Source organism: Spermophilus citellus (assembly GCF_964194105.1).
Source record: "Spermophilus citellus genome assembly, chromosome: 13".
Taxonomy (NCBI): Eukaryota; Metazoa; Chordata; class Mammalia; order Rodentia; family Sciuridae; genus Spermophilus; species Spermophilus citellus.
Window position 1 is genome coordinate 71149584 of NC_138193.1, and position 288358 is coordinate 71437941.

General features: G+C 40.4%; 1 protein-coding gene across 2 annotated transcripts; it reads right to left on the reverse strand.

Moving 5' to 3' along the window:
• Positions 1–30201: 30201 nt before the first annotated feature.
• SPTBN1 (spectrin beta, non-erythrocytic 1) lies at positions 30202–228603 on the reverse strand. 2 transcript variants are annotated; one of them, XM_081265412.1, is made up of 36 exons: positions 228225–228603; positions 173640–173834; positions 101643–101794; positions 87562–87735; positions 84403–84494; positions 82741–82821; positions 82222–82337; positions 78865–78977; positions 77915–78102; positions 76534–76651; positions 75349–75507; positions 74419–74721; positions 71846–71999; positions 70288–71158; positions 70051–70188; positions 68484–69240; positions 67434–67636; positions 62561–62651; positions 57700–57846; positions 56598–56861; positions 55088–55312; positions 54572–54661; positions 54121–54402; positions 53309–53439; positions 51852–52056; positions 51103–51477; positions 47270–47514; positions 45625–45763; positions 44227–44311; positions 41782–41978; positions 40785–40897; positions 40059–40122; positions 35202–35440; positions 33749–33922; positions 32281–32323; positions 30202–31526 (listed from the first exon to the last, which is right to left on the reverse strand). In XM_081265412.1, the coding sequence occupies exons 2-36, from the start codon at positions 173785–173787 to the stop codon at positions 31308–31310; spliced, it is 7095 nt and encodes a 2364-aa protein (XP_081121538.1). In that variant the 5' UTR covers positions 173788–173834; positions 228225–228603; the 3' UTR covers positions 30202–31307. The 2 variants fall into 2 exon arrangements, with proteins under 2 accessions (XP_081121538.1, XP_081121539.1); XM_081265413.1 differs by lacking the exon at positions 228225–228603 and adding an exon at positions 226709–226730.
• Between the last annotated feature and the right edge of the window lie 59755 nt (positions 228604–288358).

A 288358-nucleotide genomic window follows, 5' to 3' on the forward strand; every position in this document is an offset into this window, starting at 1 on the left:
AGAAGCTTTGCAGAGTGAGCATGTGGGCACTTGGCACAGCACCAGGTACACACTGTGTCTTCAATACATGGACGCTCCCGTCATCACCCCAGCTCCAGGGCCACTTCCGTGTGAGATCCGAGGACTGTTTGAAACATTTCTTTGACCTTATTTTAGAAAGAGGCATAGTTATTAGTATTGGTCAATCCTAGAGAAGGAAAAATACTTTGAGAGCTAAACAATATAATTGGAGTATCTTTGGCTTATTGCTTAAAATGTGAAATTGTTCATTCTTTACTTCGGATGCTATCAAAGTGCAGTCAATCTGATTGATGAGTCACTCTTTTTTTTTTTGGCAGTGGGTGCTCTTTTTTTTTTTTTTTTAAACCCAGGGGTGCTTTGTTACTGAGTCACATCCCCAGCCCTTTTTACCTTTTATTTTGAGACAGGGTCTCACTCAGTTGCTTAGGGCCTTGCTAAATTGCTGAATCTGGCCTTGAACTTGGGATCCTCCTGCCTCAGCCTCCTGAGGTGCTAGGATCACAAGTGTGCATCACTGCAACCGGCGAGCCACTCTACTTTAATTGCTACTTAGAATCTTGACAGTTTGGGCTTCAATGAAAAAAAAATACATAAAACAAATTTATCCAACAAACCACATTTTTACCAATCTATTTCTTCTTTTAAATAAGTTTTTATGTACATTTGAAATTCCAATTTATGTTTCTCTTTCAGCATTTACTCTAAAAATTTTGAGAGGGAAAAAAATAAAATTAAAATAAGTTCCAAGTTATCTGACCTTAACGAGCAAGTTAAGGTATTTGCAGGAGATGCTTCATTATATTGAAATACTACCCTCTTTTTTCTTTTCCTCTTGGATATTGTTATTGGGGGCTTAAGCAGTTCTTTCAACTTCACCCTTTTGATGTCATTAATTTTCTAAAATTTTCAGAATAATTTTCCACGTTAGCATCTGATATACCTGCTCCCAGCTGGTCAGGATTCAGTTAGTCAGTTGATTTGGTTAGCCTGTTTGTTTTTTCCATAAAGAGCTTAATTTATCTAGCAAATCCCAATTTTCTTGCCACTGTCCTGTCACCATGCCCTGCATTAATTACTCTTCCTCTATGCAGCATCTTTCCTTGAGTTGGAATGCTTGCTTTTAATGGACTCATCCTCGGTCGTGTCAACCTGCTGCCAGTGAGACACAAGCTTTTGGGTAGTAACAAAGACTCGCATTGCACCATCCATATGGTCACACTCATCCCTGCTTCAGCCTGATAACTGGAACTGCAGAGAAATTGGGGGCCTGCCAAGAGAGATTCTCCTGAACTCTGGGTAAGGAGAAGGACCCGAGGACCCACCCAGGTAATGAAGCTTGCTTCCCACTAGCTGGATAAACTGGCACATGTTGAAATGATGCTGCAGTTACTTGCAATCACCATTATTCTGCTGTACTCTGAGGTTTGGGGAGGATGTTTGCAAGGACAGAGAAACTTCCCCTGTGTGTCTCCCCTGGCCCTATTTCAGTGTTTCACTTGCTTCAGCCTAGTGGCTTTATCAGAGGGAAGTGAGCCCATTTTTACATACAAAGCATTACAGAAAAACATAGGGTGGTCGTCTGTTACCTTGGTGCCCCAATGAAACATCCTTCCTGGCATTTGTACTCTGGTGTATCCACACCCTTGACTCCTGTCTTGGCTCTGGGTTTGCTTTGGCCAATGGGGCATTATCAAGCGTGGTGCAAACAGAGGCCTGATAAGCACTTACATGTGGGATCTTATCTTCTTGAGATGCTGCATCATGGAGGTAGACCACCAGAAGGGTGAAAGGTCAAGTTGATAGAGAGCCTGGGGGATGATAGACCATTTGGACATTCTACCTCCAGCCAATCTGCCTGCTAACCTGGCTCGTGAAGCTCATCCCAGGGGAGCCCCATCCACCCACAGAATCTTAAGAAATCATAAATCCCTTGCTACCATCTTTCAAGGTGGTTTATTACACAGATAGCTGGGACACGTGGTATTAAGTTGCCTTCTTCATTACAGGTGGTGTTCACGATAGGTTTTTCTCTCAGGAAAGCATCGCTGCATGGACACATTTCATTTTGATAAAGATTCAACTCTAAATTTATATTCAACTGAAATGTCAGAAGGGTGCCTGATCCTCGCAATGTGCTTTCAGAGATATCATCTCACTGAATCTTCAGTTGCCTTCACAGGAGCAAATTTTTGCAGTGATTAGTTTTATCTTTGAAGATCTCTATGACTTTATGTTTAATTCCTGAAATTAGCAATTCAGTATTTCTGAATTATAATAAATATCGACTGATTTTGACAGTTTCAATAGCCTTATCAATAATTTTAATAATTGAGTGTATAAATGAAATGTAAATCCTTTTTGTATACAAGGTAATTATGTGGAAAAAAATAAGAACATTTACGGTGAACTGGTTAAAAAGCTACACTGCCTTCATACAAGGTAGCACTATATAGCTAATAAAAAGAGCAACATTTCTAAATACTGATATGGAAAAGGCTCCTAGATTTATTTCTATTTCAATAAAAATCAAGTGTCAGAACAGCAATGCTACTTTTTGAGCTAAAAGGGAAATCTCTATTTGTATTTGTATGTAGACATAGTAGTTTAAAAATCTAATAGGAATGGGAAACTGTTTTATGTTGAGAAATATGGTTTTAAAATAGAAATTAGGATAGATGTATTTTCAATTATTGACTCAATTAGCTTTGAAATGCTCAAAACTTTGCAAAATAGTACCGAGGTAGAGCGCTTGCCTGGCATGCATGAGGCACTGGGTTCAATCCTCAGCACCACATAAAAATAAAATAAAGGTATTGTGTCCATCTACAACTGAAAAATAAATATTAAAAAAACTTTGCAAAATAGAATGTGATACATAAGATACAAATATTTTGTAAGTATTATATTGTGTAGGAACTCCTGAAAATGTGACAATCAAAAATATGTAACTAACCTGATCTGATGCACACATCCAGGTCCAACTAGGTAGGCAAATAGTCCTTTTCCCTTTGAACAGGAAGCCTGGTTTCCTTGCTTCCAAATGCCAGTTGAATAACACAAGCTTTACCCACCCTTGGCCTCTCCACCATGGGCTGTCAATTGTTAAAGATGATTTCTTCATTGATTGCCAGAGGCTTGTCCTTGTGTGGCGATGTCACAAGCATGAAGCACCATGGGAACCAGTGCTTCCCGAACTGCTTCAGACCAGCGTGGACAATACTGCAAGAGGGCAAGCGTTTTCCTACTGTCCTGGTGAATTGTTAATTCCAACCCTTTTCTATTTAAAGGTGTCATAGTTGGGGATAGAAATTATACAGTCGCCTTAGGTTTATGGCTACTGCACTATTAAGTCACACTGAAGCTATCTCCCCTTTGCCCAAATTATATTAACTTGAATCGTTTTTGTAGCTTTGGCTGGGCTGAAATCAGTTCTTAGACATATATTTCATCCTGTATAATAAACCCAGGCTTCTTCCCTACTCAGCATAATATTATTTTGAACATCATTGCTACTCTTTTTAAAAAATATTTTTATTAGTTATTGATGGACATTTATTTATTTATTTGTCTTATATGTGGTGCTGAGAATCGAACCCAGAGCCTCACACATGCTAGGCAAGTGTGCTATCACTGAGCCACAACCCCAGCCCCACTGCTACTCTTTAAAAAAAATTTTTTTTTGTTATTTTTTCTTTTTACATCACAATAGAGTGTATTTTGACATATCATACATACATAGAGTATCATTTCCCATTCTTGTTGTTGTACATGATGTGGAGTCACACTGGTTGTATATTCATATATGAACATAGGAAAGGTATGTCCCTTTGATTCTACTGTCTTTCTCATTCACATCCTCCCTTCCCCTCCTCATTTCCTTTTGTCTAATCCAATGAACTTCTATTCTTCCTCCCCACCTCCACCTAATTCTGAGTTAGCATCCACATATCAGAGAGAACACTCAGCCTTTGATTTTGTGGTATTGGTTTATTTTACTTAGCATGATAGTCTTCAGCTTCATCCATTTACTGGCAAATGCCATAATTTCATTCTTCTTTAAGGATGAGTAATAGTATTAGTCCATTATGTATATGTATATATACTACATTTTCTTTATCCATTCATCTGTTGAAGGGCACCTAGGTTGGTTCCACAGCTTTAACTATTGTGAATTGAGCTGCTATAAACATTGATATGGCTTTGTCATTGTAGTATGCTGATTTTAAGCAGTATGGGTAATATGCCAAGGAGTGGGATAACTGGGTCAAATTGTGGTTCTATCCTAAGTTTTCTAAGGAATCTCCATACTGCTTTCCAGAGTAGTTGTACCAATATGCAGTCCCACCAGCAATGTATGAGTGTACTTTTCCCCCCATATCCTTATTACTTATATTCTTGATTGTTGCAATTCTCACTGGAGTGAGATGGAATCTCAGAATAGTTTTAATTTGCATTTCTCTAATTGCTAAAGATGTTGAACATTTTTTCATATATTTGTTGAACAATTGTATTTCTTCTGTGAAGTGTCTTTTTTAGTTCCTTTGCCCATTTATCGATTGGGTTATTTGGGTTTTTTTTTTTTTTTTTTTTTTTTGGTGTTAAGTTTTTAATGTATCCTGGAGATTAATGCTCTATCTGAGGTGTAGGTGGTAAAGATTTTCTCCCATTCTGTAGGCTCCCTCTTCAAATACTTGATTGTTTCCTTTGCTGTGAAGAAGCTTTTAGTTTGATACCATCTCATTTATTGATTTTTTATTTTATTTCCTGTGCTTTAGGAGTCTGATTGAGGAATTTGGTTCCTAAGCTGACATGATGAAGTTTTGGGCCTACTTTTTCTTCTATTAGGCACAACTCTCTGGTCTAATTCCTTGGTTCTTGATCCACTTAAGAGTTCTGCGGGGTGAGAGATAAGAGTCTAATTTCATTTTAATACTCATGGATTTCCAGTTTTCCCAGCACCATTTGTTGAAGAGTCGTCATTATTTTTTATGCATAACTTTGTAATCCCAAATATATATAATCTGGAATCCCTTAACTGTATATACCAAGATCCACTTAAACATTTCCCTGTAGCTGAACATTTTGTTTTATTGTATCCTTTAAGAAATAATGATGAAAAAAAGTCTGTTTATACATAAGTTTTTTTTTAATCTGTAGGATAGATCCTCAAAAGTGATATTCTGTTTCAAAGGGCCTGATAAATATTGTCAGTGTTTTCCAAAAGAATTGTCAGTAGAAATTTCTGACTTTAGATTCATCAAACTTTTTTTTCCTTTTCTTCTTCTTCTTCTTTTTTATTTTATTTTATTTTTTGTACCAAGGATTGAACTTAGAGGCACTTTACTACTGTACATTCTCAGCCTTTTTATTTTAATTTTTAGACATAGACTCATCAAGTTGCTGAGCCTAACCTTGAACTGACCTTCTTCTACCTCAGCCTCCAAAGTTGATGGGGTTATTGGCATGTACCACCACACCTGACTAGATTCATTGAACTATTAAAAGCATTGATGACCACATACAAAAAAAACTTTGCTAATAGATTTTTCAATCTATTAGCAGATTTTAATCTACTTGTACATTTTCTTTGGCAACTAAAGAAGGTAAACATTGTTATATTTGTGTGACCAGTTTAGTTCCTCCCAAGCATTTTTTAAGTCCTTTGTCCATATTGAGGTCATAGAAATTTTTAAAAATATATATATTTTTAGGGGGCTGGGGATGTGGCTCAAGCGGTAGTGTGCTCGCCTGGCATGCATGCAGCCCAGGTTTGATCCTCAGCACCACATACAAACAAAGATGTTGTGTCCACTGAAAACTAAAAAAAAATAAATATTAAAAAATTCTCTCTCTCTCTCTAAAAAAATATATTTTTTAGTTGTACATGGATGCAGTATCTTTACTTTGTTTATTTTACTTTTATGTGGTGTTGAGGATTGAACCCAGTGTCTCACACATGGGAGGCAAGCGCTTTATCGCTGAGCCACACCCCAGCCACCAGAAATTTTTAAAGTATTTTTTTAATTGTCAGCAAGTCCTACATGTCATCTATCCTTAACATTGGAGATCTCTTGTCCTCTGTCATCTGCGGTTCATTTTGTTTTGATTTTTGTTGCATTTTAGAGTGCTGGGGCTTTATGTATTTACATTTCTCATGCTTTGATATTGCTCCCTTCTGTCAGAGATCTAATAAAGATTCCTTTCTCTTTTCTTCCAGCTTGTTGTATTTTTGGTATTTTTTATTTTGGAAATTTTATTTAATTTACAAATTTATTCAATTACCAGCACCACAAGAAAGGTATTCCTTGGTATTTCATGGATTTTGATTCTATTGTGGACAGTCTCTTTTATTATATTTTTAAAGTTACTCCTTAGAGTAAGGAACGTTCTTGATTATACATATATCCCAAATCTGGCCCTTTTAGTGGCTCTGTTTTCATACCGGAAAGTGATTTCCTTATTTAGGTTTTCTGGGAATACAAGTTGTCTTGACAAACTCACCTAGAACTCTGTTAATTCAGGGAGGGGAAAATCATTAAAGGTATCACAATGAGCAATCAGCTGGTTGCTTTGAATCTGTATGTTCTCAATTTGTATGTTCTGCTTGCACAGTCTAAATTTTAGGGGTGACCAAAGAACCTTGCAAAAATAGAAATAACAAATGTATGGCAATGATTTGCAAGTACAATAACAGTGCTTAATTTAGATAAGAACAGTGCACCCAGGGAACTCTTGCTCTGTTTTGACAAATGCAGGTCAGGAGAAGTGAGAATACTAAAATGGAAAGGAAATTCAAAAAATCAGAGAATGACTGAATTAGTGATTGGTTGTAGTTGACTCCCCAGATGTCTGAGTCCATTCCATCTTTAATTGATTCTACCTTGTCACCTTTGTAAAGATTCCTGAGAGCATCAGAAAGACATGGGCTTCCTAGGACTTCCCTTCTAATACTGCCACAGAGATGTCTAGATTGCTTTCCTTTCCTCACAGCTAAGAAATGCAGACTGAGAGGACTCAAGGGTGGAGAGAGGAGGGAGACAGAAAGCCTCAACATGGACTGATAAGTGTCTTGAGGGTAAAATAAAGGACTGTTATGAACCGTCCTCTGCACTCTGGGCATGCCCCAGCATCTAAGTCACATCTCCTTTGTGATAATGGCTGTAACTCTTGGCCTTCTAACTGTTCATGTCTCCATTGAGGATTTATGTAATTATGTGAATCTCCATACTCTGTGAAGATGAAGGACTGTGACATGTGAACAGCTGCATTTGTTTAAAACTCTTTTATTTCTTCGTCAAGGTAGAGGAATGAAAGGTCAATTTGGAGTAGCCGCCTAGCTGAGGATGAATGTTCAGGTGGGACACCCGCCTTAGAAGGCACGAGTATTTCTAGTGAGCAAGGCCAGTTGAATAGTAGGAGTTTAAAGCATTATGGCTACTAAGGAGATCAGAGGAATGACTGTGCCCCAAGAAGTAATAGGGAAATAACAGAAAAAAAGTCAAGTCTTTTAATAGTCAATAATAGGAAAGTGAGCAATCTCTCTGCTGGGAGATCAGTATCGCAATACACAATGGCACCCTCTCCCAGGAGAAGCCTACCCAAGCCAGCACAGCTGAGTGTCTGCAAGGCCAAAAGAAATAGGTATCCTGGTTTTTTTTTTTTTTTTTTTGGTTGTTGTTTGTTTTTTATTTTACCTTTAGTTTTGCTTTTTGACCTATGGGCTACTTTCTTCTTCCCAGATGTCTCCTCTTTTGGTGGCTTGCTCTGCTATGAAATCAGGATGAACCATGACTCCCAGTTACCTGGGGAGAAATGAAGAAGTCAAACCAATATCTTGCCTTGGTCAGTCTGTTCTCCCCACAAGCTATGAGCAAATCCTGGCCACCTAGATCTGGGGATGCATGGATCCCATCCGTGCTGGGGAAGGACCCCACTTGCCTTGCCACCATTGTCAAAGTCTGTTATCAGAGCAGGAGACAGTGTGTGGCATCATTAGATACACAATGTGTTAAATAAAGGCATGCTCCATATGATATTGCAGACCTTTATCTGTTCATTTCTGCTGCTCTATTGACCTCCTCTTCCTCAGAACATTCCTCAGACCCCTCTGGGGTCAGCCAGAGGAAGAAAGGATTCTTTTCCTCCTTTTTTTAGATCCATCGATCTCTGTCTTGGTTTTTTTAACAACAATAAAAACAAAAGAAAAAGAAAAGCAAATTTTCCCCAAGAAATTTGATTCAGTGTTGGAAATTCACTCATTTAAAATATGTGGTGGGAACTAAGGCTGTGCCTAAAGGAACCACTTGCATTCCTGGAAGAGATGACCAGGTTATAACTTCTAAGAGGTCCCAACTCTACCCAGGCTTCGAGATCTAGGAGCGGCTGGGAATCAGAGGTAGGGGTAGGGAGATGAATTTTTATCAATTTTAAATTCCCATTCATTTGAACTTCAACTCTGAAGGGCAAGATAGTTTGATTTCAAAATTTAGTTTCTTTGGATCTTGCAGTCTTTGGACTTTACCATGTAAGTAGTCTAATCTTTAAATTTTTATGTCTTCCTGAGATTTATAATGGAGAGGGGTTTTATATTTACATCTGGGGCCTCTTTAAAATGTTCCAGTTTTATTTTTGGAATCTATTAGTGTTACTTTCTTTCATTGCAGAACTTCTGGTGATAAACAATGTGAATGGACCTAAACAGGAGAGGGGGTAAGTTTTTATCTTAGTGTAATAGTGACCAAGGAGCTTAATGTACTGTTCTGATTCATTTCAGAACTTTAGCTACCCAGCAGATTTGGTGGAACTGTAAGTTTATACAATTTTCAGGGAGGAAATGGCTTAAGGAGAAAAGAACATAAAATGATGGATACAAAATTAGGTGTAAAGCCTAAGAGGGGCTTTTGCAAATGAGGGGTCATGAAAACTTCAGCTCTGTGATCAGTCCACCTGTGCTGGTCAGCATCTGTCTGGAAGAGACCTAAAAAACCAATGGCTCTTCCATATACATGGCAACAGGACTCCCCCAAGAGGTGGGGGATCTCCTTCCTCAGGAGCACCACACCCCTAGTAGGCTTAATGATGGCTATTGCAAATCCATCTGAAACAATTTGGTTTTCCACAATAGGCTTTGATGAACGTCTATGGCTTTTATAATAACCAAGTTATAATGAAATTTATGTGAGTAATTAATGAATTATTCAAGCTGATTCCTAGATTGAATTCTGCCATACTTATGTTTACTAGCAAGAAGACACAAAACAGTCCTGTAACTGGCTCGGGTGACTCTGTGTAGCCTCAGCTCTGCTCTGTGCATGGAAGACTAACTAGATGCACTTGTGACAATACTCTACTGGCAGGACACAGAGTTAGGCACAAAAGTCTTCATGGCCAATGGCTGAACATGGGACAGTTTTGGAACCAAGCCTTGGGAGCTACCAAAGGGAGTAATTAATTTCAACTTGGTTACTTTTATTGTATAGGCTTTTGGGGGGATAACTTTCCTTTTTTATTTTTTTATTTTTTTGGTACTGGGTATTGAACTCAGGGGCACTCAACCATGGAGCCACATCCCCAGCCCTCTTTTGTATTTTATTTAGAGATGGGGTCTCACTGAGTTGCTTAGCACCTCATGGTTGCTGAGGCTGGCTTTGATCCTCCTGCCTCAGCCTCCCGAGCCACTGGGATTACAAGCGTGCACCACTGATAACTTTCCATTTTTTAAAATGTTTATTTTTAAATTTTTTTAGGTGGATACAATATCTTTATTTTAATTTTTATGTGGTGTTGAGGATCGAACCCAGTGCCTCGCGCATGCCAGGCAGGTGCGCTACCACTTGAGCCACATCCCCAGCCCCATAACTTTCCATTTTGATGTGATTTTAAACTTTAGTAGAAGGAACTCCTGTCTATCCTTCATCCAGATTTAACAGTTGCTTGCATTTTTCCTGTTATCATTCTCTCTCTGCGTATTTTCTTTCCAGACCACTTGAACTATGTTGGAGATATCTTGCCCTTCATCACTAAATATTTCAGTGTTGTTTTTACAGGAATAAAGCCATTCTTCTACATAAGAACAGGATTACTATCAGAATCAGGGAATTTACCATTGATGCAAACCTTTTTATCTAATCTCTAGTCCATACTCAAATTTTGTCATTGCCTCAGCAATGTCCTTTTTGGCTCCCCACCCCTTGTTCCAGGATTCATACCAAGGTTACACATTGCCTTGTTATCAAACCTCTTTTAATCTATAATAGCTTCTTAGTCCCCCCACCTCCCCCACCCGCCGGCTTTCTCAACCTTGACATTTTTCAACAATAAAACCCAGTTATTCTCCAGTCTGGAGAATATTCCTCAACTGGTTTTATCTGATATTTCCTCATAAGGAATGCATTTTGACAAGGATGCTCAAGAAATAATGTTGGCTCTTCTCAGCAAATCATATCACAGGCATGTAAAATTGGTTTGTCCCTAATTGGTAATGCAAATTTTGATGGTTTGGTTGAGGTAGAAAGCCCTCCAAGATTCTTCACTATGAAGTTCCTATTTTACCCCTTTGGAATTAAAGCAATACTTGGGAAGACACTTCAAGGTTATATAAATATATCAGTTGTCACAAAATTCTCAGCCACAATTTTGGGTAACACTGATGATTTTCTAATTCCATCATTTCTTTTTTTATGTTCATTGTTGAATTTCTATGATAAGGAAAGAAATTTCCTTTCTCCATTTATTTGTATCAGTATGACTCCATAGAATTTTATTTTATTGGTCACAATCCACTCTAAAATTTTAAACTCTAATGAGTAGAATTGCCTGTAATTTCCAAATACATCTCGAATACCATTCATCTGGACTTATGACTTCCATTTGGCTAATTAACAGAGGTACTCTACTGCTAATAATCAGAGATAAAGATAGCTCAAGTATTTTTAATAGCCTAGTGAGCCTGAAGTGCATATTTCTGAATTAAGACAATTGAATAGTCTTAGATGGTAGATTAAAGCAAACATGCATATTTATGTTACAATGCCTAGGTTGAAGAATTTACAATAAATCATCGAATATATAACAGTGGTTGAACCTGATAGGTCAACAGAGCAAAAAGTTGGGTAAAGTTAAGAGAAAATGTACCTGTTCCCTCTGGGAGCTAAATTAGCATGGTTTCTGTTTCCCTCCCTCCCTCCCTCCCTCCCTCCCTCCCTCCCTTCCTTCCTTCCTGGGTTTGAATCTAGGGGCACTTAATAACTGAGTCACATCTCCAGCCTTTTTATTTATTTTGACACTGGATCTCACCAAGTAGCTCAGGGCCTCAATAAGTTGCTGGGGCCGACTTTTAACTTGTGATCCTTTTGCCTCAGTCTCCCAAGCTGCTGGGATTACAGGCATGTGCCACTGTGCCCCACAACATGGTTTCTGCTTTCTGTCCCCATTTACTTAATCCATCCTGAGAAAGTACAGTAATGTGTAAGATATTTGACTTTGTAGGATTTTGTACATGTATCTTACAAAGAATTATTCATTAAGATCATTAAGGATACTTTTATTACACCATCTTTCCTATTAAAAACGTTGAGGGGCTGGGGATGTGGCTCAAGCAGTAGCGCGCTCGCCTGGCATGCGTGCAGCCTGAGTTCGATCCTCAGCACCACATACCAACAAAGATGTTGTGTCCGCCGAGAACTAAAAAATAAATATTAAAAAATTCTCTCTCTCTCTCTCTCTCTCTCTCTCTCTCTCTCTCTCTCTCCTCTCTCACTCTCTCTTTAAAAACAAAAAACAAAAAACAAAAAAGCGTTGAGGACAACCCACTCTGGACCCTTCCCTGTAGGAGCTCTGCTTTCTGTTTCAAAAATAAATTTGTTACTTTACTTAAAATAAATAAATAAACAAATACATACATGTGTGTGTTGTATCTATTACCAATATTTCACTAAAAATTGCTGAATTAACAAAATTTTTAAGAACTATAATTTTTTAAAAAATGAAGCATCTCTACAAAGGTGCTAGTTACCTGTTTCTTTGGAGAGTTCCAAGTGGCTGAGTTAATGGCCTGGGCATCATCTAGCTGGAGAACAATCCCTGAGGGCGCAGATGCTTCCTGGGGTGCAGCTCTCTCATCACTCAGCACTCCTCTGTATAAAGTCTCCATCACCACCAGATTTTGAAATGCAAGGATGCTTAATCCTGGAAGTGACAATCAGGTGCCCAGTGTTCAGCCTCTGGTCTTGGTCAAAAGGTCTTTTCGGGTGGGGTGTGGCTCGGTGGTAGAGCACTTGCCTAGCATGTAGAAGGAAAGGCTGTAAGCTGAGGGAGAGCTGGAGAGTGGGGAAAGCAGTTGTTAGAGACCTGCAGGAGGAGCCAGCTGGGTACCTGAGCCTGGCTGGGTTTCAGGAGATGACAAGTAGTTCAGAGGAGATGGAGCCACAGGTGCGGAGGAAGAATGTCCAGGAGTAAGGTGACAGACGTGGGGGAAAGCCAGAAATCAGAGGGAAGAGCAGTGATGGAAGGCAGAGAACAAAGGGGCCTGTCATCTGGTTCAGGGGACAAGAATGAGATTCTGGCCTAACTTAGCTGGAGCCTATTGGTTCTTGTGGCTTGTCTTCGTATCCTTTGGTCATGAAGGAGATTCATGGAAACCTACCCACTTAGCTAGTGGATTGGACTCCTACCCCATGTTGTTAAAGCATCAAACACAAGTATGGATGTTATTTTGCCACTTTTCTGAGATAGAATACCCAGATACATTGGAGGAGTCTTCCTGTCTTCTCTTCCTCCTTTCTCTGTTCCTTCCAAATATTTATTGTCTTTATCATGCATTCTTTATCTGATTTTAAATTTGATCAAAAAAATTCAATGTATATTGGCAGTTCAAAGCTGGGCTACAGATTTGTGAGACTAGTGAACCAGGCACTTGCCATCCTCCAATTACATTGTACAAGACTTCAAGAGCAAAGCTTGGGGCTGGGGCTGTAGCTCAGCGGCAGAGTGCATGCTAGTATGTGTGAGGCACTGGTTTCAATCCTTAGCACCATATAAAAATAAACAAATAAGATAAAGGCATTCTGTCCATTTACAACTGTATTTTTTTTAAAGAGCAAAGCTTGCACTTGCATGTCTAGAGTGGCATGTGGGCTGAAGAATCATTGAAAAGCTGTGACTTTGAGAACCTAAGTTGGTGTGGCTATTGAATGGACATGACAGGGTCTTTGTGGCTCTTTCCCTGAAAGCCCACTATTAGGGAGATGGTTTACACACATGAGCCTCCCTCCTGGCTGGCACTGGTCCCATGATCATTGTTTCTAAGCCCACAAAGAAGTGTAGGAAAGAATCTCTAGAGGGGAACATCAAACGAATGGTCAGTATAGTCTGAGTGTGGCCTCTGGAGAGATGTGTCAGAATTAGAATGCCCATATGCTATTTAAACAAGTGCACAACTCTCTGAGCCTTAGTTTCCTTCTCTGTAAAATCAAGACATTACCTCACAGAGTTGCCAGGAAGAGTTGATGAGATAATGCATCCCAAGAGCTTCAGGCACTGCCTGGCACAATGTTATAGCCAGTGTTACCTGTTATTATTAGATAAAGTCATTCTGTCTGGAGAAGGACAAAGGGTGGAAACAAGTAAAACCAGTTACACAGGATGCCCTGTCTGTCACTGACTGACTTCTTCCAGTGTTGGGATCCAGCGGGAGCCCCTGTTGCTCAGCAAAGACCCTCTCCCTTTTGCTGTGGGGTCCGATGTTCTCACTCATACTCCTACTTATACAAAGCCTGGGCTTTGTCATGCAGAATGCCAGTGACATCCTGATAAATATACTCCCTCTAAGCTCAAGAGGTCAAGACAGCTGAATTACAGATGAGGCAGGGGCCAGGTTGGTCATGGAGTCAGGCGGACTAGTCAAAACTTCAGGGGCTCTGGACACTGTGGCCTCAGTTCTACCTACTCTGGCTTGGCTCACTGTCTTCCATTCACTGTGGTGGCTGTTCTGGTCTCAGCTCTAAGAGTATCTCAGGAATTACAGCATCACCGTACAGGTTGACTGAGGTGAGGTGAGATGGCATGAGTAAAGAGCCCAGGGCAGCCTCTGATGCCTGCCGTAAGTGCTTGCAATTCTGACTTTTAGTCATATCCAGTGTAGTAATGGTGCTCCTCTTGGTTGAGCTTCAAGGGCTACAAGGACAATCATGGGATGGGACACCCAGGCCCTCCCCTAGTCCCAGAGTCTAAGGATTTAAGACACAGGGAGTCATCTGGTGATGCTCCCCCAGCAGGGCTGTTCCTTCTTCCTTCCAGCTCCCAGAGCCACCTGTGATAGAGAAATGATGGAAATGTCAAGCGCCACAGTTGAAAAGTCAACATCAGGACAGGTTCATCTCTACAAACTGTTTTCTTATGGAACTTAAATTCTTTTCCCTCCTGAGAAATGTCAGATATTCTGTCTTCTTTTTCCAAGCATGGGCAGCACCCTCTTCCACTGACACCTCCCATCTGCATACAGGGAGCCTCTTGGGCCTTGACTCAGCACCCTCAGCTGGGTCACCTTCTGATCTCACCAGGAAGCACTCAGGCACATTGGACACCCTTGGTCTTAATGTCATCAATTCTCTATATAGATGCATCTCTTGTCAGAGATGGAGACTGTAAAAAACAGGAAGCTGAGAAATGAGGAAGCCACACCCACAGTGCAAGGTGGGCCCTAGGGACAGTGTACACCAACATGGGTTGTTTCTTGGTCAAATGATGGTCTGACCATTAAGACGGGCACTCACTTCCTCAAAAGAAAACAGCTAGTTATCACCTTTTATACTAATTTTCACAATATTCCAATTCCTTGGACAGGCATTTAGTTAAGTTATAAGTTTATAGCATCCCAACATCTGCACATTTCTTGGCTGAGCTGTACCAGTGTTTGGAGTAACCCCATGCCTGGTGGATAAGGGAGCCCTGCAGCTGGTAGAAGATGAGTCAGGACCCCAGAGGCTCTTCCTACTTGTTAACCCTGTCTGCTCTCCAAGGCCAGGTGTGCCCCAAAAGAAGTACCTTTGAGGAAAAATAAAGTGACATTATCAAGACGTGCAAAGTCTGGGTAGCTTTGAATATGTTAGCAAATATGTTTTAAAATAAGAGGCTCCCGCCCAGAAGTGATTCATGGAGTGCAGCGTCCATCACCTTTTAAAGGTAAGCAGACCATGGCTCAGGTGAGGCCTATGTGAAGGAATGCAGCATTTTGTAAACTTCACAAGGGCTGGTGCACAGAAGGTGCTTGGCAGAGCTGATGAGGTCATGCTTGTCATGGGGCTGTCAAGTGAAGATTCACAGTTCAAGCATTCTGGCCTTGGAGCCCACGTTCTTCTCCCAGATGAGCAGAGACTGGGTATACCAGACAAAGTAATGAAATTCACATACACCCAGGAAAGAAAAGGCACCTAGAACGCATGAGATATGAGAAACGTATACAGACGGCAGCAGGAGCAGGGCTTGGCTTGTAGACATGTGAACCCTGATGCAGATGGGATCTTTGTGGCCATTTTAATTAGGGTTGTAGGACAACCTAAGGCTGTCCCTTAAGGTGGAGACCCTGGACGAGATTAAAACCTCAGGCAACTGTTTTCTTCACAAAAATTAAGCCTGAAGAAGAGCAACAGTGAAAAATAATTCCCTGTGATGGGGAGACTGAAATGGCACTGAAAGCTGAGCAGACTCTGGGGGAAATGCTGTGAGCCAGGACTTGGCCTCAGCTCCTGTGGAGAAGACTCCACCCAGCCCAGACCCTGGAATGCAGGATGCCACACCCCATGGAGAAAGTCCCTGTGGGCTTATGTGAGAGAAAACTCCCTTTCCCTTTAAGAATCCATCTTCTCCATTCTCACTCCCAGACACGGTGGGTCTTCAAAGGGTGAAAAGTATGAGAATGGACCTGTGAAGGCCAAGTGGAAACTTATACAAGGCCACTTGGTTCTCGTACCCCAACATAATTATCCTCCAGGATGTCTGTGCTGGGACCAGCCCAAACAAAACTAAGGCTCACAAAGAAGCAGTTGCAGGCCTGTGGGCACAGAGCAGGCAAGGGGGTGAGGGAGTCCCTTCTCTAGCTTCTCTGAGTCTCAGTTTAGGAGTCCTATGCCTATGTGTCCTCTTCCTGCTATGACTTGTCCCAAATCATAAGAAAAACAAGCCCCGATATCTTGCAGCAGGTTTGAAAGGCACAATGACAACCCAGGCAGCTCAGGTAGCTGAACCCAGGTGACTGGGGAAGCTTGTCTCCCAAACTCCTGCAGAAAAGAGTCAAGGTAAGGTATCACCTTGGAATAACTTGAATTCTACCTAATGTACCCCCCTACCATTATTAATTCTCTCCAGTCAGTCAGTCTGGTCCTTGAGAATCAGGGTTTGGTGATGTTTTCTCGGCTGGAGTGGAAATACCCTGGATAGCAGGGAAGAGAGGCCGGCTTCTCACACATCTTCATCCCGAACTTAAGTCAAAGGGGAAGACCAGGTCCTTCTAATGCTGCTTCCTGAAAGCATCCTTTAGAAGGGTGACCTTTCCCAAACATCTTTCAAAGCTCCAAACAGGATATGACTTTCTTTCTTACATCCAGGCCAGTTGGATTTTTCTTTTACAAGTTGAAAAAGTCATTTTTCTAGGGTGGCCTGTGTTCTTTAAAGTTGGATCTAAATCTTAAAAGATTCTGTTTACATTCATTTCTCCTTTGGGAAATTTTTGTTCATTTCTAAAAGCAAAGAGCACTTCTCTTTTTTTCTTATAAATTAATTAATTCATTTGCTTTTATGTGGTGCTGAGGATGGAACCCAGGGCCTCACACCTACCACTGAGCTATAGCCCCAGCCCCAAAAGAGCACTTTTCTTACACTTGAGAATGGGACACACAAAAAAAAGAGGGGGCCTCAAGGAGAACACATCTGTCTCTGTCTCTCACACACACACACTCACACCCCACCACCAATGTCCAGAGAGCACCACAATCAGACTGGTTAGATATACAACTTCAGATACCCCTCAACCTACAGGGTTATACCTTAATAGACCCATCTTATGCTAAAAACATTATTTAAAAAACTGCATTAATACACCTGACCTATTGAATGTCATAGCTTAGCAATACAGTACAACATGACAGTTGTACTCTTGCAGTTTCTCTTGCACAGCTCTTTGCTGCTGCCCAGCACAGCAAGGGATCAAAAAACAATCAGAAAGAGAGAAATGAGCTATTTGTACAGTATTTCAGATATAGTAGAAACTACCTAAAAATGAGATTGAAAGGGAGAAGGGAGAGACTACCTAACAAAACATTTAAAAAAATTGTTCTCAGCACTCCTGGCATTTCTTTATTTCAAAAAAGTGATCTATGGTCACATAAAACTTCACATATAAATGTTTATAGCAGTTTTACAGCCTAAATTGTTAACAATCCAGATGGCCTTCTGTAAGTGAATGTCTAAACAACCTGGTCCATCCATACCATGCTTTGTTATCCAGTAACAAAAGGAACTATTGACAAAGTATTACTTTCATGAATCTCCAGAGAATAATGCCAAGTTCCGGGGTGGGTGATGGGTGGGGGGAGCCAATCCATTCTATATAATCCATTTATACCACATTATTATTATGATTATCATTATGTTTGGTGCTCAGGATTGAACCCAGGGGCCCTTTACCATTAAGTCACATCTCTAGTCATTTTTATTTTGAGAGAGGGCCTTGCTAAGTTGCTGAGGCTGCCCTTGAACTTGGGTTCCTCTTGCCTCAGCCTCCTGAGCCACTGGAATTATCAGTACACCTGGCTGTAAAACATTCTTTAAATGGAAAACTTTTTAGCAATGGAGAAGACTGGTGGTTGCCAGAGATTAAAGAGGGGAGGGAATGAAGGTGGAAAGTGAATAAATTTATACAATGTGATGATGGAGATGTTCTGTATCTGACTCTCCATGTCAACATTCTGGATGTGACTCTTTTTTATAGTGTTGTGAGAAGTTAACATTGCAGAAATCTGGGTGAAGGGTGGGTATTATTTCTTAACAACTGCATGTTAAGAATTTCACACCTGGGGCTGGGGATGTGGCTCAAGCGGTAGCTCGATTGCCTGGCATGCGTGTGGCATGGGTTCGATCCTCAGCACCACATACAAACAAAGATGTTGTGTCCGCTGGAAACTAAAATAAATAAATAAATAAATATTAAAATTCTCTCTCTCTCTCTTAAAAAAAAAAAAAAAAAAAAGAATTGCACGCCTGCAGTTCCCAGCACAAGCGGAGCTGGACAGGAGGGTTACTTGAGCTGAGTTCAAAACCATCTGAGTAAAACAGTGAGACTCCCATCTCAAAACCAAATTCACAGAAATAAACAAAAAATAAACACTGTCTTTAGTAATTAAATTGGTAGCAGCAGTACTGGTATTACTATCCCAGTTTATCTATAAAACGTGGGATAAAACAAATGAACAATTATATGATATTGTAATTTTATGCTCTCTATATCCTTGAGTAAAAAAGGAGATTTTGATACAATATAGACATTAAGTAAAAAAACAAAAACACCCCTAAAATCCTGAATATATAAACTTATTTTTCTTTAGTTTTGTCTATTGACATGGTCTAGAAATAAAGACCAATGCATTGGTGACAAGGATCAGCTGTGGTTCTGAAATACCATTTCCCACCACAAGAAACCAGATTTTTAGACAAGTGACTGCAGATCTGTGGGCAAGAATGGTACTAGATGGGGCTGGGACTGTAGCTCAGTGATAGAGTATTTGCCTAGCATGTGTGAGGCACTGGGTTTGATCTTCAGTACCACATAAAAATAAATAAATGAATAAAGGTATTGTATACATCTACAAAAAAGGAAGGAAGAAAGGAAGGAAAGAAGGAAGGAAGGAAGGAAGGGAGGGAGGGAGGGAGGGAGGGAGGGAGGGAGGGAAGGAGGGAATTGTATTAAATGAGCTGGGAGTATCTTGTCATCTGAGGGGGAGGAAGCTGGCAAAGACCACTAGGGTTGCACTGAAAGGTCTCTGAAGCCAACCTGAGGACACTTCCAGCAATTAAAAAATGGGGCATTCTTAAGTTTCAAAAAGGATAATTTCATCAACAGATACTGCTGAGAGACATAAAGTAAAATATTTCATCTTGACCTTCAATGGGGAGAGAAATCTTCAATGTTCATAAACTGTTCTTTCTTCTAATGGCTTTTTGGGTTATGGGTCATGCTTAGGAAGGTCAACTTAAAATTACAAAATATATTCCGTTAAAAAGAGGGAATTTCACTTGAACAAAATTTGGCCAATATTTTTAAGCTCTTGAATTTTTATTTTAAAAATTTGGGGGGCTGGGGTAGTGGCTCAGTGGTAGAACGCTTGCTTTGCATGCATGGGGCCCTGGGTTGAATCCTCAGTACCACATAAATAAATAAATAAATAAATAAATAAATAAAATAAAGGTATTGTGTTCATCTACAACTAAAAACAATTTAAAAAAATTTTTTACTCATTTTCAGGATTATATGACCATTTTATAATTAATATGGAAATTATGAAAAAGTTATGTAAATAATTGAAAAGTCAAGCATTTATTCTGCCTTTCCTATATGAACTGTATCAATAGATGAAGATAAATTATACATACACATATTTTTTGTTTTCCTTTTCCTTTTTGCCATCAAACCTAGGGCCTCATGTATACTGGGCAAGTGCTCTTCCACAGAACTGTACCCCTAACCCCTAATATTTCTTTTTTCTTTATTTAATATTTTTTTAGTTGTAGATGAACACAGTATCTTTATTTATTTATTTATTTGGTTATTTATTTATTTGTATGTGGTGCTGAGGATTGAACCCAGGTCCTCATGCACGCAAGACAAGTGCTCTCTACCACTGAGCCACAACCCCAGTCCCCCTAATATTTCTTCTAACAAATATAAAGAATGTATCCAAGGACAATAACTCAGGACCTCTGTAACAACCAGTTCTACAAGTGCCAGAAGATGACAATGTGCCCACTGTCCAGCCTGATATGCTGTTTCATGTATTCCAGATGCCATGGATTATAAGAAACATCGTCATCCTAAATACCCCCAAGAAAACTACAGCCATCCCAACTTTGTGAGTTTAAATGTGACTTTAAATGGCACCCTTGACTCAACTAAGGGTGCCACTTCATATCCAAGAGACTTACTTTTACGTTTCTCTCTCTTCTGATTTATACTCAGGCCCGAGGTATCACGCATACTGTAGCACTACAAATTGCACATAATAGCAATAAAGTGAATGGGTGCAATCCTCAAAATATTAGTGGGAGAATAAAAGAAAAGAAAGATCCATTATTACCCTGAAAGTTTTGATGATCATCACCCTGCATGGGCTCTCCCTCCTGGCAGTGAACTTGTCTTGACTGGGGTCTCCTGATGTTGCTCTTCCTGTCCATCATGTTCCACCTCCAGACCTCAGTGGATTCTGTACAGATGCACCAAAAAAAGCAAGTGCCAAAGACCCAGGTTCCAGAATCAAGAGATCCGTGGACTACTCACATCATGCATCTTTTTTTTTTTTTTTTTTTTTTTTTTTTTTTGTGTGTGTGTGTCTACCACGCGGCCTGCGCAGTGGTTTCATTAATGAGGTTCTGGCATTCAGTTAGTTAGAAGAGATCAAAATAAAACACACAGACAGTACCTTATTTTAATGCTAGGTCCGAGACGGCTCGGTCTCCCTGTTTCCCTGCCTCCAGCCGCTCAGCAGGGCAGCGAGGATTACTCTGGGCTAGCAGGAGAGAGAGAGAGCGAACACGCCGGGGATCAGCCTTTTATTTGGGGGAAACAAGAGATTCAGGGGAGAATTCCATCCAATGAAGGTTGAGGGGGGGCTGTACTCCAAGGTCAGGGTCAGTGATTGGGTCTCCAGGGTCAGTGGTTACGCACACCCCCACACGGATGGGCTCTCTCATCAGGAAAGGGTCGGGATAACTCCGACACAGCCAGAGTGCCTCAGGCCCTTAACGGGAGTCACCCAATCACGTGTCAGAATGGCTCCCCACATATTCCCCCTTTTTATTCTTAACAATGAGGCGGCGGTTCACTCTCTGGAGTCCCCGGATTCTTGATTGGAGGACTCGCCATCCTATAGTTACAATACAAAAGAGAATTAACAGCAAAGAGAATAATCCAATAATGTACCAAGCGGAGTGTTTAAGAATATTTCCAGGGTTGAATCCATTTAACTCCTTCAATATTTGGTTAGCCAAAGAAGAAGGATCTGAAAAATCAGCTCTATTATTTTGAATGTCTTGGATATGGTGATGAAGTTCCAGAATATCCAAGCTATTATTACTATTTTGCCAAATACCTAATAAATGGGTTTTAACCTTCTCCCAATCCCAGAGAGAAGCATTGTACTTGGCAGCTGTAACACATACATACTTATAATTAGCATGGCATTTAAGCCTTTCCTTAAATTTTAAGGCTGAAAGTTCATTACCAATGTTAATAACAGTCGCCTCTAAGGCGTTTAACTTAGTCTCAATCCTTTCATCAATATTTACTTGATTACGCAGAGCCTTGGAAGTATTTTGAGCTAAATTATTAAGAAATTTTGCATGCTGAATATTCTGAGACAATGTCAGAGATGCAGAGACGGTTGAGGCAATAAATGAGACCAGTGCTAAGACACCAACAATTATGACTCCAATAGCACGTTTAGGTCTTGTTAGCTGGGCATGAATTTGCTGTAAAACTTGTAAACCAGCATCAGCATACCATGGCTCTGAAATATTAGCAGGTAATAAAACAAAAGAGGGCTGATGAAGTATCAGCACTCCTTTTCCTCCATTATACCTAGAAATACAATTGGTTAGATTGCACTTATTACAAGTAACAAAATATCTATCATCTATCCATCTAACTTTTACATTTCCAATAATTAAAACATAAGGAGATTGGACACAGGCTCTTAGGCCATAGCAAGATCCCTCTTTACAGTTCTTGCCAACAAATTTTGGTAAAGGTTTGTCTGAAAAATGTAAATACTCTGAGGCAGCAATTAAACGCCAAATATCTCTTTGAATGCCTCCTTCACTATAAGTCAAAATATTACTAACAAATCCTGCAGGTGTCATAGCAGAATTTCTTCGTAATTGTCTCTTATCAATTTTTGGAGACCAGTCTAAAATATACCCACTAGCTTTAGACACCTTATGTCGTACAGGAAAGGTATTTACACAATCCATCCATTTAGGAAAGGTGCCAATTTCAATTATAGAACTATTTGGACAGTGGGGTACTGGTGGAGGTTTTGCAGAAATGACTGGCTTGTTATGGGAAAGTCCCATCTTAATTATTGATCTAGTATTAGGTTTTAAGTCTCCATAAATAGAATTATTTGTCAGTCTAGGTTTACCAATCGCTGTCTTTTCTTCGAATGATACTTTCAGACAGCCAGCATGTTTATCATGTGACCAACATAAAGGTAATTGGGCACTGTAGCCAGAATAATTAAATCTAGTCACATGACTGGGAGTAATATGAGCATCTGTAAATCCTCCCATCATGAATGAGTCATTAGTAAATACTGGAATAGATTCTCCAGTCCACACAGCTGGGTGTACCAGGGGTGGATCTGGGAAATAAGTCCAATAAGTGTCTACTTGATTCCCTTTTACCTGACAGCCCAGTAGGGCAATTACTGTCGCTACCATCAAGACTGGTGTCCTGTTCTTTCCTAGGCGTCGAAGTATTTGGGAAGCCTGGGTTGTCAATTTCTTCACATCTTTCCACGAAATCAGCTTCTCGGCTGGTTCAATCTGGTCTTTCTTCATCTTTTTCCGATATCTCCTCCTTCTGGGTTGTGGCTCCTCCGTGTCTATCCTCAGTCGCTTGAGTCTGGGTTCTATCTCCTCCATGTCTGATGGCACGTTCAGGCACCCAGATGGGACGGAAAGCACCTTCTGGAAAAACACAAGCATGCCCTCGGCCCCATGATATTACCGGATCTGGGCCCTTCCACTGACCAGTCTGTAAATCTTTCCACAGAACTCTGCCTAAAGGGCCTGTCACCGAGGGAGACATTTGCCTCTCAGCAGCAGTGTGACCTTCTGTGTCACAGTTTAAAAAATTTAAAACAAATAAGGCATGATTAAGGCTATTTTGGGGAGTCATTATCTTATTCCCCCTTTTTAATTTTTGTAATTGAAGTTTAATAGATAAATGAGCTCGTTCTACAATGGCTTGACCTTGGGGGTTATAAGGAATTCCTGTTTTATGATTAATTTGAAACTCTTGGCAAAATTGTTGAAAAGCAGAGCTTACATAAGCTGGAGCATTATCTGTTTTAATCTGCATAGGACACCCTAAAACAGAAAAAGCTGCTAAGCAATGAGAAATTACATGTTGAGTATTTTCCTTAGTACGTGCTGTGGCAAAAATAAATCTAGAATAAGTGTCCACTATGACATGCACATAACATTGCTTACCAAATTGAGGAATATGAGTTACATCCATTTGCCATATTTGATTTGGTTTTAATCCACGGGGATTTACCCCTGATGGCAGAGATGGAGTGTAAATAACACACTTAGGACATTGGCTTACAATCTGACGAGCCTGTTCTCTGGTAATACTAAATTTTTTACGTAAGCTAGAAGCATTTTGATGATGCAAGGAATGGGAAGCTAGGGCACAGTCATATGAAGACATCTGTTGACAAAAAGCTACTAATTTATCAATATTATCATTACCTGCAACCAAAGGTCCAGGGAGGCTAGAATGTGCTCGGATATGTCCAATAAAATATGGGTACTTCCTCATTAGCACTGTCTTTTGTAAATTATGAAATAATTCAAATAACTCCTGTGATGAAGTAAACCCAATAACTGAGGTTTCAATATTTTTGGTAACTCTGACTGCATATAAGCTGTCAGAATAGATATTAATAGGCTCATTTGAAAAATAATCTAAGGCCAAAATCAGGGCTTGAAGTTCTGCCCTTTGAGCTGAAGTATAAGAAGTTTGTATTACCTCTGTATGAACACGGCTGAAGAAACCTGCCTTACCAGAGCTGGAACCATCTGTGAACACCGATAAAGCTCCCTCTATTGGATGGGAAAGTACAATCTTTGGAAAAATAAGTGATGTTAATGATGCAAATTGTACAATCTTATCACGAGGATAATGGCTATCTATCTGGCCAGGGAAATCTGCAAAAGCTATCTGCCATGAACTAGAAGTTTGAAAAAGCCAATTAGTCTGTTGAACAGAAAATGGAATAATTATGATATCAGGCTCAGATCCAATTAATTGTAAAATCCTAGTTCTACCCTTAATCACTAATTGAGCTGTAGAATCATGAAAAAGTGTTAATGTCTTTTGAGGGGAATGAGATAAGTAAATCCATTCAATAACTCCTAATTTTTGCCATATGGCTCCTGTTGGGGTATGTTCAGTTGGAAATATTAATAAATATATTATTTCTTTAGGATCTATTCTAGTAAGCTGTGCATTTTTAATTGCAATTTCCACTTTCCTTAAGGCTGCTTTGGCCTCCAAAGTTAGTTGACGTGGAGAGGTTGGAGAAGGATTTCCTTGTAATATCTGAAATAAAGGACTTAACTCAGAAGTAGTTAACTTTAAGGATGGTCTTAGCCAGTTAATATCTCCTAATAGTTTTTGAAAATCATTAAGGGTACGTAACTCCTTAACTCTTATCTGAAGATTTTGAGGACGGATTGTACTCCCTTGAATTATCTGACCTAGATATTGAAAAGGAGATACCTTTTGAATTTTTTGAGGAGCTATACTTAAACCCAATGTTGTAAGTGAGGTCTCTAACTGAGTAAAAATTTCTGAAAGTACTTCTGAATTAGCATGGGCCAATAATATATCATCCATAAAATGAATAATGTATGCATCAGGGAAGCTATTTCTAATGGGATCTATTGCCTGATCAACATATTTTTGACACAGGGTAGGGCTATTACGCATTCCCTGAGGAAGGACTTTCCAGCAGTATCTTTTAACAGGTTCCTTAAAATTAACTGCTGGGACAGTGAAAGCAAATTTTTCACAATCTTCAGGATGTAACCTTATAGAGAAAAAACAGTCTTTTAAATCTATTACCATCAAGCTATAATCTAAAGGAATGGCTGTGGGGGAGGGAAGTCCTGGCTGTAATGATCCCATAGGCCGAATTGCCTGGTTTATTGCCCTTAAATCCTGTAATAATCTCCAATTTCTTGACTTTTTCTTAATAACAAAAATAGGTGTATTCCAAGGGCTAAGTGTTGGTTCAATATGACCAGCTTGAAGTTGTTCCTCAACTAATCTATGAATTATTTTAAGCTTTTCCCCTGAGATGGGCCACTGAGAAATCCAAATAGGCTCTTCTGTGAGCCACGTAATTTTTTCAGCTGTTTTAAGGATCGGGGAAGTACTCAGTGCCCCTAATAAAAATTTTGTCCTGAAGTATTTACTAATCCTTGCCGTGGAGACTGGCTTGTAAACAGATATTCTTCCTGAAAGTTTTCCCTATCATCTCCAGGAAAATACCTTTGATTAATTTCTTCAACTGACCTTATAGAATTTGGGGTGACTAGTAGCAGTCCCATTTTGGCTAGTATATCTCTTCCCCATAGATTAGCTGGTAAAGACTCTAACACATAAGGCTTAAATATTCCACTGTTTCCATCAGAATCTTCCCAACGGAGATAGTTGGCACTTTGAGCAGGCTGTGAAATTTTTCCTATTCCTTCTAGATTAGCTGAGGCTGTATGTAGAGGCCATGTCCTGGGCCAAAATCGGCTGGACAATATTGAACTATCAGCCCCTGTGTCAATTATTCCTAGGAAATTTTTATTATTAATTCTAAGTTTTAATAAAGGGCGTTCTTGTCGCACTAACTGGGACCAATATACTCTGTCCGGCGGTTTAGAAACTGAATCTGCCGGCAGGTGCCTTTCTGAGACACAAGGCAATAATATTAATTGAGCAAAAATATCCTTTGGGGTGAGTCTTAGGGCATAATTGGATCTTACAGTAACATATAATTGCCCTTTAAATTCTGAATCTATCACACCAGGTATTACTTCAATAGCTCCCTTTAAATTATTACGCCCCAAAATTAAACCTACAGTATTTTCAGGAAGCGGCCCGAAAATCCCAGTAGGGATTTGTGTTGGTCCCGTTTCAGGATCTAATTCAACTGTCTCTGAAGGTCCTAAGAAAACTGTCTGTGATTTATGTCTCTGCTCTGGTAAAAATCGCGGACTGTCCTGGTCGGCGCCGCTAGTGACGTCACACTGTGCGACGTCTCCCCATATTGTTTCTGGGCCCGGGGAGGGGCCGAACGGAAGTTTTTTGTCCCCTCGCTAGGAGGAAATACTTGTGGCGAGAAGGCGGGCTCATCCGCGCCACCCGAATCAACCACGTGGCGCCGAGTCCTGCAATATCTATTATCGCCAGTAGATGGAGCCCTAAACCTAAATTTGCGTTGGCGACATTCGTAGGCGAAATGACCGGGTTTTCCGCAAACGTAACACTTGCTGCGGGACTTCTGAACTGAATTTTGTGGCCCCAAAGTTTCCTTTAATATTGTTGCTAAGGCTACCGTTTGTAACTGAGTGGAATCTAAGTCAGAACACAAGCGAATGTACTCAGAAATTGTTCCTTTCTTACGATGGGGGCGGAGAACATCTTGGCAAATTTTGTTTGCGTTCTCAAAAGCCAATTGTCTAACAATAAATTCGCTAGCTCCTGGGTCTCCGATGGACCTGTTTGCAGCCTGATATAGTCGGGCTACGAAATCTGAATAAGTCTCACTGGCACCTTGTCTGATTTTGGTAAGAACTAAATTGGACTGGTCCTTGGGGACAATTTGCCTCCAGGCACGTTTTGCACAATCAGTTATTTGATTGTACACTACAAAATCATAATTTAACTGTCTTTCTAAATCAGCAAAATCTTCAGTCCCTAAAAACATCGCTACTGGCGTTTCTATGCCCTGTCTTCTGTTTCTTTCTGCCTGTTCATTACAAAAATCAGTCCAGTAAGTTTTCCAAAGTAAGTAATTTCCCCCGCTCAAACAAGATCTGGCTAAAAAAACCCAGTCACTAGGAGGAAGGGGTTGTGAGCAGATATTTTCTATCAGACTCTGAACAAAAGGCGAATTTGGGCCGTACGTTTCACATGCATTTTTTAATTCCTTGATAGTTTTAAATGGAATTACAGCATGAATTCTAACTCTCTGATTTTGCTCATCAGTTTGCTCAAAAACTGGAAAGAGGTGAAAACCAGTAGTATCCTCCCCCATTTCTTGAGCCTTCTTAATACCTTGCTGAACTGGGGTAAGAAAAGTCATCTTTAATTTAGCACACCTGTTAAATTTGGTTCTCCTAGCAGGTATCGGCTGAATTTTTAGGGCTTGGGCAGGTGGTGCTAAATGCAATCTATTAAAATTTCTCTCTAAGTCCTGAGTTTCTATGTCTAATTCTTCTTCCTCAGACTGCGAGCTGCTATCAGACTCTGTACTATCGCCATTTGGAATTTGGGTTTCTAACTCACGTGGCTGAGAAGAAACCTGAGCCCCGCTAGGAGTTTCCTTTGTATTTTCCTCTCCAGGAAGATTGGTTACCACTTCTGGAGGGCTCTCCAAGATTAGAGATGCTTCTTCTTTATCATGCTGTTCTGTATAATCTGTCTGCGGGCTAGCTTGCACATTTCTAACCTTTGTTTTAGCTCCTAGCGCTTTTGTTTTAAAACGGCTCAAAGGAAAGGAAATTAATTTAGCCTCAGGCTGATTTTCCATTTGAATAGACTTAATGGCTCTTTGAATACCTCTCAGAAGCTCTTCTGGTGGCCACGGACTCTGGTCCATGTATTCAAAGAGACAAATTTCTAGGGCCGTCCAAGTTTTCTGTATATTCTCTATGCCTCCAGGTATTTCAGTAGAAAGACAAACTCTCTGTAACTTTCTTCCTAATTTCTCCCAAGTAAGTAAATTTGGAGACTCTTGGTCACAAAACCAAGGACAATATTCACCTACAATCTTTAAGAATTGCAATAACTGAGTTTTCTTTATCTGTTTTCCTTTCTGATTAATTATACTGTCTAAAATAGTTAGATACATTTCCTTATCCGAAGAAGTAGAATTTCCCATTTTAAGTAAATTAACGTCTCTTTCCTTCAATATTTTCCGGTACTTTTGTGACTCAAATGTCACTTTTTCCTTTCTCTTATTTCTTATTTTCTTTATCCTCTTTATTACTTTTGTGACCCAAATGTCACTTCTTCCTTTCTCTTATTTCTTTATCTTCCTTATTTCCTCTATTTTCTCTTTATTTCTTTATTTCTATTTCCTTAATCTTTTTAGCGCGCGCTCCCACTCAATCTAACTAATTCAGAATGCCCCCCTCTTGGGCGCCAATTCTACCACGCGGCCTGCGCAGTGGTTTCATTAATGAGGTTCTGGCATTCAGTTAGTTAGAAGAGATCAAAATAAAACACACAGACAGTACCTTATTTTAATGCTAGGTCCGAGACGGCTCGGTCTCCCTGTTTCCCTGCCTCCAGCCGCTCAGCAGGGCAGCGAGGATTACTCTGGGCTAGCAGGAGAGAGAGAGAGCGAACACGCCGGGGATCAGCCTTTTATTTGGGGGAAACAAGAGATTCAGGGGAGAATTCCATCCAATGAAGGTTGAGGGGGGGCTGTACTCCAAGGTCAGGGTCAGTGATTGGGTCTCCAGGGTCAGTGGTTACGCACACCCCCACACGGATGGGCTCTCTCATCAGGAAAGGGTCGGGATAACTCCGACACAGCCAGAGTGCCTCAGGCCCTTAACGGGAGTCACCCAATCACGTGTCAGAATGGCTCCCCACATGTGTGTGTGTGTGTTTCTGGGGATTGAACTCTACCAACTAAACTACATCTCCAGGTCTGCATTTTAATAGGTTTCTTGGATACTAATATGGGCTTCCTGCCATATGTGTGGCTTTATTAAGAATAAACTCTAATTGGTCACAGCCATTTCCAAGATGCTTTTTCTTAACTGAAATTTTGATTTGTTGAGAACTAAACAACTTAACCCTAAGTAAGGCTAGGGCAAAGGAATATCATGATGAGATAAATGGCCTTGGATGATGTGAGATGAAGGGGAAAAGATGGCAAGGTCTCAGTTTGCCTAGAGCTGAGAGAGAGCTTTGATGCCATTCAGCTGTGGAGCCCAGGACCAATGCACAATGGGCACAGTCTTTATAGAATAACTTACTGGGTGTACATAATACTAGCATCTATGAAATTCTTGCAAATAAGTAAATAAACAACTAGTATGGAATCAATAGAGGACAAGTGTATCACTTATAAATATAACCCATGATTCTATGCTGAGGTCAGCAAAATATAGCCCATGGTCCAAGTCTGACCTGCTGCCTATTTTTTTTTGTATGATCTGTGTAAAATTCATTTAAAATATTCAAGAAACAAATCAAAATACTGTTGTGGCACATGAAAATTATGAGATTCAAATATTTCCCTCAGTACAGTTTTGCTGGAACACAGTGGCCACCCATTTGTTTGCACCCTATCAATGACACTCTTTGTTCTACATGAGTTGAGCAAGAGAGACAGCGTGGCCTGCAAGGTCTAAAATATATTACTACCTCTGGCCCTTTACAGAAAAAGTTTGCCAATCTCTCCCTCAGAGCTCAGGGTTAATAAGCTCTCTCATAAGTCTTTCATAAATAAAAGATAAAATGTGAATGTGTCAGTACAAAACATTCACATTTATTATTGTTTGCTGTAGTTTGCAAAGCTGGTGAGCCATACATGTACAAAACACAAAAAGGTCACCTAGACTGACTGCACAATGCTTTCCATTTGATATTCCTTCCTGTGCAATTTCCCTACTTGGACCAGATGTGGTGGCGCACAACTGTAATCTCAGCAGTTTAGGAGGTTGAGGCAGGAGGATTCCTGAGTTCAACGCCAGCCTCAGCAAAAGTGAGGAGCTAAGCAACTCAGTAAGACACTGTCTTTAAATAAAATAAAAATAGGGCTGGGGATGTGGCTCAATAGTCGAGTGCCCCTGAGTTCAATTGTTGGTACACACCACCCCCCCAATAAGATAAAAAAAAATTTTCCTACTTGGCACATACGCGTAGGAGAAGAAAAACAACAACTAGTCACCATGCTAGATTTAAAAGCATTTAATGACATAGCATATATTTAACAGATAGGGCAAAAGTTGAGAGGTACAGGTCGTACGATGGAGCACCAGGCCTGAGCGACCACTCCCTGTTCAGGCCCAGCCTCTGGAGTTCATTCCTATCAATGCCATTTTGATTGTGCAGTAAGATGAAAATTTGTCATTACAATAGTTACAGTGACAGAGAAATGCACACTATGTATCAAATAGCAAGGTAATGAAGCAAATTATAACACAGTGTGGCAACGCACGAGCAAGTAACCATTAGAGTAACATTACTTTGTCCAGTAAATGCTTCAATTCCACTTGTACACTTACCAATGATTTAAAGGGTTTATTATACATCTAGTTTTATTATACTTTGTACTAGAATTATCTCAAACATACAATATAATGTATTTCGGCAAAAAACAAAAATTGAAATTACAGATTTTTTTTCTTTAAAACAGTATCAGTTTTCTATTCCTTCTTGTATACCGACATTCTTAACCGTCGTCTCAGTGGATGCAGGAAAGCTGCATGTCGTTTGTTAGTAAGTGATGCCAGATACAAATGGTTTGGTCTGTAGATTTAACATGGAGCTGCACTATGGCTGCAGCGAGATCATAATACATGATCTGTTTGATAAGGTTAGACCCAAGGTGGGCACTTCTAATAGTCAAGACTCAGGTAACCACCGGAAGTAAATGGAAGAGAATGGTGTCAGGAGATTGGTACATTTTGTCTCTGGTAAGCACAGGAAATATTGTTTAAGCACCGCTGCCTTGCAAACCAACAGCACGAGAGGCGGGTTATTTCCAACACAGCCTCACAAAATTGAGGAACAGTTTAAATATTGAGATCTAATCTATATAATTTTATTAAAAAAAATCTGGCTTTCCCTCTGCACCTCAAACTTTTGTAACTTGGAGATAAAGTGTTTAGGTTTTATTTCTCCCACCCCCCAGAAATGCTCTATAAATAAAAAAAGAGAAAAAAAATCAACCACATTGAGGAACATTAGGCACAGAGAGTAATGTGTTGGTTCTGAGCTTGCATGCTGGAATTTCACTGAAAAGGAAAGAGAAGGGCAGGAGGTGATGGATAGGAGTTCACTTCTTTTTGCCAAAAAGGCTGAACCGCTTCTCTTTGTCTTTCTCTTTGTCCTTCTCCCGCTTGCCGGGGCTGGACTCGCTGGTGATGGTGACGACGCTGGTGGGTAAGGTCTGTGCCCGGCTGGATGCTGGCGTGCTCTGGGTGCTGGCGGACACATCATGTTTATCAGAGGAGATGGCGGAAGAGATGGCCTGGATCCACGTATTCATTTCCTCCTGGACAGAGAAGGGGACACAGGTGAGACTCAACTGAGGGGTGTGGTGCTAGGTTCTCTGGCTCCACCTGGGTAACTGACAGAGCCTCCATCACCCAGAAGGCTTGGGAACAGCATCTGAGGCACTGTCCCTAAATGCACCTCTGCTCTCAGCACAGGGGAGTAAACACAGATCAGTTCTTAGGGGTCATGAGAGTGTTAAGGTACCTGTTGGGCATCGCTCTAGCATATGCTCTTCTCTGATAAATCTGAAAGAACTGGAAGACTGATCTCCATCTGTGGGCCTCAGGTCCCACCCTACAAAGTACTTTCACTTCCTTTTAAAAGGCATCTCTCTCTCTTGGTAAAAGGAGGTTTTTCAAATTTAAATATTACATGTTTCTTTTTCATCAACTGACTCCTCTTTTTCCTCAAGGTGGAGAATACCATGAAGAGCTGGTTAAAGGTCATGGGGAGCAGCAGGGAGGTCCCTCCTCCCTGAGCCTTACCCTCCAGGAGCGAGTGGGCAAGGTTTTCTTCCCTGACACCAGTGGATCCTGCATGAGCTTCTCTCTCATGGGGACAGACAGTGGGACGACATTCATTACTTTCAAGAGACAGAGAACTAGACGACTGCCAGTGTTAGCGACTGGCAACCAGGTGACAAGGCATCACCACTGGTCGTGCTTACATGTATAATATTATAAATAACGCTATTATCCCACCACACTTGCATACTCCTAAGTATGTGAGAGAGATGAAGCTTAGCAACTTACATCGTCTTTGGCTTGGAAGAGGTACTCATTGCCGTCATTTAGTCTGTAATTTCAAGGAAGAGAGTAAGTCACAATTTAACTTCAGAAAAATAAAAATACCCAACTCTCTGTCTTATGTGGGATACAAGGAGGCCTCAGAAGCTCTACATGCAGCACCAACTGTTCCTAGAGACCCATGGAGCCCTGCAATGGCCCTGGGAACATCAGAATTCACAATTAACTGGGCCAATCCAATATACACAGGCAGTTTGGACCTTCAGTTCACAGGAGGATGTGTGGGACCCAAACACAACATCACTTGGCTTTGTTATGGCAAAGAACACCTTATTCCTGATCATTGGCCTAAAATGAACTCTCCCTAAAATTTATAAAGTCTCTAAAAAGACACAGAAAAAGATTCCTAGACTTTTCTTATGTGTGCCTCAGAATGAAAGAACACCCCACCTGTGGGCTTATCAGTGTGTCACGAAGCGATTCCTATATTTGGGGCGGGGGAGGTCCATCATTTGCTCTGTGGCCACCAGGAGGAAGAAGGGGCTGTTGGAATAGTGGTGGGAACTGCCCTTTGCCAATAGCCTGATTCCCGGAAGTAGCATCAAGGAAGTACAATGGGGGAAAGTAGCAAAGGGGTCAAGCAATCTGTGCTTTGCCAGACAAAACATCATGTGTCCCAAGGCCCAAAGAGCTCACACTGCTCACCAGCACAACATGACCAACCGCACATCTGCAACTTTCCTCTGCAGTCCTTGGCTGCCTCCAACTAGCTCAAAACACACATCTAAGAGCACAGCTGTCCAGGATCCAGATCAACAGAGCACATCAGCACAAGACTAGCAACTAACCACTAAAACATATACTTTCTATATTTTAACAAAGATTATTAAAATAGTTTGCCCATTTCCAATGAGAACTTTTGAGGGTGGATCCATTGTGGGGAGGTGCATGTCCTACCGGGAAGAGACATTTGGAACCAGATGGCTCTAGGGGAGGGTCATGGGAGGACAGGCCCAGTCCCCACCCAGGCATTTCCCGTTTGTCTTCATCCAGCTCCAGGCTGACTCACTTGATAGTCTCCAGATAACTCAAAAGCAAGTAACAGCATATCCTGGGTCTGGATAAGATGAAAAAGTGGAGAAACTGTCTTTCTAAGTTTCCTTTAAACTGTGAGATGTGAGCAACCCACCTTGAGTGCTACAGCACAGTACGCTCCAGACCATAAAACAGAAACTCCCTTTCCTTCCATGCTTGGCTACACAGTGAAGCACAGGGAAGCTGGCAGCTGGCCACAATCCCCAAAGCACCCAGAGATCTTAACAGAAATGGCATCACACTGTTTTTTACTTTTTTTTTGAGACTTAAAATGGCACAGGATAAAAATGATCATGGCATGAGGTAAGAAAACCAACCCAAGGGAAATAAAACACACGCCTACTCTGAGGCAACCTCGAGGCATGGGGGCAAGGCTCACCTGAGTTTGAACACGTGTTTCTTCTTTTTGTAATCAAGGGCCACTTCACAGATGGCTTCTTTCAAGCTCACAGGGACCTCACTGTGGTATGGGATTCCAGAAGCAGCGGTTTTTGCATCTTTATAGAAACCCATTTCTTGGTTATTTATGACACAATAAACATTGTGCCAGGACCTGAGCATGGTAAAGAAAGGGAAGTCAAGGTTCCATGTCATGCTCCTGCAGAATTAAGAATTTGACTACATGAAAACTATCTTCACATAACCCTTTATAAAAGTCCTTCCTAAAATCTGCTAACACTGAACAACGGAACACAACTCCTCCACAGAATCCCTAGGCAGAGTACATGCTGATACAGTGGTAAGTTTTTTTTTTTTTTTAAGAGAGAATTTTTTTTAATATTTATTTTTTAGTTTTCAGTGGACACAACATCTTTATATTTTTTTTTATGTGGTGCTGAGGATTGAACTCAGCACCCCGCGCTTGCCAGGCGAGCATGTTACCGCTTGAGCCACATCCCCAGCCCCAGTGGTAAGCTTTTAAGGACTCATGTCTCTCTGAATTTGTGGGAAAACATAGCGTCCTCTTCTATTAAGTGAAGGTATTCTTGGCTCTGATGGGAAAGATTCTGATTGGTGTTTGGTACTCTCCATTGTAGTACAAGGCTACAGGTTTGGCTCTGTATTTGAAGCATAGCTATTTTCAAGCAGAAGCTCCTCCAGCCTTAGCTTCATTCTTTATATGGTTCAGCCACTTGAAAAGGATACAGATTCAGGGCCACTAGCACTCATGGTACCTAAGGTGGCCTCTCTCCTGTGGTATTCTAATATGCTAATGTTATTAGAACATCTGCTTGTGTTAACATATAAAAGTTGCCTTCAATGTGAATGGCAGAACTCGATGGCATAATTGCCTTGTTTGTGTACAACTCACACAATTGTACACGGTTGCCCTAGGCAGTCCAGTTTACTGGTTTAGCACACAAGGCTTTGGAGTCAAATGACTTTCACCCCAGTTTTACCACTTACTGGATTTCCTACAGAAAGTAAGTTTTGTAGCTTCTGTCTCTTTTTTTCCTAATCTGTTAAACAGTAAAATTAGGGTTGTGGGGAGATAAGGCATATTAAGATTGATAAGCAGATGTGGCCAGGGGAAATAATGAAATCCCTCAAGAAGTCCTATAATGAATTGCTTCACTTAAGGAAGAGAGGGCACCCAACCTTAAATGAGCAAACTGCCTCTCAGGATGAACTACTGCGGCCCCCTCTAGCTATTCCCATCTGCATTTAACTCTTCATGCTCTGTGAATAAGCACCCGTCCTCACTTTCCAGTGCTAGCGCCAAGAAGAATGCAAAGCCTAGGAAGCAAGTGAGTAAGCCCGCAGGGGCACACGCTCCCTGACCCCGGGTGGGCCGGACTTCCCGCCACCCTGCTTCTGCCTGGGATGGGTACCTGCTCGAGGCTTTCTTATTGTGGGCCTCCCACTCGTGCTTCCGGTTCAGGAAGCCTTCCATCTGGGACGAGGGCGTCTCCTGGGTTCTGGCTGGCAGGGTGGCGGCACTCTGGGCTGGGAGGCCAGTCTTGGCTTTGCGATCAGAGGTGGGAGAGGGGATGGGGCTGGACTCCTTTGAGCTCGTCCTCTGCTCTGCAGCGCCATTGACCATTTCACTTGTGTCCACTGTTTCTGCCATCTAGGGACAGTGGAGAGGCCATTCAGCTACCCTGTGAGCCACGGGGGTGACCACATACGCTCTGACTCGCACACGTGGCTGTGTATAAATGCCTGGCACAGATCGAGGCAGTACAGTAAAACCATTGCACACCCCACAAAGCCAGCTGGACACCAAGGACATTAGAAGGTGGGAATGGATTAATGCCCGCCCGCTTACGGGTAAATGAGAAAAGCGAAATGCCAGTATGCGTTTTACTGCACTCTTACTCCTCAGATCAATCCATTTTCTCTAATATAGCTCAGACCATCTCCTCTTATGATTACTTTAAAACAGGACAACGGTGACAGTCACACATATTAAATATGAGAGAGAGTGGACGTTATACAGCAGCCACCTTACAACCAAGGGTGCCACCAGAGGGCTGGAAGTTTAAGCGAAAGGGCATTCACAAACAGATGGAGAGACGGCCCCATCAGAACTACACGGCATTCCCCCAAAGTAAGACAAGGAAAGACCTGGAGTTTCTAAAAGTGCTCTCTGGTTTTCCACCCCCCTCCCCTGAACACATTGTCATAAATACATGCAGAAATTAGGACGACAATCATGCACTTCACATCTACCATCCCAGTTAGACTTTGGAACTTAAGAGCTGGAAGGAAATGAGGCAAGTCAACAAACATCAATTTAACCGCATCTGCCGAAGTTGGATCGTGAGTGGGTTGTAGTTTGTGTTAAAGGAGCTGGAAAAGCCAATCACAGTCACTCAACACCACACAGCTATTTACCCCCAAACAAAGACAGAACCAGGGCCTTCCCCATCACGGGTGGGTTGGTTGATCGCGGTGCCTTGCCGCATTGAGACGGAGAAAGCCCAGAGGCAGCCAGGCTTCCAGTGGCTCTGACCCTTCAGGCTGCAGACGTCTTCAGGAGCGTTCCTTCCCAAGCTCATTTAAATTGTAACCCTCATGGCTTTTCGGCTTTGGAAATGTAGTAGGGTCTTGATTCATTATCGCTTTCAGCCTGTGTACCATCAACTGTGTACCATTAACTGCAGCAGCCCCTGGCTGATGTACACCCAGGGTGTGGGATTAGCAAGTTACAAAAGCTGGGTGTGGCTGGCGCTTTAGTGGATTACAGACAACCGGCACCCCTTATACACGGACAAACATGGAGGTGTCAATGGCACGCTCATTAGCTATGTCCCCCACCACTGCTGCCGAGAATCCAAATGACACCAAATTAGCAGCAATAACCTTGACAGGATAAAGCGGCAAACTGGCCACCACCACTGAGCACTCAGATCTGTCAACTCTCAGGAACTGGACGTCTCATTTAGGTCTTAGCTAAATGTCTGGACTCTGTGCTTGAGTCAACAAAATTGATTTTTTTTTTTTTTTTTTTTAGGAAAAGGGCTAGTAAAAACTTGGGAAAGGATAGAGAATCAAATTTATGTTATGCCTTTGCAAATGATTACAATTAACATCAGGGTTTAGCATATGACTGGATGCAATTTAAGACTGTTTTTGACTGAAATCCTCTACTCTCAAGCAATGGGAAATAAGTGATTAGGGTAGAAAGATACTGGGGTGTATGTGAGTGATTATTTTGGCCTCCCAAGTGATAGCCTGTAGATCCTGCTCATGAGCAATATGCTATTTAAGCTCTTTTCACTTTTTTTTGAGATGGGGTTTCACTGTGCTGCCCAGGATGCTCTTGAACTCATGATCTTCCTGCCTTGGCCTCCCAAGTAGCAGGGATTACAGGCATGTGCCTCTGAACCCAATCCCTCTTTTCACTTTTAAGGGAGAGTTCCAGAAGGGGAAATAACAACAACAACAAAAAATAATAAAAAAATAAAACCCTGAGTCAAAAGAATATGAGTGGATTTTAAAGTTGACAAATCTCTTCTAGTGTGAGACTTTGGGAAACTTCTGGTAAGGAGGAAGTGTGAGTTTGGTGTGGAAGGCCTGAGCCAGGTGTGAGTCCAGAGAGACATGGAGTTAGTATGTACAGAAACGAGGTTAAAAAAAAATTTAGTGCTGCAGGTTTAACTTGAAAACTGCTAGTGACAGTCATGACCTGGATAGAGAGATGTTTATGAGATAAAGGCTAAAATTTATTATACTTAGTCAGACTTCAAGGTAGGTGAAAGGTCAGGGAAGTCTCTTCTGAGGGAAATTCTGCAGCAAAAATTTTTTCTTTAGAGTTAGAAGGAAAGAGAAAACCCCAAACCAGTATGCAGAGATAATTAATGTTTATGCAAATGAATCACTAACCAAGAAAACAAGGAAAATAAAAGGAACAAAATGAATTTTAATGGACATGTGCTTTAAGCATGCCAACAGACAACACACCACTAGAGACAAACATCAAAAGCAAATCATAGAGCTATGATCAAACAGTGGGTACATGTGAATACATCCCCCCACCCCTCGTTGCTTCTCTTTAGCAATTAGTCCAGAGTGCTTTAGTGGCTGGCACATCTGATACTTCAATCAGGAGGTGAACATAAAGGCAACACAACTAGAAGCACAGGAAACACCTGATTGCTTTCAAAGTGCAAGAAGCAACACTATCTTCAAGTTCATTAACTTGAGTCTCTGCATCATTACTCAAAAGAACAAAATGGCTTTTTCTTCTTCCAATACAACTCAATTGTTGGTTAAAAATTGGTTCTGGCAAGCTACAGTTTAAATATCTAGATTAAAAATAGGCATGAGAGCAAATGCTAAAAGCACAGCATTCCTTTCTCATGTGCTTATGTGGTGTTTCTTTCTTTCTTTTTTTTTGGTCTTCTGAATACAAAAAGCATTAAAATTATGTATCCATTCTGATGATACAAAATTTAAACAAACACACACACACACAAACACACACACACACATATATATATATATATATATATGGAAACATCACATATATACATATAGATCAGTGACACACATAATATAATTTGGGGCCAGAAACACACCAGGGCTCCCTAATGACTGAAGACAAAGCAGTAGCTTTCTCTAAAATGAATTTGGGTGTGTTTTAAGGCAGAGACGCAATAATGGTGCACACCACCCCCAGAACATAAGAAGCTTGGCATCTATCTATATACCCATCTACCTTCACAAGTAGATAGATATGTACATAGAAATCAGGAAAAACAAACAAGATGCTACATGATGTTATCCTGACAAAAGAAAAAAAAAGACATGCATCATGAAATGAAAAGACAAATTAGACTTAACTCATGGAGAACACATATCAAAACAGGTTTCTGAGGCCACTGACACATCTAAATATGGCAAATGAGCAAGAAATGTCTCATAAGGCTTGCATGTACTATGGATCTTGTTCTGTGTTTTGGTCAGTACCAGGAATTCATCTTTCATTAGCACTAATTTCTAAGGAAAAGGATTTCTGTTAAATATTTTCAGTCCTTGCTAGTGGCCTGATACACCACCCTACAAGACTCCTTTTGCAGAACTCCATATAAAGTTTAGAGAAAATGAATGAATCAAAAGATCCATCTGAAACAAACATGGTTTCTGTCTATAGAGACCCTCAGGAGGCCTCTAAAGCCAGGAGGCATGCAAGTGCTCCTAGGCACGGTCCATCGAGTGCATCGTTCAAGTAATCAGGATGAACCAAGATGGCTTTTGTTCCACGTGTGTGAAAAATCACAAAATATTTTGACACCCCAGAGTCACTGACTGAAATGGAAAGGCCTAGAAGTTTGGTAGGCAGGTTCCCAAAACAGGCTGAAAACTGCTATCACCAGCCATGCCAAGTCCCGGTGGGGCTGACAATGACCAGGGCAGAGGTGGCAGCAGTAGTCAGCAGGTGATTTGCTCCTGAAGCCAGCTGCAACATCTGCTGTGAGGAAGCTTGCAGTGCTCAATTTAGTCTTGGCAGAAAAAAGAGAGTCACCAGTTTGTAAAAAATAATAAATGACCCAAGGGTCTTAAAATGTTTGAGATTCTGCACCTAAAATTCAAACAGCTTCCCAAGTAGATCCAACTTCCCTTTTTTGTCATCTTAAGTGAATGAATGCATCCTTCAATGGAATGTTATATGGCTGACTAGGTTTTAATCTTAGCAGTGAAACGTCTCCTTCCTTATAGATCAGTCTTCCTAGTTACTAGTAACTAACTACTGCAGGTTAATAGCATCTGTAAGTAACACAGTACCTACACTGCAGTACTGTGCCCTGTTAGTATAACTGGATGTGCCATACCTGTTAGATTCTAGTTTTCTTCTTCATTATGCTGTAATCTCATTTAATTTCAATTACTCATGTAAGGGTTTCGCTGTAAAATCTTAATAAAGTAAAAAGCTCACAATAAATAAACAAAAGATAAGTACTTTGCTTTAAGGCAATGAGCATCCATCAGTTAAGAAACTCAAATAAACATGAATTAAATGCAAACAAATATGAAACCAAGGAAGGCTATGATACGAATTAAGTAAAACTTATATAACACTTTGGGTGAAGTGAAAGCCAAAAAGTTAAAACCAACAGGATTTGGAAAGAATGGTTCTTGACAAATGGTAGTGAACTTCACAGTCCAGACCATGGCTGGTCACTGGCTGTCCGTCTGCTATTAAAGTTTTTGTAGTTTTGGTAGGTTTGAGAGCGGTAACTAACCCGTGGAGATCCCTGTTCAGTCGGCAAACCATTCTGGGAAACTTGCTCTCCTTTTGAAGTATCCCTGTTAGGTAAGGGGGAAGGGCAGAAGAGGGGAACAAAGATGAAAGGGAAGGGGGAGGAAGGGAAGAAGAGGAGAAAGAGAAAAACATAAGCAACCCTCTTTTACATCATTTAATTTTTTGAAAACTTGAATTTTCACAGACACCATATGGAGAGGGAGACTACAGGAGCAGCTGGCTACCAGTTTCTACCTCCTGCCCCTGCCCACCTCCCCACCAAAGACTACAATAGAGGCTTCCTGGAGCTCCTACCACATCAAAGCAATTAGCCTTCTACACACAGAATAATATCTGCCCTCTTTGTGAAGTTACCCAGGACTTTCACAGACTATCACTACAAAAATCAAGGCCCGAAATCTGGGTGATGCATGTTATGCACTAAATTATATGGAAATAATAAGTGTATGTGCATGCAGATATGGGTGCTCACACAGTAGAAAGGACTGTCTCCACTCCACTTTTGCCACCTAAGAGCTATATGACTTTGGACAAGTCATAACCTCAGATGTTACTTGAGTCTTATGATACAGATCTAAATCACATGATAAAACAATATGAAGGACATGTTGCTAGGCCTAGCAAAGCGGGGCTAGCAATGATGCTCCATGAACTTCACCTGCCATCGAAGCTAAGATTCCAGGCTCCCAGGCTGACTCTGACTCACCACTGCTGCTGGGACTCAGTCTCCTCTGAAACCTTTGTGCTCGGCTCAGGAGAAGGCGGCCGCCTCTTCCTTTCCTCTTCCTCTTGCTGTCTGCGCACTTCCAGTAACTCCAACTGAGGGGAAACACAGTGATGTTGAACACAGTCTCAAACTTCCCTCTTGCTTGAGGAGCCCAGGAAGCCCTTCTGCCTAGTTCCTACATTGGCTCATATTGCACAATGTGAAACTCTAACATCCTGAACAAAAAGTAAGTATAAATTCATAGGAACTACAGCTACAATGAAAACCTGCAGGAAATGAAGGGTTGCACTAGGAGCTGGTGAAACTCTCTGGGAGCATGGATTTAATTTCTAAATTAACTATGCAGCTCTCAACTTTGCTGAGGAAATAACGTAGCTGCGCCTTGGTTCCCATGAAAGCTCAGATAAGCCAGAGACAAAGGTATTAAAATACTCAAGGAAGACTTGCGTGCTGTGGTGGGAATATGTGTTCCAGCACAAACCCCCCAAATAAATTAAAATTAAAAAGCCCTAGAATTGTCTACCTGAGCATATGCACTCAAAGTATTATTTTGACACAGAAGTACCCAAGGACACATTAAATCCCTAGACTTGCAGAATTAGAAACACCAGTGTACAAGCCCTATTCCAAGACCTTTATGTTTGAGACATATTCTCAAGAATGGGGAGGATTTACAAGCTACTATCTGATGGGAATTCTAATCCTGAAATGCTGAAGAAAATTTTAAGGTCATATCCCCTAAAAACCAGAGAGTCTATGAGAAACAAGAGGAGAGGAAAAAGAGATTGAAAGAAACACAAACATCAATCAGTTCCTAGGCAAGAGGCTATCATAAGAGATCCTAAATCCAGATGCCTAGGAGACAACTGGGAGTGGCATCTTGACCTCCTTCCCCAGGTCCTGTTTGAAGAGAGCCATCAGCTTCACAAGACCCTCATAAATACACCAAGCACTCGGGCATCTAGTGGCCACTCACTGTTGTCAGCCTTTCCAGGGCGGAGAACCTCTCATCCCAGGTTGCTGCAGACTTTTCAAATGCCTCATGGCGTTTGATGAGCTTCTCCACCTCGTCCACGCTCTGGCCGATTTCACGACTGGATAGGTATGGCTCCTGCCCCAGCAACCAGGCCTCGGCCACACTGGCATCCCTTGAGAACTGATGGACCTCCAAAACTGCACAGGGTACCAAGAATGAGTGCTAGCCACAGGGCCACCTGGCACTGCTACCCTCTGGTGGCAGCTACACACAGAACCAGTTTATGGCAATATAAATACAACATGAGCCACACATGCAACTTTTTTTTTTTTTTTTTTTTTTTAAGAGAGAGTGAGAGAGGGAAGGGAGAGACAGAGAGAATTTTTTATATTTATTTTTTAGTTATCGGTGGACACAACATCTTTGTTTGTATGTGGTGCTGAGGATCGAACCCGGGCCGCACGCATGCCAGGCGAGCGCGCTACTGCTTGAGCCACATCCCCAGCCCCACATGCAACTTTTTAAGTTCTCCAGCAGCCACATTAGTAAGAGTAAAAACATGTGAGACTAAGTTTAATAGCATGGTTAATTTAATCCAATATATGAAAAATATTATTTAACACGTAATCACTATAAAGGACAATTATTATTACAACTATTATTATTTGGTACTGGGGATTGAATCCAAAGATATTTTATCACTGAGCCACATCCCTAGCCATTTTTATTTTTTATTTTGAGTCAGGGTCTTGCAAAGTTGCTTAGGGTCTTGCTAAATTGTGGAGGCTGGCCTCTAATTTGTGAGCCTTTTGCTTGGCCTCCCAAATCACTGGGATTACAGGTGTGCACCACCATGCCCAGCTTAACAAACAAACAAACAAAAAACTACTGAGATTTTCTCTTTTAAGTCTGAATTCAAGGTAGATTTGACTGCACATCAATTTGAGAACATTTCAAGTTCCCAAGAGCCATAGGTGGGTCAGTGGCTACCAAACTCGACAGCACAGTTCTAGAATGTATCTGCTCATTCAGCCCTGCTTCCTGATAGTGAGTGCTCAGCCCTGCTGGGGCTTGTACAGACCATGGTAGGGAGGATATGGGATGCTTCAAGGTGGTGGGGACTGGTGGGATGGTGTGGGCTAATGTTCTTGCTGTGCTTCATTCTTTTTGGCAGTGGGGAAACAGTACTCTTTCCATCACATTCGTGAGGAAGTGGGTCAGAAACTAGCTTTGCACTATTGCTCACACTGTTTCTCATTGCATCAATGCAGCAATGTCTGGGGTGGGTCAGGTATGAGATGACCTGTAGGCAGCATCAGTCTCTAGAGTCAAGCTGGCTCTCTTTTAGCACCCTGATAGCACCTGACACCCAGTGAAGCTGCCACCCTGCACAGGGGGCTTGTCAGATCTTCATGGTGGAGACCATGCCTGTCATCACTGTGTCCGGAGCATAACCTGGTGTCCAGTTCACAGCAGTGTGGGATACAGGTTCTGCTGAACTGAGTGAAACTAACCTGAAATTCTCAAAACTTAGAAACCAAATCCTCATCTAAAAGGCGGCCCAAAGTGGGTTATCTAAGGGCTCTGTGCCCTCATTTCCTACACACTTTCAGAAAAGGCCCCTTGGAAATCAACCCACGGGTAAATGAATGGCGTCATTACAATATAAGGACAGAGTCCAAGTTCCAACACAGAATGTCAAAGTATGGCAAATAATGCTTGAACTGGGCTTTTTTTTTTTTTTTTTTTTTTTTTGGTGGTGGTGCCAGGGATTATGAGGCAAGCACTCTACCAACTGAGCTATATCCCCAGCCCTGAACTGGACTACTACTTTGTGTTCATAATTATGAGATGCTATTCCTAATACTATAGGCTATAAATCTGATGGCTCACATATGCCTTTATAAAATGATAATATATATATATATTTTTTACCTCAAAGACAGTCAATACAGAAATATATATTTAAAATACTTAGAATAATGCCTAGTTCACTACAACACCTCCTCAACAGATGTTAGCTTTACTTTGTAATGTTATCAACCTTAAAGTAAAAATTCCAGATATAAGACATAGGCCAGCTTTACATCTTATTGACTCTGAAGCGAGAACTTTTCTTAAAGATAATTGGGGAGCTTCTAGCTCTACTCTCCTAGAGCAATGCTGAATTGTATTCTCCAATTTGTTGTTCCTAAAGAACTCAAACCCCATTGATAATTCTGAGATCAATCATGGGGTGAAAAACAATGAATGTACCACACAAAATATCTTAGGAAAATAATAATAATATTTAGCATGCAATAATAAAATAGGCCATTAAGAAGCATGCAAAACTTCAAAAATCATTAAGTGATAACATTGCATCAATTAAAGCAGGAATATAAACTTGCATGCTTTCCATGGATACCCAAAAAGAGCAGAAAGATAAATGAAATATGTCCTTACTCAGTCTTAACCACTCCCACCGGTCTTCCCACTTGTCAATCATTTCTTTTCTCTTTTCAGTCAACTGCAGTAACTTTTCCTTGATCTGTATGAAAACAAAGACCCCATGATATTTTAGTAGAACACATTACATCCCTTTTGTTTCCCCCTACCTATGGGTCACATTATACAAGAAACATTTATTTTCTTAAGAGACTTTCAACTAAGCTGGAAACTATCTGCTGAGAATGTCTATCTGTCTAGGGAAAGGACAGAAAAGCATGGTTAATCTTCCAGACCAGGCTGAGAGAAAGGCGGAGCTCAGCTCAAAGCTGCTTTGTTGTGAGGAGGCCAGCAATGCACTGGATTCCATTGGACTCTGGGGCTCAATGCAGCAAACACATTCACCGAGAGAGGGACAGCAACAGGGGCACAGCTCTGGCCTGAGAAGACATCCATTCCTATGAAGGGAGCTACACAGTGAACTCATCATTCAATTACGCAATACCATCGTCATAACCAGAACCTACAACCATCTACCTGAGAGTGAAGGGTCCTAGGGGATATGCAATGGAGGGAGAGGGCAAGCAGAAGAGTACTGATAAAAGGGTGAGAGAAGCCTTTTTTCAACCTGAGATGCTCAAAAATTGTCTTTTGTGCCACAGGAATTACTGGCTTTGGCCCTAGAGTCTTGTGTAACTATTTTATTCTAAGCAGACAGGAAAGAAATCAAGAAGCTCTGAAATATAAGTAAGTACAGGCATGTGTGTGCATATATGTAGTCAGCCCTCTATCTTCAGGTTCTATATAAAAAACTTGACCAACTGGAAATAAAAAATATTGGGAAAAAACTGCATCTGAATAGAACACATGGACTTTTTCCCTTGCTATTTCTTTCTTTTTGGTTCTGGGGATTGAATCCAGGGGTACTTTACAACTGACTGACATCCTTTGTCCTTTTTTTTTTTTTTTTTTTTTTTTGGAGACAGGGTCTCACTAAATCTCTGAGAGTGGCCTCAAACTTGTTATCCTCTTGCCTTAGCCTTCTATGTTGCTGGAATCACAGGCATGTGCCACCATACCCAGGGTTCTTGCCATTTCTTAAACAATATAACAACTATATACACGACATCTACCTCATGTTAGGTACTGCAAGTTTTCTGGAGATGATTTAAAGTATATGAGAGGATGTGCTTAAGTTATATACAAATACTATGCCACTTTATACAAAGGACTTAAACATCCATGGAATCCCCTATGGATACCAAGGGACAACTGTACATACTTCTGTGTCTGTATATGCATGCACGCATGCAAGTGCATACACACACAGACACATACACACCCAGGATGAAGCCATTTTACACCTAGACACCAGTGAATCTGTCCCAGGGTCCCAAAGCAAAACAGTAGCATTACCTCCTCAGAAGCGTAGTGTTTTCTTGCAAGCAGGGATTTCCCCAGTTCGATGCAGGTGGTGAAACTGTCGTTACGAGCATCAATTTCAGCTTTGATACCCTGATGATTATTCATTAATAGTTCAACAGATGATACATCCCTAAAATTAGATAAATACATCTCCTTTACAATAAGCTTTCTAAACAAATGTTTCAAAACATATAACTGGAAGGAAATGGTCTAATGGCCTAAATGGCCTTTTATTGCTGACTCACAGTCAAAGATCAGGCTCGGTCACTGGGGCTAACTTTTTTTTGTGTGTGGACATATGTCTTTATTTTTCTTGGATAAATGCCAAAGAATGGAATGGCTAGATTAGATGGCAAGTGTATGTTTAACGTTTTTAGAAATTGCCATTCTGTTTTCCAAAAAGTACACAATGTGCCATTTTACAAAACTCCCACCAGCAAGGGCCCAGTTTCTCCGTAGCTTGCCAACACATGGTGCTGTGTGTTTTTATTTTTATTTATTTATTTATTTTTTAAATTTTATTAGTTGTTCACAACATTACAAAGCTCTTGACATATCATTTCATACACTAGATTGAAGTGGGTTATGAACTCCCAATTTTACCCCAAATGCAGATTGCAGAATCACGTCGGTTACACATCCACAATTTTACATAATGCCCTATTAGTAATTGTTGTATTCTCCTACCTTTCCTATAACTTGTAACAACAGTGAGACTCAGGACCAGCTCTACAACCAAACACTCAAAAGAAGACTCCTTGTATTTTTATATGTGCCTAAAGAATTCAAAACAGTTTCTAGGCGCATGCAAAGAAAGTACTAGATTTCTGCTCAAACTTTTTTTGAAATGCAATCCATAAAGACTCCCTTCAAGAAGTCACAGTGGCAATAACAGGTACCTCAAGGCATTCGCTACCACAGGCTCAGGATGTGTACTCTAAAGAGTGGCTGATAGTCTCTATACTCAGTTGAGATACAGAGGAGGGGAATTGGCTTTGGAATCAAGAGAATGGAAGCTGTGAGAGCTTCTGGGGGATCAAAACTTACTGGTGGGCTGGGGATATAGGTCAGTTAGTAACTCTATGCACAAGGCATAACTTGCATGCACGAGGCCCTGGGTTCAATCCCCAGCATCAAAAAACAACAACAAAAACCCAACAACAAAAAAACCGACTGGCCCTGACCCAGGGAATGTAATTCCTTTTTCACAACATAAATAATGATGAAAACATTTCTTCTATTGCAGCACAGTTCAATTCTCAATTACAGGGGGCCTGGGGTGAACTGGAGGTTATATATGTATCCGCTCATCTATGAACTTTTTCTTCACTGCTTTACATGAAACAAAGGGAAGGCATAGAATAAATACTAATCACCATATGACATCAGTAAGGCCAATATTGAGGTAAGGGACACATTTGGAAATGTGGATGGAAAGGGACAGAGTTGTTTTTAATTCAATAAAAAGATATAGGAAAAAGGAACTCAAAGTCATCTCATTCCAAAAACAAGGCAGTTAGCTGGTTGTGCCCAAGGGGGTATGGTAGAGCAGAAGCTAGAAGGCCTCACACTGCCTGTCCTTGTTTCTTGGCAGTGGTATGTGGGAAAAAACTGAAGCAGTGGCTGCGAGCATTACCTTGGCTTCTCCTGTGCCTCAATCTGCCGGATGACATCCTCCATCCAGAGCATAAGGTCACGCACCATGCTGAAAAAGCGGAATTTGTCCCCTGTGTCCACCAGGCGTACCCTGCGGCCCTCACAGGCATCCAGAAGGGACTTCCAGGCTTCCAGGACCTCGTTCTCACGCTTCTGGATGTCATCGGCCTTGTCCCCTGCATAAGCTGCCTGGAGGCGGGCTGCATCCTCTTGCAACTGCCTCACCTGTGAAGCCATGGGCAAAGAAGAGTCAGATTTGACTTTCTCATCGTGCCCTCCCTCTTCTCCCTCACCACTCTGCTTACACACTAAAGGAAGCACAAGGGAAAAATAGGCCATGTCCCCCCCCAAAACTCTCAATTTTACTGGGACCCAAGTCACGAAAACCCAAGTTTCTATAATCCTACTGAACTACACTATTAAGTTCTATACAAATAAGAAAACAAATGCTACAGGAATGCAGGCAGGAAAACTGAGGACAAGTCCTTTGAAGGTTGCCTGGGATATAAAGGTAGTATATTGGGACACATCCATACTCCAAAAAGTAAGTACCATTATCTGTTCAGGGTAAAGATAAATGTTACCATAAACGAGAAACTGCCATAAGGAGAACAAACACATTTTACAAATGCCCTTCCACTACTGTGTGATGGTACTGAAGAGTACCTATATCTCCAGTTAGTTTTCTCCATGAGATACTTACATTTGAAAAAAATATATAAAACCACATACAACATGGTTAAAAGAACCAATTGATGTCAAGGAAGGTGAAATCTGAACTAGTCAAACATCAGCAAAAGCTTTGTGGAACTGGAAACTGATGGTGAGAATTGTGATTTGATAAACCCAATCAGGTGTGTACTTGTGCTGGGCACAGTGGTGCATGCCTGAATCTCAGCAAACCCAGGTGGCTGAGGCAGGAGGATTTTAAGTTCCAGGCCAGCTTGAGCAACTCAGTGAGACTCTGTCTCAATAAAAAGGACTGAGAATGTGATTCAGTGATAAGGTGTCCCTGAGGTTCAATCCCTAATACCAACACATTTATATATATGTATTTCATAAATATATATAAAAATATCTTTAAAGTATATTTTATGTATATTTCATAAATATAAAAACATATTAAAATACACACACTCACATACTTTTCAGTGATGAATTACCAAAAATTAAAAAAACTTTCTACAAACCAACACAAACAGTGGCACAATGAAAAATTTCAGAAAAGAAAAATGCAAATGGGACTTAATCATGAAAAGATGCTACACGACAACACTGATTTGTCCTTGAATTTTTAGGAAATTAAATACATTTGATTATTTACTATAGCACTATTTACATAACCAAAAGATCAAAAGTATGGTCCATCAGTAATGGATTGGTTAAAAGAATTATTACATCCTATCAGAGACTCCTATGCAGTCATGGGGGCGGGGGGAGGGAAGGATCCTGCACACTCATATGAAAAGTGCTCTAGGGATGTGGCTACGTGGAAAAAGCAAAGTATGCATGGTGTGTATAATATTCTACTTTTTGTGCAAAAAAAGGGGGAAAACAATTAACAGGTTGTTTCTTCCCTTTGCTAGAGGGTGCATATGCCTTTATAACAGAAACTAGTAACTGTGGCTATCTTATATTTCCTTGTTTTATTTTATATGAAGTACTTAAACATACCAGCAGTGCCACATTAGACAATGTCTAATCAAAGATATAAGCATTGGGTTAATAGATACTTGATCATCACTTACTGGTGAGACGGTGTGACTGACAGTCCTGGCCAATATGAGTGTGGCAATGTCTATGAGGGAATTATCTGAAGAAATGTCACATGGGCAGGGGGTGCATTTGGGACGGGGATGGACAACACTGGGGCTTGTGGGGAGGTGGATTACTGACCCTCAACTGCACAAAAGGACTTAAGATGGTGATAAGTAAAAAAATGAAGTTTCTATAGAAGATGCAAAAAAGAATCAATGGGATTTGATTTCCATGGGGTTCTGATTTCCATGTTGTAAGCGATTTGGGGAAATAATCTTTGATATTTGAGTTATGGCTCAGACATAACTCAAATCACCATGAGTAAATTCCTAGAAAGTTATTTGAAAACTTAAGTTCCTATAAGACTAACCATCTTTCCAAATGCCTTCTCTTACATCTCTCATTGGTTTCTGTGGGCTCTCACAACAAAAAAGTGGAGAACAGCACAAGTGAAAATTCCCACAAAAATCAACTCCTGCTTTGCATGGTCACTGGAGGCCATCAGTGGTCATTTCCTCTTGTGTTACCGTTTCATGCAGAATGGAGGATGGTGGTAGTTCAAGTTGGCAAAAGAGGAAACAGCAGGAGTCACCCCCTGCTGATTCTGTGGTGATAAACCTGAACTAGGTCAACATATCCTTTTTACAGCTCTCAATGGCCTAGGGTAGCAGAGATAAGGTAGATGGAGACTACCAGATCCAGTCCTGGATGGAACTGGATCCCCACTGGCCCTCACCTCTGCAAGTCTCAGAAGTGAAGGGATTTAATGAAAACACAAGGGAGGAACTCTATGGTTTCTCCACCCTCTTACAGTCCTAAAAGCAAAGGACCTTAATAATTTTACAGGTGCAGAAGAAGGACTTGCTGCTGCCAAGACGTTTCCTATCTCCAGGCGGTCCCTCAGTTTCTCTGAGCTTTGTTCTTTCAGAAAACATCCATAGAACTCTTACGTTTTGCAAGCATCATCTCAAAAGGAAGATGACAATGGCAGTCAAGGTAGTCACTCCAAAGAATAAACCCCCAAATGCCAAAGCACAGTGAGGCCAATGCACTTGAATTAGTCTCTCAGGGCCAAATTTGAGCCATTTTTGTAAACAAAGACTTACCGTACACAGCCATACTATTCATTTTAGCATGGTCTGAGGCTTTTTAAAAATATTTTTTAGTTGTAGATGGACACAATATCTTATGTGGTGCTGAGGATTGAACCCAGTGCCTCATGCACGTGAGGCAAGTGCTCTACTACTGAGCTGCAGTCCCAGCCCATGGTCTGATGCTTTTTTTATGCTAAGATGGCAGAGACAAGGATCTGTAATAGAGACTGTATTATGTCACATGAATCCAAAAATATTTACTATATGACCTTTAATGGGAAACATCTGCTAATCTTGCACCAGATAATCAATACACTCTTAATAGACAAGAATAAAATCCCTGACATGGTCAGGACTAATATTTCTAATAAAATTGGCTTCTTCTTTAGGACCATGAAACTTATATAATTTTTTTTCAACTAAAAAGCATTAAGACTACACAGGAAACTATACAGAGATAGAAAGGAAACTAGAGAATGATTATACTAGATTCTTACTGTTATATTGTTATTGCTTCATCGAACATCTTTAAAACAAACTCTGAGTGCTTAGCAGCCACTTTATACTGAGGGGTAAAAAGACCAAGCATATCAAACTGTTAGAATCCTGCTTTTTCTCTTTTAGGATGACTGATGGAAAATAATAAGGTATTGTTTTGGAAATTGCTCTAAGTGAGGTCTTAGTGAGGCCTATAACTTGCAAATGTTTGTGTGTGCATATGGTTTATTTATTTATTTTAACCATCTACCAGTTGTTTACAAATGTGACAAACTTAGAATTTTATGGACTGAAAAGCTCTCCCAAATGGAGCACTATAACAGTGTATGTCCACACACATGTGTTTGATTTGGGCAATCCTCTCAGGCGTGTTTTGAGGAGCCAAAGAACAGAGACACTCAGAGATGCACAAAGACACTGTAAAAAGAAACCTCCTCCTTCTCCTGGGAAGTTCCCCACCCACCTGAGTGCCCAGAGCCTGGATGTCATGTTCAAAGGTGGTGTGCATTCTCTGCAAGGTCTCCACAGTGTTCTGATCTCTCCCAAGCTCCTCAGGGAGTTTCTTATGTTTATCCTGGATACGCCCAAAGATTTCCTTGGCATCATGGTAAAACTTATGCAGTTCAAAGGAGGCAGCAAGAATCTGTGTCCTCGTATCAATGAGCTCCAGGAGGTCAGCCCAGGCTTCATTGAGGCCGTCCTTCCACTCAGCAATGGTGGCAGCATCTGAATGTCCAGAGTTGATGAGTTCATCAGCCATGTGATTGACTGTGTCCACGCGCTCCTGCCCAATGTTCCCAGTGTCTCGAGCAAATTCCCGGAATCGTTCTTGTAACATCTGAAATAGGGATGTGTGTAAAGAAATCAGTGAGACCATTGTACACATTTTACTTCTTGATCACATGAATGTCATCTGGGAAGAGACTGCCTCTAAACGGGAGGCAACAAGTAATACACATGATTTAAGAACAACAGATCTTAGCTCCAAAACCTCTTATGAGGTCTCCTTGCTCATTGCAGCAAAGTAAAGTGCTGCCTTGTCTCCTGAAATTACTGGAGGAGCAAGGCACAGACTGGCCAATTGAAGTCAAAATTACCTGATAAGAAATCCAAGTTGAAACTGAACCCTCTTGCCTGATTCAAAGTCCAGGGCCAAAGGGCTCCCACAACACTCACTGAATGACCATTCACTCTTTGCCCAAAGTTACTTACTGTGACATGCTCATAGTCTTGTCCCAGCTCATGGGACCCTGCGACCACCTCCCTTTCGGCGATCCACTGCTCCAGGTCATCTACCTCCCGGTTGAGCTGGAACAACCTGTGCCTTTCGTCCAGCTTGCCTCTCCTCTCCTCTGCCAGGTCCTTTAGGCCAGCATACAGCTTATCCACTTTGGACTGCCGCATGCTAATGCGCTCACTGAGGAAGGGAGTGGAGGGAAGAGACCTTAAATGTCAACTTTCCACAAAGAAAAAAAGAATGAGGTAGAGATAACAGGAGAGTATACAATCTCAAATTTCTCCAAGGAAGCTTCTGGTCAGCCTATTTAACCTCTAAAATCTGACCTTGATTTTGAATGATGAAGAGCTAATATGTAAACCAAACACAACAATTAAGGCTAAAGACCATCTAGAATATGATGATTTGGGGGAAGGGGCCCTAATTATGTATACTGGCTTTGCAAGTCAGGATTTCCTTTGACGTGAAAAGTTAACACAAAATATTGGAGTCATCATCCATTCCAGGTGCCATGCTGCCAGAGGGACAAACCTGTCAGTTGTGCATTGGTTTCTACCTTTGGGCCATGCACTCTTCCCTGCTAGGAAGGATGGCTCTTGTTGCTCATTTCTTGGGTTTCTGAGTGTGCAGTAAGGAGGATGAATTATCATCCTTCCTATTTCTCCCCAGAATGACAATCTCATAACAGGATACCACAGAAAAAGGCTTCCTGGTGCCTCTCCCTGGAGACCAGGAGAGCTACTTCCTTGGCAATGTGATCATGTACACCTTAAGGACCTCATACACCAACACAGCCATTGACCTCCCATCTTACTCAACCTGCCTTGGTTAAACACACAGAGCTGATTCCTTTCCTTTCTCAGTCGCAAAAGGCAGTTACACAGAAAGCTTACAATGCTTGCTCTGGAAGTTAGCACGGGGGCCATGTATACAGCTAGTGAGTACTACACCCTAACCTGCTTCTTTCCTTAAAGCATTCTGAGAACTCAATCTATTAGAGCTAAGAGCTGAAATCGTTTTGTTCTTTCTGGGAGCCCTTTTATTTTACAGGTCCATGTATTCTCGTTTACCATTCCCCTTAAAACTAATAATTGCTCTCCTAAACTGGATAATTTTTTAAATTCTAGGGTAAATGATCTGATTACTATGCCAGTGCAAGTCGACCTGTGCTTTTTTGACTCACAAGATCAATAATCTGTCAATGGGGTCTTTGTTAACGGAAGATATTTAACCAAAAGGGTAATGTTTGAATATAACAGTTCACTTTTCCTACTTACCTCCAATTATAGGGTCTCTTTTAGAAATGTTTCCCTTAGATCTACTTTACTACTGACTTAAGGTGAATATTGCCATTTTCTTTTTGAGTGGGGTAGTAAGGGACCTAAGCCAAAGAATCTACAACCACATCTCATCCTTACAATGTGGCACTCACCTTTCAGGGTGGCTGTCGGCCACTAGGGCCCGACTGGTCTTGGAGAGCTGGTGTACTGTCTCTGCATAGTCCTCCACAGCTTGTTCCAAGATTTGGTGTTTCTTCAACATGGAGACAGCACTCTGCTCATCCTGCAAAGAGAGGGTCTGTCAAAACCATAGCCATTCCTTCCGGCCTGTTAACAGTTTGTGAGGAATGACAGACTAACTGTACAGTTGGGCAAAAGAATTGTCAGAAAGAAAAACACCAGAAACATGATGGACTGTGAATAAACAGCTTCTGAACACATTCTGAGAGCATCAATATGACCAAAGGAGGTCTCTCCCAATGGTGAAGTGGAGATGCAGAGGGACTAAGACCCCTGGTGAGGTATGGAGAGTAGTCTGGTAGGCCAAGTGCATTTTGGGTAGTTGAAATGCTACAGACTATCAGGAATGTTAATGACAATATTTCTGGAATACTAAAATACTCTGAGAAGGTCTCAAAGTCATGTTGTATGTTGTAAGGTTATAGGAAACCCTATATAGGACTCTAACAAATTCGTATATTAAAAAAAAAAAAAAAAAAAGGTGACAGGACAAATCTTAATGGCATACCAGTATTTTAGGCAAGAAAATGTTGTGTCAAGGGGAAACAAGCCTGATTTTAGATACCTTTGTGAACCATGATGCCCCCTTTACATTCCAAGACAGCAGGTAAAATGTTTCACAAAGACACAGCCACCAGCAAAAAGGAAGGTCAGGGTCTGAGTTGGAGGCACTTCTGGGGCTGCTTCCTGCTTCCTCTAATGGAAGGTGGGGATGCTCGCTCACCTTGGCCTTTTCCTCAGACATCATGTACAGCTCCTGCTCGCTCATCCATGCCTCAGCCTCAGCTGCATCAAAGTAATACTGCTGCGCCTTGTGCGCTTCCTCCAGCCGCCTGTGGCGTTTCTCTGTCTCCTCAATAAGTTGGCCCCATAGCTGCTTTAGGTCAGCGAGCCTCTGTCTGATGGCCTCAGCATTGAGGCTGCTGCTGTCGGTGACTATGTTTTGGCTCCTCTCAAAGATGTCATCGATTCGAGGCTGGTGCCCCTGGATTTCTTTCTGGAGGGTCTGTGTAGGAAGAGGAAACACACACAGAGCCTTGATAAATGGCCATAGCCTGGTGTTTATGTCATCTCAGAGTCAAGGCAGAATCGTAAGCCTTGAAAGCTCTCTTGCTTTTTCTGTGTTTGGGAGTGACTATTTCTCAGACTGCACTAGCCCGAGTAGAGATGCTTACCTGATTTTTCTTTATTAACAGCTGCACAGTCTGGAGGTTGTGGCCATGATCTGTGGAAGTTGCCAAAGGCATCCTCTCGCCAACCCACAACTAGAGAGAAATTTTAAGTGGTTAGGACCATGCAGAGGAACATGTATATGTTCCAAGGGTAGCAAGGATGGCAGAGGCCATCTCCCTTCAAAGGGGCCTGCCAAGGGACACACACCCTTCTTGGACATGTGGTGAGAGTTAAGTCTTCCAAACTTCACTTCATCCTCAATGTAAGAGTAATTGTGAGTCTCCCTGGTTATTTTTAAAAGCACTGTTCTAAGAGGAATTAAAATCTTGGAGTATCTTTAGAAAATCAAGGAGAATACTTTGTGTAGGAGAGGAAGAATCCCTAGAACATACACAGCGTGGGCTGCAAGAGCTCACAGATGTGGCCCAAGGTAAGCACCAAAGAGTAGTGAGAACATGGGCTTTGGGACAGACAAGGCTGTTGTGGAGAAGCCTCTAGTGCAGCGAGGGTCTACTCACGATCTCATCCTCCACATCCCGGTTGAACTGATGGATCTCTTTGGAGGCCAGCAGGTTATGCTTCCTTTCGTTCAAGGGTTCCAGCAGCTCCATAAACTTGGTCTGTACAGTGAGACGCTTGCTGTCCACCTCATCAGTGCTTTTCCCCTCCTGACTCAATGCCTGGGCTTGGCTCTGGAGCTCCTCGATCTCCTTCTTCCGCACCTCCATCTGATTTTCCAGCATCTGAAGGTTTAAGACAGAGAGACCTTCACATCAGAGCCAGGAGAAACACAGCTGGTCCTCCTATGAAATGTTTGTTTTGGGCACTGGTCCAAGTGGAATATTGAAAAATATAAACTTACATAGTAGAAAACCTAAGAAATGGTTCATATATCAATTAAGTGACCAACTCATACTCCAACTTCTCAGATAATGTTCAGAATATCCCTTCCTAGGACTTTAAAGCTTATAGTAACGTTTAAATTTATTTAGGAATTTGGGGAAGGAATGACAGGGGAGATGAAATTAATTATGGGAAAGGATAGTTTCATCATCAGAAAGGACTAAATGTCTTGAGGTTCCAGTTATAATATTATAATATTATCTTCTTCCATTTCTCTAATCAGAAAACTGACACATACTAATTGTTGACTTAAACAAAGAAAATGGACAAAAGTGAAAGCAGAGGTGTCTGCCTCAGGAACTATGACACCCATATATGGACAGTTTAGAGACAAGGGATCCACACCTAGGAATGGACTGAAATCCCTGGTCCCCAAAGCCTCCAGAGGCCAAGGAGATAAACAGCTATGACTAAAAGCTACCTTTGGAAAAAAAAATACCTTTATGCAGTCATCGAAGGGTCAATTAATCAACCACTTAGCAAAAGGCTGACTACTACTCTGGATGAAGAAGCCAGCCTCAGTAGTTGGCCATAACTATCTTGTGACTGTTCATTTATCTATTTTAATGAAACTGCTGGGCATAGAACTCATACATGCTGTAAAGCCAGTCAGAGAAGCCAGTGGAAGATCTTGCCACTAACTGCTTTCTTAACCTCAATGCAACTTTTTCCCATTAATTTAAGGTAAATTCATTTGTCCTCAGGGCCTTCTATTGTAATGTAAAAAACTTGAGATTTGTTTTATTACCTATAAAGTACCTTGAACAAAAACTGTCATATATCCAGATATTATCCAGCAAAGAATGAAAATATGGTTATTTTCATTCACATAATATTCAGAATGAACTGAATATTTGCTTGACTATTAAATGTAGACAACATCAATCAAATAAGATTTTTAAAAGAGTGTTCCCATGTATAGACACCTAGCACTTCTACCAACACTGTGTCATTTCTATTGATTCTGGAAACTCCCCAGAATGCTATTAGAGCAAGCACTGCTGGTATAAAAATCCCTTCAACCTAGTAGTAGAAGGCTGAAAACATGGAGGGCAAGTAAGACTGATAAGAACAAGACTGTAAAACAGTTGCAGGCCTAGGTATGTGGCTGCCTTATCCACTTGCCTGTTGTTTTTTCAGCAGGATATTGACGCTGGTAAGGTCTTTGCCATAGTCATCAGATTGAATCTGACTCTCCAGGCCATGAAGCCATTTATCTAGATCTGCACAGCTCTGGGTGAAAAGTTCAGCCTTGTTTGCATCAAAGAGCCGCTGGGCCTTGGTCTGAGTGGTGGATTCAAGGACTTCCCACATTTTATGTAAACCAGTGAGTTTCTCCTTCACCACAGCTTCAGTCTCAGGCTTTTCTGATATGAGCTGCATTCCTGCCTGGAAAACATAAACCAGCATGGTTATAAATAAATATAGTTAGCTAGAAAGTAAATGTCACTGTGAAAAACAAACCAAAGAGACACGTGATCTTTGATCTACCCATTCATTCAACACTCATACACACACTCATTCTGTCTTTCCACATGAAGTTACTGCTCAATAAAATCAACAATGGCTTCCTTCCACATACCACATAGGTTTTGTGGGAGCTGAGCAACATGTAGTGCATGCTGAAATAATTTCAACTGTGCCGATAAGACATTTAATGTTAACAACTTAAGACTCAATCCCCTCCACTCCATGCTCAAAATATCACACACATTATTTTAACCCTAAAAAGAGAATGACACAGTATAAAAGTTTGAAGGGAGAGAAAGGAAGATGGGAAACTCACACTGCTCAGTTAAGACACACAGAATCTCCCTATGCAGAAAATATCCACTGTGGCAATTAACATAGTGCCTGATTTTTAGTAGTTACAGAAGCAAAATAGGGAAAATTCCATGCAACTGTACCTGATAACTGGTCACAGTACAAAACAACAAAATGATCAAGACAATGGGTACTACACAGGGTTCACAGTTCATCAGCAGCAGCAGATGAGATGCACAATAGAGACTAAATGCCTAGTATTTGCTAGAGGAGAAATCAAGCATTTTGTACCACCTGGCTGTTTTCCCCCCTCAAGTGTAAGAGGGACTGCCACATGCTGCATAACTTGTAAATGATCAGTTAGAACTCAAATATGCTGGAAAAGGTTCTAAATGAAATGGAGTGTGCTTCCTCCCAATTATTCTTCTCACCACAGCCACAATGTGGAAATGGCTTAACTTACCTTCTCAATCTTGTCAAGCCATTCTTTGTTGGATGCAAGTTCTGCCATGAAGGCTTGATGTTTTAGCCATTTACTGTGCAGATTCCTGGCTTCATCATAGGACATGTCCTGGGCTGTAAGCATCTTTTCATTGATCCAGAGGGACAGCTAGGGAAAACATCAGGAAGGTTTCAGAGACCGTAATCATAGGCATCAGCCTTCTTTGCTGCCTGGAGAGGGTTGTGTTTCTGTCATAGTGTGCATATTGCATTTTTCCATGTCAACAGCCAATCAAATATTCAACATCACACCTCCTATCTGTCATGATAGGCATCATTATCAGGCATTTGTACCTGTTCTAAACTGTCCATCTAATATTAAATCCAGAAGTATAAAACCCCTGAGCTGGCTTTCAAATTGTCTGGCAACAAGCTTTCCCCCAAAGGCTTGGGTTTACAATTCTGCTCTAACCACTCTGAATCACAGCTTTTTTTCTCTTCTGAATACCTTATCAGCTATACCATGTTCGTCATGATTGACTGTCTTTTATTTCATTTGGCCATCTCATTCTTTTAGTTCTTTCTATGAGAACTAAAAACAAAACACTAGCCTACTACTTACCCACCCACCCTGCTTCATCAGTGCATGTGTGGAAATGCCAAAAAACATGAGGGACTTGCTCACTGTAGGGCTAAGGTAATAGTGATGCCCCGTTTCCTTCATATCTGAGTCACCTTCACCTCTTCTATAGCCTCTAGTTCACTAAAGAACTTTTATTCAGACAAAGAACACTCCAAAGGACTTGATTCTGAGAACCAGCATGTCAACTTGGAATAGAGCCTTTGAAATCCATGCAAAGCTGTCAGCCACTAGCAAACTGAAGGGCATTCTTAGGAGGTTTAAATATACCAGGCTCCAATTCACATCTCCTGCTGCCAATTCAGTCCCTGCTCCTTATTGCCTGCTGACAAATGACCAGGACAGAGCCCTGACTTCTACCCCATTCAGAGCCTCAATTTAGGGAATACTCTCCCTATTTTGTTTTATCAGGTAGGAGATCACAAAGAAACATGGAGTCACTCAGATAAGCAGTAAGTGTCTTCAGAACCATGTCCCTTCTCCTGGGAGACTGTGAGAAGCCCACTTTTACGCCAGTATCTGTTAAATGTTTATACACGAACATCTTCATTTACCTCCCAAGGTCTAGAAATGATGCATAAAACCAACAGAAACCCTTATGGAATCATCGTGCCCAAGGCCACTTGTTCTCACTCTGGCCACTGCTGGGAAAGACTTCCCCATAAATTCACTGCAATACCAGAAGGTCTATTCTTTAGAAATGTCATGGAGGGCAAGGCTGGCCATAGGGAACCCTCCTGGCCAGTGACAGTGGGTAAACTCAGGCACTGGCCCTACCTTTCTCAGGCTATTCACCTTGAAGGAGAACTGCAGGGGGCAAGGTTCAAAGTAAAAGGAAGCAAGACCTCTGATGTCATTCTATTGAAGGAAAAACTAGTAAACCTCACAAAGTCCTCTGTAATCAGATCATCGATCTGTCACACAACAAAGACACTAAATTTCTCACTTTAATTACCTGTTTGCCAGTTATGTTAGTGGCTAAAATCTGAAATACCATGGTCATTCAATCTAAGATGGAAAAAGGATAAAAGGAATAACATAGAGAGATTTCACACAATAGAAGGCATTTATTTATTCAAAGTGCTAAGAACATTCACATATTTTCGCTATTCATAACCACCTACCCAAGAGAGATTAAGAGAGGGAGGGAGGGAGAGTGAGCGTGTGCGCACTACATAAAATCAGAGGCTTATAAACAAATCTGCTCTTTGCTGAACACATCATCCTACAGATAAAACATCGTGCGATACAGCACAATGCAATGGGTCTATGGAACTTGCCAGTTCATCAGCCCTTCATCAGCCCTCAGGATCCAGAGCCACAGTCAGTATTTGTGGACATTTACAAAGGTCATTTAAGAATATACTCATTCTCTGCAGGGGAAAAAAACAAAACAAAACTGTGCAGATTGGAAAAAGATATAAGAAAAATGCATTAATCATTGATTTAAGCCAAAAATAAAGCACTACACTCACATCTCTGTGCCAGACACATCTAGCTATGCTCTCCTCCCCCAAAATCATCAGTTTCAGAAAACAGGAGGTGCTCATGGTGTGAGAGAATAAAATAAGAAAGCAATAACCTTGTAAATCAGTCATCCATTTTTTTTTTAGGACATCTCACTAAAATAACACTACAAAATTAAGTTGCTCTTTGCATCCCCATCTGTAAATGGGAACAAAGGCATGGGTCCCTACTCACTCTCACTGCAGCACAAGTGCAACAGCTGCCCCTGTTCAGACGGTGTTCATGGGGGCTCACAATCCATGCCTCTTCCAGCCAAGGCACCCAGGAGGAAGAGTCAAACCTCTGAATTCCCAGGATCTCAAACAACACCAACAGCCAGGAATGTCATTAAAATCTGACCTCTGGGTGCTATGTCAAATAACTTATGTCAGCATAATAGGTAGGTTTTCAAATGTAGGGCCTATCTATACAAACTCCACTCTCGGAGATTCTGGCTCAAAAAGGACATGTTTTATTGAGGATGAATGATGGAAAGTTTAGTCGGAGTAATATATATCACCGCTTTGTTATTTCTCTACCAAGGGTTTTGAAGTTCCCAAAGCCGAGCCTGCAACTACCTCATCCAACTGACTCCCTCCACTAAAGGGCCAACTAGTGCTTAGTGCAGCATACCATGCACTTTTTACAGCTCACTTCAGACTTTATATGCGGGCACGGGACATCCCACATTACCAGCAGATATCAGGGTTGTATTAAATTTTAAGGAGGCTCATGAAGAGACAGGCAGACCACAGGAGATCTGTAAATTAGCTCCCAGACACAAAAAAGCACAGCCCAAACTTTCTGGCATACTTTGGGAAGAAGCCAGGCAGGACTCAGTGCCCGCATGCATGCCCCATAGTTATCATCTCTGGAATTCTACAGAGGAGAGTGTTAAGGAATGAACATTTGTAACCAAAGATCCTAACTGACACCAAGTAGAAACAAAGATCTAAAGACCTACTGACCATTTCCCATGATTGCACTGGGAAGAACTATCAATTTATCTGCTAACTTTTCCCACATATTTCTATTTATGAATCTGTAACCTATGTGGGTGGGAAATGGAAGACTGGAAATTTCAAATACAAACAGGTTTCATCTACTCATTCTTGGGCATTATCTTCTCAAATTTAGCCTGGGTTTTAGCAGAGTTAGGTGAATGAATTTCATCTTACTAACTTGCATTTCAAAGCAGAAACAAGGATCCCACTGATCTCTCCTCCTCTAAAGGAACATGGCCTCTAAGTGACAGCTCGTAGGTTAAAATGCATCACTGATGGTGCTTCAAGAGAAAAATCAGGGTGATACAGGGAATGGCAATCTGTGGAGGGCACTGCTCAGCCAGTCTGCAAAGTGCTCTGTCCCTCTGTCTCCCTCCATGTGAAGGCCTCACTGGAGCTCACTGAGCACACCAGGCATGCTCCACAGCTCACTTCTGATTCCACTGCTCTCCTCTAGGCCATCGTGGGACATAAGTGTTTCCTTAAGTGAGCATGCTATTCACATGCATTATTCATGCTCACATGGCACTGAGAAGAACTCCTGTCTTGAGCCTACCTGCTCCAGTTAAATCCCCCAGAAATGTGGTGGATAAGCTGACAGATCCTAAGCTACATAGTTTAGGAACTTTCCTTCTTAAGGTTTAGCAGTTATAGCATATTACAATTAGCACTTCAATGGACATAAAGGATGACTTCTGTCACAAAAGATCTAATATAGCCATCATTAGAGCTGTATTTCTTTCAGCACACAAACACACATTTGCATGCAAAGTATTGTGAGCTATATTCTCAGCACATGTCCTGATCTTGCTCCCACCCCTTTATCCTCAAGGTCTTTTCATGTAGATGTTCCTTATGCTAAATACCCTTAAAGGGTATTTAGTCTATTAAACTAGAGAGAAGTGTTTACTGTTCTTTAGCTGACAGACAAGCATGATGTGCTCATGAGCTCACACCTGTGGAGTCAGCTAGACGCTTTTCTCCAACCAGCCTGCAGAGAGACTACATTTTTCTGGCCAACTTTAGTTTTCAAAGTTTGTTTAGGCATGTATCATGGGAGCATAAAATAGTAGGAGAATCATCAGAGTAATATCACATGTTAAAACTTGGTGATGGAAATCAGGATTACTCCTCTTGGTATGTTAGACACATATCTAAGGAGTCTAAAAGATGAATACTTTAGGAACACAAATCCAGTAAGAAATCTAATTTGTAGCTTTTAAATCTTTGCTTTTTACTTGGAAGCCAACTTCAGTTCCCATCAGTTTTTTCCTCCATACCATTTAAATGTACACCTTGTTTTAAAGAGTTAACACCTACACAAAATGATGAAATGCTTTCAGGTTATGTCACTGACCAATAAAACCAACAATGATGGTTAAGGCTCCATGTCTATGTGGTCTGATATAGTAGCCACTGATCACATTTGACAACTAAGCACTTGAAGTATAGCTGATGGAAGTATGTTCTTAATTTTGACTAAAAGAGCCACATATGACTGGTGGCTACTATAATGGGCAAAGTAGTCCTATAATATTCTAGATTACAAAAATCTAGTTCCTCTACACATCATCCTACAGATAGTTTATAGTTTGGAAACTAAAGTGCCATATCTTTCCACCTACAAATGAAACGGGTGATAGGAATTTCTAGCCTCATTCATCAAGGAGATTTTGATTAAACGTTAGTTGGCTATTGAACACCTGGAAAGGAGGGACTAAAAATCAACATACCTCTTGACAATCTTGCAGGAATTTCTGAAGATCCCTGTTGTCCTTTAATCTCATCAGGAGTTCACTGGCTGCCTCACGATTCTTCCTATGTCTGTTAAAATAATAACAAAAATAATCTTTTAAAAAGAAATACAGAATCTATAAGCCAGTTTCTTTCCAGGGTTTCTATATATGCTGAAAAGAGTTTGTTTACGGTTCTCAAGTATGTGGAGGCAAGATGAAAAGAGAGTTTAGCATTCTTCCAAAGAGTAAGCCATGGTGTAAGGGAGACCAAACATCTCTCCAAGCTATACCAAAGGCCAATGATCTGCATTAATTTGGTGCTTTCTAATCCACTACTAGGGAAAAAAAATTTTGAGCATGCAATGTGCACAAGTTCCCATTTCAGTCACTGTGGGAGAATCTGAAACTCATCTTCAAGAAACTCCTGCCTGGATGACACAAACAAGGTTAAGAAAATATATATAATCATGAAATTGGCTTGTAACAAATGTTTCCTGACAGATTTCCATTTTGAGAAAACTTTTAACAAAAATAATAATAATTTAAAAAAACAGGAATGAAATTTTTTTTAGACCTGTGAGATTATATATTTCCTCAACCCCACTTTTAATAGATTAGGGTAACTATGGTTTAAAAAAGTTAAAGCACAAAACCTTTTGACAAAAGACCTGTAAGATTTGGAGGCTGCTAAACTCAATGAACAATAAGGGAAAGGAGGTGCTTTCTCCCCAGTCTGAATACTACACTTGCTGGAAAATTCCTTTAAGCACAAGTGGCATAGATCCCCCAAACTGTGAAGAATAGCAACAAGAATGCAGGCGCAAAGACTGAGACCCTAAGGGCGGGGGGCAGCTTTCCGACCCCGAGGATCAAGAAGCACCGCCACCAACATGCTCGCCTGGCATTCCCACGTAACCTGCCCAAGAGTGCTAGTTTACATGCAGGGTATTGGGGGGGGGGGGAGGAATAGTACAAACAGGGAGGGACAATTGGCTTTTCATTCTGATTGTCAAATCAGTTGCTTGCTGCATGTGTCTGGAGGGGTAAGGACCATCCCCATCCCAATAGCCCCTAAGGCAGGAGCAAGGAAGAGCCCCTCAGGGAACACATGCTGCTGACTGACTTTGAAGACATCTTCCCAGGAGAAGAAAATATAGTGGTTTCAAGTGTCATACAGGCCCTTGGCAAGTGCTGATGAAACAAATAACAGTAGTGGCACTGCAGTCATCAACTGCTGGGTGAACCAGACGAAAAAGTCTCCTGCTATGTGTTCTACAGTTGCTAGAGGCTGCAGAACTGCAGGAGTATTATAAATGGTCATGTATATGTTAGATACACACACACAAAAATCCTTTTGTGTAAGCTGAAAGGGGTACCATAGCTTTAGGAAAGGTAATCTTAACATGCCCATGCCCTTTATAGAAAATGTAAGCATGGAAAAACACTTATTATAATAATGCTAACTGAAAAGAACATGTACATACCATATGCTGTAAAACTCCAAGGCATAGATTAAGGGTGGTAGTTCCCTCTCAAAATTTTAGACACTTGTTGGATTTTTTAATTTACTGCCTCTCTGGGGGAGTTTAAGCAAATAAAGCAAATCTTCAGAAGGGAGGTAATCTGTGTTGGAGCTAGTGACCAAATGCAGGATCCCACTTTTGATTTTTATGTCAAAGGCCTTGAATAAGAGATTCCATTTCCTTCGGCATGACAACTCACACAAGTACTACAGTGGCAAGAAAGACTCACAAAACACTGGCATTCCCACAGGACATGAACCCTTGACACTCGTGGAAATAATGGGAACAAAAACAACTTTGGACTCTGTTTAAAACATTCCTTAAGGGAGAAATACAACTAGACAGAATCTGAACATATTTCTCAGATATACATTCAAGTCTCACGCATGCTCAGCAGATTTCTCTGCTCAGGAATTTTTCTCTTATAAGACCAGGACTATAGGGGCTGGGATTATGGCTCAGTGGTAGAGACACTAGGTTTGATCCTCAGCACCACATAAAATGAATAAATAAAATAAAGGTATTATTCTCCACCTACAACTAAAAAAGAATTAAAAACAAAACAACTACAACAAAAAACCCCAGCAAACAAGACTATTAAAAAGGGGAAAAGGAGGCTGGTAACTTAAAGAGTCCAAATGACACTACTCCGGTGTCAGGTGTGCTGATGGCCTTTGCATGGTGTGTTCTGAGGGGTCAAACAGCAATGAAGGCAGCTGAGGCTGTTGCTGTGGCTGTCTCAGAGTAACACTGGAAAGAAGTGAGTGTGGCTGAACAAGTTCCCAGCAGCAAATGATGACCCTCATGGGAAGGAAGACCTAGAAATCCTCTCAAAGTTGGGTCATGGATTCCATTACCAGGAGGATCCAAGAAGGACCTTCTAAAACATGGCTGTAGTTTCCACAGTCCTAAGAGTGCTCTCGGAGCAAGGTTCTCTGGCTTTATTTCCATTTCTCACTTCCTGCCCCCATAATAAGACTCAGAGCTCCCTTATGACATGAAGCACACAAAGCAGATGCTGTGTATAACTCAGCTTTCTCTGAAGAGTAAAGAATCTCAGATGCCAGAGTCAAATAGTTTGGTAATTGTGGGCATTTTTTTCCCTTTTTAAGATAAGACTGTGCTTTATGAAGCTGGATATAAGTCTTGTCTCTACTAGGACTGTACTGTGGCTGAAATTTTCCATTTAGCTAAGAGGATCCTTTTCCAGTTTACAGGCAGGCTGTTGGGGAGCAGGATGGTTTCCACCCAGTCTCAGACACTCTGAAGACCACATACATGTGCCCCACCCACGTAGGTTAGGGCCAGTCTTTTGTTGTGGTACTTTGCTCAACTAACTAACTCTGTAACACTTTATACCTATAAGAACAACTTTACTACAGCATCAGACTGTTTCTGGATAAGAGAATTAGCTCTAAGGTCATTTAGGATATTTAGTTGGACTATGCACCTACAACACCTGGAACTCACATCTTTGTATTTTTTTGTAATAGACAAAAATCCTCTAGGGTTAGTTCGAATCTTGAGGCCTCTGTGGATATTAAAATGAAACTAGAATTCAGTTAAGGTAAGAAATTGTAATTACAGAGGGAAAATCAATGGAAAGCCCCTCTACTTGCATCTTTCTCATGTTTATCGATAATACAGGATCCTCTTTCCATTTTTTTTTTTTTTTTAATTGAGAAGTCTTAAGGAAGTTCTGGAACTTCAGGAGCCTAGGCTCTCAGTCAAGGGCAAAAGTAAGGGTAAGCCACAAGGGAAGACTGCTAATGCTCTCTTGAACCCAGGAGGCACAGGTCTTGACGGCCCCCACCTGTTCCCAATATGCCTGTGCAGCTGCAGCACTGGGGGACACATAAATAAACCCAGGAAGTAGCACTGCAGCTGCACTTCTGTCTGAATGTATGTGTCTAAGGGCCAACCCTGGCTTGAGGAAACCAACTGTGTGCATCTATCAGTGAGGAAACAAGAGGTACCACATTTATAAAACAATGACGGAATTAACATTAAGAAAAAGTAAAATTGTTTTTCTCTCAGTTAAGAATAGCTCAATTCTAGCTTCTTACACTCATTTAAGAAGGCTTTGGGGCTGGGTATATAGCTCAGTTAATAGGGTGCTTGCCTTGCATGCACAAAGCCCTGGGTTCAATCCCCAGCACCACAAAAACAAACAAACAAACAAACAAACAAACAACAACAACAAAAAAAAAAACAAGAGGAAAGTTTTAGTGGAGGAATTGCTTTATTTATTGTAGCTGTTTTAAAATAAAAAATATAAAATTATAATTAATAAAAGTTATATCTTATTCTATAGTCACTCTTAAAATGTAAGGCTTAGGTTCTCAATTGGTACAGAGACCAGAAATACTAATTCTAGGAGCTCAAAATGTATGGGACTTGCCTTTCTTCCTCACATCTTATTTTAAGATGACATGGCCCAGAGTCCTAGGAGACCCTTTCAGATGTGGTAAGCAAGAGAACACTTTTCCCTCCTGAACTGAACACCAAAGCCACAGAAGTCTTGATGTCAGTCTCAAATAAACCCTTGAATTTGGCCTAAACTGGGACATGAGGGTTGGCTGGAACACAGGAGAGTGACTAATCCAGATGGGCCAGTCTAGGACTGAACTGGATGGCTCAGAACCAGCCTGTACTGATACATCCAAATTTTGATCTGGGTAGGGTGAGAGTTAGGATTAGACAAACAGGGGTCAAATGGAGTACACTGGCTTTTAAGACAGGGAGGAAATCTTTCAGAAAAGAAAAAAAATAATGCAAATGAAAAAAGAGCACCCAATCCTAGAGATGTCCTGACCAAAGAGAATGGCCTCTTCTCTCATCAAGAAAAAGATCCTATTACACCATTATCCAAACCCATTTTAAGGAACGCGAGATAATGTTCCTCTGTGGCCCTGCCAGATACTCAGCACAAGCAAACCTCACCCTCACTTCCTTTCTCCTGACTGGCATCAGACAAGTCTTGCATGGATAAAGGTGACTGTGGCCTATGCTGGGAAAAGTCTGGTTCTCGTCGGGTAACAATCAGTGTGTCAGCTCTTGAAGAGCATGACTTAACCTGACCATGACTCTACACTATAGCTCTGTCAGACTTTTGGCTGAGATTAGCTTGGCTTCTTAGGCTTATCTTTTGTAGACACCTGTATGTGTTTTAGAAGAACCACATTCAGAGGCAGTTATGTGCTGTATGGGTAGATGAAATTTTGCTAGGTGGCTATATTCGGCCCACTGGGAAACTTATATCCACAGCCCAAAGACTCTTGGCCACTGATCCATAGCTCAGGAGTCCCATGATGTAAGATTCCCTTTAGAATCTCAGAAAACTGTACCTGTCATCAATAGAGTCCACTTTCTCCTGGATGCGATCTGAGTTGATGTTCCCATCGCTCACCAGCCTCCGGCCCGTCTCCACAACAGCATTGATCTTCTCCTCATTGGCATCCATGGTGGTCATGAAGTCCTCTTGTTTTTTAATAGCTGCTTCAGCACCTTCCAGGGTGGTGGGCATTTCAGTATGAGCCAAAACATACTCCTTATTTTAAAAGAGAAAAAAAAAATCATGGCAGGATGACATATTAATGAAAGACCTCTTCTTTCTATGTTCCAAATTTCCATGTACCACATTGCAAAGCTCTTGCTTCATTGGACTTAAATGCAATAATTTACTGAGTCAAATAAAATTAAATGTTGGGAGGCAAAAAATCCCAGTGGTATACCATAAGTAACCAAATTCCCTAGGTGGTTCAATGTGCTACATTTATTTCCCCCCCAAAGTAAGGAAAGTAACCAAAGCTCCTTGAGCTAGCAATCAGGGTCCTCAACTCATCGAGGCAACTGCAGCATTCTCTTTATTCTCTCTTGGAAGAGAGATCTACAGCCCTGATACTGGTGACCATCCTCAGTTGTTTTTCATTCTCTAATCGCTGTCTTGTGTCCTTGGGTGAAGTCCTTGATTCTTCTAGATTAAGAAAGAGCCCTTCAGTTAAAAAAAAAAAAAATGAAAAATAAAACAAGCCTCACTGAACTCTTTAAATTACACTAACACTTTGCAGAATGCTACCAATTCAATGAGATACTTTGAGGACATACCCTAAGAGATCTCTTAGGGACATACTCTAAGAGATACCCTAAGACTGTACCTGAAATGGAACCATACTTAACAAGGAAAGACAGCGTCCTTCAGAAATCTTAAGTCCTGTACTATACACTGGGATGGATTTCAATCTCATAATATTTTCTAGTCAGGGAAAATCTATCTCTAAATTAGCTATCTAATTTCATACAGGTGTGGCTTAAACCAGATGCCCTGCCAAAAGGTTTCAGAGGGCAGCCAGGACCTGCCCTAATAGGACGGAAGCAGAGGCTATGGTGATTGTTACCTGGTTGTTAAGAAAGGCTTCAGCTTGCTTCGTGTCCCTAAGGAACTGCTGATAGGCATGTGACTGAGAGAGGAGATTCTGCCTGTTCTCCCACATTTTGTGGAGCTCATTCCATCCAGTGTCCAAGGCCTGTAGCCGCTGCCGGAGAAACATGTACTGGGCATCCGTCTGACCCTGGGTGACCATCTCACCCATGTCCCTCATCTTCTGGTAGTCCTCTTCGTAGTTGTCAATTTCATTTTTGATGTTTTCATGCTGCGTGAGAAGCTTCTCTGCCTCTGTCAGGGTGTTGGGCATGTCCTCCGAGGCAATGGCCGTCTGTGTCCTGGAGAGCCAGGACTGGAAGTCGTCCAAGTCCCGCAGGAACTGTTGCAGCTTACTAGCCTCTCCCAGGGAGGCCTCTCTGTTCTTCAGGGTGGTCTTCATCTCCTCCCACACATCGCTGATCTCAGCCAGCCGGGACAGGATGGCCTGAGCCTGGTCAGGGTGCTCAGACTCTAGCTTCTCTGCTTCCTTCTGTAGGTCGCTCAGCTTTGCCTCAATGGCTACCAGATCCCGCTCCATGCCAGTCAGCTTGCGCTGCAAGGCCATGACGCCAGCCAGATCGTTGCCCAGGTCCTGGGTAGACTCAATAACTTTGGTCTTTTCCCGAATCCAGGATTTGGTTTCATTGCACTCAAGGTGGTAGTTCTGGATGCTTAGGGCAGAGAGAAGAGCATCCTTCTTCCTATCCACTAGTTCTCTGAACTGACTCCACCTGTGAGTACAGGGACATTAGAAAGTAGCATGAAAAAAGGAGACTGAATTGATTGGTGGCTAGATACTGAAATGACCAGTGCTAGATAGAGTTCCATGTTTTCCCCTTTACTTTCACTTTGACTACCTGCTTTTTGGAAAGTCATGGTACTCAGTAAATGGACACCAAATACGATGAAAGTGATTCTGGGATACAATATTAATCTGCAAAAAGCTTGACACAAAGAGATGTGTAACAAGCTCCAATACTAGCAGTTACAACACATCTGTCCCACAGAGTCCCTTAATTCAGATCTGCTGTACACATTCTAAACATCTCAAAATGTTCCTAAGGGACATTTCCCAAACCCAAAGGCACATGCCAACCTTCAGAACCATGGCCAGCAGTCCACTACAACCTACTCAAACATATTGAGTCAACAGAAAGACCAGAACAAAGTCTATTCTGACAATCAGGACTTTCATGGCAAATTTCATGAGAATCTTATTCCAGAAATCATTTAATGAGGTACAGACAGCACAAGTACCACTATGCTGCCTTACACCACACTAGGTGTAATCCAAACCCAAGTCCTGACCTCTATGTGGGGAGGGGCAGGTGCCAGGCTGACTTCACTTATCCTCCTGCCTAAAATGATGTCACCCCACCTGAGAATCACTTCTTGGATGAGGACATGTCAGATGCCAATGTCATGACATCACTGCTGTGATGGTGATGACCCTGCGCAAGAAGTTCCTGACAGTGAAGCTCAACCAGTGACCTTACCCTCCCTAACTCCAAACACTGGCCCACTGCTGGACGCTTGCTCACCTCGTGTTGAGCTTGTCCTGCTGGGCTTTGATCTCCTTCTCACTGGGGTGGCCACTGTGCATCAGCTGGCGTGCAATCTGGTTCACCACGGCAACCCGGGAGGCCTGGTTGTTCATTTCTGGTTCTAGGCTCTCAAATCTGAAAATGCGATTCAATAGAATGGTCAACTCCATGACTACTAGAGGTCACAAGGGAGTATGCCAGCACCCCCTGCACCCAGGCAGCGACCTCGCTCACCTGTGTTGGATGACCTCCAGGTCTTCCAGCTTCTCTGGGATCTGCATGTTGTTGAGCCACTGCTCCTTCTCATCAATCCAGAGCTCACAGGCGTCAGCCTCGCTGAACATCTTGTACAGGGCCAGGGTATCTTGCAGTGCTTGCTTCCTCAATCTTGTCAGCTCTGCCACCTCCTTGTACCGCTCCTCAATGCCTGACAGCCTGCCCCTCACATCTGGAGATTCGGCATGCTCCTGTGGGAGGGCACTGGCTTGCTCGTGCAGCGAGTCGATGGTGGGCCTGTAATTGGTGATCTCTTCTGCCACATCCTTGTGTTTTTTGACCAAAGACTGTGTGGAGTACTCATCATGGCCCACGTCGCTGCTGGAGACAATCTTGAGGATGTCCAGCATCCAGGCATCGATGTCATCAGCATCTGCCTGGAACTGGTGCAGCAGCGAGGCCTCTTCCAGGCGCTTCTTCCGAACGGCTGAGAGCTGTTCCAGGTTGGCCCACTGCTCCCGAATGTAAGTGATCCTTTCACGGATCTTTTCTGATCCAAAGTGCTCCTCTGTGATCATGTCTTCACCTTCCTTGATAGCCTGCTCAAAGTGGCCACTACGGCCACTCATCTCATCCTCAAACGCCCGGTGCTTGCTGAGCAGGCGCATGACACTGGTAAGGTCCTTCCCATAATCGTCAGACGACAGAATCTTCTCCTTTTCTCGTATCCAGCCTTCTTCTTCTGCCATTTCCCAGAAGAACTTCCAGAGGCGACGGGACTCTTCGAGACGGGCCCGACGCTCAGCCGCCAGCTGGCAAAGCTCTTGATAGCAGAATTCCATGTGGGCCACACGGTCTCGGATCACCTGGGGGTCACAGGGCTTGTAGCCTGTTTCACACCAAGGAAGGAATATGGGTGTTTGATAGCTTACCCTGGGTTTCTGCTCATTTTCAGGCAGTAAGCTATGCCCCATGTTTTAACTGTTGATTACCAGTTCAATGCTAAGGGCAGGACTGTGTGAGTAAGCAATGGAGCCCCTTCTGGGTGCTTGACTGGAACAGGAGTGTGGACAATGATACACATTGTTCTTTTGACCCAACTATGGACAAACTGACCATTTAGGTACAAGAAAGCATACGAAACATATGAAAGAAGGCAGTAGCACTTAGTTTTTTTTAGAAACATAAAAGCAGCAAAGGCAAATCTTTCTAAACATCCTCTAAACAGAAGATGTGACCAGGTGTGAAATCAGGCACTATGGGGGCAGCCACACCAGGTTGTTGGTGCACATCAGTACTTTGTGTGGTCTGGCAATTTCACTGCCAAATGTCAAGCCACTCAAAACCAAGCAACATTTGAGTATTTAAGGAAAAAATACTTAATTCAGAAAAATGAGACAGAGTTAAAGCATTCAGAAGGTCACTGCACTGCACCTCATGACAAGATGAGAACAAACCCACCAAGAACCTACAACAGTACAGTAACTTCAAAGTTCCATTGCCATATACAACTTGTGTACTCCTATAAATACATGTCTCTGGTATCTAGGAGATGTGTGGACAGGTCCATTCTTACCTTCCCCATCTGTTGCAAACTTCTGGGCGGAGGCATTGACGCCTCTCACACGCTCTGCCTGGATTCCAATGTCAGCTTCAACTAGAGCATGTTTCTGTAACAGGTCTTCCACACCAAGCAAGTGTTTACCATAGTCCTGAGACAATAATAGCACCTGGGCACAAGAGGCAACAGAGAAGAAATTATTAATAACCCTGACTTCAGCATCACATCATCTTTGGCAAGCAGAGAGCCAGCAACCAAGTCATAGCTTCCCTTTGGCTCGCCATGGACCCCCAAATTTAGGGGAAGATGATGGTGAACAAACCAAGCTCAAGCACAGTGAACCCAAAAGCCAGCATCAAGAGAGACATAATAAGACATAATAAGCCAATCTTTTCTTCCATCTACCTTGGAAGAAAAGAGGCAAGACCCACACCAGGCACAGACAGAGAGAGGGGTGGGGACCTGTACGGAGGATTCTAAAATGTAAACTGAGACTTCAAGAGAGACAGTGCTACACCAACACTACTCCAGAAGGAAAAGACAGGGCTGGGATTATGGCTCAGTGGCAGAGCACTTGCCTCACATGTATAAGGCACTAATTTGATCCTCAGCACCAAATAAAAATGGAAGGAAGGAAGGAAGGAAGGAAGGAAGGAAGGAAGGGAGGGAGGGAGGGAGGAAGGAGTTGTGTACATCAAAACTAAAAAAATATATTTAAAAAAAGAAGGAAAAGATAAAGGTAACAGATTTGTTCACATCAGAGTTTAAAGAAATCTCTTATAAAAGTTGTTGACCCCTTGAGTAAATGAGTCTCCTACCCGAAGAGCTTACTGATATGTCTCCATGATATTCATACAATCAGTGGGAGAAGAATCTAGCAGAAAAGTTAACAAGTCACATCTTTAACCAAATAAGAAGAGTGGGCTCTGGTGGCTATCATGTTTGGTAGATCCCAAACAAGGTCTGAGGCTTAAATTTAAACCCTCTAGCATTTAATTTTGTTTCTTCCATCAATCAGCCAAAGTACTTTCCTTCACTTATCCTATATATTCTCATCCTCTCTCCAGATGGTATTTCTACTTTACATTTCTGAGGAAGTCTCTGACACAACCTGAAATTATGATATGTATTGTGATTTATGTAGCACCTCTTTTGCTACATTTTATGGACACTTCTATTTTAAGAGGTCAAGATAGACCATACCTGAGAGGAGAACATTATAAATATGGGATAATAGGTGGGGGAAAACTGATAGTATCAAGTGACCTTGCCCCTCTGCCAGAACAGTGCAAGAAGCAAGCAAGAGATGAGGGATGACATTCTAGGCGGCAATCTCCTGCATAAGGTCAAGTGTGGGAACACGGTGTGCTGAAAAAGGCTGCTTCACAGGACTTTTTAAAAACTGCTCTCCTTTTAGTCTGTCTACAAGGGTAAACGCCTCCCTGGTGGAGAACTGCTTGACATGGATGAGCATTCCGTGGCTTGAAGCAGAGGACACTAGTAAGCCATGAGACTTTGGCACAATGGCAGGTCTCTTAAATGGGTAGGGGAAAGCTTGGAACTCTCTGCTTAGATTTGTCACTAATAGAAGGAGACATACAAATCAGCATTAATAGTCATTACCACAGTTATGGTTTTAATCTGGAAAGCCCCCTAAAAGCTCCGTGTTGAAAGCATGGTCCTTAATGCTGCGAAGTGGGGCTTTTAGACAATGAATGGATCCTGAGGGCTCTGACTCAGTGATTACTCTACTGACAGCTGGAGGGACTATTGGGAGGTAGTTGGAATAAGTAGGTCACTGGGGGTGTGCCCTGGAAGAGCTTATCTTTTCCCTGGCCTGTCCCCCGCTTCCCTGGTCCCTTGCACTCACCCCTTCTCTTGGCTTCCTGTCTGCTATGAAGCCAGCAGCTTTCCTCAGTGAAAGCCCTTCCACCACGATATTCTGTTACCTTAGGTCCAGAGTAATGGAGCTGGCTGACCATGGACTGAAACTGTGAACCAAAATAAACCTTTCCTCCTGTAAGTTGTTATTATCAAGTACTTTGGTCACAGAGAAGAAAAGCTGATCAGCACAACCATCCAGTCCCATCTTACAACCTGTATATATATTACCACACTCCTACTTCACAATGACCAGATGAGGTACACAGTGAGAACGAGCTCCACTCATAGACAAAGGAAGTACAAAAGAGACTGGGCAACTCCAGCATTCACAATCTGAACTCCAGCTTCCTGGCCCATATTCTGTCCAAACTGTGCCCACATTACCTCCCCAAAACAGTTATCATTCATGCACAGAAAAATCAATGGGACTGAAAGCTAGTTCAACTTAAGAATTAAATGACAACTTGATTGATTCTTAACACTGGAATATATGTTGGTTTTTGTGACAATGGTCTCATACCCCCATCTCATTTAACTTGTGAACTGATCATCTACCCATGGGTAGTGTGGCCCACTCTGGCTTTATAGAGTGAACAATAGACATAAGACACAAGTATATGCGGGACTAGTGGGTGGTTCCAACAAAAGAAAGACATGCTTCATCTTTTTGGCTCTAATCTCACTGGCTTTCAGTCAAGTGTTACCTTCATCTCATCCATCCAGTCCATAATGTAGAGCATTTCCTGGAATATCTTCTGTAGCCCCAGGTTCATCTCGAGACGCTGTCTCCGAGCCTTGAGCAGTTCTAGCAGGTATTCCCAGAGTCGGATGACATTGTCCTTCCTTGCTGTGATGCGCTTGATATCATGGTAGTTCTCTGCCTCGAGCTCCCTGGCCACAGCCACCACAGCCTGCACACGCTCCTCATATGCGGCAATGTCTGTCTCAATTGCCTCGTGCTTTTTTGTGGCGGCCTCAACTGCAGGAAGGTCAAATCCAAAGTTGTCCTACAGAGAAATGGAATGAAAAGAAACACAAAATAAGTCATCCAAATAACAACAAAAGAAACAGAACAGAGTCAAATCCTTAGTCTTCCAATGCTTTCTGTCCTCTTTAGGTATCTTAAAACTCCCTGCCAGAGCTCAGATGCCTCTCCAAAACCAATCAACAACTTCTCTTTTGAAAGAGGTTCCAGCTCATACTTACCACCTAACATAAGAGACTAGAGCAGGTGGTAGTTTATGTCAAACCAAGAAAATGAAAGCCACTTTTATTTATTGAATGACCAGCCTCACTTTACTGCTTTGAGGCTGGTTGGTCAGACTGAAGAAAAGGGGGGCATTTTAAAACCTTTCGTGTAAATGTGAATGGCGCGCGCGCGCACACACACACACACATCAGTTTTAAACAAACCCTGTGAGCTGTTTCTATGATGAGTTAGATAAATAGAAAAGGAAAGTATATTGGAAATTATAAACATCCTCTTCATGGGAAGTGAGCAAGATGGCTAGATGGTCACTTCCTAACACTTGAGAGCCAATGAGCAGCTGTCCTATAGTCCTGGACCTCTGGGGACAGTCAACATTTCTAGACTATCCCAGGAATGGTTTTGTTAATAACATAGAGAGCAGAACCTGAGACACCAGACGCTGGTTTTCGCTCAGCCAAGTCTCCCTCATAGCTGCCTTGCGGTCAAATCTGCGGGCTAGCTGTTCCAGTTTCTCCTGTCTTATGAGCTCATTGCGCAGTGCCAGTTCTCTTTCATGTTCCGCTTTTTCCAGTCTTTCCCAGGCCTGGAGAATTGAAAAAAAGAATGGTTTCCTGCAATGTTCAAGACAATTTTTTTTTTTTTGGTCTACAGTCAACAGCTAGTATTTCTTAAAATGACCCAAGAACTTGAAAGGGAAATTATCATTCTCACCCTCATAGACTCTTAAGCCTTGAGAAAAAAATTACTTCTCTCTTGGTGTAGCCTCCTGGGACACTTGCCCCTAAGGAAATTTAAAGATCCTGTATTGTACTTGGAATATGAAACAGTACAGATATGGGGTGAATACAATTAAATTACAAATCTCTTATTTTTTAAAAAGGAAACAAAGTAATTATCTTAAATAGCTCTGATCACATAAAAAAAGATAAATTATTTCTCTCAGAACAAAATCATGTTATGAATCATTTACTCCACCTTGTGCTACTTTAAAAAAATTCCTAAGTCTGAATATTTGTTTCAAAATCCTGACCCATTGTCCACATTAAATTCATCTCTATAATGTGTCTTATTCACATTAAAAAAAAAAAAAATCCAAACATTCCAAAGAAATTTAAAGTGTGTACAACTAAGTAGAGTTTTGGAGTTTTCTAATTTCCCACTGTGAAATTCTATAACTGGACATAACTGTATGCACAATAATGGAAAACTATTTATCTGCCTCTCTGATGGAAGGAGCCAACATCTCAAGCCCACAACCTCTAGGTTCAAATACATGAAATAAAGTTTTAAGTTCTCCTTTGTATAATGTGAAGATGTTTGAGATGATTGCTTTAGATAAATGAGGGATAAACTGAATATAAATCTGAGTAACAAAGTAAATGGCCTAGACTAAGGCTGGTTTGATAAAATCTGACACTGCCCCTAAAACTCCAATAGATGGGCCTACCACAAATAATCACTGGACCCTCTGCCACACCTGGCATTCATCAGTTCAGCAGGCAGCGAGAGACCCTTCCATTCTCCTGCACACTAAGACACCAAGACTAAAAGACAGAACCTGAAGCTTGTTAAGAGCTCAGGCCAACAAGGGACTGAATGGATGTTTTACCTTATTAATATCAGAGATGAGCTTCCCCTCTCGGGGCATGTAGACCTTCTGATTGTTGGCCCGCATCTTGCTCTGAATAGTGAAAAGCAGCACTTCCAAGTTCCCCTTCTCAGTAAATCTAAGCACAGAGAAAATAGCGATTAACGATTCAGTGAATTTGTTCTTTCAAGAGGGAAAATTCATTTGTTACTAAAGGAAAAACACATTTCACACAGTCACACAATTTTAAAAGCTATTTCTCTCTGGTCTGATTTATGTGAAATGTGTGTTAGACAGCAGTGGACTGGGTTAGCTGTTGGTCCTTACAAACCTTCGAATATGCCAAACTGTGGAGGTTTTGTTCTTTCTTTTGTTTTGTGGTTGCTTGCTGTTGCTGGGATTCATATTTGAAGGTGTCAAGGGCATACTGTACTCTTTTATTAATCATATCAATCAAGATTAAGTCCTGCACAGTGGACTTATTTGATTCAGAGAGCCTAGTGAATGCACTTAACTAGGATTATTTTATATGTCTTCCAAATATTTTCAATGGGTTTCAGAGACCTCACCAAGAAATTTACAACAGAGTTTACAGAAAAGTGAATGACTTCAGAACTAGAGTAAACAAGAGATAAAATTCACAATCCTTACTTGAAAATTGTGAACTTTATATATATGAAAAGTCAAAACTGTTATGATGTGAAAGGATATGAAATAATTTACTGTTTTTTTTTTTTTTGCAGGGGGGGTCCTGGGGATTGAACTCAAGAGCTCTCGACTACTGTACCACATCCCCAGCCCTATTTTGAATTTTATTTAGAGACAGGATCTCACTGAGTTGCTTAGTGCCTTGCTTTTGCTGCAGCTAGCTTTGAACTTGTGATCCTCCTGCCTCAGCCTCCTAAACTGCTGGGATTAAAGGCATGTTGCCACTGACTGTCCTCCTTTATTTAACATGATATTAATGTTTATATATTGTGTTGCAGATTTAGTAGGCTAACTATAGGTTACTCTCTCAGATACACCTTAGGTTTTATACTACACAACATATACACGGTGCTACTTTTCTAAAACCCCCAAAATATGGTGTTTTAAAAGACATTTGGCAGAAGGGTTTTGGAGTAGGGACTGGGGACCTGTATCAGCTCTTAAGATTCTCACATATTCTGTATGTCAAGGGCACATTTCTGCTAGACAGGGCTCAAGGGGAAGGCATGATTAAATTAAATTAAATTAAATTAAATCAAATCTCAGCAACACAGAAGCAAATGAAAGGGAGAAAGGGCATTTGAGAGGTACTCAGTTAAGAGATGGGATCACAGAAGTCAGAAAATGGGGGTCTACTGGATGCTATAATCTCTCCTGCCAAGTTAATGGTAATACATGACAATATGCATCTTACTTGGGTGGTTTCTCCACGGTGCGGTAAGTGTTGAATGCCTGAAGCTGTTGTTGAACCCCAACCAGTGAATTGGCAAATTTGCGATTGTTCAGAATAATGATGGTTTGTTCAATCCACTCCAGAAGGTCTGAGGCAAGTGATTCATATTTTTCAATCATTTTTTCTGTTTCAATAGCATTGTCAAGCACCTATAAACAAGTTAGAAAAACTCAAGATTCTATCACCATGCAAGGAAAACATGATTGTAAGCCTACAATGAGCATGTGCACACTCAATGACTGGCTTTGAAATGGTTCTGTGATGCTCTGGCACAAGCATTTTAATTCAAGGAACTATTTGCTAATAGTCAGCCAGACAGTGGCTATTATTTGTGAGCAAAGACAGCTTAACTCAACTGTAATTGGTTCTGTAACCTCCCAACCCTCAGGGAAAAGATTCTGAATGATTTCTACAGTCCAACCTACAAAAATTCCTAGAGAAGCAAAAAGGGCTTAATTTAGTTTGATCCTGTCCCATGAATTTTCTGTTTCATTGCACTGGGAGGACAATGTCATCAGATCTCAGGTGTTTTGAAAAAATATGGCAGGTGAACATTAGCCACATGGGAAGTAAAAAGCATAAGACTGAGGCCTTTTCTATTGTGGCCAGCAGGATTTCAAGGTCATCACATTAATAGACTCTATCAGACTTTTGATACCCAATTTTCTGGAAACGTTGAGGGGAAGAGTGTTTGTGTCTGGGGCTCCCTTCCTAGATCTTTCAGCCATCACACCCACTCCCACCTCTCATTGCCCTTCAGGAAGAAGTTTCTGCTCACTTCCCTGTCTTGAGTTACTAGGTTTGCAATCACAATCATGATGAGCTCTTAGAAAAATAAGGTACTTAGGTGGCAAGACAGGAAGACTGATTTGAATTGTGCATCACAACTTAGAAAACTTATGTGATCTTACCTTTCCAATTCGTTTTCCTTCAACAGCCAAGGCCTTCATCTTAGAGAAGTAGTGGTAATAAGTTACCACATAAGTGATAATGGATTTCTCATCAGGGTGGTCCACACTGATATCTGTAATCCAGAGAAAACTCTTTTCAGAGTGCTACTCATGATGTTGCCACCCACGCAGCAGTAACAACCTGGAACAGCTGTGCGACTACACTGAACTGCCCAGCACCTTCCTTTCTTTACACTTGAGAGTTCTGTCATTGCTATATTATTATGAGGATAATGAGGATGAAGCCATATGATTGACTGATTTACAACATGATACAGATATTCATAAAATGCCTTCTACACACTGTGTTTGGCTCCCTGCCTTATCACACACTCCCAACCCTTGCCAGCAAACTGAGTTTGTGGTTCTTGAGTTCTCATCTCTGCCATGACACCAGAATCTCTCCAAGTCACTCAGTCTAGACATCTTTGTTTCCTTGTTACCCATATCCAGTTAGCCACAGAATCATAGAATCAAACCTGAAACAGTGGCTCCCTCGATGGGTTTCTCTGTTACCCCACTCATTGCACACGGTGCACCCAGACTGTTCTTCCAGAAGCATGACTGTGAACACATTTTCTCCTAGCTCAAAAATGCCATTAAGTGTAAAGATTATAGTATAAGCCCTTTAGTCCTTCAGAATCTGGTTGAAACTTTCCTTGTCTTTTTATTTATTTATTAAAAAAAATTTTAAGATGTTGATGGACCTTTATTTTATTCATTTATTTATATGTGGTGCTGAGAATCAAACCCAGTGCCTCACACATTCTAGGCAAGTGCCCCCCCCCTTTTATTTCATCAATCCATCCCTCAAATATTTATCAAGTCTTTTCTAAGTGCCACACATTGTTCTAGACATTTCTAAATTCTAGAGCCTATTTCTTCTCAGGGACTATATATTCGAATTAAACCTGACCCTACACACACACACACACACAAAAATAAAAAATAAAAAAATAAAAAAATAAAAAAAATCCAAAATGCCTTCCTTTCTTAACTTCCCTTTGCCTGAAATGGCCTTCCTCTCCCATCATTTCTTATTATCCTTCAAGATCCAGCTCAAAAGTTATAATTCCAATCAATACAGCCATTCCTGATTTCCACAGCTGGAATTATTCTTTCTCTCCCTCTTCTCCCTTAGGACTGCATATATGGGCACCTAGTCCACTTTCTTCCAGGTATTATTTTTATTCTTTGCCTCCAAGACTCATTCCCCAAGGATAAGATTACCCTGCCTTAGCCCCTTATGTCACTCCACCTCCCAAATTCCTAGTGTGTTACCCCTGCACAAAGTAGGTAAATATTTAAATATTTACTGGGTGAGGAAGCAAATGGATGAATATGTCAAGTCTTTAGTATGGCAGTATTGAGGGCATCACTAGCCTGGGTCAGATTAAGTACAGAACAAACAGGATAGCTCTGAGAAGATGCATCAGGCTCTTCTTCAAAATACACTCATACGTATACTTTAATTTTTATTCTCCAAATAGCCTATGTGAAGTGAGATTGTTTCTCTTGTTTTAAACATGAGAACACCTAGGGCACAGGGCTGGGACACTCCCAGTCCAAGGTCAACACAGCAGCCATTGACAGTAACCACCAGATCACAGGTACTGTTCTCCCCTGAGGGTTCCTGGGTCTGCTCAGCCCCACCAAAGGTGCCCAGAGAGGAGAGAACTAAAGGATAGCCTGAATAAAATGTCAGGCATGTATATAATTTAATAAACATAAAATGCTGGTATAACTGAAAGGACTAAACAGGCAAAAAAAAATTCTTTTTTAGTTGGTCTACAAGTATATTTTAACTGATAATCTTTGAGGCACTGGACAACTAATAATATTTGGGTCTATCTTAGCTTGGGACTAAGAACTAATAATCAAGACAAAATACACATGCCTGTAACCCAGTGGCTTGGGAAGATGAGGCAAGAGGATCACAAGTTCAAAATTAGCCTCAGCAACTTACCCAGGCCCTAAGCAAGAGCCTGTCTTTAAATAAAATACAAAGAAGGGCTGGGGATGTTGCTCAGTGATTAAGCACCCCTGAGGTCAATTCCCAGTACCAAAAAATATATCAAACATACAGGACCATATCAACTGCCATTTTTAGCTTCTGTTTTTGTGATCTGAGAAATATCAATCCCCTTTTTATACTGGTTGATCATTAGAAAAATTAAAGAAGTAGTTAATGAAACATTTGTCAGTGTGACAGGAAAAAAAAGAGATTCTTTGTAAAAGCACAAAGGGCTAAGGCAAGTCTCCCTTTGATAGTAAGGCAGGGGTTAAAGCATGAAGATTTATCATGACTGAAAGAATTTTACTTTTCTGTTTATATTGAGAAATCATTTAATGGGTTAGCACAAACATAATTTTATCTTAGCTTCCTGTGGAGAACATATCAGCGAATCTGATGCACTGGAAAACAGCAGCAAACCAGCCTGGCAGCCTCATGACCTCAATTTGCCCTTGGGGAGTTAAACTTCCTGTTGTATATTTATAAGAACTTTAAACTTTCACTCATATACACATAGTTTCACCAATACTTGCTCACAGCTAAGAGAATATATAAAGCTCCAGCACTATAAACAAATCCTTATATGTTTTAAATGTTTTCCAAAATCAGAAAACACTGTTCGGAGAGACCACATTGAAATAAAACCTGGAATTCGGATTTTGTGGACTGTCCCACACAGGCCAGCTGTGTCACTTGCAGTGGGGCTTCAGGCTACTACAGAGAGCCCCAGAGCAGAATAGTTAGTTCATGAGGAGAATGGGATGCAGTCAGCCGTAAGAAAAAACTTTCAGTGCTGCGGCTGCTTCTACCCATATTCCCTTTCCCAGATGCACTTTCCTCATTTATAAGTTATTTGCTCACAAGCAAACAACGCTCAGCCCATTTTTCAGTTTCCAACCATCCCAAAGCATTCACCTTCAGGTGAATGTCAATAAGCAAGCAATCACTGAACATCTATGCCAGATTGTGTACCATGAACACGGGCACTAACACCCTACAAGGACTCCCCATTGCCTGCTGAACAATCTCTAAAGGCATTAGCTTGTGGGGCACCCAACCCTTCCTGGGGTATTCATTTATTGTCAGCCTAACCACCATTCCCACTAGATCCACAGTGCTCAAACTCACCTGCTTCCCTCTGCCTAACACACCTTCTCCTTCAGACTATTTAAATTTCCACAAAATTAAGGTCCCCTTTCTTTGATATCTAAGCATACTATATGAATAAAAGGTACGGACACAAGACAGATTTTATATTAAACCTTTGCTGCTAAAATCCTACCTTTCATTCCTTGAGTCCTTACCTTCAGGGTCCAGCAGTTTAGTGAGGCCAAGATGTTGCTCTGCCAGGTTAAATGCATTCTGCAGATTGTAGTGTGCATTGGATTTCTTCAGTTTATCAAAATCTATCAGATCAGGACTATATAGAACAAACAACACAGCCAAATATAACAAAAATCATGGCTTGGAAGCAAATCATGTGACTAATGAGACTTGATCATTACTCCAAAAAAATGTTAAAATAACCACTTAGTGTAGTAAAACTACAAAATTATGTAATTATTTAACAATGACACCTGATTTTTGAATAAACATTTGTAGAATATATTAAGAGAATGAAAGATAATGTGTTAACTTGCTTATTTTGTTTTGGATAATTTACTTATTCTCCCATATTTTCCTCACATGGAATGCAGAAATTTCCACTGTGGTATGATAACATCTAAGGCAATGAACTTGAAAATCATAAGTCACCAAGATCTATTTTGGAAGAACAGCAATATTCTATCCCACAATTGTTAGCATGATTTCTTTAGACTTACCGGTGTTTGTGTATCAGTGCATTGAAGGCCATGCCATCTCTCCAGCTAGTGGTGAAATTGTGAATGTTGACATTGGGGTACCTGCCAAGAACAAAGCACAAGAGAAAATCAACAGAATTACCACATAAAGGTTTATACTTTTGCTAAATGCAGTGTTAAAAATGTGTTTGTAGCTGGGCACACTGGTACACGTCTATAATCCCAGCAATTTAGGAGGCCAAGACAGGAGAATTACAAGAAAACTTTCAACAACATTTTAAAAACATAATTGGTGTGATTCTTAACAATGCTTCCAGGATTTTAAAATTCAAGAAGTTTGATGCTAGCCTGGGCAGTTTAGGGAGGAAACTTTGTCTCAAAATAAAAAATTAAAAAGGGTGGGGGTATAGCTCAGTGACAGAGCACTCCTGGATTCAATCCCTCGTGCTGCAAAAATGAAAAAAAAAAAAAATGTTTGCTAAGCACTGTAAAATCCAAGATAATACCTATCATTAAAGTCAATTATGTCAACTTCAGTTCGCTATAAAATAAAAATAAAATATATATCTTATGTGTCTTCTCCTGCTTGGTAATTCAATCTCTCAAAAGGCATGAACTGTGTTGTGCCCTAGATTTAAGGCACTACTCTTACTTTGGAAAAAATGACCATAACTAGAGATATGGCTGAGGCCTCTTGCTTCCTTTGGCTTTCTACTCCACATAGTAAGATACCAGCACCAGCAGTCATTGGGAACCGAATATACACATCACTCTGGGATACAAAGGCAGATGGGGCTACCTCTTCATGTGATACTCAGCTTTTCTTTTTCCCTTATATCACTTAGTTGTATGAAGTTTTATATACAGTTAAGTACCTTCCTTAAAAATTTGCCTATGTTTGAACCTTATCCCCAACAAGCTATTCTATACCATTCTGGTTATTAATAAGGTTGTTACCTATAGTTGATTAAAGAATCATTATCTGACTTGACCCACTTATTAGGTCCTAAGCTCTTCATAGTTTCCATACTTCATATTCATTAGTTATAGGTACATGTAGTATTGAGAGTAACTCTCCAATTTACCTGATATAAAATCAATTCTCATTAAGAACATATGACTAACAACAAAAAAAAAGAACATATGACTAAAATACTTTGATGATAACTTTGTAGATTTAGTACCAGCTGAGCCCAGAAAACTTTGGTGAGCAACAAAAGAGATGCAGTTCTCTAAAATTATCTTCACTAAAACTTCAGTGAAAGAATATAAGAAAGGAAAACTTGGACACCAAAGATTACTCTCAAGTTTACTGAGCAAAGCTCCCCCAAGCAGCAGAAGTTAAAGGGAGAAGAAAACTTTCAAAAGCATTTTAAAAATACAGTGGGTGTGATTCTTAATAATGCTTCCAGGATTTTAAAATTCAAAATATAATGGTCTTTGGAGCATCCTTTAAAAAAGTGAATGCCTCTGATCGAAGAAATATGACAGGTTCAAACTATAAATCAGAACTCCTTCCATTACAAAAGCTAGCTGAAATGTCAACATAGTAACTGCTTATGTGTTAACAAGCCTCCTCAATGGAAGCCATGGAAAAGACACTTGTCAGCACCTTATAAGTGAGGACTAAAGCAGAACTCTGTCCTGGAAGAAGCAGCCCCGATGCCCTTTGCATTCACTCACCCAGCTGTCTTCATCTGGCACCACAGCAGCAAGGCATCCTTGGCAGACTTCTTCTCTTTGTTATCTTCTGTTTCCACACTGATGTCCTGGATCTAAGATTTATAAACAAAAATTTGACAAATAGATGGGTTAGCAGCCTAACAGACACTGAAGACCAGGTCTGCATTTATATGAAAGTCAACTTTGGATCAAAGTCTCACCCTGCAAATTACTTGCTTACATGTCAATGAAAACTGCTTCCCAAAGTAAAAGGCTCAGCTCAGAAGCACTAGCCAGAGCTGGGCTTCATACTTTACAGAGATAAGGATGGAGGAAAAATGGCGACCTGCATTATTTCCTAGCACAGTTAAGAGTTGTTTCTGCCCCTGAGAACCTGGTTTTCCAACTACAAGTTAGCACAATAGTTCTCACAGCATACTTGGAACTTTATCATAGCCCAGAAACATATTTAGTTTGGTTTTTCATAACAATTTTTTCACATAAATATGGGGGCTTCGTTGATGAGAATACAGGCACTACTCAGAAAAAGGGAATGCTTAAATTTTGCTGTGTTTCCATGGTTTGCATTTGCAAGCCCCTCATAAACAGCGTATGTTCAATATAAAGTCTCATTTATTGGCACCAAAGTCACCCAGACTAACTGGGTGAATCGGGGCTCTACCTCCTGAGTACCTCAGACTCCTCATCTGAGGAATGGCAGTTACAATGGCTACCTCACAGCCATGAGTCTTAATGAGGTAAAGAAAGTGCTCATAGAAAGGCCTGGTAAATACCAGTTCTTGGGCTAGGAGCCAGCTCCCAGTTATGTTGTTACCCTTTGCTTGTAGTTTCTTGAGCATAATTAAATTGGGGATGGGAGTTGGAAGTGGGTGGATCAGCCCAGAAGGTTATCTTTCATCTTCCAGCTCTAGCCATCCCAAGCTTCTCTGACCTACCTCCTGTCAAACCCCCTCCATTCAATCTAAAAGTATCTCCCAGAATTCTTTTCAAAAGAGATATGAGGACGACATATCTAAAAATAAAAGTAAATGTCATAAACTTTCAACTAGGAAAAATACCTAGAAATTTAAATAACTGTACTTAAAAAAAAAAACTAAATTTTTAATTGTGGTAAGAATGTGAAGTCTGAATTTTCAAAAACCTCAAACTCTTTTATTAGAATCATTAGCTCATGTGCAAAGTGAACAAGAAAGAGTAATCTTCAATCACTACATGACACAAGGAAAGACAGGCTGGAACTGTGTGCACTACACATTGTCAGTTGTCTCACACTTCTATGTGAAAAAGGGCATCTCCTTCCAGATTTGCCCATATAGAAACAAGTCATAGCTACCCTTCTGAAATGAAGACAGCTACTTCTGAGACTAGGCCAACTCAAGACTTCCAGTTTCTCTTACCATCTTTTATTCTCTTTAAAGGTACAGCAGCCTAAAACCTGTGTTGCCATCAGTAATCAATGGATTCCTATTACATAGGTACAAGACATGTCCTGGGAACAGGGAGCTTAAGACTTAAGGGGGAAGGAGAGATCTCTGTAGACATACAGGATACTTTACTGCAGAAGCTGAGCCTTGGCTGATCGGTAGAACAGGTGGAAGAGGCTGAGTTATGTAAGAAACCAACACCACAGGCCATACACTAGCATCGACAACCTTCGCACCTCCCTCAAAGGCAAAATTTGTATCAGCATTCACAGGTTGAAGTATGGAAAAAGAAAAGCTGGCAGGAAGCTAATTAGCCAACAACTCAACCCAATTCATGCTGAGAATCCTAAAAAGGGCTGTGTGTGCCAGCTCCCTGACATGGGAACTGACCCGCTGTCAAGAAAAGCCACAGTCAGAATGCCCTTCCATGTTCTGATTACCATTGGTCAAAGGCAATAGATATAGAATGCTTTGCTCTACAAAACGGGGGTCAAGCTCAAGGAATGTTTTGCTATTTTCATATCTGTTGGCATAATACATGAGAGCAACAATTAAGTGAATTTAATAGCATTCACTCCATTTTCAATAATTCAGGAACTAAATGTCAGACACTACATGAGAATTGTGTCTGGGGGAAAAAAATGTCCTTGATGATTGCAATTAACTCTGTTAAGCTATGTCATCTTCAACAGTGGTCCCCTCCTCAGATCTACTTAATTAGAATCACTTGGGCTGAGCTCTAAACATCTGAATTATTAAGAAGCTTTCACAATGGTGGCAGATGATCAGCCAGGTTTGGGAACCAGCCAGTCAGGGAGCCCTTTCTGAATGTGACTCCATTTTAGCCTCCTTCCCCCTCCACACACATGCACACCCAGAACACTGCAAACTGAAGACCGATCCTAGGCAAAGTGGGGAGGAAAAGGGATTAGTGGATTAGTCACAGGTTGGTTTCAGTACAAAAACAAAGACGGCTCTAACTTGATTTTTCATTTGGGTGAGGTTTTTATTTGCCCAGAAAAATCAATCAGATCTTTATCAAAGGGGCAGAACAGGAAGGAAAGGCATGGAGTGCACAGTCACCCAGGAGACAGGACTGTTGGGATATTTGTTTGCAGAGTAACCTGACACCAGGGTAAAAAGTGGTTCCTGCCTTTCAAATTTTAATTGAAGAGCCTGAGCAGGAAGCATACACCTGGAGAAGGAGCCAGGACTCAGGCTGGAGGTGCTTCATCCTGAAATATTGAGCTCTTATGGGTCAGAAACCTGGGCAAGGCTCCAAACTTCTTGGTCAAAATGACCTTGAAAGTACATTCTGACTTAAAATACTTCTACACTTGGTGAAGTTCAGAGTCTACTGCTAGTAGACTTGCATCAGCCTCATCCTCATACCTCTGTGCCTGGCAAAGTGAAGTATCAGAGACCAGACAAGATGTTGGGGAAGTGGTGGGCAGGGATGCAGCCTGGGAACTCCCACCACTGAGTCCATCTGACAGGAGAGCCAAGACTGTCAGGAGCAGGAGGGAGGAGGATACAATAGCTTCTACATGCCTCCAGGGGCAGCACTCAGTCCTGAGGGCCAGATATGACACCCCTGACTCTGAGATGCAGTTTTAACCTGCTCTCCCTGCCTTGTCCCTCTGGAATAGAGAGGTCAGCTCCACCAAGAGGCCTGAACTTGTGAGATTAGCCTAAGTTTTGAGCATCATCAGCATTCCTAGACTGAGTTCCTTACCTGGAAGCGAAGGATGATGGTCCAGATGAGGCCAAGTGTTAGTCGGTGATTCCCATCCACAATGTCATGGGACCCCATGTTCTCAAGATGGACTCTCTGCTCCTTCAGGAACTGAAGGGCCTTGTCCACATTCTCCAAACAGTGGATGCGCATTCGTCCTTTGGTGGGTTTAGGCTAGAAATGAGAGCAGAGGTGGAAACAGATCATCCAACTGGGCAGAGACAGCCTGTCATGCAGTGCTCCCCTGACCCAAAACACTAAAAATCTTGTATGCTCATTTGGTTCAAATACACATTTATCTAATAGTCTTAGAAAAGAAAAGTTTACTTAAGGGAATTATAACCCCCCTCTGATTACTTTCCAGAGGTTTAATTGTGGAAGCTATTTATAAATGAGGACAGAAATGGGAAATTTAGAAAAAAGTGAACCCAATTTTCAGAGAATTTCAGTGCTCCTGCTGCCATCTACAAAGCTTTTTGCAGATGCATGACTAACACCTGTGAGGATTTTCTGATTATTTTCAATATAAAAATAGATTTGCCACCTGCTGGTTTGAGTCACTTCCTAAGGATGGTGCAAAATACAGATGGGACACACCACCAAGTCAGGAGAATTTCCAAATGGTGGTTTTGTGAGGGGCATGGGGAAGGGGTTAAACAAAAGGGTGTGACTCACTGAAAAGAAAGAAAGAGGAGAAAAAGGAGAGTAGAAAAATTAGGGTATAATTTGAATACCCCAAATGTTCCTTCCTTTTCCCCAGCTGTATCAAAATCAAAATGAGGCCCTTGTAAGGTAAACATTTTAAATAAAACAAATATATACATACACACATATGTAACACACACACACACACACACACACACACACACACCCCTACCATATATATCTCTATGGTATCTGCTACACACACAAATATATAACATATTTACTGTAAATATTTTTACCTTTATTCTACCTTCCTACTATGTGTTGTGTGTATACATGTGTGTATACACACAGTTTCATTAGGTCACTATTATCTATGTGCCAAAACCAAGTTCATACCCAACTCCTGCACCTGCTTTCCACTTCCCATTCATCTCCTCTGGTCCAGGGGGCACCTGAGGCTGATGTCATCATCTCAAAAAGACCCAACAGGAAGCTCACAGCCTCCCAGTCACAAGAATACATTTTTGCCTCACTGACTTGGTGGCTGCTATTCTTGCTTCCTAGCATCTTTTTTGTCATTGCACCATGTCCCACCCAACTTCCAAGTCTCAGGTCAAGGCCTGTCTTTCCTTCTTGGAGACATGTACAACTACTCCAGTTCTCAGAGGTCTCTTCTCACAACTCTACACACCAATGTAGTCCAGGAACTCACCACTGCCCTGTATTTTTTATTTTCTCTGTTGTTTCTTATATTACTCTTCTTACTTCCAACTCAACTGCTGGCTGATAGCAGGGATGATGCTTTACACTGCTGTACCCTTAGGGGTCTCTGGATGGGTTCTGAGCACAGGGCATGTGCACAAGTGAACTGAACACTCACAGGTGAGTTGACCTCATGAGAAAAAGGAGGCCAGGTGTGCAGCAGTCAGCCCTATGAAAATATCTTGCCCATTTCCTGCCTTTTTCCTCTATAGTTAAGATCTTACTGACTTATTAGCTGGAGATCATCTAAAAGTAAAGTTATTTGGGTGAAAGTGGCCATTTAAGTGTACTATGCCCAGTTTCAGATTATTATATTATTTTATACTTCCTTTTCTCCTACAGAAAAGGACATATAAGAATGAAAGAATGGGGTTGGGGATATAGCTCAGATGGTAGAGTGCTTGCCTTGCCTGCACAAGGCCCTGGGTTCAATCCCCAGCACCAAAAACAAAAACAAAAGCCACTGCTCTTTCACACTTTGTTCCGAAGACCCAGATTAAAAAGAATGAAAGAATGTACTTTGACATCAAAGAAATCCATATGCAACAAAATGAAACTGAATCCCTTTCTCTCGCCATGCACAAAAGTTAACTCAAAATGGATCAAGGAGCTTGATATCAAATCAGAAACTCTGCGTCTGATAGAAGAAAAAGTTGGCTCCGACCTACAGATTGTGGGGTCGGGCTCCAAATTCCTTAATAGGACACCCATAGCACAAGAGTTAACAACTAGAATCAACAAATGGGACTTAATTAAACTTAAAAGTTTTTTCTCAGCAAAAGAAACAATAAGAGAGGTAAATAGGGAGCCTACATCCTGGGAACAAATTTTTACTCCTCACACCTCAGATAGAGCCCTAATATCCAGAGTATACAAAGAACTCAAAAAATTAGACAATAAGATAACAAATAACCCAATCAACAAATGGGCCAAGGACCTGAACAGACACTTCTCAGAGGAGGATATACAATCAATCAACAAGTACATGAAAAAATGCTCTCCATCTCTAGCAGTCAGAGAAATGCAAATCAAAACCACACTAAGATACCATCTCACCCCAGTAAGATTGGCAGCCACTATGAAGTCAAACAACAACAAGTGCTGGCGAGGATGTGGAGAAAAGGGTACACTTGTACATTGCTGGTGGGACTGCAAATTGGTGCGGCCAATTTGGAAAGCAGTTTGGAGATTCCTGGGAAAGCTGGGAATGGAACCACCATTTGACCCAGCTATTGCCCTTCTCGGACTATTCCCTGAAGACCTTAAAAAAGCATGCTACAGGGATACTGCCACATCGATGTTCATAGCAGCACAATTCACAATAGCTAGACTGTGGAACCAACCCAGATGCCCTTCAATAGATGAATGGATAAAAAAAATGTGGCATCTATACACAATGGAGTACTATGCAGCAATAAAAAATGACAAAATCATAGAATTTTCAGGGAAATGGATGGCACTAGAGCAGATTATGCTTAGTGAAGCTAGCCAATCCCTAAAAAACAAATACCAAATGTCTTCTTTGATATAATGAGAGCAACTATGAACAGAGTAGGGAGGGAGAGCAGGAAGAAAAGATTAACTTTAAACAGAGACATGTGATGGGAGGGAAAGGGAGAGAAAAGGGAAAGTGCATGGAAATGGAGGGAGACCCTCATTGCTATACAAAATTACATATAAGAGGTTGTGAGGGGAATGGGAAAATAAACAAGGAGAGAAATGAACTACAGTAGATGGGGTAGAGAGAGAAGTTGGGAGGGGAGGGGAGGGGGGATATTAGGGGATAGGAAAGGTAGCAGAATACAACAAGTACTAATAGGGCATTATGTAAAATTGTGGATGTGTAACCGATGTGATTCTGCAATCTGCATTTGGGGTAAAATTGGGGGTTCATAACCCACTTCAATCTAATGTATGAAATATGATATGTCAAGAGCCTTGTAATGTTGTGAACAACCAATAAAAAATTAAAAAAAAAAAAAAAAAGAAATAAGATTACAGGCAGAGGCCTTATCAAAAGTGGTAAATTCTTGCTTAGCATGTATGAGGCCCTGTGGTTGATCCCCAGGCATTGCAAAAAGATGATGAAAACTGAGCACTCTAATGAGGCAGGAAAAGGGTTAGATATGATCATAGACACTGTCTGAGGCTGACACACTCTCTCAGAAGCACTCCCACCAGCCTCCTGAGTCACATTATGTCATTACACAGGGATGGGATTAGGTGCTTCTAAAGTGAAGTATATGAATGCTGGTACAGGGGTTTCTGACCTTTCTTCCTGAGTGGAGAGGTCTTTTTTCCTGGATGTGTGTGGGTCAGTGCTGCCCTTGGTGAGGTAGACAGGGCTACCTCTCCCTAGTGAGAAGTGCGGAACTCTGCATCTGTTTCTCACATGGGCTCTTTTGGTTTTTCCTGATCATTTCTTGGGTTAGCTACTACTTCTCACTACTGAAAAAGTAACTACTCACAGCAGCCTCTTGTTCTTCTCATAGCCAGAGGCTGCTGGATAGAATGAAGCCTGGTTAAAACTCAGCTATAAGCTGAGTGATGGAGATTTAGCTGCCTCTAAAAAGGTGTGTGAATTCTGGTACAGGGGCTCTGACATTTATTTCTGCTGTTCCGAGGCCATTTTTATTCCTCTCAATGTTTGTGCACGTGGCTAGTGAGGTAGTGAGTGGTCTCCCTACACCTATAGGTGCTGTTCCCTGCAGAGCAAGGAGGTCAGAAGTATTCTGTGTGTCCCAGCAGAAAATTCTCATGAGTCTTATCTCTTACAGGCAGAAAAGGTTACTTCCTAAGTTGGGATGAGGAGAACAATATGGATGAAAGGGAAAGGCCTAAGGAAAAAGAGAACAAGGAATAGATGGGGGTTGCTGATATCTTCCTAGTGTCTACCCAGAAGAACAAAGCCACTGCTCTTTCACACTTTGTCCTGAAGACCCGGATTTCAAATAATCACTTCAGTCTGGTTCACATTCAAACGAATGCAGCAAAGAAAGAGTCCTCCCAGAATATCCTTTCCACAAACAAGAAAACTAGTCAAAACATCAGTACAATGTGGGCACATTTCTGCGTGGACATGTGTAAGGGAGGATGATAATGCTTTCCCACAGGTTGAAGCAATGTGATGCACATCCCAGGGACCTCATACTGACTGGCAATGCCAGATGAGCTAAAGATGGTCCACTCCAGATCTGGATGCAACTCAAGTACTTGGGGCAAGTGTCAGCCATTATAACACTAGAGCATGGGACTGTGGATGTGGTTCAGAATTAGAGCAGTTGCCCAGTAAGCAAGAGGATCCCCCAGCAGTGCAAAAAAGAGAAAAAGAAACAAAATTATGAGGTGGCATGCACACCTGTAATTCCAGCTACCTGGAAGGCTAAAACAGGAGGACTGCAAGTTTGAGGACAGCCTCAGCAACTTCGCAAGACCCTATCTCAAAATTTAAGTAAAAGGGCCTGGGGATGTAGCTCAGTGGTAAAGTGCCCCTGGGTTTAACCCCAGTACCTGCAAAATAACCAAACCAAACCCCACCAAAAGTCAGGGGAAATAGAAAACTGTCAGAATTTTTTTTTATTTCCCTCAAAATTGTGCCAGAGGGGAGGGGATGTGTATCTGTGTTTTTCTCCTTCTAAAGTTGTACACATGTGAACATGTGCTTGCTTGCAATTTTCCTATTGCTTCTGCCTTTATGTTCTTTAAAACATAAACATGCACACCACATCTGCACATGCTTCTGCTGGCCAATTTCGTATAGAAAATGATGACGCCCACACTGTAACAAATCAACAGTTTACTTCTCAACTATTTATCAGTAAAATGGAAATAATATCCACAATTATTTCACAGAGCGGCTACAAGAAGAGGATTTCTCATCTTCTTCATCTTCAGTGCAAAGTATTTTCCTCCAAAAAAAAATTCTACTTCAAACAAAAAAAGGGGACTCCCCCTCTCCCTATTCCATGGAGTTAGAACTGCTCAGAAGTAGCACAGCTCTCTGCAGACATGGGAATGTTGAGTACAGGACTCTCTCAGTAAGAGTCAGAGAAGCTGACTGTGACAACTGAAGGGCACACTTAAAACCCAAAGAGAAATGTGCCCCAAGTACAGGGATGACAATATTACCCTTTTAACCCTGACACCCCAAATTCAATTCTAGAGTGGAGAGAAAGATTAGGTGATAGAGAAAATGTGGTTTTCTTTTAGGAGCAGTATCCCAATGGAGGGGTAAGATGGAGATGGGAACAGGATGTAAAAATACAGAAATATTGACCCTTGGGCTTCAATATAAGAACTCCATAATTCAAAGCTTATTGAGAAGTCCAATAAGCCTGATTTACAAAGATTTTAAACAAATATTATTATTACTGCCATACAGCAGTAAGGAATTCAAATTGGACAAAGTATTGTGTGATAAAAGTTATTGGGAGGCTTGCTTTATCATCCTATTACCCCACCTTCATGATTTAAATCACTTTCATGTATTTCATAATTGAAGTTCACCCATCTTCAGTGCGATATTAACCCCCTCATATGACAGAATAAATAAGACATGGCAAGGTCAGATGATGTACTGGTGACACAATACAAGGCAGGTCAAGAATCTCAAAGCTGGGCATGATGGTGCACGTCTGTAATCCAAGCTGCAAGAGGACTACTGCTTGGGCAACTTGGCGAAACTGTCTCAAAATAAAAGATCAAGCATGTAGCTCAGTGGTAGAGCTCTTACCTAGCATTTTCAAAACCTTGGATTCAATCTGCAGTCCCCACCCATAAAAAACCTAAAGCTCAAGTATGCCAACTACATTGTCTGTGATTTATTTGCTTCAGAGAGGACTTCTCAATATCTTAAGGCACAATACTTGGGGGCAAGGTCAGGAAGTATTATAAGAAACGAATTTCAAGAGATAATGATGATCTTGCAGAGCTATACATGGAAACATGTTGGTAAACTAAATAGCTTCCATGATCTAAAAATTCTTAGCTGCCACTTACTGAGCAACCGTTGTGTGTTCACCTCTCTCTGTTAGGTGGTTTATAGCTGTGATCACAGTTAATCCTCAAAATATCCTGATTTATTGTAATTATTATTCTTGTCATTTTACAGAACAGGGCTCATAAAGATGACATTATCTGTCAGTATATGACAAACCAGGACTCTAAAGGTCACTCTTTTTAGGCTACACCAAGAACCCAGAATATAGAATACAAGGAAGAGAGGTACACATTTCTCCAGAGAAAGGAAGGAAGAGACTTGGTTCCTATCTGGTAGATAGTTTTCTTTTAGGAGCTATTTTTATATTACTAAACCTGATCTTCTCAAAAGGAAGAGATAACAATGGTGAAAACTAAACACAATGGAGGGGGTTGGGGGAGGGTGCATCTCTCAGTTACAAACACTTTCTGAAGCCCCACCCCCAGAGTAGCCAATTCTGCCAAGGAAAGGAGTGTCCCCTCTTGCTTCCACTAATTATCATCGGATTTCTAGTGTGATATGGGCCTGTTCCCAAGGCAACACTTCCATTTCTGTTCTGTGTTGTTTCTGATGGAACAGTCTGAACAGCCTTTCTTTCACCCAAAGGATCAAGACAAGGCTGGCGGGTCCAAGACTCCAGGGGGGCTCTGCAGGCAGAAAATACTTATTTTTTACTGACCTTCTCTTAAGTCATACTTATTCTTACTGACCTTCTCTTAAATCATTTTAGCAAGATTTCCTTTGCCTCATATACCACTAAATCCTGTGTTTTTTCACAGATGCTTTTTCTGTTTTTGCCCTTCCCCAAGGCCTCTTGATCCAAATCTTTACCAATTGCTATGGTTTAGTTCTGAGATGCTTCCCCCAGAAAAGATCATGTATGAACTGAAGCAGGAATGCTAAGAGGTGAAATGATTAGATTATGAAAGCTGTAATCTGATCGTTGGATTAATCCTTTCAATGGACTAATAATTTCAAAGGATTACTGCACTGGTTGTTAAATGTAGGCAGGTAGGGTGTGGCTGAGGGAAATAGGTCACTGGGAGCCTACTCGTGGACTATATTTTGTCTCTGGTTCCTTCTGTTGAGTGTGCAGCACCCCAGCCCCCAACCTCAGTTTTGTGGCTGCCATGAGCTCAGCAGCTTTCCTCCATTTGGATGCTCTGCCTCACCTCAGGCTCAGAGCAATGGAATTGGCGGACCATAGACTGAAACTGTGAGCCCCAAACAAACATTTTCTCCTCTAAGTTGCTGTTGTCAGGTACTTTGGGGCACAATAATGAAAAGCTAGCACACCAACTATAACTTTGTCCCAGATCCATGATCCATCTGTTTTATTAGTCTAAGGGAGAAGTCTCTATGGTCTGAAAATATAATCCTAGTTGCTCACCATAGCAGCCAGTCCAAGCCCTACCTGAGACAGTGTGGCCTTGGGCAAATTCCCTGCCTGGTCCCTTCCCAGGCCCTTGGCTCTGCCTGGATAGCCCAACTGACTGTGCAGCCTTGAGTCTGGGTCATTTATACTCTGCAAGGCTTCAGGATTTGCAGAGATATGGAATATATTCCCAAAGATGGAAAATAGAAAACAAAGACTTTCCAGAGCCAAGCAGGCCTCCTTTTTGAATAAAATGAAGACATCAATGACAGTTCTTGGCAAGGTGCTTTGGGGGGTCCCTGGGAGGTATGCTGCCATTTCCCACCTTAGTAACTGCCACTCTTTCTCCACAGGCAGCCACAGGAACCCTGAAGCCACCTGGAAAGACAATTCTGCAGTGCTGGACAGAGCCCCAGCTCTGGGAAGTAAGACTCCTCTGGGCCTCCAAGTGCCACACACTGCTGCTTGGCCTTGATGGCCACTTAGAGTTACAATGTCTACAAAGTAGTTACTTCCTGCAGTAAAACACAAGCTAGGTACTGTGGGGTATAAGACTGATCATCATGCAAGATGAATTCTAAAGGACTTGCTGATCCTGTTCAGGTGAAGTAGTAAGAAAAGTCACCAACTGGACTCAGGATACCTGTTTGACCAACCTTTGCTTATGTTTCTGTCTTCAATCAAAAGTGAACTTTTACTGCAGAGACACAGATACACACATATGCCTCTCTAATGTCACACAGGGTAGAATGGGAGGTACTAATTCTAAAATTTCCTCTAATAGGTAATAAAGCCAAATTCATTTTATACTAGTCTCCAACTTTCTCCCTACACATCAAACTTTGAGCTTTCAGAAGAGTATTAGTGACTTTTGTCCAATTAAAACTAATTAGCGATGCCAGATGTGGGAGGGCACACCTGTAACCTCAGTCACTTGGGAGGACTGCAAGTTCGAGGCCAGCCTGGATAACCTGGTTAGTTTCTGTCTCAAAATAAAAAAGTAAAAAGGGTTGGCAATGTAGTTCATTGGAAAATTAATTCCCAGTACTGAAAAAAAACAAAACAATTCAGGGAATACCATAGTGAGTCCCATTACCTCTTATCTGTCTCTTCCCTGGCAGGATCCACTGCTAAGAACTCAGTGGGAAAGGAGGGTACGACAGACAGGGTGGGCCACAGTCCAAGTTACATGAAGTACAGCAACACTGGCTCTAGGCAAGTTACTGTAACTCTGTTAGTACTGTCTATAAAGCCGAGGTAATACAGGTTGTCCACATCATTAGACTCTTAAGAACTAAATATAAATAACACATGTGCCAGTATTCTGTAAATCCTAAAAATTACACATACTGATGATGTGATGATGTTATCTGTGGGGAGCCATTCTGACACGTGATTGGGTGACTCCCGTTAAGGGCCTGAGGCACTCTGGCTGTGTCGGAGTTATCCCGACCCTTTCCTGATGAGAGAGCCCATCCGTGTGGGGGTGTGCGTAACCACTGACCCTGGAGAACCAATCACTGACCCTGACCTTGGAGTGCAGCCCCCCCCTCAACCTTCATTGGATGGAATTCTCCCCTGAATCTCTTGTCCCCCCAAATAAAAGGCTGATCCCCGGCGTGTTCGCTCTCTCTCTCTCTCTCTCCTGCTAGCCCAGAGTAATCCTCGCTGCCCTGCTGGGCGGCTGGAGGCAGGGAAACAGGGAGGCGAGCCGTCTCGGACCTAGCAATGTAAAATAAGGTACTGTCTGTGTGTTTTATTTTGATCTCTTCTAACTAACTTAATGCCAGAACCTCATTAATGAAACCACTGCGCAGGCCGCGTGGTAGAGTTATCATCACCACTCCTTTCAGAAAAGGAACTCCAGTTTAGCCAAGAAGCTCGCCCACCTGCAGCACCCCTCACCTGCATCCTGAAGATGCTATGGCCTCTGGCTATCTATACCTGAACCTCTCCTGGGCCAGCTGAGCCCCACCATCCCTACTAAGGTTTCTTGGTATCTTTACTCAGAGGCTCCTTTCCCCTTCTAAACCCTAGGGCTTTGAGATCATTCATTTGCTACTCCAGCATACAGAATTCTCTATTATTTCATATTTGTATAATTAGACCCCAATTTGTACAATTAGACCCCAATGTATTGGGCGAATAAGTTCTTCCATGGCTGATGTTTTTGGAATAAAAGTAAATTCTCCCATTTCTCAATGATATTTAAACAGGTTCTATGGGCAGTCCACAAAATCCTGTTTCAACAAATAATACATGCTGTTGTGACCTATAAACAGGACTTTATGAAAAAACTTGCTCAGAGTGGTTCAATATAGGATTTAAGGCTTAACAAATCTCATGGTAAATCTATCTTCTCCACCTAGCTAGCTCAGCCTGTTTTAGAATTAATGGTTGCCAACAAAACAAAACAAACAACAACACCCCCGCCCCCACCCAAGAAACTGCCAGGCATATAATCCCAGTGGCTTGGGACTATGATGCAGGTTCATGGGGTCAAAGCCAGCCTCAGCAAAAGCAAAGCACTAAGTAACTCAGTAACTCAGTGAGACCTTCTCTAAATAAAATGCAAAACAGGGCTGGGATGTGGTTCAGTAGTCAAATGCCCCTGAGTTCAATCCCTAATACCAAAAAAAAAAAAAAAAAAAGGCTTTCAATTCTTAAAGAGACTGATGAAAGGATTAAGACAGACTATCAGGAAACAACAGACCAGCAAAAAACAAGGCATCTGTTGATTGGCAACAGCAGGGATTGAGGGAAGAGTTCTGTGTGACAGGAACAAGGAAGAAAACTGGCCCTCTTACCTAGAATCATTCTTGGTTATGAAGGCCCAGGAAGGGAAGGTGCAGGCACAGGTTAACTTTATGACCTTTGAGTGCAAGCCTGAGGATATTATGCCAGGGGCCCCACTTGTTCCCAATACCAGTTCTGCTGTGGATGAACCTTCATCCCTCAAATCCTGTTCTTTCCTGACCCTGAGATCAAGATCCAATAACAGAGTGACCAGCACAGGTTCTGTGCTCATACTTTTATGTGTCAATGTGATGTTGAAGTAAAGGGTGGCTCTATATTTTCAGAGAATTCTGAAGTGGGACCTTTATGCAGAGTCATACTCCACAGTGATTTCAGAGTAAGATGCTGGAAAGTAATTTTTTTTTCTTGTCAATTTGATCCCAGTCACCAACAGCTCAGTCCTATGGTGTTCTCATTGCCCCATGTGCTGACATACCTGAGACAGGGTATGTCAGCACACAGGGCATGAGAACACACTCTGGACACACAGCCTGCCCAGGCCAGGGATGAAGATGGGAATTTCTGTTCCACAGTGGATCAGAATCAAGTTCCTTAATAACACAAATGCCTACTTAAAACTTGCTAAATTTAACTCAAATTCTATTGGGCCAAAATCCAGGGTGGAGTTAGGGTGAAATTTGCTGGATCATTCATCTAACATTTCTTTCAAGTTCACTCAGAAACATGCATGCACACCCATACATGCACTTCTATTTCCTCCTTTATAAAGGATTTTAAGAATCTATTGATAAAGTAAATTTGGATAATCCGTTAGTTTCTCAAAACATTTATCTGTATCTACTTCCAAACTGGTGGTCAGTGCTGGGAACAGAACACTAGCTGAGATAGGGCTCCAGATGGAGTGCAAATATTCACGTGACCAGGGATCCCTGGTGCAGAAACCCAAATTCTGATGGAATGATCTGATGACACCAACACCATTAGCTGTGTTCATTAACTTATCTAGGCCTGGAAGCTCTAACCACCTCAATAGTTTTGGAATCTGAATATGCAAGAATCCCTTGGGCAGCCCTCAGGGAGTTCTCTTCCCTGCTGGGAGGGTCCCTAATTTGAGGCCTACTGGCCTCAACAGCCAATGGCAGAGTCCGGTTTGTGTCTGTTCCAGAAAGTTCCAAAAACTAAATACCCTGAGGCCAAAGAGTCTGAAAATCTCCAGTCCAAATGAAGAAGAGTATTATTTCACTCTATGGTATCCTTACTTTTGGAATATGAATAACTGCTCAACCTATAGTCCTGGTTAGCTATGAGGATAAGAAGTGGATTAAGTATAAGAAATGAATTAAGGCACTGAGAATTTTACAAAGTGCTATGTCACTGCTAAAAATTCTGACACTGACTGCCTAAGAGGGTAGAAATGGTGACTATCTCCAAGTCATGATCCCTAGTCTCCTAGGTCTCTGTCTACAAATTTATTTCTAATGGCAAAAGAAGAGGAGTACAAGGTATTCACACATAACTAAAAATTATGGTTCACTGGTTGGTTTTTCCCTTCCTACTAATATTTTTGTTGCTCTGTTCAGGATATAAGGCAATGGGCCCGATCCCGTTTATTTTATGGACTTTATCAAGGACACAATCTTCTTGGTAAAAAAAAAATTACAGGCCTTCAAAAGTGAACAATTTACTCCTTACCTAGAAGATGTGAACATATTGGCAACAAAAATAAACAACCAAACTGATTCCTATCCATGTAATCTTAGTGAGTTGTTTTGTTTTTTAATTTTTTAGTTGTAGATAGGCACAATACCCTTATTTTACATTTATTTATGTGGAGCTGAAGGTCAAACCCAGTATCCCATGCACACAAGGCAAGCACTCTACCATGGAGCCACAACCCCAGCTCTTTAAAAAGTTTTTAGCTACTTTTAAAACATTAAAAAAAGAATAATAATAAGGGTTGGGGTTGTGACTCAGTGGCAGAGCGCTCGCCTCACGCGTGCAAGACCCTGGGTTCGATCCTCAGCACCACATAAAAATAAATAAATAAAATAAAGGTATTGTGTCCAACTACAACTAAAAAAATAAAATATTTTAAAAAATAAAAATGAGTAAACAGTTTTGTTAGGTTAAACATTAACAGGCAAAAATAAAAGAAAAAAAAAGTTGAGAGGCGGGGAAAAAAGTCTGGTTAAAAAAATTGTGTTTTTGTAAGCCACAAATCATGGTAATTTTAGCCTAGGCTCTCAAACAAGTTTCACTTCAAGAAAACAAATCAAAATGCAATAAATGACTGGCCTGTCTGCCCTCCCCCTGCGGGCCCGACGCCCACATCACAAACCACCTTCTTTTGTAACCATCATGGTTTTGAGTGGGGGTTTCTTTACTTGTCTAGTTTGACCTATAGTCTCACAGAAATTGAGGCAGTAGCATTTACATGTTCAGATAACAAACAGCAGGGACAGAACTCAGTTTAGATGAGATGGGACTTCACTATCTTGTAAAGTCCCTGTTTTTGAACAGAGAGGCAGTGAGAGAAAACGTTGGCTCCATTTTTACTCCAGCTCAAACACAATTCTGTCAGTGGGCTAATAATAGGGCAAGGTACAATCATGGCCCCTTGCCTGTGGTCAGAGGTGCACAGGTCTGTCTACAGAAAGACCTGCTATAGATGTCAAGTTATGGGGTGGAGATCAAGTTAAAAATAAGGTTTTCTGGCAGCCCTGCCAACCACCAGCATCATATTTTCCTGGTGATGTCAGTGCAGATGTGGGGCCCTATCCCTGGGCGTCAGGTCTTGGCTCAGCGGCACCACTACCTATGGAACTATATGTGCTCTGGTATAAAATATGGCATCTATTTTCAAACTAAGGCAAGACAAAACCTGTCGGGTCAGTCACAGAGACTGGATTAAGTTTCCCTGGTTTAAGGTGTATAAATAAAAGTCACATCAGCAAGGGCTGCAGCCACTCTGGGAAACAGAATGGGGACAGTTTTTACTGCAGGCTGGTAACTTCCCTGCCCTAAATGGAGGGTGAATTCATCAGATACTCTGTTCCCAAAGAGACAAAATACCAGCTTTCCCTCTACCCCCAGAATAAAAAGGGTACAGGGAAGAAAACAAACATCAGAAGCCACTGAATTCAATTCTTGCCACCTTGAAATGAAAGCTCACATTTTCCAGAGAATCAATAAGATACAAATTTAGAAATTATTCCATGATCTCATGTAGGATGCAGATTCATCCTCAAGCCAACATCCAAGTCTGGCTCTTCAATTTCCAGCACTGTGCCTTGTTTAACAGGGACACCAGCCAGGATCTTTCTGACCAAAGGTAGCAACTCACAAAAATTACCAGAATGAGGCTGCTTTATTGTAGTTCAGGAATGTCACCCAGACTCAGAATGTGAAACTGGGGCTTTCCCCAAAGCATTTGCCTCACACACAAAATTCTCCTTCACAAAAATATCATTAATTATAGAATTCAACAGTAGACAAGCCCACACTTGAGTTTTCAATAATATTTTCCTATCTATGGTGCAAGACACTACCATTTCCACTTACCAGTCTCTCTCCAGAGAGGACCTCCAGCAACTTGATGAGCATCCGTCCATCTCGAAGGTCAGTGTACAGGTCTGTGATCCGGCAGGACACTCGGGCAAGGTGAGAGTTGACCCACTTGGTGAAGGTCTTCTTTTGCACGGCTTCACGCTCATCTGCAAGAAGACAGCTCACCATCAACCACAGCACCAGCACCAGCAGGTACATGCCAGCAGGGCCACAAAGCCCAGCCAAAGCAGTGTCAACCAAACCAAACTCCAACAGAACCTCTGTCTTAACTGCAGTCATCGCTCTGGGAATACAAAAACTGAACAATCCTTGAACACGTGAGCCTCTAGGCATGTTGTCAGCAGAATATCTTTTACTTCCTTTCCTCCCATCCCTGCTCAAAAGGCATCGGGATGTAGTAGATGATGAAGGGTGTGTGGGGGGTGTATTTGAAGTTCTGCCCATACTGTAATATTTGACTAGTAGAATTTCTAGTGACAGTGTTAAGCTACTATTCCCCCAGTAAGTATAGGGAAACACATAACATGTGAAAGAATGTGGGATAGAAGCTCAGGAACAGCAAAAAACTGCTTCCTTGTGTACAAAGGCTTAGGCAACATGACCTTGATTGGCAATGGTTCTTTCTTTCACAGGTTCAGTCACATGCTCTGTGGACAAGAGAGAAAGGGGCAGGCAACAAGAAAGGAGTACAAAGAGATCCAGCCAAGCATGAGGAGAACAGAGATTGAGCCCAGGGCCTCAAGAAAGGAGCAGTGAGATCTTGGTGGCTCCAGTGTCCTCTTCTACAAACTAGTGGGTTCCAACTTCCAACTTCAACAATCTATTGAAAAGTATCGTAATTATGTATTCAAGTTATCTAGGAAAGGAATAACATTAACTTTTTCAAGTATTGGTGATGCCAGTTTTCTTCAGTTTGAATCATAAAACAGCACATGCCTATAATCCCAGTGGCTTGGGAGGCTGAGGCAGGAGGATTGTGGGTTCAAAGCCAGCCTCAGCAAAATTGAGGCACTAAGCAACTCAGTGGGACCCTGTCTCTAAATAAAATACAAAATAGGGCTGAGGACATGGCTCAGCGGTCGAGTGCCCCTGAGTTCAATCCCTAGTACTGAAAAACAAAACAACAAAATTAAACAAAAAAAAACTATAGACACTTAAGCCCAGAACTGAACCTTTACAACCCATACAAATAGGTTTCCAAACTCCTTGCCTCTGTAGAATTTTCTAAGTGAGGCAGCTGAAGAACTTCAACAGACATCCACAGAGGGTGTTCTTAGACTTACCCATTCATCCTCCCTGACTGTTTGCTACAGAACTATTCTACTTTCCTGCCACTAGAGTAGCTATTATTTCTAATTCCACCTGAATCCAAATCCTGCTTTCCTCCTAGGGCGAACCCAAACACAGAGATGTTTACACATGACTCTACAAAAGGAATGGAAAACTCAACAATTCCTATGCATTTCAAAATTATTGGGTGACAACTAAAAAGCTACTCTCACTAGATGGGCATATGCCCAGGGGCCTGAGGGTACTGGGTTGCCAGGCTGGTCACAGGGTCAGCAAATAGTCTGGTATCTAAGGTCTGCCTGAAAGCTTTGCTGAGGGCTCCAGCAACACCACCCGAGAAAGGCAGTGAGGCAGAGACAACAGTGGATGAACACTTACTAATGTCAACCTAGCAGGCAAGCCAGAGGAAGCGAGTGGGGCACCTGCCAAGACAGCAGGCCACAGCCTTTATTGTTCCAGCTTCTCCCCTAAAGGTTCAGTCCCTCTAGATGGAAAGGGGGCCTTTCCCCAGAGACAAAGGCCAACCAGAAACAAAGGATCAAGATAGGCAAAATGGGGAGAGTGAGAAAAGGGCAGAAGGGGCTCACTGCAGCCCAGGAAAGGAGCTGCCCCAGTTGCAGCATGACAGAACTGTTCATGAGAAGGCATGTTCATTATTAACTGAACAATCATGAGAGATGGTAACTTTACCACCTCAGTGACATGGGGAGCTGCATTTTTGGGGGCTTTAGATTGGTTGCTTTGAAAGAACAGGTCCAGAGTAGAATGAAAACAAAGATTTCCTAAGCCTTTGCTAGGGACATTTCACAGATGGTCTCCACCCAGGAGGCAAGTAACTCCCCATTCAGATGCATTTAGGGCCAACTAATTTCTTATTTTAATTGTAATATCCATTGTTTACTACACTAGGTTGGAAAATGTCTTTAATAAAACCCTTGATGGGTATCTGAGGCTGTTAATGAAGGGTTTGGGGCTCAAAGTCACTGCCGCACCCAGCCTATCAAAGGAGCAAGATCAAATGAAACCCCGTTTGGATTACAGCATTTCTAAATAAACAAGCACAAAATGTGTTCCTCAGCCAACTGTCACTCCTTTGAGTGAATCTCACATTAAAGTAGCATTCCTGGCTTTTTTCAGGTTCTTTTATAAGAGAATTCCAAGGATTTGCTTCAGACTCCAGTAAACACACTCCCTCAGCACTCAGCCCCATATCACCCAACCCCAACCCTGCCCCCATGAAGAAGCAAACAGAGGGGTCAAGGGTAGGAGCAGAGACTGAGCTGAAACTAAACAGACCAGGATCTGTGCAAGGAGGACCCAGAAACTCTAGGAAGAAGAGAGGAAAGACGATGAGGAAAAGAAACTAAGAACATGAAAGAAACAGAGCTAGCACTGCATTCCTGTCCTTCCCTTCCTTCGCCTCGCAGGTTAAGATGCAAGAGAATGCTAGAAAAACCACAGGGTCTCGGCTCCTCGGGTTCACACCACCGCACTGGAAAAGGCATGAAGATTCTGCCCAGGAACAGGACCAGATCAACACCCTTATGACACACCAGAGGCAGGAAACAGTCAGCAGAGACACACAAAGCCTGGCCAGCTAGCTGCCCTCTCACAGAAGGCTTGGTGAATGACAAACACTTCTAAAGCAGGAGGAGGGAAAGAGAAGGGAAAATCTATCCTGTGGCCCAGTTGAGGATGAGGCTCCCAGGGTCCTTCCACCCTTCTTAGGAAGGCACAATATCAACCTCCCACATCCAGCAAGGCTGGCGGAGGTAGGCCAGAAGCTGCAGAGAAACAGAAGGGCCTTGGCATATGCAATGTGAGGCAACCCAGAGGAGGATTTCCAAGCTCAAGCTGCTGTTGCCTTCCCGAGCTGTATGAGACAGTAGAGGAAGCAGCGCAGGGAAGAGGCCCAACTTCCAATCCTATGAGCATGAAGCAGCTGTGGTGATGTGGAAAGGAGTCCTTACAAGCTCATGCGGATCTGATTGCTTAGACCAGAGATTCTCTATGGGGGCAATTTCAGCACCTCACCGTCTTCTCCACTGGGACATCTGGCAATGGCTACAGACATTTTTGATGATCACGACTGGGGAAGGGGATAGGAGCTACAGGCATCTAGTAGGGAGAGGCCAGGGTACTGATAATATCTTACACAGAACACTGGGCTTGCACCAATTGGAGTGGGTATTCATAGTGTCTCAGATGCACTCCCAAGATGCCAGAGTCAGGGTGTTATTCATTCATCATTCTGTTTGCCCACATTATAAGCTTTTTGACACTGATGGTTTACATATCCGCCATGGCAGCAGGACATTCTCTGCTTTCAGATTCACTCATTCCAAAAAGCAGAGAAGCAGGAGCATGGCTGGGAGAATTGGGCAGCTCTGGTCTGGGACAGTGTGATGGTAGGCATTCCTATCCTCTATGCCATTTCAATTCTTTTCAGGGGCTATTATCAAGTCAACTCATGCCTGTCTCTCCCCTCAGTGGGAGGAACATAGTGAGGCACTCCACATGGCCAAGAAGGGTGAAGTTAGAAAGGAGGATCCTGATGCTGCTCTGAAAATAAACTTCCCAGAAACATAAATTCTACCAACATGTCCCTGCAGATCTGAGAACCTAGCAACCAGAAGTAATTCCCAGTATTATAAGACCCAGTCAGGTTGTAGTTAAATCCACAAACCCAGAGATAAACTAGCCAACTACTGGTCAATGAGGACTACCAAGAGGCAGATCAGGAAACCCATCCTCAAATGAATGACAACATTTACATCAGTTTCTGATCCCTGAAGGAGAGAGAAGTGTAAGTGACATTACAGTATTGGTACTCTTTCCAGAAAACAATTTTTCAGGTACACCTGCAATAACACTGTTGTGCATCAGGAAAGCAATTTATACTTCCTCAAAGCTCACTAGGACCTCATATATCAACTGTCAGGGAAGTGAAACCCATCAGTTATCTCCAGCAAAGCCAGAGGCTGAATGAGTACCACCAGACTGCATTGGTAGGGCTGCCACATGCTGGGGTACTCTTGGGTATTGCTCTATCTTTTCCATTCTTCAGTCACATAAAGGGATGTGCAGCTATACCTTCTCTTCAAAGTGCCAAGATTCGCTGTTCTTTGTTATCTAGTTTCTGATAAAAGAAAACTAGAGCAGATTATGCTTAGTGAAGCTAGCCAATCCCTAAAAAACAAACACCAAATGTCTTCTTTGATATAATGAGAGCAACTATGAACAGAGCAGGGAGGAAGAGCAGGAAGAAAAGATTAACATTAAACAGAGACATGAGATGGGAGGGAAAGGGAGAGAAAAGGGAAATTGCATGGAAATGAAGGGAGACCCTCACTGCTATACAAAATTATATATAAGAGGTTGTGAGGGGAATGGGAAAATAAAAAAAAAAAAAAAAAGAAAACTTGAAATTTTCAGAAAGTATCTTTAAAAGGGGGGATATTTAGAACAGAGAAGCATAGTTGATTTATGGTTAGGCCAAAATGCTGTGGATATCCTGTTTATTATAATCATCCTCTCTAGAAGCATATCATCTACTACTTTTCTTTTTAGGGAACGACCATTATTGATATTGGAAAGTTGTAATGCTTCAATATTTATTTATTTTGAAGAATGTGTTACCCCTGAAAAAATGAACACTATGTTAGCATGAATCAAGTTACAGAACACAGCAAGAGCTTTGATGAATGGATAGGTATTGTGCTATGGAAACTATTGGGCAGCATCTTCCTGCAATACCCTGCGCAAAGAGTGCTAAACACAAGCATGTTCACCACAAGCCACAGTTCTGGCTATCAAAGAAACCAGAGCCAGGGACAAAGAAAGGCCTAAAGACATGAAGCATCCTGGGAAAAAAGTGAGGGAGAAACAGAGAGTAATGTCAGTTGACTCTAATGCATTATTCTCTCCAAGACTGAATTTATATGTAACTCAAGTCTTTCACTTTGCAAGTAGTCTAAACCTGTAAGTATAACACAAGAATATATTATATCAAGTTCCTCTTTAACTGTGCTAAGAAAATCCCTGTTCTAAGTAAGAGATGGCAATCATGTGCAAGTTTTGCTTTTGCACAGATGAAGTTAGGTGTAGGCTTGGGTTAAAACAGCAAAGGAATTATAAGAATGGAAGCTGAGAAGAAATCAAGGGAGATATAAAAGCAATCATCTTACAAACATTCCCATGACTGGGAATATGGCTATTTAAAGCTGACTAATCGGAAATTGTATTAAAATAAACCTCAACATTACAAAGTACATACTATACGCAGAACTCTATTCTAAGATAAGATCTCTTGAACTCAGTGAACTAAAAGTCTAACTAGGAAAACAAAACAAAAAGTTAAGAGATAACATGAAGATATTGCAGAGAAGCATAGGATCAACTGCAAAGAGAATGACTTTGACAACAAATTTTTGGAGTGTTTGGAAAAAAGTGCTCAACAATTAAGATGGTTTTAGGTCCCACCACCATTAATTACTGAGGTCCCCTGCCATGAGCCTCTCTCCCCACTCTAACTCCTCTAAAACATCACTGTCATAGTCATCCTCCCTAAACAGCAGCTTTTCAAAGCTGCACTACTGCACTAAAACTCCCATGATCCTCAGCCTTCAAGAGATTATCTAAACCTCCAAGCCTGGCATCCGGAAGGTCTTGAGCATTCTCTCCTAAGGCACCAGCTTCATCTGGGACACTTCCTGACACACCATCTGGGTATTCCCACCCAACAGGGTCTTGCTCATGCTTTAAACTCTGAGTATGCACATTTTTTTCCTTCACCTTTACTTACACCATTCTTCTAACCTGGAAGGCCCTTTCTCTTCTCTCACTTTCTTTAATATCCAGGCCAAGATTTGCTCTCCCAGCAGGCCTGGCAATCACCATTCAATGGGATATGGTCTCTCATCTTTTTATTAGGTATCCAGTGTCCTAGCTCCTCCATTAGCCTGCAGCTACCTCGAGACAGGTGCTCAATTCTACAGTTGTTTAGAGCCTTAACATACACCAAGAAGGGAGTGGACACACAACAAATAGCTATCTGTTGAACCTATCAGCAAACCTCCAGTGCCCAGACAGGAGGTTCTCAATATGCTACTGTTAGTGTTCCTCCAGGAATTAAGGGTGATGGTGGTGGGGGTGCTGCTGTAGAATGTCCCAATCATATAAACAGAAGACCCTGAGCACTTAAATGTCAACATTGCACAAATCAATAACATTTGAAAACTGAATTTTTTATGTTATTGTTTCTAAATGACTGTAATATGATGAAAATGCGAGTTTGTGGTACTGTATTTCAGATTAAAGAGTTTGACAAATTTTGTTTCATTTGGGGGCAACTGCCACCACATAATTACACAGTAAAGTTGCAAAATACACAAGGGTATAACTACAACGTTACTTTAACATGACAAAATAAACAACTGAATTGTCACAAGACTTAATTTATATCAATTTTAGTAATTTATCCATTAAAGCTCAATTCATGAGTTGTTAAAAAGAAAAAAAAAAGGAATCCTAATTCAAAACAAAAGAATACAGTGAATACACAGTGGGGTGGAGTCCTCATATGTGCCTTAGCGTGAAAAAATAAATAAGCCATTTCCCTGGAGAAGCATGCAAAACACAAGGAGCAGGAAACAGGAAACAGGCAACTGGCTGTATTGATAATAGAGAATCAAACTATTATCTTGAGGCAGCAAGAGGAAGGAAACTAATCTTTGGACTGAAGGCCTCCCTGTGACGGATTAGTCTAGGAGCCCTTAATTCATGTTTCCTAATTTGTATATAAATAGAACTTGAGTTAAAATATTTTTCCTAACAGTTTAACAGCCTTCATGAATAAAACACACGTAAACATCTGTCTAAATGCATGTGCCCCAAATAGCAATTCTCTCCTAATATTTACAGTCTGTTGTGCAGACTACAGAACTACAAATTCCATATAGCTCTGCACCTATCATTTGCAGCAGCTGAACAGCCCTTGCTTATAGCTTATAGTTTGTGTGTTGAGCAACATTACTCCAATTCTGCCAAGGTGGAAACTGAGGCACGGCAAGGGAAACATGAGAGGACACCTGGGGTCCTGCCTCCCTGTCAGCCATACTTGAAGGTGAGCCCTTAAAGTCATAATCCATAAGATAGGAAGGCTATGGAAGGGGCTGAGGTTTGGTGAGGATTCCTCTGAAAACAACTTAAGAGCTAGAGTAAGAACCAGTGTGGATTAACAGTCATGTAAAATGTGAAAACCAGGAGGAGAAAGTAAAGGCCTTCTAGACACAGAAGTGGAACCCCACAGAGAATTGCTATTTGGTGCACATGCATTTAGACAGATTTTTTAAAAATATTTTTTTAGCTATGCATGGACCCAATATCTTTATTTTGTTTATTTTTATGTGGTCCTGAGGATTGAACCCAGTGTCTCACATGTGTGAGGCAAGCACTCTGCCACTGAGCCATAACCCCAGCCCTAGACAGATGTTTATGTGTGTTTTATCCATGAAACCCATTTAAAAAAAAATTTGACACTGTTCACTAAAAATGAGTGGCACACTTCAAAACTGCTTCTACATACAGGTAGCCATGTGATGAGCCTGCTAATCTGTTATTGTCCATCTCTGTTGAACAGGGCGGGAGGAAGCAGCTTGAAATTGCAGCCAGGGAGAATCTGGACAATGGATGAAATGAGCCCATGTCTGCTCCTATGCACTGATGGATGCTGTGTCTGGATCTTTACTAGCTTTACCTTGTTTATTAAAAAAATTTTTAAAGAAACGAGACACAGAAAAATTTTGGTGACTCACTTGAGGGTATTCTGCTAGCAAAGATACATCCAGCATTAGAATCCACATCTATCTGAACTCTAAGAATATCAAAGCCCCATCAGCCCCAACACCCAACCCTGCCTGAGGAAAATAAGATATTACCTCCCCCAAACAAGGAAAAATCATAACCATTCATCTCAGGACAGTTTCTTATGATTTAAAAGATAAATTTTAAAAAGGAGCCTGCAAACTTCAGCCTATAGCCTAGTTTTATATAATCTGAGAGCTAGGATGTCTTCTAATAAATTTTGAGACTATATAGCCTGCAAAGCCTAACTTAGCTACCCTCTGGCCCTTTACAGAAAAAAAGTTTGTCATTTTGTGGTTTAAAACATTTTCACAGTATCACTAGTAGCACAGCCCATTTGTCAGACTCCACTTTCAAATAAAAATCAGCTTAGAGCCGGGCATGGTGGCACAGCAGCTCGGAAGGCTGAGGCAGGAGGATTGTGAGTTCAAAGCCAGCCTCAGCAACTTAGCAAGGCACTTAGCAACTCAGCAAGGCCCTGTCTCTAAATAAAATATTAAAAAGGGCTGAGGATGTAGCTCAGTGATTAGCACCCCTGGGTTCAATCCTCAATAACCCCCCCCAAAAAATTCAGCTTAGCAAATGTGCACTGAGTGCTCACTGTGAAAAAAAAGGTACCATACCAGGTACTGATTTAACCTCCTCTGGTAAGCATGTTGCCAGACTGGTGTTCAGTAGCAGCATGCTTTTTTTGGTACTGGGGATTGAAACCAGGGGCACTTCACTACCTAGCTACATCCCCAGCACTTTTTATTTTTTGAGAGACAGCCTCATTAAATTGCCCAGGCTGGCCTTGAACTTGTGATCCTCCTCCTTCAGTCTCCTGAGCCACTGGAATTTCAAGCATGTGTCACTGTATCTAGCATAGCATGACTTTTTTAAAGTTATGTTTCTAGGACTTTGCCCAGAGGTCCAGCCAGGCAGCGGGTAAACATAGGACCCCTTTCTCTCCCCAGAACCTCATCTGGTTACCATGACATTAACAGGATGAATAATGTGCTACGCCACCTATAGTACTCAAGGCTGCACTTTCACATTCTGAGGACAAGGAAGGGTCCTGGACTTAGGACTGAATTTCTCAACTTCCCACTGCTCTGCACATGCTGCAGGCTACTCTGCTGGGTTCTTACTTTGATGGACACTGCATTCACTATAACCTTTCCTCCCCCAATCCTCCCTGGAAGACAGCAAATTGGAGGTAACTTGTAATATCCTTAAAGTTAGAAAAAAGTTGCAACTAAACCATAACTGTAACTGTAATTATTAAACTTATATAATAGAATGTTATAATATAGAATACTACAAAGTAATCAGAAAGGAATTATTTTTATTAATTCTTTTTTTTTCCCTTTTCCTGTGAATAAATTTTTATTTATTTATTTAGCTGTGATCTTGCTATGTTGCCCAGGCTGGCTCTGAACTCCCGATCTTCCTGCCTCAGCCTTCCAAAGTAGTTGGAATTACAGGTTTGTGCCACCATCCTAGCTAAGGAAAGAGATTTGTTAAGGGCAACAACCATATTAGGTACACTAAATATAAAACCCCGTAAAAGTTGTTTCATGGTAACACATGGAGTGGGATGTCTGTGTAGCATTTTTCTAAGCAACTACTAATGAGGCAGTAAATGTTACACTAAACCAGTCTATCATGGGGCACACAAATTCACTGGTTAAAATCCTCTATAGTCATGCATGGCTTAATACTAAGGATTATGTTCTAAGAAATATGTCCTTGGGCAACTGTGTCATCGTGTGAACACCACAGAATGTACTTTTAGACAAGCCCTGACGGTATGCATCCACTGTACAACTAGGCTATTATATAGTATAGCTACCATCGTGTATGCAGTCTAGAGCTGACATAAATGTTATGCAGAGCATGACTGTACTTCATTTTTCAGGGCTAATGATAGACTGGCTTTTATTGTAGGAGCTTTGGTAATAAGAGACATTTTAAATTTACTATGTTTCCTTTTCATGCAATGTACTAAGGTGGGGGAGGTAGCCATACCATTCTGTGAACCATGTGGTTGTTCTAAAAACCAGAGCAGGTACCCTGACTCCCGCTTATGATTTTCATCCTTCTCCAGGTCTCCAGAATTCCTAAAGTCAAAATAATTAGGGTCAACAGTGCAGGGAGGAAAAACAAAACTTTCTTTCACATACTAAGGACACACACACATCAGACTTAAGGACACAGACACATCAGATACAAGAGGATTTTGCTCTACTTCAACATTTCTGCAGATTCCCAGATAGGCTGAGGCTGCCACTGAGATAACTGCACCAGACATAGCAGCTGCCTTAGCAGTTCCAACAGTTCTAATTAATGAGGATGTCAAAGTTAACTGTAATTCACAGACTCCAAAAGAGTAAGGCCCCAGGGACTTTTTTTTTTTTTTTCAAACCAGAGAGATGGAAACAAAAAATAAAAAAATAAAGGGCCATTACACAAAGTTGTCTACTTTCTCATGGTAGTATATCATCTACTAAAATAATCACTCTCTCAATAAAGTAGTGATGGAAACTCTCATTTAAAATAACCTAAGATTTCACAGAAGTCCTCCAAATAGGGTTACATGTGAAAATTTACTCTGCAGAGGATCAGCATTGTGGAATAAAGAAAGACACAGCAACGAAAAGTTATCACTTCCAACTATGAATTACAACAAAAGTCCACTTAGTGAGAAGAAGAATTACATTTTAAAATAAATGGACATAAACAGAAAAAAAAATTAAATTGACTTCTGTTTAATGAACTGTATCCAATTTAGTCAACAAAATGCCTTTGGCTGGTGATCATGACCCATCGTAGAAACTATCAGGATTGAAACAACAGATTGATAACTTAGAGTGCCTCAACTTCAATGCCAAACACCAAAAATCACAGTTGTCTAAGCAAGTAAGCCACAGACTTCATGTGTGTTTGGGGAGGAGAAGGGTGAGGTGTCCAAACCATACCTGGATTTCAAAAATAACAAATGATTATGACAAGACTAAAAAGCAAAATGTATAATTATACAATGGTGATTTACTTCCTTGATCTAAACTAAGAAATTTTAGCACTATTTTCCAAGTGATATCCTAGAGTTCATCAAACTGATCTTTCATCTCTCACAGAGTGTTCTTCATTGAGAGTAATTTACTGAATGATAGGCTCTAAACCAATCCACAACTACATATTTAACTCAGTCAACTAAGCCACTAACTGAAAAATTATTCCATGTAGAATAATAAATGTTATAAATGCTAAAACCTAACAATCATAAAGGCATTCTGTCATTTTTTTTCCATCCTGGGTTAATTAGTGAGCCAATGAGCAAACATTTACTTAGTAACTAGTATGAAGACACTAGGAAGGGCACCAAAAACATCTTTCCTTCCAAAGTTAAGGAGCAAGGCTAGGGGTGTAACTCAGTGGTAGAGGGCTTGCCTGGCATTCACAAGGCCCTGGATCAATATCCAGCACCTCAAAAAAGAAAAAAAAAAAAAAAAAAAAAAGCTAAGAAGCAATTTCCAAATCCTTGAGAATTCATAGAACTAGGTTAGTAATATACATTCTCATCTGCCATTAAGATAACTTAAAATGAAAAAGAAAGTTATTATATATAGTGCCAGATTCTGAAAAGAGTCCTAACTTCTTTTATAGCTTTCCTTAATCTCACCCATTCTATAAATGGTTGCACAAGCTTTTGAAGACAAACAGTACAGAGTTTTGGCAGGCAGATCCTATAAACATACAACGTACACTGTCTTGTTTTAATAAAGGCCAGAAAAACTGGAGGTAGAAATGACCTTATATCCAACCCCCTGTGACAACTTAGTCAACAAGTAGGGTGGCAGGACAGTTGACTATTTATACTAGTATTTTGTTTTGTTTTTGTTTTTAATAAATACCTATTTTTCATTATTAGAAACACTAATCAAAGCTTCAAGTCCACCTTTATAGAAACCCACTTTTACAGAATGTATGACCAGGGTCATACTACATCTTACTTAAAATTGGTCCTCTACACCTAAATTAATTTTTTTCATACACACACACACACACACACACACACACACACACGTTCTGAATGAAAGGGGGGTTCTGATGTTTTCTTTCTTTTGGATATATAAACCCACTGCTCAACTTTTTTGCTTCCACAAAAGAGAACACAGATCTTTACAATGTCCTTGAGTGTATACCCACTGCAGGCCTCCTTACCCCACTTCCCCCTTCCCCACACACAAAGCTTATCTCTACAAAGTCAGGTGCTTCGAACAGGTGTGGGAACCTAGCTGTTTATAGTTCTGCCAGTTTGGGGGTGGGGTGGGAGAGAGTAAACCAACTTTGTCAGGATAGGAGTATTACTGCCTGGGTAGACACTCTACTGATTTGTTCTTCAGGGGCATTTTATTGTTTAATGAATACCTTAGCTGTTTCTCCTCAACAGCCTCTACAAAGATAATAATCTTGCATCTGAGTGGGAAAGGCCAGAGGCTCAAAGACATTCTGCTGGAGGTGCAGACAGAGGCTATACTTTCAGGACTACGGGGAAGTAGGTGAAAATAAATTAACTCCATTTCTTAACTGAAAGATAAGTCCTTTCCCTTATAGAAGGCTCAGAAGAAGCACACGCTTATGTGGTTGCTGGAATATCAATATAAAAATTTAGAACATGTACTTCCTCCACCTTCCAGTCACACCTACAGATATTTACCTTCTAGAAATATGTGCACTCCTGATCTTTAAAATAATTGCACAAACGAATAGCAACAGGCACATTGGCGTAAGCCTATAATTCCAGCAGTTCAGGAGGCTGAGGCAGGAGGATTTTGAGTTCAAAGCTAGCCTCAGCAAAAGTGAAGCACTAAATGACTCCCTGAGATCCTGTCTCTAAAATACAAAAAAAAAATAGGGCTGGGAATTTATCAGTGACTGAGTGCCCCTGAGTTCAATCCCCTGATATCCCACCCCTCAAAAAAAAAAAAAAAAAAAAAAAGCAACAATAGCAAAACAGAAAAGACTAGAACTAAAGATATATTAATAAGTTAGCTAATGAAAATATGGCCATCCATCTAAAAGAATAGTATGCGTGCATTAAAAAGAATAAGAGAAACCTGCAGTACATTGGCTCTCTGGCCATCTATACTACTGAAGGCAGAGTCCTTTAAGTAGTGTATATATTTAGTGAGATTCCAAAAATATTTTAATGTGAGTTACTCCATTAAAAGGTATGGAAGGATATTTTCTAAATTATTAACCAAAATTATCTCAAAGGAGTAGAAGCAAAGAAAGGAGGCATTTCCACTTGTGTATTGCTGTATTGTTTGTTGGGTTTTTTTTCCTCTGTTAAACTAAGCAATCCCAATTTTGAAAAATTTAAAGGGCATTTCCATTTGAGGAGAAACATACAATTCATCTTTATTGGATGTAAGAAACTGAGATTCCCATCAGGTCTGAGACTGATGGGAAGGAGTACAAAGGGCACTCACTGGAGAACAAATTCTCTCTGACCGCGAAAGGTCCTATGTGAACTGCTGTCTTCAATGAGAACTCTAAAATAAATGAAACACCACCCTGAATTTTCATATTTTTCTACTGAAGAATAATAAATCAATATTTAACCTTTTACAACATTCATATGCATAATAAGGTAAACAAATACTAATACTTCCTTTTAATAGGGGATTGAGGACATTGTAATAATAATAACTGACATTCACTGAGGCTTTAGAGAATGCTGAAGGAGTAGTTTCCAACCACGTTTGCATCAAGAAGTACATGAGAAGCTCAGAGGTCACGTACCTTCTCACCTGCATATTGAGCAGAAAAACTCTCATTTTAATCCTTTATTTACTAATGTTCCACCTCAGATTTCATCTACAGGAAAATCAAATTCCATTCTTAAAATGTTTTGTTTTTAAATTGTTGTATTAAGCAAGGAGAACTAAAGATAGGTACAGTAGTTTCCAGTTTAATGAGACACTAACTTCATCAACAGGTAATTTATGGCATAGAACAGATGGCAAAAAGAGAGGGCCATACAAAGCACTGTGGGATACTGACCAGAGGTGAAATCAAGGGGTCAAAGCTTCAGAGCTGAGTTCTGAGTCCCAAGCAACAGCAGGGATAAGACCAGAGCCCAGTGGGGGTGGATCTACCAATGCTTGAGCTATACAGGTGGGAAGCACTCTGTACATGATCCCAAATGATGGGGGAATTAAGTCATCTCTCACATCCACCCCCACATAGTGTGCGTTTACTGAGTGAGAACCAGGGCCAGGCACTCCTGGAAGCACTTCACTAAGACTCATTTAATTCTCACAAGCACTGTGTGAGGTAAGTACTCAAACCATCAAACATCTTGTATGAGAGCAAAGGCCAATATTGGTTCAACGATTTGCCCACAGTCACAAAAAAAGCAGTCTCAGGAGTGTGGCACTGAAGCCCCCAACTCTAAAGACTTCTACACTGACAAGGACTTGAATACAACTGAGATGAAATGGGGTTTGATTCTGAATGCTGAGTAAAGTCCCTTCTCCGTAATGGGAACACGATGAACTCAATCTCAAGGAGTTCTGCAACTAAAATTCATAATTCCCAATTGCAGAAGTCCTCATGAGAGAGAATCCTCTGAACTCCCAATTGCTTTTCAAGTCCATCGGGCTCACTCTTCCAGGCCCATCAAGGGAGATGCCCCTGTCCCTGACCTGACACCCCGGAGGCTTGTATTCACCCTGCACTATTCAAGATGACCTTGCTTATAGTCACCACCCATCCAGATGCAAGACTGATGATATCTTCCTTTTCAAGAGTTACTGTTAGCCACAGCAAAATATCCCTTACTCTCTTCTTTCACCCCAACTTCTACTAACATAAGTTTTTAGATTCTGGAAATACTGACTCAAGAAGCCAAGCTTTTATCATTGATCTGTTATCATGTTTTTTAATGAACAGATGAAACTGTCATGTGTTCTTTTTACTATTGCATCTATTTAATTTACTATTGCATCTATTTAAAACAAACATCAATATAGATCGGAAGCTGTGAGCAGGTAGAGGATTACACATAACCAGACTTCCAGATGTGTTTTCCTTTACCTTGGTTTCCAGGGCCACCCTGTTCTTGGCCCTGATAAATTATAGGTACGTTGTGCACCAAACCAGAAAGCAGAATGCCTGCAGCCAAGAAGAGTGAAATGCTTATTGTATTGCATGGGGAAAGTTCTTCATTAGGATTTGGAGGCAAGCAGAGTGATTAATTAATAAAAAGTATAGCTTGGGGTAATTAGCAGCAGCAACAAAAATGTTTAACTGAGCTTCCTCTTTTTATCTTGAGGCAGTTCCTATAGACAGATGCTTGGGATTAGTGAAGTTTAATGAGACCAGCAGTGGCTGGCTAATTAGTCAGTGAGGAGGAAGCAGCCAGTAATGACAGGGGGAAAGGCCTTTCTTTACTCCTGTCATTAGCTTATGCCTGGGACAGCTTTTCTTCAACTGTGGGCTATATCCCCAGCCTCAAAGTGATCCCTAGGCAAATAAAAGTTTAAAAAACAAAAACAAAAAACACCCCAAAAGAAAAGATATCAAAGCTCTCTGAGAGCTAGGTTTCCTGAGGGCTGGCTCTCCTGCCTAGAGGGGGACCATACCATATCAGCACTGGGGCTCTGTGGCAGCTCAACCCCAACCACTTGAAAGCAACACCAAATTCTGTGACACCAGAAGATAATTGTGTCCTGGATGGGCAGGACAGTTGCCATCTTATGTCTCATGGAAACCCTCATAGAGAAAGTCTCCATTCAAAACATCCCTCCCAAACACTAATATTTAAAGATTATGAAGTAGAGAAACAATAACTACATACAACTCCTTCACTCTCCATCCCATACCAGGATTACCATTAAATTTGCTATGTATTTTAAAAGAACACATGACATATACACAATTTTTGTCAAAAAATAAACTTTTGATTTTTTTTCTTGTTGGCAAAAATGAGGGAAGAAGGAAGAAAAGGAGAGAGGAAAGGAATTTTGTTTAAGAGTGAGAATATACCCAAGAATTATAACACCCATTACTCTCTCTCATCTCTCTCTCTCTCTCTCTCTCTCACACACACACACACACACACACACACACACACACACACACAAGCAGCTGGTAGCAATACTACTGATCCTCCCAAATCTTAAGACCTGGGCATCAAACTGTTTGCCTAATAATGTGAATGAATTTGCTCTTTGTGTGTTTAAGAAACAGGCTGTGAAGAGGTAGATGGCATTAAAAATGAAAGGTGCCTGCCAAGGGGCCAGAGGCCTTTTAACATTGCTGCCTACTGAAAGTTTCAGGTGCTGTTTTAAATCTATATACAGTTAGTTCTACCTTTAATCTCTATCACTTGACACATCACTAGGAAGAGAGATCTACTCCTTATGCAACAACAGTCACCCTAGAGTAACCTTCGAATGGAGTTTTTCTCTGAAGAAAAACAGCCAAGCCTCCAACACTGTCATGAAGACATTCCAGGGTTCCCTCTGACTATTTGGAAGCTTGAATTTTTTAGCACTTCCTTCACAACAGAGATCAGAGGCTGTCAGAACCAGCCCAGAAAACTCTTCCACCTGTGGCTGTAATGTAAATGAAACTATGCCCCTGTTAATTATTTACAGAAGGAGGACCAGACAGGTTGGCCCTAGTAACACCAGAGAGGGGGTCTCAGCAGCAGTTTTGCTCTGGGAAAGAAGAAAGGAAACATCGAACCTCAGCATAGAGATCTGAATTTAGAACCTGTTTCCAAAGTCAACAGAGTTGACTGCTGTAGGCTATTTACTTCTGCAGTTTTGGGATCTCACTGTCACACTGGACTTTCTGGCAAAAGCCTGACAAACAATACTGTCATTTTAATTTTAACACACTGGCTTAAACTAGTTCCCACATTCTCACCAATTCTCTAAGACTTGCATTCTGCCCAAACCCAAAGGTCAATAGGAGTTTCTAGGACTCACAAAGCTACTTTTCAGAATTCCACTCAAGCAGACACACCTTCACTATTCAAAAGCAGAACCAAAGAGCATCGCTGGCCTCCCACCTGCAGGCATGTGCTTAAGTTTCTAAGTAAGCAGGGAAACTGTCACCAGCACCCTACGCCTGTGGATGTCACAGGTCTGCAAAGGCATTTTGACAATGCGCTTGGATGGTCCTTCTGAAGGAAGGGCCAATGACATTTATATCTACATTTTATATCTACTGAACTCAAAGTAAAAGTAAAGAGAGCATTTGAACTATATAAATCTACAATAAGCTTCATTCTCAAAAAAGAAAATGGGAATATATAACCTACACATCAATACAAGAACATTTCTCCATGGCAACCTTGAAAATTTCTCAGAAAAAACACACAGCAGTGACATGGCACCTTTCAGTCTGCAATGTCTTGTCTTTCCTGAGAAAGATACTCGTATTTTTTTGGACAAAGAAACCAAAGAAGAAAAAAAAAATTTTGCCCCTCTGGTGCCAAATGTAGACAACAAGCAAAACCAAGCTTGTGGTTTTAGGGTAATAACAAGAAACAGGGATGTAGTGGTGCACCCCCTACATTTTTAAATTTTAATTATTTTTTGGTACTAGGGATTGAGTCCAGGAGCATGCTACCACTGGCTATATCCCCAGCCTCTTTTTAAGTTATTTCAAAACAGAATCTTCTCACTAAATTCCCCAGGCTGGCCTAGAACTTCCAATCTTCTTGCCTCAGATGCTTGGCCCTTTTGATCCCTTAAAATCTGTTTTTATGCCTGCCATGGGGAAACTCAGAAGATGGCCTGGGGAAAAAAAAATGCAATGGCAGCTAGGATTCTTTACTTGTGCCAGGCTGCAGCAGCAACACCAGAATTGGATGTGTTCATGTATTTTATTCGTACAAGGACATACCATACCAACAAATGGTTCAGCAGCCAAAAAAACCTGAAGTCCAAAAAAATCAGCAAACTCCAGAACTTAAAAATGGGTTTGTCTGTTTTTCCACACCTCCATATTCCTATGTAACGCAGTCATCACCTTTGACAATTGCTCAACTTACCTTCTATGTAGTCAGTTCCTTGGAGTGAATACCATACTTTTAACTCCAAAATTCTACTTCAACAGTAGTACCCTTCATTCTAGGTCCTGTACAAATGATTTTCCATACTGGCAAACACAGGCCAAAAGAATGTTATCATCAGGGGCTGGGGATGTAGGTCAGTTGGTAGAGTGCTTGTCTCGCATGTACAAGGCCCTAGGTTCAATCCCCAGAACCACCAAAAAAAAAGTATTATCAGCTGAGTCCATTTATTCTGTCAGACTCACCAAAGCAGACATCAAAGAAAGTGTAAGAGTAAGGTCTTCCAGGATGAGGCAAGTCTTGAATTTTACTTGCCATTTACAAAGCTATCCTTTGCCACAGCCAGCAATTAAGAGTGAATCTCAGCAAACCCTGTAAGGTTGGATCAAAATCAGAAATTTGCATCTCTCAGCTATCACTTTTGCCAAATCAAGGTTGTTCATATCCTAAAATAAAATGCTAATGTGATAGCTACAAAAGCACAGACATAGCAGTTCAGATGTTTCTTTCTTTTTTGGTACCAGGGATTGAACCCAGGGGTGCTCAACAAACTGAGCTATATCCCCAGTCCCTTTTTATACTTTATTTAGAGACAAGGTCTTGCTAAGTTGCTTTGGACCTTGCTAAGTTGCTGAGGCTAGCTTTGAATTTGATATTCTCCTGCCTCAGCCTCCGGAGCTGCTAGAGTTTAGGTGTTTTCATAAATTATCATACAGAAAATGCCTTTGAGGGGCTGCACAGCAAAATGGCTAAGAAACCAGGGTCCTGAAACAAACTGCCTAGGTTGGAATTCCAGCTCTATCACTTAACTGGTTAAGCATCTTTGGGCAAGGTATCCTTTGTGCTTCAATATCCTCATCCTCAAAATGAAGCTAATACCCCACGGGGATGTTGTAAGGAACATATGAACCAACACTGCAAAGTACTGAGAACTGTGCTTGCAGAAAGGGACCTATGTTCCTGCTCCCTGAATAAGGACATAACTTTTCTTTTTCAGTCCTTGGAAGCCCTTGAGTTTCCCAATAGGACTCATTCTGTGAGTTTAGAGAATGAAAAGTCAAAAATGTTTTTTTTTTTTTTTTTTTTTTTTTTGTGTGTGTGTGTGTATGTATGTTTGCAGTAGGCATCTTTCTACCACAGCTTTACAGGAGCATTCAGAGAAAGTGGTCATGGTATAATCATACATTCATTTATGGGAGTGTCTTCAAATTTGTTACCAGATGACCAACAACCCTTTCTAACAAGCAAGAGAACTGAGACGCAAGTCATTTGTCAAGGTCATTTTGCCAACATAAGCTCTAAGCAACTGATTCCCTGGACATGTGCCAACATTAGCTTTTTGTTGTCTTACAAAAACCAAGCAGCAAAAATCCCAACTAATAATAAGCATAAATAGTTGAAGTGTAAGGAAGAAACATACACCATAGCCCAGGAAAATATTTAGCTATTACCCCAATAATGTTCCATGTTTTTGTGACTCCCTCTTTTCATATCCCACAATATCCAACATCCCATAAACTAATTTCCAAAATGCCTCACACATCCCACAAACATGACATGTTTTTAGGTCTTGGAGCACTTGCCACTTTCTACCTATTATTTCCTTTTAGAATATAATTTCAGACTGCACCCACATACCTGTGTTCCCAATGTGCACCGCACTATAACCTGCTCACAATGTCTACGATGCTTGTTAAATGTTGACTGAGTGCGTGATTGGGTTTGATGGCTTCTTCAGAAATCTCAGATCTGTAAATGTGTTCTAAAAAGTTACCCTGCCTTCATCCATAGCACTTATTCTTGTTTAATTAGGAGGTACATGCTAGTGTTTCAACAGTCAGTCTGCAATGGTGCATCAACTAGAACACATTATAAGCAACTGGCTTGGAGGCTTTGCCAGTGGGTTTTGAGGTTGTGCTCTAGAAAGCACTACCAAAGTACAGAGTGGAAAAAACTAAAGCAACTAAAGTCAACAGTTCTTTTTCCTGGGCCTAAATAATACCTGCCACCCAAATTTTAGCTTTAAGTCATTAACTGAGCCAAGACAGCAGTAGAACAGGGATGCAGATCAGGATGACAAAGGAATAAAAAACACAGCCGTCATCATCAGTTACCTTTCCCCCTCACTCTGCTGCCATAACCTAAACAATTCTGGGTGCTGTCCTAATAAGCATCCACCCATGAAACATGTTTCTCTTATGCTACAGGTTAATTTCTGTCTCAAGAGAAAGGAAGAAAGATAAGGTTCTCATGATTGTCTAAGCAGAGGCATGTTGGGACACAACTTTCTAAATGTATGTAAACACATACATGGGTTTAGAGGTTTGTGGGACCGATTCAAATGAATCCTTAATACCTTGAAGTAGAGCCAACATGTAGTCTGGCTGCCACTGAGTCACCATTTCATTGCATCACAACAGATATTCTAATTGCAGGCATTTTATCCAGCAGCTCAAATCCAGAGTCTCCCAATCACTGCCAGTGTGTCTACATCCACATCTCTATGTTCAAAGGATCCCCAATACACCAATCTGTAATATCTGAATTGAGGCTATAGTATGGTTCAAATTACAACACCCAAATACCTTAAATGCATTTAAGTGGAGGTCATTTCTGCCCTTCAAGATATGCAGAGGCAATACTCAGCCCTCTGAGGCTATGCTTACAATATCAAAGATAAGCAAATTAGCTGATAGCATTGTTTTTAATGGAAGGATCTACTCATCAAGAGCAACAGCTTCATCAGAAACTGATATTTGAGAAACCTGAGTGGTGAGCCTTGTCTTCCAGCTGTGAATCCAGTCTGTTTCTGTGTTACATGCTGGGTTTTTTTGGGGGGCGGGGGGGGGCAGTACTGTGGGATTGAACCCAGGGGAGCTCTACCACTGAGCTGAGCTTACATCCCCAGTTTAGTCAGATAGCAAGTTGCTGAGATTACAGGCATGTGCCAACCATGCCTGCTTCAATTTGGCACTTCTAAACATCTGTGACTCTCACAGATCTCTAAAAGGAACAATCAAAAATACACAATGGGTTGGATCTAAAACAAAAATTAAAATCAATACAGTCTCTACACAGGATGTATATACCACACCTTGCTGTGTGTCTCCACCTATTTAGAAAATGCACTTTCAGTTCAAAGACACATTGAAAAACAGCCCCCTTGGGGCTGGGATTGAGCTCAATTGATAGAGCATTTGCCTTGCATGTGTGAGGCACTGGGTTCAATCCTCAGCACCACATAAAGGTATTCTATCTGTCTACAACTAAAAAAGAAAAAAAGAAAGAAAACAGCTCCCTCTTGCAGCAGTTTCCTATTTTGTCATTTGTTGGCTAATTCTTCTCTCAGGAGACATTTCACCTTTGTGAGTCTCAGGTTCCTCAATTTACATGGCAGACAGGACCCTCTACCTTCCAGAGTGACTAAAAAGACATACTGTGTGAGTTAAGATGACTTTTGCTGAAAACCCCCACAAACATTTTCTTACAGTCACATTCAATGCAGGAGAAGCTGCTTGTGGTTTGGCTTTTCATCACAGGTATCAGTAGACTGAGCAGTTTGGTGGGAAGGGTGTGATCCTAGGCTGCCCTGACTCTCACAGCACCACTGGTTACTATGAAGCCGCTGTGGGCACAGCCCATCCAAACACAGGGCTGGCACTGAATGACTCAAGCATCAGGGACTGATGGCTTCTGACCCTGGGTGAGAAGAGTTGACCCCAGAGGCAGGAGGAAGGAAACCATATGGCAAATACACCCTCAGAGGGCAGGATGCTTTCTGAGCGCTCAGGCTGAGGAAGTTGCTTCAAAGCAGACTCAAGAAACTGCTGGTTGCTGCTGCTAGACGACTTCCAACTGCTGTGTCCACATCGAGCCACGCCCAAATCCTCCCAAGAAGATAAGTATCTCTGGAGGGGCAGCGTGGGCACGTTTAGTGCTGGGGCTTTGTGAAGGGCCAGCCAGCTGTGAGGGCTGGCTCCACCACTTAACTGCTGCAGGACAAGAAGCCAGTTACTTCATCTTCTCATCTGTAAACAGAGATAGCTTCTCTCCCTACCTCAAACATTCTTTTGAATTTGAAAAGAGATAGTGCTGCATATAAATAAAAGCACAGTCTGGTAAGCATTCCATAAACGTTGGCTATTGTCATTGGAATAGTGTCATTTTCCTTCATCAGCAGGCACCAGACCAGTTGAGTAAACCAGAGAACAAAGACAGCCTTGACATTTGTCCCCCCCTCCCAAATTTTTTCTTATATTTGATTATGAATTTATATTTTTCATAGAAAGTTCACAACAATTATTTTAACTGATTCTCACAGCAACCCCAAAAGAGTAGAGAGGGCAGGTGTCCTCCACTTACAACTGTATAAAGCAGCCCTTTTCCTAGGTACAGTCACTAAAATCCTGTTACAATAGCCCTGTGTTCATGTCTCTTGACTTGTTTGTAAACTTCTTGAGGGCAGGGACAGAAACTGTACTCCTGTCACCCCAGTGCCTAGCCAAGAACTGCAGAGTGAGGCCCTCAATAAGGCAGAATAGCAACCAGGGGTTGAGTCATGCCAAGGACCATAATTAATTTAATGACCAAGTCTCCTGGTCCAATAGGAATTTTGTTTGTTTTTAATACAGAGAACCTTGACATGTAAGCTATACTGTGAATTCCAGTGGAGAGGGAACAAAGAGAAGATCCCCATAGACAGCTGAATCACTAAGTGACCTGTGCCTCTCTTTCCTCTTCCTGAAACACCAAGCAGAAAGCAGAGATTCTCCTTATCAAAGAGGGAACAGGCTCAATGACATAATTCATGAGCTCATAGGAAAAATGAGGTAAGAAAGGTCATTTTGGAATTACTTCAGGACAACAATTGGGTGAGATGGGTATCAGCTGGTTGCTGCTGGCCTCCCCAGACTCCTCCACACACTGGCTAGACACTAACAAAGGGCCAGCTAGCTCCCTGAGTTCTTTTTCATGACCTTCACCTGGAGCTTAAGCCCAGCAGGCCACTGCCCTAGTGCCCCTCCAACTCAACCCCTTCCCCTCAAAAGCCATGTGAATTCACCATCCTGATGAAGATGACAGTATGTGGTTCTGTGGCCAAGAACAGGAGTTAAGCTGGCTAGAGTCAAGCCCAGTGCTGAAAAAGTATGACTTTTAAAAATTGCTTCCTTGTGTTTCAAGTGAAAAAATAACCTCCGATCTCAAAATTGAAATCATATATATTTGCAGAGGAAAAAGCAAAGGATTTTTTTTTTTTTTTTAAACTGGAGTAGGGACTGGGAGGCACCAAGGGCAGGGAAGTAGTTTTGGGGCCAAAATTAGTTTTCTTTTCAATATTCTTTTCAGTTGAAAAGGCCGAGCACATTAACATATTATCTAAGTTTCTGAGGCCATGCCTCTATTTGCTCAGAGTGTTGCTTAACTGCCTAGCTTCTAGAAAAAGTACTGCTCAAGCTAAATCTATGAGCAAGGACACATTTGCAATAAGAAAAGCTGTATTTGCTTTACAGGTCACATAATAAAAATGTGAATGGCTACCACACCTAGATAAATGGATCCCACTTTTATGGAGTATATTTTTTTTTTACATTTCTTTGCTATGTAGCTAGATCACATTAGTGTAGACCTTAAACTTTCTCCTTGTCTAACTACTCTTAACCATTCCAGTCAGAAGAAAGAAACAATGAGAGACAATCTAACGTTTAATTTTTAGGGAACTACTTCTATCCCTGGAAGCACTTTAAGTACTTATTGTGTGGGAACTTCCCTCCCTCCACCCAACAAAGTTAAGGAAGTTCCCCAGGATCCTGCAGAGTTCTAGGGAGTCCATTCATAGTAGGATCCTAAGACAGAGCTGTAAGAGAATCAGGCTGTCAAATTTCTTATCAAAAATATAAACAGGCTCAGACTGGAGTTGCAGCCCAGTGGTAGAGCACTTGCCCCATATGCATAAGGCACTGGGTTAGATCCTCAGTACCACATAAAAAATAAACAAACAAAATAAAGATATTGTGTCCTCTATAACTAAAAAAAATATTTAAAAAAATGTAAACAGGCTCAACTTAAATCCTTCCTGAAGTTATTATATGTCCAAATGATAGAGACAAAATCATTGTCACACACCATGATTCATTTTTTTCATTCAACACAGTATTTGTGAAGTAGCTGGTTGAAGCGGCTTCAGGAGGAAGATCAGCTAACTCAATTTAAAATATGTGCATTACTGCTTCCCTTACTCACTCATCCATCACCCTATTCAAGAGATGTTTATTTATGTGCTAAGTTCTAGGAAATAATAGAAATGAACAAATGCATACACACGATGTCCTCTTGGGAGTTCACAATCTTTACCTGGGTATACACAGTATGAGGTAACTTCATATGTAACTAGGGTGACGGATCACTCAGCATGCCTGGGACTAAGGAAGATTCCGAAGAGGTGGAACATTCAGTACCAAAACCCAAAAGCTCTCTGGCAAACCAAAATGAACTGGTCACCCTACTAATACAATATACCCGATTTAATCTCCACAATCACCCCCAAGAGCTATTGATTCTTCCCAGTGGAAAGAAAACGAGGCTCAGTGAGTCCTAGTGGAGCCAGGACTTCAATGCTTGCTTCTGTAAAATTCTTGGCCAGCGTGCTTTCCCCCACCCCTTGTTTCTGAAATGAGCTATAATGCCCTGGACAGCCCTCCTCACCACCACCACCAGGTTCTGAATCACTCTCCTCCACCCTCCCCTGGCTCCACCACAGACTTCACAGCTGAGATTTCATCTGCTCTGCATTTGTTTGCAGATAATACATAATCTCCCCTCTAAGACTGTAAGATTGAATTTTACAGAAAGTTGTTTAAACCTCTGTGGGAATGAATGTCTCCCTCAATAGAAATCAGCGCAACATTTTCAAGCACCAGAAACACACTCTGCACTAGATTTACATTCACATCTGGGATATTATACACTTGAGCTAGTGATCTACAGAAACTCATTGGCATTTAACAGTTCAACAGACTACAGAGATTTTTAAAGATGCTGTACTCTTTAAATAGACCTTCAAAAGTAAAAACAAAATAGATCTTCCAAGTTTTCTTACTTAAAAAAGAAACCTAATTAAAAAATATAAGTCCGAGGCTGTGGCTCAGTGATACAGCACTTGCCTCACAGGTTTGATTCTCAGCACCACATAAAAATAAATGAATAAATAAAGATATTGTGTCCATCTACAACTAAAAAAATAATAAAATAAAAATGCAGAGGCCTCATTTCAAGAGATTGTCTGGTTTCCTACCATCTTGGCTGTAACCACCAATCACATACATCAATGCTACCAAAGTACTATCTATGATTTAAAGGATTTCAGGCAAATATACACAGTGCGCGCGCGCGCGCACACACACACACACACACACACACACACACACTGATCTGGTTCTTAGAACGATCTCACTCCAAAATTCCATTGCAATTGTGCTCTGGGGGAGACAGAGGGTGGACTCACCCAAATAGCACAGCCTATGTCATTTCCTTGCCACCAGAGAAGAACAGAGCCTCCAGACTTTATATTTATGTTTTGCTCACATTCTTCATGAATAGAGCGTGTCTCCATGATCCTTAAATTAACTTTCCACTTGCATCATTTCAGCATTAAAAAGGGCCTATAAGGCCAGATCCTTCACAAGGCCTTTTGTGAAACCAAATATAGGCCAGCCTGTGTCTCCATGCTACTGTGATTACTGTATTTGCTACTTAAAGGTCTTGTGCCTCTTGAAAATGGGGTTGGGGTAGAGAGAAAGGCTAAGAAAGGCCTTTCAAAAGCAAACACAGTAGAGGCATTCAACATCTCCACAGAGGGCGGTCAAGGCTAGTTTGGACACAGTAGTGCTCTCGGACAAAGGCAGCTCTCTAATCTAGGGCTGGATGCTCTGGCTCCAACAGTAGCTGCTTCAGATGCTTTTCATGAATCTGGGAGAGGCATCACCACTGGGCCTTCAACCTACATCAAAAGTCACCTGGCCCAATGACAGCCACCAGACTTATGTTTTTTCTAAAGGGGGTGTTTCAGTGAGTGCATTTTTCAGGCAAACCAAATACTCTTCTAACACTGTGAAGGAAACCACACCCAGAGAGGTTTCGGGGGTGGGGGTTGGGGCACTCCACTCAAGTTCAAAAGACTCACACCCCACCCCACCCTGCTTTGCCATTTAACCAGGACCTGCAGTAACAATGGTTGTCGTGGATTAATGAGCACTTACTTATGTACCAGTGACAATACAACCAAATACAGTTTCTACAAAGAATCTGATGAAATTCTTACAACAATTTCATTACACAAAATTTGTATTAACTCCCATTCTAGAGATAATGAAAAGGCTAAGGCTGGTAAATAAATTGCTTTGATTTGCAAAGCAACTTAGAATATTTGCATGAAAAGTTTCGGATATAATATTAAGTAAAAAGCCAGGCACAGTGGTAATTCTAGCAGTTTGGGCAGAGGCTAAAGGATCAAAAGTTTGAGGCCGGTCTCTGCAACTTAGTGAGACTCAGTCTCAAAATATAAAAAACTGGCCATGTAGCTCCATGTTACAGTATCCCCAGTTTTAATCCCTAGTATAGAAAAACAAAACAAAACAAAATACCTTTAGTCATTAATGTTAAGTAAAAGAAAAACAAGAAGCCTAGACAAAACAACACGATGATTATAATAGTGTTAAACTGTATGTACATATATAAATACTAATGGAAAGTTAACTTTTGCTGGTATTGTAGAATCTCACATAAATTATTCTTCATTTTTCTTTTGAGGATGTCATAATCCTCCTGATATAATAAACATTAAAATGTTTGGAATAATACAAAGAAACAGCTAGATATTTAATTGTCCATTAATGATCTTCAGCCTGGCCTTTGAAAGACCATCACCTAAGTCACCTCTTGACTGTTGCTACTGCTTCTGCTGTCAACCCCTCCCATCAGGGAAGATCTGGACAGTTGGCAATCAAGACCAGGGGAGGGGTCACTTACCTCCCCCAGCCCTTTCCCTCTTCTTCTAAGGGACAAAAACTTCAGCCAACAAGTTTCAACAGGTGCTTTTTCTCCCCTACCTAATCAATACCAGCCATTTTACAGTTTTACCTGCAGACTCAGAGGAAATGGGAGCTTATCAAAGAACATATATTTAGTGCATTTCAAACCCACTTTTAACACCCAAACCCAAAGGCAATTCTAGATAAGTCTGATATGCATGAAATGAAAGTGGAAAGAAGTCTAACCAAACAGAAGAATAGCATCATTAATTTAATGTAGGCTGCCTCTATTTACACGAAACCTGAGGTAAAGGGGTATTTTTGCTTTATTTCTTTAAAATAGTTTAAGGATCAGGATATAGCTCACTGATAGAGTGCCTGCCTAGCATGTGAAAGGGCCTGGCTTCCATCATAGGCACTAAACAAAGTTTAAAAGTATTTAAAAGGTTTAAGTCATAAAGCAGGTATGAATGCCTCTATTTCCCTGGATACCACCTTGTCATTCTGGAAGAATTCAGACAAATTGACCCAGAGTACTTTTGTAATTCTCTGTTAATAATAAATGGATTAATGTAAAGGAACTTTAAAAAAATAAAACAAAACTCAGATTTCTACAACTGCAAGATTAGTAGTAAGTAGGAAAATCCCGGCCAAATTCTACTAAGACTTACAAAATAAGGAATTAGCCAACCATGCTTTAAAGCCCCATAATCTCCTAGTTTAATACTAAACTTTATTTAATTATCTTTTATATATTTGAACACTCAAGATGATTTTTATAATTAATCAAAAAATACAGCTTACTTTAAAATAAACAAAAAAACACCCTCCTACATTTAATGTGAATGACATATAAAAATATATATTTTTTATATTAAATCTCAGAAAGCCTTTTTGGGACCATTTCCTTCTCTTTCACAGGAGTACAATGGTGGGCAGTAGGAATTATTTCCAAGGCAGTGCTTCTTAAACTAGAACATGAAACCACTTGAGGATCTTGTTAAAATGAGGTTATGACCCAAAAGGTCCGGGAGGGGACTGAGGAGCTGCATTGTTGATAAACCCCAGGTCACTCATAGAACACACCAAATAACAAGATTCTAACTGCCTTGGTAGTTCAAAATTCAAGGAAGATATCTTGTTTCCAGGTTTCTCAGCCCAACAAATGCTGCATAGGCCTTCTGCCTCCTGACTACCATCTTCCAAAAACAATCGCATACTCTGACCCTTTCTTAAAAATCATAAAAAGAAAAGAAAGAAAGAGGCCCAACAAGTCATTCTCCTATTTAAAACCTCTAGTAGCTTCCCACTGTCTTACCTACAAAACATCTGACCTGACTTAGCAGCCTGTGTCCTTCCAGAACCCCTCCTACCACTCTGAAGAGGAGCTCCAGACACCCTCCACTAGTCTGAACTCCCCCACCTGGGCCCCTAGACTGGAGCAACTTTATTTGCTTGCTTCTACTCCTTGGTCAGCTCAGCCAGCATTCCAGGATAGTTCAAACATGCCCCACACACTTCTAATCAGAGGACCACTGTTCAATGAAATGCTCGTAATCAATAGATATGTTAATAATAAAGAAATAACCAAAGAGCAAGCCCTGCACTGACTACATTTTATTTACCTTTTAACAAATACTGAGTCACTTCTATAATAAGGTAGGTTTTATCTCATCTTACCCAGTCTTCAGGGTCCCAGATTTATGAAATGTAGGAAAAACAAAGAAGTACTGGAACTGTAACAGAAAGCCATGTGTGAATAATCACAGGAAAATGACCAAGTATTAAAACTTTCAATCTTAAAGGGAGAGGAACCAAGCAGGGACGCTCTGGTCTTTGCTCCCTCTGGCAATGCTTAGAATAAGTGGCACAAGAAATGGACATCAAAAGAATAATCTGGTGGCACATGCCTGTAATCCCAGCAGTTCAGGGAGGCTGAGACAGGAGGATCCCCAGTCCAAAGCCAGCCTCAGCAATTTAGCAAGAACCTGTCTCAAAATAAAACATAGAGGGCTGGGGGTGTGGCTCAATAGTTAAGTGAACTGAGTTCAATCCTCAGTACCAAAAAAAAGGAAAAGAAAAAAATCCTGACACACAGATTCTTCCCAGTTGAAGAAACCAAGATAGCAGGGCTGGAGGGTATGGAAATAAATGTAGGACAGGCCAAGGAATCTGGAGTTCCATTGAAAATTCTGGATGGACTCAAATCCTAATTAAGTCAAAACCCTAAAGATTTTGCAAGGTGAGCTCTTATGAGGCCTGGCTTTAGGTACAGGGCAGAGCAGGAGGGCACTTAGGAAGCCAGGAAAGACAAGCCAGAAGCAACAGCAGTGAAGCTGTAAACAGCTACAGATACCTTTCGGGGGCTGAGAAGAGGTGATAACATGGGCCTGGACAAGCTTTCATGCTTTCTGTAAACCAGGAAGTCTACAGTCCCATTACTTCACTCCCCTAACAGAAATGTTATCTTTTCCTGTAAAGCCAGTATCTATCACCCTCCTTTCCTAAATGTCTGGCCTCCGAGAACCCTTTTAACAGTCTTCCCAAACATCGGATTAAAGGATTTAGGTTGATAGGATTGGTGTTCCCTTGACTGCTGGGGTTCCTAGCCCACCAAAACTGAGCAGTCATGTCCAGAAATCTGAGCAGCTCTTTGAATACAGCACAGTATTTTCCTGATAACTGGGTGACAAGTGTCATGGCCCATACCTAACCCACACTATATGGTACCATATGAGGCACATCAAATTCAGTCAGAAAGCCTGGACTGGAGAGCTAGCCTCATTCTGACTGATCTTAATCTGATTATCTGTTTCTTCATAAAAAGTGAAAGAATATCCACTACACAAGATTATTTGGTATTAAGGAAATGCGTATTTATTTATAATTTACTAAGTACTAGATTTCATGAATAATCTCATTTAATTATGCAATATGATATGTTAAGATGCTATATCCAGAAATAATAATTACTGTATCATTCAAAAAGGACTGTGATTCACAAATCTGATAAGAACTAATTTTGAGCTGAAACTGGTAAATTGGTGAAAGGAGGTTTAATTTTGTTTGCTTTGTTTGGTTTGGTATCCTACGAAGTTGTGGCTTATAGAAACCACACAGTATTAGCAGGCATTCAGACCAAGGGTGGGAAGAGTTTTATTTCATTAAACCCAAAAATGTTCTTACACAAAACTCACTTCCACCACTTCCCTACAAAAAAAATTACTCATCTATTATTTTCACTGTCACAAAGGAAAATATTAGAAAGTTATTACTTTCAATTTAAGAAGTTAAAAGTAAATTTTCTTCATAATAAGCAAAAGTAAACCTAGAAATCTCTCTCTAAGGCTTAAGAAATGAAGCAACACAAACATTTAGAAAGTGTAACAAGCTGGAAATTTACTAAAAACTTTAGCATAAATATTCTTCATTATTCATGATTATAAAAATCAGCACTATTCTTTCCCCTAAGAGTTAAGAAATTAAAAGGCAACTGTCAGTCTGGGGATGTACCTCAGAGACAGAGTTCTTTTCTAGCACACATAAGGACTTGGATTTGATTCTCTAGAAATACACACACACACACACACACACACACACACACACACAGGAAGGCAACTCTCAGCATGTAATAAACTTGGGAATACTGCATTCTCAGCCTGAAATTCTTTGCTATCCCTCTATAATCCCACATAGCCAGGACACTCCATATTCTCTCCTGTGAAAATTCATGAAGACACAAGAGCTACAGAAACCTAACCACCTCCAGAAAAGTCAGGTGCTGAATGTCTCCGTGGGTTGCAAAGACAGCAGAAAAAGTTCCTTTTAATGCTTTTCAATTAGATCTAGTTTTCATTACAAACTCACTGCTAGGGTCAATGATATCAGTGCTCTGAGGGCAAGGTAGATAGAGAGAAAACCAGGTTCCCCTTTTGGAAGATTTCTAGATTTACTTATGCTTGACCACACCACAGGAATTAGAATAGGAAGTATATGGGGAAGCAACTTGGGGGAGTCTTTGAAAGCCAAGCTAAAGAATCTGGAATTTCATTTACACAATTGGATAGCATGACCAGTATTCTCAGATAAGGAGTTAAGATGGATCAAATGTCACTCAGGATTTTAAAAAAGAGAAAACAAACTTGGACTTTAAATGCATAAATAAAAAAAATAAAATAGCCTTTCTGTTCATGTTTTGAAAAAAAAAAAAGAGTTAAGATGGCAGATGTGGAACTGGAAAGAAGACATCATGAATCTCTGTTACTACAAACACATTTTTCTAAACATATGAGGCTGAGTTTTAATATGTTTCAATATTCTTCGTTTTTAAAAAAGACCAAAAAAAATCCACTTTATAGAAGAAACATGAACTGATTCAAATTAATAAAGTTGTATTTTAATTTTGCAGGTGAAAAATGAGAGAAAAAAGGTGTGTGCTGTTAAAGCCATCGGAAGTTAAAGGCCCTGTTCTGCCTTATGCCAAAAGCTCCTGTGTGATAAAGATATCACTCTATATCTCTCAGTTCTTGAAGTCAATGAGGTTTTATTTTTATCACATTTATTTACTGGTCTATAAATCTCTAAACACTACTTTATCTAAATAGACCAAATTCATTTTAACATATTTCCCTTAGCTAGAACAGCAAACCTCACTCTATGGGTCCCTTCTGGAATTCTTAGGATACAGTGTGGAAAGTATTTGAAACCAGTAAAAAACACAGAAATAATTTCCACGAAATCACAGCATACTCAGGCACAGATATTAAATTCATATAGAAGGAGGCATTTAAAAAACCAATAGAGATTCAGAGAAGCATTTTGCCAATTCTGGATGGTAAGTGCGAGAAAATATTATACCCACAAGGGTATAACAAGCATGTACAAAATTAAATCAGCAGATAGAATCTAAATGTTATCAAAAATATGATGAACCGGATGAGGTGGCACATGCCTGTAATCCCAGAAGCTCAGGAGGCTGCGGCAGGAGGATTATGGTTTCAAAGTCAGCCTCAAAAACTTAGTAAGGCCCTGTTTCAAAATAAAAAGGGGACGTGGCTCAGTGGTTAAGTGTGAAGGGGGGGGGGGTGTCCAATCTCTGGTACCAAAAAAAAAAAAAAAAAAAAAATCCAATGATTTCAGAATTGCAAATACTAAATACAGTACCAAGCCAGGTATAGGGAGTGAGAAACGGTTTTATCAAAATTCTCATAAAATGCAGTTGGGTTCCATTTCTTATTAATGGATGCTGTTAAAAGTTAGTGATTCTCCTGTGGTCCACCATACTTGAAAAGTTAATCCACACTTTCTCAGTTCCTGAACATGAGTGGTTTTCTGTTATAGAAATACCAGCACTAAACTTGTGCAACTCCCACCACAATATTTAAAAATAAGAAAGTCATCTAGAGCTAAATTAAGAGGTCAAAGTTCGTTTTTAAAAATTGTTTTAAAGTCACCACACAATGTGAAGCCCATCTCTTTTGAAGGGATTTTTGAGAAAAATACATAAAATATCAGTGGCACATAGTGATTTCTTTTTCTTTCTTTCTTTCTTTTTTTATTTAAATGTTTCCTGGTCCAGAGAGGACAGTTAAGACATTTCCTGTGTGTAAACGCCACCCTGCTCAGAGAGCAATTTACAACCACCCTCAACTCTTTTAGAATAACAGCCTTTTGTTATGGGTGGACCTGGAGTGCATTCCTCCCCTCACCTTTTTAGATTTTCTCCCAGTTTTGCTTTTTTGCTGAAACTACAAGGGAGAGGGGGCTGACTGAAGACTGATGGTTGGTTTTCAGTTCCAGACTTCCTGTGGGTGCTGCTTTCCCTTTGGCATAATGACATACCAAAGTAGGGAGCCTGGGCCACAGGAAGAAGGGTGCGTTCTGAGTTACCAGACCCTAGAGAAAGTACATTCTTCTATTTTACCACTTGCAAGTTCCCCTCACCTCTAGGTTTTTTTAAAAAAATTAAACTCCATTTTCAAAGACTCAAGAGGAATGAACCAAAAACTCACAACCATTCCCAAGAGTGAATGGAGATTCCTCTCAGTTAACTGCCCAAGGAATGCAGCACAGCCTAGCAAATGTTTAAAATCACGTCCTGTTCTACCTCTTGTTTTCCAAAAATGTGTCATTACTGTCAACTATGTCACAAGACAAATAAACCAATGAATGAAATATATCACCCCCCCAAATGAAAACATTCTAGGACTGAGCAGCTTCCTTCCTTCCTCCTCCTCACAGGAACCACATCTTTGCCACCAAGAAGAGTTAAAATAAGAAACACAGTCTTGGAGTACTACTCTTTACAGTACTAGAGCCATTCCCTGCCTATTACTGTTTCCAGGGGCTTCCAAATGGAAGGAGTTCGGTTTTGGCTTATAAAGCTTTTTTCATGTATAAACTGAGATCTACTGGACAGGGCCTGATGGCTGGTCAGTGACAGCCATGGGCTGCAGGCAAGAATACAGTACACTCATGCAGCACAGGGTCCTGCTCTTCTTAAAAATATGTATAGTAAAATATTGGATGTATTCAATTATTTGAGCTTGATTCAGACGCCAAGAAACCTGTAATTGATCCATCTAATTCAACCCATAGCACTGGAATGGCAATAAATGGCTTTTATTATAAATTACATAGCCCACTAAATTGATGGGAAGGCTCTTCCCCCCACAATACATCAAAAGAGTTAAAATTAAGCTTTAGAATCAAAACTGTAATTTACTGAAGGCTTAGGAACAAAAAGACCACTCCCTCCTCCCCTCTGCTATTGTTCTACAGGACAGGGTCTCAGAGTAGTGCACTTTACACCTTTAAGGCTTCCCAGAGGTAGGAGGCTGGGGGCTGGGAGCTAGAGGCGACCCGGAACCAAAAACTTGCCTGCTAATGGATCTATTAGCACCGATCTCCTGAGGAAAAAAAGATAACTAAAGAGAAAGGGAGAAAATGTGTGTGTAACGGCAGCTGATACATGACAACCAAGAGCAAAAAGGGATGTGGAGAGGGAATCCAAATGGTAGCTTTTTTGGAGCAACTGCCTCCTGAAGTCGTGAATGGGGTGCTCGCAGCCAACCAGAGGCTTTGGGGCCGTGCGGAGCCAAGTCTCCATTAGGGTCAGGTACCATATGGCAGAAATAAAGCCACAGAACCCATGGCGACCCGGCCCCAGTGAGGCCTCAGGAAAGGTGCTTACCTTGGAGCTGTTTGAATCTCCCTTCCAGCTGGTTGTAGTTGTAAGGCACCTGCCCCGTGTACGCAGGCGACAGCGGCCCAGAGATGCTAGAAGTCCTCTGCAATTCCATTATGCCCGCCGTAACGCCCTGGCGGGCTGCACAGTGGAAATCCCGCTCCGGCCCCTTCCTACCCCCATTCAACACTCAGTAGCTTTCGCGCGGCTTGGCTCCCTGCCCCAGCAAAAAGGGCTGGACCTCAAGCGAGCCGCATTCCGGTCGGAAATAGGTGCAGGGTGATCTGATAGGAAGTTGGTTGCAAGAGTCCACCTTAGCCGGGCGAGGAGTTACCACTCAGGCATCTAATTCCTTACGGCTCTCCTTCCTTCGGTGGCCCTTGCCCAGAAGCTTGAGAGGAGGGAGACACAAGTCCTACTTAAAAATGTTTTAAATATGGCCAATCCTAAGCATGCCACGGTCACCAAGCGAGGGTGCTCGCGGGAGCAGCGCACACACGTCCTCCCGACTGCCCGCAGCGGCCGCCGGTTTGTAATTTAATCAGGAGCCACTCGCCGAGTGCTGGGCGGTGATGTCACCTGATTAGCATAACAGCATTGTGGAGGAAACGCAGGCTGTACCACGCGGAGGGGCGCGGGGGAGGCCGGCCGGCCCGCGACCCCACAGGACCGCAGGGCCCGCACGGCCAGGGTCGCCCCGCAACCGCTGACCCGCGCCGCGGTGGGACCTTCCCAAACAAAGCTGCTGGAATTACAATCTTTTGTTGGGCGCCTCACGTAACGGAAAAGTCTCCGATTACTATCACTTGAAAAGGAGCGCACGACCGCCGGAGGCCGAGACCCTGGCGAGAGCCCCGCAGGCCCGCGGCCCGCGCCGCTCGCCACTGGGAGCGTCAGCGGAGATAACGCGGGCCGCGCACCTGGGCGCTCGGCAGCCAACTGCGCTGGCACCAACCACGCGGCCGCGGCGCCGGGAAAGTTCAACAAAGTCAGGCTGCGCGCCACGCAGGGCGCCGCCGGGGGAGGCGTGAGCCCAGGCCCACGGGGGAATCCTCCCGGCAGACTGCTGCCTTCCTGGGAGGTTAAGCCGGGGGCTTCCCGGGGTAACGCGGGCCCTGTAATTCCAGCCAGGAGGATTTATGGGAGCCCCGAGCTGCAGAGCATTATGGGAGAAAGGTGCACAGGTAAACACCACCAGGATCTGACGCCAGGGGCTTACAACTCCGCGGGGAGACCAGAGAACAGAAATCAACCTTCAATCCTACTTAAAGTTGTTAAACGAGGCCTCGAAACTTTTGGTTCTCCAGATTTTTAAATCTCTCCTGGTTCTTCCAACCCATTTCAACCCAAAATAAAATCCTCTACGTAGAAAGTCATATGATCAAAATGTATTCTTGGGAAATAACCAACACTAGTCCTGTCCCCTCCCCACTTTTTTCTCACTGAAATTGGCAGACAACAAATTACAAATCTGGCACTCCGGGCTTAGAGCCCTGCAGCAATACTGAAAAAGGTAATTTATTCATACCTAGAGGATTCCAATCTACACCAAAGAGGTGGGCCCCCATTCCAGGTCTACTTTAGTCCCCAGGACAAGGGTCTGTATCCTGTCCAGCTCTAGAGTTAAAACAACCCAGAACTTAGCTGTACCCAGCTTCCAACAAACCTTACTCCTGCTACACAACTGGGTTTTTAATACATTCAGTGTCAACCTTTGGTTTTTAAGATAGGTTCAGTCAGGGTGAGGAGACATTTCTCATCATCCCAGAGGTAGAGCATATTCTAAAGCTCTCCTACCTCTGCCAATTCACAATACTGAACAGGTGTCAGGAAGGAAGACAGCAAAATGCTGGTCTTGGAAGAAGCCCTTAACTAGGAATTCCCAACCTTGAGTTTATAGTCCTAGTCAAACCTCTTCATCACCCCTATGACCTTAAAAGAAACCCTAGTTTCTTTCTAAACCCCAAATGTCAGAAATAGTGTCTCTCTCACTAAGGAGATGATGTAAAATTGCCCTAAAATTTCTCATATGCTTCAAAATTGAGTATATTTTTCACAGGGCACCTTTCTTTCTATTCCCCCCCACCCCATGTAACATCTAGATTACAAAGAAAAGTAGAATATAGAATTGTCTCCATGGGGATCTTTTCAACAGGCCCTGCTTCACTATTAAATACGATGAGTGATGCGATGAGTCTCAGTGTCCAGCTATTGCACAGAAAATGAGATTACAAATGCTTTGCCAATTTATAACATTTTATTTTTAATCTTTAAGCCACTTAATGAGGAGAGTGTGAGTCACCACTCGGAATATCTCCCTTTCAGCTCCCTCAGGTATGAGGAAGTACATGAAATAGCTTTCCAATTATCCAGATTTCATACAGCATGATGGGAGAGGCTGGGACTACTGAAGCCACCCTCAATCCTAAAAAGCAGAGATTGAACAAACCAGGCAGAGTGAACACGTGTTAGAAAGGTTTTGAGGCTGAGGAAGGGTTTAATAACCCCATGGAGACGGGTGAGAAACGGAAATGTATTTGATGTGATGGGGCCAGGGAAGAATGGGACAAAACCTGAAAGCCCATCTGACTACCTCCAAGTCAGCAGTGGGGAGGAAGGTGAAGGATGGCCAGAGGCACTTGTTCTTTATTTCTTTAGTGTTTTACAGTGCTGTATTTACAATACAAGGTGGGCAAGGCAATGATGTTTTGGAGGATTCAAAGATGACTAGAAGAGCTGCTAGCCAAAGGAGATGGGACAAATTATGTGCACACAGTTAAATACCAAAATAATACAAAGACTTCGGAAGACATGGAGGCCACCTCTGCCTAGAAAGGCAGGTGGGAGGAGCGCCAGGAGAAACATGACATGACCATGAAACACAAGTAGGCAACAGGCTGGAGAGAGGGAGAAGGAGCCTCACCTAACTGCCCCAGGAGTAGGACGACCAAGTGCTGAGTTGAGTTGGTTGGCTGAAGCACAGGAATTGTTAGGCTGGGATGGAAACCATGAGAAGCAGGTTAGAACTAAGAATGGGCTGAGAACCATTGGAGACTTTAGAGCTAGAGGGTCTGGGCTGGGCTCTAGGGATGATTAATCTGACAGGAAAGAAACAATGAAGGCAGAAAAGTCAAATGGGTGGTTACTGCAAATGTCTAGGTCAAAGGACCAATCAGGGTGTGGCAACAGGAATCAAAGGGCTGATGTAAGAGTTAATCCTAGGACTTTGGTAACCAACTTTATGTGAAAGTTCAAAGGATAGGATCAGGAAAGACTGGAGCTGGCAGCGGGTATGTAGGGGAGGATTGAACATTTCCTTCTAAACAGACTGAATCTGAGTCTGTAACACCACCAGATGACATGTCCAGAGCAGCCAGGGATGGACAACCAGAGCTCAAAGCTAAAGATACAGTCCCTAGGCACAAAGGTGTCAGTTGAGAGAGTAATGGTGTTATTATTTCCAGGAAGGGAATAACAAGGCAAGAGCCTAAGCAGAGCCCTGGGAATGACTTGGGTTTGAGAGGAAGAAGAAAAAATAATGGAGAGTTACAGAATGAAAATCCAATAGAAAAGAGAGATACTCAAGGAGGAAATGGGGTGAGTGACATCAAAAAGGACAAGGAAGTAAGTCAGAGAAAAGGCAAGACAGTGTGCAGATTGGGAGGTCAATGGGTTAATAAAAGCTAAAGCCAGGTAACAGAGACTTAGAGAATAAAGAGAACCGGGAAGAAGACACAGTAGGGACTGGAGAATGGAGGTTAAAGGACAAGGGAGAGGGATTCTGGGGCAGGGCCCAACTGAGCATGTCCTCTGTGCACAGGTTTCACCCCTAGGCTAGCATGAGTAGAGAAAAGCCAGTAGGAAAATGGCTCAGAGGTATGGTTGGTAGTCAGCCTCAGCCTAGAGGAGGTCCGCTCATTTTCAGAGGCAGGGAAAGGACAGAGACATTCTGAGGAGGGAAGAAGGGATTTAAAGGAGCTTACTTAGCCCTATCTTAATAAATGACAGGTCAAGCATCCTACCCAAGTTTTGTTTACAGTGATCTCAAAAGAATCCCAAAGACACGCAGATACATGTGGCATGTGACTGGGAAGATAAAAAGAGAGAGACAGTATTCAGAATGCTTAGTAACTGACTAAGCTTCCTGCAGAAATAGACCTTGTCATTATGGCCCATCTCCTCCATTTTCTAATCTACCCTAGTCCTCACCCAGGCTAGGGGACCAACTCAACAAGAGTGGCGATGCCTGCCTTCAAGCTGCATCAAGATTCCAAGGTGTGAGGCTGGGATTGTAGCTCAGTGGTAGAGCGCTTGCCTTGCATGCATGAGGCCCTGGGTTCGATCCTCAGTACCACATAAAAAAATAAACAAATAAAAATATTGTGTCCATCTACAACTAAAAAAATATAAAATAATAATAATAAAAAGATTCCAAGGTGTGAAAAACATCCATGACTGACTGGCAAAGCCAGGTCCCCATGATGATCTGTGGACAGAACAAATTAAAAGCTTCGGAAGGACCCAAGTCCAGTATCAGGTACTCGGGCTCACCCTAACTTCTGGGTGCCACCAACAGGATACCAAATCTTGAGCTGTGTTTCTAACCTTCCTGGGGCCTTGTATATAAATCACACAGGTTGGAATCTAACACCATAAAGATTCCTTCTGGTCCTAAATGTATCAGTGATTTGGATGCCCCTACTCGGGTCCCAAGTATAACTGTAGTCCCAATTATTATCAATCCCCACATAAACAGAATGGCCATAATAACCATAAAATTATCACCCTTTGCAGTTTACTAAATGTTTTCACATATATTTATCAAGAAACCCTATAAGGTTAAATATTGACTGCACTTTGCAAATAAGACAACTAAGAGTCAGGGAGATATAGTGCTTTCCTTGCCAAAATCTGCCCAGCTTGATGAAAAGCTCAGCCAACAGGTGGATCCCAGGCTGACCAAGTCCAGCACTCCTTCCACCTCCCCATCTCTGCCATTTCTAATATGTGCTTGGAGTTTATCTAAGTAAGGATTTCTAAGCTTTTCAGAAAAACTGTAAACTCAAATAGTACCGAGGTAAACCTAAAACTCAAGCAAGCCTCCTCGGGAATCCCTACAACAGTTAGTTTGGGTCAAGAATAGGCACATTCTCTGCAAGTGCACATAAAACTTGACACTTGGAGGGGTCTTTTGTTGAGAATAGGTTCTGTTTGGTTTTGTTCCTCTTCTCATACTTGGTGGACCTGTTCACTAAGATTCTGTAGCATTCAGCATGTTAGATGTGATTCAGGGTGAGATTACACTTGTGTTCTAAGAGCATCTGTATAATCTTAAGAGATTTAAAAAAAAAAAGATGAATGCTTTTTCTGCATTACAGCAAGCTTGAAAGGGTAAACTTTGGATGTTCATTTCCTCAACATCCAAACATTAGTAAGATTGAAAATGTCCGGGAGAGGATGGCCAAAATGCTAAGATGTGATGGGATTTGTACACATTCAATCTCAGGACTTGAAAAACCAGCCCAAGCGCTGGGAAAGAAGTGGTGGGAACAGGGAGAGACAAAAAAACAACAAAGTTTCATATATAAACTGTTTTGCTGAATTTTCTGCTGCTTTTCACTGCCATTTCCCATCAATCTGCCTTTCATTATTAATCAGTGTCAAATCACTTGACAGCTGGATGAGCATAGCCAATTTCTCTTAAGCAGTTCCTTATAGGAAAACAAAATATGATTACTAAAATAATCCTCTTCCATTTGCATGGTCAGAGAGAGAAGTGGGCTCCAAATCATGCCACGGCATGAACACTCTACAGGGCACTCATTTTATCTTTGTGTCTCTCTCTCTGGTTTTTGCTGTCTTACCTCTCACCCACCTACTCCATTCTCTAAGAGCCTCCTGCCCACTTCCTTCCATTCTTTTTTGGGGTACCTGGCATTGAACTCAGGGGCACTCAACCACTGAGTCACATCCCCAAGCCCTATTTTATATTTTTTAGTTTAAAGACAAGGCCTCACTGAGTTGCTTAGTGCCTCACTGTTGCTGAGGCTGGCTTTGAATCCAGGATCCTTCTGCCTCAGCCTCCTGAGCCACTGGGATTATAGGCATGCGCCACCATACCAGGCCTTCCTTCCATTCTTAAATCCTTAACCTTGATCACTCTTCTTTTCCTTCCACTATCTAATGCCCAAAGAGACTCCTGCCCCCTAATTACCTGCTTGCTACCTTCTTTTTTCCCTAAAGCCTGCCTCCTCATGTGTCTTCTATTAAAAATGAATCCCTTCTTCAATGGAAATTTTCCCACTTATCAGAAACAACCCATCATAGCATGAAATAATAGCCAAGAAGAAACTATATGAAACCTCCTTTTTCTCCCCAAATTACATTTTTTTAAAAGGCTCACTAGCACAACACATTCAACACTAGTATTTCTTTTTTAAAAAGTTATTTTTTAGTTGTAGTTGGACACAATATCTTTTATTTTATTTATTTTTATGTGGTGCTGAGGATTGAACCCAGGGCCTCACACGTGCTAGGCAAACACTCTACTGCTGAGCCACAATCCCAGCCCCGCAACACTAGCATGTCTATGCCAAACTTTACCTGTTTGCCATCCTCCAGAAGGTCTCCCTACTCCCTATTGGCACCTTGCACTCGAGGACCACAGCCTGGGAGCTGGAAGCAGCACTTTCTCTTCCAACCCACACTATTCCTAGAAGACCAGGGGTGAGTCTGCCAGTTATTTACTGTAGGGACAGCTCAAGTGAAGCTGTAAATGATGATTTCAATATGTACCATTAAGGGAAGAAAAGTAGTTAAAAGCAGGCTTGGGATGTGGGAAGCTGGTTCTGCTGCTTTCTAACCTTGTGATTCTCTGCAACTAAAAAATGATACCAACCTCACAGAGTTGTTCTATAAATTAAGTGAGCTAAACATCCATAAAGATTCTGGAACAATCCTAGATGCCATGATTACCAGTCTTTAAACCTGTATTAGGGGATATTTCACAAGTTAATTCTCTACCACTTCTGGTGGTCTCTTGTTTCACCATGGAGGCTACCAGCTGGATGATTTTGCAGGCTTCATGTAAAAATGGGGCCCAGAGTAGTCACCCCTGTGAATTTTGGGACAAGGGTAGTTGTATGTGGCAGGCAAATTCTCCATTTGACAAGTACCCACACATTCCATTCCCTTCTCTTCAACTCACCCCATTATACACTGGGAAAAGCATATACAAAATCACCTGGCTAGAAAGCAATAACACCTTATATACAACAAGGACACAATATACACCATGAAATAAATTACAAAAAGCCAATGTTTCTTCTAGTTGGGGTTATCAGATTTGATACTTCAAGACTCAGAACAACTAGAAGAAAAAAATTACGGGAAGACTTAAGGCCTATGGAGATTACTAGCCTTGTTCCTTGGAAGACAAAAGATGTTTATCTATATATAAACCTTCCTCCACACATATAACCCAAATCATCTAGTTATATGGTGGAATGTGAAATACCATAGCATACCTAATTTTCATTCATCTCCTTTTCTGGTTTCTGTCCTACTGTTCATATCAGAACTAAATACAAAGCACCTGACATCACTGCTAAGAAGAGAAATAGCAAGTTCCACTCCTAATAAGCACCCAAGATCCTGGGGGAAGGAATGCAGTTCATTGAATCTTCTTCTTCTTTTTTTTTTTTTTTTAAGGAGAGAGTGAGAGAGGGAGAGAGAGAGGAGAGAGAGAGAATTTCAATATTTATTTTTCAGTTATCGGCAGACACAACATCTTTGTTTGTATGTGGTGCTGAGGATCGAACCTGGGCCCCACGCACTCCAGGCAAGCGGCACTACCGCTTGAGCCACATCCCCAGCCCATCATTGAATCTTCTTCCCCAGCTAAACCTGCATTTGAATCATATCACATCTTTTATCTACATAGGCAAAGTTTCCCTATATGGACAAAAGAATGCCCCAGTCCATAGGCCCCACCTCTGGCAAATAGGTGTTGCTATGCTTATGAATGTTAACACCAGCCAGAGTCATGAATGGGCTCTTCTTCTACAGGGAGAGTAATTTAAAGGAAAAGAACATCTGAGGAATGCAATTGGGGCCAGGCCTGCTCTTGCCCAGGCTTTTTGGTTCTGCTTTCTACCTCCAACATGGAGGAAAAAAGACTGTTAAACACAGGTGTTCAGAGCTATTGGGCCAGTTTTATGAGAGGTTGGGAGATAATAGAAAGACACCATTGGGGTGGGGTTAGGAGCTAGCACAGCTCTGCAAAGGGAAAGAAATGGGAAAGGAGGAAATATGAATCTATTCTTCATGAAAATAAGCTTTTGCACTCTGCCCTCAGGCATTCGCACCTATATTTTTTTCCAGGTGAAAAAAAAAAAAAACAAGAGCAAGCACCTGGAGAAGAAAGGAGAAAGGAATAGAATGGGAGAATGCAAACCTCATTATCAAGACAAGTCCCATGCTTTCTGTCTAGAGAACCAACTCAACTCATCCAGAAAGACCCAGAGGCTGTGCTTTCTTCTGTGCAGCACCTTCAACCTAGTTGAGACATGGTTATGTGTATGCAAGTAAAAGATGTAAGGATGTAATCAATAACAGGTTAGTGAAAGTCACAGTAAGTACCATTTCAAATGGATCAACTGAATTCTCTATTTGGCTGGGAAATATCAGAAAAGAGTGGGGTTTCTTCCACACAAATGCTCTCTGTTCTTCTAACATTGAATCCCTGAAATTTTAATGTTGCATCTAACCAAACCCCTGCAAACCTGTGTCACACTAACATGAGAGTGTGGGCTGTTGTATTTATTAATTAGGATATGGGAGGTATTATTTCTTGCTCTTTGAAGAAAAGACCCAGTTGCAGGGATAGGGAACGTGGCAGCCCTGGCATGTTAGCATGTGAAATATTTTGAGGGTGCAATCATTTCTTCCTCCTCAGCACTTGAGCATTTGTGGATCTCTCAGTGAGATAGAACAGCCTTCTTTGCTAGGCAGCCACTCACTGAGCACAAGCCTGAATAATTCATGGATGGTCCAGTCACTCAGGAGCACCAAGACCTGTCAGCTGCCTATAAAGTGGGAGACAAGCTGCAGGATTACCATAAAATAATTAAATACTATCAGCTACCTCTGAAATCTTGATTACAGATACACACAATCCTTTCCTCTTTTCTTCCCATTTCAAGCCGGAGAATTTCCTGCCAGATCGAAATGCAAATAATTTTACTGGAAGGAGGATAGTTCTTCAAATACAAAGCCGAAGTGAGGAGATAGTGATAACCTCGAGCAAGTAGCCATCAGGATGTCATTTCCCATGCTCAGGATGCTGAGATGACAGAGGTGAAGCACCAGATCCTGTACCTGGCACAAGACAAATGGCTTGATAGATGTCAGCCCCCAACCCCTCTTCCTACCTACCCCTCTGCTCCAGCCAAACTGATCATCATCCCACCGCCTGTGCAGGGCTTCTCATACCTTAGCTCTTGAAGCTTCCTCTCCTCTAGCTACATTCTTTTTTTTTTTTTTTAATTTTAATATTTATTTATTTATTTTTAGTTCTCGGCGGACACAACATCTTTGTTTGCATATGGTGCTGAGGATCGAACCCTGGCCACACGCTTGCCAGGCGAGCACGGCTACCGCTTGAGCCACATCCCCAGCCCCCAGCTACATTCATCTATCCTTCAAGTCCAGCTCAAAAACCTTCCCTCCTCCAGGAAGGATTCCTAGATTATCCCAGCTAGGATGATCATTCCTTCATAGAAACTTTACACTGCCAGGCTCCCTCGTCTGGCACCTATCACTCACAGTCTTAGAGTAGTGCTTATCTTTTCTTGTGCACCAGTCTTATCTACTTAATTAAAATAATAGACTGTGTACCAGTTTCAGACTCAAGAGAGGTAAAATGTAGACTCCATTCTCAGCTTTGACACGGACTAGTTTGCACCTATGAGGTGGTCATTTAGCTTCCCTCAAAACCTAAAAGACTTAAAAGAGAAACTCTCTCTGCTTCTCTGGATATAATGGACTTGGAAATATCTAAGTTGTTTTAGGGCAGATGCAAGTCTTCTACAATCTTCCTCCCACTTTCCTAGCCTAGTACCTAAGAAGCATGGTAGCCATTTCAGAAACCTACACACCTAGGAAACAAAGGCCCTGTGGGGGAGCTGGCCTCCTGTGGTAAACTGCAGAACCTCTTCCACCTTACATAACACACTCAGGCCATACTTTAATCTTTCAGGTTTAGAAGATGACAGCCAGAACTCTGTAACAGGTGTCAGAAATTCCTTTTTCAAAATTTACTTATTTAAGCCTTCTATTTCAACAATGAGGCACAGAGATGTGCACCCAGATATACAAAGTTAAGCTCCTGGCTGGAGATTAGAAAGTAGTCTTTCTGAATTCCGGTGCCTCTTTAATTTCCAGGACCAACCTAAAGGTACAGGTAGCTGAGGATAAAGGAAGTGACATGCATTCCTCATGCCCCTCTGTCAGTGCATTGGGGCCAGGGCTTAAAATCAGAGAAAGCTCATTCTAATGTCCTATTCCATCTACCTTCAAGCATCCAACACCACCATGGAGCCAAAAAACTTGTACCAGGTGATAGGTGACTGACATCCTTCTATGTTCTGCAATGACCCACTTGCACCAGCTCAGAGAAAATGGGAGTCAAGACTGTGGGACCATCTTATCTCCTAGGCTAGCATAGAACTAAGAACATAGGCAGCCCCAACAGACTTTGTTATTCTAAAACTCTTTCTCTTAGTTTTCTGCATTGACCACTCCTTTATTATTATTATGCTATCTTGAGGGTATGGTCTACTCAAAAGACATTTTTAAAACAATATTTGACAAATGGATTGATTCATTACAACAAGATTTTTTTTTGGGGGGAGGGGCAGGGAGGGAGGTACTGGGTATTGAACTTGGTATTGACCACTGAGCCACATCCCCAGCCCTATTTTGCATTTTTATTAGAGACAGGGTCTTAACTGAGTTGCTTAGTGCCTCACTTTTGCTAAGGCTGACTTTGAAATGGAGATCTTCCTGCCTCAGCCTCCTGAGCTGCTGGGATTACAGGCATGTACCACTGTACCCAGCTACAACTAGAATTTTAATGACAGGAGAGGCATGAAGTGAGAAAAGAAAGGACTAAGCTATTTTCTAATGCCTGCCACCTGTGACCACCCATAACCACTTCTACACTTACCCACTTTCATTACCTTTCAATCAACCGTTTAATTACCATCTATTCACAAAAACACAGTTTGAGATCACAATGGTGCCTTTTTTCTGCTATCCCTTATTTTAATAATATTATAAAGCCTCAGTAAAGGATGTGAAAAAACTGGAACCCTTATACACCATTAATGGAAACATGGTGCAGACCATACAAAAACAATATGAAGATTCTTCAAAACATTTAAATTGAATAATCATATGCTCCAGCAATCCCACTTTGGGTAATAAAATAAGATGTCAAAGAGCTATCTATACACCCTTGTTCATCATACCAGCACTCACAATATCCAAGACATGGAAGCAACTCCAATACTCATCAGTGAATAAACGGGTAGACCTGCCTGAATATTATTCAATCTTAAAAAAGAAGAAAATCCTGCCACATGCTACAACATGAATGAACCTTGAGGGCATTCTGCTAAATGAAATAAACCAATCACGAAAAGGCAAATATAACATGACTCCACTTACACAAAGTACCTAGTTAGTAAAACTCATGGAAACAGAAAGTAGAATGGCAGTTGCCAAGAGCTGAGGGGAGGGGAAACAGGGAGTTATTGTTCAACAGGTGTAGAGTTTCAGTTTTGCAAGATGAAAAAGTTCTAGGGATCTATTTCACAACAACGTACATACAGTCAATACTGCTGAACTGCACACTTAAGAATGATTAAGATGGTAATGTTTGTTGCATTTTTTTTAACCACAATTTAAAATGAATCTAAGGGGCTGAGGATGTAAGTCAGTGGGTAGAGCCCTTGTCTAGCATGCTCAAATCCCCAGCACCACAAAAAATTAAAAATAAATTTAAAAAACATAAAAAATTGAAGAAGGAGGAAAAAAAAGCACCAGTAAAGACCAAGGAGAAGAGCACTCCTGTGGAGGGGGAAAAGACAGCAGATCTAGAGCCACACGTTCCGCATCCAAGACTCTGGAGCTTAAACAAAATGTTCTCAAATGCTATCAACCAACGCACCTATCCCTGAGTCCTCCCTTCCACCTGCCAGAAAAAAGAAAAGTTATAGGGAATCGTGCCAACTCTCATTTTTATAACAAAAGTCCTCACAACTTAGTTACTAGCTCTAAATTGCCTCCACGCCTTACACTTGCGTGCAGTGCTACAGAGGAACCTCCATCCATCACCGCTGCCATTCATGCCAGGCCTGGAGATCTTTACAAGGCTGACCTTCATGCAACTGCTCAAAAACTGCTTTAATTTTTATTTAGTATCTTTTGAGATTGAGTCTCCAAAACATAGAGGAAAACATTATTTCAAACATAGTAGTAACACATCACATAGAAGCAAGCATGTGCACATTTACACAATGTAGGACTGTGAGCACAATGTAGGGGTGAGATTGCGTGTGTGCATCTAGGATCTCCTTGGGAGATGTTGGATGAGTTTCCCTAGTTCTGAAAGTCTCTGAGGCCCTGTCATCAGCCACCCTGGAATACTGAGACTTGCCCACCCAGCTATAGAACACTGATGTCCTGTCAATGTAGCCACATACAGCCTGCTGTTAAGGATAATTTTAGGGTATTAAGAGCTCATGAAGCAACGGACTAAGGTTCTCACTGATCAAAAACTGTCCTTGTTGTTGGCCTATTAAGGATTATAGAAGAGCAAATGGTAAAAATCATTACACAGGAAAGAAGTCTGTAATTTGAAGTGATTATAATCAAAGTTACCCTGGTTCTTGTTAATAACACTGTATAAGAGCCTGCATTTCTGACTCATCAAACATGAAACATTAACAAAAAATTAACATGAGACTTGGCCTTGAGTCAGAGTCACAGGGTATTTATTATTTACCTCAAGAAGGACAAAGGTTGCTATCATCCCTATACTAACACACAGTCTGTGTCTCACCATGTACACAGAAACCACAGTGAAAAGAGGCCAGAACTTACCTTGGTTACAAAAGAATGTCAGTCCACCACCTCCCTAGGATATATTTTAAATCGCCTTATTTGGTGGAGTGCGGGGAGCAGGGAGGAATGCTGAGGACGAACCCAGGACCTTGAACATGCTAAGCCAGTGCTCTACCTCGGAGCTACACTCCCAGCCCACCATATTTTATAAGATAATTCATACTGTCATATCTTTTTAGTATACTAGTATACAAATAAATGTTTGATCTTTTTTTAAAATAAGTATTTAGGCTCCCCTTTCTAAAGTGATCACGCTTCTCTTATGTTTGATAGTCAGAAACAAAAAGAAAATACCCTGTAAAACATCTGATTGTCAAATTTCAGCCTCCTGTTAAATACAGGTGAGGTTCAGGCCTCTTGGGAAAGGTTTTAATAAGCTCAATCATCACTGGTGTCACAAATGAGATACTCAAGTTATCTCAGTCTTACTCATAATTCTCTAATATAGAGTAATTGTAGGGATAGGTACAATATTTTTCCCATGAATTAAAGGGCATTTAGAGACCAACAAATGGTAAAGAAACGCAATTTCCAAGAGGGCTGGAAATGACAGTCAAAGACAGGCATCAGAAGCTTTCAATTAGTGCCTGGGAACCCAGACACCTCTGATTTATGTTACATAAGGCTGGGCAAAGAACAACCCAATGCAGAAAAACTCAGATTGAAATCTGTGAAATGGGAGATAATTCCCCTTACCAAAGGCTGCTATTAATATCACAGTAATATTCTAGAATGTTCTCCAAGATGAAAGTGACACACAAATTTTAAGTATTATAAATAATCCTCTTGGAAATCTAGTAATATTTCTTCTTTATTATTCCCCCATACCAAACTACAGCTGTCTCAACAAAGAGGAACAGAGCACTAAAGCTAAATAACCCCCTCTAAGGACCAGCCCTCTTCCGGTAGCCTGTCTGACTTGGACTTTTCTACACTATGTCCTTCTGCCTCCATCCTCAAGTCATTTGACTGGGGGTTGGAGGAAGAGTGGGGAAAATCAACTTATCAACAGTTTTTAAATATTTTTATTGCATTTCTCCCTAAGTCATTCTTTCAATAAATTTGGGATTATGCAGGATCATTTTAATGTGCACTGAGTGCAGATCTAAACCAAGCAAAAGTGCAGGAAGAGAATGCACAAATGTGAAGATCATATTAATTTTTTAAATTCAAAAACAAAGTCTTTTTCAGTGCTTTTTCTGCCTCCCAGGAGAAGGATTGAGCCACAAAAGCCCTCTAGTCACCATAACAAACAAAGCAAGCCACAAGTTACTGGTATCTTTAGGCCATCAAGCATGTGCCCTTTAAATGTCCTTGCTCTTCCACCTTAACTTCTAACCTCCTGCTTCACATTAATATGATATATCTCAATAGGAAAAGCCTCCTTGAAGGGGGAGAGAGGAACCTTCTCTTCAAAAGATTGATTTTTCATAATGAAATGTTGTAAATCAACACCTCACAAGCATGCTACTGTGTGCAGACACTGAGCTAGATAACTTCCACATTACTGTATGTTCTCACATTCCTGTAAAATAAATATTGTTTTGTTTTCTTTCTTTTTGTTTTGTTTTTGGTACAGAGGATTGAACCCAGGGATACCTGACCACTGAGCTACATTCCCAGTCCTTATTTATTGCAAGACAGGGTCTCACTAAACTGCTTAAGCTGGCCTCAAATTTGCCATCCTTCCTGCCTCAGCCTCCTAAATCACTGGGATTACAGGTGTATGCCACTGAGCCTAGCCTAGATATTGTTCTCATCCTATAGGAAAAATTTCCCACTATCTCACAGCTAGCAAGTAGCAGAGAAGGGATCTAATGTGAGACCACAGGACTCTGAGGCCATTCTTCCATTGTTATTATTGGCTCTGAGATGGACAGTCCTGAATGCCTGAAACCAAACCCAGTAAGATCCAGATGCTCTGGCCCTAGGAGGAACCCCCAAGTGCATTTAGCCAACCAGACTGAAAGAGTCTCTGGGCTAGACAGAACATAGACAAGATGAGCTGAGGAAACCAGTATATAATCCTAAAACTGGAGACCACACAATACATATGCGGAAACACATCCATTTTGCACCTATGTGATCCAAAAACCTCACACAACTCTCCTGAGCCTCAAGCATCTGACGTGGGAAGGCTTCAGATAACCAAAATCAAACTCTTTTTCCTCTTCATCGTCCCATTCCCTCCACAGCCTCTTGGAGAGGAAGTTCTAGGGATCCTAATTCAATAGTTAAGTCCTGGCTCTTGCTTTATCAGCCCAGTTTCAGGGCCTGTCTTCTCCCTGGAAGAAAATGACAAGTCTCCCAAAATGCCTTGCCTCTTCCTTGCCTCTCTGGTTTCTACACCATCTGGTGACAAAGGTGTGATCCCACCATTCCCCAAAACTCACATCAGTGGTTCTCAGGTTACATCTAGGCCTCAGGACCTCTAGGGGTAGGAGTCTAGGCTGTTTCACCTAGGACAGCTCTAAGTTTGCAGTTTTACATATTGAAGTAACAAATACTTTTCTGTTTGAAAATAAAAAAAATCTTCTGACCTGAATTTTGCAAACCAGAATACAGAGTAAGAGCTACATTCCTTGGCATAGCATTCAAGGCCTCACTCCTTCTCTTTTACCTAGAGCTCTTCCTGCACATGGCTCCCTTTCACTTGCTTGGCCTGTACTTCTCTTGCATTTACTAGTATCACCTCTCCTCTGTGATGACAAAAAAATCTCTGCTGACCATGCAGTCATGTTTTCCTTTAATCACCTATCTCTGTATTTCCAACACCAGTCGCAAAGCCTGGCACACAGAAATTGCTTAACGAATATTTTAATCATTCATTCAATAATACAAGATGAAAGTAAGAAATCAATAAGCACTTTGTCTAAAAAGCAAAATTCACAAAGCTTAAAAATAAAGAGACAAGCCGGGTGCTGTAGTGCACAGCAGCTAAGAAGACCAAGACAGAAGGATCTCAAGTTCAAAGCAAGCCTCGGCAACTTATCGAGGCCCTACACAACTTGGTGAGACTCTGTCTCAAAATAAAATATAAAAAGGGTTGTGGCTCAATGGTTAAGCACCCCTGGGTTCAATCCTTGGTACAAAAAAAACAAAATAAATAAATAAATAAACCCTAGGTCCAATTCTCAGTACCAAAAATAAATAAAATAATTTTTTTTTAAAAAAAATCACAAGTTAGTTACAGATTAAATTACCAGGATTAATTAGTTTGAAATCCTCCTTTTTGTTTTAAAAATGGAAATATTATCATCCTCCATCATAAAATTCAACAGGTAAGCCCATTTAAAAATGACTCCCTGAATGGGAAAGAGTTAAAAACAAAACAAAACAAACAAAGAAACAAAAAAACCCACATGTGGGCATGCCTAAAGATTACAGCTGATTAAATGCTCAAAGAAAGTGCACAAGCACACCTGTTAAATTCAGTGTTGGGGTTTTGGGTTTCACATTAGTATCAGGTGCATCCTCCAGCCTTGCCGGTCTCCATCCTGTATTTCTCCAGGTAGTCTTGAATACCTCTACATTATTTACAAGCATCCACACTATCACGGCCTTCCTTCAAATGCCTGGGGACCATGAATACAGTTCCATAGATGGTATGTTTAGGGCTCAGGGCAGATGAGGGAAGCACACACTAATACTCAGCACAGGAACCAGTTCTAGGTATTAATTATTCATTCACAACTGACCTATAAAAGGCAAGAGATATGGTCTGTAACTTTTTTCTCCAAAAATCAGAACATAAAACAGCTTTGGGACCATCAACCCATGGAAATGTCAAACATTATGTCCCTGGTTAGAGAAAAAAGTACATACTGACCACAGGGCCAAGCTGGACAAATGACATGCTGCCAGGGCCATGCACTTAGAAAGCTGCTGGACTCTTTTTCTTTTTGTCAGACAGTTGGGGGAGGGGCACTTAAATATCAGCTAAAACAACAGCAGCGACAAGAGTACTCTGCTCCTCTTGTAATCCAGTCTGAGGGACAAATGGCCTTTGACTGCTCTAACAAAATGGAGGTATTCTAGGTGTAAATACTACAACTTGTAACATTCCAGTCCTTGTCATAGGTCACCACGCTACTCACCGAATGCCCTATGTCATTGTCACAAAAAAGCATTCCAAGGGGAAAAATGAACCATTAAGTCCTCAAACTCTAACCCCTTATATCCACAAGGCTAAAAGTGACTTAAGACAGGCAAACTGCAGGCACTCAGGAGTCAACAGTTCTTTAGAGATGCCCTCCATAAAGTATCTCTTTTCAAGAAACTTGGAAGGCAAAGAGACAAAGAGGGAAGAGGACCAAAAATACCACATGGTGACCTGAAGGAGCAGAAAAATGAAAAGAATCTTTAGCTTAGCTCTTGTGACCACAAGAGATAAAAACCTACGGTCAGGCACTTGCATTTCAATAGGAAGCAGGAGTCAAACTGGTGGCATTGTGTGAAGGATATCTGATCCACTGTGTAATGGCTTGTACCAGCTTACAGACAATGCCCCAAACTTCCATGAGCAAGCGTCTCTACTAAGCTGACTTCCTAGTAGAGAGGTCAGATGCTGCAAGAATGAAAATCTAAGACAAATGCTCTTTGATGGGAGGAAAATTAAACTCTAGCTTTCTAACCATCAGCTAGCCTTGCTTCTGCTCTTTTACTAAAAAAGAATGCCTATTTTATGTCTGTCCGTCTGTCTTTGTTTAGGTTGCTGAAACAGAATACCATAGATTTGCATGGCTTAAACAACAAACATTTGCTTCTCACAGCTCTGCAGGTTGGAAGTCAGGGTGTTAGCACCATAGGGTTCTGGGAAGAGCCCTCTTCCAGGTTTATAGAGAACCACCTTCTTATTGTATTCTCAGATGGTGGAGGGAAAGGCCATCTCTCATGCCTCTTGTATAAGGGGACTAGTTCCACTCATGAAGTCTCCTCCCTCAAAGTCTAATCACTCCCTAAAGGCTTCCCTCTTAACACCATCATACTGGGGGCTAGGATTTCAACATAAGAATGGAGGAAGGGGAATACAAATATTCAGTACTTAGTCTTTTCATGTACATGGAGAATGTCTCTAAAAAATATGCAAACTTTTAAAAGGAATTATCTTTAGGGAGTGGGATGAGAAATGGTTTGGGGAAGACAATACTCATTGTCCACTTCTGTAGTACTTGGATTTATTTTTGCACTGTAATGTATAATGTACAATGCAACATTATTTTATGATACATTTTAATGTAAAACTCGTAAACATGAAGAACTCTCTCTTCAATGGGTATCACAAAAATTAGGAAATTTTCCCCAACTAAAGTGATAATTAGCAGTTCTGAACACAAATGACTCCTTCAATCTGACAAGTACTAACTGATACTAACTGCATTCAGACTTACACCAAGCACTGTTATGATTTAGGCATGAGGTGATTCGAAAATCTCATGTGTGAGACAGGCAAGAATTTTCAGAGGTGAAATGATTAGATTATGAGAGCTTTAGCCTAATCCATGGATTAATCAACTGATACAGATTAACTGGGTGGTAACTATAGGCAGGTAGGGTTTGGCTAGAGGAGGGAGGTCACTGGGGGAGTGCCTTTGGGTTTATATTTTGTCCTGGTAAACAGAGCTCTCTCTCTCTCTGCTCCCTGATTGCCATGTCCCGAGCTGCTTTCCTAAGCCACACCCTCTGCCATGATGTGCTGCCTCACTTTGGGCCCAGAGCTATAGAGATGGCCATGTCTAGACTGAGACCTCTGAAACCATGAGCCAAATAACCTTTTCCTCCTCCACATTGTTCTTGTTGAATCTTTTGGTCACAGCTATGAAAAAGTTGACTGAAACAGGCAATATAGGAAATGCTGGAAAAAAAAATGTTATCCATTGTCACTGTCTTCAAGGAATTTATTAATCAACTGGAGGGTGAATATGGATATGCACACTCTGATCACACACATCAAACTGGGAATCTGTAGGAAACATGGTACAGGATAACAAGGAAACAATAAGTTTCTCAAAAAGAAAGGTTCCAGCATGAACCACAATAAGCAGAATGCTCTGTGATGGGACTGGGCTCAGGCTGGAGACAGTGGAGAGCACTTGGGTTTCTTAAGACAGGGTGATCTAATAGGCAACAAGGAATGCAAGGAGAGGCTGACTTGGCAAATGTCCCAGTGTCTTCCTGACTTCAATCCATCTGTTTCTCAATATTCCTACAATTTTGTAGTTAATAAAGCAACTTCACATACACATTCAAGAAATCTAAGAAGTTTGCAGAAATTTAAACTTGTGTGGCAAAATTGTTATCAGCCTCACCCAATAACATGCAATCATTGCCCAATCACATTACTACCTTATTAAACTTCTGAAAAACCACAGGCCTGTATTAAAGAGGTCAAAATTTAGAGCGTGGTAAATTCCCTTGAAGATTAGCTAATGGGAATACAGATAAGAATTACAAACATGCATATGTTTATCAACCACAGGATGAATCAGCCAAGAGTCAAGTTTACAGGAAGTATCACTTTCTATAAAATACTGTCACATTCATTGCTTGTTTTATACATATGGTCTATTTCTCCAAAATAGATTACATGTGGATAAGGAACATACTCATATAGTACGTAGGTCACTGTACTGCTACAAACCCTGGAACAGCCAGGCCTGGTGGCACATGCCTATAATCCCAGAGGCTTGGAAAGCTGAAACAGGAGGATCTCAAGTTCAAAGCCAGCCTTAGAAACAGAGGAGCACTAAGCAATTCAGTGAGACCTTGTCTCTAAATAAAATACAAAATGGGGCTGGGGATGTGGCTCAGTGATCAGGTGCCCCTGAGTTCAATCCCCAGTACCAAAAAAATCAATGGAATATGATTTTAAAACTGGATAACTATTCCACTCTAAGAATGGTATTTGGTCCTTGAAAGCCCCAAAGAAGAAAACAAGGGATAGACTCTCTTCTTATACCACAAAACCATGACATAAATTCATAAGTTAATTAAGTACAAACTAAACATCTTAGTACAGGCATATTCGTGTGTGTGTGTGTGTGTTGCTAAGCATATGTTTTGCCACTAAGAATAGACGCATACTCTAAAAAACTAAAATTCCAACATTTGTTTCTCTGGTTTTTTTTAAAGAGAGAGAGAGAGTGTGAGAGAGAGAGAGAGAGAGAGAGAGAATTTTTAATATTTATTTTTTAGTTCTCGGCGGACACAACATCTTTGTTGGTATGTGGTGCAGAGGATCGAACCCCGGCCGCACGCATACCAGGCGAGCGCGCTACCGCTTGAGCCACATCCCCAGCCCTTGTTTCTCTTTGTTAACTTGATTTTTTCAATCACCATAAAGGAAACTGTCCACTACTGGTTCCTTTCTTTTTGGGGGGTTCCTTTCTTTCTTTTTTTTTTTAATTTTATTTTTTTTTATTGGTTGTTCACAACATTACAAAGCTCTTGACATATCATATTTCATACATTAGATTGAAGTGGGTTATGAACCCCCAATTTTACCCCAAATGCAGATTGCAGAATCACGTCGCTTACACATCCACAATTTTACATAATGCCCTATTAGTAATTGTTGTATTCTGCTACCTTTCCTATCCCCTACTATCCCCCCTCCCCTCCCCTCCCCTCCCCTCCCATCTTCTCTCTCTACCCCATCTACTGTAATTCATTTCTCTCCTTGTTTCTTTTCCCATTCCCCTCACAATCTCTTATATGTAATTTTGTATAGCAATGAGGGTCTCCCTTCATTTCCATGCAATTTCCCTTTTCTCTCCCTTTCCCTCCCATCTCATGTCTCTGTTTAATGTTAATCTTTTCTTCCTGCTCTTCCTCCCTGCTCTGTTCATAGTTGCTCTCATTGTATCAAAGAAGACATTTGGTATTTGTTTTTTAGGGATTGGCTAGCTTCACTAAGCATAATCTGCTCTAGTGCCATCCATTTCCCTGCAAATTCTATGATTTTGTCATTTCTTATTGCTGCATAGTACTCCATTGTGTATAGATGCCACATTTTTTTTATCCATTCATCTATTGAAGGGCATCTGGGTTGGTTCCACAGTCTAGCTATTGTGAATTGTGCTGCTATGAACATGGATGTGGCAGTATCCCTGTAGCATGCTCTTTTAAGGTCTTCAGGGAACAGTCCGAGAAGGGCAATAGCAGGGTCAAATGGTGGTTCCATTCCCAGCTTTCCCAGGAATCTCCAAACTGCTTTCCAAATTGGCCGCACCAATTTGCAGTCCCACCAGCAATGTACAAGTGTACCCTTTTCTCCACATCCTCGCCAGCACTTGTTGTTGTTTGACTTCATAGTGGCTGCCAATCTTACTGGAGTGAGATGGTATCTTAGGGTGGTTTTGATTTGCATTTCTCTGACTGCTAGAGATAGTGAGCATTTTTTCATGTACTTGTTGATTGATTGTATGTCCTCCTCTGAGAAGTGTCTGTTCAGGTCCTTGGCCCATTTGTTGATTGGGTTATTTGTTATCTTATTGTCTAATTTTTTGAGTTCTTTGTATACTCTGGATATTAGGGCTCTATCTGAAGTGTGAGGAGTAAAAATTTGTTCCCAGGATGTAGGCTCCCTATTTACCTCTCTTATTGTTTCTCTTGCTGAGAAAAAACTTTTTAGTTTAAGTAAGTGCCATTTGTTGATTCTTGTTATTAACTCTTGTGCTATGGGTGTCCTATTAAGGAATTTGGAGCCCGACCCCACAATATGTAGATCGGAGCCAACTTTTTCTTCTATCAGACGCAGAGTCTCTGATTTGATATCAAGCTCCTTGATCCATTTTGAGTTAACTTTTGTGCATGGCGAGAGAAAGGGATTCAGTTTCATTTTGTTGCATATGGATTTCCAGTTTTCCCAACACCATTTGTTGAAGACGCTATCCTTCCTCCATTGCATGCTTTTAGCCCCTTTATCAAATATAAGATAGTTGTAACTTTGTGGATTAGTCTCTGTGTCCTCTATTCTATACCATTGGTCCACCCGCCTGTTTTGGTACCAGTACCATGCTGTTTTTGTCACTATTGCTCTGTAATATAGTTTGAAATCTGGTATCACTATACCGCCTGATTCACACTTCCTGTTTAGAATTGCTTTTGCTATTCTGGGTCTTTTATTTTTCCATATGAATTTCATGATTGCTTTATCTATTTCTACAAGAAATGCTGTTGGGATTTTGATTGGCATTGCATTAAACGTATAGAGAACTTTTGGTAATATCGCCATTTTGATGTTAGTTCTGTCTATCCATTAACAGGGTATACTTTTCCATTTTCTAAGATCTTCTTCTACTTCTCTCTTTAGGGTTCTGCAGTTTTCATTGTATAAATATTTCACCTCTTTTGTTAGGTTGATTCCCAAGTATTTTTTTTTTTTGAGGATATTGTGAATGGAGTGTTTTTCCTCATTTCCGTTTCAGAAGTTTTGTCGCTGATGTACAGAAATGCCTTTGATTTATGCGTGTTGATTTTATATCCTGCCACTTTGCTGAATTCATTTATTAGTTCTAGTAGTTTCTTTGTAGACCCTTTTGGGTCTTCTAGGTATAGAATCATGTCATCTGCAAATAGTGATAATTTAAGTTCTTCTTTTCCTATTTTTATGCCTTTAATTTCTTTCGTCTAATTGCTCTGGCCAGTGTTTCGAGAAATATATTGAACAGAAGTGGTGATAGAGGGCATCCCTGTCTTGTTCCAGATTTTAGAGGGAATGCCTTTAACTTTTGTCCATTCAGAATGATGCTAGCCTGAGGCTTAGCATAGATAGCTTTTACAATGTCAAGGTAAGTTCCTGTTATCCCTAGTTTTTCTAATGTTTTGAACATAAAGGGATGCTGTACTTTGTCGAATGCTTTCTCTGCGTCTATCGAGATTATCATATGGTTCTTATCTTTAAGTCTATTGATGTGGTGAATAACTTTTAGTGATTTCCGTATGTTGAACCATCCTTGCATCCCAGGGATGAATCCTACTTGATCATGGTGCACAATTTTTTTTGATGTGTTTTTGTATTCGATTCGCCAGAATTTTATTGAGGATTTTTGCATCTAGGTTCATTAGAGATATTGGTCTGTAGTTTTCTTTCTTTGAGGTGTCTTTGTCTGGTTTCGGAATCAGGGTGATGTTGGCCTCATAGAATGAATTTGGAAGAGCTCCCTCTTTTTCTATTTCCTGAAATAACTTGAAAAGTATTGGTATTAATTCTTCTTTAAAGGTTTTGTAAAACTCCACTGTATACCCATCCTGTCCTGGGCTTTTCTTGGTTGGTAGTCTTTTGATGGCTTCTTCAATTTCATCCATTGATATTGGTCTGTTCAAATTGTGTGTATCCTCCTGACTCAGTCTGGGTAAATCATATGACTTAAGAAATTTATCGATGTCTTCACTATCTTCTATTTTATTGGAATATAGGTTTTCAAAATAATTTCTAATTGTCTTCTGTATTTCTGTAGCATCTGTTGTGATATTGCCTTTTTCATCCCGTATGTTAGTAATTTGAGTTCTTTCTCTTCTTCTCTTCATTAGCATGGCTAAAGGTCTGTCGATCTTATTTTTTCAAAGAACCAACTTTTAGTTTTGTTAATTTTTTCAATAGTTTCTTTTGTTTCAATTTCATTGATTTCCGCTCTGATTTTAATTATTTCTTGCCTTCTGCTACATTTGCTGTTGTTTTGCTCTTCCTTTTCTAGGGCTTTGAGATGAAGTGTGAGCTCATTTATTTGTTGTTTTTTTCTTTTTTTGAGGAATGACCACCAGGCGATGAATTTTCCTCTTAAAACTGCTTTCATTGTGTCCCATAGATTCCGATATGTTGTGTCTCTATTTTCATTTATCTCTAAGAATTTTTTGATTTCCTCCTTTGTCTTCTGTAACCCATTGATCATTCAGTAACATATTGTTCATTTTCCATGTGATGTAGGATTTTTCCTTCCTTCTTTTATCATTGATTTCCAGTTTCATTCCATTATGTTCAGATAAAATGCAAGGTATTATCTCCACCCCTTTATATTTACTGAGGGTTGCCCTATGGCATAATATATGGTCTATTTTTGAGAAGGATCCATGTGCTGCTGAGAAAAAAGTATATCCATTTGATGATGGTTGATATATTCTATATATGTCAGTTAAGTCTAGGTTATTGATTGTGATATTGAGTTCTATAGTTTCTTTATTCAACTTTTGTTTGGAGGATCTGTCCAATGGTGAGAGAGGTGTGTTGAAGTCACCCATAATTATTGTGTTGTGCTCTATTTGATTCTTGAACTTGAGGAGAATTTGTTTTATGAATGTCGCAGCACCATTATTTGGTGCATAAATATTGATAATTGTTATGTCTTGTTGGTGAATGGTTCCTTTTAACAGTATATAATGACCTTCTTTATCCCTTTTCATTAACTTAGTCTTGAAGTCGATTTTATTCGATATGAGGATGGCCACCCCTGCTTGCTTACGAGGACCGTGTGCATGGTATATTTTTTCCCATCCTTTCACCTTCAGCCTGTGTATGTCTTTTCCAATCAGATGTGTCTCCTGGAGGCAGCATATTGTTGGATTTGTTTTTTTAATCCATGATACCAGCCTATGTCGCTTTATTGGAGAGTTTAAGCCATTAACATTCAGAGTTACTATTGATATATGGTTTGAACTTCCATCCATGTTTGATTATTTATCCTTTTTTTAAAAAATTTAGTTTGTTTCTCCATGATTATCTTTCCCCTCGCCCTCTGTCTTTACCGAGGCACTTCCTACTGATGGTTTTGGTTATTGTTTTTCATTTCTTCCTTGTGCAGTGTTTTGCTCAAAATGCTTTGCAATGCTGGTTTTCTGGCTACAAATTCTTTTAACTTTTGTTTATCATGAAAGATTTTTATTTCGTTGTCATTCCTGAAGCTTAATTTTGCTGGATACAGAATTCTTGGTTGGCATCCATTGTCTTTCAGTGTTTGAAATACATTGTTCCATGACCTTCTTGCTTTCAGTGTCTGTGATGAAAAATCCGTTGTTAACCTTATTGGTTTACCCCTGAATGTAATCTGTCTCCTTTCTCTTGTAGCTTTTAATATTTTCTCTTTGTTCTGTATATTGGATATCTTCATAACAATGTGTCTTGGCGTTGGTCTACTGTGATTTTGTGTGCTCGGTGTCCTGTATGCATCTTCAATTTGTATATCTGTTTCCTTTTTTATTTCTGGAAAGTTTTCTGTAATTATTTCATTCAGCAGGTTACTCATTCCCTTGGTTTGAATCTCTGTACCTTCTTCTATCCCGATGACTCGTAAGTTTGGTTTTTTTATGTTATCCCATAACTCTTGGATGTTTTTCTCGTGATTTTTTACCAGCCTTTCTGAGTTGGCTAGTCTGTTTTCAAGATGATATATTTTGTCTTCATTATCTGACGTTCTGGCTTCTACTTGCTCCACTCTGTTAGTGATACTCTCAATTGAGTTTTTAATTTGGTTTATCATTTCCTTCATTTCTAGAATTATTGTTTGATTATTTTTTATAATCTCTATCTCCTGATAAAGATGCTTAACTTCTTCTTTTATCTGTTTATGTAATTCATTCTCAATGTGTTCTTTTGCTGCTTCAATTTGCTGTCTTGTGTCCTCTTTAAGGTTCCATTCCATCTGTCTAAGGTGTTCCTTGAGTTCTTTATATGACCATTTTTCTGATGAATCTAGTTCCTCCTGAATATTTAGGCTGTCCTGCATTGTTTGTACTCCTTTTCTTCCTTGCTTTTTGAAGCTGCTCATGTTACTTCTTGTTCTGTTTGACTGCTGAGTTACTGTTTACTCCTATAAATTTATTAGATGCTTGGGAGGAAAGGTATTAGAAGGGAAGGGAAGAAGTCACTAAAGAGAATGAGAGTAAGCATGTAGAATTCAAGGAAGGGGGGATAAGATAATTGAAAAGAAATGAAAAGGCAAAAGAAGAAAAAAATAGGAAATAAAAAAAGAAAAAAAATTTAAAAAAATAATAAAAAAAATTAAAATTAAAATTAGAAGAAAAAAATTTAAAAAAACAAGAAAGAAAAATGAAAATTCAAGAAAAACCCAAATCAAAAAACAAAAAAAAAGAGAGAAAAGAAAAAAAGAAAAAAAAAACTAATAAATGCAGTCTTAGAGTTTGATTAACTTCTCTTCCAGTAGGTGGCGCTGTGCCCACTAGGCCAAGTTTCTCCTATCAGTACGTGGGAACCAATCACTATGCAGCAGCTCCTCCCAGACTGGGCGAGTCTCCAATCCTGAGTGCCTAGGGCCTCCTCTTGTGTCTAGTCATGTCCCACTTTTCCTCTAGCCAGGCCCCTCTCACGGGTGCCGCTCACCACAATACTGACTACACGCCAGGTCAGGGCTCCCGGGAGCAGCAAGAGACCTCAGCTGTGAGCACTGGTGGGAGCGGTAGTTCTGCGCAGCGGGTCCCGCGCCACCTCTGATTCCCTCGGTCTGGCTATCGTGCTCACGGGAGAGCTGGGAGGGGCCCTTAAGGTTTCCCCGATGTGTGGAGAGGGAAGGCTAGGGGATTACACACCTGTAGCCGCAGTCTGATGACATCAGTTCTCTGCCATGGTGGTATCTCTTGCAAATGGCGACAGTTCGTTTCCCTTTGCCAGGCGACCAATGCAACGGGTGGGTCCTTACTGTCTCTCCCAAGCCCCGTTTCAAACCTGTGGCCACTACCTATGAAGGCTCGGTAGGCATTTACCTCCGTAGGATGAGAAGGGCTGACCAGTTGTTTCAGCAGGATGGATTAGTGCTGAGTCACAGCTGTTTGTCTGCGGGAAGCAGGCGAACGGGAGCTTGAATTCAGCCGATCCGGGCTCAGTGTGTGTTCTGAGAGGCCCAGACTGTTTGCCCCAGATCCACGTCAGCTCAGCATTGCCTAGTGATCCTGAGCAAACAGATTTAGGTTGTTTACGACTCCCTATGACTGCACAGCTGAAGAGGTCAGAGACTTGATCTCTCTGCGCCCGCCGCCATGTTGGAATCTCTCGGGGGTTCCTTTCTTTTTAAAGGAAGCAATTAACCAAATCTGCCATCTGTTTCCAGGAAACTACCAAATTTTTTTTTTAATTTTTTATTGATTATTTAAAGCATTACATAGCTCATGATATATCATCTTTCATACATTAGACTCAAATTGTGTTTTGAACTCCCATTTTCACCCCAAATATAGATTGCAGAATCACATCTGTTACATATTCACATTTTTACATAATGCCATATTAGTGTCTGTTGTATTCTGCTACCTTTCCTATCCCCTACTATCCCCCCTCCCCTCCCCTCCCCTCCCATCTTCCCTCTCTATCTCCCCTGCTGTTGTTCAATTCTCTCCCTTTTTTTTCCCTCCCCCTTGCCCCTCATATCCTCTTATAATTTTATGTATCCTTGAAGGTCTCCTACCATTTCCATATGCTTTCCCTTCTCTCTCCGTTTCTCTCCCCCCATTCGTCTTTGTTTACTGTAGTCTTTTCCACATGCTCTTCCTTCCTGTTCTGTTCTTAGTTGTTCTCTTTATATCAAAGCAGACATTTGGCATTTGTTTTTTAGGGCTTGGCTAGCTTCACTTAGCATAATCTGCTCTAATGCCATCCATTTCCCTGCAAATTCTATGATTTTGTCATTTCTTAGTGCTGCATAATACTCCATTTTTACTCCATTTTTTAAAAAAAAAATCACACTATTTTGGTGCCGGTAGCTTTTACAGAGTATTTTCTGTTTTTTTTTTTTCTCACTAATCTACCATTATTACTATGTAAGAGAGCAGAGGGAGAAATGAGATAGTGATACATGCCACAAACTGGATGAACCTTGAAAATATTTTGTTAAGTGAAAGAAATTAGTTCCCAAAGCCTACATATTGTATATTTCATTTATATGAAATGTAAGCCTGGATGTTAACTTTGACGACTTTATGTAATATATATTTTTTTGATATCTCACGTGCTGAGAAAGTCCAGAATAGGCAAGTCTAATAAAAGTCAGAATGTAGATTAGTGGTTTCCTGGGGCTGGGGGGGAAGAGAAAGTGGGAAGTGAGTGCTCATGCGTATGGGATTTCCTTTTGGAGTACTAAAAATGCATTGGAACTACACAATGGTGACTGCCACAAGCTTTGTTTTTATTTATTTATTTGATTGATTATTTATTTATTTATTTATTTTTGGTGCTGGGGATTTAATCCAGGGGCACTTAACCACTGAGTCATATCCCCAGCCCTTTTTTGTGTTTTATTTAGAAACAGAGACTCACTGAGTCACTCAGGGCCTTGCTAAGTTGCTGAGGCTGGCTTTGAATTCCTGATTCTCCTGCCTCAGCCTCTTTTTTAAAAATAACCAAATTGTATACTTTAAAAGACTTCATTTTATGAAATGTAATTTTTAAAAATTATTGTATTTGCAATGTAAATTTCATCTCAATAAAAGGTTGACATTTGAAAGACAGGGAGGTTAGGGAGAGTGTGCAGGAATAAGCAAATGCTGAGAGGCCAGTGAGGAAGGAGAACCCTGGTGTGCGGTTAAGAGGTTTCATGAAGGGAAGGAATAGAGGGAGATCTTAGTAGCCCTAGGCTTCCACCTGTTGGTCCTCCCAAGCCTGGGCCACTCCCCTCACCTACCATGAGATTTTAGCCATCATTGAGCAGAGAACAAAATGTGGGGGAAATCCAAGGAATCCAAGTTAAACTACAAAACAGGGAAGAGGGCTGGGGTTATAGCTCAGTTGGTAGAGTGCTTGCCTCCCATGCACAAGGCCCTGGGTACAATCCCCAGCACAAAAAAAAAAAAAAAAAAAGGACAGGGAAGAAACTGGAAACTGGATCTACAGTAACAGGAAGAAAAGGGAAAGAGGATAAGAAATCCAGAGAAAAGGTACCCAAAAAAGGCAGAGAAGACTCCTGCTTTCCTATGGTTAGAACACTTAATTTGCATGTGAAAAAACGAATTAAGGGATAATCTGGGCCTTCTTGTAATGATCTAAACAGACTTCCTCTTTAATGATTTTCATGAACTCATGGATATGGAAATTGTCTTTCAGATTCAGATTTCACAATGGTGGTCTCTTATTGTGTGCTAAGGACCATGCCTCTCACATTCCTCACAATGCATCATTTAGGGAAACAGATTCTAGAGTGGATTAGGAAAATAAGGGGGAGCAATTAAATACCTGCTAGTCCTGATTGTATATTGTATGTCAACTACTGAAAGGTCACTTTCTACCCCATAAATACATGTAATCACTCTATATTTATTAAAAAAATATAATTTATTTTTAAAATATCCCACTATGTGCAGTGTGGCACAATCCTGTAATCCACCTACTTGGGAAGCTGAGGCAGGAGGTCACAATTTCAAGGTAAACCTGGGAAATTTAGCAAGATCCTGTCTCAAAAAAATTTAAAAGGCTGAGAATGTAGCTCAGTGGTAAAGCACCCCTGGGTTCAATCCCCAATATAGGCAGGAAAGCAAAAAATCCTCCCTGTAAAAATCCATTCCAACATCCAAGGAACTGTTCTCTCTCCCTTGGGGCCTAAAGTGGTACCTCTGAACGGAGAGGTAGGTGTGTGATTTTTAAAAGCCCTAGCTTGATTTTGAGGAGATTCCAAGCAGGTGATGGCACATCTTCTGCTTTCAATAGAGGGCTCCTGGGACACCCGCAGCCTAGCCTCTTTAATTCATTGCAGTGGCAACTGAAGCAGTCAGGACAAGGCTCAAGTCCTAATGCTCCTTCCGGCTTCTAGGCCCTAATGTTTTAAAATGACTCTGGTGCATTTTCCCCTCTTTCGTGATAAATTTTTCCCTCTAAATTACTGCAGTACTAACTGCCCATAGTACTTCCTTGGCACTTGCACACATATGTAGTCTCATACAAATAGATTTTGTCTTCCCAATTAGATTACTCTAGACATGTTTTATAGACCTCTTTACACATTCAACAACAGGGGCTCAGTTCCTTCAGAAGGAGGAAGTCAAATATCACCTAAGACCACCTGTTGATTCATTTTGGGTATGTGGGGGAGGGTACCAGTTGAGGATCAATGATTTTATTCTGTAGTTTCTGAGTGAAATCACTATGTTAGAGGAGGCCATCAAAAATATAAAACCAATATCAAAAACTCATTACTGGAGGGAAAAAAAAGTCATTAAAACATTCCAAAAAAATATGTGAACTTAAATATCTTTCATGATTTTAAAATACTTTTCTTGTCATTTATGTGCAGAACTGACAGTTGAGGATTAAAAGAATCTAAGCATATAACTCTTCCTTTCTTTTTTCTTCTTTCTCTTCCTTTTTTGTACTGAGGACTGAACCCTGGGGTACACTACCACTGAGCTACATCTAGCTGGTTTTAACTTATTTTAAGAAAGGGTCTGGCTAAATTGCCCAGGCTGGCCTTCAACTTGGCCTCAGCCTACTAAATCACTGGGTTTAATTTATTGGTGTGAGCAACTCCACCCAGTGTAAGCACATAACTTTAATGCTAGCTTGAAATTTGCAGTCAAGTGGGAGAATGAGATGATAAATTCTGCTTTAGTTCTAGCCATATAAAATCCATTTATTTTTTTCTGAGGAAACTGGGTGTGAATTTTTTGTCTACAATTGCAAAATTTTTCAAGATATACTTTATAAAGTTTCCCCACTCATTTTAATTAGCACTACAGAGCTAACTTACTAGAGAAATTTTCTGTCCTCCTAGAGATTAAAAAATCACACAAGGCCCAAATGGCAATAGAGCAGAAAAGGAAGGCCTTCATCATCTCCACAAAGGGTGGATCCTTCCAGATGGGGCTGCAATGAAGCCAGGGATTACAAGTATGTACTCCTTCTGCCAGGAGACAGCACAACTCTCAGTGTGGGAAGAACATTAAGGCATCTAGATGTCAAGATATCAAAACATAAACTGTGACCTAGTTGCCAGGGGAAAGGTAGATTAATACTTTTTAATTAATTTATTTATTTTAATTGGGTATATATGACAGCAGAATGCTTTTGATTCATTGGACACAACTGCAGCACAACTTTATATTTCTATGGTTATACATGATATAGTGGCACACCATATGTGCAGTCCACATGTACCTAGGGTAATGATGTTCATCTCATTCCACCATCTTTCTTGCCCCCATGAACACTCCTTACCCTTTGCCCAATCAAACTTCCTCCATTTTTCCCATGCCTCTCCCCTCCCCATTATGGATCAGCATCCACTTATCAGAGAGAACATTTGGCCTTAGTTTTTTTGGGATTGGCTTACTTTGCTTAGCAAGATATTCTCCAACTCCATCCATTTACATACAAATGCCATAATTTTATTCTCTTAATTCTGAGTAATATTCCATTGTGAATACATACCACAGTTTCTTTTATCCATTCATCTATGGAAAGGCATCTAGGTTGCTTCCACAGTTTAGCTATCGTGAATTGAGCTGCTATGAACATGAATGTGGCTGCGTTACTATACTTTGCTGATTTTAAGTCCTTTGGATATAAACTGAAGAGTGGAATAGCTGGATCAAATGGTGGTTCCATTCCAAGTTTCCTAAGGAATCTCCATACTGCTTTCCAGATTGGTTGCACCAATTTGTAGTCCCACCAGCAATGTGTGAGTGTGCCTTCCCCCCGACATTCTCCCCAACATTTATTGTTGTCTGTATTCTTGATAACTGCCATTCTGACTGGAGTGAGATGAAATCTTAGAGTAGTTTTGATTTGCATTTCTCTAATTACTAGAGATGTTGAACATTTTTTCATGTATTGGTTGATCAAATATATATCTTCTTCTGAGAAGTGTCTGTTTGGGGCTAGAGTTGTGGCTCAGCAGTAGAGCACTCGCCTAGCATGTGCAAGGCCCTGGGTTCAATCCTCAGCACCAAATAAAAATAAATAAATAAAATAAAGGTAATGTGTCCAACTAATAAACAAATATAGTTGTTTATTCTGTAGATCTAAAAAAAAAAAAAAAAACAAGAATGAGAAGTGTCTGTTCAGCTCCTTAGCCCATTTATTGATCGGGTTGTTTGTTTTTTTGGTGTTAAATTTTCTGAGTTCTTAATATATCTTGGAGATTAGTGCTCTGTCTGATGTGTGTGTGGCAAAAATTTGCTCCCAAAATGTAGGCTCTCTGTTCACCTCATTGATTGTTTCTTTTGCTGAGAAGCTTTTTAGTTTGAGTCCATCCCATTTATTCTTTTTTTTTTTTTAACTTTTATTTATTTATTTATTTTTATGTGGTGCTGAGGATTGAACCCAGGGCCTTGCACATGCCAGGCGAGCGCTCTACCGCTGAGCCACAACCCCAGCTCCTTATTAATTCTTTACTTCTCGCGCTTTAGGAGTTTTGTTAAGGAAGTTGGGGCCTAATCCAACATGATGAAGATTTGGGCCTACTTTTTCCTCTATTAAGTGCAGGGTCTCTGGACTAATTCCTTCCTTGATCCACTTTGAGTTGAGTTTTGTGCATGGTGAAAGATAGGGGTTTATTTTCATTTTGCTGCATATGGATTTCCAGTTTTCCCAGCACCATTTGTTGAAGAGGCTATATTTGGGCTGGGGATGTGGCTCAAGCGGTAGCGCGCTCGCCTGGCATGCGTGCGGCCCGGGTTCGATCCTCAACACAACATACAAAGAAAGATGTTGTGTCTGCCGATAACTAAAAAATAAATATTAAAAAAAAATTCTCTCTCTAAAAAAAAAAAAAAGAAGAGGCTATATTTTCTCTACTGTATGTTTTTGGTACCTTTGTCTAGTATGAGATAACTGTATTTATGTGGGTAGACTAATATTTTAAAGAAGAGGCAAAAGTTGATTGTCACTTCAGCAGGAATGCTCAAGGATAACAGGGTTTCAATATTAAGTGACAGCATTTGGCCAAGTGGGTCTCAAACTGCTCTATATCACAATCATATGGAGGCTCACTAAAAATGCTGACTCTTGCATTCACTACTCCACGTGGTGAATCTCAATTTATAGGGCAGGGGGACATAGAGTAAGCACTGTTAACAAGCTAGCTATTGAATCTTGTGCATCCAAATACAGTGTTTGACAACAGTTGCCTGGGTATTCTGTTCAGGTTTTCAGCCAAAAAAGTAGAATGTAGATGTTGGTAGGGGATCTATATTTGTTGCTACATTGCATCTATTTAATGAAAGTTTAGTATTAGAAAGCACAAAAGAGAGAAGTCTTTATTATTTTAATGACTGTTCAATTAATGCACTATTCCTCATCAGAATTTAAAGATGAGGAATAGCTAAAGAGCCAACTACTTACTACTTCATAAATACACCTACGTCTAAATACTTAATGGGTACTTTAAAGCCCATGTTTATTCTGTAGATCTAAAAAGTATGCAGCCATAAAAAAATGTCTACGTGAAGGCAATTTAAATTGCACTGTGCAAACAGTAGCCACTTGTCACATGTGTTTACTGACCACATGATATGTGCATACTGAGATGAGCTGTAAGTATAAAATACACAATGGATTTCAAAGACAGTATAAAAATGTAAAAGTATTTCAAACAACATTTATGCAGTTGAAATGATAATATTTTGGATACACCGATAAGAATATTCTACTTAGAAATTTTAAAAATCACATGTGGCTAGTATTGTATTTCTTTTATACATCACTGATCTGGATATTTCTGCTTAGCTGATTAAACACCACCAAAATTCTTCACCACTGCAGCCCATGTTTCAAGGCAGTCTGGCACCTGTATATAATCACCATCAATGCTATCTACTCTATGCATGTGAGGCAGAGACACAATTAGATACATGTCATTTTCCCATAGCTGATCTCTGTCCTTAATTCCTCTGTGACAATGCAAACTCAAGGTCAATTTATTTTGCTGTGTTCACAACTCAGCAAAGAGACAAATTTTGAGTTCATAAATGTTGATGAGTGACAACTCCCAAAGTAATCTCATTTCTAATTTCTATCGTTTTATTAAAATGCACATTCATACACAGGCTTTCTTCTACCACCTCTCTGGGCCATTATTTTTTAAGAAAAAAATTAATTAAGATTTCTGAATTATAGTATTAGATGTTTACAATAATTTCCATGCTTTTTCCTTATTACAAAATAGTACAAATTTTATTTCAGAAAAAAGCTAAATATAGAAAATTCACTCAAAAATAAACACTGGCTATTTTGGTATATACTCTCCCAATTTTTTTCTTTACTAGTAAGAAGTATTAATAGAAAAATATTAATTCTAATTATTTTTATTAATATTTTCAAACTAAATATGCTGCACATTTAAAAGACTTCTTCCTCAAATTCCTCTAATTTGTGTTGATTCTGTTAAATATAAGCCACTAAACACCCTTCATTTAAAAATAATCATATTTATAGAAAGAAAACATTTACTTTTACATTTCTTTAAAAGATAAAGAAGTCAAGAATATGGGCATGCCATCTCATGGAGTGCAGGAAATAAAGACCTAAAAATCACTTCACAGTGCATCACCCTCAAGGTGAGATGCCACCATCTTTTTGCTACTCAAAAGAATTCATGAATATTCTCATCTTCCTTCTGAACCCAAACTGAGAACCATGGAAAGTACAGGAATAAGTATCCTCTACCATGTTTTCCCTCTACAATTTTCAACATGAGTATGAGTATGTAACTCACCAGACTCTCATATATAAGAGAGATGTGCTTCAAAGACAGTATAAACATGTAAAATCTCACTAGTGACTTTCCACGTTAATGTGATTGTATTTTGGATATATATATTTTGGGTATGTGTATAAACTTTGAGTACATGGCAAGTCAGTATTAACTCTAAATATTTTCTTAAAATATATGTGAATCTTAAAATTTTATAAGCGAAAGAGTTGAGAAGAGTTGAAAGACTCCCTCTTCACCCAACTTGTATGAGGAAGTAGCTTTCAGATGAAGCTTTTCTCTACTTTGAGAAAGAGTCGCTGTGCCCAGTCCTGCCAGTGTTCCAGGTAGATTCTGTAGATGGGAGAGTGCAATTCTCTCCACTTCTTTTTGGTCATTAGGCTGAAGTGCCAGTAGTGTCCCCTGGCAAGCTATTTAATCCCTCCGTGACTGCTTCCTCATTTATACTTTATAGATGATGGTAACTCTCACACGATCGTTATAGGATTAACTATTAAAATATTCAATGCATTTAAAATAGTGCCTGGCACATAATAAGCACCATAATGAGCACTGTTATTATATTGTGACCCAGTTCTTCTGGGACGTAGACAAACATCCTTGGAATATCAGGAAAAATGAACGAGGGTCAGCTGGGGTCTTTGCTCTACATCTATAAAAAGACCACATACAAAAAGCAAGTAACTTCTCTGCAGTTTGCAAGAAAAGCTGTCTTTAAAAGAAAGACAGGGTAGCTGGGTGCAGTGGCATGTGCCTATTATCCCAGCAGCTTGGGAGGCTTAGGCAGGAGGATAGCAAGTTCAAAGCCAGCCTCAGGAAGGCCTTTTTGTGAGGCCCTAAAGGAACTTAGCTAGACCCTGTCTCTAAACAAAATATTTTTTTAAAAAAGGACTGGGGATATGGCTTAGTGGTTAAATGCCCCTCCCTGGGTTCAATAGGAAGGGAGGAAGGAAGGAAGAAAGACAGGGTAGCCTAGAATCAGAAAGTAAAAGCCTCATGAGCAAAGGTAATTGGTCACCCCTAGCATACTGGTCTTAAGACTCAAATGAAGATTCAAGAAAAAGGGAGAAGGCTGAAAGCACCAATCAATCCATTAGCACAAGCCAAGATCATGGTTTCCATACGGAACCATGCTAATGAATAAGACAGAAACTAAGGCCCCAACTCTCAAGTGAATGACCATCTAATTAACCATTCATTCAAGAAAGATCTTTAAATCACACCACTCAGGAGACAAATTAGCCTAAGAAAGCTGAATACTTTTCCTATAGCATTCATTTGGCTGCATCCTCAATATCCATTCCCCTCTTCCTGCTTCATGTTACATTCCAAATTCTCTAGCCAAGCTGTTTGGTGGGACTGACTAAATACTCACTCTAGGAGTGTACCCTGTCCAGATGAAGTCAAATCAGATGTCCTGTTCTCCAACTAGGGTCAAACATGGCAATGAGATGACTGCAGGATGATGGGGGTGCAGATGTGCTCTTTTCTGGGTGTCTGTAAGGTCCAGGAGACCTGGGATCTGGGGCAGCCATCTTGAGACCACAAGATAGATCCTGATTGTAAATGGAGGCTGCACTAACAAATAAAGCCAAAGAGTGGAGGGAAAGAAACTGGGTCCTGACTGTACCAATTAAGTCCAGGAACAGGTCTTGTTATAAGACTGAATTTGCCTACTTTATGATCAATCAGTTTTCTCTGCTACTTAAGCTACTTTGGGTTAGGTTTCCTTTTGTTTAAAAATCAAGAGAATCCCAAATGAACATGCTTCATAATCTAATTCTATTATAAAAATAACAGAAAAGTGAGCTATTTTCACAATTAACAGTTACCTGACTTTTTATTTATCATAATTAAAGATATTAGGGGGGGAAAGTATAAATTCACTTTTCTCAATAGAAACAATTTCCTTTGAAGTCTCAAAGTACAGATGGAAGACCTTGAAAGCATTCTATTTTGACTTCTGCTTTACACATATTCAGGACTGCTGCGTTCTCAGAGTGATGGAACCACTTCCTGAATTTTCAAGTAATTTAGGGTGACACACTGTCAAGGGTCACTGTCAAAGTATGCTCTAGATATTCAACAGCAACAAAGGAATAAGAAATCACACGTTCCCACTAGTGTTAGTGAATTAATGATAAATATACCTCTTACAGTGTTAAATGTACCCTTACTAAACATTATACTATATACTTCTGGTTTTCAGATCTAAAGCCCTTATTATGTAGTGCTAACGAACCTTGTACAGTTTAGGCCAGTTAATAGGTCAAGGCACTAACAACACAGGTTGGTTTGGGTATTTTTGTGTATAAGGTAGAGTGTGCTCCAACATTTTGCAATGTAAGATGTCAAAAGATCTTACAACGTTTGAGTAGTTCTTTCTGAACTGCTATAAAAATCTCTCTGTGCTCTGAATTATTCTGGCCATTAGGAGAGACAGCTCAGGCTGGGATGTAGCTCAGTGGCAAAGCATCTGCCTTGCATTCACAAAGCCCTGGGTTCAACCCCCAGTTCCAAAAAAGACAAAAAAAGGAGAGAGAGCTCTCCAAATATGGAACTCTAGCTCCTTACAAAGTGTTCAGCTTGTCTTGTGGGACATGGCTAAGGAGAGATACAATGATGTGTAAGCAGGAGTCATAGAGAAGTCAGGTGGACAATTTTAAGGAGGACCATACAGCATACTGAGCTCTGAGACAGGGTATGAAGGGGACTCACCTGCCAGAGCCTTGATGCGGGACCGCTCAAAGAGCCGTGCGGAGCTGTTCTCGTTGTCCCAGTCATCCACGTCCCAGCGGTTGTTGACATCGCTGTACTGCTGTTGGATCTCAATGTTGTCATAGTCTGTGGCTACTGTGGTCGTCATCTTGAACTGTCTCAGCTGCTCCTCCACATCAGCTCCTTCTTAGAATTCTGTAAGAAAGAAAAGGAAAAACATATTTAGGTGTCCAAAGTGTGTACAGTCCCCACAAAAGCTGCTAGGATAAAGGTGAGTAGAAAATAAAAGAGTTAGTGTTTGTCCAGCATCAGTCTTCTGGAGTCAAAGCTGGTTCTGAACTTCAGCACTGCCTTTGCCAGCTGTGTGACCTTGTTCAACCTTCTCAATATCTTGGAGCCTCAGTTTCCCAAAGGAAGTAATAAGAAAGATACTTCACAGGCTATTAAGAGGGTGAGATGATGGATTCCCAACAAATGGTTCTTTCTTCTTTGTAAAATTTGAACTACAGTTTTAAAGTTTTATCATGGCTATACGAACACCTACTTGGGGCTTCTGAATAAATTTCTTTGTTTCTATTGCATATCATCACAAACTATATAATCTTTTAGATTATCTTTAATCAAATGTTATATAAAAGAACAAATCATTTTTTCTATATATCTCACATAACAGAAAACCGTTGCCCAAGATTAAGATGTAAGAATATGGCACCAAGAGGGGCTGGGGTTGTGGCTCAGTGGTAGCTTGCTTGTTTAGCATGCGTGAGGTACTTGGTTCAGTTCTCAGCACCACATACACATAAGTGAAATAAAGGTCCATCAACAACTAAAAAATATTTTAAAAAAAGAATATGACACCAAGAATATTATCAGTTCATAGTAGATGCTCAATAAGTGATTATAATTATTTATATTGTTGTTATTACAGTTTCCGAGACCAATACCAATACCTACTCCTTAGGAACCAACCGAGTGTCACAGTGTTTTTCAGGGATAAATATGGCACAAGGACCTAGACCTCACTGTTGTCTTCACTTTATCACAATCCCTCAAAGAATGAAGAGAGGGATGTTTAGCTTTAAGTGCAGCCTTTCCCTTCAGCGTTGCCAAATACACTGAGGGCTTACCCCATGCTCAGCACCTTTCCAGATGCTAGGGATAAACAGTAAATAAGGTAAGGGAATTGCTCTAAGGAAGCTCAAGTCCTACTAGGGGCTGGACACACATAGAGAGGCAAAAGAGAGTTTAAAGAAAATAAAATAAAAGCAGAGTAAAGTGAAAGAGTGAGTGACTGTTTTAAACCTAGTAGTCAAGGAAGGCGTCTCCAGGTACTGAAATTGAGACCTCATTGCCGTAAAGGAATGAGTCAAGCACAGATGGAGAGGAACAGCATTCCAGGCAAAGGAAAACAGCATAGCGTGCTGGAGAACCAGCATGGCTGGAGTCTGGTGTGCAGGGGTGCAATGAGCACGACGGGAAGCCACTGGGCGGATTTAAACTCGTCACTGACATCACGGAGTATGTTTTTAAAGTAGTAATCCTGACTCTGTGTGGAAAACAGATTCTAGGGGTCAAGAATAGAAGCAGAGGTCAGTTGGAAGGTTACTCCAGTTGTGGCCCTGCGCTGTGGACTGGAGGAGGAGAGATGTGAATGTGTTCTAGAGAGAGAGCTGGCAGGACCTGAGGCAAGAGGAAAATGCGGGCCTGGCCCTGCTTGATTCCTATTGGTGTGGTTGAATTCCTGCATATTTTAAATTTCACCGCAGGGACTCAGACTCAGTCAGGCATGCAAAGCTACCTAAGTAAGTTGACTGCAAATAAAGAGTGGGAGGGAGAAGGATGATTCCTCCTGTAGAGGCAGGAAGATGTCCCAAGGGAAAGATGTTTGTTACCTCCCTCTTCCTTCCTATCTCATCCCTCCCCACACCCTAAAATTCAAAAATCCTAGTATTTTTGTACCTGGATGCTTATTTAGCAGAAGTCTCATTCAATGTGTACCGAGAATATTCACATGGACCATTCAGTGGCCTCATTACTACAGAGTCCGAATGATAAGACCAGACCTCCACCCAGGCACATAGAACGACCAATAAAAAGACGATTTTCTCATGTCACAGGAAAATAAAGCCATGTATGCTGAAAAGGAACGTTTATCCTATTGTAGTTCAGATGTAGCATTTCTCAAGCTGGGGCATATAAGCACATGTCACATGCAACCACATTTCCAGGTTAAATAAAATAAGCTGAAACAAACTAAACCTTAATAGCATAATGATTGCAAATAATGATATGAATAACTACGTCTTTTTTATCATTAGTAGTTTTGTCAGAAGTTAAGAACACGACCAATATATCCCACATGTTCCTCAGGAAGAAGTGCCGAATCCACCTTATAACCAACTCACATCTATAATCAAATAATCATCACTATTTGAGTAATCAAATCATCATCATCACTCAAACAGAAATCCTGAATGGGAGCAAAATTCCCAGACAGACAGACATAATCAATCTCAACAATGTACATGTATTGGTATATTAAGTATTGACAACTATTTTAGCAATATATTTACAGAATTCCATTAAAACAAAAAATCAGAAAACTAATTCAGTAAATATATTCTCCTGAATGATCTCATAGTTTCATTTAATATTCAGGGCCATCATCCCTCCTTTAAAAAGAAAAGATGGAAATCAATATTTGATTTTAGAGATCATTAACTTTCATGACTATATCACAGCATCAAAGACTTTCAGAAAATTCAGTCTTGAAGGATTTTACCTCGGGATAGGAGGATGTGCAGGTGATATTCATCCTAAATTCTCAAAGTATAGAAAATGTGATTTAATCCAGTCAAGCACAATGTACCTCTCCCTGGATAAGTTTTGGCTATTTGGTGCCACCTGCTGACCGATGAGAATGAGCCACACAGCAGCCTCCAGGGCCACCAACATCAGTCTAAGCTGCAACTTCCTCCACCCTGGCTCTGGAGTCGCCAGACTTTTCCTGTGACTGATTGAATCCCTTACTCCTACTGACCCATCCCCAATCACAACCAACTTCACAAGTTTCTCAGTAAGCAAATATTAATAAGTTTCATTTTCTTTCTATTAATAAGTTCATTTTTAGTTGACAGGCAATAATCATAAAAATTTATGGGGTACAGTAAGATAATTCAATAAATAAGTCATACAGAGAACTTAAAACACATTTTCCCTCAAGTGTTCTTTTTTCTAAAGATATATTTTTTAGTTTTAGATGGACACGCATGTTAGGTGAGCGCTCGACCACTGAGCCACAACCCCAACAGCCCCTAAGTGTTCTTAATTTATGGTATTCTTTAAAAGCACTGTGATTGGTCCTTAAAAAGGTAAATGGGAAGCAAAAGTATTTATTACTCTGTGTACAAAAGAAATATTAATGGTAGAAGTTATTATTTCATTCAATTGTTCCACTCAGGAGACTAGAATTTGGAGCCAGGCATGGTGGCACAGGCCTATAATCCCAGGAGGGGAGGCAGGAGGATCACAAGTTTGAAGCCAACTTCAGCAACTTAGTTAGACCTTGTCTCAAAATGAAAAACAAAAAAGTACTGCAGATGGAGCTCAGTGATAAAGTGACCCTGGGTTCAATCCCCAGTACCAACAAAACAAAACAAAGGCCCCAAATTGGGTATTGGTATTATTTTTCTCCATCTCTCTAAAGACATTATCAAACAGTTGAGTTTTCACAGCGATGAAACACTTTTTATTTTCAGGACAATTTCCCTCAGTAGACACACAGTGAAAGGGTGCTTCTGGTATTCAGCAGCAGTGAGGGAGTGACCAGAGGATGAAGAGCACCCAGAGTCAAGGACAGGGCTTGGGAGAGCATCCCCATGGCATGGGATGCCCGACACCCAGCATGCCTCAAACACTTCACCTCCAACCCACTTCAGCAAGGGGCCACGCCAGCTGTAAGCACAGTTTATATCCCACATACAGATGTTCCCAGGAGATTATCCTAAAAGGGTTGCATTTTCCCAAGGTGCTACTAGCCATAAATCCCCAGAGCCAATGAGGTAATGTGTACTTCTTAAATGACTATGGGAAGATGAGGAAGAAAAAAGGGAGAAAGACTTGGCCATCTTGGAACTCTGCCTGGAGGTTCCACAGTAGGAAAGCTAGAGAGGACTGTGTAAGGTTGGCACAGGACAGGACACTCTCCCCTGGGAGAAACGGCCCTCAATGCCTCTTAGGAGAGGGCCTGGATTCGATCTGATTTCATCTCCACAGTAGGAGCTCATTAAGTAGCTCTTGAAAAAGTAAAAATTAGTACTATCCTAGGTATGACATGGGCAATACCATGTTCTTTGCGACTAGGTTTTGAGAACATAGTTAACAGTGCCTATCCACCTCTACCTTCCCTACTCTTCTCTATTCCATGTGTGTGCATAAAAATGCTCAAATTACTCTTCTCTAATCCTGTGTTTCATGAACTGGAATACACCAAAAGATAACAAAGAAACTCCAAATGCCTTACCATTTTCTGCTTCAATAGCAGACACTTAATTTTCTGTAACTGGTGGACCAAAACACAAATGGATAAGGAAATTACTATTCTAGTCCTGAAAGGCAAAGGTTCCTAGATCTCTGCCATGGACTCCCACAAGGTTAACCAATAGGAAAGAAACTAGAGCATTACTCTCCCAGGTTTAAGAACTCTTACTAGTTCTCCTCTGTATTGAGTAAATTCTGGAAGTCAACATCTAGTACAGCCAAGAGAAAGAATATTTAACATATGGGAAGTTGCCTCCAGCTCACAATTTACACAATTTTACTTCCCAAGATGTCGTATTTATTTTCTATTTCACACAGGTAACAGATAAACAGAGTTTTTTTTTTTTTTTCTGAAAAATAAAACCTCAGTGGTGCATACTGTAATCCCAGCCACTCAAGAGGCTGAAGTAGGAGGATTGCAATTTCAATCTCAGCCTGGGCAACCTAGCAAGACAGCCCCCTGCCCCCCTGAAAAAAATTAAAATTTATTCCCAAGTTTCCTTCCAGCAACTTCTTGTGATACTCTGTAAAATCTCCCCAGGAGTCCACCAACTCTCCTATGTTTGACTAGTACCCTGTGCTGACAGCTACTCCCTAGACAGTTAAGTGCAGGGGGAGACTCTATTCTTAAGGTGGTCACATTTTTAGAATTGGCTGCTAATGAATGTGAACATGTATTTAACAAGGTGTATCTCCATGCACTATTAAAATTCAAGTTTCCCTTTTTAATTTAGTCTTTACCCATGAAAGTTTTTTTTTTGGTCCAAATTACTCAGATTTCATAAAACAAAGCAACAAATAAAGAATAAATAGAATTTTCATTGGCACTACACACAATCATACACACATATGCACTCGCTTAATACTCAACCTTAATAAAGGGTCAAATAAATAAATAAGAAGGTGACTAATATTTGCCAATCCTCCTTAAGGAGAAAAATCAGATGCTGACAATCACTCTGGGAGAATTCACAGACCCAGATGTTCTGCAAACACTGAAAACCCTCTCATCTTACTCAAAAAAGACGTGAAAAGGCATACACTGGACTGCTCGTGTGCTCTTTTTTAAAATATTAAAAAATAAAAATAAGTCCTGCTCAGGACTTTGAAGAGACCAAATTAAGTGTCTAAGAACTTCCAGTAACAGACATTGGAGGGTTTTGCCTCAAACCTCTCCACCATTCAGTTGCCAGGAAGCAGGGAAGTTGCCTCCAGCTCACAATTTACCTGAGGCTATATAGCAGGTATACAATCACCAGTCCATATTTCATCTTCTTGGTAGGTTGCTAATGTTGTATTGTTTCATCCCTATTGACATATGAATTCTACTTGATTGACAATATTTACCTAATATGTATTCTTCCATCACATTATTTCATACCTTCCAAAGTTAAACTGCATGGTGTCACATAGCTCTTTATCTTTTTCTCCCATATCTGTATCACTGTTGAATTCAGAAAAGCACACAATCTAATCTTTAAAATGCAGAGCTAGTAGGTCTAAGCCCTAACACAACTAATAATATCAGTTTTTTTGATGGCTTGCCCTATGTTCTCATTCAGTCCTCCCCAGCAACCTTTTGAGGAAACTATTATTAGCTCTATTTTGCTAATAAACTAAGGCTTAATAAATGATGAATAATCTAAGGCTTTGCCAGTGATAACATAGCAAGAATCAGATGAGGAGGTCAACAGGATCTGAACCAAGTAGAGCAACTTCAAAGTCCAAGCTTTAGGTAAACAACTCAATCCTTTAACAGTGATCCATATCAGAAAACTATCTGAAGGACTCAAGGATCTTAAATAAATGACGACATGGATTAGCCCTCATCAAAGTTTAATGTCTGCCTAGAGCAGCAACTCCCCAAGCCAGGTTTCCCAGCCTGTGCTTTCAAAATGGGGATGATATTGCCCCTGATGGACTTCAAATTCATTTGGGGAGTAGGTGAAAAGCTCCTTTGGATGTTAAGTACAGATACACTGCACATCTATGGTATTTAAATGTTAGGGCTGGGCAATAGTGTCTAAGAGACTCCTGGTGGGGGATGGGGAAAACAAAAAGGGTGAGAAACCCCACCCAAGCTGAAAGGAAAGGCTCATCTCCTTCAAGTATATGAAGATTTGAGAGAAAGCCTTAGAAGATAGGAAGAGGAAGAGCACGTTCTTTTGTGTCAAAGAAGTACAATTTCACTTACCCCATCCCATTCCTTGTTCCTCTGACATAAAACCACAATGCGGGACTGGGGTTGTAGCTCGGGGGTAGAGCACTTGCCTAGCACGTGTGAGGCACTGGGTTCAGGTCTCAGCAGCACATAAAAATAAATTAAATAAATAAATAAAGACATTGTGTCTATCTACAACTAAAAATTAAAAAAAAAAAAAAAAAACACCACAATGGGCTACTCCTCCCAACACTGAGTGTGTGCTTTGGAGAAGCAATGAGGGTTTGGCCATTGTCCACCTGTAACATTTTCAAAGTGCCCACTATAAACCTTCATCACAACAGTCAAAGATAGGCCTTTCCTACCAGATCAGTAGCTAGGGGAAGCCTGGATCTAGCTCTAAAAAAACACAGCTGGAGAGCGAGAGGTGTTTTTGTTGTAAACAAACGGGCTCTATCCTTTGGAGGAACAAAATTACTCTTATTGTGAAAGAAATTAATTATTTTAAAAGATGTCACTAGTAGAAAAGACACTGACCATAGTTTTATTTTAAGACAGTTTATCAAAAAGATCTTGTTGTGGTTCAAGAACTTGTTATTACAGTTGGGCCTGTTGGCATATGCCTATAATTCCAGCAACCAAGGAGGCTGAGGCAGGAGGATTATAAGTTTTAGTTGCTGCAACTTAGTGAGACCCTATCTCCAAAAAAAAAAAAAAAAAAAAAGGAAAGAAAGAAAAGAAAAAACAGCTGGGTGGGAATGTAACTCAGTGGTAGAAAGCCCTGGGTTTCATCCCTGGTGGCATAAAACAGACAAATTATAGAATGACAACAAGGAGCAATTAATATGAGACAGGGCATTACTCTGACCTTCCTCCAAGCATTCCACCACTAAGCTGTATCCCTACCCCTCTTTTAAAATTTCATTTTCAGATAGGGTCTCACTAAAACTGCCCAGTCTGGCCTCAAACTTGTGATCTTCCTGCCTCAGCCTCCCAAGTAGGAGAAGGATCATGGAACTGAGCCACCAAGTCCAGCTGTACATTAAAATTTTATACACAGTACCTTATTTCTTTCCTCTGCCCATATTTGATACATTCTAAATTTTACATATAATTTTAGGGGTCCTAATTTTAAAGTCATCAATTTTGAAAGTGGACAGCAGAACAAGGTTAGCTCTTCCAAAGTTCATTTATAAGCTTCAAGATCACCTCATTGAAACCCAACTAAAATTGTTAAAAAATAATTCCCACTAACTAGATGGCTATCCTCGTCTACATGGCAGCCAAAAATTATCTTTGCTTCTGTTCCACTTACAGAAAAGAGCAATTAAAATTAAATCATTAACTCCGTACAGGCCTAACACCATGTTCTTAAGGCCAAAGTGGGGTTTCTGAGTCACTATAAAAATTATTTGTCTTACTCTTATTTCCAAATGGTATTGCTGCCAAAACATCAATCCTGAATTTCAGTGAGTTTGGCATTTCATTGCCTTCTTCCTTGTGAAATTGCTACAAGTCAGCATCATGTGTGCCTGAACAACAGAGGACCAATCACAAAACAAGCTTTCTATCTGGAAGCTGACTTTTACTCCTAGAGTGGCCCAGTGCCGAAAATCTATCAAGTGAAAACGTACATCTCAATTACCCAGACTAGGGATCGAATGAAAGAAATATGTAGAACTGCAATAAAAAGCAATACTATAGCAACTGTTATGTCTGTCTGTCTGTCTCTCTCTCTCTCTACACACACACACACACACACACACACACACACACACACCAGGTTCCTGTCTGTTCTATTCACCTTTATATCACCAGCATCTAGCACAACATCTAAGCCATAGCAAGTTTTTTTTTTCCCTAGGAAAAAAATGTGAAATGAATTGGCAGGTGGCAGGAACAATATCACCATACAACCACCTAACTCTAGAACACAATGCTTCTTGCTACATATGAATTCTGGACCCCCGTAAAAGTCTCATTGTTATGTAAGAGACAACCTTCTCTATGCAGATTCATGTAGTAAAAGTTGAATTTTTATAAGAAATCTGTTTTTACCTGGCTCACACTTGTGTAGGATTAAAAAAAGAATTACCAACTTCATGATCTCATTTGGAATTGCGTTATAACATATTTATCATAAATACAGATTGTTCTAAGATCACTTTCGTTTACAAAATGGTATAAACCCTAAGTTCTACTGATAACCCAAATTTCCAGAAGTTTGAATTTTATTACTCAAAAATTTCTCAACGAGCGGGCTGGGGATGTGGCTCAAGTGGTAGCGCACTCGCCTGGCATGCGTGCGGCCCGGGTTCGATCCTCAGCACCACATACCAACAAAGATGTTGTGTCCGCCGAGAACTAAAAAATAAATATTAAAAATTCTCTCTCTCTCTCTCTCTCTCTCTCTCTCTCTCTCTCTCTCTCCTCTCTCACTCTCTCTTTAAAAAAAAAAAATTTCTCAAAGAGCAATTGTAACAATTCTCATTGCTTGGGCAGCAAGCCTATTCCCTCTGTATGCTTGATGAACATTTTCCAAACTTACTACTTGTACATCCGTAATCTTTCAGATAAATGAGTAAAGGTTGGCGTATGATACTTGAAAGGGTATCATGAGCCATCCATGGGCTGTATGTGGACTACACTGCACATCATAGCTTAGTGAGGAGATGAGTCTGGCATTGGGAACTCCCTGTGGCACACCCCCACCGGGACTTACTGCCTGATGAGGTGAATTTCCCCCTCAAGCTCTGCCAAAGATCCCACACAACACCTGAGATGGGTGTGACCTGAGAAGATGCCAATCAACCTGCTGACTGCGAGGCATCAGGAAGCAAGACTCTGCCCTTTATCCCTGTCTTTGACTTACCCCCTTAAATAAACTACCAGAGCCATCTTTCCTTTGTCTAGTTCCAGCTCCCATGTGAACTAGATCTACCAGGGGCTTTGCTTTTGTAAATAAATTTCTGACTATTTGTGTTTTGTTCCTAATTATTTGAGACTTTAAGTTTTAGGGTGGGTTACATCCTCCCGGGTAGAAAGAAGAACCCCCCAGTGAGACACTGGCCATCGCCCCTGTTAAAAGGTGACAGCAACTCCAGAAAAACTAAATATGATCAAACTTGTGTTACTAAAATTTGTTTAAACCTCATTACAATCTGAAAGAATTTCCAAAAAAAGAAAGAAAGAAAGAAAGAGTGCCTAATAACATACACAGTCTGGAATTCATTAGAATCCTGTATATTAATGTTAATATAAAGGCTCATTTCCAAAGGTGCTCAATATTAAACTTGATATCAAAGTAAATGTTTTCAAATGATACAAGTAAATGTGGATTTTACTGTGACCTACAGAATGTCTAAACACTAGTATAAAAAAATAGAAAAAAAAAGAGCCACAGTGTCTAAAATAGTACCATGAATTTGGGATCATGAGGAGCTCTAATAGAGGACTTGACAGCTAGCAGGATGCATTTACCAGGCAAGGATGTGTACCACTGGCCAGAGCATCAGTCCAACACCCAGGCTGGGGATGCCTTATCACATTTCCCAGAAAGTCATAGAACAATGCAGCTTATCCAAGGCTACATGGGCATGAGCTTATAATTTAAATGGCTCTCACTCTTTTTCTCAAATGACTTCAAAATGAAAACAAGGTCTTAGCAGGTTACACGCTAAGTGTAAGACAAACAGTTCTGTTAGTAAAAGAAATGAACTTTTTTTATTCCCCCCGCAGGTGAGAAGAGACATAGAACAAGACCAGAGTACTGAGATCACATCAAATGTCTTTTAAAACTCCCGGATATAGAGGGGCTGAGGATATAGCTCAGTAGTAGAATGTTTGCCTAGCATGTGCAAGGCTTTGAAATTGATCCCTAGCAACACACACACAAACACACACACGCACACACACACACACAAAAGGAATGTAGCTCAGTGATAAGAGTGAATCCCTAACGCGTTTGAGGCCCTGGGTTCCATTCCCAAAAATACAAAAGTAAAAGCCAGGCACTGTGGCTCACACCTATAATCCCAGTTAGTGGGGAGGCTGAGGTAGAAGGATTGCAAGTTAGAGGTCAGCCTCAACAACTTAGCAAGATACTGGGTAACTTAGCAAGACCCTGTCTCAAATACAAAACAAAAAGAGCTGGGGATGTAGCTCAGTAGTAAAGTCCTTCCTGGGTTCAATCCCTATTAACAACAACAACAAAAATGTGGTTTAGTTAGTTTAGAAGGACAATGTTTCAAGGCTAGCCTCAACAAAAATTCCCTGGTGATATGATTTTGGAAAATGCCTTTTCTAACTACTTGCTCAACCCAAATCAAGCTGATAACACAGTTATTAATGCACAAGATTTCTGCTTCTCCAAATATCTACAAAGCATGTACTTTGTTTTTTCCTGTTCCCAAATGCCTTCAAAGCAGTTGCTTCTTTTCTCGAAATCAGGAGCTGAGTAAATAATGAACTGGATGGCAGGGCAATCTGGAACCTTCGGAGGGAACTAAAGGCTGTTAGTATTCTATAATCCTGTACAGAGAGAGAAATCTGGGGGTAGTAGACACCTGATGAATTTTTTTGTGTGTGTACTGGGGATTGAACTCAGGGGCACTTGACAACTGAGCACATTCCCAGTCCTATTTCATATTTTATTTAGAGATAGGGTCTCATTGAGTTGCTTAGCGCCTCACTTTTGCTGAGGCTGGCTTTGAACTCGCGATTCTCCTGCCTCAGCCTCTTGAGTCATAAGGATTACAGGTGTGTAACGCCATGCCTGGTGGTATAAGGTCTTATAAATCAAGAGTTACCTACATTTCATTTCATATTTTAAAACTAGATTTATCACACTTGAAATTTTAACTCCCTTCACAGACAAAGGGAAAACATCAAACAGCAACTTCAAATTTGGGGTTCATTCCTCAAGATAAACATACACAGACTGCGTGCTGAACTCAAGATTCAAGGATGATGGGGCAGATTCACAACACAGGACCCAGGTCCAGTCAACACTTTCCTCCCTTCCTTAGAAAGCACACTTAGCACAGCAAAGGCCCCAGTGTCAAGAAGGGACTCAGAATTGTTCAAATATGCATACAGTTCTGCATTTATATTTTAAGACAAAGTACCCAAAGCTAAAGAGAGGAAAACTGATAGTAAGTCTAAGAAAGCATGGCAGGCTCAGCAAGAAGCAACAGGAGAAGACACTTCATTTTTAGAAACCAAGATAAATTACCCCAGAATACTGACCAACCCAAAAGTGTCCAGAAGAGGGCAGCCAGGCTGTAAGACATCTAGGAGTCCCAGCCCAGAACTAGCACCACTCAGGGAAAAGCCCTAAAGAGACAACAGTGCAATCATCTTTAGAGGGCAGCTTCAGAAGTCCTCATAAAGAGCTAGCAGACTCCCTGGCAGGCTGGGGGCAGCAATTTCATAGTAGCACAGGATTAGGAGCTTCTTTCTCATAAAGCTCCCCAGAAACGCAGCCAGGGTTGCCCAGGGGGGTGAACCATTCAACAAGGTAACTACAGAGGGGGCTGAGTACTGTGTGGGAAGCTGGGCTATACGAATACCAAGATCCTTTCCAACTGATAGGCCTCTATGAAATGGTTAACCACAAAGTGTTCCCCATTCTTGCAAATCAATGTAACACGGTATATCTACAGTACTTAAAACCTGTTTCCCAAGGTGAGTGTAATGCTGTCTCTTAAACGATGGGGGTTCAGAAAGTATTTCAAACAAATGTTTTTTCCATTCCTATTTTTAAATGAATCTGTTAATCATGACCATTCTTTCTTTGGGGCATTTTCATATTAAGAAAACCTTTGTATTCTTTTTATGAATGAAAGTATTCTTCTGCAAACATTTATACACATTTTCACTGGGTTGCACAATGCCAACTGAAAATAATAGGCAGAAATTTTGAAAACAGTTTTTACATTTTTATGAAAACATTTAAGTCCACCACTAGAAATATCTATCACCAAAGTATTTTACTGGGAAGTTTTATACTTTTTAAACATCATAGGTACTGCAGAAAACATTGTTGATTAAAAAACAAAACACCCTTCTAATTAGAAATACTGCTTATGCTAATGTGACTTCTCAAGTCATAGAGATACTGAGTCTGGGATTTTGTTATTGCAAAAGGATAGAGATATTCCTACTTAGTAGATGTGAGATTACCGAGAGTTTTTTTTATGATGTAATAACGTCATAGAACATGAGAATGTATGATGACTGTGCTTTGCAAGTCCTTTGTTTCGACTGTTTACATGAAAACTCTCTGCCTCTTAAGGTTGTGGGGAGGGAGGTGGCCGCATCTCAGAAAGTCATTTACCTAAGAAATTACTCTTTTCACCTGACCAGGTTTTTGCTCTAATGGGACAGACGTGACCCAGTCAGTCCCACGTAGGGCATTTACTGAGCAATGTGCACATGCCAGCGTTAACTGTACAGCAGCAGTGTCCTACCACAGTGAGGGGGATACTCAGAAAAGGAGCTGGTGGCAACAAGGTACCATATCGGAAGGCTGCAGAATTTGCTTTGTTAATGGCTATTTTTTTAAGATATTTATTTTTTAGTTGTAGTTGGACACAATACATTTATTTATCCATCTATCTACTTGTTTATTTATTTATTTAAATATGATGCTGGGGATCAAACCCCAGAGCTTCACACGTGCTAAGTGAGTACCCTCATTAATGGCTATTAATGCAGTTCCCAAATGACCAATTTTCTAAAAACAGAATATGATGGCACCAAGATATTTCGGAGCAGAGTGAACTTACATATGTGGAACCTTCAATAAAGTATGAGCAAGTTGTTCACTGAAACCACTCTCAGCTACAGGAAGATGAAGAATTGGGCGATTAGGCATTTAGGTGTGTCTTGGCCAGAAGTGGGCAAAGGGCATATGTTTTGGATATTGCTGAGTTGCTTGTTAAAGAGTGAGTATATCCTAAGACTAGAGAGGAAAAGGCCAGTTTAAGAGTTGGAGAAAAGAACATGAGTTAAAACAGTAACCCACAAGGATAGTCACTTTCATGTTCAAGAAGATTTCTTGTTTCTAACCTTGGATACCTTTAAATGCTGCTAATTCTTCAGATTCTCAAAAGGTTGGAGGCGGGGGAGTCAGTGTCAAAGACATCTCTCCGAAAAGCATCCTATTCCCACACTGAGCTTGACAGGCAGGAAGGGTGGTTGATCCCCTTAGTTACTGACTGCAAAGAGACCTCTCACACTATGCCTAGTCTTCATGAACAGGAATGCAGCCACAGGCTTATGCAGTGTGCTAAAAGACTGGGCAAGTTCCTATGAGATCATTCTCATATCTCCATATGGAACATGCAAGAAAAGTTGAATAGAAACTATCAGAAAGGAGATGCAGGCTGGGGTTATGGCTCAATGGTAGAGGTGCTGGGTTTGATTCACAGCACCACATAAAAACAAATAAATAAAACAAACGTATTGTATCCAACTACAACTAAAAAAAAGAAAAGAAAAAAAGAATGGAGATGGAGATACAAGTCTTAGGGGCAGATGACAATGGGTGATCAGAGTCCAAATGTGTCATCTTTTTTTTTTTTTTTTTTTTTTTAATAAGCTCAACAGAGTAAGCTCCATCTGGCAAAAAGATTTTTCTTTTTAAACTCAGGGATCACTGAACCGAAGACTAAGAATGCATGCAATTGTTAAAACCCCTCCTGGTGTAAAGTCCAGAGTGACTACTATGCCAGGAAAGAGGGCAGCTGCACAGCAAGGAGCATCAGCTCTCCTCTTCCTCGGCACCTCAGAGGGAACGTGGCAGAAACTCAAGGACATTCTTCCCTCAGGTGGCTGCCTGATGTTAGCTCAGAAGTCAGTGCAGAGCTCCTTCTCCACAGAGGGCAAAGCCAACAAGTATCAGCCCTCTTCAACCAGACTGCTCACCACTCACACATTCCAGGAACTTCCATCTAGATGCTCTAGAAGGCTCCTGCTAAAAGCTCAAAGGGCTTTACAAAAGAGGTGTGGCCAACCCCTTCCCTGTTGCTTCAGTGCACATTCCAAAAATGAGGGGAAAAAACACCCCAGGTAGACCAGAGTTTGCCTTTGGTTTGGCACTGGGATAGATTTTTCATTAACACGTCTCTGTCTGACTTTGGGCTAAGTCTGTTAATCTTTCTCTACATGGAGAACCTTCCGCAGGAAAAGCAGGCAGGGAGCCATCACCCATGCATGCACAGCCTCAAAATGTATTCTCCGGAGTGGATATTATTTCTCTTCCTGAAATGGCAGGAGGTATCTTCAATCTCTGCTGGCTGTTGCCAGAAATAGACAGCTATGTCAGAAGCAGCCCTCCACGAAGTAAACTGACCCCTCACAGAGGAGGGGGTGGGCAGGTAAAGCTAGACCCTTCCGACAGCCTGACCATTCCCACAGCACTAAATTGACGCCAGCTGCCCATTATAGTCTACATTCCTTAGGTCCCTCTAACTGGCTCCTGACAAGACTAACAAACCTTCATTGGCTTCCAGATGATGAGAGGGCTGAAGCCTCTGGGACCAGAAAGTAGAAAATAACTAGCTCCCCATTATAGCTACAGTCTCACACTCCCATGGGGCGGGGGTGGGGGGGGCAGGTATGAAAGGATAGGGTGTCATTTCAGAGGGCACTGAATGTTTTGGATAAGGAATAATGAATTCTTTGATTGGCATCCAGAAAAGAAAAATACACACACTCTCTCAAGTTTCATATTTGGAAATGGATTCTGTCATATTACAAGAATAAAGAACAGATCTGGAAATGAACCAAAGCCCTTTAATCCAGTCTTGCTTTACAATGCAAATGTTTTTCTATCAAATATTCCAAAATATGCTAATCATCACCTGCAACACAAATTTTCAGGGAGCTAGAAATACTTAACAAAAATGTGATCCATCTTTTCTCGCAAAAAGTCTCATGTACACAAGTTGTATCATAATTGGGTTCTGGCTTCCATTTTTCTCAGCTGCAGCAACCCCCTCTACCACCAACATCCTCCCCTCTCCCCAGAGGCTCCCATCCTAGGTGGGGCTAGTAACTCTCCAGTGCCAGCAAGGGACACCCAGGTACCACCTTTCCATCAACCCAACCACCACACCAAGGAGTTAATGAGTAGAAAGGTGAGTAGGTAAGGAGGGCATTCTGGAACCTTCAAAACATGAAGTACTGGAATGACCCAGCCAGGGTCTATGAAGTGCATCCTCTCTTTCTAGATACCACACAACCACACCATGTGTTCAGTCAGGTTAGCATTTAATGGGTTTAAAAGATCCTTAATGGATATGGTAACACGAGAGATGGTCATTTACATCAAACACTGCTGAATTTGTACTGTTCCCTAAAGGAGAGAAGAAGAGTTTCTATAACAGAGTTGCCCAGCTATGCTGAGAAGCTCTTTTGTGATAATAAGTACCTCATATGGAAGTTGCCATCTCATTTGGGCAATTATAAACCTATTTGTTTCTCAAAGAAAAAAAAAAGAGCACTTGAGGCAGTTTGTCAGCCAGAAGCTCCAGTGGGAAAAGGAAGGGCAGTTTCCAACAGGGTGTCAAGGCAGGAAGGTAAATGCTCCTCCCTGTCACCAGGGAACCCACCGTTCTGCTCTCTGCGGCTTCCTAAGCTGAACCCCTGCAAGATAGTATACAGGCATCTTGGGAGGTCACTAGATATTCCTTCCAGAAACAGACCATCCCATACTTGGGTCAGTATCCACAAGGGACATGGGAGAAGTCACACGGGTGCTCAGGGCCTCCGTTTCCTGTCTGCTAAGAGAGAGAGCTGGTCTAGAACAGTGACTCCCCACTCTGAACAAACATCACAAATACCAGTGGGGATCCGATTTAATTAGCTTGGCTTGATTATAACCTGACTCAGTGATCATGAAGATTTTTCAACCATGCAGCGAAAGGCTGACAACTACCAATCAACTGGTGCTCCTGCTAGCTTCAACAAAACAGAGAACTTCGTAATTCTCTAATATGGACAAAATCATCTACATATACACCCCCTCAACTCCTTGACAACCCACCTTAGCATGGTGGATCAGGACAGAAAAGGTATGCTTATCACTGAGTCCATCTAAGTATGCTGCCTGGTCCTAAGAACCCTTGAAGCATTGAGTCTGAAGCCTACATAAATGATCTAGAAGCTTCCAGTCAGCTCTAGAATTTGGATACACTATTTGGGATTTAGATTTTATTTTCCTCTGCTGTAAGAAACATGAGTCTCACAATAAGATATCTTGGACACAAATTATTGGCTATTTAAAATAAACCTTCATCCAAGAAATGTTAACTACTTGCCATTGTTGGTTTGTTGTTGTTGTTGATGTTGTTAAAGAATGGAAAACTGCCTAAAACATTCGTTCACTTCCTCACTTTTAGTAGATTACAGACCACAGAAAAACACAAAACAAACCCTAAGAAATGAACAATTAACATCACAAATAGTGAGAAGGATTACAATAGCAAGATGCCAAAAACACTGATTACATTTCAATTACCATTTGCACTTTCATCTGGAAAACATATCCCCCACTGGAAAGTACCCAGTGCAACAGCTGCACCGCCCTTTCAACTTTCACAAACACGGGAAAAGTTAGCCAAAAACGCGGGGCTGGCTGGCATCCAGGGGTTTATTATGATGTACTATTAGTCCATAGTGAGAACTGTGGGCTAAGGCAAGGGGGAAAGAGAAGTAACCACAGGGGCTTCGTAATCATGTGCAGATGTGAAGGTTTCTGAAGCTTTATCTGCCAGAAAATGCCTTCCATATTACTTCCACTACCTGAGGCCTTTATCACTTTAATTAGATAATTGCAAATGTTGTGTTTTTAGGATATCATTTAGAGGCTTAACTGTGAAACTATTTTTCTTATGTCAGTGGCTGGGCCGTTGCTAACATTTTAATATTTTTCACATGTAAAAGCAAACTGGCCAACCGGTCCATTCTCTCCCCCTTCCTCCACTTTTTAGCAAGTGTGGAAAGCAAAACAACAGGCCCCTCCCCCCCCCCAAAAAAAGTCACCTTCCTTCACTATGTCCACATCTCATCAAATCAATTATGGTTCAAAAGCCTCTCATTTTTAGTACTTCATGAATGTTGGGTCTTTTTTTTTTTTTTAAAGTTTATATAAGCCAACTGGAGTTGTACAACTAAGCACAGACTTTTCAATTTCACGAATTAGTAAATGAATGAAGGGACTGATGTGGGTTTCCAACTTTAACTTGGTTAAGAATAAAAATAAAAATACACAAACTCACAAAAAAACTACCAATATTTGCCACTGTTATATTTAAAAAAAAAAAAAAAGCTAAAATAGGCAAAGGATCACCATCATTAGGAACTGAAAGATCAATCCTTCCGGAAGAGGCCAACTGGTAACCCTACCTCAAGGCTTCTGCCGAAGGCCAGTGATTGCCCCAGGATACCCCTGAACTCCACAGGTAACAACAGAACAGTGTGAGCTAACAGGAGGTACCTGCCCAAAGTCAAAGACACAAAAGGGAATGGAATTGAGATTTGAGCCCAAGTGGTCTAGCTTCTGAGTCTACCCCGTGCAGTCCAGCACAGTCCACACATGCTATGGTGGCTATCTAAACTAATTAAAATTAAATAAGATTTAAAATTCAGCTCCTCAATCACACTACTCATATCTGTTCAAAAGCCACATATGGCCCATGGTGATCAAACTGAAGAGTGTGGAGATACATGGTCCCCAGCATCACAGAAAGCCCTGCTGGAAGCAATGGTCTATGCTCTTAGCTTGCCACTGTCTTGCTTCCTCTCCAGCTTGAGTTGAGTTCTATCCAGATGCTGTACCAACAACTTGAGAAAATATAAAACAACAGGTTTTTCAGACAGGACTCTCTAACACATATTCTTAAGACAAAAAGTACACAGAACAAGTCAACAGCAGCTTAATTCTTTTTTCATTTTTTTTTTAATTTTTTTAGTTTTAGGTGGATACGATATCTTTATTTTTAATGTGGTGCTGAGGATCAAACTCAGTGCCTCATGCATGCTAGGCAAGCATGCTACCACTGAGCCACAACCCCAGGTTGATTCTTTATAGATTTCCTCAACAAGAATGCCAACTAGAAAGTTTGGGGTTTTTGGTTTTTTGGTTTTTTTTTCCTTTGTTATTTTCTACTCTTCTCCTGGCAGGATGTTGGAGAAATGGTCTCCGGCTGTGAGGTCACTGGTGTACACTTGCACCTGTCCTGCTGTGCAGAGCCGAAGCCCTGTATTTATGGATTTTGCAGCAGAGTTCAGCCAGAGGCTAGTCCTTCCCGAAATCCAGTTCCCAAAATATTTGCAGATATTTTTCAAAATGTAGGAAGCATACCATACAAAGTTCTTTCTGTAACCCAAGAACAATGCTTTTGGTTAGTATTGAGGAGGTCTTTAAATTCTGTGGCTTGGAGGAGGATTCAGGTTGAGCTGTCCTTGGGAGCTGACATTGAGTAGTTAAAATTCCCAAACAATTTAGTTCCACCTTTGAGGAAAAAGCAATCATTAAAGTTCAATTACATAAGGGTAACACATCAAATCATTAATATCTGAATCCAAACGATCATCTTCTATTGCCAAGCACCTCAAGGGGAAATGAGACCCAGGACAGATAAACTGCTGGAAAAAAAAAAAATTTCCTAGCATGTAAAGGCAGTTAATAAAGAGGTAAGCAGGAAAACTCCTTGCTGGATGGAGTGAGTCTCAGGGGAAGAAGGAAGGCACTCAAGCAAGCTTAGTGGTAGACTTAACTCAACAGCCACCAATTTGTATTTCTTATTGTGGTTGGATTTTCCAGTTGTAAAATAGTTTCTGCACTTGTTAAATGCAGTCAATGCACTTCCTCTTCTAAGCCAGGCATTTTTACGATGTTGTCAGAGCATCTAGCTGGATTCAAAGGATTCCTAGAGTGGACATGCATCCTGTGGGTCAACAGATTATGTTTTCCTGGCACCACTTAAAAACAGAGGAGGCCAGGTGTGTTGGTTTCAGGGGCTGGGGAAGAAGCAGGAAAGACCAACAACCAGGAGCATGCAGCCTGCACTGACATCAGATCCTCATGTTCCACACTGAATGTTGATCTCCATTTACTATTTCCTGAGCAACTACTTCCTTCAACATATGCCTAAAATACCATTTGTAACCGCTATGCAGCATTCTGTGGAAAGCTATGACTATACCACAATTTATTTAACCAAGATCCTACCATAGAACAGAGACATTCACATTTTTCAACACTATTTCCATGAGCGTGACAATATCATTACTTTTTTTTTATTTGACAATATCATTACCTTATTATTTTTTTTTTTCCTGGTACCAGGAATTGAACGTAGGGGCACTTAACCACTGAACCACATCGCCAGCCCTTTTTCAGTATTTTATTTAGAGATAGGGGCTGTCTGAGTTGCTTTGGGCCTGGCTAAATTGATGAAGTTGGCTTTGAACTCCCAAGACTCCTGCCTCCCAAGCCACTGGGATTATAGATGTGCACTACCATGCCCAGCTCCATTTTCTTAAATTTCTAGAAGGAAACCTAGTACCCTATCAAAATGGACACTCCTACCAACACTGTGCAACAGGGCCTGTTACCTTCTACCCTGAACTACAACAAATATAGGGTTAAGATCACTATAGTCTCTTAAGGGGGAGTTCATAGTTACTTTAATTTTCCTGACTGCTTACTAGTGATGATTACTATATTTTCTTATAGAATATTGATCATTTATTTAGGTATGTTACTAACACTGCTCCAGTTTATGCACCTATCAAACAGAAATAATAATGTAATCTATATCTCAAAAGAACTGTTTAAAGGATTAAATGAGTTAATACATGTAAAATGCTTCTAGCAATGCATGGAACACAGAAGCTTTCAAAAATGTTAGCTACTGCTATTGTTTATACTTTTTAATGTATTTCTGATATGGGGAAGAAATCTTCCTTTGAGAACAACAGAGCTTACACTGCTGGTTACTTTCTGTGAAGAGCAAAGGTGAAATAATCATCACTCCACAACAAAGAACTACTGTATGTGCCATGTGTAATTCTAAAAAGGGGGTTGGGGTCTCCCTCCCTTCATTTATTCAAAATGTCCACTACATTAAGGCTATTTTTCTGTGATATAAATTGAAAACTATTATCTTTTAATAATAATAATAATTTTAACTTTACTTGCTATTAATAAAGCAATTACAGTTCTCCCGGAAATTTTAACACAGAACAAATCCCAAGGAGAAGTTTGGCTAAATAAATCAAGATATACTGTAATATGTAGACTCATGAATCAAGTAAGACCAATATTTTATATGCCTACATAAAACATGGGACAAGGCTCAGACAAAACAGTGAAAAATATATGCCAAAATGTTAAAAGCAGTTAGCACTGGGTAGTGGGATTAGAGATAATTTTAATTTTCTTAATTATATTTCCCTTAGTTTCTTATACAGAGAACACTATTTTTGAAATGAGAAATTTTAAGTATTTGTACAGGTGGGATTCCAGCATGGTTTGCAGTTTCTTGGACTCAGCAGAGCTGCCTGGCAAGACAGATCCCTCTTGGATAACAAGGTTCTCCCCACAGGAACATTCTTAGGACAGATCTGGGGGAGAGGCATCTATGGGCTCCTTGAGCTCTGAACCTGAGCTTCCTCTCTCCTCATCCTCCTGGAGGTGGGCAATGGCCCCGAGTGGACTTTGTTCCTTGCTCACCACCCATCAGAGATGACCCAAGGCTTTCAAAACAAAGCTTGGAAGTGTTGATAAGCACACTCACGTCCCAGCTTTCCTCCAGTTCTACCCCCTGCCACAAACCCTCACATCCCTACCCAGACTCAGCCTGTCCACTGAAATATCCTTCCTGCATTCACTCAAGCTCACTTCCTCCAGGGGTTTCTCCCTGCACACCTCTATCCCCCCATCTAGCCCAGCATTCTGCACATGACCACAGCTGTCAGCCCACTCCTGCCCCTGTGAGCAGGATGGGTGGCATACAAGATAGTCAGGGGTGGGAGAAAAGTCCAGAGAGGACTTATCTTAGGGCATTCTTAAAATAAACATCAGCTTCATTGAGGTATAACTGATACACAATGTACTGTACATACATAAGTTATATATCTTGAAGAGTTTTGACATATGTATACAACCATAAAACCATGACCACAATCCAAGAAAATAAGCATATCCATCCCTCCAGAAAGCCTCCTCATGTCTCCTTGGAGTCTATTTCTCCTAGCCCACCCACATATCCACATCCCCTCTCCTGACAATAATGGACCTACTTTCTACCACTATAGATTAGTCTGCATTTTCTATGTAAATGAAATCATACAGTTTGAATGTTTTTTTATGTCTGGCTACTTCTCTCAGCATAATCACTGAGATTCACCGAGGTTGATGCATGTAGGAATAGTTCATTCCTTTGTATTCCATTATATGGCTGTAACTGTTTTATCCATTCATCTGTGATGGACATCTGAGTTTTTCCAGCTACTGCAAATAAAACTGCTGTGAACATTTGTGTAGATTTTGTCTGTATATATGTTTTCATTTCATTCCTAGGTTTTCTTTTTTTTTTTTTTAAAGAGAGAGAATTTCAATATTTATTTATTAGTTTTCGGCAGACACAACATCATTGTTTGTATGTGGTGCTGAGGATCGAACCCAGGCCGCACGCATGCCAGGCAAGCACGCTACTGCTTGAGCCACATCCCCAGCCCCTCATTCCTAGGTTTTCTAAGCAAATATCTAGAAGTGGAGCTCCTTGGTCATATCACAGGTCATAATAAGACTCCATGAAAGGGCACTCTAGTTCAAATTTTTCTAACAATTGGTAGACAAGTACTTAAACACACCAGGGGAATATTCTCTTAAAAGAATAAGTCTTTGTATAAAAGATGCTGAGTCATCTTACAATGGGAATAATCATTCTCTGTGACTTTAAAAATTCAATCTTCGGGCTGGGGATGTGGCTCAAGCGGTATGGCATGCGTGCGGCCCGGGTTCGATCCTCACCACCACATACCAACAAAGATGTTGTGTCCGCCGAGAACTAAAAAATAAATATTAAAATTCTCTCTCTCTCTCTCTCTTAAAAAAAAATAAAAATAAAAATTCAATCTTCACACTTCAAGTTTTTTGAGTGAGTCATGCCTATATTAATTACAGTTATATAAAAAGTTGTGCTTTGCCTGCTGTCCAGTTCTGCCACATTGTTCTTTATTCTTTTCAGGATTTGGATGGTATCATTAATTGCTTCTTTCTCTGTGATCCTCTACAGAGGTATTGTGAAAAAGAGCACAGCACTGAGATTATAATGAGAGTCTTAAAGAAGGACCCTTTCTTTGTATGTGTTCCAAAAAGAAAGTAACCACTCGTGACTTTGGGGACATTATATTAACTTTTCGTGTCTCTGACAATCACCCTAATATCACTCACAACTAGATGGAAGATTTCAAAGGTCTCCTGTTTAAGAAGTTATTCAGCAATAAATACAACATGAGCTGTTGATAAAAAAGCAGTTTCACATGCAAATTCCATCTTGGCACTTGGATTCTGGACTTTTCCAACTTCAATCTAGTTAAATTCAGAACACATAAAATTATACAGTTTGTAGAATATATATGTAAGGGCAATCCAGAACACCAAGGAAATTACAAGAAAACCCAAAACATCACGACAAGCTCTTTGGTTCTATTTAAATTTTAAAAGGTTGGGTTTTCTGGTAAATACTGTATTCAATATTTGGGAGGCACATTAAACTACACAATGCGCAGTTTTCTAAACACAGTTTTAAAAGAATCTGAGTAAAATAGCATAATAGAGCTAAACAGAGACTGACAGTTTTTATTATTTCTATTAACTTTTCTGGTCTAGTTTATACAAGCCAATAAATTTCATTCTTATTCCACATGAAAAGAAAGGAAATCCACCCAGTAGTCAGTCACTATAGGTTGGGACTGTATTGGCTGGAGACATAAGACACGTGTCCATGAGTCCTCTTCATGAAGACTGCTGTGATTTACATAAATGTTTCAAAACTAAACTTTTGAAGTAACAAAACCCAAATCCCATGTAAAATGTTACCAGCCTGCTTATGTAGGGAGCCATCTCCACAGCAGTAAATCAGGCAGCGCAAAGGCAAGTAGGTTAGACATCTGCCATGAGGTCCAGGGGACATAGAGCCTTTGAAACAGGCGTTAAGTAAAACTCCTGAGATCAAAGAATTCCTCTTTTAGGAATGTAAGGGTAAAAGGTGAATTCAGATAAAAATTGGATATAGTAATGCTCATCACTGTTTTTATAGTAGCAAAAAAAAAAATTGAAGACAACCTAAACTTTCAGTAATAGAGGACTGCATATCTACTTTATACAGCCATGAAATGAACACTGTCTTCAAAAAAATTTTCAGCATGGATTCAACTAATAATAAAATGAGCACAATTATACAAAAACACAAGTATGGTGTTAAGTATGCGTGTGCACATCTGTGAGCAACTGTGGGTTAACCAGACCAGAAGGAAGTATCGCAAAATGTTAACAAGGGTTAGCTTTGGGATTACAAGAAAATTCTTTAATGTATTAATTTCATAATAGGAAGTTATCCTTTTTTAATTATAGTAATATTCAAAGCAAATATTTTCAAAGTTGTTGGTTCATTTGCTTTTGCAGAGCTGGGGGGGATTGAACCCAGAGCCTGAAGCATTGCTGAGTTACATCCCCATACCTTTTCTATTGTTAATTTTGAAACAGGGTCTCACTAAATTACTCAGGCTGGCTTTTTTTTTTTTAACCATTTTTTTAATTAAAGCATTATAGTTATAAATGGTATTTTAGTTCATTTTGACAAAATCACACATTGAAGATATTTGATTTCAATCCCTACTTCTCTCAGGCTGGCTTTGAACTTGATGATCCTCTTGCCTCTGCTTCCAGAGTAGCTGGAATCACAGGCATGTGCCACTGTACCCAACCCAGGTTTACTTTTGTTTTTTTAAGCTCTTCAAGTACCTCATTTCTTTAAATAACAAAATATGTTCACTGGTCATGCTGAATATCTGCTTCTTTAGGGAACTGTAAGGAAAGCCTAATAAGAAAAAAAAAAACCCAGATTTAGAAAAGATAAATAAGAATCACCCAAAAGTCATTCTTCAAACTACATGATTTTCAACAGGACTAATTTAAACACGTTTGGCTACAAAGCATTTAAAATATGATATTAATAGCTGGAGGTGTAGTACAGTAGTAGAGCTCTTGCCTAGCATGTGCCAGGTCCTGGGTTCAATCCCCATCATCACAAAAGAAAAAAAAATGTTCAGAAGTTCTGATTCCTACATAGTATGACCTATACTTTCTGATCAGTTCTTCACCAAGAATGTCAATTACCACAGTAGTTCAAATCACAATATCTAATTGGTAATGAAAAACTTTCTACCTAATTGTAGAATAATCAAAAGAGAAAATATATGAAAACTATAAAACCCTACTTAAGAATGCAGGTGATCTCTGACCCTTGAATGAGGACTTGGAGATTTTCACAATCTATCACTATGTGATAGAGAAGGTATACCCTCATGGCAGCAAGCTGATCATCAAGAATTTTCCTATCACTCAAATTTATTATCAACAATTTTTTTTAAAAAATTTTATTTGTTTTAATTATGTTATACATGATAGTAGAATGTACGTTGATACAGTATATATGATGGAGTGTAATTTCTCATTCTTCTGGTTATACATGATGTAGAATCCCACTGGTCGTATAGTTAAATATGTACACAGGTAATAATGTCTGATTCATTCTATTATCCTTCCTACCCCTATACTTTATTAACAAATTTTCTGGACCCCAATTTTTTTATTTCTCTTTCTTTCTTTCTTTTTTTAAATACTGGGGATTGAGACGAAGCCCCAGCCCTTTTCATTTTTTATTTTAAAACAGGATCTCACTAAATTGCCCAGGCTGGTTCAAACTCGCAATTTGCTGCCTCAGCTTCCCAAATTGCTGGGATTACAGGCATGTGCCACCACGCCTGGCCATTTTTTGAAATGTTACCACTGGTCCCCTAGTATCTTTGACTGAATTATTGTCACAGCCTCCTTACTGGTTTCCTACTGCCCTACTGAAATTCATCTCCTGCCATACAGCAGTTCAAGTGAACTTTGAAAAGTTTGAAAAACACAAACTTGCCCCAAATCTTTCAATGCCCTGCTTCATCTTTTGGCTTTTTGCCTTGCCTCAGCTCCCTTTACTCCATAACACTCCCTTCCACCTTGGTCATAGAAGAACAGGTCCCCAAAGCAGTTTTCTCTTTGCCAGGCTTAATGCGTTCAGTTGCCTCTGCGTGTGACTCTCCCACACCCTAACCTTTCCACCTAGGAGGAATTATTCTTCAAGAGTCATCTCCACCTCCTTTATAGAGCTGTCCCTAGCCTCCCATCTGGCATTACCTGAGTTAAGACACACCCCTTCTGTGACCAAGGCAAGGACCAAGACACCACAGCCTGTGCCTGTGGAGGGTTCCGTTTCCACCTCTGAACACTCATTCACCTGTCTCATGTTGTACCCAGTGACAGCAGAGAGCCCAGCATGTGGCCACTGTTCACCATTCTGGCTGAAGCTCCTCACCCTTCTATACTGCTAAAGGGGCCCTCCAGCCTAGTGCAGCAAAATAATCACGGAGGGGAAACTCAGACATGGCAGATTAGTAAACTACCCAGTAACTCCAAAGTGTTCATTCCCCGTCAGAAACTTCTAGAGAACTGACCTCTGAAAGAATGAGAGTTCTTTCACCACCTCAGTGGTTTCATGTGTTCAAATTTCCTGTTTTCCCTATTTTGTGTCCCCTCCCATTAAAGCACCAGAGAAGACCCTTTAAATACTTTCTGAATTAAAAGGTATGTTTATAATCCAAAAGCTTGTTTTGTATCCTCTGTATCACTACCTCAGCAAAAGTGAGCAGCAACAAAAGCACATGGGGATGGCTTGATGAGCAATCAGCCTGAACAGCAAATGCTGAGGGGTTCTTGGAAACACAGCCAGGATTAAACATACCTTAGGCTCATACAGAATTGTACAGATTCTCTCCTTGATCCAGGAAAATTCAATTGATAAAAATTATGGCGAGAAGGTAATTTCAAAGAGCACTTTTTCTACAAATCACCCACATACTCAGTAGTATTTTTTGCAAAACATTCCCAATTAGAGATTTCTGTATGCATGCTCTTCATAAAAGCTTTCAACCTGAAATTATACCATCTCTCAAATCAGAATTAATATTTTAAAATGCAATAGCTCATATTTGCATATTGCCATACATTTCTCAAAGTACTTTCAATTCTGTCATTTTATTTGATACCTTTTTATCACTCATTTCTCAGTGTTGAATCCAAACATTAAAAGTTCTTTTTCTTAACTTTCCATTCCCAGAAAATTGGATTTTTATTTTAGCTTCTCATGGTAACAACACTCTTAATAATTTTTGCCACACTGGAAATAAAGACTGTATACAATACATTTGCTACGACTAGTCCCTTTACAAAATGAGTCCTTTGTAAGATTGATAGCTTCATTAAAATTGAAAGTAAAAAAATGACTCATGGAAAAGTGTGAAAAATTCTGTTTTTCTTATTTTCCCTGCCCTATACAAAATGTGCCATCTGGAGTTATTCTGTAGCCAAAAATATATCAAGAGATAGGACTTTTTTTTTTTTTTAATGGTGGGAGAAGGGGGAAACTAAATTACAAAGAAGACACCAGGATGAGATAATGCACGACACTGAAACCTGAGGTAAAAACGGTCCTGAAGATCATTCTCTAAGCTCATACCCAGCTTGAGTGACCACACAGGACCTGTGACACACTACCCTTTACAATGAAGCAAGAGGCAGCACCTTGGGAATGAAACGAGAGAACTCAACTCACTGCCAAAAATAAACTGAAAAGAAGCAGATTTTAGGAATAAGACTGCAGTATGAGTCAGATGCCACAAGCCTAAGGTGAAACCAGAGAGCCACTGTTTCTCAGGGGTTCAAAGGACCTTAGAAGGATCCCTAGTCTTGTCTTACATCTGGCTGTATCTGACTGTAAGGGAATCAGTTCACCTCCCCAGTCCTCAGTTTCCTCATCTGGACACTGAAGCAATATGATAAGGCCCAAACTCAGCTGCTCACCTAAATCACCTAGGAATTTCAAAATACAGATTCTTGGGCCCAGTGCCTAGAAATTCTTATTCAGAGGGATGTGATACGGTCCAGAATCTATATTGTTTTTAAAAGCTCTTCAAGTGGTTCTGATGGTCACCTCTGGAAACCACCAAGCAAGACGACCTTTAAAGAACCATCTCATTCTTTCAGTTTAACTGCCATTTAATCTCATTGCTGAGAACCCAGGTCTACTTATTTCTAGATTTTTTCTGTGTATTGTACGAAGAACTGAAAGATAGCATGTCCAAACACAAATGTTCAAAGGCAAGGAGGTAAGTTTTTTACTTGTCCTGTAAAATTCAATTCAATACAGTTATTTGAAATCCATAAGCAAAGAGGACCAGCCGCACTGTAAAGAGTTGAAGCAGGACGGCTCTCTACTGTGGAAGAGGTTGGATCATCAATGCTTACTTTTCCATTATTCCACTTAGCATTTTTTCATTCCTTCCAATATTCCATTCTCCTGTTTGTAAGAGAAGTCAGTATTTCCTACCTAGTTCTCTGAGCATAATGAAAGAGAATACAGAACACTAAGCAAAATAAAGGTGCTGAATATTATTCAAAATGGCAGGAGAGGGTTAATAAAAGCCTAAAAAAAGCTGTGACAATGGAAAGGGAAGTGATGGCTCTTCTCTTCTAGCAGTCCAAAGCAGGGCTGAAGTGAGCAGCTGAAAAACATAATTCCTAAGTTTATGAAAGTCGAGGGGTGGGGGAGATGATCACTTATTTCTCAGAACAGGCTGTCAGAGTGAGCAGTTATCGATTGCCAAACAGATATTTGGAACAACCCTGTCAAGGACACTAACCTGACAGGTGAGACAAAGTGAGGAGATGGGGTCTATAAGGAGAACTGATATTCCATCCTTGACCAACTGCAGAAAATGACAAAACAGGAAAAACTCTCAAGTGACTCATGGGGCCCATGAAGCCACTGGGGCCTCCACTCTTGGACTATGTTATGGTTTGGATGTGGAATGCCCCCCAGAGGTCATGTGCTGAAGGCTTTGTTCCCCAGTGCAGCCATGTTCAGAGGTGGGTCTTTGGGGAAGTGGTTGGATCACAAGGGATCTGACCTCATCAATCGATTAATCAACTGATAACTGGATAGACTACTGGGAGTAATGGAAACTAGAGACAGGTGGGGCCTGGCTAGAAAAATAGGGCCCTAAGGGTGAACCCTTAACTATGCCTTGCCCGCCCCACCCCACTTCCTGGCTGCTAATGAGCTGAGAAGTCTTCCTCCGCCACACCCTTCTGCCATGATGTTCTGCTTCACATGGGCCAAAAGCAATGAAGCCAGCTGCCCAGGGACTGAAACTGTGAGCCCCATATAAATTTTCCTCCTCTAAGTTGCTTTTTCAGTATTTGCCATAGCTAACACAGCATGCATTTGACCATGTATTCTCAGAGCTCTCCCTACCCAGTCCCTGTGCCCATAAATATTTGGCACTTTCTCCTTCAGTAGCCTCAGAGAAAACAACAGAATTGTTTCTGGGGAGGTGCTACTATTCAGTGAAACCCACGAGAGAGGAGGCAGGACACAGAGCCTGAAGGTACTAACTGGACTGCCAGGCCTCTCCATAGGAGGTTGGCTCACTCCTGCTGGAGGCAGATTCTCCAAAGAGGACTGACTGAGGAAAGCACAGTTTAAAAAATCCACATTCTTAAGAAAAAAGGTACTTTGGATTAGGCAGAGGGGAGAGAACGGAGGGGAGGGGGTAAAGGGGTAGGTAAAATAGAATTATTACCCTATGTACATACATGACTGCATGACTGGTGTGTTCTACATCATATAAAACCAGAAAAATGATAGGTTATACTCCATACGTGTATGGGTCAAAATGCATTCTACTGTCATGTATAACTAATTAGAACAAGTAAAAAAAAATAAAAAAGAAAATCCACATTCTTTAGCATATTTCATTTTTCTCTAAACCTTCTCTTTTCCATGACCCTACCCTACTTGAATTCTGTATGTATGTCTGAATAAACATGAGTAAATATCTCAATCCTTCTGTGCCCTGGTCCCCCAGGTAGATAGGGGCTCACAATGGAACATTATTTCACTGGAAATGTGTGCTAGCACCGTCCTTGTGTCCCACAAAAGACAGACAGAGGTGAGGCAATAACCAAGGCCAGCTTCCTTCAACAGAAGGGATATAATGCCCTCTTACCTAGTCTTACCCCAAATACTCATGCTTCAAGGCATGTCTCGGCTCTGAAGAAATAAAGCTGTATTCTTTCTTCCCTAGCCGGGGCCTCCTCAAATTCACCTTTGCCTGCCCTAGGTCCTTATCACTATCCTCAAGCCAGCCTGCTTTTTTAAACGGGTCCTTTCTGTGAGATGTGACACATAATCCATTGCACCAACTGTTCCAAGGCTTCTGGTGCCAAAAAGACCATTGAGAAAAAGGCTGCTTTAAAAAGTATGTGGTAACTCAGACCTGGCAAATCTTGTTGGATTAGCTCTATTCCAAGCCTGCCCTTCCTGTGTCAGACTTCTCAAATGTTCACAGCTCCTCCTGTGTTGTGTTGACATCCTATAGCCAACCTAGATCCAGGCTGTCCAACAGACCTTTCTGTCAAAATGGAAACATTCTATCTCTGCACTGTCCAATGAGCCATATGTAGCAACCAAGTATATAAATGTGAATAATGTGACTGAAGAACTTGAATTTTTGTTTTATTTAATTTTAATTAGTTTAAATATAAGTAGCTACCTTGTGTTTATGACTACCCTACTGGACAACACAGAAGAGGCCATAATTCTGAGAGCAGACTAGATGATACCATGCAACTTGGAAGTATGTTAAAATCACCCGGGAGCTCTGACAAGCCCTGGTGCCTGGTCTACCCCCCAGACAATAAAATTAGATTCTCTGAAGGTGAGACCCAAACATCTACATTTTTTAAGGCTCCTTGAGTAATGCCAATGTACTGCTAAAATTAAGAATCACTGCTCTAAAATGTGAACACTTTTACCATCAATAGCAAATCCCTATCCAATAAGACACTTTTAAATACTAAGCCATGTAAACTATTAGGTCAAATATTCCAGCCACCTTGCAAATAAATCCTGGGATACTATGACAAACCTCAAGCTTGTTAAAAGCAAAACTACATCCAACAGGAATGGGTCACTAAAGGAAGTAATGAGGATAAAAGGAGACAGCTCAGAAAATAAAGGAAAAAGAGTTTATCAGGTAACTGTCAACATCTAATGCCTAGCTAGCACAAGTATATACAAATAATTTATTTTTTGGAGTCAATAGTTAACAACGAAATATACCTCCAAATCTAGTACTTTGAACAAACAACTCTTAATTGGATCCTTTCCCTTGGCTAAGCCACCCACATACTATCTGTGCCTAATAGTAAGCTCTTACCACACTGCATTTTTCTTCAAAAGATAATCTGAAACCTGTGTGCCCTTTCATTGGGCACATTCAATTTTTTAAACAGCAGCAATTTAAAAGCAGTGTCATTCAAAAATCCGTTTGCTCTGGCTCACTCTTCTCCAGCAGCACAATCTCAGCCTTCACTTGCCATTACTGATTTCACGGAGGGTATCGTTAACCTGGTAAAGCTTTTTCTTGGAGAACTTACTTAACAGAGGCATCATACCCAGAGTGTAAAAAAGGCAAACAGACACTCAGGTTTCTGCAGCTTCTAATCTTCCAATCAGCATTTCCCAAAGGCATGCAGTGCCCTTCAGGGTGACTGCTGGAAAGAGTGCCAAAGCTGATGCAGAAAGCTCAGGACATTTTCTAGGCAGCACTACTGAAAGTCAAAAACAGGAAGAAGAGATTTTAAGGGGAGGAGTATCTGAAGGTCACTCTTAATGACAATAAATTTTATTCCCTCTCTTTCAACGAGTGAAATATAATTGATCCAACATTAAATCTCCCTCCCTCAAATTATTACTAAAATAATTCTATCACAAAACTGAGAACTCCTGGAGTTGGCCAGGACTTCCATAAGTCACTTTAACCAATAGACTCCGCTCCAAGGAGAAAGAGCTGGCCTGAGTCCATCTACACTCACAGCCAAGAAGTCCTCACAGAGCAAGTATAATCCCTGCAAACCAGACTAAATTCCTTTTCATCTTGGCCTGAGTGGGCACCTAGAAGCAGCTACTCAGTAGCAACCTCTCAACTGTTCATCCCAATGGAGGGCAGAAAACAAAAGTTTAACACAATACTTCAAACAGGATCCAGACTTCACTTTTTTAAATGCATCTGGATATTATATTGAATAGGGTAAACAGATTTTTAGAGAGTATATGACCAGGACTGTCAGTTAAAGCTGAATTTCACAATGAACTTTTAGTATAGGAACACGTGACATGAGACATACTCACACCAAAGAAGATGTACTTGTTTACCTGAAATTCAAATTTAACTGGGCATTCTGATTTGATTTTCCTAAATCTGGCAATCCCATGTATCCCTATGCTGGTTTGGGGGTGGCCAACTTTGGAGACAAGTAAGGAGGAGGTCTAGTTTTGCCACTCCCAACCCACTCAGCCACTCTTGTATCAGCTATAAAAAGTGTGCTCTCCAGTAGATACTAATTAGCTACAATCTGATAAACTAGTGCCCCAATGCCCAACCTTCTCTATCTCACGGCTTCTAATTATATAACAGTCAGAAAAATAGGTAGCTGACAAAGCAAAAGTAAATTTTACCTTCCTAAGTAAAGAAGGCTCAGATAAAGCAAGTAATTAAGTTTGAGTAGGTGCCATAAATGGAAGAAATCATTAGTATATGTTATCATTCATCAATAAAATTCAAAAATTTCTATAGACAAATAATATGAAGATAGGAGAAAGCTAACTGAATATATAAGTGGTTATTGTATTAATTAAGTATCCTACATAATACTTTTTTTTAAATGACTAATTCTATTGAAGAGGTATCATATGCCAAACATTCCAAATACCTATTTTACTGTATTTAACCCTTAATTCCCTGGAAGTGAATATAATCATCAGGCCCATTTCCCAATGTGAAAAAAATAAGACATCAAGATGAGGTAATTTGCCAAAATAAGGATGAATATGTTACCTGCTTTGCCTCAGACAGTTCTAGTTTATGCCTGGTTGTCCTGGTACAGTTATGACCAGTCAGTAACTAGCAGAGGCAGGCTGTGTGGCTACAGAAACAGAACTCCACCACTGCTCTGGCAAAGCTCCCTCCCAAGTCTTACCTTCCATGAAAGAAGGTCAAGATGATGGGATTTCTTTCTTTACTCTTACCTACCACATCATAGATTTCCTATGTGGTTACAGAACAGTGCAGGGTGTTGGCGGCAGGTGAGGGACATGCTTTTTAGGACTGTCCTTCAACCCCTTTAAATCACTGCTATGCACAACATAAACCATATGTGGGCAGAGAGGACTCCTCGGTCAGCCTCCATGGATATCCCTGAACCTAGAAAATTTTTAAACAACTAATCAAAGTAATATTTAACCAGATCCTTCTATTTTGGAATGACCTTCACCTTCCTTCAGCCTTACTGTAGAAGCCAGAGCACACAGTGATTATTTTCTTTAAGACAAAAAAATGGATGTGCAGTATGTATGTACTGACCTTTAGTTCCACGCACAATGGGCTTCTCTATTTTCTCCCCAATAATGTTTTCATAAACTCTTTTTGTCCTTACCTTTATTATTTTGAATTTTCTTTTTTTTTTCTTTTTTTTTATTGGTTGTTCACAACATTACAAAGCTCTTGACATATCATATTTCATTATTGTGAATTTTCAAACACTTTATGTTCTCCTAGTAAATGTTTAACCATTAACGCTAGCTTAACAACACAAAAACAGCAAACATGAGAAAGGGTTACTTTGGCTCAAGTCCTAGGCTCACCTCATCTATAAAATTTTAAAATGCTTTATAAGTGGTCCCAATAAGCAGAAGTGAGATACCTTTCAGGGTTTAGCACTCTGAAAATGGTCACAAGGACAGAGTTTAATTGTCACTGACTTGAGAGTGACTGTTTCAGCTGTGTGACTTCACCTAACCTCTCGGAGCTTGAGTCCCTTCCCTATACAGTGGTATGGATACACGAAGATCTACAAGGTCCTGCCCAATGCTAAAACGTCCATTTCTATGTATTCTCTACGAACTTTCTGACCATGATGGGCAGCCTAAACCGAGAAAGCACTATCTTTCCACAAAACTTCCTAACCACAAGCTCCCCAGATGCTCCACACAGGTAGAGCAGGTAAGGGGACCTCCAGGCTGTCACAGGTGGGGAAACAATTCTTTCAAAAACCAAGGCTAACAGTGTTGAAACCCAACACATGCATCTGAGATCAACAAGCACCAAATGAAATCCTGTACTTCCAGAAGACATGCCATAGGCAAGGGTACTAGGACAGGGCCTGGGTGTAGCTCTGTGGTGAAGACCAAGTAGCCCCATGTTTGTGATATTCCTTGATATATAAGCTTGACTCCTGTTGGTCCCAGGCCACTTGAAAAATGTTTTTTTGTGATTGTTTTGTGAAGAGTCACAAATGCTTTTCCTACAGTACTAAAATTTATGAAAAGGTCAAGACAAGGAATTGTGGCTCTAAAGGGTTACTTCGGCTCAAGTCCTCAGATTGCCTTCAAAAGGCAAATGTACTAACTGTACTGACATACAGGATGGAAACAGGGTGGGGCAGGGAGCTGCTGAGTTAACTGATGTTTTTTTTTTAAAGTATCTCCTGTCAGGAAACAGCAACTGTCCTAAACACATGTCCACTCACAAAGGAAAAAAACAAGCAAAACAGAAAATGAAAACTGAGTTCTCAGCCTAGATTCCACGTGATTTCTAGGAGAAACTGAATTCATCATTAGGAGAGGGAAAAAATTAATGGCACAAACTCCAAGGTCTGCGGAGTTGGTCATTACATGGTTTTACCCACACATACTTAATAAAACACAGGGAGCTCCTTCTTACTTACTTTTATTACATGAGGTTTACAGCTACATTTAAGTGAAAGCTTCCATAGTGAGATTTCTTACATATGCAGGCATGAAATCCCTGGCAACAAACACTGTATTTGAATCCAAAGGCTTCTGGTAGAGAAATAATACCTTTTGACAAAGGCTGTCTCTTAGCCTCTCAGAGCCTTCATTTCAGTAGTGTCTCATTTCAGGACTTCTAGAAAACTTTTATAGAGAATCAGAGAGAACCAAGAAAAATGTTAAAGGCAAAAAAAAAAAAAACTATGTGTTTGGGCCATCAGCTCAGACCAATTAATCTCTTATAACCACAACAATTAGAAGGCAGAGCTGGTTCACCTTCCTCCTATCCATGCTATGTTCTGAACGCAGAAACAGTAGAATAAAGAAAAGCCCTATGGGTTCAACATAGGAAGGTAACTGACAGTGACTAAATTTTAAAATCACTGCCTGCAATTTGATTTGTAATAATAGACAGAAGTTTAGTTTTTCAAATTATAAAAGAAACAACATGCTTACTGCAGAACACTAGAAAGAAACAGAAAAGCACTAAGACTAAAGGAAAATCAGACTCTCCAAATAGTTAACTTTTCTAACAAACAACAAAAACAAAGTTCCTTCCCAATGTAGGTAATAATTAAAGTGTAATTCTATGATATTTGCTTTTGGAACAGACTAAACTAGTGCAGATCAAGCATATTCTACGAAACCCCACTCTGGAGGCTACATAAAGAAAAATTCCAAGGTCAGGTAAGTTTGGGAAATACCATATGCCACTCTCCCTGCCTAGAATGCCTATTAGAATATAAAGTCTCTGAGAAGTCATTCACTTAAGAAGCCTATTACATCTTTCTTAGCCAGGCATATTCCCAATTTATTTGACCAGGAAATGCCCTTTATATATAACATGTGTCAACATACTACAAAACTTGTGCTTCAAAAAAGTAAATGGGAAACGTTGAGTTAGACCATATTACCTATACTGTTATTTACATTTAATTAGAAATGTAATTAATTCTAAGGATCACACATATCGGGACTCTGGTCACATGAGAAGATAATTTCTGCCTGCATGGGGTGGGGCATGTGAATAGTTCTGGCCAATTAGTACAACTGAATACATACCATTAGCCAGAGGGGAAAAACCTTGGGACTCTGTTGTCCTAGGACATATACATGAGTGATAAATACACTGCTGTGAGACAGCACCACTGAGATTTTGGTGATGTTTTGTTGCTATTGCAGCACCCGCCTCTTACATGATGTACTGGGGAAGAGAAGTTTTCTTAAACATATATGCATATATGTATATCTCAACTGGGAGTGACAAAATAACTACATATAGCTATATGTCAAGGACAGGGAAAGAGCAGACTCTTTGGTCTACAGAATCTTAAATCAAGCACTGATGATCAGTGAGTTAGAATCAAACACCAGGGTATTTAGTGACAAGCTAGTAGTGACCAAGGGGAGGGGCAGTCGGCCGTGAGGATAGTAACATCATTGAGGGCCTGTGTTATGCCAGACCCTGAGAAATGATGTGCACAGACTGCTGCCCTTAATCCTGACACTGTGATAGCTGGGAGACAGTAATCACCGATATCATCTCCCTTTTAGGTAAAATAACCAGAACTCTATTATACTGTCTAAGATCATGTGGATTTTATAATTTGCTTAAGATCATATCAATTGGCAGTTGTGTGCCTACTTCTCTGTATTCTTCTTACTACACTACTAGTTGGAATTAGCGGGAAAATCTAAATCATAATTTTTTTTTAAGTTTTAAGTTTCATCATTCTGAGGCACTTTTTGCAAGAATGTAAAAGCATTACAGAATCAAAAGGAAACAAACTGGTGCCACATAGAAGGTCCTAAGACTATAAAGAATAAAATGTTGTTAATGATCAACATATTCATTGTTCACAAAAATCGTGGGCATTTCTCAAACCAGAATTTGCTTTCAAATTTTATCTAAGACTATTCAGACAGCAAAACTCATGCCATACCAACAAGTTCATTTTATTTTCAGCTAGCTGACAACAGCTGTGGAAACATCTAAAATGGCTAGCATTTCATAAACCAACTCATTGCTCCACCTACCCATGGTATGACCTACATGTGGTCTTCACCTGTCCACTCCACAGCCATCTGCAGCAGATTTCAGTAAAGTTTCCATCTGCCTTCACACTGCACAAAGAGCCAACTAAAACCCTGGGTCTGTTCTGTGCAATCCCCAACACATATAATCAAATTCCATAGATTTTTATGTCTGGAATATTTTAAGTGCTAAGCTTATTTGTTCCTTGTCTTATAAGCTTATGTCAAAACAGAGCACACAGATGAGAAGGGAAATAACATCTAATATTCATGTGTAAAATTAAAAAATAATCGTTTTTCTAATTCAGAAAAGGGATATTCAAAAATTTAACTTTCTGCCTGCTCATCTGAACTCTCTTTCAAGGTTAAGGGAGTATATACTCTAATCAATGGATGGTCTGAGGTTAAAAGTAACCAAAATAATCTCACATGAGTAGATCATATAATGGCATGCTAAGCAAAAACAAAATGGTAGTTTGTAGTTCATGTCTCCGTAACTCAGTTTACAAGTTACATTATCCAAGGATGGGTTAAAAAACAAAACAAACAAAATCACAGGATATATATTAAAGAAAAAACAGAATTAAAAAATGTAGAAGGCATAAAGTCAATAAAGAAATTTTCTAACATGTCAACAATAACACAAGAGAGTTCATTTACCATCTAAAAATGAAAACATCAAGACACCTAAAGAAACTGTCTACATGTTTTCCACAAAATATTTTTCCACACTATAAAAACACAAAATGTTTCTTACATGATATAAAAACATACCTAAAACATGCTTAACTTCAACTCTATTGACCAAAGGGCATAGTAATTATATTAATACTGCATCTTCACATAAGTCACTTACACAGAGCCAGAAATAATGTTTCTATATAAGAAATGGATGAGCAGACCTTTGAGACATATAAGATACTGAAAGTGACAAAGCAAAATTTAGGTAGAAGTTACTAAAAATATGAAGAAAGTGATTAAAAAATGACCATCTGCATAATACCCTAAAGAGCTATAAAATTATAACAATTTGTCTAACTTTAATTTTTTTGTAGTAGTAAGGACTGAACCCAGGGTCTCACGTATACTATTCAAGCACTCTACCACTGAGCTACATCCCCAGCCCTAAATCCAAATTTTTAATGGACTTGATAATGGGATAATTATGATATCTGTTAATGCTATCTTTTAGATTTTCTTTGAAGATATCTTAATTGGGGACTGGGGTTGTGGCTCATCAATAGAGCGCTTGCCTACTAGCACGTGCAAGGCACTGGGTTCAATCCTCAGCACCAATAAAAATAAATAAATAAAATAAAGGTATTGTGTCCAACTACAGCTAAAAATATATATATTTTTAAAAGTATCTTAATTGGAACTTAGGTTGTATTTAAGCCCCTCAAAATTCACTCACTGTTTTCAAATATTTGACATATAATCCTTGGTTCTTTTTATTTCCTCTTATTAATCCACATACTGTATTTTCATTTTAACATTTCAACTTCAGAGAGTCCAAACTAACTATCTGGCTAAAGCCACCTCCAGCCACCCCCCAACTGTGATCACATCACCATCAGGCTCACAACCATACAGAACCCATCCCAAGACTGGCCCCCACTTGCTTTGTTTTCACTGTCTCACTTTAAAATTTTGCCTTTCTACTGAAAAGAACTGAGAGACCATGGTTAGGAAGGTAATCAATTACAAACAAGAATCAAGTACTGATGAGAAACCACAATGACCATAAGAAGTCAAAAAAGGGGACTGGGGTTGTGGCTCAGTGGTAGAGTACTTGCCTAGCATGTGTAGGACACTAGGTTCAATCCTTAACACCATCTAAAAATAAATAAATAAAATAAAGGTATCTGCAACTAAAAACAAAATATATTAAAAAAAATCAGACCACCATTAGCTTGGTCTAAAAGATCCAACTCACACTGGTCCTCAAAATATATAACCAGAATATTGGTCAAACTAGGGAGAAATGCCATATCTTACTGCTCAAAGAGAGATTAAATATTCATCAACTAAAGAAGGAGAACTGATAGGAGAGGGGAAAAGAATATTTTAGTTGAAGATGGACACGATACCTTCATTTTATTTATTTTTAGGTGAACCAGTTCCTTCTACAGGATAGTGCCCAATGCCTCTTATTCTGCCTTTACAGTGTTTTGGTGTCAAACATCAATAATCCACGTCCAAATGCCCATCAAACACATAAAATACAGGAATTTTGTTTTAAATTTTCAGAGCCCCAATTTTATTCAAGCACAAAGATGGCATATTTCTCAGGGAGTGAAAAATGTGGGGTGGAAGAACTAAAAAGTGAAGTTTGGGATAATGCCTTACTGATTAGTCCAGTAAAGCCATGCAAGGTAAGATGTTATAAAAGAACTATTTGCCTGCATAAACTTATAAGATTTCTTTTAACTGTTGTACTAAACAAATAAACAACATGAAAATAAAGAGGAAAGCAATCACGTCCATGTCTTAGAAATACATGCAGAGGAGCAATTTTGCTCCAGTGAAATGACAAGTTTAAAGATATTTTGTTAACCTGCAACTAACTATCTTAAGGCAGACCCAGGCTGCATTAGTGCTTGTCACACAGCTTGCTCCCAATCTCTCGGCAGTTTTCCAACACATTCCAACTTTTTATGCACACCCTTGCTGGAATCACATCCCACTTATCTCTAAAGGCATATCAAGTAAGATGTTGCCACATTATACAACCAACCTGCCATTTCTTCCCATCATGTCACTTTGCACAATGCCTAAGGAAAAAAAAACAGGCCACCACCAACTTGGTCAAAGGAATCCAATTCAGGCTGGTCCTCAAAACAAATAACCAGAATACTGGTCAAACTGGGGAGAAATTCTGTTCCTTACTGTTCAAAGAAAGACTAAGTATTCATTAACCAAAGAAGGAGAACTGAAAGAGAAGGAAAAAAAGATAACCCCCCCCCAAAAAGGACACCTGGACTGCAGATGCTAAACCTGAGTCATGCTGCCACTGCCTGCATTTTAAAACACATTATTAATGGGGTGTATTTTAAAGGATAATCCCAATATTAAATGAGCTCCATTACCTCTGTGAAAAGAACAATTTAACATAGCAAATGCATTTTCTAAAAGTCAGAGGACTCTCTTAAGTGTTAATATTTAGCAAAAAAAAAAAAAAAAAAGTCATCTTCAAAAGCAAACTGGAATGGTTAACCACTGGCTGTCACATTCCATTCTTGCTAAAAACATAAATTTTAATTAGCACATTTAAGCTTCATGTTCTGCACAGCTGCACAATATTCCAGAGATAGGCCAGCTATCCATATACTCTTTAAATTTCTTCTTAATTTTTAGTTGTAGATGGGCACAATACTTTCATTTTATTTATTTATGTGGTGCTGAGGATGAACCAGGTGCCCCACACATGAGAGGCAAGTTGCTCTACCACTGAGCCACAACCCCAGTCCTCTTGCATTTATTTGATATGGTTATTTTGAAAGTAGAAAAGATTGAGAAGCAGTTCTCAAGTATGATCCACAAAAATTATACTTATTTCATGTGGGCAAGTTTCCTTTAGCAAGAGGGTAGTCCAGGGGAAATACATACTAATATTAATTTTACAATGCAAGCAAACACACAATAATAAAATAATTCACACAGCCAGAAAAATACGTAAAAAAAAAAAATTCACTGACACACAAAAATAATCTTCTTTCAAAACAAGATGATAATTCAGCCTGCAAATTAAACTCTTACACTTTAAGAATCAGTGAGATTTTTTAGAGCTAGGAGGAAAGCTGGTGTTCTTCATGTCAGGAACACACATTAGGAAAGCAAAGTAAGTCTTTCAAACTGAGAAACCATCCCAATGAGTGTCAAGGAAACTCGGGAATTCCTTAGTAGTGGGTACTGATTTTATGACAAGCAAACAGACAAACAAACAAAAACCCTACCTTTAAAATAAAATAAACTGCAGGTTTCTTTCCTTCCCAAATGGTACACAGATCTCTCCGCTTCAGGATTGAGGCGCTTCCTCTGTTCCACCCCCGGGGGAGATAACTTGGGAATTTGAGGACAGCTGGCAGCACAGAGTTGTCAATCCGCTATGAGAAGGACCAGAGCCCTCTCAGAAAAGTCACCTGACTGATACCTCTGGCCACCACTCACCTCCAAAAATAGTGACAGGTGTTCTTATCCAGTGAAAGGTCCAGCTAAGGCCACATTCCAGCCTCTTGCCCTCCCTTAACCTGGGCCACCAGGACCCCACGGCCCTTGCCTGGGATCACTGCCATCTCAAGTGTCAAGGCCCAACATTTGCAGCCTCCTGGAGATCAAGAGGCCTCCAACCCAGGCTTAAGACAGCCCAGCACAATAACCATCAAGCATTTCCCTTGAGGAGTATCCACCCTCTGCAATGAGAATGATTCCTATCAGGCTAGAAGTTTCTGAAGACTTCCTTATTTGGAGAAAAGAAGCCCACCTAGTGCAGCCCAACTTCATCACCCAGCCTATAGTGTTCAAGCCAAGAACACCATTTGCCACTTTGCCCAGAGGCCCAACTATCTCAAATGAAACTAGCAATAACCCCAAAGTGCCTTATGGAAATTGCTGAAAGGGGTCTTCTTTCTCTCCCAATGAAAGGGGACGACCACCCTCTTTTCCCTCAGCATGTGGGGAAGTCATTTAGTACCTACTTCAGAAAGGGCCCAATAAGTGGTGGGGTTGTGGCTCAGTGGTAGAGTGCTTGCCTAGCATGTGTGAGGCACTGGGTTCTATCCCTGGCACCACAATAAACAAATAAAATTTATTTTATAAACAAACAAAATAAAGATATTGTGTCCATCTATTATATATATATATATATACACACACACACACACACACACACACACACACAGATAGACAGAAAGAAAGGGCCCAACAACTAGAACCAAGGAAACAAAGAATGATCAGTATGCCACTTGTCTCGTCTGATGGTCTAGGAATTGGAGAACTGGCTTTCATAATCAAATATGTATATTGCTTTTTCTTCTTGAAACCTATCCTAGATCCAAAATACAAAGACCTTAAGAAAGCTGAGCTCTAGTCTACACTTTCAACAATTACAACCAAAGCCAGCTGAGTAAAATTTATTACATGGAAAACCAAGATTATACTAACCACATCCATTCCATTTGTGACACATTATGGGGTAGCTGTTTCAAAGACTCTCTAAAATCTGAAGACACAAAGTAAAATCAGATGTTGTCCGAAGCATACAGAGATCTCTCTCAAGGGAATCAATGCAACTCTGATGGGAATTCCTTTCAAAACAAAACAGAAAGCCCACATTATCTAATGAGAACTTAATTTCTGGTATTTTTCCACTGTAAAAAGATTTTATTCAGAGGGAAGAAATATCTATAACAACAAATTTTGGGTTCTCTGTTTCTTCACCATTTTCCTCTAATACCCTGACTCCTAAACAGCTCAAGGAACAGTGTTCATGTGACAACTTTAACTACAAACCAGTAATCACATTTTATGTTTTGCCATGCTCTTGTATTAACGCATGATTATACAGACTGTTAAAAACTTTATATTTTTAGCATAAGATTTGAAAATTGACCCTTATTATATATTGGTAAGATGAGAAATAAGCACAGAAGGGGAAAAGACTTCCAGAACAGAAACCAATGTTAACTGCCTGTTTCTGGGGTCCTAGAATACACAGGGATTTTAATTTTCTTTTTATGTTCAGCTTTTTTTGTTGTTGTTTGTATGCAATGCTGGGATTAAACTCCAGGCCTCTCAAGTACTAGGTAAGAGTTCTACCACTGCGCTACACCCCTACCCCTGTGTTCATCTTTATTTTCCACATGATCTACAATAAATGTCTATTATTTTGATAATAAAAAGAAGGTCTTTTTATTTTTTTATATGTTTGTTATAATGATTTTAATGGTAATTTATGGCTTTCTGAAGGCATATATTTTTATAAACCATCCATGAAACACACACACACACACACAGAGAACACATAAACTATAGATATTATCAGTCACTGTCAAATATTCAGGAATCTTAAAGTATAAAAATATTTATTTCTTTTTAGTTGTACACAGTACCTTTGTTTATTATTATTATTTATTTTTTTATATGGTGCTGAGGATCGAACCCAGGGCCTTGCACACGCTAGGTGAGTGCTATACCTCTGAGCCACAACCCCAGCCCCAAGTGATTTTTCTTTTTTTTTTTTAATGAGCATTTTAAGACTATGTAGGGCAGGAGGTGCAGTTCAGTGGTGAAGTATTTGCCTGGCATGTTCAAGGACCTGAGTTCAATCCCCCAGCACAGGAGGCACAGGTTACATGGGGATTATTGCAACTCACTATGAAAGTTCCCCCATACTTCATATAAAGAAAAATGTTTGCATGTTACAGAGTAAAATAAATAAGCATTCTTTTCAGGAAGAATCTGAGTTCTCCTTTCCCTTTAAGTAAGTAATATAAAGAAGGAAAAGGGCCATACAGCTGGTGAAGAATATTCCAGAAAAAATGCTCAGTCTTTTAACATTCAGATTTGGCCTTGAGGCAAACACACTAGAACAAAAATTATCTCTGAAAGAACCACACAAAAGAGTAGGGAAACAAGAAGAAACTTCAGCCAGAGCCAAAGGCTATAGCCATCAGAGGCTGATGTCCTCCTGGACAATGTTTTAGTCAGGCTCCTGTGGCCCAGTTCCTACATCTTTTCCCACACTCCATGGAAGTACGGAAATGCCAGAGCTCTCACAAAATGCACATTAAATTAAGGAATGGAAAAATCCTTTAAAAATTTCAGTATTCTTTATACCTTCAATATTAATTCTAATTTTCTATAAGTTCTGGTAAAAAAATATAAATAGAGCATGTATTTAGCTGATTATTTTATTTATTTTTATCCAGCTATAATGAGGTTTGCTCTGAAATAATAAGATATCTTTGCTATAGACCAAGAGTTTATTAAGTACTTCTCAAGATCTGGAAAATAAGGAGAGAATAAATATTGACAGAATGAAACCTTCTCTTTCCCAGTCCTAGAGATAACCACTGTTAACAGGCTCATGAACTTTCTAAGTATAAACATATTTCACTGTGCAAATTATACACTGAACATACATACTTCAAAATAATAAATTCTATTATATTTATATACCACTCTAAATCTCATGCTGGTTGATCTGTTGGGTAAAAATCTACAGTTTATATTCTTTATATATATTTTGCTACATAAATAGTGGTTTCAAATTTGCATATAAAACATTAAAATTAGGATGTGGGATGTAGCTCGGTTGGTAGAGCTCTTGCCTAACATGCAAGAGCTCCCTGGGTTCAATCCTCAGCACCACAGTAGGGGAAAAAAAGATCAGAATTAGGAGAGAATTGTAGATTCTAGAGCAGAACATCCAGTGGCTCTAAAAATGATTCAGGTATTTACAGTTGAGAATTTATTAAGAATAGAATCATAACTTCTATAAATGAGTCAATCTTTTTTTTTTATTCATTTAGTTAGTTAGTTATTGGTGGACACAACATCTTTGTTTGTATGTGGTGAGCCACATCCCCATAAATGAGTCAATCTTAAAAGCAATCTTGAAATTATAACCTCTGATTTTCATTTTCTGTAGTTATTTTGTTTATTTTCTGCAGTATATGAGTTAAACTCAGAACCTCACACACACTAGGCAGGTACCCAACCACTAAGCTACACTCCCAGCCCAACATCTTACTTTCATATCTCAAAGTACAATTAATCCTTTAAACCCTCTTCAAAAAACCCTTTAGTTAAAGTTCATGACAGAAAAATACAAAATTCATGGAAGTAAATAAGTTAGTTTTGTAAGTTGCACTTTACAAAGTATTGGTACAGTCAGGAACTTGGACCATATAAAAAGTACTACTCCTTCCCAAACACTAAGGACAAATTGACTCATTCATGAGATTTATCTTCAAAATACTGTGCGGATATCAACACCCCATTTAGAAAAGTCTTAAAATAGTCCTTTGCCTCCCTTCATGGTAAAGATTATTACACAGAGACACGCACACAAAAAACAAACATGATACGTTTGCATCATATATCTACATATGTATGCAACATATAACATTGCACAAGAATTTTTCATACAAAAAAAAGAAAGGTTATCACGAGAATTAGTTCTTCCCAATGTTAGCCTATAACATTCCCAAATGTTGAGACAATTCATTGAAAATATATCTAAATTTAGAGTAACTTTTATTTTAAAATGTTCACTTGGCATTTTATATTTCTGACCATTTTTCAATGAAATACAATGGTTTAATGGTTGTGAAATCAGCAGCAGTGTTTGGGCTTCCAAAAGTGAGAACATGCATGTCAACAGAATTCCTCTGTTCTGCTAAAGTTTGCATATTGGAAATACTAAAGAATCCTACTCTTCCCCGTTTAAGCTGACTCAGAATAGTGTAGAGAATCAAGTCAGCATTCCAATAATTCCCAATGCCCTACCTTCTCTCAGACCTACACTTTAAGATTCTTACTCATCTTACCTCTGCTCTTACAAAAAGTCCAGAGAAGTACAGATATGACATAGTCTTTTGAAATTTTAAACAGTTCCTTCATAATGATCTATAATTGGCCAGATCTTCTTTTTCTTTCCTTTTTAAAAATTAAAGTGTTATCTGCTTTTTTGATTATATTTTTAAAAAGTCCTGTTGGGCACAGTGGCGCACACCTGAAGTATCAGCTACTGGGCAGGCTGAGGCAAGAGGATCACTTGACCCAGGGAGTTGAGGGCCAGCCAGCAAGAACCTGTCTCTAAACAAAATATAAAATATAGTATTTTTAAAAAGGTCCTCAATGTCAGATATTATACTGTTTACTGAACCCTTTTGTATGTGTAAAATATTTCAAAACTTTAAATAAGAAACATTAAGCCACAGAAATTTTCTTTCATATAGGAAAGGAAATCTCCTATCAACCCAACACCCAAAACAAACCACTAATATTTTAATGTATTTCTTTCCAGCCTTTTACTTAATATAACTGGGATCATACTACATTATGTTGCTTTGCATACAAGTATTTCCAGTGGATGTCACATGGTCAGCATTTTTCCATTCGGTAATATTCTTCCTAGCCACTATTTTAAGCACTATAATCTAATTTATAATGTAATGTATTTAATTACGCTCCAGTAGAAAACATTTTTGATGGTTCTTGACTGGTGTTATTAAAAAAAAAAATCCATGTTTAAAAAAACCTCTGTCCTTATTTTTAGTTATCTATTTAGGTTAAAAAGCTGTATGTGGGATTTCAATCCAAAAAGTTTAAACATTTATAAGGTTTTCATTACACATATAACCCACTGTTTTCCACTAAGTTTGTATTAATCCAAATGCTCTCTTAATAGGTGATACAGAGTTCCCATCTCACAGCAGCACCAACACCATTATTATTATTTTTTTTAATCATTTGTTCGTTTGTTTGTTTTGCAGTGCTAGGGCTTGCACATGCTAGGCCAGGGCTCTATCATTGCATTAAATCCCCAGTCCCCCACCCCCACCCCATAATAATGTAAGAGGAAAGTTAATCTATTGTTTTAATTTGTGCTTCACATGCTGTTGAATTTGAACAGTTTAATATAATGATCTGCCTCCTTGATTTCTTTTATAAGCTCTCTACTCTGACCCCCTTCTGAGATAAAAAGGTTTTAATGTTTTCTAGTTTTTTTAAAAAATCATTTACATTAATCAGATTTTCTTTGTAGTTATCTAAATGACTAATATTATTTGCTGAAATGTATCTTTTCTGAACAAATCAAACAACTTATTCAAAGAAAACATGAAATTGAGAAAAAATAAGCAAAAATTTCATATTTTATAATCATTAACATTTATTATGATAGGTACTAAACAATCTCATTTAGCTTTGGGGGGGAAAAGGTTGCTTCTGGGGACTGAACTCAAGGGTATTTTACCTCTGAGCTACATCCTCAGCCCTTTCTATTTTATTTTATTTTATCTTATTTTATTTTATTTTTTGAGACAGGGTCTTGCTAACTTGTCAAAGAGGATTGACCTTCCAATCCTCCTGCCTCAGACTCCCAAACAGCTGAGATTATAGGAATGTGCTGCCACGCCTGGTCCACTTAGCTTTAATAATCCTAGGCAATGAGGTTTCCATTACACATATAACCCACTGTTTTCCACTAAGTTTGTATTAAGTTTGCATTTCAAAACTTGAAACTTGCCTCAGTCTCACCATCACTTTACAGGTGAAGATTTTGAGGCACAGACATCTTAGCAGTTCACTAAGTGTAGGCTGTGAGAATGGAGAACCCAGAGCTCGGGGACCCGCTCTAAACAAAGACCTCAGCATCATCACTATTGAAGGCTCTGCAACTTCAAACTTTTACAACCCAATATCTACCCATCTATTTCTGTCATCGCCAGTCAGGCTCTTTGTCATCATTTGAACTTAAACCCTTTATCTCCTTAGCTCCTCATTTACTTGTTTTGTCTCCCATCCATTCACCCTGCAGCAGCTGGCATGGGGCTGGGCTTTGACAACCACTGCCCCATCTTTCCCCTTTCTCTCATTCCCTGGGACTTGGCTCCCTCAATTTCTGGAGGCCACAAACACCTCTCTCCAGTCCTGTTGCTTGTAGCTTCTTCCTCCTGCCTCACTGTGTTCTAAACTGTCAATGTACTGATTATTCAAATGTCTTTTAATCACAGAATTTAGAAGTACACAGGATCTAAAACCTGGGTGCCAAAGCTGGAGGCACAACAGCACACATGAGGCCCTGGGTTTCATCCCCAGCATGGCAAACAAAACAAAAACAAAATCCTGAGGGTCACATTTGATCAATGGGTAGTTTCTGCCTCAAGCAATGCTGAAAAAGTTCCTGAGGCTCTCTCTCAACCCAGTGGAAAAACAGAACCATAACTGATCCCCTCCCCAACCTCAGCCACCACCCAGTACTGGGGATTGAACCTAGGGCCTTGCACATGCTATATCTCCAGGCCTATTGATTGATTGATTGATTGATAAAGACTTGTTAAATTGCCAAGGCTGGCCTCAAACTTGTGATCCTCCTGCCTCAGTCTCTCCAGTAGCTGGGATTACAGACATGTACCATCTCGCTTGGCCAATGACTGTTTTTCATTTTTATTTTTGTACCAGGGATTGAACCTGGGGAGCTTAACCACTAAGCCACACCCCCAAACCTTTTTTTTTTATTATTTTGAGACAAGATCAGGCTAAGTTGCTTAGGGCCTCAAAACTTGCTGAGGATGACTTTGAAATTGCAATCTTCCTGCCCCAGCTTCCCAAGCAGCTGGAATTATAGGCACATGCCACTCTAGTTGGCCCCATGATTGATTTTTTAATATTTGCCAGGAACAGAAAGCAGTGGTATATGTGCCATGTTTTAACCTCCACTGTGGTTTACTTTTATAAAAGTTTTTCATTTTATACAATTAGATCTAAAACCAGAGGGCTAATGGTTTGCTGAAGTCTCACCTGGTAAGTAAAAAGTATTTTAACTTCTGTGTCCAAAAAGTATATTCTATATGCTAAAGACATAGTTCTTGGACTCAGGAACTAGTTCCTATTCAACTTTAGGCCAGCCCACAACTGCAAATCCTGGCAAGAGAATGTTTCCAATAATTCTTTATCAAGCTGAAAATAACATTGCAAAGTAATTTCAGAGTGGAAGCAAATAGAGATTATTAATAATATAAATGCTTACTAGTAAAAATAACTGTTTACAATTAAGTATAATTATACTACTATTAAGTACTAGAACCTAAATTGATGAAGGGTTTCAGTTTCTAGCAAGGGGTCATTACAGTCTATGTTAATACATAAATTCCATTGGTAACACAGACTTTTAAGAAACGGAAGTTAGGGCTGGAATTGCGGCTCAGTGGTAGAGTGTTTGCCTAGCACATGTGAGGCACTGGGTTTGATCCTCAGCACCACATAAAAATAAATAAATAAAATAAAGGTATTGTGTCTATCTATTACTAAAAATTTTAAAAATCTGAAGAAAGAAATGGAATTAGAATAAGCTGTTTAATGGCTCTTCTGATATAAAACTGCTTATGTAGTTTTTGCAAAGCACACCAAAATGGGTTTGTGGCGCATACAGATTAAATATTCCCAAGAGAGGAAAAGAATCAGTATTAACTGAACATGTACTATGTGCCTGGCACTGCATACTGCTGTCACATAACAACAATATAAGCAAGTACATAATACTTGATTTTTCTGATGAAGAAACTGGTCATGAGAGTAACTGACCCAAGGATAGTGACCCAGCTATAGTCACAAGGCTAGAGTACGATGGCAAAAGGATTTAGGCTTAGCTCTTTTTGACTTCAAAACCAATGTTCTTGCCAGGTGTGGTAGCGCATGCCTGTAATCCCAGCAGCTCGGGAGGCTAAGGCAGGAGGATCACAAGTTCAAAGCCAGCCACAGCAATGGTGAGGTGCTAAGCAATTCAGTGAGACCCTGTCTCTAAATAAATACAAAATAGGGCTGAGGATGTGGCTCAGTGGTCGAGTGCCCCTGATTTCAATCCCCAGTACCGCCCCAAATATATATATATATATATATATATATATATTCTTTCCAAATTTTTGTGCAATAACAAAATCATCCTTACAACCTTAAACAAAAACTGACTATGACTCTCCTAAAATTACAAATAACAAATAAACAAACAACTGTTCATAAAAAGAAACCACAAAAAGGTTTTAACACACACACACACAAACACACACACACACAGCTGGGGTTGTGGCTCAGCCATAGAGTACTTGCCTTGCTGTGTGGGTTCAGTCCTTAGCACCACATAAATAAATAAAATAAAGGTACTGTGTCCATCTACAACTAAAAATTTAAACACACAGACACACACACACAAAATAGGAGATATTTCTTTAGTTGTAGATGCACAGTACATTTACTTTATTTTTATGTGGTACTGAAGTTTGAACCCAGTGCCTCATGCATGCCAGTCGAGTGAATGTTCTACCACTGAGTCACAACCCCAGCCCAGGAGACAGTTTTTACAACACATACTATCTACAAGGGATTAGTAGGCAATCTACATATAGAACATCTATAAATCAATAGGAAAAGAAAAACTGGCAAAAGACTGAACTGGCACTTCACAAAAGAAGGAACCCTAATAGTTGATAATAAATTAATATTAAAAAAACTTCAGGGAAGTTACAAACAAAAGTTTGAAATAACATTTCACTAACATTGACTGGATAAGATTTTAAAGCTGGGGAAATATTGTGGAACATTTGCAATACTTAACACACCACTAATGGGAACACAACTAGTACAATCACCCTGGGAAATAGTTGGGCATTATCTACTAAGATTGATGATACACATGCTCTGTGATCCAGCAAATTTCATACTCAAAGAGTGTGTGTGTGTGTGTGTGTGTGTGTGTGTTTGTCTCCACATGTGTACCAAGAGACTTGTACCAAAACCACTCACAGTAGCCCTTTTATAGCACTAAAAAACCGGAATCAACTCAATCTCCATATACAGCAGAAAGAAGAAATAATCTATGGGAGAATACTATATGCAGTGAAAATGAATAAACTACAGCAATAAAATGGATGAATCTTGGGACTATAATGTCAATCTCAAAATGCAATGTACTAGACTAGTGCCTTATTGGGAGGGGGAGACTTTTTCAACTTCAGAGGTATTTTATAAAAGAACCTAAAACACTGATTATAATCTAAAAAAATCTTTTTGATATTGAGTTCCCTTAACTGAAAGAGTGGAGCAGACTTTCTTATTTAATGTTCATACAAATCATTTAGGGGTCTTACTAAAATGAAGAGGCTGATGGAGAGGGTAAAAAGTGGGGCTTAAGAATCTGCATTTATAAAAAACTTTTAAGTGATTCTAATGTCGGTGGTCCATGCAACTCATATGATATCAAGGGACATTATGAAAATGCCTTTTCCAGAGATGGTTAAAAACAGAAATATGGGTGTATCTAGTTGGAAAAACTTAATTTTTCTCACCAAGGTAGAAAAAAGATTGAAGATATTACTTCTACAATGTCACCAGAAAAATCAGAGCACTAAACTAGGTCTTGGAGAAAATGCAAAGACTGTAAACTTAAGAGATCTACTGCGCTACAGAAGGGGCTTTTCTAGCAAGAGTATTAGTCCTTTACTCATGGAAGGATGGTTTGCCTTCTGAATAGTATAGCCAGAAGAAATCAGGGTTATCATAAGGAAATTCACAGAACATTAAATAAAGCCTGATTACAATGAAGATCTTGGTCAGGGCCCCACATAATTAAAAGAGACTCATATCACTACATGTAAAAAATAAATTAAAAAAAATTTTTAAATTGGCTTTAAGATTATTCCTAAATATATATTTTTATCTGGGAGTAGTAGCACACACCTGTAGTCCCAGCAACTTGGGAGGATGAAGTGGGAGGATTAATTGAGCCCAGGAGTTCAAGATAAATAAGCCTGGGCAACATACCAATATCCCATCTCAAAACATATAAATAAACAAATAAAAATATGCTCGTTTAAGTAGTTGTAAAATCCTTCCATCTCAAAGCAGTACCTCCACATGGAAAGTGAGACTTTTAGACACTAGGACAAAGTAACTAAACTAATTCTTGCAGGAAGCGCTGTCAATACCAGACCTTTGCTCAGGACGTGTCACACTGGCAAGTGAGGTCTTCTCACTTGCTCCTAGAACATCAAGAGTTGTTACTAGCCCTGCCCAAGAAATCCTTTTTACAGGCCTCAACCAAGGAAGTTCACTAAGGGACAGCAGCTCCTTCACTGACCCAATACTTCTCATTGTCTCAGATGAAGGTTATCAAGACACAACAGAGTTATGAAGAGCTTAACTCGATAGAGTTCTGCACCTGGTGTGTAAGTCAGAACAGCTAAACCTCCGTGACATCAACACAGGATATTTCTTACAACATAGTAAATCCAAAACACCAGGATAATCCATGCAAATAATACTCAAAAAGAAAAAAAAAAAAGCCTTTACCAACATGTATGCAACACCATTTTATACAAACAGGACAACAATGAAGCACAAATCAAGAGTTCCATATTTTAACTGCCCTCTATTAGAGAAACTCAAAATAATACACATACACCACACTATTTACAGGCAGTTGTGTTCTGCACTGAGATTCATTCCGAGATTTTTTTTTTAAGATCAGACACGCCCTTGGCGTTGAAATGCTGACCTTCCCTTCCAGTTTGCACATTGAAATTTCCTTTTCACTTACACATTTTAGGATCCTGGAATGATCTCAGGAATACATCCCATTTGCCATCCCATGCTGAACAAATGAAACATAAGGATGACATTTTGAAGGGAAATGTCCTGCGTACTAGCACACACTTAAACAGACAACATTGGGAACCATTTCATTCTGATTGGACACCAGCCACAGAGCCACCAGTAGTCTGCCCTTTTCCACCCCCTCCCCAGTCACATGTGTTTTTTTTTTTTTTAAAGCATAAGAAAATACATACAAACAAACATAAGTGTAGCCTATAACCATCACAATTCCGTTAGTCATGTCTGGAGACTTAACCTATTAAAATCAATAAAATCTGAATACTAATTAATTACTAATCATGACATTTATCTACCCTAATAATCCTTTAAAAAGAATACAAATATGCAGTTGTACTTGACTTGCACAAAAAGCAAATGATAAAATCGCAAAAACAGGTTAAAAGAATCAATTACTATTCATCAGAAACATAAATTCCTTGAAACAACCTATGGAATGCTAAAATCATTATAAATGTTCCCAGTAACCTAAGAACTAAATGTATTAATTATTTCATTTTAAAATAATGATTTCCTATAGGAATTTTATATTTTCTTGGTACTGACCAAAGACAGAAGAGATGCAATAATGTCACAGCTGTTAAGGTCTAATTAAGAAACAACTTTTCACAAATGAAAAAATTGATGCACAGCTGGGTTGTGGATACAGATTATGGGTGATACACAGAAAAGCTGCGACTGCCAACCTGAATGCACCACTGCCTCCGCACACCACTGGGCCCTGTCCTTCTGCAGCCCCTCCCTAAGGCTCTGGTCCCTTGGTCGGAGATCAGACTCCCATCCGCATCCGCTGGCCGGCTCCTTGGGCCTGCATTAGTGCTGCAGGGCGCCCCTTCATTCGAGCACAGCCAAGAGGCAGGGCAGGAGGGGTCACCCCAAAAGAAGACTCTCTCCCCCTCACACCTAGGTGACCTGGTCCTCCAGCAGCCACATCCAGCTGAAGCAGCATGACAAGGTAGAAGCAACTCCAGGCGCCGGCCTAGGGCAGCCCCGAGGCCTGGGTGGGGCCGGGCGGGGGCCGCAGGCGCCGAGTGGCCGTGCCAAGCCCCGCCAGCGAAAACTAGGGGAAGCTGCGATACTGCAGCATTGTGCTGCATCACGGCGAGGGCACCGCGAGCCATCCATCTTGCCAAAAACGCACATCCCCGCCCCAATAAATCCCACCGAATCCCTTTTTCTCCTCTGGTCGAAGTACCCCCACACTCGCCCTCTCCTCAATATCTGCTCTGGCTTTGACTGGAAAAATAATGGACAACGTTTTGTGTACTATAAACCCCCACCCCATCTGCTGGCACCACCTGGCACCTCTCCTATCACAAAAACAAAGGGAAGCCACCCCTCCAAAAAAGGGGCCACGGGAGTGGTATGAAAGGTGATAACGAGAGGGGCTGCCAGCCCACCTCCCCAAGGCAGGCAGGAGGGTCCTCGCGCTGGTACAAACCTGTTGAAGAGACTGTGGAAGGAGCCGATGGGCGGGCGCAGGCGGCTCGGCTCCCCGAGGCGGCTCACGCCCAGCCCTGGGGGAGTGGGGACGACAGGGAGGGCGGGGGGGGGGCGATGCGGAGGGGGTGGTGAGCCGAGGAGCGGGTGGTGAACGCGAGGATGGGGCGGGAAAGCGGGAGGGGGCCGCGCGGCCGCCGCCTCCAGCTCAGCTGCAGCGCCGCACAGCCAGGACCACGCCTGGCCGCATCCCCGGCACCGTTACGCGCACAGCCGGGCCCTGTCAACGCCGCCCCCGCTCCCCACCCGCCAGGCCAAGGGGAGGGCACCTGAAAATATCCCCTTCAGTGGCCCACTCTGCATCCACCCTTGTGCCAAGGGTCGCTTCCCGGGGTTGGAAGGAGAAGGATAGGAGGAGGAATCGGCGCTGCAGCGCTGGGGATGGGGCCCAAGAGCCGCGGTGCGCACCGCGGATCTGCGGCCGCCACACTGCGGAGTCCGCCGTCCCCCGCCCCCCGCCCCGCATCACCGGAGTTCTAATAAGCGTCGGAGACCTAGGCTCCCCGCGTCGCCCCCGCCCGGTCTCTGCAGCCTCCCCGCCCCCACGCCGCTCCCCGGGCACAGGGCAACAGCGGGCAGCAGCGTCCTTCGGCCCTGGGCCCGCGCCCCTCCTTCCGCCCGCCCGCCGGTCGCCGCTGCGGAGCCTGCCCGGGAGGCAGCCCCAGTGAGTTGGCATCTTCCTGCCTCGGGCCCCCTACCTACCTCCGGGGATGGGGTGGGGGCGCCGGGGTCCCGTCCTCCTCCCGCTCCTCGGCGGCCGGGCGGGTGGGCCGGGAGGCGACTCCGCGGGGCTGTCCGCGGCTGGGGCCGGGGCTCACAGGACGGGACCGCTGGGCGCTGGTGCGCGGGGCTGCGCGCTCGCTCCGGGAGGAGAGGCGGCCGAGGGAGGGACTGGAGGAATCCGCAGCCTGCACGGCAACAGCTGCACTGATTCCGGGGGCTGGACGGGCGCGCGAGGGGCGGGGGGAGGAGGGGAGGAGAAAGCCGACGAGGGGGGGGCGAGGGGCGGGGAGAGAGAGCGCGCGGACGCGGCGCGGCGCGGGCTCCGACTGCGGGCGCGCGCACACACACGCTCTCCCGAATGCCCTCCTCCGTACTCTCCTCTCTTCCCGCTCCCTCCCTGCGTAGTCCTCCCTCAGCTCCCGCTCCCAGCCCCGAAGCCAGATGCCGCCCACCCAGAGCCTGTTCAGCTCTGGAGCCGAACCTCAGGCGCGTCCACGCTTTCCCAAGCCGAGGCTCTTCCCCTGGCCCAGCTCGTACCTCGTCCCTAGTGGCGGGGAATGACTGATCCGGGTGGGCACCGCTGCTGCCGCTACCCCAACAGAAGGACAATGGGGGCTTTGTCCCCACAGCCAGCGAGGCCCAATTTCACGTTTAATTTGAGGCTAATTCGATTATCGCCATGGAAAAGGGCAGCCTAATTTTCTCCGTGGCTTGTGCAGCCTCTTTTCGCCCGCGATGTTTGCGTTTGGAACGTGATGGAGAGTGTTGAGGGAGGTTTGAGAGTGTCTTTTGCTGGGTTGGCTTTACATCTGGGTGAGGATGTCTTGTAGGTTGCGAGCTGCATTAAGGTAGATGACGCCGACCCTATCGGTGGAAACCCTGAGTTGGGGGAAGTCGGGGTTCTTACTCATGAGTTAGTGTATTAAGCTCCTTCGTGAATGATTTTTCATCCTCTCCCACCAGGGTAGTTGTGAACAGACCCTACAAGTGGTTTATCCAACTCCTACCTCTCTCACCTAAGCACAGGCTCAACTTGAACCCGAGGCCAGGTGCCGGCCCCTAGATACTCAGGAGTGGCTTTGTCCTACTGCAGTGGAGGCCCCCCAAGACGACCTCAGGACTTGGGTTTTCCCTGAGACAGACTCTGGACATTTCCTTGAGTTTTTGTTAAGTGCAAGGGCCTCTTTTCAAATGTTTGCACCCCTTATTATTCCTCTACTACCACCCTGCCCCCACCAGCCTGCTGAGTACAAATTTTAGAACTACCACTATAGGGAAGAAAAGGTGGTGAATCACCATGACCACGGAATAGAAACCCTCTTTAGAAAACGGATGGAGAAAAATGGCTTTCTCCCTGCTCTGTAAGGTGCCCAAGGCACACTATAGGCTTTCTGAGAGAAGACTGACCTTCCTGTTTGGAGAAGTCCGGGGAGCTTTCTCCCCCGAAGATCTGATCACCTGGATGAAAAATATGGGACAGTTAAGTAGCTTGGATCATGCAAATCGACAGAACCTGGTCTGATGGGGTTTTATTTTTGTTGTACTTTTAAAAGGAATACTTTAGAATAAAACTAAATGAAATTGTCACTGGAAACTGAAGATGATTCTTCTTTTTAGGCCTTCACCACCAGTTTGTACTAAGGTTTACTTTTGATATATATGGAAAAAAATTAAGGAAAACAAATAATTAAAAAACAATATTTTTCTCAGAAGGTTAATCAATACAACCAGAAAGTAAACTCTCCAAGGGCAGGGTCTTTGTTCTTTGTTCATTTTATAGCAAGCTCTTAGGGGGTTCTCAAGAATCTCTCAAATAGAATTGAACAGAACCAACATAGAAGTTGCTGCCCTCCTTAGGTAATACAGGAAAGCCATGAGAAATCAAAGTTGTTTCCTTTCACTTATTTACTTTTTACTATGGCCCCAGCACCTCCCACCCAGACAATGTTAATGGAATACCAAAGAAAACAACAGGCAATACTGGGAAATGCCACACTTCAAATTCTTCCAAAGCTATTCTGAAATGGTGACTCCTAAATGCTTCCTTTATCACAGATAACAGCATTTAAATAAATCTTCATTTGATGGATGACTCACTTTCCCTACCCCATTCCACTCCTACTTAAGTTTTTAAAATTTTCTTCAGAAAGAAGGGCCACACACAACCTTAGAGCTTTACTCTAGCAAAGCACCAGTAATTATTCCAAAACTGTGAGACAAGTATTCAAAATTTCACTGTACATACTTGCTTTACAATTTCAAATTCTCATTCTACAGTGAAAAAAAAAAAAATCACCCAAGAGAGTCCAGGGTGCCAATGACCAAAAAGAAACAATTCAAAGAATAGACAATCTAAATCTAGAGAGATTATTGGAGAAGAAATCTCTATGAAAGGCAAAAATCTACAAAAGAAAAAAAAATTTAAAGCTTTATTAGTGGTGGCAACTCAGAATTATTATTTCCAAATATCTCAGAAGCAACTTTGTTGAAGTTTATCTTCACATTACAATCAAGGCAAATTTAAATGACCCTAGAATTCACCAATATCAGTCTGTAACATATTGATAATCTCACTTTTAAAACTGTGTGATTACACATGACTTTGTCTTCATAGAAATAGTACTTTTTTACAAAATTTTTGCAAATATAAATTGTTACTTTAACTTTCCACTTAAAATGTAGGGAGAAAATCATGTTAACATATACATTAGTAATGTTATGAAGCTGTAACACACACATTTTTGAAATCTCATAAAGGTTCCCAAATCAACAAAGGTTAATTTATTGCTGTATAAAATCAACTGTAAACTGGCCATGGTGGTGCATGTCTGTAATCCCAGAAGCTTGGAAGACTGAGGCAGGAGGATCAAAAGTTCCAGGCTAGCCTCAGCAATTTAGTGAGATCCTGTCTTAAAAGAAAAGAAAAAAGGGCTGGGAGTGTAGCTCAGTGGTAGAGACACCCTGGGTTAAATTCCCAGTAAATCGCTCAGGCACACACACACACACACACACACTGAAGTCAACTACAGTTCTAAGAGGTTCTCTGGGGACTTTGTCTTCCCTGTGTCAGCTCAGCATGTCAGAATACTTTAATATTATGGTACCTTCACCTCAATTAGTGTTCCCATAATCTCCATTGTAAGGGAAGAATGTAATGGAAAGCTAAGTACCAGCAACTAAATACATCAAGAAATGATATCTAGTTCTCTCTCCACATTTTATTTGCCAAAGCATGTCACATGGCTACACTTGAAATCAGATCTTATATAAACAATAGGATTATCTGTTACAATCTGTTTTATTAGAAAAGAAAGAATGATTCTTTAAGTATTTCCTTATTATATTACATTAGCCCACTTAGGACTTGCCTTCTATTATACAGATAATACCCTCAAACTTTAAAATCAGAACAGATTTTGAAAACTTGAATAAATTTTTGTAATTTCTATTTACTTCTAAACTTGACTTCTTTTTTACCCTAAACTATTCTGGGAAGTTTCCTCACAATAGAAACGTTTCATTTAAGGATCCTCACGTAATTTTCTACTGGGAAAACCTAAAGACTTACATGTTTAAACTAACACCATCTGAATGAATGCTTTTTAAGCATGAATAGCACATTTACTGCTTTATGGAGGAATGTATTCTTTCATTTACTCAAGAAATATGTGTCTTATATTTTTCTAGGTTCTGAAATAGAAAAGTGTTCTAAAAAGTAAATACAATAAAAATCACTCCTTTGTGAAACTTTCATTCTATCAGGGAATACAATGAATCAATAAGTAAAAGATATGCTTATGGGCTGGGGATGTGGCTCAAGCGGTAGCGCGCTCATCTGCCTTGCGTGCGGCCCGGGTTCGATCCTCAGCACCACATACAAAGATGTTGTGTCTGCTGAGAACTGAAAAATAAATATTTAAAAGAAAAAAAAGATATGCATAATGATAAATAGGAATATATGGTAATATAAATCCATAGGAATGATATTTATAAAATGATCACAATAAATAGTCTCAGCTTTCTATGAAGGATCTTTGAATTTTCTCTGATAACAATAATAAGGATCATTAATAGCAACTATTAAGTGCTTTCTAACTTTTAAGTGCTTTAACAAGGGCTTAGTATTCAAAACACACAAAAAACTCTTCTAACCCAACCAACAGAAAGACACCTTTCTCCAAGGAAGATATAATAAAAATGTCCAAGAAGGAGATGAAAATATGGTCAACATTATTAGTTTTTTAGGAAATTCAAATAAAAACCACAATGTGATAACTCTTCACACCCACTAGGATATCTTTTTTTGTGTGTGGTGGATATGGGAGATTGAACTCAGGGGCACTCAAACACTGAGCCACATCCCCAGTCCTATTTTTTTTTTTTAATTTAGAGACATGGTCTCACTGAGTTGCTTAGCTCCTTACCATTGCTTAGGCTGGCTTTGAACTCACAATTCTCCTGTTTCAGCCTCCCAAACTTGTGGGATTACAAGTGTGTACCACTGCACCATCCCCACCTTTTTTTTTTTTTAAAGACAGACCAACAAGTATTGGTGACAATTTGGAGAAATTGGAAACCTCATACATTGCTGGTGGGAAGGTAAGATGGTGCAGAAGTGGTCTCTCAAAAAGGTAAACAAAGGGCTGGGGTTGTGGCTCAGCGATAGAGTACTCACCTGGCATGTGTGTGGCGGTGGGTTCTATCCTCAGCATCATATAAAAATAAGTAAAATAAAGGTTGTGTCCAACTACAACTAAAAAAAAATCCATTAAAAAAGGTAAACATAGAATTGTTATAGAATTGAAAACAGATATTCAAAGAAATTTTATGCGCTAACGTTCATATTAGCAATATTCACAATACCCCAAAAGTAGAAACAACCCGAATGTCCATCCGTGGATGAATAAACAAACTGTGGCATGTTATACTCAGTGGAATATTGTTTTAATTAGCTTTTTCATCGTTGTGACCAAAAGATTTCACAAGAACAACAGAGTATAGAAAGTTTATTTGTGCTCATGGTTTCAGAGGTCTCAGTTCATAGATGACTGACTCCATAGCTCTTGGCCTAAGGTGGTGCAAAACATCATGGCAGAAGGGCTTGGTGGAGGAAAGCAGCTCAGGATATGGCAGCCAGAAAGCAATCTGCTCACCAGGAACCAAATATAAAACCAAAGGCAGGTCCCCAGTGATAAACCTCCTCCAGCCACACCCCACCTGCCTATAGTTACCACCCAGTTAATCCATATCAGTGGATTAGCCCAGTAATTATGCAACAGCTCCTATAATCTAATCATTTCACCTCTGAACATTCTTGCATTTTCTCACACTTGAGCTTTTGAGGGCACTGCATATCTAAACCATAACAAATGCTATTCAGCTGTAAAAAAGGAATGAAGTACTGAAACATGCTGCAATATGGATGAACCTTGAAAACATGTTAAGTGAAAGAAGCCAAATATAAAAGGTCACATATTGTGTGACTCCATTCATATCAAATATCCAGATTAGATAAATCCATAGAGATAGAAAGCAGATTGGTGGCTACCCGAGACTAGAATCTGTGGGGAGGGAAGGAAATGGTGTATACTGCTTAATGAATATGGGGTTTTATTTTAGGATGATGAAAATGGTTTGGAAATACATAAGGATGGTAATTGTACAGCATAGTGAATATATGAAATGGCACTGAATGTCTACTTTAAAATGGTTATTTTTATGGTATATGCATGCCACTTTAATTTTTAAAACCTATTTCAAAAATAAAAATCAATTTTATTAGTTCTTAATTCAACATCATTTTTCAGTAACCCTCAGATCATTAGTCACATCAGGTAAATGGGCTTCTGCATGTTCTTGAAATTTTTCCTACACTCTCCTAAGAAAGGATTTATCATAATTTATCTCTCAAATAGGAGCTAACCTAGCCTACCTGCATATTTTCTGGGAGCTTGATTCTAATTATCTCACCGCAGGAATATAAGAGTGATTCTGAGTCTTTACTGTGGAAACCAAACAAAAATTTTAAAACAGTTTCTAGAATCTCCCTATTGCAAGTAGACGCTAAGAATAAAGAAAGCTCTGATTTTTTTATTAGAGCTTTAAAGTTATACATAGTAGTTGGGTTCATCCTGACAAATTCATACACCCATGAAAATCAACTTTGATTCATAATCCCCCTTTCCCTCCCCCTTTACTCTCCCTCCTCCCTTTTCTCTCCCATTCTCCTTCCTCTATTTCACTAGACTTCCTTTCACTTATCTAATAATTTTTATTTCATTGGTTCTTTATGCTATCCTATCTTTCCCTCTTCCTTTCCTTTATTTTACTTTAGCTTCTGCCTATGACATAAAACATTTGATCTTTGAGTTTCTGAGTTTGGCTTATTTCAGTTAACATGATATTTTCCAATTCCATCCATTTACCACCAAATGCCATAATTTAATTCTCTTTTATGATTGAGTGGAACTCCACTGTGTATATACACCACAATTTCATTTCATTTCTTTTCTTTTTTTTTTAAAGAGAGAGTGAGAGAGAAGAGAGAGAGAATTTTTAATATTTATTTTTTAGTTCTCGGCGGACACAACATCTTTGTTGGTATGTGGTGCTGAGGATTGAACCCGGGCCGCACGCATGCCAGACGAGTGCGCTGCCGCTTGAGCCACATCCCCAGCCCACAATTTCTTAATTTATTCATCTATTGTTGGGCTTCTGAGTTGATTCCATAATTTACCTATTGTGAATTGTGCTACTATAAACATTGTCGTGGCTATGTCACTATAGTTTTCGGATTTGGGGAAACTACCAAGGGGTCATATGGTGATTCCATCCCTAGAATTTGAAGAATCTCCATAACTGCTTTCCAGAGTTGTTGTACTAGCTTACAGTTCTACCAACAACGTACAAGTGTTCCTTTCTCCCCATAACCTTGCCAGCATTTATTGTTGTTCATATTCTTGATCATTGCCATTCTGACTGGAGTAAGACAAAATCTTAGTGTACTTTTGATTTGCATTTCCCTGATTGCTAGAGATGTTCAACTTTTTTTTTCATATATTTGTGGACATTTGTGTTTCTATTTAATTCTTTTGTCCATTTATTGACTGTGTGAGTGTGTGTGTTAAGTTTTTGAGTTCTTGATATATTCTGGATATTAATCCCCTATCAGAGTAGTAGCTAGCCAAGATTTTCTCCCATCCTGTAGGCTCTCTCTTCATGCTTTTAATCATTTTCTTTGCTGTGCAGAAACTTTTCAGTGTGGTGGCACCCATTTACTGATTTTTATTTCTTTTGCTTTGAGGGTCTTATTAAAGAAGTCGGTGCAGCACCTATAGGATGGAGGGTTGACCCTATGTTTTCTTAAAAGTTATAAGGTTTCTGGTACAATTCCTAAGTCTTTGATCCATTTCAATTTGAGTTTCATGCAGGGTGACCGATTGGAGTCTACTTTCGTTTTTCTACAGATAGCTATCCAGTTTTCCCAACACCATTTATTAAAGAGGCTATCTTTTCTACAAAATATATTTTTGGTGTCTTTGTCAAATCAGATGGTTATAAGTATGTGGATTTGTCTCTATGTCTTTTATTCTGTTCCATTTGTTCCATTTGTCTTCATGTCTATTTTCATGCTAATACCATGCTGTTTTTGTTGCTTCTGCTCTGTAGTATAATTTCAGACCAGGTGTTGTAAGGTCTTCTGATTTACTTTTCTTGCTTAGTATCACTTTGGCTATTCTGGCTCTCTTAGTCTTCCAAATGAATTTAAGGATTTTTTTTCTAATTCTGTAAAGAATGTCATTGGTATTTTTGATGGGGATTGCATTAAATCTGTATATTGCTTTTTTTAATGTGACCATTTTGACAATATTTAGTCTACCTACCCATGAACATGGGAGGTCTTTCCATCTTCTAAGGTTTTCTTCAATTAATTTCTTCAGCATTCTATAATTTTCATTGTAGAGTTCTGTTACCTCTTTGGTTAGATTGATTTCCAAGGTTGTTTTTTGTTTGTTTCGAGGTTACTGTGAATGGGATGGTTTTCCTTATTTCTTTCTTTCTTTATTTTTTTTAAGAGAGAGTGAGAGAGGAGAGAGAGAGAGAGAGAATTTTTTTTTAAATATTTATTTTTTAGTTCTCGGCAGACACAACATCTTAGTTTTTGTATGTGGTGCTGAGGATTGAACCCGGGCCGCACGCATGCCAGGCGAGCGCGCTACCGCTTGAGCCACATCCCCAGCCCGATTTTCCTTATTTCTTCCTCCGCTGATTCACTGTTGGAGTACAGGAAAGCTATTGATTTATGGTGTTGATCTTATATCCTGCTACTTTGCTAAATTCATTTATAAGCTCTAGAAGTCTTCTAGTGGAGTTTTCTAGGTATAGGATCATATCATCGGCAGAAATAATTTGACTTCTTTTCCTATTTGAATTCCATTAACTTCCTTTGTGTGATCACTATGGCTAATGTTTCAAAGACTCTATTGAATAGGAGTGGTGAGAGTGGACAGCTTTGTCTTGTTGTGAAGTTTGGGGATTTTAGTGGAAATGCTTTCAGTTTTTCTCCATTAAGCATGATTTTGGCTTTGGGTTTGTCATAAATGGCCTAAATGATGTTGAGGTAAGTTCGTTTGTCCCTAGTTTCTCCAGTATTTTTAACATGATTGGATGTAGATTTTATTCAACATCTTTGAAATGATCATGTAATTTTTGTCCTTAATTCTATTTAAGTGGTGAATTACATTTATTGATTTGCATATGTTGAACCAACCATGCATCCTTGGAATAAAATCCACCTGATCATGGTGTATTGTCTTTTTCATGTGTTTTTGAACGTGGTTTGCTAATATTTTATTAAGGATTTTTCATCAGGGATGTTGGTCTGTAGTTTTCTTTTCTTTATGTATCTTTGTCTGGTTTTGGTATCAGGGTTATACTGGCTTCATAAAATGTATTTGGGAGTATTTCCTCCCTTTAAACTTTATGGAATAATTTGAAAAAGACTGGTGTTAGTTCTTCTGTAAATGTCTTGGAAAACTCAGCTGAGAATTCATCAGGTCTTAGGTTTTTCTTTTTTGAAAGGCTTTTAATTGCTGTTTCAATTTCATTACTCAATACGAGTCTGTTTAGGTTTTCTATATCTTCCTGATTTAATTTGGGCAGGTCATATATGTCTAGAAATTTGTCAGTGTCTTCCAGATTTTCCAGTTTATTGGAGTATACATTTTTGAAATAGGATGTGATAATCCTCAGGATTTCAGAAGTGTCTGATCTTTATAATTTGTGTGTTCTCATTCTTTCTTTTGGTTAGTTTGGCTAAGCCTTTGTCAATCTTTTTGTCTTTTCAAAGAACCAACTCTTTGTTATGTTGATCCTGTGTATTGTTTTCTTCCAACATCTTAAACTTTTCACCTTTTTAACCTTTTGTCTTCTTAACTTATACTGTTCAGTATCGTAGCCACTGGCCAATATGGTTATTGAGCATTAACATGTGACCTGAGTGACTAAACTTTTAATTTTACTTAATTTTATCAGGGTCTTGTACATGCTAGGCAAATACTCTACCACTGAGCTATACCCCTACCCCTAATTTTACTTAATTTAATCAATCAAAAATTTAAATTTAAGGGGTTGGGTTGTGGCTCAGTTATAGAGCGCTTGCCTAGCATGTGTGAGGCTCTGGGTTTGATCCTCAGCCCCACATAAAAAATAAATAAAATAAAGGTATTGTGTCCAACTACAACTAAAAATTATTTATAAAAAATTTAAATTTAAGAATTGATTCTTGGTTCAATATTGATTCTTGGTTCATACTTTCAAGTATGTTTGGAGCAACTTGGGTATCGAGTCTATTTGCTTTAACTGTAAATTTTATGAAGTCTACCTACACATCAGATTTCAGAGACTTAGTTTAAAAAGAATATCTCAATTTTTAAAATATTGATAGATTGCAATGATACTATCTTGGACATAATGGGTAAGATAAAATCTATTTCAAAAATTAATTTCACCTTTTCATTTTTTCAAATGTGGCTCTTGAGACCTCTGGGAGATGTGATTTCTATTTCTTACCAATCAGCCTATGAATTTCTGCAATTTCTTGAATGAATTCTAGGCATGAATCCGGCCCTCTTCTGGAATCCTTTACATTGGCCAGCAAACTATGCTGGGGGGGGGGGGTGGCAGGTGCTGGGGTGAGATCTTATCTAAGGCAGTGACTTTTCTGTGAGCTGCCATCTGCACACAGAAAGCATCATGACTTGCTATCCACAGCTACTGAGTCCATTGTCATGGGAGCACCATGAGAAGCCTGAAATTTGGAAACTGGACCTTGCTTTGGAGTTATTGCTTTGTGGCACATTCCAAATTCTACTTGTCTTTCTTCAGTTTTCTTGTACCTAAAGAGTTGAGGATGCTAATTACTGAGGATCTCTTTGACAATGTCTGAAACAGCATTGTCTAAGAGAAATATGATATGAGTTACATATATAATTAAATTTTCCCCCAAGAGCCACATTTGAAAAAATGAAAAGTTGAAATTAATTTTTAAAATAGATTTTTATCTTACCCATTATGTCCAAGATAATATCATTGCGACCTATCAATATTTTTTTAAAATTGAAATAGTTTATATTCTTTTTTTAACTAAGTTAAAGCAAATAGACTCGATACCCAAGTTGCTCCAAACATACTTCAAAGTATGAACCAAGAATCAGTATTGAACCAAGAATCAATCTTTAAATTTAATTTTAAATTGATTAAATTAAGTAAAATTAGGGGTAGGGATGTAACTCAGTGGTAGAGTGTTTGCCTAGCATGCACAAGGCCCTGGTAAAATTAAATAAAAAACAAAGTTTAGCCACTTTGGTCACCTTTTAATGCTCAATAATGATGTTGGACAGTGGCTACTATACTGGACAGTATAGGTTAAGAAGACAAAAGGTTAAGAAGATGAAGAAGTCTAATTGGCAGCTGATTTAAGGGGAAATGCCTCTGTCCAGATTAAGAACTTCTGGCCACTGTGCCCCTTTGATTACTCTTGATTATTGGGGCAATGTATTTCTCATCCTATGCTCTCAGATGTGGGTTTAGATACATGGCCATACCATAAATGTGATGTTTTACTCTCAGAGACAGGGATTGAAAAAAAAATGTTGAAACACCAAGACTATCTGAACATTTGTCACGAATGCATTAAAAGTTCTTTCCTTGCTTGCTTATTATGTTTTTCAGTGTGGTTTCTTCTCTTGAGGTCTTTCTGGAAGAAAGTTCAATTTTAATGAAAAGGCTTTTATTTAAGACTAAAATGGGAGTCCTTAAAGTATTTTTTAAAAATGGAGGAACATTACAAATTTCCATTGATAAGCATTTTCCTAAATGAGAGACAAGGTATTTTATTATATTATTATATTACTGTTTAAACATTATTATTTTTTTACCATATATGTTCAGACACTCTGCTGAGGACTTTATATGTACTCTTTAATTCTCACAGCTAATCTATGTGGTAGATACTATTATCCACATTTTACTAGTAGGGAAACTGAGGCATAAAAAGAAGTTGGGTCATTTGCTTGTACTTTTACAGGTAGGAAGTGAGGAAAAAAAGGATTCAAATGTGGGTCTATCTGACACTGAAGCTATTTCCAAAAGTTTGTAAAGGGAAATGGAATCTTTTACTTACATAATTACTTAACTATATGGTCAAAGATATTTTTAATAAAAATTTTTAAAAAGGTTTTCACATGAAGGCTGTAGGGATATATAAGAGTTTGAAAAATTTTAAGCACCTGGACTCTTGTGTACTTACGTAGGTTTCAAACAGCCCAACTTGAAAGTCATCCGCTCCATAATAAGTGCTGCCAATATGGAATAAGAAAAAACAAAAACCTTTTAAACAGAAAATTCTCCTTGTGTTTGGTGAACAGAGCAGTATTGTTGTTTGTTTTCGAGGGGACAGGAGATGGGGGTGGAGATGGGGGTGTTTGTTTTTTTGAGATCTGCTTTGAAGAGCTCTTCTGAAGCCTTCCCAGGAGCCGCCAAGCAGGAGTGCTGGGGTTTAATGCCACACATGCTGGTAAGTATGGGCCTATCACAGCTGCTAGTCATTTACATTTTCAAGATTTCCCTCCATAAGAGGACCTTGGACCGAGGCAAGCTTAGAAAATCATTCACTGGATTTCAAATTGCTAGGGACTCTGTAGTAGGGGCAAAAACATTTATCAATCCAAGTTTCTTATGGAATAACAGAATTTGAGAACCTGGGATTTCACCCATTGGGTAGAAAGATTTATGCTGAGCATAGTTTCTACAGGAAAGCTAGAAAAGTTACCCCAAAGAATTCTCTGAATTGTGTCTTCTTACGGTACAGTTGGTAGACTGAACCAACTTTAACCATCCTTAAGAAGGAAATCACAGCCTTCTCCAGTTGTTCCTCTATTTATTTGCCCTCCAAGAGATTGGAGAATTTGCTTGACTGACCTTTCCCTCCCTACCAGTGGAATTCTCCCAGGTAGTCCAGAAAAAACTAAGGGTGTTGATATTGCTACCACTGGTCTCTTACACAATCTCCAGCTACATCCTAGATGAATGATGGCCTCTGGTTTCTGAGCCACAAGAACCAGGAGACAAGAACTGGAGAGCAGTGTGGCTGACTTGAGAAGAAAACTGCAGCAATACTTTAACTGCCAAAGTTTCACCTATCCAATCATAACTGCCACGGGATTGCACCCCAGCACACAGCTGCGGCAGTAAATTAATAAATCATTCCTTAGTTCTTTTCTAACCCCACTAAAAATGTAAAATCAACATGAGAAACATCTTGTTTTTTTTAAATACTTTCACAAAGGTTTCCCTTTTAATTTTAGAGTTTTCTTTGACTAGACAATATATTCCCATTATTAAAAAAATGATATTAAGGCCGGGCACGGTGGCCTATGCCTATAACCCCCACCACTCTGGAGTCTGAGGCAGGAAGATCTCAAGTTCAAGGCCAATCTCAGCAATTTAGTGAGACCTTCTGAAATTTTAATTTTATTGGCAAACAAAAATCAAAAGGCTGGGGATGTTCTCAATGATAAAGTGCCCCTAAATCCCAGTAAAACACACACACACACACACACACACACACACACACACACACACAATATGTTAAAATTCATTCATTTCACTCCTATCTCCATTCACCTCATACCTTGCCCCTATTCCCTATAGGTAACTACAGTTTAAATTTTTTTTAAAAAATTTTTTTCTGTACTCTTCCAGTGGTTTATTTATTTTATTTTGTTTTGCCTTGTTTTGTTTTTATACTGAGGATTGAACCCAGGGACTTTACCACTAAGCTACATTCCCAGCCCTTTTTTATTATGAGACAAGGGCTCCCTAAGTTGGTGAGGCTGGCCTTGAACTTGTGATCTTTCTGCGTTAGCCTCCTGAGCTGCTGGGATTACAGTCATATGCCACCCTGCCTGCCTTGTGTCCAGAGTTTCTTTAGGTATATATAGTCAAAAACCAAATCTATATTCTTATTATTTCTCTCCATTCTGTGTACAGCAAGTAGTATGTTACAAACACTATGCTGCCCCTTGTTTTCCTAGAGATCTTTCCTCATCAGCACATGGTAAATTCCCTTATTCTTTTCTTTAATAATTGTAGCTGCATAGAAATCAATTATATAGAGTTATGTAGATTATACAGATGGATATTATATAGATAGATAATATAGATATTATTTTCACCATAATAATTAAAAGGACAATAACTTGCCCAATATCAGCGCTATCAAGTGACAAAGAGTGTGTTGAGCCCCCTGTGTCTGAAAACCAGTGCTTGTACCCAGGCCCAAGTTATCTAAAAGTGGTCCACAGAATACTAGTGTACAACTTAGAGGGGAATGGAGTTCTGTGGTCTGCTAACCTCAGGAAATACTAAGATAAGCAAAGGTAAGCCTTCCTTTAACTGTAGATATGCCTAGATACTTTAATATGCTACCATACTGCATAAATAAAGCAAGGGGTAAATGGTGCATCTCTCATTTCCAAAGCTAATTTTAGTCCAAAACTTTCCTAAAAGTCTAAATAGATCATACTGGAGAGAGGAAGGAAAGGTGTGTTTCCCGACAATCTGTGTTTGTTTACACACTTTACAGATGTATAACACCCAAATACAAGAGGGAACTTGAACCTTTCTTCCTGAGGGCAACACAGAAGAGAAGTTATCCAAACTTCCACATCTCAGAAACGCGGTGTTTTCCATTTTGTTTCTGTTTTTGTCTTTGTTGTGTGCATGTGTTTTTGTTATTGTTGTTCTTTTGCTTGGTATCAAAATGGAAAAACCTGATTTGATTTCTAAAGTAGAAATCATCCAGTTTCTATGCTAATTTTTTCATACCCCAAAGTAAAGATATTAGGAACCAAAAAATATATGTAGGACAATTTGCCTAGGTTGTTTGTGAACTTATCTTCCAATTAACTGGTGGTGCAATATATAATCAAATGTTGTAGCATATCACTATAAAATAGTGTCTGTCCCAAAATAATATTTTTACCCTCTTCCTCTGAAAGTACTCAGGAAATGTAAAACTTCTACACATCATATGACCCAACCATGTGAAACCTTTGTTACTAAAAAGGATTCTGGAAATCTTAAAGATATGTAATCATTATTCTTTGGCTACAAGTTCTGCCCATTAAAGGACATTTTCCTAGGTGATTATTATTACATTTGATAAATTGGATGGAGCTTTCTTTTTAATTCCAGGAGTAATTTCAGAATTAGGGAGAATGGGGGAGAATATTGGAATGACCAGAAAAGCTATTGGTAGTGGTTATTACATCATAAAATGACCTCATTGTGAGGATGAAGGTGATACTGACACTCATTTTTATTTAGAGAGCTGAAATGTGGATGAAGGCTTAGACACAACTCTAAACTCTTGCAAAACCATGTACAATCACTCATAGTAGTGTTAGTTCCTGGTTTAGGAGATGTTTGATAGTGATTTTTTCTGATCAAAGATAGGATTGGTTGTTAGGAGTTTTTCCTAGGAAAGTTCTTTCTACATTTTGCTGCTGTTATTGCTCTGAAAATTTAATTTTAATCACCCAAAGCTGTGAGTGTACAGGCCTCCTCCTTTACCAACTGCATTATGACTGGACAATAAAATATTTAGGCTATCATTGTTTCATTTTTGCCTAAAGACTATAGTATGAAGAACTCAAAGGAAAAATTCTAATAAAAGAGAATTGTTCACTCATAATCTTCCTTGAGCCAAAATGAACACTATATAGTGATGCAAATGCTAGTGAGATAGATAGGAAAATAGAAGAGTACAGGAAAATAGAGGATGTTGCTAATTGCACATAAAAAATTAACTTAATTAACTACTTAACTACCAACACAATTAACTAGCAATACAAAAAATACCTTTCTTTTGGACAACATATAACATGTACATATTCATTGGAACATTTCTCAAGTAGAGGCAATTGGGACCCCCAACCTTTGGAACATTCCAACCAAGTGAGAGGGTTTCCATTCTAGGAATCAGGGGAATTGAAATTCTGTGCAATTCTGATGCTTCTTAGATTATTAGAGGATAGAAATTCTGTGTTCAAGATCATGGGTTAAAGGAAACTTGAGAATGGGCATCCTGAATTGTTTCCGTGGCACCACCTTCCCTGTGAGCTCAGACAAATGACTTCATCTCTTGTGCTTGTTTCTTTATCTCCCAATTTCTATTCCAGATCTTTCAAAAGCCCTAGGCATTCTGCATGATATATCAGGAAAAAAATCAGGAGTTAGAGAAGGGAATGAGGGAAAGAGAAGCAAGTGCCTGGTTCAGAACACTAAGGCGTGAACTTCTTTCAGCTTTTATTGATGGTGTTTCACGTTCTGGACCGTTTCTTACACATTTATACATTTTCTCCTGGCTCTTGGAAAACTCTAGTTTCCATGGAACATTCCAGGAATGATCATCAATGATATAGCTCTACTAAAATAGCTGGGTCCTATTTATAAACCACAGGAAATTGTCCTTGTTCAGGATACAGTCTGAATAAGTATTTAAAAATGGAAAACCCTGTCAATCATCCATATGTTTTCTCTATTTACTGTTTCTCAAACTGGCTCTGAGCATCCCTATCTCTCTACCTCTACTCATGCTGTTCAGACAGATTGGAATGCTCTCCCCACTTCTTCAAATCCTCTTCTCCTTTAAGGCCCAGCTCAGGTTCCATGTTTTGGGGAGTGAGGGTGGGTAGAAATTTCTGCACTTTTTTGGCATGTTCCTCTACCTCCCACAACTCAGGGATCTCTTTTTCTCAACTATGAGTCACTTGCAGCCTGTAACACATCACTTAACACTCAATTAAGTCCCACCTTTCCAGAGAGACTCTGAACTCCTTGAGGAGGGTATCCTGCATGATAGCATCAAATACAAAATTAACAGTATGGACAGCACTGACCATTGCTGGTAAAGGGTGGAAGTTTTCAAATGGTCTATAACCAAAAGAAAGAAAATCACAGAAACCCAATATGCAACGTAAGGACAAGCTGAGCTGAGCCACTGTTGTTGAGGTGGGGTAAGGAGTGGTATAGTGGAATCCCATAACCTGAGCCCTGCTCCTGCCCTTCTCTTTGAGTAAACTGAAAATTGTAAAGGCTCTCTCTCCTTCTCTTTTGCCCTGTTGGTGCCTAGAGTACTCAGACTTCCTGCTGAGAACCCCATCCTTCTCTATTACCCAAGTGTGTCAGCTTTCTGTCAATGTGACAAAATACTGAGATAAACAATTTAAAGAGAGGAAAGTTTATTAGGGGCAATGTTTTAGAAGTTTTGGTCCATGGTGAGTTGGCTCCATTGGGTGAGGTGAAGTGAATAGGAACATCATGGCCAGGGGTGCAGAGTGGAGCAAAGCTGCCTACCTCATGGTGGCTGGGAAGCAAAGAGAAGGAGAAGGGACTGGGGTTCCAAATCTCTCCTTCAAGGGCACATTCCCAGTAACCTACTTCCTTCCACAAGGCACCATCCCTAAAGGTTCCATCACCTCCTAATTGCTGCCATGGGTTGGCAACCAAGTGTTTAGCACATAGGCCTTTGGTAGACAAAATTCAAACTATAACTCTGAGATTCCTTCTTCCATTTTCTTGGAGTTTAAGCATAAATGTGTCTGAACTGAGCTGATAGGACTCTCAAGTGTGCTAACGCTGCACATCCTTTCCAAAACTTAAACACCTTCATCTTACCTAGTCAGTTGGAGAGCTCAGTATGACTGATCATGGAGCAGTCCTTGCTGTCGTATCCCTCTCTCTGTACTGCCTCAGGATACAGGAATGACGATATGTTTGAAATTCTGGAAGTCTCCAATAGTACTTCCTATTTACACAGACATACTCTTCCCCATAAGCAAGCTTCTTTTTGCTTTATACTTTCAGCTACTTGCAAAGAAACAGAGTAAATAAATTTCCAGTGGTACTTTTAATAGCACAAGATATATATCCACTCAGAGCAGCAGGAACAGAATAAAGAGTGGCTATACCATCTACTTCTTGGCTTCATGCCACCTGTCTACACCCCCATCATTGCACTATATTCCTATGACATTGACCAGGTTGGCTACCTGCTCTTCCTGTCTTTGTGCTTGGATTCTTGCTCTTCTTTCAATTTGTCAGATTCAGTTATTGGATCAACAATGGCTGTGTCATTGACTTTATACCTTCCTTGCCCCCTTGGAGGTGAGGATAAACTTTCCATTCTAGACACTTGTGCCCTCAGCTGTGATTCACTGATCAGTAGAGTCCATGTGATCCTGGCCATCTCAGCCAACTCAAGACTCCAAGCCCTTTTGGTCTCTAAAGGCAAACCACCCATGCCATCTAGCATCAGGGGCTATTTCCCAAGAGACTTCCTTGCCTGGCTCTGACTTATATATGCTGCAAACTCATTTGCATTTAATTCCAAATTCTTGATTTCACATCCCCAACCTCAATAGTCTTCAGATGGAGGTTGTGTATAGTCTTCTAATTATTTATACTTGGACTTACCTCTACAAACCTTGGTCTTGTTCACCTTTGTGGCTCTCTGTACTCTCTAGAGAACTTTGCCTGACCTACCCTCCAATATCTGTGCCACTGAGAGCCAAAGTCATACTCTGGCCCTCAGCAGTGGGAAGCATTCCACTGGCCCTAAGGTGTAGGCATAAATTGTTTGGGGGAAAAGGGCTGTTGGATTTCCTAAGACACACCATGTAAATCACCAGATTATTCTCCAAGGGAGATATAAAACAAGGGCTGTGTAAATCTGGAGTTTTGGTTCAGTAGAGAAAGAGGTACACACATGTTCTAAAGGCCAATTGATTTAATCTCTCCCTTACCATTCTGCCAGACAGCTATTGGGAATGAGCTGTGAAGGAAATGTTTATTAGGAGGATAAAGGAATTATAATTATTTTCTTATCCATCTTCCATGAGTAGTCAATCAGTTTGTTTTGTCTTTTTACTTTTTTTTTTTTCCTTAAAGGAGAAAAAAGTGTTGGCTTGAATTCCTAGTGCTTTCTTATGTAACAAAAAAGTCAAGCAAAAGGCATTCTTGGTTTGGCTTGGACTCGGCAGACTGCCTGCACGATTACAAGTGCTGGGAGCTGGAGGCTCTTTGTTCCTTGAGGATTATCATGTAATTCCTCCTCAATGTTAAGCCTTTTTCCATACAGAAGGGGCCTTTCTCAGGGCAGGCCTTTATGAGGGCTGGTCTATTGTTGATGTTCAGTAAGGGTTAAATACATCTTCGTAGTTTTGTGGTAAGAGTAGTGAATGTGATGCCAAGATTTCCAAAAACCAGTTCTCCTTCCAACTGATTATGGGTATGTCACCTAGCTCATTGGGGTCCAGTTGTTCATCTGTAAAATGATGATTATGTGATCTTCAAGATCTCCTCCAGCGCAAATTCTCCAACTATGATTCATATAAATCATAGTTGGTATCTAGCTAATAAGGAAATCTATAAAACCAGACAAGATATTCTAGAAATGAATGTATTGGTATTCCACAACAATCATAGAAATAATTAGCATTTAGCCTGGATAGGAAATCACATTCTTCTTCTATAAATAAGCAAGATTAAATGAGATAATATACATATGGGAATATCTAGCATGGAGAAGCATGTTTCCAGTTCAAGAGGCACTCTTGTTGCTGGCATTTCCCAAAATATAATCCTAGAAATACTACTTTGTCACCTAGATTCACAAGAGCACTTGTGTCTTAATAAGGTCCTTCAAAATGTCTTTTTGTGTTTGTGAATTCATAATGCAATCAAAGATCACATATTACATTTAACTGTCTTGTCTCTTTTTAGTTTTTTTTTTTTTTTTTTTTTTTGTACTAGGGATAAAACTCAGGGGTGCCTTACTACCAAGCTACATCCCCAGCCCTTTTATTGAGACATCATACTAAGTTGCTGAGGGCCTTGCTAAATTGCTGAGGTTGACCTTGAACTTGTGATCCTCCTGCCTCAGCCTCCAGAGCTGCTGGGATTATAGATGTGCACCACTATACCTGGCTCTTTAGTTGTTTTTAATCTAGAACACTCTCCTTGACTCCTTATTTTTTATAACATAGATAATTTTTAGTTATCTTATAGAACATCAAATAACCTGGATTTATTCAACTGTTGTTTCCTATGTTATTTCGATTTAACATGTTCAGTAAGAAAACTACATGGCAGTTATCTTAACATGGTTGTGCTGTTACTTATAAAATTATTTTGATTTTACCTTTGATATATGATCAACTATTGTAGAAATACATAGGATATAAATGGAAGGTACTCTAAAATACCAACCCTCAGGAATAGTTAGTGTTTTGAGACAGGGTCTTGCTAAGTTGCTTAGGGCATTGCTAAATTGCTGAGCCTGGCTTTGAACTTGCAGTCCTCCTGCCTCTGCCTCTTGAGCCACTGGGATTATGGGCATGCACCACTGTGCCTGGCTGCGATTTTTATACCTTGCTTTCTTTGCTCGCTGCTGTATTTTGGAACAATTTCTGTATGCGTACATATAGTCCTACCACATTCTTTTCGATGGTTTGTTTCCAGTTTTTAGCAGTTTTAGCAGTTTTAGCAGTTTGTGTGTGTACATTTGTCTTTGTGCACTTAATTGTTTCCTTAGATTACACTAGAAGTAAATTTTAGGAGGTTGATTTTAATGGATATTACAAAATTGCCAGCATAGAACATTATACAATTAACCTCCTCACCAGCAATGCATGAGTGACTGTTTCCTCACATCCTGGTTTTTCCACTCTTTTAAATCTGTGCCAACTGGAAGTGAAAACTGCTATCTCATCACCATTTGAACTTGAATTTTTAGGCTGTGAGTGAGGTGGGTTATATTTTCATATGCCTACTTCCTGTTTTTTTGTTCCTTTCCCTGAACTGTACATATCTTTTGCCTATTTTTCTATTGGGTTGTTTATCCTTTTCTTATTGATTTGTAAGACTCATTTTCAGATTACAGAAATTAGCCATTTCTTCTCTATCGGTGTAATATTTTTTTTGTCCAGTTAATTGGAGCCCAAAATAACATTCTATGAAACAAGTTTCAAAGATTATCAAACTCAAAGAAAAGCCATGCTCAGACCCCGCTCTTTGAATCTTCCACATAGGAATCAGGGCCAGGGCACCTGCTGGAGACCTATGTGAGCGTAAAGTATGTTATGCTCTCATATACATATAGGTGATATTTTAAAAATGTTTTCTCACCACCTATAGTGAGCATGCTTATAATCCCAGCTACTCAGGAGGCTGAGGCAGGAGAATTGATACTTAAGGGCCAGCCTCAGCAAATTAGTGAGATTCTTGTCTCAAAAATTAAAGGGGTTAAGTATATAATTCAGTGGTAGAATACTTAGGTACCATACATGAGGCCCTGGATTTGATCCCCAGTACTGCCAAAAAAGAAAAACAAATTCCTCTGTAGTAATTTTCTTTCAAGGAAAAAAAAAACCACATTAAGATAAAAGATAACTTAATATAAGATTCTTAAGCTCCTGGGCTATGGTGGGCTATAAGGTAGAAGCAGAAATTGTTCTAAAGATGGAAACAGGTTTCAGATAGGTAATGTCCACAGGTGGACTGTCTCCTTATGGCTATTCATAATTTGGAACTCATTATTCCAGAAGTTCTCTGGAAACTCTGATAAGAAGACCATCTTCAGAAGGGTAGGCTTTGTTCAGTTAATTTTCTCTCCTCCTGGGCTGCGGGATTCACTTGAATGGCTGCTTAGAGGCATCCAGCAGGTTGCAATAGTAGGTGCACAATGGGCCTAAGTTCCAACTTTGGATATCTTTCCAAACAGAAAGAGTCTTTGTTTTTGTTTTGTCTGTCTTATCCTAACCACGTTGGATTCCTTCTCTCACAATGTGGGTCTTATCATTGCCTTTCATCTGAGCAAGAGAGCTGGCTCCAGAGGTTCCTATATTTAGTGATAGTGAGTTATGTTCAGCAGTTTTACAAAGTCCTTCTTAATCATTTATCCTGGTTAACTGGATGTTCTGGCTCTGTGCCTGGTACAAAAATTAAAGATTAGTTAGCTGGATGCACTAGGTATAGCACTGCTAGCTCCATTTAGGGCACATTATTAACTCTTAGCTGCTCTAAGTGCTGCCTTTACCCCCTGCCCAAAAATGATGCAGTTTTTCCTTGCTCGATATATTGATGGCTCTATAGAAAGAAACAAGAAAAAAAGTCTTTGATTCTTGATATCCTTAGGCTGTCATTGCCAGTAAGCTCAGATACATTTCGTTTCCAATAATAAAGCATTTTCCTATTTGCTTTGAGGGAGTTGGGATATATTTTCTCAGAATTTGATCTCACATATGTTTCAAGTGATGTTTCATGGAGGTGAAAGTAAGCTATCTACTCCCAGCCCCCAACATTGCCAAGAAATAGGGGAGACAGAGAAATAAACTCTCACAGCCAAGAAATAGGAGATAGGAAAATAAACACTCTGAGCATTAAACTATGAAATCAATACATAATGGCACTGGGCAGAGATAATGTCTTAAAGGGGCAGAAATCAATGGTCTGTCTCAGGTCTTTAAAGTTTGACTGCTGCTGGACTTAGGAATAAAATGCCTATTCAAAGGAAACACAAATGTTACATGGCAACTGTTATGGTTGTTACATAAGATAGCTACATTAATTTTGTTCCACCATTGCTATTCTTCTCATCTGCATTCTTCCCCCAGTAGATAATACTCAATGGAATAAAAAAATCACCCCCTGCTCATTTTAAATGCTCCAATTACTAACAGTGGATCTGCCTCAAAGTGTGCTGTGATTAAGCACACTCTGACTTTGTTGGGACAGAACCCTCCTATACATAGTCCATTTGTTAAATTACAGCTGAAATATTATGATAAGAGAAACCGGAAAGCAGCTCTGCAAACAAACAAAAGTACATTCGGAGTGGAATCAAAACTTTTCCTCCATGGGAAATAAACTAACAATATCACTGTTTACTTCTGAGCAGAGAAAAGCTGGCACAGAATATAGTTTATTATACCGCTGACATATTCACTGAAATGGGGTATCATGGGTGGAACACATGGACTATCATACCTTTTGGTTCAGCTCCTCAGCAGCTATCCAACCAACCAGGTTTCCTAAACAGAAAATTGAGAAAAATAGTTCTTCTGCCTCATGGACACACCCAGAGCCCAGGCTTACAAAGCTCCAGTCCATGCCCCAGAATTACAGACTCATCCTGTACTAGCCAAAACACAGCGTTCACATACATGTTAACTTGATTGTACCACAAGGATATTCATCCTTGTCAATCATCTGTGTGTGACGTCAGTATTTTCTAAAAACGAATAACTGAAGATTTTGAATGAGTTTTAACAATCAGATTTGGTATTTCCCTATCCCCACTAGTTATAAAAAAAACAAACAAAGGGTTGAGGTTGTGGCTCAGTGGAAGAGCACTTGCCTAGCATGTGTGAGGCACTGGGTACAAACCTCAGCTCTACATAAAAATAAATAAAATAAAGGTATTGTGTCTATCTACAACTAAAATAAATAAATAAATAACCCAAGGAAAAACAAAACAAAACAAAAAAAACCCTCAACAACAAAACTACTGCACTTCTCATTTTTCTGATTTGAGTGCTTGTGCCATGATTACTTAATTTGTTTTTCAAATTTTGCAGAGGAATTTAAATAGCTCAGATATTTAACTCTTTCAAAAGTGGCTACTTATCACACATAGCAACTACTCCCTTTAAGAAATGTCACAAGCAGCTCAGGAGGCTGAGGCAGGAGGATCGCATGTTCAGAGCCAGCCTCAGCAACCTAGCAAGGCCCAAAGCAAATTAGTGAGACCCTGTCTCAAACGAAACACACACACACACACACACACACACACACACACACACACACACACACATGCTGGGGTGTGGCATAGTGCTCAAGGACCACTGGATTCAATCCCCAGCATATACATACACATACAAAACAAGTCAAAGGATGTTTTTAGTTTATTGTGGGGCTTGCTCAACATAGCATGCAAAACAACAAACATATTTACATCCTGCATCAAATATGATCTTAAAAACAAATTCAAGGGTGTTATAGCTCAGTGGTAGAGCACTTGCCTCGCACATGTGAGGCACTGGGTTTGATCCTCAGCACCACATAAAAATAAATAAAATAAATAAAGATATTATTTTTATCTTAAAAGAAATCTTTAAAAAAATTCAAGGGGGGAGATGGTAGAATGAGATGGACATTATTATCCCTATGTATGGATATGATTGCAAAAATGGTGTGACTTTACATCATGTACAACCAGAGAAATGAAAAGCTGTGCTCCATTTGTGTAAAAACTAAAATAAAATTAATTAAAAATATTTTAAAAATAAAGTACTTAAAAAAAAAGACAAACAAACACACTAAATAAATTCAAGGCTCAAGCCAAAGTACCACCGTGGTACTGCTTTTCCTCATTCCCATATGCAAAAATGGTCCCATTTCTATGGCATATGAGTGCCCTATGTGATTAGAACCACCAAATAAAAGGTGGTCAGGGCACCATTTAGTGACCAACCCCAGAACTCAGAACTGTTGGCCATAAGGGGAAGGGAACTCTAAAGCAAGGTGCTGACAGAAACCATAGCCACGAGACATTTAGCAGTCACTGCTCATGAGCCCCTGGGGATAGCTGTACAAACAGCCCCAAGTCACAGTGATGCCATCCAATTAGTGGAATTGAGCCCTAACATCATACATGAAGGCCCAAGCCACAAAACATGGAGGCTGAAAAAAACAGATTCCAAGATGAAGGGACTTTGGAAAAGGATTGTCATTCCCCAGAACCACCCCCTGACAAAATTTTCCAACTTCTGACTATTGTCGGAAATTGTGCAGGTAGATCTACTTTCTTTAACTTGAGGCTTCCTTAAGTGTTTTAAAAATGAAAATATTTAAATAGATGTAATATCATATGCTAATATTATTTTGTCTTAATTTGAATTCCTAAGATGAAATGTGCCTACAGGGCAGGGGACCTGGGAAGAACCTGCTGCTGATGAGGGTCTGGGTGCTTGATGCCTAACAGTGGGCCAGTGGTCAGAACTCTGGTGTCTAAGCTGCTGTTGGTGATCCCAGACCTGGGCCACCTGGGTGCTGAACAGGAGCAGCTGCTGACCCACAGAGGCAGAGCTGTGTAGTAGAAAGAACCGGGGGTATGGCTAGGAAAGACTTTATAGCTTCTTACGGTTTATTTGTCTTTCTGTGTGATCAAGTCTCCTCTTAGGGAGGCTCAACTCTCTCTAGATATTTACAAAATTAACATTTCAAGTTAATTTCCAAATCCCCGCCCAGGCCTGAGAGCCTGCCAAGGGCTGCAGAAACTCTTCCACAGTGAAGAATGGCAATCGGTGGATCTAAGGAGAGGGGCCAACATCCCTCCCCCATTCTTCACTCTCTGCCACCACCTTGTCTCTGCCCAGAGATGTAAGATTTATTTTGCACCTTTCTGAGTGGATCTCAAAGTCCTTTAGACACAAGAATGGAGGTTATCCCAGGACAGAACTCTTAGTTTGTATTCATCAGATTACACTTGGCTAAAGTAACAGTCGCAGTTGGAAGCAGGAACAGGGCTTCATGCTTCCTAAGAAGTCTGGTTGGGATTTTGTAATCACAGGATGTGTCTAGAGTATGAGGCAAATCTTAAATAATTTGCTCAGAAATATGGCAGAGGTGTGCCTCACTGTGACCTACATGCTGCATGTGCTGTTTCCTGTAATCCAGCCAGCCAAGTGGTGATACTGGGTTGTGGACAATAACAACAACTACCATTTACATAGCATTTACTGTGGGCAGACACTGTTCTAAGGTCTTTACATACATTACTTGATATACTCCATTGGAAAGATGAGAAAACTGAGGCCCAAAGAAATTAACTTGTCCAAAGGTGCACAATGATAATTAGAATTAATTATACTTTAAATGTTCACATTGTCATCCTCACTTTGCAGGTAAGGAGACTGAGGTTCAGAGGCCCAGAATACTTATCTAAGTTTGTGCAGTGTTGAAGTGGTGGGAAGGCCCTCCCCTAATATTTGGGGAGCTTGGGCAAGTCCTGTATTCCACATGAATAAATATGCAAAAGATACATATCAAGCTAACAGTTAAATAAAATTTTCCCTCTCCTTCTAATTTGACAGGTGAATCTTTATAACAACCTGAAAGGACAGATTCAGAGGAAGAGTTTTCAGACTCTTTGGTGAGAACCACAATGAAGTTGTATAACCCAGAGTCAGGCACTAGCCTCTGGCCTAGTACCATTCTGTGCCCATCCCTGAAACGTGTGCATGGATACTCCAGGGTGGACCATCTAACCTTTATCGCATACTCTCTGCCAATAGCTGTCCCTAGGCCATCCTGAAATTAGGAGATACACATCCTTGGGAAGATGAAATTAGGAACAGGCTTGAACAAGTACTGGAAATGGACTCAGGGTCCCCAGAACCGCAAATTCTGAAGTCTCTACACCTGGACCATGGTCTTGAGGGGGAGACATGGACTCCAAAGGGATGTTCCTTTGACTTGGGGAATCCTCACTTTATGGACTAAAGTGAGCATCAAGGAAGATCAGAGAGATTCCAACCCAGGGTTTGAGAGATACTGGTGAGAGTACCAGACCTTTATTCACACCTATCCAAGTCCAGCGTCCTTGATGTATGGAACCCCTGTTAACGTCACTCCCCACTTCTGCCCCTGCCCCCAGATTTCATGTCACTGGAACTTGACATGAGTAAAGGAAACTCCATGGGAAGGAGAGAACCTTAAAAGTGAGGGGTGGGGGCTGGGGATGTGGCTCAAGCGGTAGCGCGCTCACCTGGCGTGCGTGCGGCCCGGGTTCGATCCTCAGCACCACATACCAACAAAGATGTTGTGTCCGCCGAGAACTAAAAAATAAATAAATATTAAAAATTCTCTCTCTCTCTCTCTCTCTCTCTCTCTCCTCTCTCACTCTCTCTTAAAAAAAAAAAAAAAAGTGAGGGGTGGGATGGGTGTGGGGAAGGAGCTGGAGAGATTTCCCCTCACTCCCTTTCACACTTCCCCTTTCCTACTGGGTCCTGCCTCTAACCATGGCTGCACAAACACTGTCCAGAGCAAATCCAAGTCACGTCCACACCCTTTCCTTGTTTACAGACACAAAGCAGGGAGAGAATAGGAACCGCCCTGAAAATGATTCTTTCAAAAACTGTTCATTCCTCCTAACTTGGAAGAGGAGACTTTTGAAAAAAAAAAAAAAGCATATCCAGAGAAAAGCTCTTTTTCTTCCTTGAGATTAGGCCAGCGAGGGGCCTGCCAGCCCTGCCAGCCTCTGCTACTGCAGCTATGGGTACTTCCTAGCACCTGGCATGGGCTATTTACACGGACTTAGGAGGGATCCTGTCATCAATCTGTCCAGGCTTCTAAATTTAGTTTCCATACATAAATGCAATTTCCTGTGTTAGGTATCATAATTAAAATTTTCCACAGGCTTAATTTTGTATTGGTGATGTTCAAATGTCATCATTCACAGTGTCAAGCTTCCGTTTTTTTTTTTTTTTTTTAAAAGAGAGAGTGAGAGGGGAGAGAGAGAGAGAGAGACACAGAGAGAGAGAGAGAGAGAGAATTTTTAATATTTATTTTTTTTTAGTTCTCGGCGGACACAACATCTTTGTTGGTATGTGGTGCTGAGGATCGAACCCGGGTTGCACGCACGCCAGGTGAGCGCGCTACCGCTTGAGCCACATCCCCAGCCCAAGCTTCCGTTTTTAAAGAGCCAAATTAACACCCTTATTCATAAGCATCTCCCAAGCCCCCAACATTCAGGGCTAAAATGCTGGAGGCACTGACCACAGATCCAGGTTGCTTTCTTTAGTCCAGTTACACTCAGTCACTACTCACCCTTTTCTCCTCCTCTTCGTCGTCTATTTTTTTTAATATTTATTTTTAGTTGTTGATGGACCTTTATTTTATTTACTTATATGTGGTGCTGAGAATCGAACCCAGTGCCTCATGCATGCTAGGCAAGCGCACTACCACTGAGCTACAACCCCAGCCCACTTCGTCCTCTTTTGATGACAACAAAGTGGTACCAAGGGAATGAATACCTGCCCAAATACCAGAGCATCCAAATCCTAGGTTAGGGACCTCAGAAATCCCCCAAACTAATAAAGACAAAAACATGGTGTTTGGGCATAAAAACCAGGGAGACTTGGTCAGAGACTGTATCAGATCTCAGAAAGCTGTGGGGAATGGAGCTTTCCTCCTACTCCCCACCCCCGACCATAATAGTTTTCTTGGCTTTCTCCTTGCAGATCACTTCTTCTTGCATTTCCACTCTTTTGGGCTTTAAACGGCTACCCAGGCAGCCTTAAGTCCTCTCATTTGGACCACTGGTTTAACCTGCGGCTCAATTGCAAATTGAGAGCATCTTATTGGCTCAGCTTAAGTCGGGTATTCATGTCAGATCCAATCAGCTATTACTCAAGGGGATGGAGTCAGGACATTACAAATAAACCTGCTGCGCCTATCCTTGGGGCGAGAGGGAGAATATTCTCAGCCATGTGGGAGTGCACCACTCCAAAGAAGAACCTAGTATATCTAGTTCAATATCTAGATCGTAAACGTAGTTAAAAAGTTAGGGGGTGGGGATGTGGCTCAAGCGGTAGCACGCTCGCCTGGCATGCGTGCGGCCCGGGTTCAATCCTCAGCTCCACATACCAACAAAGATGTTGTGTCCGCTGAGAACTAAAAAAATAAATATTAAAAAAATTCTCTCTCTCTCTTTAAAAAAATATTACTCCTTTTCTGAAATTATTAATCATGTATTAGAATTTAAAAAAAAAGTTAGACCACTATGCTTTACCTTTGTTTTAATTTTTTTTGGATGATAAGCAGTTTGAGGTCAGGTTTCATATCTGTGCTTGTGCTGTTGCACACAGTGCAGCCTTATCTGTCACCATCATCATCATGACAATATCCTCACCATCCTACCTCTTATCATTAAGGCCTTTTCTGGCCTTTTATTATGGAAAACTAACAGAAGCCCAACTTAGGAAGTTGGAAGAGACATTGCTGAGAATCCATTATAATTATTACTTAGCATGTATTTGGCTGAAGACTAATTGGAACAGCATAGAAAATGGCAGTTGTCAAACTAGGTCACTTTTTAGGCCCAGGGCCCAATCACAGCTTTCGCTGCATTTTCTTCACTTGTCTAATATGTAAAACAATAGCCAGTTCTACCCTCTGAAATAGCATAAACCTTTCAGTCTATAAATCCTAGACTGGGATATCTGAGGAATTTCTGGCAGATCCACCAAGAAACATGGCCAATCTAGATGTTAGAGGAATTCCTTGAGTCTCTAGCCAACCAAGAACATTAACACTTCACCCATATTTCAGAGGAATGCAATAATTTTGTACGTTTGGATAGTCTTTAGGGAATGGGCACTTTTACTATTGTGCATTTTAAGAAATATGTATTTGATTTCCTTGATATGTATATTCATGGGGAACAAAGCACTCATTGCAAACTTAATTTTGGGCATAGTCTGTGCTGCCAGATTAGTTTTCATTTTTTTTTTGAAAGAGTTTTTTTCTTGCTAGAATAAGAAAAGTTCTGTATCAAAATCAAGGTGTAAACTAAATTTCATTAACCTTTTTATTTATTCACTGGCTGTTCATTGGACATCTGCTGTGTGCTGGGAGCTTCAGGAGATGCTCTTCATCTCTACAAGAGATGACAGATGCGATCCTTACCCTCAGACACTCTCCAGTCCAGCAGCAAAGACAGATTTGTAAACCAGCAGCAGTAGTGCCATATACTAAAGGTTAAAATACACATAGAATGTTAAGGGAGGTCAGAGAAGAAATTCAGCCAGGCTGTGTGGAGTGAGGGAATACTTCTGGTGGAGAATGAAGTCTGAGTGGACTTTTACCCTTTAAAACACAGTTAACCAAGTAGATGAAGTGAGAAGGGAATTTAGTCCCTGGGTGGGGGATGTTGGGGCATGAAAGAGCACAAAGCATTGTAGATATTGGCAATGGCTTGTTTTGGCCAGGGTAGGTCAGGAGTGGTAGGAATAGGCCTGGATACATGGTCCTGGGGCCAGGTCACAAAGGGCCTTTGGCCAAGATGAAGTATTGGGCCTCTATGGAAGGATGATGTAGAGTCTACAGAGTCTTTATTTTTAAAGGAAACTTTGTATTGAAGTGTAAAATATGCGCAGAAACATGCACATATGATAAGTATTCAGCTCAATGAATTTTCATGAACTGAACACAGCTGTGTAGTCAGAAGCCAGATCATAACAACCAGTGTCCCTGAAGCGCCCCCCGCCCCTGGCTTCCTTCTACTCACTACTTCCCTTTCCAAGGGTGACTGAGGGCCTGACTTCTAACACTATAGATGTGTTTTGCCTGGTTTTGAACTTTATTTAAGTGGAATTTTAAAGTGTACCCTTTTGTGTCTGGCTTCTCAGCCTTATGTTCATGAGCTTCAGCCTTGCCACCATATGGAGGGAGATGTGGTTCATTTGGTCTCATGGTTGTATAATATCCCATTGTAAGAGCATGCTATCATTTATTTATCCCCCCTATTATGTATCAACATTTGAGTTCTTTCCAACTTAAGGCCATTATGAATAGTGCTCTTGTGAGTGATCTTGTAATATCTTTTATTGAGTGTACACACACACACACACACACACACACACACATATATAATGCATATTCTTTTTAAAAATATTTTTTTAGCTGTAGATGGACATAATACCTTTATTTTATTTGTTTATTTTTATATGGTGCCAGGGATAGAACCCAGTGCTTCACACATGTGAGGCAAGTGCTCTACCTCTGAGCCACAATCCCAGCCCCCTATTATGCGGGGATATTCTTTTTAAAAATATTTTTTAGTTGTTGATGGAACTTTATTTATTTTTATTTATTTATTTGTTTATATGTGGTGCTAAGAGTTGAACCCAGTGCCTCCCATGTACTAGGTAAGTGCTCTACCACTGAGTTACAACCCCAGCCCCTATGTGCATTTTCATAGGATAAAACACCTAGGAGTAGACTCTCCAGATCATAGGCTAAGCATGTATTAGTCTTTGTTAGATTCTGCTAAAGTAGACAATTTTTTTTCTTCTCTTCCCCCACTCTCCTTTTTTGTGGTACCCAGTGCTAAACAATTTTATAAATTAATTAAGGTTAAGGTTCCAACAGAGGTATATAAGAGCTCCTATCATTCCAGTTTCCAACATTTGATATTGTTTGTTTCTCATTTTAGCCATTCTTTTGAGTTGTGTCCTTGACCAACCCTTACTTTCAATCATTTGTTGAGTCTCTAACCTCCCATGTGACTATGTTTGGAGGTAGGAGCTTTAAAAAAGAAATGGGGTTACCAGGGACTAACATTCTTACAAGAAGAGGAAGAGATACCTTCAAGGAAGGTAGGAAAAATGTCAGAAGTGCCCTTCCATATCTAGATGATGGTGCATTGGATATAGGAGGGGAGTGTGAGATGAATCTAGAAGATTATTCTTTCTTTGTACAATCCCAGAAAGATAAGATAGCTGTCTGTAAGCCTGGAAGAAACTTCAATAGACACCAATAAGAGTAAAATAAAAGTTTATTATGATAACTCACTTTAAACACAATGCAGGATCTGTCCTTTCTGTGACATTAGCTCTGGGCAGAACATGTGTGCTCTGTAAACATTAGCTGTCATCATCATCACCATCATCACCACCACCACCACCACTACCACCACCACATTATTGTTGTGGAGGTTGCTAGGATTATGACTGCAATAAATTGCAACAGTGACCACACTTCTCCAATCCTCTCTGTATTCAAACTTCTTAGAATATGACTTTGAAGATTTTCCATATTTCTTCACCCCTTGACCCTGGACTGGCTTTGTGACTTCTGACCAATAGAATGCAGTGTATGTGATATGGTGTGTTAATTCTGATGCTAGAACTCAAGAGACCTTGAGTGGCTTTCTCTCTTGGGACTTTGCCCATCTGTCATGTGAATGCACCAAAGCTAGCCTGTTGGAGAACGAGAGACAATATACATCCAGTCATCCTAGTTGTGCTAGCTGAGGCTCCAGACATGTAGGCCCAGCCAAGAGAGGCTGAGTCTGGCTCAGGTCAGCAGAAATGCCCAGTTACTCTAAAGACTTATGAGCAATAATAAATGGCTGCATAGAAAGCCACTGCTTTGAGATTGATTTATTGGGCAGATACAGATAACTGCTGTGACTTCCAATCAGAAACATCCATGGAGACAGAGTATATAGGAAGGAAAATGCAGGTGGATGTGGGAGTCTGATCAGCTTTGGAGTTTAAGACAGCTAAGTGATATTCTGTGGGGGTGTTATAAAGAGCAGTCTGATCAAGAAGCAAAAATTTAAGAGAATTCAGTATTAGGTAGGAGATGCAGCACCAGGAATGTGTGCCTTTTCCCAGGAAGATAGAAAAGTGGGTTAAGTACTGAACTTTGGAGAAAACCAATATTTAAGAAATGATTAGAGGAAGATGGTGAGAAGGAAAAACCAGATATGGGCAAGGAAAACCACAAATTAGTAGTGTAATGGAAGAAAGGCATGGAAATTTAAAACTACATTATTACGGTTGGGAGGAAGGTAGGAAAAATGTCGGAAGTGTTCTTCCATATCTAGATGACAGTGCATTGGATGTAGGAGGGGAGTGTGAGATGAATCTAGAAAGGGAGTTGACAGGACAACCATGAAAGATCTTACACAACACTCCAAGGAGTCTGGATTTTATCGTGAAGAATTTTTAGCACAGGAGTAACTTCAGCACGTTTCTCATTGAAGATCACTCTGTAGGATTGCAGTGGATAGGCTGATTGCAAAGAACAGGACAGGGACTGGTTGGGAGATTCTGAGGAATGTGGGTGACATAGTTAAGGGAAAGGCTATGAGCATAAAGAGAAAAGATGGATTCAATTGGGAGATAGAACTGGCAGGACTTTGTGACTAAGTGTATGTGGAAAGTCAGAGAATATAGGTATGAGTATTAGTTTGGGGGCTTAGATGGCTGGTTAGATTTTTAAAAATAAATAGAAGTGTGATCCAGGGGAATACCCTGGCCCCATTAGCTTGTGACTACAACATATAGTTATTTTTCCTTGGTATACCCAAGTTATCACAGTACAGAGCCTGCACTGGAACTCCTTATTGGAAATCCACACTTCTTGGTGTGCTGTCAGTTGTTTCTGGAAGTGTTAGAACATCACTAAAAAAACAAGTTCCTAGGATTTTCACCTCTAACATTCTTGCTTTGCTGCTGGGCTGCTGCTGCTGCTGCTGCTGAAACCCTTGAATCTCCCTTCTGAGATTCACCACCCTGTGGGATCAGCTGATTTTAGAGTGACTGCTGCCAATGGATCACCATTCCAGCCTTGGAAATAGCATATGCCCTCTGAATTCTAACCAGGTCCATGGTTGCTGTCTCAGTACAGAAATGGGCCCAGTTTGGGTCTTAATTTTTCAGCCTCCATATTGTTGCTTGGTTGGATACCTGATGTTGGCATTCACTGCCTCCATGTGACAACAGGAGTTATGAGGACAGTGGAATGACTCTAGGCTTCTTCGTGTCTTCAGATCCAACTCAGTTGGTCTCAGGCCCTTGATCTTCTCTTCTCCAGTTCAAAGCATGCCTATTTCCATTCCTTGTCCCAAGAGAAAGCACTTCAGAGGATGATTGACAGCAGAAATATCCATTCTCTTCAGGGAAAAACTCCATCCCTACTCACCAGCACGCACTCTTGTTCCATTGCTCAAAAGATGCAATCAAAATAGTTCAAAGTTGGTGTATTTCCCAAAGGCTGGGGCACTCATTGTTGTCCCTATGGGAGAACAGACTGTGTCCTGCTCTAAGTTACTCCATGATGAGTAGAAGAGTAGTATTCGGATTATGCCTAATCCCTAGTTACTCCACTTTATAAAGTAGTAGTTTACCACCAGTCACTCTATTTTGCTGAGATAGAATGCCTCTACAGATTCTGCAAGTAAATAACAGCCATCTTCCCAGCACAGCTATAAGGCATAAACTGATACATTAATTGTGCTAATAAAATGATCACCTATGGGGGCTGGGAACATGGCTTAGTGGTAGAGCACTAGCCTGACATGGGTGAGGCACAGGGTTCGATTCTCAGCATCACATATAAATAAATAAAGATCCATTGACAACTTAAAAACATTTTTTAAAAATGATCACCTATGAACTTATGGAATTAATCAGAAGCACATGAATCAAGGGCATAGCAATATCATAGAAAAACCAAGCACTCCAGGACACTGAAAGAAGCACCCCCCTCACTTGAGGCCCATAAAAGGAAGAGAACCCCAAGACTGGACCCAGCAACACACGGGCCTCATCACCAGGTTACTTGTCATAAGCCTTGCCCAGAAAGATTGCCACAGTGATGAACCTCCAAATCTCTGTCTTTAGGCTTTAGCAGTGCCTGATTTCTCTTGCCCACCAGGCTCACACACAGCCTTCTCCAAGCAGACATCTCAAGCTGATACTCCAAAACTTCCATCCATCTGGACCCTGACAACCCTGTGCCCTGAACAATTTCTTAGACTGGTTTGGAATCTTACCTGGTCACCACCTATAATGATTCTTTGCATTCATACACTCATATCTGTGCTCTACCTTTACTCTCAGTTCAGCCTCCTGAGCCCCTATGGCTGCCTTAACCCTTTCTTAGCCTTTCTTTCATATATACATATGAAATATATAATATATAAATATATATATTATATATTTATATAATATATGAATATATAAATATAATATATAAAATTATATATATAATTATATATATATACAATTATATATATTATATATATAATATATATATAATTTATATATATAATATATATATATAATATATAATTTTATAAAGTGTGATGTGTGACTTGAGTGTTATAGAATTAGTACTTAAGATTGGAATTTTTTAGAAAAAAATGCCCAGTTTATGACTATCCGGTGACCCATTTATTGAACTACCGCCACTGAAAGTGGTATAGACTGTGAATTTATTCTTATTTAATAAATTCTGGCATTGAAAAAAGATAACATGTTTGGTCTGTGTTGCTGGCATAGCTCGCTCATGACACCATAGTCACCCTGATAAACTGGGTTTAGAGAGATGGTTCCTAGGAAGATCATGTGTTCATTTTATCCATGATTATATTCACAATATGCAACATTCAAGTGGATACTAGTCTATAACAACAGAAGGGACAGGGATCAGCTGCAGATCAGCATGTAGATGGTAGTAGAGGTGATGGATAAAGTGGAGCGCTAGAGCTGGCTCATGCGGTTGGTGAGGACCACTTTTGTGCATTTCTTCCCAACTCAAGGATCAGTGACTGGTAACTTAATGTTGGCCATACTAAGAGTATTTACACCATAGAAAACAGCATACACCATAAATCATCCCCTCCCCCCAGCACTGTTAAATATTTACTAACACATCTTTGTGGATGAGGATGAATTATTCAAGGAGAGAAGGTACAGGAGAGAGGAAAAAGTCAGACAGGGAATGTTAAGGAAGTCACATTTAAGGAATGGACAGAGATAGAGGAGTTGTAAATAGAACAAACAAACTAAAAGAGTCTTGGAGGCAGCAACAAAAGATTGTGCTATAGACACTAAAGGAGCAGAATTCGCAAAATAATCTTGGGATATGTGTCTCGAGATATCCATAAATAAGGCTAGAGTATGTGATGGAATCCATTTTCTCAAATATGGCTATTCTTGTTTTGTAAAGCTATTTTATCTACAGTATTTTAAAAGGCAATTTTAAGTAATCAAAAGGGCTATTTCATTATCAAGCTGGTAAGCAGTAAATGTTGTAGAAATAACCAGCCAGTGATTTTTCAACCTAGTTATCTTAGTCTTTTCAACAGCTAAATTATATAACCTGTCTATTGTTGGACAATTTGTCTATTCAAACTTTCTGTTCAATCACACAGATTTAGCTATGAACATCGAATCATAATATTTTGGAAATAGAAAAGAACTTCTTGATCATCAATACCCTAATTAGCCAGATAAGGAAATGAACATTCAGAGAAGTTGAGTGACATGGCATGATCATGAAGAACACACAAATCCGTTAATGATATAGACAGTGTTGAATTCAGGTCTCCTATTTCCTCTCCCAGTCTTTCTCCCTCTTCACAGTCTCTTCCTATGAGTGAAAAGACTAACATCTGAGATGAGTTTTGAACCAAAGTCTGGCGTATCTGTAACCTTTTTATTGAAATTCAAGCCAACCAGGGTCATAGTGCCTATTTTCTTCTGCTTGGGGATATATTTCCAATAATGCACAGGATTTAACCCACCCAGGCTCTGACTGCTGTAACCAGGGGAAACTAGAGTATCTGAAGCCGTTCTGTGTTCAAGTTACTTCCAGGGTTATTGTGTTGGGCAGAAATTCTCTGGTCAAGAAAGCTTGATACTAGTCTCTTTTGCTTGTCCTGAGTAACAGGAAAAGACTTGACTGCTTGTTGCATCCAAAGATTAGGTTTTTGAATCTGACTCTAAATCACAGATATTGTACAGTATAAATTTAAAATAAAAATATACCTAATAGAAATAAGAACAAAGAATAACCTAGGTTATATGAGGAATTCAACTCTCTTCCCTAGTATTACTTTCTTTAGAGCTCTTCAGAGGAACTGGTGTTCATCATATCAACTTACTGAACAAACTCATTTCCTGACTGCTGTTCAGAAGCTCAGGAGGTTCCTCCATGGCTTAGGGAGTGTGTGGGAGAAAATTTGACTCCCTTCCCTCATCAGAGTGGAGCAGAGGGAGGAGAGCTGCTGATTGAGTTTTTTTACTTTTTGACTTGAGTGGAGTTTTAGTTAGCTTTTTCGCTGCTGTGACTAAAGGATCTAATCAGAACAATTGTAGAGGAGGAAAAGTTTATTTGAGGACTCATGGTTTCAGGGGTCTTAGTCCATAGAAGGCAGACTCCATATCTCAGGGCGTGAGGTGAGACTGAACATCATGGCTGAGGGAACAGCTCACATGATGATCAGGAAGCAGAGAGACTTCTCCACCTGCCCCTACAAATTTTTACCCCAAAGCCATGCCCCTAAGGCCCACCTTCTCCAGCCACACCCTACCACTTCAATTACTGTGCAGTCAATCCCTATCAGGGGACTAATTCACCCATTGGGTCAAGACTCTTACAACCCAATCATTTCTCCTCTGAACCTTCTTGCATTGTCTCACACATGAGCTTTTGGGGGGACACCTCACACCCAAACCATAACAAGTGGGGATGTGGATGTCACCTGCACCGCTAGTGTTCCAAACCTGGACCATTCTGATTCCCCTTATTACTGCTGTTTATCTCTGAGCCAGACATCCAGCCCCTACTTACTGCCCTCCAGGAGCCAATACCTCAATGAAATGACCAGAACACTTAGTCCTTTTTGTTACTCTCTTAATGTCCGACTTCAATCACCCAGGGTTCCCCCGGGGGGCCCTAAGTTATTAGCTTCTTAAAGTGGCATCTAATAAATGGTGACACATAGATCAGCCACCCCTGCTTCTTTCAGGTACTGACTGGTTAATGCCCTTTGGCCCAGAATCTTTCTCCCCTTCTTCCTTTAAAATTTTGTTTCTCTTCACTGTCATTTGCATTCTGCATATTCTCTGGGAGCAGATTTTCCTCTTTTCAAATGATGTAAGTCATCTAAGGAAATTATTCACATTTCCATTTTTCAGAATATATTCGCCTTCTCATGTGGGTGTTATTCCTGAATAAATTGGTTCGGCAGTAAGTGTGAATAATGCTTGAAGTCATCTGCCTCACTTGGTTTTGTTTCTCAGTTTCTCTAGTAGACTAAACATTTTTTTTTCAGTTGCTTCTTATTATTTGTACCTTTTAATCTTAATCTTTAAAAAATATTTATTTTATAAACAATTCATAATAAAATAAAAAGAAATTATACATGGTGTTCTATGTGACATATGTCTTGGTCATTAGTTTTAGGAGGCACAATTAATCTTTTTCACATATTAAAACTGTTGATCCATTAGTTTCTTCCTTAATGCATGTCTCTCTCTCTCTCTCTCTCTCTCTCTCTCTCTCTCTCTCTCTCTCATGCACACATACACTTTTTTCAGACATTTTACCTTTTTTTGTATGCTAAAATTGGTTTTATAATTGGTTAATGTATGAGAAAAATTCGAAGGAACATTTCAATTCCAAGTTTCTGAGTTCACCTAAATATTAAAGTACCCCACAAGAGAGCATTTATCAGACAGCTTTAATTTGTCATAGACAATATGTTGAGAAGTAAAGATTTGGACAACTTGACAATGATTGCTCTTTGACCTTGAGTCAGGTGTCTAAGTCAGTGATTCCCCACAATGTCAGGTTGACATTTCTAAAGGTCCATGGCACAACCAGAGAAATAATTTTAATATAAGGAGTTTTCATAAAGCAAATTCATCCAATCTAAAAAAAAAAGAATCTGGGAAAGTTAATGTTTTTTCAACTTTTTGAAAGCTAAAAGTTCTTTATTTTATGACATAATGTTAATGTGACAGTAAACGATAAATTTCCCCCATAATATCTTTACTTGGCAAAACAAAAATAATAATAATCCTTCTATGTCAGTCTCCCTAAGTTTTTCTGGACACTTCAGGACTATTGGGAACTCAAAAATCTGGAAACTAAACAGTTTAATTCCCTGTGTTCATCTATTTGCTAACAATATTCCCCCCCCCCCGCAATCTCCAACTCTCCCCAGCATCTCAATGGAATGTACTATTTTCCAAATCAATTTAGAAATTCAAGGTCATGACTCAATTCTTATCGTCTTCCTTCTCATTTATCATGCATGCTTTTTGTGATAATTGCCCTCAGGTTTTATAGGAAAACAGATCCCAGAGATGCATTCGTGCATGCATGTATGTACTCAATAAAAATTCTCCGAGTGTCTAAATGGTGGAGAAACAGCAGTGACTAAAACAGATGAGTCTCAGCTCCCTTGAGTCTCCTTTCCTATTGGAGGAGAGGGTACATCTGTGTGTGAGGATAAGGTTGGGGAAAGATTAATAATGAGCAAGCCATTCCTTAAGTAAGCTCATTACTTAGCAACAGAATTTCATGTAGTGACATATGAGGTTGTGGATCAGCTTCCCAGTTATCTTCATAACCACCGGAATGACTGCTGGTAGGTACTGAGGAAGGAAGGAGACATTTCAAATTGGGGGTGGGATGGGTCAGGGACAGCTCTAGAAGTAGATGGTGTTTTGAACAGAGATCTGAATGACTAAGAAAAGCTGTCCCTCAGTTGATTGAGGGAAGAGTACTCCAGACCCAGAGAATGACATAATCAAAGGCCCTATAAAATTTGACATTTGGGGGACCAAGGATGAGGAATGAGGGCACAGAATGAAACATTCTGTTTTGAATATATTAAATTTAAGTCGTTTGCTGACATCCAAGTTGACATTTTACCTATGTAGCTGGATGTATTAGTTCTGAGATTATAGGTAAAATTTGGGAAGCATCAGCATATGGATGCCATGGTGAAGAGATAGGGCCAAGAAATGAATGATCCATGTGTGAATCCAATATTTACACATTGAGGAATCGAGGATGAGCAATCAGCAAAGGAGACTGAAAAGGAGCTGCTAGAGAGACAGGAGGAAATCCAGGAAAATTTACAGATGAAAGGATTTCAAAGATGAAGAGCAACTGTGCCAAAATGCAATGTGGGTGGAGTTTTTTTAATACAAAGAAATTTTTCCTACTTCATATTGTTGTTGTTGTTGTTTATTATTATTATTATTATTATTTGAAATGGGGTCTCACTATGGTGCCCAGGCTGGTGTCCAACTTTTGGGCTGGGATAATCCTCTTGCCTCAGCCTCCTGAGTAGCTGGGACCATAGGTGTGCATCACCATACCTGATTCTGTTTTTTTTTTTTTTTTTTTTTTAAATAAACCTGCAGTTGTAATAAATGCAAAGGTAGCTCCTTTCGCTTGACTCAGCACTGTTAATTTAAACTAACCCTGGTTTCACACCCACCTCCATTGCTTGGCAGAGCTCAGATCTTGGTTTGCTGTTTCTGCCTTTGGACTGGGCCCCGGGACCCTGAGCTACTTTTAGTGACTTTCCCCATCTAGAACATAACAGTGAGTTCAGGCCCTGACACAGAGCTCCCTCTTAATCACTCCCCAACTCCAAAGGCGTTCTTTCCTCTCAGGCAAATAAAAGAGAATATAAAGTTTTTGGACACTCTGGTCTGCTCAGATTCCAAGATAGATCCAACACTGTCTCCATCTAACTAACCAACATCGACTAAATTATTTTGCACAGAATACTTTTGAGTTCCTGTTCATCAAGTTAGTGAATGATCAGATTCCTCACTCCACCCTTCTTTTAGACCATTGCTTGTTTTGAAAAAGTGTCCCCTTTTCTTCTAAGAGGATGAAAAACACATTGAGAGAAGCAGAACATTTGGGACGCAGCTTCATAGGATGCTTCTCACATTCCTCTATGATTGAGTGATGGCTGGAAACTGCTAGAGCCTGCCAGAGGAGATTTGCCTTCTGTTCTTTTGTATGACATTCTTCATTGCTATTATACTGGGTTGTTTTTTTTTTTTGTATATTGTTTGGACAGAGGCAAAAGATGGAACAGATATTGGACTAGAATTTGGGATTACTTAATTCTGCTCCTAGTTCTGGGCAAAGTCTCTGTTAAGTTTCAGTGTCCCTCAAGCAAAAGGGACAGTCTACCTGTATTAGCCATCTGATGTGTTTCAGTTCTCAAAAGGGCAAAGTCATCTTAGACAAATTCAATATGAATACAGGTCAAAGATTTTGTTTATTGAGAGAAATATTAAGATGTTAAAGCTGGCACAAAGAGCATTTGAAATTATGTGTATGAAGTTTTGATAAAGAAATATAAGTTTGATGAGTTAAATACAAAACTGGTTAATGTCCAACAGGAGAAAAAAACTGTAATTTTTGTACTTCTCTGCTGTATTGGACAGAAATTATTTTCACCTGCATCAGAGAAAATTTTTCATGTCACCTCTCTCCACATATATTTCCATATGTAATACTGGTTGACTTCCTTGAGCACTTAGCACATGTTGGGCAATGCTTAACAAGAATTATCTCTTTGGATGCTCACTGCAACCCTCTGAAGGTGTACACTTTTATTAATCCCATGTTGTAAGAGAGAAGACTGAGGCTGTGAATAGTTAATACAACCATCAAAGGTCACAAAAAGCTCTTTAGTGACAGGGGTGGCCATCAATCTGAAGTCTGACTCCAAAATCTTTGAACTCTTATTATTATTAATATTATTAAAGTCAAGAGGAATAATGAATGTGAAATCAATTTACAGATTGTGACTATACTGTAAAATGTAAGGTATTATTTCTACATCTACATCACTATTAAAAAGTAAGGCAGAAAGAGTTCTTGCCATACCAGCGTGGAAGGAGAACCAACCGTTAATCACAGGAAAGGTCTGTTAGGCTCGGGTACCTCTGAGAGTCTGTTCAATTGATCTGAACAGCTTCTATTTAACTTCAGTTTTCTTCTTTCTTCTTAGTGGATGGATTTCATTGAAGGGGTTTCTTGGCCCATTTTTTATTCACTGGTGGAGAGGTATCCACTCTGAAATCCTCCTTCATTTCCTTTTGTCTCTCTGTGTGTGTGCTTTCCTGGCTTAGAGTGGAAAGGGTACCATCAGTATGCCTGAGTCTGCACTCGAGCACCATGATTGACTACTGGGAGACTTTGGGCAAATAACAGTTTCAAAGACAACTGCATCCAAATCCCTTGAGGGAGAGGGAAAAGGCTCATTAAACCTGCAGGGGAGGGCACTGAAGAATCTGATATGTTCTGTTCCTCATTAAAGCCATTACTGATACCTACCTCATAGGTGGTTTTGTGAATTGCTATCTAGTAAGACATTAGAAATATTAGTTCTATTCCCATCTTCTTTCCAATGAACTTGTACTAATATGCCACTCTTCTCTCCTCCTGTCCTCTCTCACTTATGTGCCCTCTCCTCCATTCCCTTTCTCACCTCTCCTGTCCATCTGTTCCCTCCTTTCCTGTCCCCTTCCTCCCTTTCCCTTCTCCTCTCATCCCCTCCTGTGCCCTTTCCTTCTCTCTCCTTCTGTCCTTTCTCATCTCTTGTCTTCTTTCCTTTCAGCAGGACCCTGAGATCAGACATCTCCTAAACATAACATCTTGTTCTCACCTTGCTAATTTAGGAAACCGTAGTATTTAAATCTGGAAGGAACTATTGTGACTTCTTTCTATTCCAACCTTTGGTTTATTGCAGAAGGGACTGAGAACCAGAGGTTAAACCCAAACTCAGACATCCTGACTCCTGATCAGTGCTCCTCCCAACACGTCACCAATTTTCTCTGTGTCTATACTATCAGGACAATGCTATGGTTCATCCCCATCGTTGTTAGCTGTGTGTTGAGGGACTTGGAAATATGACAAGGTGAATCCTTACTGTAATTTGTTCATGAAGAGTGAAGTAAGCTCCTGTAAGCTCAGGCCACCAAAGAGAATGTTTCACGGTGCACAAAATAAAAAAGCCAGATTTCACCTTTGCTGGTCAGGAAAACACAGCAAACACAAATTGCAAGGAAAATCGTCTGTGTCCATTTCCACAGAGAACCACAGCTTTTATAGTCAATGTCCTTGAGAAAGAAATAAAACAGCGTACTGCCAGAGATAAGGCTGGTGAGGAAGAAGGATAATGAGCCTGGTGAGGGCAGCCAGAGACCTGGCCATCACACTAACAATGCCTTCTCCAAGTTCCTTAGTGGAAAAATTAAATGCAACACCAGATTTCCTTTGCGTGCTGTAGCCAAGGAAGGTAGGCTTCCTGACCCTCCCCTACTGGTCCTGCTGCCTTGGCCCTAGATGTCAAGGAGTTGAGCGGGAGCCAGTAGCTAAGATGGCATTCACCTCACCTCAGGGAGGGACAGTGGGCCTTGAGAGCCCCACCAAGAAAGCCATTTGTTCTGTGAGGTAGATTCTTTAGTGTAAAAAGAATCCCTGCATCTTTATGGAGTGGTGTTGTGTTCAGCCAGAAGCATCAAATAGAGGGGGCCGGAGCATCAAATAGGGTGTTGCCCCTGCTCACTCAGGCCTGAGGAGGACAGCAGAGGTTAGGAAGGGGAGGGGGAAAAGTAGGCAATTCTGTAGACAGAAGGAAGATTCGTGGTTTGTCAAAGACTGGGAGCAATGAGGAATGAATGCTAATAGGTTTCTTTCTGGGACAACGAAAACATTCTGAAACTGGGTCGTGGGGATGGTTGTACAAGTTTGTGAATGTATTAAAACCACTGATTTATACATTTTAAATGGATGGATTTTATACTATGTAAATTACATTTCAATAGAGTGAATTTGTGGACAAAAAAGGGAAACGGTGAGTTTTGGGGAAGTGCTCAGTGCTGTCAGGACAGGACCAGCTAATTTCCCCCAGGTATCCTGCCTGCATATCTTATATCTTTTCATAGTTTTCATTCTTGTGGTGGAATAATGTGCACAGTGTACTACGATTCATAAAGAGTCATTGCCAATGCTGACCATTTACCATGATTCCTTTTTTTTTTTTTTGCTATTATAGATGGTAAACAAGGGCACTCTGCCACAAATCTTATTTTTTTCCATAAGCTTCCTCCTGCAATCTATATTCCCACAGTAGTGAACTACTTGTGGTTCTGTGTTTTAACTCTGTTGCTTTCTTCCCTATAATGTCACCTTGTTCCCTTAGCAAGCTTTCCTTAACCCTGCCTGCTCTCTGCTTGCCTACCCAACTTACCTCCATCATAAAAATCCAGCTCTTCTGACTTCATCTATATTTCTACTGTAGGACCTACCATACCATTTTGTCATGTATTTATTTGTCTACCTGTCTCCTTTGCTAGGCTGTGAGCCCCCCTGAGGTCAGACACAGTGTCTTATTAATTTCTGATTCCCAGTTGCCTCTGCTTGGCAGGTGGAAAGTATAAAATATATGTTAATTGGATTTAATTGAATTGCTGAGGCTCTGAAGAGCAGTGCAGAGTGTGTCTCTGCTTCTGTTGAATTACTCCCCTTAGTGCTAATTGGAAGAACTGGAATCATTGGGCCAAAGGGCACAAATGTTTCTCTGTGCTTGCCATATTGCTTTCTCAAAGGTGGTGCTAATTTGTAGTGCCAACTGAAATGAATGAGTGCGCCAATATTGCTGTCACCTTGCCAGCTCATCATTTTAAAAAAATGTTAATTTAGTAGGTGTCAAATGATATTTCAAGGTTACTTTAATTTGCATTTCTTTGATTACTACTAGGGCTGAACATTTTTATCAGGTGTCTAATTCCTGTCTCTATTTCTCCTTGAGGGAACTGCTTGGTCATATTCTTTGACCATTTATTTATCCCAGTGATAAGATATAGCTAATAAATTTGAGAGGCTCCTTTTATATTTTATTTATGAGACTATCATCTGTTATATTTGTATAGATTTTTCACATGCAGTTTTTCTTGTTTTTTGCTGGTTTTCATTGCACAGAAGTTTAAAACCTTCAGACGTATTTACCATTCGTTTTCTTTCTTTACAATTTCTCAAAAAGTTTCAAGAAAAGGAAAGGTTTTCCTCATAGATGTGCTAAATCTTTTATTCTATGTTCTGTTCTTTCTTAATAATAATAAAAACTCACTCGTTAATCCATCTGGAGTATACTGAGTACTCAGCTATTTTTTAAAAAATTGCTATTACTAATTCTAATAACTCTTATCAAATATTCCTTGAATCAGTCATGAGTATTTGACTCCAGCTAACAAAAATCTAAGTGAGATGGCTCAAGCAAATAGATTTTTAATCTTCTCACTTTACAAGAAATTCAGAGGGTATTGGTAGTTGCTGGATCATCACATGTTTCTATGAGGTTGGTGCAGGAAACTCAGATTCTCTTGGCCTTTCCCTCATGCTTATTACCTCACAATTCCAAGATGGCGGAATCACTATGTTCAAAGCAGAGAGGAAGGACAATGAGAGCCACATTGGTCTCTCTTGTCAGGAAAATAAAAACTTTCTCAGAAATGTACCAGCAGATTTTCCCTGAGGTCTTATTATTGAGAAAGGTGTCGTTTGGTCACACTTAGCTGCAATAGTGGCTGGGAAAGAATTTGACTCTTCCTGTTTCTATAGTAGAAAACAGAAGGAAGACGAGGGGTAGGAAAGATCACTCACTGAATCTGCCAACCAGAAGTGTCTATACACATCTTCCTTCCTCCTTATATTTTAAAAAGGTATTTTGAGATAGAGACATAGATTTTAAATACATATGTAATTTACTTATTAGTTATACTTCATTCACAAAAATACTTCGTAAATTATTAGAGTTTTTAAAGTCCCTTCATTTGGTTTCACTAATCTGTGATCTTGTCAGTGAATTATTTTAATCCTCATTCTATTGTACAGTATGTTTTAATGTCTGATATTGATAGAAACTTTTCACTGTTTTTCTTTTCTACATTCTCTGTTAATGGTTTTCTCACAATTTTTACACATATATTTTAAAATGCATTTGTGGAATTAAAAATACTTATTGGGTTTTTAGATCAAAACAACATTAAATCTATGAATTTAACGAAATTAAAATACTATTCTATTTGTTAACACAGGCATTTAATGTTATTAAGTCTCTTCATCTTGGAGTTGATTCCATTTTTCTATTTATCTGAATCGTCTCTTAAACGTTCTAACAAAGTTTTGAAGTTTTTAAAATTTATTTTATTTTATTATAAGAATCACATTATATAGTTCCCAATCATTCTAAGTTTGGAAACTGAGTGTGTGTGCATGCGTGGGGGGGAGTTGTAAATCAGATCTCTTTTCTCATTAGGTTATCTAACTGGTAGTCAAGGGTATATGGAAGTTGTCAAGTACTTCATGAAAATCAGACTGCTTTGTTTCAATGCACTTCTGTGGGTGGTAGATCTGGTACTTGCCTGCCCCTCTCTCAAGGTTACTGGCTACTCATTGATCAGACTTTGTTTCTTTGTTATGTTGGGTTGGATGGCAAGTAACAGCTGAAGCTACCACTTTAGATAACTGAGCTCTACAGCTTATCAGCGTTCTGTTTCTTTTTAGTTCTTCACTCTGTGGGCAACATAGCCTTCCTGTTGAAGCTGGTGGTCCTCATGGTGATCAGATTGATGGCCAATTAAATGTGTTTCTTTCCCAGACTCCCCCCCCTGCCCCCCACCCTCGACACCACTCCCAAAGCATCAGTGTCACTGGCTCAGCTTAGGTTCTCTATCACTGTGATCCAGTAACTATGCTCCGGTGAGTGAAACTGTACTAATCAGCTTAGGCTTGAACTGTGGAATCATCTCCCCCTAAAGCATGTGGGTTTATGTAGAAGGTATTAGTATCCCCCACACCCACCTCCTCCACCCAATTAGGACAGTTACCAAGAGTTGAACAATGGGTTCTGAGGAATCGACCATAACACCCACCACACTAACGATGTCACTTTTTCCTGGACACCTGCCCTGTTGCCCTAAGTCCAGTTTCAAAGTCCTTCCTTTGTAGTCCTCTAACACAGGGGATCAAACCATAGTAGAACTGCCTGTTTACTTATGAAGCCAGAAGAAAAATAACTTATTTATAATCTTCTAGTCATCTCCTAAGAGGGGATATTTTGCTAATAGGAATTTTTTTTTTTTTTAATGCCTGAGATACAAGGCTTAGTGGTCTGCATAAAGGAGAGACATGAATGGCCTGAGAGGAGATCCTAGGCCCAGGACCTGTCCCTGGGCTAAGAAACTGAGCATAGAGTAGGGTGGGATGAAGACATTAAGTACTGTGGTGGGGAGGACACAGATGTTTATGGGGAGAGGAATTAGATGTTGTGGAAAATAAATTCTATATCCTAATAACATCCCCCTCATACATTCTTCGGTAATATATCCTTTTTTTTCCTTTGACCTAACAGGGCAGATTTGTTTGTTTGTTTATTTTTGTGGAGTTGGGGATGTTACCTGGGGCTTCACACATGCCAGGCAAGTGCTGTACCACACAGAGCCACACCCCCAACAGCAGGGTGGATTTGAGAGGTTTGTGTTCAGGAGGCAGGGCAAGAATGGGGGCTGGCTTCAGGGCTTCGTGACAGATGGGTTTCACCTGTCTGTACCCATCTCTATACTCTAAATCCTATGAGGGCTGGGATCCGTTCTATCTTGTTCTCTGTGTCTGCTGCAGTTCTGAGCACACAGGGACTTGGTAAGTATTTGGTGAATGAATGAACAAGTTTGGCAAAATCAGAGAAACCGTTGTCATCCCACGCCTGCCACTTTCTCAGCTCTGGAATAGGGGGACTGATAATCACTTTGTATACTTATCATGAGATTTAAATCCAGTTTGATAAATGGTAACTATGGTTATTAATTCTTTCCAAATTCCACCAGCTAACCTACAAATACTAGTAACAACCTCTAACATTTAGTGAACATTTTCTTTGAGCAAGACCCCTTTGCTAAGCACTTCACAGATGTTACCACCTTTGATTCTAGTCCTAACAACCACCTTGTAATTGCCCTGATGTTAGCTCTTCCTTCATGACATTCTATATGACCAGCATCTAGCAACATTTCCTTACCACACATGAGCACCAAAATCTAGATAGGGAAATGTGGAATCCTTTGCTAGTATGCTTCTTGCTACTTCATTCTCTAGAGATGCACAGTTCAATTGTTCTCACGAGATTGGACAGAACATAAGTGATGGATAATTTAAGAGCTACCCCAGAGTGAAATGCGATGGATTCGCAGTTGTTGTAGCAACGGAGACCACATGACCGTAGAGTCAGGCCAAGGCTGAGCCTGTGGTCACTAGTGATGGGAAAAGTCGGGGGGTGGATTTGTGAGCACCAGGAATCAGTAGGCTTTCTTTTCTGGCAGGGTCTATTCCTGGAACAGCTGAAAATACAGAGGCTAAATTCGGACTTCTGGATAAGACTCAAAGATTGACTGGGGAGAAGGAGAGGGGAGAAAGGGACTTTGTTCCTGTTCATATAGGTCCTCTGTGCATATTTAACATTTTGGGATGTTAGTTTTTCTCATTTTAAAAATAGGAATAATAATATCTGATTAGTCATCTCTCATAGGAGGATTTGGGAAGGTTTAATGAAGTGATGTTTAGAATTTCTGCATGGAAAAATACTATAGAGATTGTAATTATTTCAATAAATAAATATATATGAGCTGCATGCAGACTCTGAAGAACTTAAGGAAGGGTAACACTCATTTAAAATTAATTTATTCATAAGTTGCAGATCTGCATTATGCACTGAAAACTCCATAATAAGATCTATAATTCTATACATATAATATAAATGTATACTTATAATCATGGATGCTCTTATGTGAAGAATCATATGTTTTTTTGCTGTTTTTAACTCCTTGGATTTCTGTTCTTCCAGAAAATACCAAGTGATGAACTTGACAATATTGTAATACTATCAAATGAAATTTTCATTTGCTTTGCAAGCCAAAGGAACTTCTCAAAGTATGAAGCAACTGGTAAAGAATTAAGGTAACATGAAGAGCTTAAGTTAAGATTGCATGTTCTCTAGACTAGAATAACTCCATTGTGGAGAAGCATTTTAATCAAAAGCAGAAGGCTCTAATCAAAAGTAATAATGATTGTTATTAAGTTTTGGTGGTTAAAAGGAATAAACTTCATTTAAAAAAGATCCCCTGACATGGACTGTTCAGTTTTCTACTCATCAAATTTACTGTAATTAACTCCAAAGGACTCAGCTCTGGGAGACCCAGACTCTGGTCTGAGACCTACTGCTACCATGGTGAATGACCTTGAGAAGTCCTCCAGTCTTGTGGGATCTCTGTTTTCTTATCTGCCAGCTGAAGAGAATGGAGTAATTTCTACACTCCTTTCAGCTCTAAGACGTTGTGATTACTTTAAATCATTTCCAGAAAACTCAGTGCTTATCTTTGGAATAACTGCTAAGCAACAGCCTGAAATAAGAGCTAAAAATGAAGCAAGACTCACCAGAGTAGTGACTAAAGCTTACGCCAACATCATTGTGCGATTATAGTACCCTAGACCCTGTGCCTCACACGTTGCATTTATCATCCACTTAAGCCTTCAGACAATCTCAGGAATACCCAAGTATGACAGCTAGAACATGTCTCAAACAAGGGATGACAGCAAACTGTCGAACGTCCAGGTTTCAGCCAACGGGTCCTTACTTACATTAAAGATAGATCTAAATCCCTTCAACGTCAATATGAAATAATCCAGGGAGATATGGTTGCTGGTATCGCTGTACATGGCTTTTTTTTTTTTAATCTTATCTCCCTGAGGCATTTGGTTGTTTACCAAGGTCTACGGCATAATTAAAGACCAATTCTTAGTCTTCCTATTACTAGACTTTTGGGCAACATTTGATATGAAACAATTGAGACAATTTCTGATCATGGGGCTCCCAGGACCCCAAACTTATCTGGCAAAGATGTGTGACCTATTGAGGAGGGTCTGAACAGGTCACCAGAACAAGAAAAGCCTAAGATAGGAATACAAAAATGAATATAAGCCAAGTCTGTTCACCTTGGTGAACTCATGCAGGCTGAAGCTTTACATACTGATGGTTCTAAAATTAAAACTTGACGCCAGATCTCTGCTCTGAACTTTAAAACAGATATGTCCAACTGCCAACTCAGTATTTTCACTTGGATACCTAATCTCAATATGAGAATAGAACTTTTGATTTTTTCCTCTAAGCCTGCTCCTCCCTTAGTGTTCTAAAATGTAGTAAAAGGCAGTTATCAATCACCTAGTTGCTTGGAGGAGGGCAGGGTGGAATGATAGATCCTTAATACTTGGTGGCATCAAAGGTCACTGAAGGAACTCAAGGACAGACTGCCTCAAGACTTCTTAATAACTAAACACAAAAATGTGCTTGTGGTTTGAATCCTCTATTACATTTTCTGCTTCTTGCAGCTCAATGCAACCTTATTGATACAATCAGACAAAAATAAGACTCACTGGCACACAGAGCTGTCCAAGTATATAGAAACCACAGTGATAGGAAACATCCCAATGTGCATACAGACAATTTACAGAATGTTTTACTTTTATAGAATGAAGTAATAAAGAGGTAATTCAAAAAATACTTGCTTCCAGTTTTCTTGAATTTGTTATTTCTTGGTAGAAAAAATATTATTTAATATTTCTAATCAAAACAAAGCAAGGACCCAGTTACCCTCTTTGACTTGTAATCTTTTTCAAGTTTGTATGTCTTGGGAAGTGGTCTATTAGGTATGATATGGTAGTTGTTTTTCTTTCTCTCTACATCCTCCACTTTCTTTTGTTAACATACAATACAACTAAATTATATAAGATAGAGCTCCCTGGGATTGGAGGATGCACTACCTAGGGGGTAAGAGTGTGATTTGTTTATTGACTTACTATTGGGAGTCTCTTCAATTCAGCTTCTGTCTCTGCTCAATATAAATCTAGTTCTGAAGATGATAACGAGTTATTGAATTTGCTGAGAAGGGAATTGATTGCCTAAAGGCTGGAGAAGTTGGTGGGAAAATAGCTTGTTATAAATGGACTCTTTATTTAAAACATAATTCTCACCATATTTTTTTTTTCAAATGGTAGATGATGGATGATGTTAACTGACCCTTAGGTTTAAAAATAGAGCCAGGAGAACGGACTCTGTGATTATTGTCAATGAGGTTGTGAATCCTAGGCTTGTGTAGGCAGTGAGTGGAATCTAAATAGGAGTGAAGTGATAGGAGTGCTCAGAGTGAAGACATAGGCTCTGCTGCAAGGTTCTGGGAGATGATGACAGGGAGGGGAACAGGTGGCCACAGTGTTTCATCTCTGTGACTTCCAGTGTTACTTTGGATGTTCTGGCTGCCTGGGCTTGGGGGTCAGGAAGCGTGAGCATCCTCCTTGATCCTTTATTGCTTCATGCAGGGTCCTCCTGAAGCTGTTTGGGGAACCAGGGTTGGTATCAGTTCAGATTGCAAGTATCTGCAAATCACAGAAAACCCATCTAAAGATGTCTTGTACACATGTTCTTCAATTTTGTTTTTTGACACCCTACACAACAAGAAACCCAGAATTAGGCTAATGATTGTTCAGTGCCACAAGGCATCTAGGGTTTAGTATCTGCTGTGCCATCCTTAATGTGCCAGAGTTTGCCTTCATCTTTGACTTCCCATGATTGCAAGACGACTGGAACTCCATCATTTCTAATTCAAGGCAGGAGGAGGGGAATAGGAAGGGAAGACACTACCAGACACTACCATTATTTTTTAAAATCTGGAAATCAAAATATTCTACAGAAAATCTCAGGAAACCTCTGTTTATGGGTCATTATTTCAAATTGTGTTCTATGGCCATCTCTTGATGGGGAGGGAAGCTGGGAAAGAAAATATTTACCTTGGTACTTTGATAAATATTTTATAATTAATATTTAGCTTGAGTAAAATTGTTAGCAAAATGCTGCCATAAAAATATAAGATAAAATTAATGAAACCTCTTTACTGCTTTGCCAAAGATCACTCTTAGCTCTTTGAAGTCTCCAGAGCTCCAGAGCCACTGTTGGTCCTGGCAGGAGACAGCAGCAGAGACCAGGAAGGGCAGCAGGAACTAAATGCAGGAACTGCCCTACTCTTTTACCCATGAGAGGAAGAGTAACTTCCCTGATAGGGTATTTTGGAAGAGCTTTCTCAGCTCCCTCCCTCCTTCTCTCCTCCCTCGCTTCCTCCCTCTCTCCTCCCTCCCTTCCTCCCTTCTTCCCTTCCTCCCTCCTCTCCTTTGGGATCTCCTGACTCATCTATTTCTGACCATTCAGAAAGCCTACTGGGACAGACTTTGACCCTATGGACCCCATGTCCATCTGTGCAGTATGGTAAACTGCCTATTGTTGTTGTAGAACTAATCTCTGTTCTCTAATTTAGACTTTCTCAATAATAAAGCTGATAATTTTTATTTTTATCTGATACCTATGTCTAACTTGTCAATGGGCTCAGGTGGGTGAAAGATAAGTAATATGTATGAATGTCCTGGCAGCCCTACAAGTATGTGCATCTCAGTCTGGCATGACCTGGGGATACTCAAGACTCTAAAGATCCATACAGATAAATCTGACTGGGGTAGACATCAAAAGATGTAATCTCCTTTACTTGGGTCATGTTGGTTTCCATTTCTATGACCTTTCCTTGGTAGAATTGTACAGCTGATCGCTTGAAGACCTGTCTGGACTGATTTGACTCTATTTGCTTGAAATATTTGCAAGGTGAATCCAGCATAATTTTGCCAAGGTTTTGAGGATAATTAAGGCAGAAAGATTGCCCGAAAATTACTTCCAGGGTGGATATTTAGAGTAAAAACAAAACAAAACAAAAACAAAAAAACAAGTCTTCATCCTTGGAGGAAAGAAAAACAGATTTCTGGAAATATTTTTTCCTTCTCACAGAAAGAACATTGGCAATCTCCATTGTCAAGCAGCTGTGTTTGGAAAGTGCTCTTATTTGTCTAGGTTTGGGGTTATTTAAGATCCTGTACAAGTCATGACCTGTATATCTAAGTTTGATCCAAAAGAAACTCTCATATTAAAAAAAAAAATTAGGAAAGTTCAGCACTGGGAACAATATGAAGAACTTCTTAAAGTGTGTTTCAGGTCTCATCTGCATAATCATGTATGTCACCAAAATGTATTTTTGGGGTTTCTGGACTACTCTTACAATTAAAAATATAGCCTTTAAAATCAACAGTTTCACCCACGCAGAAGAGTCAAATAGATCTTACTCCTTGGCCCCCCAGGGATATTACTACTTTTCCCGAGAAGGCCTCTTCTTAATGTGACTTATGACCTATGAAGAATACCTCAGTGTGTCCTGAACTGCCCAGGTCTGCTGAAAGACCAGCAGCAGGGCACTCCCAAAGGTAAAGGTTATATCTTGTCTACCCAACGTTCTGGGCTTGTTCATGTTCAAGAACCTAAAGCCACGCTGCTCAAAAAATCTTAAGCTGCTCTGAGCAGGAGGCTGAAAGTCGATGGCACTGTTGGTCCTAATCCCAGGTGCTTGACCCAACTAGATATTTATAATTGTGTTTGGGGGTTTTTCATCCAGATGGGGCTAAGGGACAGTTAATCCTGACCTTAACAGTTGTAGCCTAAATCCTTCTTCCTAAATTTCACAAAATGTACGCAAACAAGTAAAGCTGGTGTATCCATCATTTTTCTCCAAGAAGCAGTAGGGATTTAACTGTATGCAATCATGGGAGCTAATGATATATTCACAACCGTTTCTGTGAGGCTGTTGCTTCTGCCTCCGGTGCTGCAGATTGAAGTCAGCAAGACAAGTAGTCAGGAAGCAAAGATGGGTTGAAACAGGGGAAGCACAGATGGAGGGAGCATGTAAGAATGAGGGGGAGACATGAGGATGGGTGGGACCTCACATTGAACTCTCACCTACCTACAAACCTTTAACCTATACGATGGAGGTGTCTTGCAGAAGAAGCTGGTGCCTTCCCTCTCATGGAGAGGAGTGCCCCTACCTCTAGAGTTACAAAAGCAGATGGAGGAGACTTGGTAGGTGTTGGAGGCACAGTAGGCCCAGCTGCAGTCCCAAGCCTGGCAGTGGAGCCCCCAAATCAGCAATAGCATGTGTGAGCAGCAATAGCATCCTGTGCCCACAATGACTTTCTGAGTATAAAGGAATGTGGCCATTTCATTTCTCTTCCCATGCAAGCCAATTGTGTATAAAAGAGTATTCTGGAAAATGTAGTCCCAGCTTAGCTAAACTGGCACAATATGCATCAATCATAGAGAGGAAGAAGGTGGCCAAACAGGCTACAGAAATATTAGTGTCTCATTGCTTTATGCTTCCTCATGGACAATTGAACGGGCTTTATAGTCGAGTAGCCAGATCTATTAATTGAGGGTAGAAAATGTGAGCATTTTAACTTTATGTGACCAAAGAATCTGAGATGGTACATATAAAGCTAAAAGCCCAGCATAAATTATTCAAACTATAAGAAGATACAGAGAAAAATTAATAGACACCTTGGGCAAACTAAGAATGTTAAAGGCCTATGACCCCTCCCCAGGGAAGGAGGAAGGTTTCCTGAGGGGTCTCTAGTGGCAACAGAGGTAACAGCACTAGCAGAAGGACATTTTGATCTTTGCTGACAATGTTTGAGTGGAAATCAGGGAGCTGCAGGTGAGAAAACTAGAGAGAGTCTGTGCTTCACAATGCCCTATACAGGAAAGAGATTCAGCTCCCTCAGTTAATTCTCAGTATCTTTAGAGAAGCTGCCTCTGCTCATCTACCCAAAGGGTTAAGATGAGGTGAGGTAATGTGCCAAGATCCATGATCTATCAATATCATGACATCATTAGCAAGTCAGGGATCCCAGTGGTGGATATCTGAGCAGGTTCCTAGAATTTTTAACACATTTTCTCTTTTATATTTTTTGACTCCCGTAATTTTCTCTCATGGCAAATTGGATCCTTGAGTCATATCCAGATGGATTGAATGAACCAACAACTCACTTCTATAGAGGGACCCAGCCATTGTTTAAAGCCATCATAGTGATAACTGCTAATGACAGACATTCTGAATCTTTCAGAGTCACCTGGAAGATGTCTATTTAGCTAGAGAGGCTATGTTATTTGGAACTGTCACTTGTTCTATACATCATTAGGCTGTGCATTCTGCTAATTGCATACGTACAATCACCCTCAAGTGCACTTATCCTTGACCTACCCATGTTATAAATATTTCAGTGCTTCTTGTCTGAGGAGATGATTGATTATTCATCCTTCCTTCTGTGGATTGCAGACCAGATTTCTCCATACAATTTAAACATCATTTATATTTTGTTTCTTTTGCTATATTTTAAAGGGAGAAGAATATTAATGAGAGTGAATGACACAAGACACAAAGAATGAATGCACATTTGAAAGGGAAATTAATATCATGAAATCTTAAACCAAGGGGAAAAAGTAAAGTAAATACACAATTTAACTGGCAAAAAGACAGGCATCTTGTTGACCCTATAAAAAGACAAAATCTCTCCCTGGATATCCTGCATTACTCTCAAAATGTTATTTTCAATGTTTGAAGGGAGCGGAGCCTCTACATGTACAAGATATAAGTGCTATTTAGAGTGACCAGATTTCAGTTCTGTAAGTTCCAATTGATGTGAACAGGAAACATCTCCAGAGCAAAGAACCCATTAATTTATTGAGCATCTCAGCAACATAAAAATATCCAAATTGCATCAATATATGGAATGTAGTGCCCAAAGTAGTCCATGAATTATTGCAAGATGAATATAGCTTAAATCAATTTCTGTCCAGAGATATTTGATACTGAATACAAAATTTGAGGGAAGAGTCCACAAGGAATGGAGCCTTAACTGCTTAATCTCTAAAATTGAATAGGTATGAGATGTGGCAAGTCTTATATGAAATGGAAGGTCCCCAAGCAGGTCCAAAGAGCCAGCCAAACTTGACATTTGATGTGGATGATGCTGTCTTTAAGGACAGCAATCCTTCTGGGGTAGAATGCTCACAGTTTCCTTGGTAAATAAGAGCCTCCAACACAGGTCAGCCTCAGGCAGAATCACTACAAGAAGAGGCTGTGAGGAGTGGACATGGTCCCTTTCTCCAGAAGTTAACTTATTTGTGAACCTTTTTCTTTAAAGAAAAAAGTTCTTTAGAGCAAGCTTGCCTTCCTTCTCCTCTGCTCGTCCTTCCTCCCTGCAGCCAGAGAGAACAAAATGTCTGTGAATGAATACTTTGGGTTGCCTCCTCTTTTACCTTTAGACATTAACAACATTTCCCCTTTTCCTTCTTTCCTTACCTCACCACTGAAAAGAATCTTTATGCGGTTACTGATCAAATATCCATTGGGATTCATTGACCAGTCTTTAATAGAGGAGAACAGATTCATCTCAGAGTAAAAGCAAGGCGAAAGTGGAAGCTATACTCAATCAGGGAGGACATCCTGGTGCCTGTGGGTACTTGCACAGCAGGTGAGCCCGGAAACATGCACAGGGATATAGCACCTGCTCTCCAACAGTCTGCTCCTTACAGTGCCCTTGGCTTTGAGGAATTCACTTGGAGAACTTGCACTCTTCCTGTGGATGTCTTGGGGGAGGGCGAGATATGGTATAAAACATTTCCATCTCCCAGTTCCCAAAGTTTTCCTTGGAGGCAACCTATTTCTAATCAGCCCAGGCACCATATGGTTTCTTGGTGGTCCTGAAATTGAGAGAGGCCTCCAGTTTCAGAAAGAAACACAAGCCAGTGTGATATTGGCATCTCCACTCCCATAGCCTCAGAAGCACGTCTCCTCAGTCTCCTGTTCTGTTTGCAGCCCCCACACAATAAGGGAGCTAGGCCTCTGGGAGCCAGGTCCTCACACCACACACACACACACACACACACACACACACACACCCTCCAAGCCAACTCTGGAGAAGGAGAGAAAAGCTTTGAATTTCTTATGAGATTAATTTGTACCAACTTTAATAACTAAAAGTGACCTGAGAGAAGTCACATCTGCTTAAAATGACACTAACGTTTAGAAAGGGTGATTTGACAGAACAGGGTTGAAAGCAGTGACTCAAAGTAATAGAGAGAACCGCTTTCTTAGATTTCCTTCAACAAGTTGAGTCTCTTGAAATTAAGTGGTTCCCTAAAAGGCATGATAGTTTAGTTTCTGTTCATTTTAAAGGTAGTGATCAGGCAACACCACTGGGGAAAGAAATGGGTGAATAGAGTTTTCTCCCCTGAGGATGTTAAATCTGTTTATAAAAAGGAACACCTTGGCAGCCTGGGGTCTCAAGCTCTCAACAGGGAGTCCAGCTGAGAACACATGGCCCCGCTCAGCCTCAGCAGCAAGGACCATTCCCTCCCTCATCTCGGTTTCCTCATCCAGCAGATGTTTACTCCCCACCCCCCACCAGTTCTGGTCCCCAGCTACTCCCAATTTCTCCTCAACTTGCTTATGTGTGGCTCAATCTGACTTTTTTATAGGGGCCAGAGCATTTGGAACGCGTCAAATGTAGGTTAAGTACCACCCAAATAGCGATTCCACATAAAACACCAATTATACAGCAAAGAGTTTCCTTTACTCCTAGATTTGTGTGTTACTCTGGAAGTCAGCTTTTAATCCCTCATGTTCCAAGGGGAAGCTACTGAATGGATGTTGAGGATGTACTAGGAGCTTGATGTAGTAGCTCTGGGATGGGTCACCTGGGATCTTGGAAGGCTCTGCTCACATCAGTAAGTGGATCCTAGCCACCAGTGACTGGCTTTTCCACTGAAGGAAAGAGACCAAAGCTGCTATAAAAGGAGACAACCATGTCTGCTTTTTCCTCCTTACAAGACTTTTAGAAGTTAATTATTAAATATTTCAAAAATAAAATAAAATATAGATAAAATATAATAGCACAAATTAACCTATACTCAGGCTTTTAAATTGTTAACCATTGGCCATAGTTGCTTCATATTAAAATACAACAACAACAACCAAAAAAGAAAAAGAGAAAGAGAGAGAGAGAGAGAATCTTAGCTACAGTTGAAATGCCTGCCTGTTGTCAATTGAGGAGACATTACCTCTCCCCAGAGACAATAAATCTTTTATTGTTGATGTTATTAAATATGAATTTGTTCTGTCATGTTTTTATGCTTTCTTTATATATTTATTCATATATACAACTGTTCTCATCCATTGTATCTATATATTTTTGTGTGTTTTAATATTTTACACAAAGATAGCCTATCAAACACGACTTTTTCCAATTTACTCTTTTCATTCAACTATACTTTTTCTATTAAACTGTGTTTAAAGTTTAATAGCAACATTAATGATATAATGTTTTATTGTATGATTATGAAATAGAATGTTTTATTGTACTATTATGAAACCATGATTTCCTGTTGCACTATTGACTGACGTTGGTGCTCCTCGAGTGTCCACATTATAAACAAGGCTGCAATGGACACCTGGATGTGTACCTTGTCCTTTCCCTCTCTGAGCAACATATAACTGAAGGTGAAAGTTTTTCCTGGAAGGATGTGAGCATCATTGACATCAACAGATATTGCAGAATTGCTCTTCTAAATGGTCATGCAAATTTACACCCTGTCATATCGCAGACTTCCTATTATTCAACATCCTGACTAGCCTTTGGTATTAACAGATTTTAGTCATGCTGGTAATTGTGAAATGCTACTTCACTTGTGATTATAACTGGCACTTCCTGATTGATAGAGAGGGTGGGAATCTGTTCAGATGTTTATTGGTCTTTAGAGGATGCTCTTCTATTAACTGAATATTCCCATCCTTTGCTCTTTTTCCACTGGGGTGTGGCTTTTTCTTGTTGATTTGTTGTATTTTCTTTTATTTCGATATATTAATAATTTCTTTGTTAACATGATGAATTGCAAATCTCTCCTCCTGCTGTGTCCTTTCACTTTATATATGGCATTTTTCGTCATACAATGATCTCACATTTTAATGGAGCAGGAATTCATCATTTCCTGCATGGTTGTTCATTTTCTGTGTTATTTAAGAAGCCCTTCCCAATTCATCAGACATAGAGACAGAGGCAGTTGTGTGACAGATGAGAGTCTATACTTGGAATCAGAATGCTTAGATTTGAATCTCATATTTTATTAGCATCTCAAATGATGGGGAAACTTATTCTTTTCTAATTCCTGGAATCATTTGTGTTGGATCAGGGTTATCTGTTCTTTCACGTCACCAGGGCCTTGTACATTTTGCTGTTGTTATTGTCCATGGATTCTTTGAATAACTTTATTGAAATATTATTTATATGCCAGATAATTCACCCATTGTTAGTGTACAGTTCAATAATATTTAGTGCAACCATCACCGCAATTTAATTTTAATTTATTTTTTTAATATTTATTTTTTAGTTGGACACAATACCTTTATTTCGTTTATTTATTTTTATGTGGAGTTAAGGATCGAACCCAGGGCCTTGTGCATGCCAGGCGAGCACTCTACCACTGAGCTACAACCCCAGCCCCGCAATTTAATTTTAGAACATTTTTATCACCCCCTAAAGTTCCCTCATAACCATTTTCTGTCAGTCTTAGCTCCCTCAGTGACAGGTCATCTGCTAGTAGAGATGTCATATAAATGGAGTCCTACAATATGCAGTCTTTCATGACTTTCTCTTACCATAATGATTTTGAGGGTTATTCATGTAGTATTAGTTTATTCCTTTTCATTGCTGAATAGTATTTTATTCATAGATATACAAGTGTTGTCTCATTTAGCAGTTCATGAACATTCGGATTGTTTCAAGTTTTTGGTTATTATTTTATTTTTTTTAATTTTTTTATTATTAGTTGTTCAAAACATTACAAAGCTCTTGACATATCATATTTCATACATTTGATTCAAGTGGGTTATGAACTCCCATTTTTACCCCGTATACATATTGCAGAATCACATCGGTTCCACATCCACTTTTTTACATACTGCCATACTAGTGTCTGTTGTATTCTGCTGCCTTTCCTGTCCTCTACTATCCCCCCTCCCCTCCCCTCCCTTTCCCGCCCATCTTCTCTCCCTACCCCCTCTACTGTAATTCATTTCTCTCTCTTGTTTTTTTTCCCCTTTCCCCTCACTTCCTCTTATATGTAATTTTGTATAACAATGAAGGTCTCCTTCCTTTACCATGCAATTTCCCTTCTCTCTCCCTTTCCGGCTCCCCTCTCGTCCCTGTTTAATGGTGATCTTCCCCTCATGCTCTTCCTCCCTGCTCTGTTCTTAGTTGCTCTCCTTATATCAAAGATGACATTTGGCATTTGTTTTTTAGGGATTGGCTAGCTTCACTTAGCATAATCTGCTCTAGTGCCATCCATTTCCCTGCAAATGCCATGATTTTGTCATTTTTTAGTGCTGAATAGTACTCCATTGTGTATAAATACCACATTTTTTAAATCCATTCATCTATTGAAGGGTATCTAGGTTGGTTCCACAGTCTAGCTATTATGAATTGTACTGCTATGAACATCGTTGTAGCAGTATCCCTATAGTACGCTCTTTTAAGGTCTTTAGGGGCATGGTTTTGATATAAACATTTGCTTACAAGTCTCTCTACTTGTTATTACTTTGTAGGTGATTCATTATTTCTTTCTGATTTGTTTTAAAAATTTATTTTTGTTTTCTGCTATTTCATTGCAAAATTTCTAAGGGTGGACTCATTTATTTTTTAAGAGAGAGAGAGAGAGAGAGAGAGAGAATTTTTTAACATTTATTTTTTAGTTTTCGGTGGACACAACATCTTTATTTTTTTATTTTTATGTGGTGCTGAGAGGATCGAACCCAGCACCCCGCGCATGCCAGGCGAGCGCACTTGAGCCACATCCCCAGCCCAAGATTCATTTATATTTATCTTTCCAATACTTG

Coding starts and splice junctions, on each gene's coding strand:
- SPTBN1 (XM_081265412.1), bottom strand. CDS start 173,787: ATGACGACCACAGTAGCCACAGACTATGACAACATTGAGATCCAACAG. Junction 67,637..68,483: donor AAGCCTTTCTTAACAACCAG/GTAACAATCACC, acceptor TTTTAAAATAAG/GAGTATGTTTTGGCTCATAC. Junction 40,123..40,784: donor ACTGAGTCCCAGCAGCAGTG/GTGAGTCAGAGT, acceptor CTTACCTAACAG/GGATACTTCAAAAGGAGAGC.